The sequence below is a fragment of the Pipistrellus kuhlii genome, unplaced genomic scaffold (assembly GCF_014108245.1).
Source record: "Pipistrellus kuhlii isolate mPipKuh1 unplaced genomic scaffold, mPipKuh1.p scaffold_m20_p_3, whole genome shotgun sequence".
In the NCBI taxonomy this organism is placed as follows: domain Eukaryota; kingdom Metazoa; phylum Chordata; class Mammalia; order Chiroptera; family Vespertilionidae; genus Pipistrellus; species Pipistrellus kuhlii.
The window spans coordinates 82,786,651-83,075,008 of record NW_023425529.1 but is presented as its reverse complement, the minus strand read 5'-3'; the positions used below and the strand labels follow the sequence as shown (position 1 = coordinate 83,075,008).

The window sequence follows — 288,358 nt, the reverse complement described above, 5'->3', positions numbered from 1 at the left end:
AGCTCTCTAAAAATCAATGGAAACATATCATCAGGAAAGGAAGGAAGGAAGGAAGGAAAAAAGGAATGAAGGAAAGAAGGAAGGAAGGAAGAGAGGGAGGAAGGGAGGGAGGAAGGGAGGGAGGAAGGGAGGGAGAAAAAAGGTCATATCCTATGAAAGAGACATCTTGAAAATGCCTAAGGAAAGTTGTCATTTTTTTCATAGTGAAGGGGCTGGAGTTTGTGTTGATGAAAACACCTTGGCGGCTGTGACAATGGCAGCAACAGCAGGGTGATGGGGCTGGCGCCTTCCCCTGATCAGCCCAGTTGTTTCCCACAGAGGAAGGCCAGACTATGGCTTAGGCTCCAGAGGGAGCAGGCCTAAGCTGTTAGTAGGACATCCCCTGAGGGCTCCCCAGCAAGAGGAGGCAGGCTAGGCTGACGGACCCCTGCCCCTCAGGGCACGAATTTCATGCACCTGGCCTCTAGTTCAAATATAAATTCAATACCACACATGACAATTTATATTGTTTTTGGAGTCAGTTATATAAATCCCTTTCATGATTATATTCATTAAAATTAGATCTACTCAGTCACTATCTTATACAATCATACTTCAGCCTAATATACTATAAATCTTTGAGTATGTGAAATTTAGATTTTAAAACATGTTTTGTAATAAATATGCTATCAGCCGAAACCGGTTTGGCTCAGTGGTAGAGCTTCAGTCTGCGGAATGAAAAGTCCCGGGTCCGATTCCGGTCAGGGGCATGTACGTTGGTTGTGGGCACATCCCCAGTTGGGTGTGTGCAAGAGGCAGCTGGTCGGTGTTTCTCTATCATCAATAGAAGTATATTTTTAAAAATAAATAAATAAATAAATATGCTACCAAAATATATATATACTATATAACATCAAGTGAATAGTATATTCTAAAAAAAAATTTAATAAAATTCATTTTACCCTTAGTATGACAAAGAAATAATGTTTAATTTTAGGAAGCTACAATTTTTCTAGTAAGTGAACACCTGGCAAAGAGAGTCAAATTGTATTCACTTCCTGGCATAAATGCCAGCAGCAAGCATATCCAATTATTTCAAGTTCCTTTGAAGCCAATGAGTGGGCAGAAGAAAATCACAGCCAAAATGTGAAACGCATGGTATTCATTCTTTGAAAAAAAAAAAAAAAATTCATTCTTTGAATTACAACCGGGGGGGAAGCCATCTGTTACAAGAAAAAGAGGTGGCAGTATCTGACAAGGACTATAACGTGCCACCTCAATCTGAGCAATCAAGTTTTATACATTACTAGAGGCCTGGTGCATGAAATTTGTGCAGTGGAGGTTGGGATATCCCTCAGCCCATCCTGCACCCTCTCCAATTTGGGACCCCTTGGGGGTAACCAATTGCAGGTTTAGGCCTGATCCCTGTGGGGGGACCAGGCCTCAGGGGAGGGCCTAAACCGGCAGTTGGACATCCCTCTCACAATCCAGGACTGCTGGCTCCCAACTGCTTGACTGCCTGGCTGCCTGATTGCCCCTAACCGATTCTGCCTGCCAGCCTGATCACCCCCTAACCACTCCCCTGCCAGCCTGATTGACGGCTAACTGCTCCCCTGCCGGCCTGATTGCCCCCAAGTGCCCTCCCCTGCAGGTCTGGTCCCCCACAACTGCCCTCCTCTACAGGACAGGTCCTCCATCCAACTGCCCTCCCCTGCAGGCCCGGTTCCCCCCCCAATTTTCCTCCCCTGCATGCCTGGTCCCCCCCCCCCAACTGCCCTCCCCTGCAGGACTGGTCCCCCCCAACTGCCCTCCCCTGCCAACCTGGCTGCCCCCAATTGCCCTCCCCTGCTGGCCTGATCCCCAACAACTACCCTCCACTGCTGGCCATCTTGTGGCAGCCCTCTTTGACCACATGGGAGCAGCCATCTTGTGTGAGGGCATGAGGGTCAATTTGCATATTACCTCTTTATTATATAGGATTCCAGATAACTCTTGAAATAAGCAACAATTTTAAAAATTATTCATTTCAAATTATGAATGGAATGGGTAAGATAAAATAACTACCAACATGTAATTCTACCAATACTATAATCTCTCTCTCACTATTAGGAAAAGTAACAACATAGCAAATAGAAACACACACATGCAAAAATTCATAAATAAGTCAACATTTGAACAAATTCAATTCTCTAGTATACAAAATACTGGCAGTTTTATCTGCATTATATTCATAGCCTACTAACATTTTCCCCAGTCTGGCTGGTATGGCTCAGTGGTTGAGCCTTGACCTATAAACCAGGAGGTCATGGTTCAATTCCCAGTCAGGTCACGGTTCAATTCCCAGTCAGGTCACATGCCCTGGACGCTGGCTCAATTCCCCAGTAAGAGGCAGGCAATTGATGATTCTCTCTCATCACTGATGTTACTGTCTCTCTCTCCTTCCACCTTCCTGTCTAAAAATCAAAACATTCTTTAAATCAACTTCCAAATATGAAGGTAAAAGTGAACCACAAGTAAAAAACTCAACTTTAACTACTGCCCTACCCCCTTCACCTAATTCCCCTCCAACCATCCTAATCACCACGCATACCCCTGCAAATGATCCATTCTTTAGGATTTCATCTCTAATAAGGTAAAATTATTGGGCAATTAAATATATGTACTTGAAAAAAAGAATCTTAAGTGTCAGGCCTATCTTCTGTATGGATCTTAAACCCATTAAAATCAGTTTCAGCCTGGCAGGGTGTGGCTCAGTGGTTGAGCATCAATCCATGAACCAGAAGGTCCTGATTTGATTATTGGTAAGTGCGTGTTGCAAGAGGCAACCAATCAATGATTCTCTCTCCTCGATGTTTCTATCTCTCTCTCCCATTCCCTTCCACTCTGCAATCAGTATTTTTTTTAATCCATTTCAGACATAGGCTTCAGACAATCACAAAACTAAGTAAACATTAGTTACTACGATTTTTAAATCTCAAATTTTAGTTCAAATAAAGTGTAGCTACGAGACCTCAATTTCTTCAAATCAGCATTTTATGCTGTCGTTAAAATTTATAAAAGCTGTTTTTAAACACACTATATTATTTGTGAAATTAGATTTAGTCATCCTAATTCTAGTTCGGTTCCTTAATACTTGATAATATTCCTTCCTCCACTGAAGCCAGAGGTGGGGAACTGTTTTTCTGACAAGGGCTATTTAGATATTTATAATATCACTTGAGGCCATACAACTTAAAAATTAGCCTACTATATTTGGTCAAACATTTAATTAACTCACCCCTCATGCCCTAACAAAGCCAGACCAAATGATTTCGAGGGCCTTATATGGCCCACAGGATGTATGTTCCCCATCCTTGATTTAAGCCGTTTTTGTAACCTCAATTCCTTTCCTCAAAGCCTTCTCTATAAGAGAAAGAGTAATTTCCTCTAGATAAATTCATCTAAATATCCAAATATTGATTATTTAATTTTTCTTTTGGGATACAAAGCCATATGTATTTTAAAAAAGAATAGCCATGAAACTTTCTAAATTACTCTAGTCTGAATACTTCAATAGAAGTTTAATTTTTTAATATAAGTTTAATTTTTAAATCCATGATTTGGGAAGTATGCCTTATGCTTCTAGGAACAACATAATACTTATTCAGGGTGATGATGAACAGAATAAAATTACCCTCTACTATATTAATAATGCAATTTACTATTTAAATTATACCAAAAAAGAAGTCAAGATATTGTACAGAAAAAATAGATTTCTTTGCTCAAAAGTTCAATCATTAGGACATCAATAGATCATCTCAATCAGCAAATCTCTTAGAAAAATCCAATGTCAAATAAAAAAAATTCACATATCATGAAGTAATTAATGTTGATTTCTCCATTCAATGTACTCAATGATAACATTTTGAGCAACTATAGAATAAGGCTACTTCCCTCTTTCCTGAAATAATTAAGGTGAATATGAAGAATATATTCATATCCTGAAGTGTCTCTCTGCTTCACTTTTCTGACAGTCTAATACAGTAGGAAGGAGCACAGAAAATGGAACCCACTGTGTAGGCTTGAATTCTGCCTATGCCACTTAACAGCTGTGTGATTTGGATTTATTCTTTCTAAGTTATTTATTCTTTCTAAGCTTCATTTTCCATATCAGAAAATAAAAATAATAGTCCCTACCTCATAAGATTGTTATGATGATTAATATAGGCAGAGCACATAAAATGGGGCTTGCTCCTCAGTAAGTAGTAGTAGTTGCAGTAGTAGTAGTAGTCTATTAGCTGTTATTACTACCACTTAGCAGTTGTTGTCTGTTAGCTATTACAAATTATTTTATTGTCTAAACCAGTTGTCAGCCAACATTCTTTATAAAGGGCGAGATATTAAATATTTCAGGTTTAAAAGGTGATATGGACTCTGTCATAACTACTCTTCTATATCATTTTAGTGGGAAAAGTTGTAGACAACACATGAATAAGTAAGCATAGCTTTGTTCCAATAAGACTTTATTTATAGCTGAGACCGGTTTGGCTCAATGGATAGAGCGTCGGCTTGGGGACTGAGGGGTCCCGGGTTCGATTCCGGTTAAGGGCATGTACCTTGGTTGCAGGCATATCCCCGGTAGGGGGTGTGCAAGAGGCAGCTGATCGATGACTCTCTCTCATCGATGTTTCTAACTATCTATCTCTCTCCCTTCCTCTCTGTACAAAATCAATAAAATATATTTTTAAAAAAAAGACTTTATTTATAGACACTAAAGTCTGGATTTCATATAAAATCATGTGCCACAAAATATTATTATTATTTTGATTTTTTCAATCTTTTAAAAATGTCAAAACCATTTTTACAAATTCTATAAGCAGAATTTGGACAATTGGCAAAATATGGCAACATTTGTTGTAAACCAACATTCCTCTTTGTTGTTGTTTGGTTCATCCTCACCCAAGGATATCCATTGATTTTTAGAGAGAGTGGAAAGCAGGGAGGGGGGGGAGAGAAACATCAATGTGAGAGAGACAAGCACCCCTACTGGGGTTGGGGATTGAACTTGCAACCAGTATGTGCTCCTGACTGGGAATCGAACTTGAAATCCTTTGGTACCCGGACTTAACATTCTATCAACTGAGCAACCCAGCCCAGCTATAAACCAATGCTTCTTAAATACCAGTCCATGAATAAGTTTCCACCAACCCTTAATAAAATTGTCACTGTAAGCTTAAAAGCTATAAATTTTCTTGGGAAGTATTGTCCTATACTCTAAGATTATGTAATTCTAACTCCTTGCTGTTAAAAATTTTTTTCTCACCCTAACCAGTTTGGCTCAGTGGATAGAGTATCAGCCTGCAGACTGAAGGGTCCCAGGTCCAATTCCGGTCAAAGGCATGTACCTTGGTTGCTGGCACATTCCTAGAAGGGGATGTGCAGAAGGCAGCTGATCAATGTTTCTCTCTCATTGATGTTTCTAATTCTCTATTCCTCTCCCTTCTCTGAAAAAAAAAAGCAATAAAATATATATATTTTAATATATTTTGTTGATATTTTACAGAGAGGAAGGGAGAGGGATAGAGAGCCAGAAACATCGATGAGAGAGAAACATCAAACAGCTGCCTCCTGCACACCCCTTACTGGGGATGTGCCCGCAACCAATGTACATGCCCTTGACTGGAATCAAACCTGGGACACTTAAATCCACTGGCTGACGCTCTATCCACTGAGCCAAACCGGTTTCAGCAATAAATAAAATATATTTTTTTAATTTTTCTCTCTTATAAAATGGCAGTGGGAATATAGAGTAATTTATCCTTTTTTTGTTGTCTTTATTTGACAATCCCATGCCAGCCTCCAGCCCCCACCATTTTTTACAAGGTGAAGGGGAGGTTATTGTTATTTCTTTTTTGTTACTAGTGTGTGAAATCCAAGTCTGAGAAGCTTTCCACCTAACCAAAGCAAGAAGTACAGTACCTTTCCTGTATCATTTACACATGCTGATACAGACTGATTAATCAAAATATATCTTTATCATCTGCTCAATTGATCAACTATATCTCTTCTCTGTCCCTTCTCTTACCTTAATGTAACTCCTTCTCGGAAGTCTTTGGGTCCTATGACACTCACATTCTTGTGAAAGTTAAATCTTCTTCATGCAAGGCACATTATTTAAAATATTTGTGGAGAGTTTTGGGTCCAACTAACTAGTCAGAAACTCCTTACCACAGAAAGAGAGCAGAACAGTAAAAAAAATTATTTCCAGAAATATTACATTCCTTTTGGGAAAGCACTCTGTAATTCATGGATGAGTCATTGTGAAAATAAAAATGTTAAATAATGGATATGACTGTAACTGAAACCCTGAGAGCTAATTACCCTACACAAAGTTCCTAGTAACTCCTTCAGGAATATTAGACAGTAATTAGTTATCCAAATAAAGCTATTATTCACTGTGACCCACTTCCTAGAAATACTGTATAAATGCCATGCTACTATTTCCATTCTCGTGGCAGATTATAAAGTACAAAAAATGTTATATAGTATCATTTGTATTTATAAACTATCTAACTAGATTCTAACTCAATTAACTTTTATTAATATTAGGTAGTCTTGTACATCATTTTATATTCCCACTGCCATTTTATAAGAGAGAAAAAATTATCTTCCTTAACCTCATTTAACTATTATAATGACCATAAAAGCATTTTTTCCATTTGACAACTCATGAAACTCACATGAAGGCTCTCTGCTCTTTTATATGCAAGCCCTGGTTTTATGTTGCTTATCTTGAAAAGAACATCAATAGTCAAGTACTTCTAGTTCCCAGAAATGCCTACCTTAATTATTGGGTCGGCAACTAAGTACATGCGGATTTTTTAAAGAAAATCAAAGACAATTTTTTCATGGAACTAAATAACTTTATTCTGTAATGTATTGCCCATTTTGATCAATGACCTTTTGCCATCTTTCAGGCAGCATCATAATCCCACGTTCAAAAAACTTCTGGTTTTTATTAGCAAAAAACTGAATCAGGTACGATTTGACATCATCATCATTATTGAAATTTTTACCATTCAAGGAGTTTTGTAAAGATCGAAACAAAAAGTAATCAGATGGTGCAAGGTCAGGACTATATGGTGGATGTGGCAAAACATCCCAACCAAGCTCCATTAATTTTTGCCGAGTGACCAAAGATGTGTGTGGCCTTGCATTGTCATGATGGAATACAACACCTTTTCGATTTGTCAACTCGGGCCGCTTTTCTTCAACTGCATTGTTTAATTTCGTTAGTTGTTCAATGTAGACATCAGAATTGATCGTTCGGTTGGGTGGTAAGAGTTCAAAGTAGACAATTCCTTTGTAATCCCACCAAACTGATAACAAAACCTTCTTTTGATGAGTATCAGCTTTTGATGTTGTTTGAGTTGGTTCACCTGGCCTGCTCCATGATCTTTTCCGCTTGATATTATTGTAAACAACCCATTTTTCATCGCCAGTTATCAGTCGTTTTAAAAATGGATCATTTTCATTATGTTTCTTTAGCAAATCGCAGCTGCTAATGCGTTGCGTTAACTGTGATTCTTTCAGTTCATGAGGAACCCATGTATCGAGTTTTTGAACATAGCCAAGTTATTTTAAGTGATTTTCAATGCATGTATGTGATACATGAAGCTTCTCTGCAATCTCACGTGTTGTACTGTGACAGTCCGAATTGATTATTGCTTTGATTAGGGCGTCATCAACTTCAACTGGACGACCAGAGCGTTTTTCATCTTTGAGTGAAAAATCACCAGAACGAAATTTGGCAAACCAATTTTGACACTGCCATTCTTTTAAGGCTTCGTCACCATAAACAGCACATAACTTTTTATGAGCTTGCAATGCGTTTTTCCCTTGTGGAAATAAAAAAGCAAAATATGACGAAAATGTTCCTTTTGATTTTCCATTTTTCAACGAACGCCAAACGAAAACTACAAAACAGATCAAAAAACTTTTTTCACTGATTAACAGCTGAATAGCCAACTACCAAATAACAAAATGTGTTTTACATTTGTACTACGTCTGCAAACCTAAAAATTCAACTGAAGCCATATGTGTGTGAACCCGCAATTACTTAGCTGCCGACCCAATATATGAATCAGTTGAATTTAGGGCCTTACAATCAAGGTGAACAAACTCTTAGAAAATTCCATTAGAATAATTAACAAAAGCTAAATCAGATAATTTTATAAAAAACAATCTTTAAAGAACACCTTGTCCAGTTCTCTGGACTTTTATACAATAGATGAGAAAACTGGGTCCAAAAAGATTAAACAATCTGCCCATAGTCATATGCCTAGTTACTGATTGGCAGAGCCAGGATCAAAATGAGAAAGAAAGTATGTCTCCTTTTATAAATGCAGAGTTGTATTAACTACACGAGGGATTCTTAAGGTCATCAAACTCAATGCCACCTCTGCTCTTTTTATAACAAACTAGAAACCCAGTGAACAAAAATTCGTGCACTTGGGAGGGGTCCCTCAGCCCAGCCTGCGCCCTCTCACAATCCAGGACCACTCAGAGGATGCCCACCTGCCAGTTTAGACCCGCTCCCTGGGGAACTGGGCCTAAGCTGGCAGTCAGACATCCCTCTGGCAGCCCGGGAACCCTCAGGAGATGTCCACCTGCCAGCTTAGGCCCGCTCTCCACAGGGAGTGGTCTAAGCCGCAGTCGGACATCCTTAGCACTGCTGAGGAGGTGGAAGAAGTTCTCGCGACTACCACTGCACTTGCAGCCATCAGCCCAGCTTGTGGCTGAGCAGAACTCTCCCTGTGGGAGCAAACTGACCACCAGGGGGCAGCTCCTGTGTTGAGCATCTGCCCCCTGATGGTTAGTGCATGTCACAGCAACTGGTCATTCCACCATTATGGTCAATTTGCATATTACCCTTTTATTATAAAGGATATCTGTAATGTGTCCTTTACTACCTTGAAATTCTTAAATAATCTCACCCTCACGTGCAATAAAAAAGTAATATAAATTCAATGAAAGAAAAAGAATTTTATAAGAAAATAATATGTATGTAAATATGTAAATGCTGCAGACAGCTACACCAGAAGCTGAACAGGTGGTTGCACTGGCCAACAAGGTAATACTGCTATTGAGGTAATTTTCTAAAATGATAAAAATTTTAGGTAATGTTTAAACAAAACAAAGTACAATCTTCCATCACCTTACATGGTAGTTATACTGCTAAAAAATTTAGTGCATATTATAACCATTCAAGAAATGCTAATGTAATTATGTACATTTATGTAGTTAGTATCTAGATTCAGGTCATTATAAACAGATTTTTCACCTACACAAACTTCTGGCAAGACATATGAAAATCATATGGAATGAGGGAGGGCTTTCTAATATTCAGGGCTTCCCTAAGCATTGCAGGATATCTAGCAACACTAGGCCCTCTCTACCAGAAATCCAAGAAATGCCTTCTGCCTCCAAGTTATTATGGTGGCCAATATTCACACAACTTATGAGAACCAATATATTGAAAATACATACCTATGTTCAGAAATACCAAGGGATATTCAAAAATTTATTCACTACCATTTAAATAGGCCCTCTTTTAACTGTTTCATATCTCTTGAAAATACTCTATACCAGGAGTAACATGAATTTATAGGATAGTAAAGACTGGAAACACTCATTAAAGTATGCCTGTCTCCTAAGAATTTGGCACCTATCCTAAGTTTCTATGCCCATGAAGAAGATAAAAAGAGCCATATGGCAAGAATAAATTACTAATTATTCAGCTTATCAAATCTATGAAAGACAATCAAAAGAACATTTTCTGAATATATCCTTCCAATTTCTTAGCAGATTTTTTAAAAATATATTTTATTGCTTTTTTACAGAGAGGAAGAGAGAGGAATAGAGAGTTAGAAACATCGATGAGAGAGAATCATCAATCAGCTGCCTCTTGCACATCCCCTACTGGGGATGTACCCGCAACCAAGGTACATGCCCTTTACCGGAATCGAACCTGGGACCTTTCAGTCCGCAGAAGGACGCTCTATCCACTGAGCCAAACCAGTTTCGGCTCTTAGCAGATTTTTAAATCCTACAAAACAGTTTTCACTTAGCTCCCAAAAATTGTTTTCTGTACGAGGTTTATAATGTAAGCATACTATCGATACAATCATGTAAAAAAAAAAAATTAACCGTACTTAAACAACTATTTATCTGCAACTGACTTATCAAAGCAGTTTTGCTTTCATTTTACAATAATATCATTACCTCATACCAACAACAGAAATGTTACTGGTGTATAAAGAAAAAATATATAAATATCCAAAACTCTTTACCCCAAACAGATAAACTCTATCATACAATTATTTATATTTTTGACAATGAAAACACCTTAATTATAGACACATAGCTCTTACAAGATTTCACAAAACATGAAAAAAAAACAACTCAATATAATATAAACAATGAAGAAATTTAACCTGGAAAATTATTTCCTTCAGTTATGCTTTTAAAATACTACAAAAAGGAAGGAAAGCCCTAGCCAGTTATGCTCAGTGGTTAGAACGTCAGCACACAGACTGAAGGGCCACAGGTTTGAGTCCAGTCAAGGTCACTTACCTCATTGCAGGCTCAATCCCTAGCCCAGATCTGAGTAGGTGCCCAACCCATGGATGTGTCTCTCACATCAATGTTTCTCTCTCTCTGTCACTCACCCTACCTTCAACTTTTACTATACAGAAAATATAAAAAACATATTAAAATGCATAATTTCATTTTTATACTATACAGAGTATTTAAAAATCAAATAAAAATGAAACATATAAACTAATAAGCCTAACTATACACAATGTAACTTTAGCAGAAGGCAGTAAGTATCATGGGCTCAACACTCAAATAACATTTTCTTTAAGCTTATTGGGATGGGAAAAGAATACAATGTATTCCTCAAGTACAACTAGGTAATACAAAGTTATGTAAAATGTTCCATGGAAATGGTTTAATATAAATTGCCTGTCAATATTCTTAGTCTTAAAAATTGAGCTGTTGAACCTTTCAGAATTTTACAATCTATATATATAAAAGCCTAAGCAACAGGCCAAACTTTCAACCTGAAGCTATGATGCGCACTGTCCACCAGGGGGCAGATGCTCAACACAGGAGCTGCCAATCTGCTGTGATTTGGCAGCTGCAGTTTTCGGGTGACACACCTGAAACCAGAGAGAAGGGAGCCTGATTCCAGAAACTTTCATCCGAGAACTGCCCTCTCGCAATCTGGGACACCTCGGGAGATGTCAGAGAGCCAGTTTCAGCCCGATCCCCGCAGATCAGGCCAAGGGACCCCACCAGTGCACAAATCTGTGCACCAGGTCTCTAGTCTAAAAGCATAATATGCTAATTAGGGCAAACATCCTTCCAGATACCCTTCCGAATTCCGGACAAAGCTGCAGCAGGCAGAGGCCAACGCAAAGACGGTAAAGGCCCCCAGCTGAGGTGGCAGCAGCGGGCAGGAGCTGGGGCCAAGGCCCTTGCATGAGTATCATGCATCATGCCTCTAGTGCTTTCTAATAGTTAATTAAGCAAGTGTATTACTTGCTTAATTAACTATTAGATTAGATTCCCATTATCAAGGAATTCTTGATGATTTGCTCTTTTCAGAGCAACAAACTGTAATGTTCAAGTACCTCTCATAAGATAACTTTTTACTCCTCACCAGAGGATATGTTGTTATTTATTTCAGAGAGAGGGAGAAACATCAATGGTAGAGAGAAACATCAATTAGTTGCCTCCCACAGCAACCTAGGAATCAAAATCGCAACCTAGATATGTGCCCTGACCAGATATTGAACCAGCGACCTTTTGTTGTATAAGATGATGCTCTTACCAATTAAGCCACTCAGCCAGGGCTCACAAGATAATTTTTAAATATATATATTTTACTGATTTTTTACAGAGCGAAAAGGAAAAGAATAGAGAGTTAGAAACATTGATGAGAGAGAAATATCAATCAGCTGCATCCTGCACATCTCCTACCATAGATGTGCCTGCAACCAAGGTACATACCCTTGACCTGAATCGAACATGGGATCTTTCAGTCCGCAGACCAACACTCTCTCCACTGAGCCAAAACAGTTAGGGCCATAAGATAATTTTTAAAGCATGCAGTGATTCCTGTGAAATTCAGGTCCTCCTTCACTTAGGGTTATGAATGTGGTTGTATAAAGCTCCCAGAGAGTGGGAGAAAAAAATTAGAATTGAATATTTGGAAGGACACAATTACAACCAAAAAATTGATGAATATATCCTTTTTCTTTTTTAATTTCTTCACAGTAAAAACTGGGTAGTTGATGAGACAAAGAGGAGTCCTTACCACAAAACACTCAATAAAGAAAATAGTTACTAGTTAGCCAACTGCAACTACTGGCTAATACAGCCCACCCAAGGAACCTCTCCAGAGACAAAGAAATATGCTATCAACAAAAAACAAACATCATCAAAGAAACATTGGATCGTCTGACATTTTTTCAAGTTGTTCTTTCTTTCATTAATATTCATCCTAAGGGTTACAATCTATTTCCAGAAATCTATTATCCATTTTATCCTACAAAATAGGTCACAGTTTGAAAAGAAAAATCCAGGAGAAAATATACGTATTCTTTAAATATATCCTCTAAATCACTAAATCACTTCAATTTTAATGTTAATTCAGGAGTCCAAAAACTTAGAAAAGCAAGTTACCACTTTCTAAAGTTTTCACATTGCTTTCAGCTTTATTTCTAGTTAGGACAATTTACAAGAAAAAATATAATTATACAAAGGAGCTCAATGTTTGTTAAATCAACAAGTAAACATTAAATATTAAACATTAAAAGTAGTATTTAATAATAGATGAACACCTTTATGGACTGCCAGAAAAAAGTGGCATCTCTAATCACAGGTAATATCTGAGATTGCACAACCAAAAACCATTAACACCAAATCTCAAAGCAGGATTTTTCATTTAATGTCCATGGATAAGCTCATTCAGAAATTTTGATGTAGTACTCTTTCAGCTTTCTAGAATACTGAAGCTTTCTCCTATTATTTAACACTAGAGACCAGGTGCACGAAATTCAGGGGGGGGGCCTTCAAAACAGCCTACACCCTCTCTAATCCAGGACCCCTGCAGGATCAGGCCTAAACTATTATAGCAGTTGGACATCCCTCTCACAATCCAGAACCTCTTGGCTCCTAACTGTTCACCTGCCTGCCTGCCTGATCACCCCTAACACCTCTGCCTGCCTGCCTGATCATCCCTAACTGACCTCCGCTGCCAGCCTGACCGCCCCTAACCGCCTCTGCCTCAGCCCCCATCACCATGTCTTTGTCCAGAAGAAAGGCAGGACAACCAGAAGATGTCCAGTCAACCCAGACTAATTAGTATATTACCTTTTTATTAGTATAGATAGCCTGTGTAGAATTTTGGCCAATGAGGTTTTATACAATCTTTTCCCATTATTCAGTATTACTAAAGAAATAGTATAATTTCCTAAACAACGGTAAAGAAGCAAAAGCCTTGTTGAATCAGAGACCATAACATTTTATTACAATTCTATATAATAAAAAGGCTAATATGCAAATAGACCAAAGTACAGAACAACCGAACAACCAGTCATTATGACATGTGCTGACCACTAGGGGAATGCGCACAGAATACAGTGTGCATCAGCCACAGCAGGATGGTGGATAGATGAGTGGGGAGGGGGTACGTCAGACCAAGGCGGGATGCACCAGTTGCTATCATTCAAGCGAGCCTCTGGTTGTTACTGAAAATTCTTTGCTCCCGCATATCACAGTTCGGCACTCTCACACCTGCAGCTGGCACTGGCCCCTCTCACACCCACTGTTGGCACGCAGTGCCAGCCCCGATTGCTTGGCACTATCAGTGGGTTTACTGGACCCTTATATCAAATTGCTGCCCTTAACCCCAGGTTCAAAGCTCTGCTGGCTGCTGGCCCCAATCGTCCCTTAGGGCTTCTCCACCTCCCCCTGCTCCTGAGGGGTGATTGGGGCCGGCAGCCACCACTCGCACCCGCGGCCAGCGACGGCCCAGCTCACACCCGCAGCTTGCACTCAGCACTGGGTGTGAGCAGGGGCAGCACCATCAGCACATGAGAGCCGCAGCGGCGGGAGCAGGGCTGCTAGCAGACAGGGGACTGGGAACTGTGGCGGGAGGGGCTGGGCAGGGGCATGGAGGATGGGCCGAGACCTGCCCCTATGCCAACCGCAGCCTCATGGCCCACAGTTCCTTTCAAGGTGCACAAATTCGTGCACTGGGAGCCTAGAACTGAATAAAAGAATAGGACATTTGCTAAAGAATAACCTATTTAAGACCTTTAGTGACAACCTCTTATCAGAGTCAGAAAATTCCATTAGACTTATAGTCTCTTTTACCTAAAACATTTTATCCCAAACAGTCACAACATTCAGGTCTCTCTTTGCTCAAATAATATCTTCAAAGAGGCATAAAGCACTTGTGCTACATAACGAAATACAACAGTTGCCTCAATGAACACCTTTTTAATTTAAAAGACTGAACTGACAACTATGATTATTCAGTCTTGAATATAAGGCTGATTTTTTTAATAAATTAATGAAACAAACCTGTCACTTCAAAAATAATATTGTAATTTACAATATTTATTGCCAATGATGAAATTTGAACTTTCAAGTCAAAATAAGAATTGTGGAAAACTTGTATCTTTGGGAAAACTTGAAAATTTTTCTTCAAGAACCTGGTGAACTTGACAGCTTTCCAATACTTAAAAAGCTTTTCTGATGAGACAAGAAGCAATATTAAATGTGAATTTTTAAAATTTTTCTAATGAAAGTCATACATGAACAAATTTTGCTTCTCAAAATGATTAATTCCCCAATAGAGACATAATTATTTTAATTTTCTCAGGGCATTCTGCATAGTGCCTTTAACATATCCCATATCTGGAACACCAAAAAGATCAAATCAATTTGGAAAATAAATTAGACTACTGATTTATGCACAATACTCTGAATAAACCATTCATAATTCATCTCTCTTATCAGAATTACCAAACATAAAAGTTAAATAGATAGTCTAAGACACAGATCCCAGATTTTTTTTTTTTTTTCTTTCTTTTTCAGACAGGAAGGGAGAGAGAGAGAGAGGGATAAAAACATCAATGATGTGAGAGAATCATTGACCGGCTGCCTCCTGCACTGCCTCTTGCTGGGGACCGAGCCTGCAACCCGGGCATGTGCCCTTGGCCAGAATCGAACCTGGGACCCTTCAGTCCACAGGCCGATGCTCTATCCACCACTGACCAAACCAGCTTGGGCAGATCCCAGATTTTAAGATCAGACTTTAAATGACAATGAAATAATTACCAACCTCATGAAAGAGCTTAAATCCAAATAATAATTGTTTTCACTATGTGACAAACCAAGTTACAACCTCTAATTATAAAAATGTTACTAGTCACCCATGTCCAAATAGAGAGAACAAATGACAAAACAAAGATTCATACAGGGTAAGTTTCTCTTTTTGTATTTCTGAACTTGACTTCTCTTAATTTGATTCCTATATAAACAGAACCAAAATTTTAAAAAATCTGAATCCTGAAAAAAATCAGACTCCATAAATAAAATACACAAAGAGAAATATGAAACTTACTTGCCACACTATAATATTAAACAGAACATATTCTGACCAAACAGAAGTTCAATAAAAGTGCTTTAAAATAATTTTTTAAATAAGCTTCCAACTAAACTCAACATATAGAAATATTATAAAGCAAAATAATAAAAAAAAGTATGACAAGATCTTATTACATGTTGGTTAGAATAAAATAAAAACGGAAAGAAAAAAAAAGCCTTAGCTTTGCAATTCAAGAAAGTTCACAACTGAATTTTTATTCTTCATCAACCAAACTTATAAATACTAACAGCCTTCTTCATTGTCAATTTTAAAAAAGAAAAAAAGGCCTTTCCTGTTAAAACATATGTTATTCTATCTCTCCAATCACCAATATTTGAAAGTTCAGAAACAAAAGGAGTATGAAACATAAAAACAGTTGGGCATTTATTTTAGAAACAATCTTCAAAAAAAAAACAAAAAAACCTCCATAATAATGAACCATACATATTATACAACTCTAACAAATGTATCTTTACATTTGGTAGGATTCTAGACCAAGATCTCTGTGGCACAAGCATATCAAACATTAAGAATGCATCTAAATTTTCAGTTTCAAACTGAATTGGAGAAATTTGTTCCAGTATTGTATAATAAATCCTATTAAACCAGTATTCTTTGTAAAGTGGGAAATGTCTGACCTTGAGGGCTATGGAGGCTATAATGAATACAGAGTTTAATTAGGGCCCACTGCTAGCTCACTATAATCTATTAATTAGTGTTCTCAGTTCTGTAAATCTCACTGCAGTGTTTCGCTTTACTTTAAAATTCCACCCTTTGTTTTTTGGACTAAAGATATATAATTTTAGGATTGTATGATAATTATAGTGGGTGCAGGAAGAATATATACTTGCCAGCCTTGGTGTTTAATTAGGGCAAGGGGCGGAATCTAGATAAGGCAGTGTTTACCTTCCTTCAGCACATATGGTTTTTTTGGCATCATAGTCCTATGCGCTGTTTCATTTCCACTGGACTGTGATGCTGAGTCCCTACGAGTCTTTTAAGAAATTCACATATTTGCCTTTGTATATAGCTTGATAATTAGGAAAGAAATTGTCATTGCTTTTTATCCACACAGCTTTTAAAGTATGGACATAATCAGCTGCCCAATTAATTATATGCCAATAATTTTCCTTCATTAAAATAGACATTTCCAAGTTGCTTGTTAATAAAAACTATCTTGTTGACAGCATCTTTTTAGCATCATCAAAAAGGTACATTGGAGGTTAGTTAATTCAGTGATAGAGCCAGTAACCACAATTTAACTTCTCCCAAAATATACACACACACACATATGTACATACATTTATATACACACATATATACATATTTACATTTACTTACATACACACATAATCTATTCCTAAAAAGTAGAACTTTAAAAGAAAAGTGTTTGTTCATGTATAATTTTTCACAATATTTATAAATTATAGCTCAGACACTTTTCAGGTCAATGGAAATAAATTGTGATTATTAACCATCCATTCAAGATTGGATAATATCCAAAAATGATGTGCTATGATGCTTAATTTTCTAAATAAAGTTCTTCATATTTGAGCATTGATACACCACCATTACACACTCCAAATTTATCAATCTCATTTTTACAAAATTAAAAGAAACTAAAACAAAGAGTTAGAAAAAGAGCAACAAGAAAAACCCAGTGTAAGCAGAAGGAAGGAAATAACAAAAATTAGAGCACAGATAAACTACATAGAGACCAAAGAAACAATACATAAGATCAACAAAACCAAGAGCTGGTTCTTTGAAAGGATAAACAAGATAGATGAACCTCTAGCCAGGCTAACCAAGAAACAAAGAGAGAGGACCCAAAAAAACAAAATCAGAAACGAAAGAGGTGAAATAACAACAGACCCCGCCGAAACACAAAGGATTGTTACAGAATACTACGGACAACTCTATTCCAACAAACTGAACAACCTGGAGGAAATGGACATATTCCTAGAGAAATACAACCTTCCAAAACTCAATCAGGAAGAATCTAAAAATCTCAATAGAACAGTAACTTGGGAATAAATTGAAACAGTCATCAAAAAGCTTCCAGCAAACAAAAGCCCAGGGCCAGATGGCTTCACAGGAGAGTTTCAAGAAAGAACTAAAACCTATCCTCCTCAGACTATTCCAAAAATCCAAAAGGAAGGAACACTTCCAAACTCCTTCTATGAAGCCAGCATCACCCTAATACCAAAACCAGATAAAGACAACTCAATGAAAGAGAATTACAGGCCAATATCTCTTATGAACATAGATGCCAAAATCCTCAACAAAATTCTAGCAAATCAGCTCCAGCAGAGCATCACAAAGATCATACACCACGACCAAGTAGGATTTATTCCAGGAATGCAAGGATGGTACAATATCCGCAAATCAATAAACATGATACATCACATAAACAAATTGAAAGATAAAAATCATATAGTCATATCAATTGATGCAGAAAAAGCATTTAATAAAATCCAACACCCTTTCCTGATAAAAACTCTCAACAAGGTGCGAGTACAAGGATCGTACCTCAACATAATAAAAGCTATATATGATAAACCCACAGCCAACATCATACTCAATGGGCAAAAACTAAAACCATTCCCTCTAAGAACAGGAACAAGACAGGGTTGCCCACTCTCACCACTCCTGTTTGACATAGTACTGGAAGTACTAGCCATTGCAATTAGACAAGAAGAGGATATAAAAGGCATCCAAATTGGAAAAGAAGTAAAGTTATCCTTATTTGCAGATGACATGATATTGTACATAAAAAACCCAAAAGACTCCATTAAAAAACTAATTGACTTAATATTGAATTTGGCAATGTAGCAGGATACAAAATTAACTCCAAAAAATCTATGGCATTTCTATACACCAATAGTGAACTTGCAGAAACAGAGACAAAAAAGGCAATCCCATTTACCATCACACCAAAAAAACTAAGATACCTTGGAATAAACTTAACTAAGGAGGTAAAAGACCTATACGAGGCAAACTACACGACACTGAAAAAGAGATAGAGGAAGATGTAAACAAATGGAAGAACATACCATGATCATGGATTGGTAGAATCAACATCATCAAAATGTCCATACTTCCTAAAGCAATCTACAGGCTCAATGCACTCCCAATTAAAATACCAACGGCATATTTCACTGACCTAGAAAAAACTCTCCAAAAGTTCATTTGGAACAATAAAAGACCCCGAATAGCCACAGCAATCCTGAGAAAGAAGAGTAAAGTAGGAGGGATCTCAATTCCAGACTTCAAGGTGTATTACAAAGCCACTGTTCTCAAAACAGCCTGGTACTGGCACAAGAACAGACATATAGATCAATGGAATAGAATTGAGAACCCAGATATCAACCCAAATCACTATGCTCAATTAATATTTGACAAAGGAGGCACGAATATACATTGGAATCAAGACAGTCTCTTCAATAAATGGTGTTGGGAAAATTGGACAGATACATGCAAAAGAATGAAACTGGATCACCAACTTACACCATACACAAAAATAAACTCAAAATGGATACAGGACTTAAACATAAGATGAGAAACCATAAAAATACTTAAGCATCCACAGGTAGCAAAATCTCAAACTATGCCAAAAGAACTTCTTCACTGATACTGCCCCTAGGGCAATGGAAAATAAACAAATGGGACTACATCAAAATAAAAAGCTTTTTTACAGCAAAAGAAACCATCAACAAAACAACAAGAAAGCCCACTGTGTGGGAGAACATATTTGCAAATGTTACCACTGATAAAGGTTAAATCTCCAACATGTACAAACAGCTTATACAACTAAATAAAAGGAAGATGAATGATCCAATTAAAAAATGGGCAATGGACCTAAATAGAATATTTTCAAAAGAAGACAGAAGGAAGGCCAAAAGGCACATGAAAACATGCTCAAAGTCACTAATTATCTGAGAAATGCAAATCGAAACAACAATGCGGTACCATCTCACCCCTGTCAGAATGGCCAACATCAAATCAACGAACGACAAGTGTCGGCGAGGTTGCAGAGAAAAAGGAACCCTTGTGCACTGCTGGTGGGAATGCAGACTGGTGCAACCACTGTGGAAAACATTGTGGAGTTTCCTCAAAAAACTGAAAATGGAACTCCCATTTGACCCAGTAATCCCACTCCTAGGAATATATGCCAAGAAACTAGAAACACCAATCCGAAAGGATATATGCACCCCTATGTTCATAGCAGCACAATCTACAATAGCTAGAATTTGGAAACAGCCTAGGTGCTCATCAATAGATGATTGGATCCAAAAACTATGGTACATCTACACAATGGAATACTATGCTGCCATAAAAAAGAAGGAATTCTCATCTTTGCAGCAACCTGGATAGAACTAGAGAACATCATGCTGAGTGAAATAAGCCAGTCAATGAAAGAGAAATACCACATGACCTCACTCATTTATGGATATTAAAGAACATTATAAACTGATGAACCAAGAGTCAGATATAAAGACAGTAAAGCAACAAGCAGACTGTCAAATTACAGCGGGGAGGGGAGGGAGATCTGGGGGAGATAAGAGATAAACCGAAGGACTTGTATACATGCATATAAGTACAACCAATGGACACAAAACTCTGGGGAGGGAGGGGATGTATGCGAAGGGGGGCAATGTTAAAATATGTACACAGATAATAATTTAATAAAAAAATTTAAAAAATAATTTAAAAAAAGAAAAATGAAAAGAAAAAAAAAACTAAAATATACTCTATGAATACAGATAGTTTCTAAAGTATCTACACTGATACTTTATCACAAGCTAAATTAATCAAACTCATTACTCCTTCTCTTGATATTTACAATCCAATACCAATCTAGAAAAACTTTCAGAATGTACTATTATTTTACATTTAGGAATGATAAACTTTTCACATTGTACTTCACTTTCTGCAACTTAAAATTTAACTGAAGAAGCCAAAACCAGTTTGGCTCAGTGGTAGAGCATCTGAAAGGTCCCAGGTTCAATTCCGGTCAAGGGCATGTACCTTGGTTGTAGGCACATCCCCGATAGGGGGTGTGCAAGAGGCAGCTGGTCGATGTTTCTCTCTCATCGACATTTCTAGCTCTCTATCTCTCTCCCTTCCTCTCTGTAAAAAAGCAATAAAATGTATTTTTTTTTAATTTAACTGAAGAAAAGCTATTTCTTCATTCTATTGTCATACATCATCTGAGTATCTTGTACATCAATGAATCTCAAGGTGAGGAGACAGCAAAAATCACCTGGATGGCTTTTTTTAATTAAACGTACCTAAGATTTTAAGCACCCTTTTTCTATACACACATTCCTTCTACTGAGGAACACTGTCACAATAAATAATCGTTATGTATAGGAATCTGTCACAACCCTAAGATATAATATGACAGGAAAAAAAGGGTAAGAAGCATCAGCCAATAGTCCTTTGTTCCTTTTGCCATCTTTTACAACTGAGCCCTAAAATGGCAATAGAACAATTACAAATTTCTTGTGACTGATGAGCAATAGACTAGTTTAAGAATTAGAGGTTGTAAGGGAGCTAAGAAATGCAGTATGTCTCCAGCAGTAAAGGCATCTGGGCAATGTTGGATTCTCTCTTTAACCTTCTGTGACTGTTTAACTCTGTAGTCTCAGATTTAGCTGACTACCCAGAAAGCCAGAATGCTGCCCAAAGATAATATCAGGCCCCAGCAGGAATGAATGGATGTATACAGAATGAGTAACTGCCTGATGTTATTCGTTAACTTAGAAATGCATTGTCCTTTCTTGTGGTCTACGTGATTACTCACCATATGCTTTTACTATTAACCCCTATACAAAAGAGACCCTGTCCTGGGAGAGTATGGATGTCGTCCCAACAGGCCACCACTGGGAGCAAGCACCTGCTTTGCCTGTGTATGTAAGTTTCTTCTATTAACACTCTTATTAATTTGATTAAGATTATATGACAGTTCTTCAGAACTGATCCTGAATTTAGACTTTTGGGGTTTTTTTAAACCACCAGATAAGCTTACTTAAAATATAAGTTCCTGGGCTCCATCTCCCAGATACTTTGTCGGTATAAAGTAATGCCTGGGAATCTATAATTTAAGTAAATATTATCTGTTGATAATGATGTATCCAAGCCAAGATTTAGGGATCCTGTTCTTACTTCTAAGATTAAACACTGGGATCTATTTTAGTTTTTTTCTTTTCTTCTTTTCACTTTTTCTAAGTCTTACTCAAAGAACTCCTGGGGAATACTTTTTAAAAGCTTTTCCTATTATTTAAAAAGGCTGGGTCTTTAGAAGGCTTAGAAATTCAACTATAATAATCAAACATTCAGATTCTGTGTAATGACAAATTAAATTTAGTCACTGGTTAAAGCATTTTGTATGTTACTAAACTTTAATTTTTAAAGATTAAAAGCATCTAACTGGCATGGTTCAGTAGTTAAGTGTAAACCTATAAACCCAGAGGTCACGGTTTGATTCCTTGTTGCAGGCTCGATCCCCATTGGGAGGCATGCAAGGGGTGGCAGATCAGTGATTCTCTCTCATCATTGATATTTCTGTTTTTCTCTCCCTCTCCCTTCATCTCTGAAATCAATAAAAATATTTTTTTAAAGTAAAAGCAAAGTAATTTAAGGTTATATCTGAGAAAGAATAAAATTATAATCACTTCTTATTATTTTGAAATCTCAGATTCAAATTAATTCAAGTTTTAATTTCTAATTCATATTGTACCATCAAATAAATATGAAGATTTGATCAATCATTTCTTTTTTTTTTTATCTTGATGTTATTTGTCCCCTCTTTTCCCATTGGCCCTATCTAGCCCACCCCCTAAAAGGACTTCACCACACTATTGTCTGGGTCCATGGGATATGCAAATATGTGCATAAAAGTTCTTTAGTTGATGTCTTCCAACCCACCCACCAATCCTCACCTTCCCTCTGAGATTTGACAGTCTGTTCAATGCTTCCATGTCTCTGGACCTACAACTAGCATCATACTCAAAGGGAAAAACTTTTTGTCCCCTAAAAACTGGAACAAGACAAGGTAGTCCACTTTACAACTTTTATTCAGCATCAGTGTGCTAGTGCACAGACTAGTGCACAATGAAAGAAAATTAGAAAAAATATTTTAATATTGCTATTTGCCCTTTCTCTATAATAGAAGTGTCAAATCATAGAGACCCCCCCCCTCAAAAAAAAAAATACAAAAGATCAATGAAACCAAGAACTGGTTCTTTAAAAGGATAAATAAGATAGATAACTTTCATCAAGATGCAAAGACATCAGGGTGGGGATAAAGGGGAGAGATCAACCAAAGGACTTGTATGCATGCATATAAGTCTAACCAATGGACATAGACACAAGGGGAGTGAGGACATGAGTGAGGGTGGGGAGTGAAAGGGGCTATGTGGGCATAAGGATATGTATGTAATACCTTAATCAAGAAAGAAAATAAAAGTAAAAAAAAAAAAAAAAGTAGAAGTGTCAACCAAATTCACTATCAACAATAACAGATCGAAACACATGCGTGCAATTGGTGCCAGCAAGAGCTTTCTTTATATGTATCACACATATGTGAGTTTTATATATATAGATAAACTTACTTAATTAGACATGCTTTCTGATTTAAACTTTTCCCAGCCCAGTAAAGCACCTTAACCAACATAGCAGTAAATATCAACATGAAGCAGATTATTATTGCAGATCATGCAGGGAGAACAAAGGGTAAAATATTTAACTGTAAGAGACTATATTCTGCACAGTGAGAAAACCTGAAGTCATTTTCAAGATCCATTACTACTTCTTTTTACAATAGTAGTGTCAAGTTTCTAAACTCTAAATCTCCATTGTTTTGCTAATAAAAAGAAAAGATTCTACCAAGTCTCCTATCTACCTACTCTAGGATTTCTGTGAGGATCAAATGAGATGAGGCACATAAAAATGCTTCACAGACATTTGGTTGAACTGTAAAATGTTTGCACCTATAAAGCAGTCGTGTTCCTGGGCTAAAGAAACGCCAAGGAGGCTAGTCGCTAGGGAAAGGAAGCTGGCAGTTGCTACAGGACATCATTGCCTGGCACCTACAGCGACCATAACCAGGCTGGGCTGGACTGTGGGCCATATTTTGCACCATGGGTCTCAGCAGTGTCAACTGTGATTTGGTGGGCTGTCGCTCCAAGGTGGTGCCTGTGTCCCACTTTGGAAAAGCTGAGTGTTTGTGTGCACAAGGTCCGCAGTGCCACTTCTCTGTAAATGGCCAGTGTGCATCACAGCAGCTCCTGCATTGAGCATCTGCCCCCTGTTGGTCAGTGTGTGTCACAGTGGCCAGTCTGAAACTTAGCATATTAGCCTTTTTTATATTTAGACTAGAGGCTCAGTGCACAAAATTCATGCACGAGGGTAGGGGTGTCCCTCAGCCCAGCCTGTACCCTCTACAATCTGGGACCCCTCAAGAGATGTCTGACTGCCCAGGATTGGACCTAAACAGGCATTCGGATATCCCTCTCACAATCCAGGACTGCTGGCTCCCAACTGCTCACCTGCCTGCCTTCTTGATTGCCCCTAACCGCTTCTGCCTGCCAGCCTGATCACCCTAACCACTCCCCTGCCAGCCTGATTGATTTCCAACTGTTCCCCTGCCAGCCTGTTTGCCTCCAACTTTCCTCCACTTTTGCCTGGTCACCCCTAACTGCCCTCCCCTGCAGGCTTCCATCGCCCAAATGCCCTCCATCGCCCCCAACTGCCCACTCTCTTGTGGTGGCCATCTTGTGTCCACATGGGGGCAGGATCTTTGACCACATGGGGGCAGCCATCTTATGTGTTGGAGTGATGATCAATCTGCATATTATTCTTTTATTAGACAGGATAGTGGCCTGGTGCATGGGTGGGGGCCAGCTGGTTTGCCCTGAAGGGTGTCCTCGATCAGGATAAGGGTTCTCTTGGGGTATGGGGCAGCATGGACAAGGGGCCTATGGTAGTTTTCAGGCTGGCCACACCTCCCCATGACCCAAGAGGAGGCCCTAGTTTCTGGGATTTATTTATCTTCTATAACTAAAACTTTATAGCCTGCAGTGCAGCCAAGCCTCCTGCTTGCTTCCCAACCAATTGCCTGCCTGCCTGCCTGCCTGATTGCCCCTAACTGCTTCTGCCTGTTAGCCTGATCACTCCCTAATTTCTCCCCTGACAGCCCAATTGCCCCTAACTGCCCGCCCCAGCTGAGCCCCTAACTGGTTGCCTCTAACTGTCCTCTCTTGCAGGTCTGGTTGCCCCCAACTGCCCTCTCCTGCTGACCTGGGTCCCCCCCAACTGTCCTCCCCTGCAGACCTGGGTCCCCCCTACAACTATCCTCCCCTGCAGGCCTGGTCACCCCCAAATGCCCTCCTCTGCCAGCCCATTCAACCCTAACTATCCTCCACTGCAGGCCTGATCGCCCACAACTGCCCTCCCTTGCTAGCCAACTTGTGGCAGCCATCTTGTGTCCACATAGGGGCAGCCATCTTTGACCACATGGGGGCAAGTGACCACTTGTGCATTAGAGTGATGATCAATTTGCATATTATCTCTTTATTATATAGGATGATATAGAATAAGATAGCACTTAGCTCTTAAACTGCAAAGCCCATAATTATGCCTTGTTATATTTATTTTCTAGAAGCACAATAATACTAAGTTGCCTTTCTTCCACCTTAAACTTGTTAAAGAACTAAAAAAAAAAAATTACAGAAGCATCCTTAAGTTAAACTATCATGAATGTCCACAAAAAGAACTGCTCCCCATTATTGCCAAGAGGGCATGACAACCAAAAAATTAAAAAATAATCAAGGCAAAGGACCAAACCGGGAAAAAGCCAAGGAACAGAGAATAGAAAATACTAAATTAAATAATAATCAGCAAGATAAATGTACCAAGAAGGGGAAAACCTCAGAAAAGAAAAAATAACAGTTCATTTCATTTATATGCATGAATTCAGACAGTAAAAGCAAACATACAGAAAAAAACTAACCTGGTTTTCCTCCTGCACAACTCTATACTGTTCCTTCCAAACAGTGATTTTGGAAGCTTCATCTTTTCTCAGGGCTCGCTCTTTCTTCAGCTCTGGGCTCCAGAAGGTCTTGATGCTATTCATTGAAGAACTTAATTTGCTCTCTTTTACTTCCACATCCTTCCGCAAGAGATCATTTTCCCTTAATACTTCCTTCAGCTGTGTCTGCAGATCCATGATTGTGTTATCTCTTGCCTGACGAAGAGAGTGAGGAACAGTAGATGCCATACTCACAGGAGGGAGGTGATGCTCTCCAAATGCTATGGTGTCACTAGCAACCCCACCACTAGCTATATTAGGGCTACTGCCCATAGCAGTCATCCTAACACCGTAAGGCAGACGTCCCCCAGAACGGCCAAGTGTCATAGTGCTTTTAGGTGTTTCTGAACCCACATTTTCATGATCACTTAGGTACATAGGGCCAGATGTGGCATAGGCAGCATTTAAGGACTGGATATTCTCCATTGAAAGGGTTTTCCCACTGCCACCTCCAACACTGCTTCCAGAGCTCCCTCCTGTACTATTGGTTCGGCGATGGCCCAAGCGAGGGGAACGTGGAAGCCTAGGTGAACGCCCAGGGCTCTGGTTGCTCGGTTCCACCTTCCCAACTGAACGAGCACTTCCATACATGACTGCAAGATGAACTTAGGTAGCAGGAAAGGTATAAAGCAGAGAGCAAAATATGGAACTCCGTGAGGTTTCTTGATGGCTGTAAGTTTGCTTAAGGCAAATCAGGAATAACAGGTCCTCAGCTGTCCAGTTTTGAAGAAATATCTTATACCATATCTGTAATGAGAAGATCACACAGTCAATCCTCCAATAATAACCATTTCCCGTCTAAAAAATACTTCATTACCCCCACCTGAGGAAGCTCTCCCTCCTATCTTCTATTTACTCATGCATTCAAAATTTGTTTACAGCACAACTTATTTCATAGTAAACATCATTCTATAAATATTTCACATTTCCCAAAAACTGAATATTGAAACCATACCAAGCAAATGAAAAAGTGCCAAGGAAAAGATAAAACTGTTTGAAAATATGATTTTCTAACTGAAAACCCAAGATTATAAAATAAAAAGTTATTAGGACTAATAATAAAACCCAACAAGTTTGTCAGATATAAGATCAATATATAAATAGCAATACTTTCTTGCACATTAGTAATAATAATCAAAGTGATTTTTTTAAAGTTCATTCACAATAGCAACCATAAAAACACTTTGATATAAATCTAACAAAAAAAAAGGCATGCTTTTTTTAAATTACAAAACTTTACAGAAACAACACCTGAACAAAACAAAATATATCCATGCTCATGGATAAGAACACAAACACTGGAAAGGTGGTTAGTTTTTGACCAACTACTTCAAATTCCAATGAAAATCTCCACAAGATTCTTAACATAACTCTAAAGTTGACTCTAAAATTCAAATAGAATTGTAGGGATACAAGAATAACCAAAACAACCTGAAATAAAAGAATAAAGAAGGAATATGTCCCCTACATAGCAAGATAAATTACAGGTTCAGTATCCTTAATCTGCAATCCAAAAATCCAAAATATCTGAAAAGTGGTGTTTTTTTTTTTCTTTTTAACTCACTTAGAAGCAAAACCTGACCTGATTTTTTTATATGCATCTCAGTGTGATTATGGTACACTTCATTAAGAAAATAATGTGGACTTACAGGATATTGCATAAGGCTCATTGGATACTAATATCCTGAGCACTGACGAGTCTTAGGTTTGATTGCTAGAAAAGGGCACATACCTGGATTACAGGCCTCGGCAAGGGTGAGTGCAGGAGGCAACCGATCAGTATGTCTCTCTCATGATGATGTATCTCACTGTCTGTGTGTGTGTCTCTTCACAGCTGCCCCAACCCCTCTTCCACTCTTTTTAAAAATCAATGGAAAAAATACCCTCAGGTGAGGATTAACCAAAAACTGAAGATATTTAATTTTTTAATCCAGTAAATTTTGAGGTTCCTCTTTGACTAATGTCTTTTGAGGTTACTCTATGACTAACCTCATATTATTTTCATAATACTATGACATTATTTGCCGTTTTCATTGTATGTTCTCACAAATGTATAGAAGAGTTTTCCAGAGATACAGAACATGTGATATTATTCCACTGATAGCTAATGGAATGTGTCCTTTTGCTCGCTTATGTATTAAAATTTTGTTTTACTTTCTATATGATAAACAGTAATAGTATAGCCTACATAAAGAAAAGCTATTTAGCATCCTCATTATTTTTTTAAGTGTGTAAAGGGATCCAGGAACTAAAGAGTTTAAGAACTACTGCTCTAAAATTTGGTAGCACAGGTAAACACCTAAACTGCTGCCTCGCACAACAATATCAAAACTACAACTAAAAGACAAAACGTACACCATCCAAAATCATAGAAAAACTGGCTAAGTGGAAATTCTACAACTAGAAGAAAAGAGGAAAGCACACTGAGATTCAGAGGAGCTGCAAAAGGCTGAGGTATGGAGATGCGCACGCAGAGAGGATGAGCGTCTGTGTGCACAGGCGGCTGAGTGTGCGGCTGACTTTCTAAAGCAGTAGGGAGACAGAAGCCCCTGACTGCACTGGCCGAAACTGGTTTGGCTCAGTGGATAGAGCGTCAGCCTGCAGACTGAAAGGTTCCGGGTTCGATTCCGGTCAAGGGCACGTACCTTGGTTGCGGGCACATCCCCAGTGGGGGGTGTGCAAGAGGCAGCTGGTCGATTTATCTCTCTCATTGGCGTTTCTAACTCTCTATCCCTCTCAATTCCTCTCTGTGTAAAATCAATAAAATATATTTTAAAAAATAAATACAATAAATAAAAAGTTAAGAAGAAGAAGAAGAAGAAGAAGAAGAAGAAGAAGCAGCAGCAGCAGCAGCAGCCGCAGCCGCCGCCGCCAAAGCCACCCCCAACTGCACTGAACTCCAGTCCAAGGCGAAACTCTAGCAAACCAGACTTATCCAGGGGAAATCTGAACTGTCAGGAAAAGAAAAAGCACACTGAGACTCAGAAGCTGCGAAAGGCAGAGGTCTGGAGGCACACAAGCCCGGAGAAGACTGACTGCTGAATAAATGGGCAGCTGAGTGTGTGGCTGGCTTTCTAAAGTGGGAGGGAGACAGAAGTTCCCAACAGCACTAAACTCCAGTTCCAGGCAAGTTTCTGGAAACCCTGATTCATTCAGGGAGAAACTGGACTGTCTGGGCGAAACTTGACGGTGGCTTCTCTCAGAGGTTCTTACAGCAATTACCAAGGGACATTGAGACCCAGGGGCCTCATAGGGCAGGGCTGACAGGAAACAAAGGTTGTCTGCTCCACCCAAAAACTCCATCCCATCAAGCTGAGCACAGAGGCTTTTGCAGTTTTGCAAGTCTTGTCTCATACGAGTGTCTCCAGCGCAGAAGTTCTTCTAGCATAGACACAGCCAATCCTCTCAGCCAATTAACCTGGAGGTCAACTCCTCCCAGTGATACCAACAATAATCCAGACTTAACTACAACAAGGCTGAGCACACAGTCCACAAAGGGGTGCACTAAGTGTGTCGACCTCAGGTAACTGGGGAGGCTGAGCCACTGGGACCTATAGGACACCTACCACACAAAGCTACTCTACCAACTTAGGGAAGCAGCGAAAATTCGGAGACAAAGAAACAGATCACAAATGAAAGAAATGCAGTAAAGCAAACTACTAGATATAGAGTTCAAAACCACAGTTATAAGGTTTTTCAAGGATTTCCTAGAAAAGGCCGATAAATTTAGCAAGACCCTCGAGGATATGAAAAAAAAACAACTAGAAATTAAACATACACTGACTAAAATAGAAAATATTATAGACAGACCTAACAGCAAACTAAAGAACTGCAAGAATCAATCAAAGATTTGAAATACAAACAAGCAAAAACCAGCCTGAAAAGCAAAAAGAAAAAATAATCCAAAAATTGGAAGATAGTGTAAGGAGCCTCTGGGACAATGTCAAGCATACCAACATCAGAATTATGGGGGGTGCCAGAAGAAGAGAGGGAGCAAGTTACTGAAAACCTATTTGAAGAAATAATGACTGAAAACTTCCCCCACCTGGTGAAAGGCATAGACTTACAAGTGCAGGAAGCGCACAGAACCAAAAAAAAAAAAAAAAAAAGAAATCCAATGAGAACCAAACCAAGACACATCATAATTAAAATGCCAAGAGCAAAGGACAAAGAGAGAATCTTAAAAGCAGCAAGAGAAAAACAGTTAATTACCTACAAGGGAGCACCCATACAACTGTCAGCTGATTTCTCAACAGAAACTATGCAGCCCAGACAGGAGTGGCAAGAAATAAAACAAAGAACTTCACAGAGAAGGAAAAGCTAAAGGAGTTCAACACCAACAAACCAGTATTAAATGAAATGCTGAAAGGTATTCTTTAAGAAGAGGAAGAAAAGAAAAAGGTAAAGATAAAAAATATGAACAACAAATACATGTTTATCAACAAGTGAATCTAAAAATCAAGTGAATAAAAAATCTGATGAACAGAATAAACTGGTGAATATAATAGAATCAGAGGCATAGGAAGGGAGTGGACTGACAATTCTCAGGGGGAAAGGGGAATGGGGGAGTGCAAGAAGAGACTGGACAAAAAGCGTACACCTATGGATAAGGACAGTGTGGGGGGAGGTAAGGGCAGAGGGTGGGGTAGAATTGGGCAGAAGGGAGCTATTGGGGGGGGGGGAGAGGAACTGTAATAATCTGAAAAATAGATTAAATTTAAAAAAAGAAAAAAAATTAAATGATATAATCATGCATATAAACATACACAGGGTGGCCAGATTATTATCATCTCTGAAAACAATAATCTGGGCATTCAGTGCAGTGTGTGTGTGTGTGTGTGTGTGTGTGTGTGTGGAGAGAGAGAGGGGGGGGGGGCCTGGTGCATGAATTCGTGCATGGGTGGGGCTAGGGGGAGGGGACATGAGCAGTTGGCCGGCCTACTGGTCGAAGTCCTGGTAGAGGGGACAATTTGCATATTGGCCTCTTATTATATAGGATATACACTGAGTGGCCAGATTATTATGCATTCAGAAATCATAATCTGGCCATTCAGTGTTCATCCTTTGATGGCTTCCCAAAATAAGAATATAAATTCCTCAGCTGTACATATAGGATTATTCATGATTTGGACTCTGCCTACCTCTGTCTAGGCAGGTTACTTCTAAATTACTCTTCGTTGCATCTGACAGCTATAAACAAGTACCTAAATTTTAATGAAATACCATGACCATCCTCATCCCCATCAACTGGCTCCGTTTAATGGTCTGATTGATGCTTCTCTGATTGATGTTTCTCTGTTTTTGTTCATACAATTGTTCATTATATTCCACAAATGAGTAAGATCATTTGATATTTATTTTGTTCAGCTGGTTTATTTCACTTAACATAATGCGCTCTAGTTTCATCCATACTGTTGCAAATGATTTAAAAATACTTTTTAACTGCAGAATAGTACTCCATTGTGTAGATCACATGTGTCAAACACAAGGCCCACGGGCCAAATCCGTCCCGCCAGGCCTTGCAATGTGGCCCGCACCGCGCTGTCATCACTGCACTCCGCTGCGTTTCCATCACAATGACAGTTTATGACTGTTCAGTAAACCATTCGGCCCGCGATTTAGGCTGGATTTTAGATTTTGGCCCCTTCTCTGATTGAGTTCGACACCCCTAGTGTAGATGTACCAGTTTTTTAATTCACTCATCTGCTGGTGGGCACTTAGGCTGTTTCCAAATCTTAGCTATGGTAAATTGTTCTGCTATGAACATTGGAGTGCATATATCCTTTCTGACTGGTATTTCTAGTTTTTTGGGATATGTTCCTAGCAGTGGGATAACTGGGTCAAATGGGAGTTCCATTTTTAGTTTTATGAGGAAAACTCCATACTGTTCTCCACAGTGGCTGCACCAGTCTGCATTCCCACCAGCAGTGCAGTCCTTTTTCTCCACATCCTTGCCAGCACTTATCATTTGTTGATTTGTTGATGATAGCCATTCTGACAGATGTGAGATGGTACCACATTGTTGTTTTGATTTGCATCTCTCGGATGATTAGTGACTTTGAGCATGTTTTCATGTCTCTTGGCCTTCCTTATGTATTCTTGTGAAAAGTTTTTATTTAGGTCCATTCTGGCTTGGGGATTTTTGTTTGTGGTCACCATTAGGCTTATAAAATAAACTTGCATATATACTGTAGCTCTTTTTCTTTTGAGTGCATCTGATCTTCATTCTCCTTTGCTAGTTCAGACCTTTATCCCCTCCCCTTTTATGTTTTTGTTGTGACAAATTATCCCTATTCATACTGTAAGGTTTTTTTTAATATATTTTATTGATTTTTTTACAAAGAGGAAGAGAGAGGGACAGAGAGTCAAAACATCGATGAGAATCATGTATCAGCTGCCTCCTGCATACCCCCCACTGGGGATGTGCCCGCAACCAAGGTATATGCCCCTGACCGGAATTGAACCTGGGACCTTTCAGTCCGCAGGCCGACGCTCTATCCACTGAGCCAAACCGGTTTTGGCCATACTCTAAGTTTTTAGGTGATCTTATGTTCTTTGTTTCAGGTAGAATAACTACATTGAGTATTTCCTACTGTGGAGGTTTTCTAATAAAATCCCTGAGCTTCTGTATGTTCTCTTCTGGGAACATCTTTATTTCTCCTTCATATTTAAAGGATAATTTTGCTGAAACCGGTTTGGTTCAGTGGATAGAGCATCAGCCTGCGGACTAAAGGTCCCAGGTTCGATTCCGGTCAAGGGCATGTACCTGGGTTGCGGGCACATCCCCAGCAGGGGGTATGCAAGAGGCAGGTGATTGATGTTTCTCTCTCATCGATGTTTCTAGCTCTGTATCCCTCTCTCTTCCTCCCTGTAAAAAATCAATATTTTTTAAAAATAATAATAAAATAAATAAATAAAGGATAATTTTGCTGGATATATTATTCATGGCTAGTGATTTCTCTCTTTTAGACATTTGAATAATTCGTTCCACTCTCCCTGGCTTAGAGTTTCTGCTGAAAAGTCAGATGAAATTCTGATGGTTTTTCTTTGTAGATTACTTCCTTTTTTTCCCTAAATGTTTTGAGAATTTTTTTGTCCTTAATATTTGACAGTTTTAATACCAAGTGTGCCTTGGAGAGGGCCTCTTTGGATTGAGATAACTAGGTGATGTTTGCTTCTTGGATCAAGGTTCTAGTTCTTTCCATAGATTTGAGAAGTTTTCATCTACTATTTGTTTGAATAGACTCTCCAACCCATGCTCCCTCTCCTTCTTCTCCTCCAAATTGCCTGTAATTCTAATATTGCTTTTTCTGATGGAATCAGTAGTTCTGATAGAGGCTCTTTCATTTTTCTTTATGCTCTTTTCTTCCCTCTGTGTCATTTCTAGATTCCTATCTTCAATATCACTAATTCTTTCCTCTACCTGGTTGGCCAGTTTTCTATACTCAGTAGCTGACTCTTAATCTCCTTAATTGCATGCTTTATTTCCAGGATTTCTAACTGGTTCTTTAAGTTTAAATCTTTTTGGTAAAGTTCTCATTATGTTCATTGATTTATTTTCTAAACGCACTGAATTGCCTGTCTGTATTTTCTTGCATCTAGTTCAATATTTTCAGAACTGCAATCTTGAAATCTCTGTCATTCCTATTAAGTTTCCATGTGTTTCAGCTTGCTTTCTGGAGATATTTCATTTTCTTCCTGGTCATCCTCATTACTGTGGTTATTCATAGTTTTTGCTGTCCCTACTTTGCCTATGCATTTCCTTCTGAAGAGATCTTTCTACTATTTCCCAGTAGATGGCACTTAATCATAAGGTGTTTTTTTTACTCTGTGACCTCCCAGTCTTACATCTCCATGGCTACCCTAAAACAGTACAGCTGTGTTGTTTGATTGTGGCATTTGTTTTGCCCTCACCATAATGGCAATTCCCCACTCTCCCAACCTACAGCTCTCTGCTCCTCACAGCCACCTGCTACCTCCATTTTTCTCCCCTCTCTCAGCAGGCCGAGCCATACAGGCCATCTGTGCTTCCCTCCCTTCTCATCTCTCCATTTATTCCTCGTTGATGCTAGTTTTGTTATGCAATATATCTTCTATCCTTGAGAATGTTTCATGTGCACTGGAGATGTTTTAAGCGCAGGTCTTTCAGGCATGCATCTGTGTTGAGCAAGGATTTCTTTGTTGAATTATAGTTTGTTAACTTGTTGAAATTTCAGGGGTAATTTTGTTCATTAACTCTTTTTTCCCCAATTTTTGCTGGGTTACAGCTTATTTTTACTTTTCCTAATGATTAACTTTATAATTTTAACTAATATACATTAACTTGTTTATTTTACTTTATCAAATTTTAAATTTTTAAATCCCCACCTCAGTATAAGAAAAAGAATCTAAGATTCAAATACACTCAGCTAGCCCCGGCTCAGTTGGCTGGAGCATCATCCCATGCACCAAAAATGTTTTGGATTCCATTGCTGGTCAGGGCACATATACAGGTTGCTATTTCAATCACTAGTCAAGGTGTGTACAGGAGGCAACCAATCAATGTTTCTCTCTCTCTCCCTCCTTCCCTCTATTCTTCTCTATAAAAAAAAAATAAAAAGTCAATAAACATATCCTCAAGTAAGGATTTTTTTTTAAATACACAATACACCTAGCTACATCCCATTAATCACATATACCATTACTTTCATATTGTAGAGGTGTATAACATTTTTTTTTATCTATAACTGTCTTCTTTTGTCTACAAACATTTCTATTCTAGTAAACAGAAAGCCAATAAATAATTTACAATATGATGATAATGTAAATATTATTCACAGCAGAACTAGGTAGTGATTGGACTATAGAGAATACACAATTCTGTTTGTTCCCTTCTTAGGATTTACTACAAATTATAATTACTTTCTTTATATGTTTTGTCTGTATTTCTTACTATACATAAACTCCATGAAAAAATAGGGTTGTTATACACTGAAACACACCCCTTGTTCATTACTTATCATCCACAGTCCTTACTACTATACATAACTTGTATTAAATAATTACATGTTTATAAATACATGGATACTTTGTGAAAGGAAAGGAAGGGGAGAAAAAAGAGAAGGTCAAGCCATCAAGGATTTAAAGCCAACTGACTTAATGATATTAAATATCATTATATAACATCCATTCTCCAATACCCATCTGTAGTAGAGTTAGAAAAAGGAAATAAAGCTACATAACCTGTAAGCTCTGCCATTTCAGCAAATGTCAATTAAAGGTTAGAGTAAGAAAACAGTGTCCTATTTCTGTTATTTCATAATTTTTACAGTAAACATTTATTGCTTCTAACAATCCGTTTTTTAAAAGCCTGCACTATATTGGGGGGAGATATTGGGTTTTCCTCCCATAGTTCTTTAATAAAGTTCTTTCTGGAAAACTTCAATTTTTTAAGTCCAAACAGGAAAAGTACTCTTTCTATCCCTTAACAAGATGACCATAAAGATGGCCATAAAAAAAAAAGTAGTAATAAACCCTAACCAGTTTGGCTCAGTGGATTGAGTGTTGGCCTGCAGACTAAAAGGTCCCAGGTTCAATTCTGGTCAAGGGCATGTACCTGGGTTGTGGGCACATCCCCAATAGGAGGTTTGCAGGAAGCAGTTGATCAATGTTTTTCTCTCATAGATATTTTTAACTCTCTATCCCTCTCCTTTCCTCTCTGTAAAAAAATCAATAAAATATACTTTTTAAAAAAAGTTTTTAAAGTAGTAATAAGATAATCCATTTCAAAGCCTCCAAAGGAAGCAGGAAAATGCTGCTGAGACAAGAGAGAAAAGCATAGAAGGGGAAGAGGCACAACTGTGAAGGTCAATTCTTTGGAGTTAGCTTTTAAAAAAAAATCTATTTTTATTGATTTAAGAAGGGAGAGGGAGAGAAAGAAACATCAATCATGAGGAAGAATCACTGATTGGCTGCCTCCCTACATGTTCCCCACAGGGGATTGAGACCACAACCCGGGCATGTGCCCTTGACCCAAATCAAACCTGGGACCAGTCTGCAGGGCGATTATCCACTGAGCCAAACCAGCCAGGGCCAGTTTAACATTTTTAACATCTACACCCTACTTCACAAATTTATTATCAAATAAATCTCCATGAGATCTTAAAATAAAACAACAAAACTGAGTTCACACCTGGCCACTACTATATATTCATACTACAAATTTGTCAGCTACATCCGGAAAACCGTAAAAAGAATACTAGCCCTAACCGGTTTGGCTCAGTGGATAGAGCATCGGCCTGAGGACTCAAGGGTCTCAGGTTCGATTCCGGACAAGGGTATGTATCTTGGTTGTGGGCTCATCCCCAGTAAGGGTTGTGCAGGAGGCAGCTCATTGATATTTGTCTCTCATGGATGTTTCTATCTCCCTGATCCCTCTGTAAAAAAATCAATAAAATATATTTTTTAAAAAGAATACTAGAAAATTTCAGACTCATTTTTCCATACAAGAAAAGCATTGGTCTCAATACCTATATACTAGTAAATACTGAGAGAAAACACCAGCCAACCTGGCTTCACCCCACAGGCACCCAAATACTGGTATATCCACTCAGAATCTTGGAGTATGTATGGGTTCCTACATATTAAAATACTTCCACATACAATGATTGCATGTTAAAAGGCTAATTCTTCCCACAAATAGGTATAACATGCAAATGCAAACAGCAGTCTCTCACTCCTTCCTCACAGATCAGTAGGATAATAATAGCTGTCTACAACTCAAGTCTCCAAAGAAATACCAAATATTCATAAATCAAACAGAAGTAGAAAATCCTTTAATGGCAACATAGTAATACTTCAAATTAATTATAACTGGATAGGCTGACATAGATGTACTATGACATATTTACAAGGTTAACTAAAAACATAATACATCAGCCATTAGCGATTTAAAGGATTATATGTGAAATTCTGACCTAAATCTCAAAATTACCAGTCCTACATGCTGTGATGCATCATACTAATACTAATTAGCGTTTATTATCAGAAAATGAATTGAATGTTTTATAACACTGTATTTCAACATTTTTAAAGATTCTGTTCATTTTAAAGGGTTATCAATGTCACTAAGGGCAAGAAATATGCTCCTACCTTAACCACTCTCTGAAAAGATTAACAATTGTAATTCCATTCAAGTACAGTTTGACAGAATCTATCAAATAAATTATAAATGTGTAAACCCCTCTAACCTAGAAGTCTCACTTTTAAAATTATCCTCTATAAGACATATTTCACAAGTTCAAGAATATACATGCAATGATGTTCAATTATTGTATTATTTGTACCAGAAAAAAAGAGAAAGAACTGCCACAGTTCTTTGAGCATCAATCTATGAACAGGAGGTCACAGTTCAATTCCTGGTCAGGACAGAGCTACACAAGGAGTTTGGGTATATCCATGTAAAGAGTTATGGTTTTAAAAAATTCTTGGTATACTTTATTTTGAGAAGCATGGTAACAAGTAGAAAAATAACGGACTCACGATCACTGAGAAATTATGATTTTTAATGGCTCTGCAAATTCTTTTTCTGAGCCTTTTTTTCAAGTCCCATCTTGCCCATTCTACCTGGCAATCTGCCATTCCTCAAATGTTTTGGAGGATACAAGAAATAATTATAATGCTTCCACCCCTCACCACCTGACCCCTATGCTTTATATACCGAGGGTGTGGTGGGAAATCTTGCTGTCTTCATAATATTCCCCAAATGCTCACTGAGGTCAAAAATAACATTATGCATTTTACATCTGTATTATTGCAAATTATGAAAATATTGATGCCTTTAGGACCAACAAATAGGTGTGGTGTTATGTGCCAAGTATATTTGGTGGTGGCAGATGGAAGTACTGCGTTGAGAATGATTCTGAGACCAGCTCCAAAAGGAAGAGATGCCCACCTTAAATTACAGTGGCTTTTCTCTTTTGTTTCTATTTAAATCTTTTAAACATTTTTTGGGGGGGGAAATATCATATACCCATTTGGAAAATTTTGACAACTTTTAAGAAGAAAATAAACACATTTTCTCCCATTCTTTTCCTACATGTATATTTGCAAAGTCAAGAGAATGTTAAATGTATATCCATTTTCATTTAGTGTATTAAAAACATTTTTTGTCAGATATTGGTTGTAAATATATTTTTGTAGGCGACATGTTAAATCATAAAGATTTCACTTAAGCATTTCTTAGTTGCATTATACTAATAAAGCTGTTATGTCCTAATTCATAATGTAGCTGTTTTCCTATATTTTGGATTATTTCAGTATATTGGTTTCCTGTTTGTAGAATTATTGGATCAAAAATATAAATGTTTTTAAGGCCTTTAACCATTTCAAACTTGCTGCTTCCCAAATGCTTTTATTATTTTAAGAAAGAAAATACTTTGAATTCACCTGCTTTTATTATTTTAAGAAAATAAAACATTGTGTACCTACAAGTTTTCACTTACTATTTTAAAATTTAGGAAATGTTTCATACACTCAAAAAGAATTGTATAATTATTATCTGTGTACTCACCACCTAGCTTAAATAAAATATTATAGAGTTTAAAACTCCTTGTGTGGCCGGGACCGGTTTGGCTCAGTGAATAGAGCGTCGGCCTGCGAACTGAAAGGTCCCGGGTTTGATTCCGGTCAACGGCATGTACCATGGTTGCGGGCACATCCCCGGTGGGGGGTGTGCAAGAGGTGGCTGGTCGATGTTTCTCTCTCATCGATGTTTCTAACTCTCTGTCCCTCTCAATTCCTCTCTGTGTAAAAATCAATAAAATATATATTTTTTTAAAAATCCTTGTGTGGTTCTGCCTAATTATAGATGCCTTTATAATGATGTGGATGTCTAATTTTCTCCAATAATACAGGTCTATAATATATCCAAGCTCTCTTTGGCCATTCAGAATTTCTCAAATATAAGAAAGATTATATGATGATGCATATTCTCTCTCTCTCTCTCTCTCTCTCTCTCTCTCTATATATATATATATATATATATATATATATATATATATGTGTGTGTGTGTGTGTGTGTGTGTGTATGTGTGTGTGTATGTATGTGTATATATATATATATATATATATATACACACACACACACACACACACACACACACATATCTCTCCAACTTTCCAAGCAAAGTTGGCAGGGGTGTGTGCTTCCCAACTCCTTCATCAAATATATTGTTATTTCTGCATTAGTTCAGGTGTGGTTTTCCCACCAAATTAATCACAAAATTTGGGGGTTTTCAAATATATTTGGAATTCAAGTTTGTGGATATAGGCTTATGAACATGTGTGTTTAGTTCATTTGGTTTGATCAGTCCGGTAGGATTTTTTTAACTTTATGTTAAACTGATCATAATGGTGAGATGTGGATATAAAATGAAAATATAACTATAATACAAATAATTTTTAATATTTTAGGACTTTAAAAAATCAGGATATCAGTGAGGACAGTATTCATTGGGAAAGGCTACACAACCTAGAACTAAGTGCCACAGATTGCTGATATAAGTCAAGAACATCCATGATTAAAAACCTAATATTTACTTCTAAGTATCTGCTTGACAACACATTTGTCATACTGAGAACTCACACTGGATCCTTAGAATTAACTTGATTAACTGAATGATAAGAATTACTAAAAACCGCCGAAACCGGTTTGGCTCAGCAGTAGAGTGTCGGTCTGCAGACTGAAGGGTCCCAGGTTCGATTCTGGTCAAGGGCATGTATTGTACATTGGCTGCAGGCACATCCCCAGTATGTGCAGGAGGTGGCTGGTCGATGTTTCTCTCTCATCGACATTTCTGGCTCTCTATCTCTCTCCCTTCCTCTCTGTAAAAAATCAATAAAATATATATATTTTTTTAAAAGAATTACTAAAAATCATAATTAACTTGATTGTAACTGAGTTACTCACTTTCTCACCCTTTCATAAAAAAGAATGAAATGGCAATTGACAGGAGTTTTAAGTGTCATTGCTGCTCCAAAAAGAGGTGCTCTTTTTGGTAAGTCTGCCATCAAAACAATGCTGCTTTAACTACATGGTTCTGTAATTTTTCTAGGAGCAACAGATTAAGGTCATATAATCTGAATGCCTGGTGTTAGAAATCTGATATGCTAGATTAGGGGTGTCGAACTCAATCAGAGAAGGGGCCAAAATCTAAAATCCAGCCTAAATCGCGGGCCGAATGGTTTACTGAACAGTCATAAACTGTCATTGTGATGGAAACGCAGCGGAGTGCAGTGATGACAGCGCGGTGCGGGCCACATTGCAAGGCCTGGCGGGACGGATTTGGCCCGCGGGCCTTGTGTTTGACACATGTGTGCTAGATGCTGAGGGTGGAAGCAGAGATATCTGTGCTTTCTTTCTTTCATCTGTTGAGGTCCTTCCTCTGCTCCCCCTCAACCTCCTGCTACTCACAAAGAGCTTACCTAGCCCAAAAATCTATAATAATAAAAACATAATATGCTAATTAGACCAGACGTCCTTCTGGACAAAGCTAGGGCTTCGAGGGAAACCCAGGTCCTGGGTGCTGGCTGTAGTGAAGTTGGGTCCTAAGTGCCTGCCAGTGGCCGGAGGGAAGCCTGGATCATGGGTGCCAGAGGGAAGCCAGTGCCAGCAGCCGGGGGAAGGAAGACCACCTCTTGCATGAATTTCGTGCATCCGACCACTAGTCCTTTCTAATAAAGATAGAATATGCAAACTGACCATCACTTTGCAACAAAGATGGCAGCGCCCACAGCCAAAAAGGAGGAAATATGTAAATTGATATCACAAAGATGGCAGCGGCCAAGCCAGGGCACTTGCAACGTTGATGAGAGAGAAACATCGACCAGCTGCCTCTTGCACACCCCCTACTGGGGATGTGCCCACAACCAATGTACATGCCCTTGACCGGAATCGAACCTGGGACCTTTCAGTCCGCAGACCGATGCTCTACCACTGAGCCAAACCGGTTTCGGCTGCTAGCAACTAGTTTACATTGCCACTATCTTCTATGCCATCTTTCCTGGATCCTTTCAATACACAATGGATGAATCATCTAACACCAGTTCCTCAAACCCATCATCCTCAGCAAGAAACTCTCTAATCTCTGGGTATAGCCATTTACAACCAGTTGTGAAGTCACTTAGTTGTATTATTATCCATTCATTCATTGAATATTTAGTAAGTATCTATTATTTGCTCATGAGAGAACACATGACAGATAATCCCTGTTCTCATGAAATCTAGGACATATTTTTTCATATTTTCCACAAAGACAGGTGAAAAGATCCAGCTGAAGTCTAGATACATTACAACTACATTTGCTTTACTTATTAGTCTAAGAACCAAGTCAATCCTAGGAAACTAAAATTACATGCTGAATCCTAGTGATCACTATTTCCCTTATCTTTTAAATAATCTATTCTAAAATATTGCTAGAGTTCAATATTAGATTCATTGACCTATAAATGTGTAATTGTGCTGCCCAACATAGTCACAAAGCCTGTTTAATTAAAATTAAAATTCAGTTTCTCAGTCACACTAGTCATAGCTCAATACATACATGTGACAAGTGGCTACTATATTGAATAGTGAAGATAAAGAACATTTCTATCATCACAGAAAGTTCTATTGGAGAGTGCTGGTCTAACATTTTTGGCATTCACCTCCTTCATCCCAGAAAAAAAAAACTAAAAATGATAGGTGTCATTTTCTAGTCTCCAGAAAACTTTACAATATCCTGAAAAATTCCATTCCATCAACACCATCACCATAATCAGCATCAATACCACCCAAACGGCATAAGAGCGGTTAATTTTTATTCAGTACCTACTATGTTCCGTGCATTTTAGTAAAAGCTTTATGAGGCACCAAACGGTCATAGGTTGGATTTCCAGCCAAGGGCTCATACAGGGTTGCCGATTTCATCCCTGCCCAGGATGAGACTTGTGTGGGAGTGGGGGTGGGGGCAGGAAGGGGCATAAGAAATCAGTGTCTCTCTCATATCAATGTCTCTCTCTCTCTCTCTCTCTCTCTCTCTCTCTCTCTCTCTCTCTCTCTCTCTCTCTCTCTCTCTCTCTCTCCTTTCCTTCCTCCCTCCCACCTCCATCCTCTTTATTCTCTAAAAAAAAAAAAAAAAAAAAAAAAAATTATCCTCAGGTGAGAATTTAAAAAAGAAAAGCTTTATGAGTACCACCTGCTTTATTCTTCAGAACAATCAAGTTCTCATTTTAAAACAGAAAATTCCATTTTTATGATGTGAAAATTAACTGAGTTTTAGACAATAAAGTAACTCACTCAAAAATATAGACAATAAAGTCTCCTCAGATTGCTGTCACAGCTAGGAAATGAAAGTAATCCATATAGTTTCAGCAGCTTAATAATGTAATTATTGCACTGGCCAGTGTAGCTCAATTCTTTGGGTGTCATCTCTTGCAATGAAACATTGCCAGTTCGATTTCCAGTCAGGGTGGGCTCTATCCCAAGTATGGGGTGTGCAGGAGGCAGCTGATCAAAGACTTGCTCACGTCAATGTTTCTTTCTCTCTCTCCTTCTCCCTTCCTCTCTCTCGAAAAATCTTTTTAAAAAACTAATGTAATTATTTTGCTTTTTTAGACAACACACTTTTTAACAAAAAGGGATGATACCAACACCTCATACTGGCACTTGACATTTCAAAGTACTTTTAGACCCCCTAAACTGCCCTATAGCTTTCTTGCCTTCGGGTTCTGCATATGCTGTTCCTTCTGCTTACACCTTTTCATTTGGCAAAATTCTACTTATCCTTAGGTATCATCTTAGATCTTCCCACAAACCAGTTTAAGGATCCATCCCATGAGCTGATATAGAAAACTCTGTATGTCACCAACTGAAGACCACAAACTCCAGTTTACGTTTTCCTCTTCTCCCACTAGTATGAAACTCCTTAAGAATAAGGAACCCTGACCCTTATTTATCATGGAATCTATCTGGCTTAGCCCTGGACTTGGAACACATATGACAAATGAAGGAATAATGAAAACAAGACACTTAGATAATCAAATCATTTCACAAGTATTCACTCAACCAAATAAAACATTATCTAATTAGATTTTTACACAAACCTATACTTCTATTCAATCACAGATTGTTAAAATGCACTAAATGGCTTCCTTGCTAGGTGTCGGTAACTAAGTATTTCACAAACATGCTTCCCACAATTTATACAAAACAATAAGTAGCCGAAACTGGTTTGGCTCAGTGGATAGAGTGTGGCCTGTGGACTAAAAGGTCCCAAGTTCGATTCCGGTCAAGGACATGTACCTTGGTTGCGGGCACATCCCCAGTAAGGGTGGTGCAAGAGGCAACTGGTTGATGATTCTCTCTCATCAATGTTTCTAACTCTCCATCCCTCTCTTCCTCTCTGTAAAAAATCAATAAAATATGTTTTTAAAAAAATAAGTAAAAAACAAAGGTCAAGAGGTAACTGCTAAAAAAACAGGGAGATAAACATGTTCTAAAATTGACTGTCATGATGGTTGCACAAACAAAATTGAATTGTACACTTTAAAGAGGTAAATTATATGATATGTAAATTATCTCTCAATAAAGCTATAAAGCAAAGTTATAAAACAAAAACTCTGCAACTAGCCTTAAATCATGCAAACAAATATTGAGCCTACAAAAAATCTTGATAAAATACTTGTTATATTTATGCAATTTTAAAATAGTTTAATGCCATATTATTGTACAAAATTTCACTGGTTAAGAAAAACAATAAGCTGGAAATAGAAATCATCTTCAGGAATAACTGTATGGGACAGGAAAGACTTAGTTTTCCCTGTGTACTCATTTATACCTTCAGATTTAGAACATATATTACATATATTTTTTTTTTAAATAAGTACATATAAGATTAATAACAACGAAGTCTCTCCTTAGTGCAGTAAAAGTATATACTCCCTGGTTACCTATTTTATTCTGAGAAGAATAAAGAATAAAATATATATGATTTTCTTTTAAGCAATCCAGGAGCATTTGCCTCATCTCACACTAAAAAGCATTTAGTCATTTCTGTAGTATAGACACTATAATCAAGCAGAATCTCTTATCCAACACCCTGACTCATCTTTAAACAATGACAGTTATCATTCCCTCCATGAAAACTTCTTTTCCTTCCTTTCTATAATAGTACATCACATTCCTCTGATTTTCTAACTCAATGCTTCTTATCAATTTCCTTTGCTGCATTCCTCATTTCCCCAAAAACATCTAGAAGATAGTAGGTGTACCAGTTAATAATACAGATTTTTTTTTAAATAGATGAGTTACACATATGTTGATATATATGCGACCTAATATATATGCTATTTTGTTGTATTGACAGCAAGCTTCAAAACTTATGTCAGCCAAAACCGGTTTGGCTCAGTGGTAGAGCGTCGGTCTGCAGATTGAAAAGTCCCAGGTTCGATTCCGGTCAAGGGCATGTACATTGGTTGCGGGCACATCCCCGATAGGGTGTGCGCAAGAGGCAGCTGGTCGATGTTTCTCTCTCATCAACGTTTCTAGCTCTCTATCTCTCTCCCTTCCTCTCTGTAAAAAATCAATAAAATATATTAAAAACAAAAAAAACAACTTATGTCAAATTTGCTGAAGGCGTTAATTTCATAGATATTTTTACGCTTAAAATTACCAAATTTCGTGCCCCCCAAAAAAGAGCATTTGCTGGAAGTTTTAATTCATTACTTTATTTTGAAGAAAAGTGCTGCTGAATACTTCGGGAAGCTTATAGTGAACATGCTCCATCTCAAGATACCTGTGAACGCTCGTTTAAATACTTTAAAAGTGATGATTTTGATGTGAAAGACAAAGACATCCAGGTCAACTGAAAAAGTATGAAGACCAGCAATTACAAGCATTACTGGATGAAGATGCGTGTCAAACTCAAAAGCAACTTGCAGAAAGATTAAACATTGATCAACAATTTCCAATCATTTACAAGCAAAGGGAAAGATTTTAAAGGAAGGAAATGGGTGCTACCTCAACTGAACAAAAGAAATGGAAAACCAAAAAGTCATCAGTAAAATGTTGCTTCAACATGGGTCTTTTTTGCATCGAATTGTAACTGGCGATGAAAAGTGGATTTATTCTGAGAATCCCAAACACAGAAAACCATGGGTTGATCCAGGTCAACCATCAACATCAACTGCATGGCCAAATCACTTCAGCAAGAAGACAATGCTCTGTGTTTGGAGGGATCAGGAAAGTGTGGTGTATTATGAGCTTCTAAAACCAGGTGAAACCGTTAATACTGATCACTACTGACAACAAGTAATTTGAACCATGCTTTGATCATGAAGCGACCAAAATGTTCCAGAAGACTTGGCAAAGTAATTTTGCTTCATAACGCATCATCACACACTTCAAAACCGGTTAAAGACACATTAAAAGACCTTGCCTGGCCGAAACCGGTTTGGCTCAGTGGACAAAGCATTGGATCTGCGGACTGAAGGGTCCTGGGTTCAATTCCAGTCAAGGGCATGTGCCTTGGTTGTCGGCACATCCCAAGTGGGGGTGTCAGGAGGCAGCTGATCGTTGTTTCTCTCATCGATGTTTCTGACTTTCTATCCCTCTCCCTTCCTCTCTGTAAAAACTCAATAATATATATATATATATATGTATATATATATATATATATATATATATATGTATTATTATTTTTTTTTTTTTAAATCTTGCCTGGGAAGTATGAACCCACCCACTATATTCACCAGACCTTGCTCCTTCAGATTACCACTTGTTCTGATTGATGGCACACGCACTTTCTGAGCCGCACTTCAAAACATATGAAGAGGTAGAAAATTGGACCGAAACCAGTTTGGCTCAGTGAATAGAACGTTGGTCTTCTGACTGAAAGGTCCTAGGTTCAATTCTGGTCAAGGGCATGTACATTGGTTGCAGCACATCCCCAGTAGGGGGTGTGCAGGAGGCAGCTGGTCGATGTTTCTCTCTCATCGACATTTCTAGTTCTCTATCCCTCTCCCTTCCTCTCTGTGGAAAATCAATAAAATATATATTTTTTTTTTTAAGTAGAAAATTGGGTCTCTGAATGGTTTGCCTCAAAACAAGAAAAGTTCCATTGGGACAGTATCCACAAATTACCTGAAAGATGGGGAAATGTGTATCTAGCAATGGACATTACTTTGAATAAAGCACTTTTGATGTTTCTCTTGAAATTATTGTGTTTTCTTTTATTACAAAATCTGATATTATTGACCGTACATCTAGTAAGACCCATGAAGGCAGGGATTTTTGTCAGCTTATTCAGCACCCAGAACCATACTCAATAACAGTTAAGTAAATAAATGAATAAAACAATGCCCCAAGACATATTAAAGGCATATTGAAGATCCATAAAAATAAATTATTTCACATAACCTATATTTCATTTACTTTATTACATTATATTTCTCTGAAAATTGATGATTAATGTACTAAATTATTGATTAACCAAAATATTTCATTATCTGGTCTTTCTCCACCAATGTTTTTGATATGTATGTGTAAAATACACATTTAATAGGCCTTACGCTATTTCTAAAAGCATAAATGTAGTATTAAAAAAAGAGCAGCTGTTGCTATTAGAACCTTCACTTTATTTTGTTTCCAGTATTAATGTTTAATTATCAGATTGACATATTGGTCTGACTTTAGAATTGGGGAAAAAATAACATTTCAGCATATTCAACAAAGATATTGCAGTAAAGCCCAGCAAGTGAGATTTCTTTTTTTTTTTTTTTTAATATATTTTTATTGATTTTTTACAAAGAGGAAGAGAGAGGGATAGAGAGCTAGAAACATAGATGAGAGAGAAACATCAATCAGCTGCCTCTTGCACACCCCCTACCGGGGATGTGCCTGCAACCAAGGTACATGCCCTTAACCGGAATCGAACCCGGGACCTTTCAGTTCGCAGACCAACACTCTATCCACCGAGCCAAACCGGTTTTGGCTCTTGAAAAATAAAATGTAGAGGTTTTACTAGTTTGAAAGAATATATGCATGCTTATGTTCACTTCAGTGTTATTTACAGTGGTATAGCCAAGATTTGGAAGCAGCCCAAGGGCCCATCCTTAGGTAAGTGGATTAAAAAGTTGTGCTACATCTACACAATAGAATACTACTTGGCCATAAGAAAGAAGGAAATCTTCCCCTTTGCAACAGCATACATGGACTTGGAGAGCATTATGCTAAGTGAAATAAGCCAGTCAGAGAAGGATAAGTACCATATGATTTCATTCATATGTGGAATCTAATGAACTAACAAACAAAATAAAAACACACATAGGTAGAGAACAGACTGACAGCTGTCAGAGGAGAGAAGGGTTGTGGTGCTGAAAGAAACAGGTGAAGGGATAAAATTTTAAAAAAAAATCATAGAGAGACAACAATATGTTGTATTTGATCAGCAGAATGAAAGAGGAGTGCAGAGAGGTAGAAGAGGAATATTAGGGGATAAATGGTGATAGAAGGAGACTTCACTTGGGGTGGTGAACACACAATACAATATATAGATGATATATAATATTATAGAATTGAACACCTGAAACCTATAAATTTTATCAACCAATGTCATCCCAATAAAGTGCATGTTTTTAAATGTAGGGTTTTGTGTTCGTTTTTTTTTTCCAGGTATAAGAAAGTCTAATGAGACACAGATCATTTCTACCTTTACACTGTCCCCAAATCATATAATTTCATTCCCACAAGGAGAAGAATCACATCTCGACACAGTACACAAAGGTGAGAACCAAGAGTGTCTACCTCAGGTTACTGGGGAGGCTGACCCACCAGGCCATGTAGGACACCAGGCACACAAAGCCTCCCTACCAACTCAGGGAAGCAGCGAAAATGGCCGACACAAGGAAACAGCTCTCAAAAGAAAGAAATGGAAGAGAACAAAAGACGAGATATAGAGTTCAAAACCATGGTTATAAGGTTCTTCAAGAATTTCCTAGAAAAGGAAGATAAATTTAATGAGACCCTCGAGGATATGAAAAAAAAACAACTAGAAATTAAGCATACACTGACTGAAATAAAAAATACAGAGACCCAACTGCAGACTAGAGGATCACAAGAATCAAGTCAAAGATTTGGAATACAAGAGGCAAAGGACACTCCTCCGAAGCAAGAAGAGAAGAGAATCCAGAAAGTTGAAGACAGTGTAAGGAGCCTCTGGGACAATGTCAAGCATACCAACATCCAAATTATAGGGGTGCCAGAAGAAGAGAGGGAGCAAGTTACTGAAAACCTATTTGAAGAAATAATGACTGAAAACTTCCCCCACCTGGTGAAAGGCACAGACTTACAAGTCCAAGAAGTGCACAGAACCAAAAAAAAAAAAAAAAAGAAATCCAATAAGAACCACACCAAGACACATCATAATTAAAATGCCAAGAGCAAAGGACAAAGAGAGAATCTTAAAAGCAGCAAGAGAAAAACAATTAATTACCTACAAGGGAGCACCCATACAACTGTCAGCTGATTTCTCTACAGAAACTATGCAGCCCAGACAGGAGTGGCAAGAAATAAAACAAAGAACTTCACAGAGAGAAAAAAAGCTAAAGGAGTTCATCACCAACAAACCAGTATTAAATAAAATGCTGAAAGGTATTCTTTAAGAAGAGGAAGAAGAAAAAGGTAAAGATAAAAAATATGAACAACAAATACATGTTTATCAACAAGTGAATCTAAAAATCAAGTGAATAAAAAATCTGATGAACAGAATAAACTGGTGAATATAATAGAATCAGGGGTAAAGAAAGGGAGTGGATTGATAATTATCAGGGGGAAAGGGCTGTGGGGGTGCAGGAAGAGACTGGACTAAAATTGTACACCTATGGATGAGGACAATGGGGAGGGGAAGTAAGGGCAGAGGATGGGTTGGGAACCGGGTGGAAGGGAGCTATGGAGGGGAAAAAGGATAAATAATTGTAATAATCTGAGCAATAAAGATTTATTAAATAAAAAAATAAAGTTCAGTTGAACATTAAAAAAAAAAAAAGCCAAAACCGGTTTGGCTCAGCAGATAGAGCATCTGCCTGCAGACTGAAGAGTCCCAGGTTCGATTCCGGCCAAGGGCATGTACATTGGTTGCGGGCACATCCCCGGTGGGGAGTGTGCAGGAGGCAGCTGGTCAATGTATCTCTCTCTCATCGATGTTTCTAGCTCTCTATTCCTCTCCCTTACTCTCTGTGAAGAATCAATAAAATATATATATATATAAAAAAAAAGAATTACATCTCACTGTCGGCCATGCAAATGTCTGTTTAGCAATATATTGGATATATAAAGTTGTACCTGGAATCTTCACATTTGTCCCCATGTGTATCCAATTAAATCAAAGTATAGTTTAAAACCCAAAACTAGTTATGTGAATTTTAACTTTTCCTTCTAATTAATCCAAAATCAAAACTATTCATTCTGATAACTTACAATTTAATCTGTCTAAACAGTTAATTAAATATTTTATTTATAATTACAATTAGACCACACCCTTTCTCTCTTAATAGCTATTATATCCTCTGTTTCCTGTAAGTCTCTTCAAGCAGAAGTATTTGCTAAAAGATAATAGTCTGCTCATTAAGTAAGCATATTAAAAAAGGCAATGGTCTGCAACTACTGACACTGACATCTATCTATTTCTCTCTTGGGTTACATAAAAGCATTTCTCTGGCTATGTTCCCAAATAAATTGAGTAAGCCTTGAGAAAGACACTGCTTAACTTCCATTTCATGACGGCTTCTCTTCCTCCATAAATGAATTATTGAGAGCCATGCCTACTTCCATCCATCATATAATACATGTCCATCAAAGGACCTATTTCTGAGCAAGAAATAGCTTACCTGACAGATAGTTAAGGTCAGTGAATACTGTAACCTCACAGGGTGCAGGAATCCATAAAGGAAGATTCTGATTTAATGTGCTAAGTTGTGAAACAATGATTCGAAGAACATTGAACACTGTTTACTCTTAGAAATATCTCCCTATGAATTGATACATGCCCCTAATATGTTATTAAAGGGCATTTTTAAAGCACTTGATTCCAAGAACATTTCTCAGAAATTGAGAGGGGTTTTTTTTGTTTGTTTGTTTTTGTTTTAAATATATTTTATTGATTTTGTACAGAGAGGAAGGGAGAGAGATACAGAGTTAGAAACATCGATGAGCGTCATCGATCAGCTGCCTCTTGCACACCCCCTACTGGGGATATGCCCGCAACCAAGGTACATGCCCTTGACCGGAATCGAACCCGGGACCCTTCAGTCCCCAAGCCGACGCTCTATCCATTGAGCCAAATCGGTTTTGGCAGAAATTGAGAGGGTTTACGGAAAAATTATTCCGCTTTATTTTGAAAGTGTCTAATAAAGAAATCTGCAACAAAGAAGTAAAAATAATTGTGTTGAACACACAATGTCTAATGTCAATGTCTATTGTAAAACAAGCTATAAAGGGCAGATGTACTTAAAACATTTAAATATTTTTCATATAATTAACTCGGAGAGAACTGATCAAATTGTTCATTTCATCCACCCAAAGCAGTCAACCACAACCACCTGCAACTGTTTTTGTACCCAACAAAGTGTCTTCCAAAGCAACCATCCTCAGGCCTTCTCGTAAGGGGCCAGGATAGAGCTTGTAAATGAGGTGGTAAAAAGAGATCTTTTTGGCAAAGAAAAAAGACTGGAAGGTAACATCTTTACGGATCTAAGTGTAATGAGACCTATTTCCTTAATATTGCTACCTGAATGAAGATCTCACTCTTCTTGAAGAGTGTAAAACTTCAAACCCATCCACGCTCACAATTTACCCATCCCGAGCCAACGCAGAGGAATTCTCTTCCCTCCCAGACCCTCCGATCCACTCTGTCGGGGGGGAGGGGGGGGGAGGAGGAAAATAACCAAAACCCTAAAGCAAGAATGTGAGACCTAGTGCAATAGCTTCTCCAGCTGCCTCAAAGGTAACATCCACAGCTCATCTTCCTTTTGAAACACAGCCGGTTCGTCTCCCATCTTCCAATTTCCCAGAAGGAAAAAAAAAGGAATCCTTATCTCCTTCAACATTTTACATCCATCACCCAAAGCCACACATCTGCCCTGACCGCACCCCAATCTCCGCAGGGCTCCCCAATGTCTCTCCCTCGCCCGCAACATCACGTCTCACAAACCTCCCCACCCCGGTCCTCCCAGCGCCCAGAGCTCCGTCTCCCACCCGCCGGCCCCGGGCTCCGCACATCTGCCTCCGCTCCCGCCCCACGCCGGGCCGGGCTGGGTGGAGCCGCCGGTGGGCTGAGGTGGGTGAAGGTGGGTTGAGATGGGTTGAGGTGGGGTGGGGTGGGGTGGGGTGGGTCCGCCCCTCCCCAGACTTCCCGGTCCCCCAGGCGGGGACCAGGAGGAACCGGGAGGGGGGGCTAAGCCTCACCTACGGCTCCGCCCCTCCCCGGGGGGCGCGCTGCCCTGCCCGCGCCAGGGCCCTGAGGAAGAATCTGGGCAAGAAAAGGCACAGCCTCGGGGCCAGCGACAGCCGGGAAGCTCTAGGTTCCGCCCGCTTTCCGAGCTGCCCCCGGCCGCCGTCTCACCGGCTTAGGGGTGCTGCTGTTGCTGCCGCTGCCGCTGCCGCTGCCGCCGCCCCGGCGCCGCCACCGCCGCCGCTTCAGCCACAGCCACAGCCACAGCCACAGCCACAGCGCGGCCCGGGCCCGCCGACGTCACCGCCCCGCCCAGCGCGAGTCGCTGGACCCGCCCCCTCTCGGCCCCGCCCCCCGCGGAGCCACCTCGGTGCCCGGCGCCCTCCGGGGCCGCCCCTCCACAACCTGCAGGCCTCAGGCGCTTTCCGGGGAAAGGCGGGTGAGGGGCCCGGGAGGGGGATGACTCAGGCCCCGCGGCGGCTCCGCGAAAGCTGAGTCACGGGCGCGGAGGGGCGTCCACACGCCCACGCGCGGCCCCTGCGGCCCCGGGGGCGCAGAGCCGGCGCCACCTCGGGAAAGCGGCCGTAGGTGGGAGCGGGGAGAGGCGGCGTTTGTCTCCTTCTGCTTCCCGTAGGACGCGGACCGGCCGGGCCCCGAGGAGCGGCACGCGGCCTTCCCAGCCTCGGAGTGGCCCCACCCCTTCGGTGGCCGGGCCCGTTACTCGGCCGCCGCCGGGGAGCGGATCTAAGGACACCCTTTGTCGGAGGAAAGCTTTCACTCCATCCGTAGTTTTTGCGAAATGTGGCTCCGGAGGTAGTAATGTGATCCGGGTCTGAGAAACAGCCCTGGGGGAGGAACGTAGGTGTCGCGGGAGACCCGGGCCTGTGTAGGTCGTTCTCCTTAGAGCTGATGACGGCAGAGAAGCGCGCGGGCGGAAATCCATGTCCACAGGCTGCCCCTGCGAGGTGCCAGGTACCCAGCTACGAGGTCTGCCTTAGTCCAAGCCAGGGTTGTGTCACGCAACCCTGTGCTCCTGTGCGGCATCGCAGTCGCGTTTCTTTTTTTGGAGCCATGCAGAGGGTGACTGCATCCACTAATTTAAAGATGTATCTCTAAACCAAGAATGTCAGAGTGATGTGAATTATATTGATTCCCAGCCTTCTAGTATTTATTAAAATATTTAAAATACTCTTGAATTAAAATAAATAAAATACCCTTGAAAGTTGAATTTTCATTTTACTTCCTCTTACTCTCCCCCAACACCATTAACCAGTTTAGCACTGCCTCATAACGCGACTACATTTTCCCATCTCTCCTCAGTATTCACGTTCATTCATTCATCAAATCCTACTGGTTCATTCTGCCCAGGCTCTCGAATTGTTCCCTCCCAGGATCATTATTGCAGCTTCTCATCCTGTGGTATAGTCGCCCCCTTCAGTACATTCAACATATGGCTGCCAAATGTTAGACTGCCAAGTAAGCACCCTAAAATATTTCACTTCTTGAACATCTGTCTATTTACCCAGGAAAAGCCATCCCGTAACTGTCTTTCAAGAGAAGTTAATTATTATATCTTCTTAATTCCCATTCTGCCACTCTACTTGTGTTACCTTGGAAAATCGTTTTACTTATAAGCTCTCCTTTTCTTAACTGTAAAATGGGGTGTGAACTATATGTCTAAGATCCATCATGTCCCTAAAATGTGTGGATCTGGAGAGTTAAGATGCTAAACGCTAGGTTATTCATACACAGGAATACTACCAAGATCACAGACTAAGAATTTTGTCTTTGTTATTTGGGGTTTTTGTTGTTTTTCTGCCATTCCACAGGTGGTTTTTCTTTCCTACTCTGACCCCAATTGGATTTATTAAAGCTGGCTAACTGAGCACATGCAGTCATTACCTCTTCTTCCTGAGGCCCCATTAAAATACTTGGAATTTAAAAATCATACAAACCCATACAAAATAGAAAATGGGAAGGGGCCCCATAATTTTTCTTTTTTAGCTTGGTACACCAAAAGTAAGTTTAGTCTGACTAAACAAAATGGAAGAAACCATAATGTGTAATAGGTACACGTCAAGGTGCTGCAGCCAAGGAAGGGGCCTGTCTGCCAGAAGTGGTTTAGAGAAACAAATTTGGCGACAAGACATCAAGAGTGAGAAGTGTGTCTGAAAACAGGGAAACTAAATAAAGGTCTGTATGCGGAACAGCGCAATAGTTAAGCATTTATCCCAGGCTAAAAATCAAGAGTTCTCATACTCTCTGGGGAGGAACCTGGGCAGCTATTTGAGCATTAATGACTAAGGGTAAAGCATTCTTCATTCTGGCACAATAGCCCATTTCCTACTCACTCAACCTAGAGTAAACTTGTGCAAGTTTGCAAGACCCTGTTAAGTTCACAACATTCCTAATCAACATTCCAACTACCTCATCTTAAATATTAACAAACAATCAAGGATTATTAGATATTTAAAGAAAGTCTCCAACTTGAGGGGTGAGAGAAAGATAAACAGAAAATGTAACCACAGAAGAAACACAAAAACACCAGAGAAGTTTAATTAGTATGTTCATAGACATGACATTTATGAAACAAGAATAGTATATTCAGATGAAGAAACAGTCCAAAAATAGAAAGTAGGTCTTGAAATTAGAAATAAGAAATTGCCAAAATTATAAATTTACCTTAACTATTAAAAGATAAAGAAATTTTTAAGAAAATAAAAGAAATATGCAATTGTAATTTAATATTAAATTTATATATTCATTATATAATATAATATATACAGTATATTTAATTTAAAGAAAATAGAATACACTTATTGCAAGAGAAAAATACAAGAATTTGCAACTTTATATTATACAGTACTCATGTCAACAACCAGCTATCACATCCATTCATGCCTAACTTATCCAATACCGACATTTATTAAGAATTAAATATACGCCAAAACCGGTTTGGCTCAGTGGTAGAGCGTCGGTCTGCGGACTGAAAGGTCCCGAGTTCGATTCCAGTCGGGGGCATGAACATTGGTTTCGGGCACATCCCCGGTGGGGGGTGTGCAGGAGGCAGCTAGTCGATGTTTCTCTCTCATCGACATTTCTAGTTCTCTATCCATCTCTCCTCCTCTCTGTAAAAAATCAATAAAATATATATTTAAAAAAAAAAGAATTAAATATACTCATGGCGGCGGGACACTCTGGGTGCTGAGTGGCGCCTGGGAGCCGGCACTTCCTAGGGGGCGCTTGCTCGTCCTCGAGCCCATCCTGGCCAGGTGCCCGCCGGGCCCGAGGTCTGCCGACAAGGTGCTGCCTCGTGGCCCGCGGCCTCTGCTGCCTGTACGAACGGAGGCTCCACCATGGCCCAGCAGAGAGCCTTGCCGCAGAGCAAGGAGACGCTGCTGTAGTCCTACAACAAGCGGCTCAAGGACGACATCAAGTCCATCATGAACAACTTCTCCGAGATCATCGAGACCGCCAAAATTGAGGACGAGACGCAGGTGTCCCGGGCCACTCAAGGCGAGCAGGACAGTTACGAGATGCACGTACGCGCCGCCAACATCGTCCGAGCCTGTGAGTCCCAGATGAAGCTGGTGTCTGATCTCAAGCAGTTTCTCATCCTGAATGACTCCCGTAGGTGAACGAGGCCATCGACCAGCGCAACCAGCAGCTCCGGGCGCTGCAGGAGGAGTGCGACCGCAAGGTCACCACCCTGCGGGACGAGGTCTCCATCGACCTCTACGAGCTAGAGGAGTACTACTCGTCCAGGTACCAATAGGCTGCACCCGGACCGCGGCCCGCAGCCCTCAAGCTCCTGTGTTTCCAAACCCTGCCTGGTCCCGCAGCAGAGCCCGGGCCGGTGTCAGAGCGCACCTCCCGGGCAGAGCGTTGAGCGTTCAACCAACAGACACTTCCCGCCCACCGGGCCCTGGGCCCTGGGGCCAAACTCACAGAGCTTCCAGGCTTGGGAGGCCAGAGTCAGTGTTCCAGCCCAGGGTGTCCTGCCTCTCTTTGGACCTGCTGTCTGAGGCGGGACTAGTTCCTCATGGCCGCCCAGGCTCTGCCCAGGGTGCCACTGCTTACCCCCCGAGGTGATTCCATGTGGGCATCACCTGGCGCCCACGCTGTGCGGAAGGAGGAGGGGAAATCCCAAAGAGCGGCTCAGCCTTATCCCCAGAGCCAGAGTTCCCTCCATGCCAGGCCAGGCTGTGCGCAGGGATACAGCAGTGGGCGCAGCCCATCACCCAGCCCCCGTGGGGCCCTTTAGAATCCTGAAACCTGAGGCCTTTGAGAAATCCCAGTCCTCGTGTAACTTTGCGGGGGAACCGAGCCTGGGAGCCTTATCCTCCGTTCCCGTTAGCTTGTCCGCAGAGCTGTCCCTCCAGGGGCAGGTTCCCAATGCTCCTTGGGAGCCATGCAGGGGCCACGGAGGCCCAGAGCCAGCGTGCCCTGTGGTCTGGGGCTTGATTCCCGGCCTTGGGTTCAAGGTCACCGGCATGGTCCCGCCCAGTATCACTGGCCTGCTGGAGTGGTTCTAGACTTTTCCAGAGTGTCTGGGCCGCCTCTGGTCCCTGAGACCCTTCGGCTCAGCAGACTTGTGGAATTGTCTCCTAAGACACCGGCCTTCAGAGAAGGGTCCGGAGTGGGTCCCAGAGGGGGAGCTCAGACCCTGCTGGAGACATAGCCCGGTCACACTGGTTTGGTACAGTCCCTTCGTGTACCCATCATCCCCAAGGGCCAGGCTCTGGCCTGAGTGGCTACAGAGCAGCGATTCGGCCCTGCCTGCCTCTGGAGGGTGAGGCCAGGAGAAGCGGACCTGCCCAGGTCACTCGGTAGGGCCTGAGTGCCAGGCTCACCCACAGGAATCCTGGGCCTGCTCGGTGGCCCCTCGGCATCCCGAGTTCCTCCCTCATCCGTGATGCCCCGTGCGGGCTGTGTACCCTCCTTGCTTAGCCCCCGACATGCACCCACCTGAACCCCCAGTGCTCAGCCCCCTCCGCCCTCCGCAGCCCCGCTCGCCCACCTCGCTCCGCTGCTTTCCACTCATGATTTTCTGTTTGTCTGCCTCTCCCTCTGCTGTCCTTGGGCCACTGCTTTGTGACCAGGATGGTTTCTGAGACTGAACGCTGTGGGTGGAGCGAGGGAGCAGCCACAGGCAGGGCAGGACGGTCGGGAAAAGGGCCGTCAGCCCCCACACCCCGTGAGCTGTGCTCTCCCCCTGCACCCTCACCCGCTTCCACAGTGTGATAGAGAGGTGGGGTGCAGGACGAACACCAGGGCCTCTGTTCCTGTCACCGTCCAGGCTCTGCCCCAGCCAAGGGCAGACCCAGAAATAAGACGGGGTCTCTGCCTCAGGATTCTCGCCAAGTGTAGGAGCCGGAGCCACGGGCTCTTAATGCTGGCTGCCACTACTGGTGAAGTTGGCTGCGCCCCCGCACGTGATGGGGTGGCAGCAGGCGCTAGAACAGCCAAGTGACAGACAGGGCGGACACCTGCTAGATCAGCAGAGGGACCTGCTGGGGCCACACAGACCTGCATGGGCTGGTCCTGGACACATACCTCCCTTTGGGAAGCTGAAGGACCTTTCAGGGGGTCCCCATGTACCTCCCACTCAGCCAGGCCTGCTTGAACGAGTGCCCACCCAGAGGGGAGAGGCAGGTCTGGAGTCCTGTCTGTTTTCTTAACTCTGCTCCTGTGTCGCTTTCCCTCCCCGGAACCCCTCTGCCTGCTCCTGTCTCCTCCGGCTTCTGCTGGTGGAAAAGCTCCAGTCTCTGCCAAGCTAACGATCTGCCCCTGTACGAAGCTTACTGGAGGCTGCGACACAGACGCTGCTGATGGCCTCGTGGCCCCGCTGCGGGCCTCCCCAGAGCCCAGTGCTGGCCCCCTGCAGGCTGCCACTGCCCACTCCCACGCTAGCGGGCCTGGCCCCACAGAGCGTGCCTGCGCCTCTCCGCTCTCTCCACCAGCCCCTGGGATCTTAGGAACAAAGTCTGGCGCCCTGCTCGGCCTTGGCTTCTGCTGGGGAGCTGCTGTGGCCTCCTTGGGAACCCCGTCGGCCCAGAGACAGCTCACCCAGGAGTGTGGAGGGAGAGTAGTTCCCCCCATTTCCAGAGTGGCCCACTCTTCCTGGAGTCGCCTGCATTCACTACCTTCCGGGCTGCTGGGTGGAAGGAAGTCTAACAGCAGGCAGACAGGATGCTGGGACCCGAGCCTGCTGTTTAAAGTGGAGAGGGGGCTCTGCATGGACAGCCCTGGCCAAGTCCACACCAGACCCCCTGTGCAGCCACCATGCCGCCTTGCCCCGAGAGTCCCTGCAGAGCTGGGGGTGAGGGTGCTGTGGTTCACCAGAGCCCGTGGCAGGGCCTTCCTGGTTCTGCAGCACACGTTCTGGTGGTTCATCTTTTGGGCCAGACTGCTGAATAAAAACAGCACTGCCTGTGGGGGGAAGGGGGAGAATTAAATATACTAAAATGTTCATTATCAGCTCCTTACTCTGGATTGAGAAAACACAAATTTGCCGCATCCTATGACAATTGAAGGTTGAATGTAATATGCTATCCTATGCCAATATTGCATTGCTGATAAGGTTCCCTATTTCACTGGAGCTCTGTATTTTTAGATATGAATAAAAAAACAAGTCTTAATTTCTCATGTGTATAAATTTAGGTGATTTTAGACAAAAATAAAATATCCCAAATCTATTTTCTAGTTTTCTTTGAACATGTATCTAAAAAAAAAATATTTGGATATGTAATGAAATTACATCACGATAAAAATAAAAAATTTGCTCTGGCCGGTTTGCTCAATGGATAAAGCATTGGCCTGCAAACTGAAGGGTCCCAGGTTCAATTCCGGTCAAAGGCACATGCCCTGGCTCAATCCCCAGTAGGGGGTGTGCAGGAGGCAGCCAATCAATGGTTCTCTCTCATCATTGATATTTCTAGCTCTCCCTTTCCCTTCCTCTCTGAAACCAATAAGAATATTTTAATAATAAATAAATAAATGTTTTTAAAAGAATATAAGAGAAAGAGTCAAACCAGCAGGACTAATATTATAAGAGAAAAAGAAAACAAACTAAGTAAAGTACAGAAAATATAATGGAAGAAAATATAATGGAAGAAAATTTCCCAGAACTGAAAGCATCTACTAGTACAGGACACAAACAGAAAAAAAACCCTGTAAAATATTGTAACTAAAGATAAAGAAAAGATCCTAAATTTCCAAAAAAGGAAAAAAACGTGACCAAGATGGCTTTAGAATTGTTATCAGCAACACTAGCTGTCTATACTAATAAAGATTAATATGCTAATTAGGCCAGGAGACCTTCGGGAGACCTTCCGGACAAAGCCGGGGACTTGGCTGGCCTATAAATTGCCCCCAGAGGGCCCTCAGCCCCTTGCCCAGGCAGGTCCACACCCTGATCCAGGACCCCTTTCAGGGCAGACCAGCTGGCCCCCACCAGGCCCCTATACTAATAAAAGGGTAATATGCTAATTAGACCAGGATACCCTCCAGACATCCTTCCATGGTGGTGGGGCCAAGGAAGAGGTGGTTAGGAGTGATCAGTCCAGGAGGGGAGGCAGTTGGGGGTGATCAGGCTGGCAGGTGGGGCAGTTAGGGGTGAGCAGGTTGGCTCCCAGAGTGGTTAAGGCCAATCAAGGAAGCAGGTGAGTGGTTAGGAGCCAGTGGTCCAGGATTGTGAGAGGGATGTCCGACTGCCGATTTAGACCCAATACCACAGGAATTGGGCCTAAACCGGCAGTTGGATATCTCCTGAGGGGTCCCAGATTGGAGAGTGTGCAGGCAAGGCTGATGGACACCTCCCCCCACCTTGCATAAATTTTGTGCACTGGGCCACTAGTGAGATGGTAATTGACAAAGACCTTTAAGTTTCTGAAGGAGATATTTCTTGAATTTCAAATTCTTAGGGGAGAAATTTTTTTAACTCTTTCTACTGCATTATCATTATGTAAAAGAGCAGAATGAAAACATTTTCAGATATGGCGGGACTCATGAAGCTAAACTCCCACATATCCTTTTTTTTAAAAAAAGTTACTTGGAGATGTACTCAAACAAACTGAAGTAGAAAATACAAAATATCACCAAAATTGGATTGGCTCAGTGGATAGAGTGTCGGCCTGTGGACTGAAAGGTCCCGGGTTCGATTCTGGTCAAGGGCATGTACATTGGTTGCGGGAACATCCCCAGTGGGGGGGGTGTAGGAGGCGGCTGGTTGATGTTTCTCTCTCATCGATGTTTCTAGCTCTCTGTCCCTTTCCCTTCCTCTCTGTAAAATATCAATAAAATATATTTCTAAAAAAAGAAAAAAAAATGAAAATACAAAATATCCAGGAATCACTAAATCTAATTCAAGAGGTCCCAAGTCCTAGGCTAGATTGGAATGGAAGGATAGAAGTACTGGGAGAGAAATCTGGAAAAAAAGAAAAAGAAAAAAGAAGAATTTGACTGAATAGTTCAATACTGTAATAAAAAGCTTAGAAAATGTTGTTTTCTGGTATTCAACTTTTAGGTCCAACATATTAATAAGTTATATGAATGTTGACCGTAGCCTAACTTCTAAATGAAAAGAAAAAGGGGAATGAAAAGTATCCCACTCCTCACTCTGGCAACCACCCTTCTATTCTTGTCTCTCTGATTTGGGGAAATGAAAAAGTTCTAGAGATGATGATGGTGATGGTTGCAGATCGATGTGGATATACTTAATGCCATACAACTATGCACTTAAAATAGTTGAAAGAGTAAATTTTATGTTACAGTATGTATATTTTACAAGTAAAACTTTTTTATAAAAATATATTTTTATTGATTTCAGCGAGGAAAGAGAGGGAGAGAGAGAGAGAAATATCAATTATGAGAATCATTGATCAGCTGCCTCCTGCATGCCCCCTACTGGGGATCAAGCTCACAACCCAGGCATATGCCCTTGACTGGAATCGAACCCGGGACCCTTCAGTCCGCAGGTCAATGCTCTATCCACTGAGCGAAACCGACTAAGGCAAATAAAACTTTTTTTATCTTTTGTACTTGGAGGGCAATGTTTTAGACCACATGTGTCAAACACAAGGCCCACAGGCCAAATCTGTCCCGCCAGGCCTTGCAATGTGGCCCGCACCACGCTGTCATCACTGCACTCCGCTGCGTTTCCATCACAATGACAGTTTATGACTGTTCAGTAAACCATTCGGCCCGCGATTTAGGCTGGATTTTAGATTTTGGCCCCTTCTCTGATTGAGTTCGACACCCCTATTTTAGACTGAATTGTATTCCTTCAAAATTCCATGCCCTTTCCCAGAGAGCTTCCGAGTTGGTGAATACATGGCCTGTGAGGAAAGTGGTATGCCGGTCATGGGAGCTCTTTCCCCTATGTGTCTCCTCCATCTGGCCTTCCTAGTTATATTCTTTTGTAACAAACCAGTAATCTAGCAATTAATTTTTATTTGTGTTCTGTAAGCCATTATAGCAAATTAATTGGCTCCAAGAAGGGCACTGTAGAAACCTTTGATTTGTAGTCAGTTGTTCAGAAGTACAACCTGGACTTATGATTGGCATCCTGAGTTGGAAGAGACCATTGGAGCCTCCAATTGTAGCCAATTGGTCAGAAGCACCAGTAGCAACTTGCCCTTGAAACTGGCATCTGAAAAGAAAGGGAGGTACAATGCAGTGGGCCTGAACCCTTAATCTGTGGGATCTGATGCTATCTCCAGATAGTGTCAGAATTGAGTTGAATTTAAGACACTCAACTGGTGTCTGGAGAACTTCTCTTTGATGGTGTGGGAAAACCCACTTTTAGGTATATGGCCAAAAGAATTTAAAGCATATGCCCACACAACAATACAGAAAAAAAAAAAAGAAAAAAAAGGTATATGTGAATGTTATATATGTGAACAGCATTTTCTAAGCTTTCAAATAATGAAACTAAATAATGAACACATAACTTTAAATGAATTGCTCTCTTGCAAGAAAATAAAGAAGTTGTCCTCAAAGATTCTGACTTGTAAACAACAAATATTTATCTCTCACTGAGTTGGAATTTGACAGCTGGAAGAAGAGGCAGTCCGCTGTTGTGGCTGTGCTCTAGATACAAGTCAAGTTCAAGTCAGTTCTACATGTCTCACAGACAAGGACCCAGACTAAAGGAGCAATAGTCACCTGGTTATATTTTCTCATGGCGAAAAGCAAGCACACAAGAGGCTAAGGCACAAAAACTCATTTGAAGCCGCTGCTCAGTTGTGCCATAAACCCTATGTGCTCACATTGCATGAACCACAGCAAGTCCCATGGCCAGATCCAACATAATGTTGTGGGAAAGTATAGTCTTCTTATTGAATAGAGGGAGGGAATAAACAAGGGAAGGAAAAAACATGTCCTTACCTTTAAGAAAACTTTCTAAAAATTATGCACACCACTTTAGCTTATATCCCATGGTAAAAACTTTGTACATTCCTTGCCCAAGGGCAGATTGAAAAACTAGCCTTTATTGTGGATGGTCATGTACCCCGTTAAAATGAATAAGTTCTATTACTAAAATAAGAATAAAATGGCTATTGAGAAACAACTAGCAATCTCTGCCACAGCTTCTAAAAAATTACTAAAATTTAAAAACTTAATAGACACATTAGATACACCTGAAGAACAAATGAAGTGGAAGATATAGCTGAAGAAACTATCTGGAATGCAACATAGAGGGACAGAAAGATTGAAAAAGAGCCCTAGCTGGTTTGTCTCAGTGGACAGAGCATCAGCCAGTCCGGGTCCGATTCCGATCAAGGGCACATGCCTGGGTTGCAGACTTGATCCCAAGGAGGGAAAGTGCAGGAGGCAGCCAATCAATGATTCTGTCATCATTGATGTTTCTCTCTCTCTCTCTCTTCCTCTCCCTTTCTTTCTGAAATCAATAAAAAATGTATTTTAAAAAAAGAAGAAAAAAGAAATGGCCAGCCAGAGTTGCTCAATGGTTGAGTGTCAACATATAAACCAAGAGATCATGGTTCAGTTCCCAGTCTGGGCACATGTCTGAGTTGTGGGCTAGATTCCCAGTGAGGGTGTGCAGGAAGCAGTCGATCAATGTTTCTCTCTCCTCATTGATGTTTCTATCTCTCTCTCTCCCTTTCCTTTCCTCTCTGAAATCAATAAAAATATATTGGGGAGGGGGGGAGGGAAATGACAGAAAGAAAAGGCACTTTCCTAATTTAAATCTATTTAGAGTCCTAGAAAGAAAATTGAGAGAATGGAAGTAAACTTACATTCATACGTAATGGGTGAGGACTTTATCCAAACAATAAAAGATGTAAGTCCACACACAGATCAGGTATCACTAAGAGTACTACTCAGGATCAGTAAAAAGAAATTCAACCTTGATACATTGTAGTGAAATTAAGAACATAATCAACAGATATTTTTTTGACAACGCATCTTCAAATCGGTTATATATTAGTTTTCTAGGCCTACTGTAACAAAGTTCCACAAACTGGGTGGTTTAAAAAACAGAAATTTATTGTCTCACATTTTTGGAGGCTAGAGGTCCAATATCAAGGTGTCAGCAGGTCCATTCTCTCTCTGAATTGGTAGGGAAGAATTCTTCATTGCCTCTTGTTCTGTGATTTGCTAGCAATCCTCATCATTTCTTGGCTTGCCAGTGGCAGCACTTTAATCTCTGGTTTCATTATCACATGGCATTCTCAATTTGTGTGTCTATGTCTCTTTTCCTCTTATAAGGATACCAGTCACATTGAATTAAGAGCACACATTCTACATTATGAACCTAAGTTAACTAATTATGTATGCATTCACCCTATTTCAAAATAAGGTCTCATTCTTAGGTACTAGGGATTAAGGTTTTAACCTATCTTTTTGAGGGATACAATTCAACTCATAGAATCAGATAAATAAATAATCAGTTTACTTACAAAGCAACAGTAATTAGAATGACAGTAGACTTATTAAACATACGACAGAAGACAGAGACAGTAGAATAATATCTTCAAGTGCTGAGGGAAAATAAATGTCATCTTAGAGTTGTATACCCAGGAACACTATTTTATAAGATTAAGGACAAAATAAAGATATTCTCAAATTAACAAAAGCACAGGATTTATTATCAATTGATCTTCAGTAAAAGATAATCTAAAGACATTTCAGAAGAAAAATTATTCTAGAAAAAAGGTCTGAAAGACAGGAAGTTAGTGATTAAAGAAATTAGTGAACATATGGTGATATCTAAATATTCATTGTTTTTAACTTCCAAAAATGTACTGAAGAAAAAATAATAAGAAAAAATAATAATGTCCTATAACAAGGACATTTTATATTAAAATCTCTTCCAGCCCCCCCTTTTTCCTCTCTCCTCTTCTATTCCCGCTAAAATTCAGTGGGAAAAATATTTTTCAGTGAGAATTAACAACAAAAAAATAATAAAGTTAATGTCCTAGCAAATGTCAGTGTCCTGCCCGTATTTCTTCAATTTCCCCACTTCAACATGCTCTAGGGAAGTCTCACTCCCAGGTCTTGCATTTATTTGCCTGATGGCTTTTTTCTTAAGTCTCTGCCTAAGGCAGGCCATTGGGAAATTGGTCCCTGCAGGAGCAGCCCTCAATCAACGACTGATAAAATTCAACAGGTAAATATTCAGGGTTCCCTGCCCTCTGAGCAGGATAACTCTGAAATACATGTTTTACACTAATTCCCTGAAATCTTTCCTCTCTGAAATCAATAAAAATATATTGATTTGATTTTTGATTCCCTGAATTGTCCAACAGTATAAAGCAGTATAAAGGGTGTGTTTTAGGCAACTGGCTTGATAACACACCCTTTCATTGTCTGCTTTCTTTCCCTGTCTCACTACTCTACTATTGGGTCGGCAACTAGGTAATTGCGGGTTTCACACATATATGGCTTCAGTTGAAATTTTTAGGTTTGCAGACGTAGTACAAATGTAAAACACATTTTTGTTATTTGATAGTTGGCTATTCAGCTGTTAATCAGTTTTTTTATCTGTTTTGTAGTTTTCATTTGGCGTTCGTTGAAAAATGGAAAATCAAAAGGAACATTTTCGTCATATTTTGCTTTTTTATTTCCGCAAAGGGAAAAACGCATCGCAAGCTCATAAAAAGTTATGTGCTGTTTATGGTGACGAAGCCTTAAAAGAACGGCAGTGTCAAAATTGGTTTGCCAAATTTCGTTCTGGTGATTTTTCACTTAAAGATGAAAAACGCTCTGGTCGTCCAGTTGAAGTTGATGACGCCCTAATCAAAGCAATAATCAATTCGGACTGTCACAGTACAACACGTGAGATTGCAGAGAAGCTTCATGTATCACATACATGCATTGAAAATCACTTAAAACAACTTGGCTATGTTCAAAAACTCGATACATGGGTTCCTCACGAACTGAAAGAATCACAGTTAACGCAACGCATTAGCAGCTGTGATTTGCTAAAGAAACGTAATGAAAATTATCCATTTTTAAAACGACTGATAACTGGCGATGAAAAATGGGTTGTTTACAACAATATCAAGCGGAAAAGATCGTGGAGCAGGCCAGGTGAACCAACTCAAACAACATCAAAAGCTGATATTCATCAAAAGAAGGTTTTGTTATCAGTTTGGTGGGATTACAAAGGAATTGTCTACTTTGAACTCTTACCACCCAACCGAACGATCAATTCTGATGTCTACATTGAACAACTAACGAAATTAAACAATGCAGTTGAAGAAAAGCGGCCCGAATTGACAAATCAAAAAGGTGTTGTATTCCATCATGACAATGCAAGGCCACACACATCTTTGGTCACTCGGCAAAAATTAATGGAGCTTGGTTGGAATGTTTTGCCACATCCACCATATAGTCCTGACCTTGCACCATCTGATTACTTTTTGTTTCGATCTTTACAAAACTCCTTGAATGGTAAAAATTTCAATAATGATGATGATGTCAAATCGTACCTGATTCAGTTTTTTGCTAATAAAAAACAGAAGTTTTTTGAACGTGGGATTATGATGCTGCCTGAAAGATGGCAAAAGGTCATTGATCAAAATGGGCAATACATTACAGAATAAAGTTATTTAGTTCCATGAAAAAATTGTCTTTGATTTTCTTTAAAAAATCCGCAATTACTTAGCTGCCGACCCAATAGTATTTCCTGGGATTACATACCAAATAAATGACTTGTACTTGAATCCTGTCTCATGGCTTGCTTCTGGTAGAAACCATTTCCATGTCCACAAGGAAATGTCAGATATGCAATTAGATATGAATCTGGAATTCGGAGGAGAGGTTCAGACAATTGATGAATCATTGGCAAAGGTGGTATTTGTTCTGGATATCTATTTCAGCAAGAAACTTTACCTCAAAATTTAGTGGCTGAAAACAACTGTAACTTCTACAGCTCACAATTTTGTGGGTTGGAAATTTGAGTCTTTTCCACGTGGCATTACCTACGATCACTCACTCCATGGTATTCAGCTGCAAGATGAGCTAGAATCTGGCACATCATGTATGAGCCAAGATGAGAACACCAACGGTGTGAATGGGGATGAAGTTCAAGCACTAAAACTTCCAATGCTGAAAAATCTGTGAGCTGAGGAACAACCAGCAGCAGACATTGAGGACTATGTCATATACTGTTGATAAATTATATGCTGTTGATAAATCATTAAGATGAGAATTAAAAATTGACATTGGATTTAGTAATATAAAAATCACTGGGGACGAGGAGAGGAGGGGAGAGGAGGGGAGAGAAGGAGAGAGGAGGGGAAAAGAGGGGAGGGGAGGGAGGGGAGAGGAGCGGGAGGGGAGAGGAGGGGGGGGAGAGGAAGGGAGGGGAGGAGAGAGGAAGGGAGGGGAGGATATAAAATTAAAAAAAAAATCACTGGGGACCTTGACAAAAGGTTGAGTCAAAAGTTAATTGATTGGTTAGAAAGAATGGGTGTATTTATAAGTTGTATCAGTAATTCTTTAGAGAATTTCTGTTATAAACAGAAGTGGGAAAATTCTGCAGGTACTGGTGGGGAAAGTGAGGTCAACGTTTTGTTCCCATGAAACTTTCTCCTATATCCAAATTCCATTTGACATGATCTATTTCTGGTCATTTCTGGCTTGGGACTTGTGAGTGAAGGAGGCATACTGGCTGGCATAATAGTTTGGGATCCTCCTTTATTACCTATTTTATTTGCAAAATGGAAGATAACTAAACTTGCTTTAAGTATCTACTAAATCATTTTAAATCCAAAATTGCAGGGAGGACTATAAGAATGGTTTTTAGTTATTATATAGCTGTACACAATATTTTCTACCGTGTTTCCCTGAAAATAAAACATCCTCCGAAAATAAGACCTACTTACAGGTTTTCTTCTGAGTGAAATATAAGACATCTCCCCGAAAATAAGCCCCTCCTCCCCCCCCCCAGGCTCTGTCTCAGAATGAAAATTAATTTACAGTAAACTGGTCGCTAGGGCCGCCCCAACTGGCGTCTAGCAACCAGTGACGTTATGCAGAGTCCTGATGTCACTGCTGTGTGGAGGCGGAGCGGAGGTCGGAGTGAGCCTTGAGCTCGGGGCGGGAGAGAGGAGGAGTCTTTCGCAGATGCATGTAGAACAGGAGGATTAGAGCGGACAGGACTCGGCGAAGGTGCTGAGTGCTGGTCTGACTCTGGTGACACTACCTGATGCTCCCGGCTGCCCTCATGATGACTGAAGGTTCTCAGTCAGTGGCAGACCTTGCTCCAGCCCAGATCCAGGCCCCAGCAAGCCCAGTGACAGTGCCCAGGCAGATCCCAGGGGGTAAATGTCTGATAAAGGGGTAGGGGGGGACGTCTGGTGAAGGTGTTCAGTGGCACAGGGGTGGGGGGAGGGGATCACTTAAAATGACACAGGAGGGTCAGAGGGAGCATTCAAAATGACACGGAAGGATCAAAAGGGGTTACTGAAATGGTAATCCCCCCTCTGATTCTCCTGTGCCATTTTGATTCCCCCTCTAATTCCTCCTGTGTCATTTTAAGTGATCCTCCTCCCCACACCTTGATACCCCAATTCCTTTTTTTTTACCCCTAGAAATGAGCGCAAAAAGAAAAAGCTACTCCGTGGTGTACAAGAAAGGAATAGTGGAAGACTCTTGGGGCCAAAATCTTACTGCTTTCTGCAAAGAGAAGATGTTGAGTATCTGATTGGTCCGAAAATGGCGAGCAGAGTATGGTAACCTCATTGAACAAGTGGACAAGGGAAATGCTAAAAAGCACAAGTGTGGATCAGGTCGGCAACCATTATTTTCCGAACAGGAAGACGTGATCTGTGAATGGGTTGTTGACAGGAGAGCAAAGGCTTTGGTTGTGAATAGGGCTCTGATTAAAGAATTTGCCTTTGCAATGGCACCACAGTTTGACATAGCCCACGAAGACTTCAAAGCATCACAACACTGGCTGGATAATTTCCTTCAGCGAAGTGAACTGTCTTTAAGAAGATCTACAACATTGTTTAGGTTGGAAGATACTCAAGTTATTAAGTGAGCACTTGCATTCAAGTTTTTTATTGATGATGCTGACTTCTCTAAATGCAATCTTTCCAACATGATTGCTATGGCTGAAACTGCAGTGTTTATGGGCCAATCATCTCAAACAACAATTGAATAGCAGGGTGCCTCCTCAGTGTACATTCCCTCCACTGCTTATGAAAGTGCATGTGTTTACTGTATTTTGGCAATTCATCTGGATGGCACTAAAATCCCACCTTTAATCATTTCTAAGGGCAAGAAGAAAAAGGTTGAACGGGTTTTGGGCATTTTTATTCTTGAAACTGAAAAAGCCTGGGTCACACAAGCAGTTATAAGGAAGTGGGTCGATTTAATGCTGCCGCTTGTTATGCGAGGGAGCCAAAGAAGTCTGCTAGTCTGGGATGCAGCCAGCACTCACTGTGCTAAAGACATGAAGACATTTCTTCACGAAAGAAAAATAGATTAGATAATGATTCCTGCAGGAATGACAGCCTATCTCCAGACTCTTTTTTTTTTTATTTATTTTTTTTTATTTTTATTTTTTTATTTTTTTTTTTATAAGTTTTTATTGTTCATATTATTACAAATGTTCCTTTTTCCCCACCCCCACCATTGCTCTCCTCCACCAGGTTCCCACCCCACCCTCTGCCCTTTCCCCTCTCCCCATTGTCCTCATCCATAGGTGCACAGTTTATGTTCAGTCTCTTCCCACGCCCCCCTCTCCCCTTTTCCCCAAGAATCGTCAGTTCACTCCCCTTCCATACCTCTGATTCTATTATATTCAATAGTTAATATTGTTCATCAGATTTTTTTAATTTCCTTGGTTTTTAGATTCACTTGTTGATAGTTACGTATTTGTTGTTCATAATTTTTATCTTTGTTTACTTTCTCTTCTGATAGAACCCCCTTCAGCAATTCATATAAATCTGGTTTGGCGGTGATGAACTCCTTTAGCTTTTTTTTATTAGTGAAGCTCTTTATCTGGCCTTCGATTCTGAGTGATAGCTTAGCTGGGTAGATTATTTTTGGCTGTAGGTTCTTGCTATTCATCACCTTGAATATTTCTTGCCATTCCCTTCTGGCCTGCATGGTTTCTGTTGAGAAGTCAGCTGACAATCGTATAGGTGCTCCTTTATAGATTACTACCTTCTTTGCTCTTGCTTCTTTTAATATTCTCTCTTTGTCTTTTGCTCTTGGAATTTTAATAATGATGTGTCTCGGTGTGGTCCTCTTTGGATTCCTTTTGTTTGGAGTTCTGTGCGCTTCCTGGACTTGTAAGTCTAATTCTTTCCCCAGGTGGGGGAAGTTTTCTGTCACTATTTCTTTCAGTATGTTTTCGATATCTTGCTCTCTCTCATCTTCTGGGACCCCAATAATTCTGATGTTGGTTCGCTTGAAGTTGTCCCAGAGGTTTCTTACATTATCTTCAATTTTCTGGATTCTCTTGCCTTCTAGCTTCTGTTGAGGAGTGTCTTCTGGCTTTTTATGTTCCAAATCTTTGACTTGATTCTTGTGATCTTCCCTTCTGTTTTTAGGACTCCGTAAAATATTTTTTATTTCAGACAATGTATTCTTTATTTCTTGTTGATCCCTTATTAATTCTAGTTGATCTCTTTTCATATCCTCATAGGCCTTATCCATCTTTTCTAGGAAATTCTTGAAAAACCTTATAAGCGTAGATTTGAACTCTATATCCAGACGCTTTTTGTCCTCCATTTCTTTAGTTTGTGATCTATTTTGTTGTCGCATTTCGCAGTTACAGATGGGGTGGGGTTTCAGGGTGGAGCCTGCAGCTTTGGCTTCCGTCAGCCCCGCCCTATGCGGGTCCTTCAGTGCTCGCTGCTGCCGGGGCCTCTGAGAGAAAGGTGCCCTTGATTTTCGCCTGCTGCCAAACAGTCTGTGCTCTCCCCCAATGAGCCCGGTATTGGGGTTCAGTTCAGTTGGAAGTGGAGTTGGAGGTGGCGTTCAGAGCAGTCTGGAGCCCCTGTCTCCTTCCCGTCAGGGCAATCCCGCGGCCCAGCCGACCGTCCCTTCTCTGTGCGCAGTGTGCGCGCCTCCGGGACCTCCTTTCGCTGCTTCCCTGGGTTCCGCTTTAGAGCCCGGCTCCCTATGGCTGAGCCTGAGTCCCCGGGGTCTGGCTTAAAACTGGGGTTCAGAGCAGTTGGGGGCCCAGCACAGTCGGAGTTTTATCTCCTTTCCGCTAGGGAACGCCCGCCAGGCACTCGGCCTCCCTCCTCTCTGGCTCTGTCCTCTCCGCGCGCCGCGTCTCCGCGTCTCCGCGTCTCCGTACCTTGGCTTTTCCAGCTCCTCCGCGCCTCCTTCTGGTTTTCTCCTTGCTTCTCACTGTAGAATTTCCAGTCAGTCAACCTTCCTGTAGTTCTGGGCAATGTCCGTTTTATATTTTAGTTGTATTTTATTGAAATTGTTGTGTGCGGCTGCGGCTAGGTGTTCACCTGGGCGCAGCCATCTTGGATCCTGTATCTCCAGACTCTTGATATTGCAATAAACAAGCCATTCAAAGATAATTTGTGCATGGAAATTAATGACTACATTGAAAATAAAATGGAGAGAAATCAGCGCAGAAATTTTGTGAAACCTAAACTGCAAGAAGTTGTGACTTGGGTGAAGAATTCATGGGAGAAAAATCACTGACAGTTGCATTGCAAATGCACTGCGAGCAGGCTACCTTGACAAGAAATATTCATCTAAAGACAGTGCTATTGCTAAACATGAGAGATTTGGTCCACTGATTCTGAAAGAAATGGAGTCACAAGAAATTCACCAGGAAATTCAGGAATTGGATTGTTATGATGATGTTCCAAAAGATGATGACATGATTGTCATTGAATAAATGAGTAAATTATTGATACTGTAGGATTCACAGTTTGTCTGGTTTGTGTTGACAACTACTGTACTACAGTACTGTATACAGGTAATAAATTTCCTTTATTTTCATTTAACAATAAATGTGTACCGTATTCTTCTTCATGGAAAAATAAGACATCCCCTGAAAGTAAGACCTAGCACATCTTTGGGAGCAAAAATTAATATAAGACACTGTCTTATTTTCGAGGAAAGAGGGTAATTGACCCTTTGAAGTTTTTTTACACCTGATAATTGTCCATATTGTGTAGATTAAATAGAATTAGCCACAGTAAGGTTTATAGTTGTAGTTTATGTCAAATTCTATGACCACAAATATTGGAAAGCAGGCCAAATATTGAATTCGACTCAGTGGATAGAGCGGCGCCTGAGGACTAAAGGGTTCCGGTTCAATTCCAGTCAAGGGCACATGCCAATCAATGATTCTCTCTCATCATTGATGTTTCTATCTCTCCTAACCCTAACCCTAACCCTAACCCTCTCTGAAATCAATAAAAAAATATTTTTTAAAATACTGGAAAGCAGTGTAGGTCACAGGTCCATATTATAACCTAACCTCTCCATGCTGTAATTTCTTTGTCTAAAATGCAGATAATAATAGTAACCATCTCATAAAGTTACTGAAAGAATTAAATAAGAAAAATACATGTGAAGTGCTTAAATTAGTAAGCACTTACTATGTAGTGAGTACTTGAGAAGGTTACCTACTACTATTTTTGAACAGAGAATCAGTTAGGAATGCTTTCAAGTGTAAGAGAATACCTAATTTACAGTGGTGTAAATAAGAAAGGTTTGTTTCTCCTGTGTGGGAGGCACCTTGGAGATAGGTGGTTGCTAAAATTGGTTCATTTTAACAATGCGAGGGCTTGGCCTCTTTTCAGTTCCATTGGACTTTCCACAGTGATTCAACACTACCAATCATCACATTGTCAAAGGCATTCAAAGGTAGAAAGCATGGTCCAGGAAGGGCAGAGAGTTTCTCCTCCTGTGCCATTCTCTTATTAGAGAGGACCCACCACTCCGTGTCTTGTGTTTTCTTTTTCTTTCTTTTTTTGTTTTATATATATATATATATATATATATATATATATATATATATATATATATTAATAAATTCATTTTAGCACTTTTTTATTGATTTTTTTACAGAGAGGAAGGGAGAGAGATAGAGAGCTATTAATAGAAATGTAGATGAGAGAGAAACATCGACCAGCTGCCTCTTGCACACCCCCTACTGGGGATGTGCCCGCAACCAACGTACATGCCCCTGACCAGAATTCAACCTGGGACCTTTCAGTCCACAGACCGACGCTCTACCCCTGAGCCAAACCGGTTTCGGCTGTTTTTAATATATTTTATTGATTGTTTTTACAGAGAGGAAGAAAGAGGGATAGAGAGTTAGAAACATTGATGAGAGAGAATCATCGATCAGCTGCCTCTTGCACACCTCCTACTGGGGATGTGCCCGTAACCAAGGTACATGCCCTTGACCAGAATCGAACCCGGGACCTTTCAGTCTGCAGGCTGACACTCTAGCCACTGAGTCAAACCGGTTTTGGTGTGTTTTATTTTTCAAGATTGTCTTAATTTGAAAAAGCCCTCAGCCAAGAACTGGAGGTGCTGGTAGTAGGAAATCAGGATGTCCGAAGGGCACTATGTGATTCTGTGAAATGGTGTGGGCGAAGCACCTGCTACAGCTGCTATGAGGCATCTGAAACACTACATGTTCAGAAACAAACTTCTGAATTCTATCCTCAGGTCGGCTCTTCACACAGCTTCCCCATATCAGTAGACATCCTTCCAGTTGCTCAGACCAAAAGTTACAGCCCTCCTATTTCCTCTCTTACACCTTATACTCTTTAGTTATTAAATCCTGTCAGCTCTACCTTCAGACTAAGTAGAGAATCAACCGCTCTCATCACCCCTGTCATTATATTAAAACAATTCCTCATCATTTCTTGCCTGGATTATTTCAGTAGTTTCCTAACTGGTCTCTGTGCTATCTTCTCCATCCTGCCATCCTTTAAAAAAAAAAAACAAAAAAAAACCAACAACCAGATCACCTCTGACCTATTTTCACTGACGATAATTAAAGGTGAACTTATTAACCTGCTATAGGCCCGGTGCACAAAATTCGTGCTTGGTAGTATTAACATGTAACTATACTTTGTTTGTTTGTTTGTTTCAAAGTCTCAGCCAGGGATGCGCCTGGCTTTGGTTATTGGTGAGAAAAGTAGTTGATGTAACATTCAAATTATTTTTTCAGATACCACCTTGTCTTATTTGATATCACCTACTCCCAAATGTTATTTGAAATTTCCATTTGCAACCACTTCCTCCTAGTGCCCACTCCCAATTGCTTTCTAAGTCAATAGTTACTGTTCTTTCCAGTTGTCATTTAAACCTAATTATCGCCGAGACCGGTTTGGCTCAATGGATAGAGCATCGGCTTGGGGACTGAAAGGTCCCGGGTTCGATTCCGGTCAAGGGCATGTACCTTGGTTGCGGGTATATCCCCAGTAGGGGGTGTGCAAGAGGCAGCTGGTTGATGATTCTCTCTCTCATCGATGTTTCTAGCTCTCTATCTCTCTCCCTTCCTCTCTGTACAAAATAATAAAATATATTTTAAAAAATAATAATAAAAAAAATAAATAAACCCAATTATCTTTGTCAACCACCATTCCTAATAGGCCCAACTTTCAAACTACAAGACATTTAAGAAGATTTTTTGTTTTGTTTTGTTTTGTTTTGTTTTGTTTTTTACAAAAGAAATGTTCTCTTACTTTTGGTTCAAACATCTTGCTTTTATTTTAAATGATAGATAGCTTCCTGACCATATTAGATTGTGTTGAATAAGAATCCAGTGACCACACTATTCAGCAAAATGAGGGGGAAAGACACACAACAACAACAACAACAAAAGTAATGTGACTCTGGCCGGGACCGGTTTGGCTCAATGGATAGAGCGTCGGCTTGGGGACTGAAAGGTCCCGGGTTCGATTCCGGTCAAGGGCATGTACCTTGGTTGCGGGCATATCTCCAGTAGGGGGTGTGCAAGAGGCAGCTGATCGATGACTCTCTCTCATCGATGTTTCTAACTCTCTATCTCTCTCCCTTCCTCTCTGTAGAAAATCAATAAAATATATTTAAAAAAAAAAAAAAAAAAAAAAAAAAGTAATGTGACTCTGGAAAGAAAGACTTAATTACTACTATATCACTGGAAAGTGTAGGTGAGATAATATGAAGACAGTTCTCAGTTCTCACTAATATGACATGTAAGTCAACAGAAAGGAGGCAAAAGTTTCTAAGTTATCACCAATATATATAGATACATAGATCTTTTTATTATAATCCTCCCAGATTTTGTACTTCACACTTAATATTGTAAAACCATACTATAATTCTTGTAATGCTAACAATTATAAGAAAAAGTATTCATAACAAGTAAAATATTTTTATATTTTATATATTACCAGAGGCCCAGTGCACAAAATTTGTGCATGGAGGGGGGTCCTTCAGCCCAGCCTGTACCTTCTCCACTGAGTCACAATGGTTGGGCTGCTTTGGTATTTTTAGCTACTGGTTTCTAGTCTACTGTCTCCTAGGAGTCCAATACAGACACTAGTACTTACATTATCATATGTAAAAGGTAAAAGAAAAGAGGATTACATCCCTTTATATTAAGAAGTTTTCCAGAAGTTCCATAAAACACTCCTACTTATATCTTACTAGAGTCCTGATGTACAAAATTCCTGCAAGGGGTTTGGCCATTGCAGCCCCTCACAGTCTCGGCTGGTCTTGCAGCCCCGGCCTGCTCTTGTAGCCCTGGCTTCATCCAGAAGGTCATCAGGATGGTGTACTACTGTTCGGTCTAATTAGCATATTAACTCTTTATTTTATAGGATTAGCCAGGACTTGGTCAACTGTTCAGATATAGATATAAGGAAAGTTGGGAAATACAGTCTCTTATCTGAGTGGCTTAAACTGGGATTCTGCTCATGAAAGAAAAGAAGATAAATTTGGAACGCAATTATAGCAGAGACAATTAATTCAGGAAGTAAATAGACTTACCTATATGCATCAAGAATCCTTGAACACAGCACGATCACACACACACACACACACACACACACACACACACACACACACAAACACGCACACACGCATACAGTAACTGTATGAAGCAATGGATGTGTTAACTAAGCTTATTGTGGTAATCATTTCAGAGTATGTATGTAAACCAAAGCATCACATTATGTATCTTAAACTTACACAGTGTAATAAAGCTAGAGGAAAAAGAAAAATATATACTAAAATATATTTGTAATGGTCTCTGTTCCAGGTCTCCTAAGTCCTTGGTATTTTCTTAAGTGATAAGAGCTTTAGGAACATCTTTTGTTCTGATGATTGGTCTTTGACCTTGGTTCCTGACACAGAGATTTAGGAACCCTTTGGATTTTGCTGGGTGATAGAGCTATCTTTGTTATAATGAGGTGACTGTAGGTGGGCTCCTGAATAGCATTATACTGGGGACCAGTCAATAGAAAAACCAAACCATGAAGCTTGGAACTTTGCCACCTTGCCCCCATCCTTTAGAAAGGGGCAAAGGGCTAGAGATTGAGTTATGATCAATCATGCCTCCACGATAAAACCTCCACAAAAATTCCAAAAGTGGGATTTGAAGAGCTCTGGATTGCTAAATACATCTATGAGTTGTGAACAACCCCATAGGGACAGAAACTCCTGTGCTCGGGACTCTTCCAGACCTCATTCTCTGTATCCTCTCATCTGGCTATTAATCTGTATTCTTTATCATGCCCTTTATCATGTACTTAATAAACTGGAAAATATAAGTAAGTATTACTCTGAGTTTTGTGAGAGGTTCTAGCAAGTGATTGAATCCAAAAAGGAGAGTCATGGGAACTTCTGATTTATAGTCAAGTTAGACAGAAGTTGTGGTTAACCTGGAGACCTCCCACTTGCAAATGACATTTGAAATGAGGGACACTCTCATGGGGTTGATCTAAGCTAGGGAGTCTGCCTAACTCTGGTTAGTGTCAGAATTGAATTGAATCATAGGACACCCAGCTGGTGATGCAGAGAATTGCTTTATGTGTGGAAAGCACACACATTTGGTGTCAGAAGTGTCCTGAGTGTGTATTAGGAGAATAAGGAAGAAATACTTGGGAAGAAGAATGTGGTTTTCCCCTGACACTTTCTCACTCATTTCATTTAGTTGTTTGCAAATGTCATCTAATCAGAGACACCTTTTTCAACTAATCACCCTACTTAAAATACAATAATACCACTTCTTTCATCCCTCCCTACCTTCTGCCTCAATTTTCTTTTCTTTTCCTTCCTTTTCTTTTTCTTGAATTTATTAGGGTTCAGGTTTAAAATATATAACTCAATAAAATCTCTGATTTGTAGGTTTTAAACCTCTTACCTGCACACTGCATCATGTGTCCATCGCCCCAAGCCTACTCTTTATTTGTCCCCTTTTCCCACCTTCACCTACCCCTCACCCGTCTTTCCCTCTGGCCATTACCAAACTGCTGTCTGTGTCTATGTGTTATATATATATATTTAGGAATTTTTATTTTTTGCTTATTCTCTCCACCTTTTTCATTCAGTTGCCCAACCACCCTCCCCTCTGACAGCTGTCAGTCTGTTCCCTGTATCCATGTGTGCTTTCTATTTTGTTCTTCAATATATTTTGTTCTTTAGATTCCACATATAAGTGAAACCATATGGTAAAATTCTCCTTTTTTATGACCAAGAAGTATTCCATTGTGTAAATGTACCACAGCTTTTTTTATCCGCTCATCTACTTATAGGCACATGGGCTATGTCCCTATCTTGACTATTGTAAATAGCACTGCAATGAACTTAGAGGTGCATATATCCCTACAAAGTGTTTTGGGTTTCTTTGGATATGTTCCCAGAAGTGGGATTGCTAGGTAAAAAGGCAGTTCCACTTTTAATTTATCAAGAAACTCCATATTGTTTTCCACTGTAGGTGCATCAGTCTGCATTCCCAATAGTGCAGAAGTCTCTTAGTCTTTCCTCATTTTTATTCTTTATTTTTTAAAAATATATTTTATTGATTTTTTACAGAGAGGAAGAGAGAGGGATAAATAGAAACATCGATGAGAGAGAATCATCTATCAGCTGCCTCTTGCACACCCCCTACTGGGGATGTGCCCGCAACCAAAGTACATGCCCTTGATTGGAATCTAACCTGGGACCCTTCAGTCCGCAGGCCGATGCTCTATCCACTGAGCCAAACTGGTTTCGGCAACTTTCCTCATTTTTAAACATTGATTGCTTGATTAATTTCATAGGGAGAGATTAATTTGTTGTTCCACTTATTTATACATTCATTGGTTGATTCTTGTATTTGCCCTGACCAGAGATCAAACCTTCAACTGTGGCATATTGGGATGATGCTCTAACCAACTGAGTCACCTGGCCAGGGCCTTATCATTTTTTAAAAATTCCTTTTTCTTTTTGATGCTATGCTTTGGTGCTTAATCTTATCTTCTAAATTGCTGATTTGATCCTCTGCTTCATCAAACCTATTGTTGATTCCTTCTAATGTGTTCTTTATTTCATATATTGGATTCTTTATTTTTTGTCTGACTCTTTTTTTATGGTTTTTATGTCCTCTTAATGCTTACAATTTCTTTATGTTCTCACTGAAATGATCCATTCTTCCCTTAAGGTTCTTGAGCATCCTAAAAACCATTATTTTAAATGCTGCATCTGGCCTGGCAAGTGTGGCTCCTATGAATCAGGAGATCAATGGTTTGATTTCTCGTCAGGACTCATGCCCAGGTTGCAGGCATGATGATCCCCAGTAGGGAGCATGCAAACAGCAGCCAATCAATGTTTCTCTGATCGTTAATGTTTCTATCCCTCTCCATTCCTCTCTGAAATCAATTAAAAATATTTTTAAAAAATGCTGCATAGCATCTGGTATTTTGTTTGCTTCCATTTCATTTAATTATTTTTCTGGGAATTTCTTTTGTTCTTTCATTTGGGGCATATTTCTTTGCATCACCATTTTGTCTCTGTGTATTAGGCAGATCTGCTATGATTCTCATACTTGTTATGATGGCTTTATAATGTGTCTTGTTGGGATCAGCAGCACAATCTTCCAGATCACCTGAGCTCTTTGTTTCAAGAATGTTTCTTGTGGGTTATGTGCACTCTGATGTTGTAACTGCACCTTAAAAAAATGATTTTAGAGAAACAGAGAAAAGGGGGCTAGGGGGAGAGAACATTGATTTGTTGTTCCACTTATTTATGTATTAATATTTATTGGTTGTTTCTTGAATGTGCTCTGACTGGAGGGTTGAACCTGCAACCCTGGTGTACTGGGATGATGCTCTGATAAACTGAGCTACCTGCCCAGGGCCTATTGGCCTTTTTGTGGGTGGAGTTAGCTCTTCAGGCTGGCTGACTATAAGGATAAACCTGGAATACCATGCATGAGTCATAGTGCTGGGGCTGCCCTACAAGGTGGAGTTGTTCCCAGCAGGTTCTGGTGCTACCAGAATCCCCCTTTGGGTATGACACTTCTGTGTCTGGTTGGGTTGAGCTCTGGTGTGATCTGACAATCATATGGGTGCTCCCTTGTAAGTAATTAACTGTTTTTCTCTTCTGCTTTTAATATTCTCTCTTTGTCTTTTGCTCTTGACATTTTAATTATGATGTGTATTTGGGTGGTCCTCTTTGGATTCTTTTTTTTTTTTTTTAATAAATCTTTATTGTTCAAATTATTACAAATGTGTTCCTCTTCCCCCCCTCAATTGTTTCCCTCCACCAGGTTCCCACCCCACCCTCTGTCCTTTCCCCATCCCCCATTGTCCTCATCCATAGGTGTACGATTTTTGTCCAGTTTTTACCACACACCCCACATCCCTGTACCCCTGAGAATTTTCAGTCCACTCCCTTTCTATGCCCCTGATTCTATTATATTAGCCAGTTTATTCTGTTCCTCGGATTTTTAATTCACTTGATTTTTATATTCATTTGTTGATAGATATGTATTTGTGTTCATAATTTTTATCTTTATCTTTTTCTTTCTCTTCCTAAATAACCCCTTTCAGCAATTCATATAATTCTGGTTTGGCGGTGATGAACTCTTTTAGCTTTTTTTTATTTGTGAAGCTCTTTATCTGTCCTTCGATTTTGAGTGATAGCTTTGCTGGGTAGAGTATTTTTGACTGTAGGTTCTTGCTATTCATCACCTTGAATATTTCTTGCCATTCCTGTCTGGCCTGCATGGTTTCTGTTGAGAAATCAGCTGACAATCGTATGGGTGCTCCTTTATAGGTAACTACCTGCTTTTCTCTTGCTGCTTTTAATATTCTCTCTTTGTCTTTTGCTCTTGGAATTTTAATTATGATGTGTCTTGGTGTGGTCCTCCTTGGATTCCTTTTGTTTGGGGTTCTGCGGGGTTCCTGGACTTGTAAGTCTATTTCTTTCCTTAGGTGGGGGAAGTTTTCTGTCACTATTTCTTCCAGTATTCTTTCGGTATCTTGCTCTCTATCTTCTTCTGGAATTCCCATAATTCTGATGTTGGTTCACTTGAAATTGTCCCAGAGGTTTCTTACACTATCTTCAACTTTCTGGATTCTCTTATCTTCTTGCTTCTGCAGAGGAGTGTCCTCTGGCTCTTTGTGTTCTAAATCTTTGTCTTGATTCTTGCTATCTTCCAGTCTGTTTTTAGGACTTTGTATAATATTTTTTATTTCAGACAATGTTTTCTTCATTTCTGGTTTATCCCTTATTATTTCTAGTTGCTCCCTTTTCATATCCACATAGGTCTCATTTATTTTATCAGCCCTTTTTAGGATGTTGTTGAATATCCTTATAACTGTAGTTTTGAACTCAATGTCCAATCTTTTCTTTTCCTCCATCTCCTTCCTTTGTGTCCTTCCTCTTGTCTGCATTTTAGTTGTTTCCCTGATTTGATGGAATAGCTTTGTGTGCTAGGTGTTCTGGTAGAGCCCAGTAGCACAGCCTTCCCAGTTACCTGTGGTGGACAGTCTTGGTGTAGCCCTTTGTCGGCTGTGTGTGCAGTCTTGTTGTTAAGCTTTGCTTATTGTTGGTATCACTGGGAAGCGTTGATCTCCAAGCCAATTGGCTGTGAGGATTAGCAGTGTCTCAGCTAGAAGGGTTTCTGTACTCCGCTTGGATAGGGCAGGGTCTCGGGGTGGCGCAGACAATTTTTGGTTCCTGTCAGTCTCGCCTTAGGAAAGTCCTGTTTGCAGAGAGTTTCAGAAGATTGGTTGCAAGAATGCGCACCTCTTTGGTAAAGGCGCAGATAAGGCTTTGGATTCTGGCCAGTCCCTCCTTAGAGAAAGCCAGCCTCTGGGAGAGCTTCTGTGCTCAGCTACAGATGGGGTGGAGTCTTGGGTTGGTGCAAACTTCGTTTTCCCTTCGGCTCGTCCCCAAGTCCCACAGTAACTGCCTCTGGCTTCACACACCTCCAAAAGACCTCTGCCCACTGCCTGACAATCTGGCCTCTCCTTGTCTGGGGCTGTCTGTCAGAACAATAGGCTGATTCTGTTTTCCTCTTGGACAAGAAAGCCAGCCAAGCGTTCGCTGTCCGCTAGTAGCTAACTCAGCCCAGCCCACCCTCTCTGCGAGCCACCGGGAGTAAGCCAGCAGCAATCTTGGTCTGGCCCTTCCTCTCCCCCCACTGGGAGTAAGCCAGTGCCTTTTCATGCACACAGTTCTCTGTACCTTCACAGTTCCTGAGGTTCAGCGTGCCTTCTCTCTCCTTCAGGGCAATGCCTCCCCTGTTTTCCAGTTCTAAATTCAAATTTGTTGTGGTAGGCTGCATTCAGTGTCTACCCTATGCCATCATCTTGGTTTCTCCTTGGATTCCTTTTGTTTGGGGTTCTGTGTGCTTTCTGGTCTTGTATGTCTATTTCTTTCACCAGGTAGGAGAAGTTTTCTGTCATTATTTCTTCAAATTGGTTTTCAGTATCTTGCTCTCTCTATTCTTTTGGCAACCCCATTATTCTAATGTTCGTATGCTTCACATTGTCCTAGAGGCTTCTGACACTATCTTCAACTTTTTGGACTCTTTTTTGTTTTCCGGTTGAGTGTTTATTGCTTCTTTGTATTTCAAATCTTTGACTTGATTGTTGTGTTCTTCTAGTCTGCTGCTGGGTCTCTGTATAATATCTTTTATTTCAGTCAGTGTATGTTTAATTTCTAGTTGGTCCTTTTTTATATCCTCAAGGTTCTCACTAAATTTATCACCCTTCTCTAGGAAATTCTTGAAAAACCTTATATCTGTGGTTTTGAACGCCATATCCAGTTGTTTGTTTTCCTCCATTTCTTTCATTTGTAATCTGTTTCTTTGTCTCCACATTTTCGCTGCTTCCCTCAGTTGGCAGGGGAGTTTTGTGTGCTAGATGTTTTATATGGCCCAGTGGCTTGGCCTCCCCAGTTACCTGAGATAAATACTCTTAGTGCAGCTCTTTGTGGACTGGGTGTACAGCCTTGTTATAGTTAAGTCTTGTTTGTTGTTGGTATCACTGGGAGGAATTGACCTCCAAAACAATTGACTGTGAGGATCAGCTGTGTCTACACTGCCAGAGGAACTTCTGTGCTGGCAGTCCTCTCTTCGCACATTCTCACACGCATGCCTCCAGACCTCTGCCTTTCACTGCTCCCCTGAGTTTCAACCTGACAGTCCAGATTCCCCCATATAAGCCTGGGTCTCCAGGGTTTCTCCCAAAACTGGGGGTTCAGTGCAGTCAGAACTTGGGTTCAGTGTCATCAGGAGTTTTTGTCTCCTTCCAGCTAGAGAAAGCCGGCCAGACACTAAGTCGCCTGTGCACATATCTATGTTCCTCAGCCTTTTGCAGCTCCTTTGATTCTCCGTGTGCTTTCCTCTTTCCTTCTAGTTGTAGAATTTCCACTCACCCAGCTTTCCTGTGGTGTTGGATGATGTTCATTTCGTCTTTTCGTTGTAGTTTTTTTTGTTTGTTTGTTTTTTAATATTTTTTATTGATTTTACACAGAGAGGAATTGAGAGGGACAGAGAGTTAGAAATGTCAATGAGAGAGAAACATCAACCAGCTGCCTCTTGCACACCCCCCACTGGGGATGTGCCCGCAACCAAGATACATGCTCTTGACCAGAATCGAACCCAGGTCCTTTCAGTCCGCAGGCCAACGCTCTATCCACTGAGCCAAACTGGTCCCAGCTCGTTGTAGTTTTTAAATTGTTATGCAAGGCAGCAGTTTAGGTGTTTACCTATGCTGCCATCTTGGTTTCTCTCCAGAGTTATATATTCTTGTTGGATTGTTCCCTTTAGTATTATGAAGTGCCTTCCTTATCTGTTTTTATGTCCTTCACTCTGAGATCTAATTTGTCAGATAAAAGTATTGCTCCCCCAGTTTTCTTTTTTTCATTTCCATTCACCTGAAATTCCTTTTCCCATCCCTTCACCATCAGTCTATGTGAGTCCTTTTTACTGAGGTATGTTTTCTGTAGGCAGTAGATATATGGGACATGTTTTCTTATCCACTCAGCTACCCTATGTCTTTTGATTGGGGAATTTAATCTATTTACATTTATAGTTATTATTGATAGGTACTTGTTTGTCACCATTTTTAATTTTTCTTCCTGTGTTTCTTCTTCACTTCCTATTTCTTCTTTTTTACAGCAGACCCTTTAGCATTTCTTGCATTGCTGATTTGGTAATAATAAACTCCCTTAGTCCTTTTATGTTTGTGAAGCTCCTTATTTCACCCTCAATTTTGATTGATAGCCTTGCTGGGTACAGTATTCTTGGATTCACACCCTTCCTTTGCATGACTTTCTGTCTCTCTCTGGATGTTTTTAAGATTCTTACATTGTCATTTGTGTTTTACAATTTAATTAAAATGTGCCTTTTGGAGTTTATTTTGTTTGGGACTCTGTGAGCTTCTTGGACTTGTTTTAGTTTTTTCTTCCCTATATCAGGGAAGTTTTCTGTCATTATTTCTTCAAACAGGTTTCCTATTCCTTGCTCAGTTTCCTCTCCTTCTGGAACCCCTATTATGTGGATGTTGTTTTGTTTCGTGTTGTCCCAAAGTTCCCTTAGGCTCTCATCTTGTTTTTTAAGCTTTTTTTTTTTTTTTTTTTCCTAGATGCTGCTCTGCTTGCGTATTTTATCTTACCTTGTCTTCTAGCTCATTATGCAGTCTTCTGCTTCTTCTAATCTACTGTTTATGCTTTCTATTGAGTTCTTTATTGCAGTGATATCATTTTTCAGTTCTTGGTTTTTCTTTATTTCCTCTTGATTCTTACATGTATTGTTGAATTTGTCTTCTAACCTTTTCAGCAACCTTATGACCATTTCTCTGCATTCTTTCTCTGAAATATTGCTTGCCTCCATTTTGTTTACTTCCTTTTTCTGGTGATGCCTTCTATTTTTTTCTTATGTGGGCTGTTTCTTTGTTTCCTCATGAACTCTCCTCTCTGGGTGTCTGGTTATGTTGCTCTCCCTCTCCTGTGTTGACTTAAAGCCACAAAATACAACACAAGGCACAACACACAAGGCACTGAAAACAAATATATTCACGATACTAAGAACCCCAAATAAAAGTGACCACCAGAGAAAAGAGAATTAGGTGATTTAAAAAAACAAAAAACAAAAAACAAGAGTGCACAAATTACAATATATCGAGAAAAGGAAAAAAAGTAAGAGAGAAAAGAAAGAGAATAAAAAAGAAGGGATAAAACTATTTTATGTAGAGAAAACTCCAATAAAACAACAACTAATTCAAAAAAGTGCATACAACTAACACCCAGATATAAATGCAAACTACAAACAACAATTAATAACAAGTGAGGAGAGTAGAAATAGAAGCAAAAGAGGAGAGAAGCAATCACACAAACCAACAACAAAAAAACAATCAACTATTAAACTAACAACTAACAGAGAGAAATAAGGGCAAAATAAAACAGAAAACATAAATTAAAAAAAACAGACAAAAAAAGAGAAGAGAGAACAAAAATTTGGATAGTGAAGAAAGAGAAGAGAGAAGTGTGTATGGACTTGAAGCAGGGTATCAGAAATTAGATATATAAGTAGGATGAATTTTTAGCAGGGGGTAAAAAGAAGTAACAAGGAAAGTCTAAAGCAGGAATAGAGTAAGAGAAACAGGACAACAAAAGGTGAAAAGTGAGGAAGAGAGTCTTGGCATAAAGGTAAAGTTGATATAGAATAAAATGATTCTAAAGGAAAAATGAAAATAGAATGTAGAACACTAATCCCAAAATAAAATAAAGTGAAAATGAAATGAAACTTTTTAAAAAGGTAAAATAGTAATAGTAATAATACTGATTTAACATAAAAATATAATAATGAAAAAGTTAAAATCAAGTGAGAAAAAAATTTAGTTTCTTAAGTAAAAAATAAAAAATAAAAATGTGCAGTAGTAAAGGTCATTCACTTCTTCTACTGTTCAGTTTCACACCCCTGTTTCCTGTCAGGTAGTCAGGACAGTGTTGAATTTCCCTGCATTCCACAGTTCCTCTGTGTTGTATGCCACAATCTTGTTTTCAAGCTGGCAGTATTTTTTTGTTTCTTGGTCTACCTGTGGTCTTATTTACACAAGAGTCAGTTTGTGATTCCACTCCTGTGTGGCAGTGTTTCTGTATTAACATCCAGGGCTGTAAGTCCTCTCTACCCAGTATTTAGATTTTGTTTTCTCTGTCGCACTTAATTCTGGTTCGGGGGTATGGACTGCCCCAGAGCTGGTTTTCTGATCGTTTCTTCCCGCTCTGATCCCCAAGTTTCACAAAAAGCAACTTTCCCCTGCAGTCTCTGAGAGTGTGTTTAAGTGGGCGATCCTATGTACTGGGCTTAGAAATGAAAAGCAGGGATTTAAAGAGAAAAAAGAGCCAGAGTAAGTGCGTGAACTCATGACTTTTTCTTCCCGGCAGAGTGAGCTTCTCTGCTCACATCTCTGCACATGTCTTTTTCCCCTGGCACTAAGCAGCCAGTTTACTGGTAAAGCTTCAGGCTGCCCTTTAGAGCCCAGCCCAGTTATGGATTTATTTCAAGAGTTCCCTTCTGTCAGCAGCCCTGTGGACCTCCTTCCACATTCACGGACTACACTAGCCCCAATATCTGCGGATTTTGTGGGGCACAGACTTCCTCTGAACCTCTAGATCCCACTTTACACGTTTCGCCTTCAGCCTGGATCACAGACCTCACCTTTCTCTGGGTGAAATCTGACCTTTTCGTGAGAAGGTGCAGAGCTAGTCCACGTCAGCGTACTCACGCTGCTTGAGACCCAGTGTTTGTGGGTTTGCTGCTGGTCCCTGGGTGTTGTGGTTGTAGGCTCCAATGAGGTATCTGATTCTTCCTGATTGAAGGTAAGGCTTGACTTATGATCACAGCAACTCTCCCTTTCAGGATGATGCAGTCTCTGCGGCAGAGCCAGTTTCTCTGGGAGAGATGTCAGCAGCAGTGGAGGCTGCTCAGTCAGGGAAGCCTGGTCTGGCAGTCCCCAACAGTTCCTTAGAATATAGCTGTCCCTCACTCACAAATAGGCACTCCCCATACATCCACACACTCTCCTTTCATTCTCTCACTCACATACTATCTTACAGCCTGCCTTCTCATCAGCAGCCATCTAAGACCAGTGCACTTTTTATTATCATTGACAATATTACAGATATTCTCCATTTTCTCTCCTTTGCCTTCCTCCACCCAGCACCTGCCCAACCCTAGGCTTTCACCACATTATTGTCTGTGTCCATGGGTTATGCATATATACTCAATACATATATTAGAGGCCTGGTGGTTATGCATATATACATATATTAGAGGCCTGGTGTACAGATTCGTGCACTGGTGGGGTCCCTCAGACTGGCCTGAGACCTCTTGTATTCCAGGTCTCCTTGGGGTATGTAGTAGTGCGTGAAGAAGCAGGTGGCCAGGGAGCAGGCTGAGTTGGTGCCGCACTGTCCCCACTCATCCCAGCCCCACTGAGTCTGCTGCCGCAGCTGCCACCACCACCACCATTGTTGCCACCCAGTAGCTCATTACTCAGCTGCAGAGGCACTCTTGCTGTGGGCACTTACTGATCACCAGGCAGTTCTGCCCCTGGTGGTCAGTACATGTCATAGCAACTGGTCAGATGGTTTGGTCCTTCAGTTGTTTAGGCTTTTATATATATAGATGTTCTTTCATTGATCTCATCTAGTCCCCTGACCTTGGTCCCCTCTGACAACTGTTCATGCATCCATCCCTCTAGTCCTATATTGTTCATCAATTTATTTTGTTCATTAGATTACACACATAAATGAGATCATGTGATATTTGTCTTTCTCTGGCTGACTTATTTCATCTAGCATAATAATCTTAATAATCTCCAAGTCCACTCATGCTGTTGCAAAGGTAGGAGCTCCTTCTTCTGAGAAACCAAGATGGCAGCATAAGGTATATACCTGTATGTGCTGCCTCTCACAACCACACCAAAACTACAACTAAATGACAAAATGACTACCATCCAGAATCACGGGAAAGCTGGCTGAGTAGAAGTTCTACAACTAGAAGGAAAGAAAAAAGTGCATTGAGACTGGGTAGGAGGTACAGAGGCGCAGAAAAGCAGAGGCGCAGAGTTGTGCTAATTGGGCTGGCGATTGGGTGTGCTGTTTTATTCAATCAGAAGGGAGATACAAGCTCCCAACTGCTCTGAACTCGTTTCCAGCAAGACTCTGGGGACCCAGACTCCTACAAGGAGAACTGGACTGTCTGGCATCGGGTCAGAAATTGAGGGTGGCTTTCTCACAGAGGTGTTTGCAGGAATCATTGTTACTGTGGGAACGGGACATGAGGACTCAGGGACTCAGAGACGCAGAGACAGCTGACTGGCAGCCATTGCTGTTTGCTATACCCTAGTGATTCCCTGAGACTCCACACCAACCAATTTAAAACCCCACCCAAACTATGCACAGCGACTTTTGCAAATGAATGGCCTGTCCTTTTGCAGCCTACCCTAAAAAATGTCAGAGAGCTCCAAAACTTCCAAACCCAAAACAAAGAGAAGAAATCTGCAGATCTCGCTGTAGCTCCTGCTGGGTGGCCTCAGGCAGTAGCTAACTTTGCATTTCCTTGGAGATCCTCACATACATAAGTGACACATTCAGGAGGCAGACTCAGTGAGCACCAAAGCCCCATTGAAGCAAGTCCTGACCCATAAGGGTGTCTCTAGCACAGCAGTTCTTCCATTATAGACACAGTGGGTTCTCACAGTCAATTGGCCAGGAGGTCAATTCCTCCCAGTGATACCAACATCAATCAAGGCTTAACAATAACAATACTGTGCACCCAGCCCACAAAAAGGGGGAGCAAGAGTGTCCACCTCAGGTGATTAGGGAGGCTGAGACACTGGGCCCTATAGGACACCTATCACACAAAGCCACTCCATCAAAATGTGGAGACAGAGAAACATGTCATGAATGAAAGAAATGGAAGAAAGCAAACTACTAGATATAGAGTTCAAAACCATGGTATAAGGTTACTCAATAGTCTTCTAGAAACCTCCAAGAAACTTAGTGAGACCTCCAAAGAACTTAGTGAGACATTCAAGGATCTTAATGAGAATGCCAAAAAAATGGAAAAGGATCAGTCAGAAATTAAGCATACACTGGTGAAATAAAGAATAATATACAGAAATTCAATAGTAGACTAGAGGATCCCAAGAATCAAATCAAAGATTTGAAATATGAGGAAGCAAAAAACACCCAACCAGAAAAACAAAAAGAAAAAAACACACCAAAAATATGAAGATAGTGTTAGGAGCCTCTGGGACAACTTCAAGTGTACCAACATCTGAATTATGGGGTGCCAGAAGAAGAAAGAGCAAGATATTGAAAACATATTTGAAGAAATAATGACAGAAAAATTCCCCTAGTTGGTGAAAGAAATAGACTTACAAGTCCAGGAAGCACAGATAACCCCAAACAAGAGGAATTTAAAGAGGACCACACCAAGACACATAATAATTAAAATGCCAAGAACAAAAAACAAAGAGAGAATCTTGAAAGCAGCAAGAGAAAAACAGTTAATTACCTACAAGGGAGTACTCATAGGACTATCAGCTGATTTCTCAATACACTATGCAGGCCAGATGGGAGTGGCAAGAAATATTCAAAGTGATGAACCTATAACGAAGAGTACCGTATTTTCCGGAGTATAAGACAACTTTTGAAACAAAAAAAAGTCAACCGAAAATCGGGGGCAAAAGACCAAAATTGCACAAAAATTACCTGCAGATCTTGACGGCAAAGTAAGTCTTTTCTTTGAAGTGGGGGGTAGTCTTATACAGTGAAAATAGGCCTAAACCTATGTTTTAACTGTAAAATTAGGGGGTTGTCTTATATGCCGGAAAATACGGTACTCTACCCAGCAAAGCTATCATTCAGAATTGAAGGTCAGATAAAGAGCTTCACAGATAAGAAAAAGCTAAAGGAGTTCATCACTGCCAAACCAGTATTATATGAAATGCTGAAGGGAATTCTTTAAGAAGAGAAGGAAGAAGAAAAAGGTTAAGATAAAATTTATGAACAACAGTGACAACAAATACATATCTATCAACAAGTGAATCTAAAAATCAAGTGAATAAAAAATCTGATGAACAGAATAAGCTGGTGAATATAATAGAATCAGGGTCATAGAATGGGAGTAGACTGACAATTCTCTGGGGGAAGGTGGCTTGAGGGGTGCGAGAAGAGATTGGACAATAATCTTACATCTATGGATGAGGATAGTGGTGGTGGGGGGTTAAGGGGATGAGTTGGGGGGAAGAGGAGCAACTGTAATAATCTGAACAATAAAGATTTATTTTTTTTAAAAGACTTCCTTCTGCTGAGGCCGGTTTGGCTCAGTGGATAGAGTGTCAGCCTGCAGACTCAAGGGTCCCAGGTTCGATTCCGGTCAAGGGCAAGTACCTTGGTTGCGGGCACATCCCCTATGGGGGCTGTGCAGGAAGCAGCTGATCAATATTTCTCTGTCATCGATGTTTCTGGCTCTCTATCTCTCTCCCTTCCTCTCTGTAAAAGATCAATAAAATATATTTTAAAAAATAAAGAATTCCTTCTTTTTTTCTTTTAATAATTACATTGTATTTGATAGTGTAAATATATCACAGCTTTTCAATCAATTTTTCTACCTGGGCTATTTTCAGATTTTAGCTATTGTAAATAATGCTTCTATGAATATAAGGATGCATATATCCTTTCTAGTTAGTGTATTAAGATTCTTAGGATATATTCCCAGTGGGATCCCTGGGTCAAATGGCAGTTCCATCTTTTAATTTTTGTGGAGACTTCATACTGTTTTCCACAGTGGCTGCTCCAGTATGCATTTCCACCAGCACTGAACTAGAGTTTTCTTTTCTCCACATCCTCACCAACCCTTACTTGTTGATTTACTTATCATAAACATTCTGGAAGGTGTGAGGTAGTAGTAGTTTCAATTTAATCTTTCTGATGATTAGTGACAAAGAGTATTTTTTCATATGTCTGTTGGCCAGCTGTATGCCCTCTTTGGAGACGTGACCATTCAGGTCATTTGACTGTTTTTTTAATTGAATTGCTTGTCTTCCTGGTGTTGAGTTGCATAAGTTCCTTATATATTTTGGAAATTAATCACTTATCAGATGTATCATTGGTGAATATGTTTCCCCATAGAGTGGTTTCCTTTTTCATTTTATTAATTGTTGTTGTTTTTAGTTGTGCAGAAGCTTTTTAGTTTGATTTGGTCCCATTTGTTTATTTTTTCTTTGTATCTCTTGCATTAGGCAATGTATCTGTGAAAATTCTGCTACATTAGGTATCTGATATTTTGATGCCTACCTTTTCTTCTAGGATTTTGAAGTTTCACAACTTACATTTAGTCTTTTATCCATTTTGAGTTTACTCTTGTGTATAGTATAAGTTTGTGGTATAGTTTCATTTTTAAAAAATGTACCTGTTCAATATTCTCAGCACCATTTATTGAAGAGAGTGTCTTTACTCCATTGTATATTCTTTCCTCCATGTCAAATAATAATTGAGCATAACAGTTTGAATTAATTTCTGAGTTCTCTGTTATGTTCCATAGATCTATGTGCTTGTTCTTGTGTCAGTACCAGACTGTGTTTTTTTTTGTTTTGTTTTTTTAAATATATTTTATTGATTTTTTACAGAGAGGAAGGGAGAGAGATAGAGAGATAGAAACGTTGATGAGAGAGAAACATCGACCAGCTGCCTCTTGCACAACCCCTACCGGGGATGTGCCCGCAACCAATGTATATGCCCTTGGCCGGAATGGAACCTGGGACCTTTCAGTCCGCAGACCAACGCTCTACCACTGAGCCAAACCGGTTTCGGCCAGACTGTTTTTTTGTTTTTGTTTTTAAATCCTCACCTGAGGATATTTTTTCATTGATTTTCAGAGAGAGTGGAAGAGAAAGGGAAAGAGCGATAGAAACAAAGATGTAAGAGAAATACATAGATTGAATGTCTCGTGCACACGGCAACCGAGGTATGTGCCCTTGACTGGAATAAAACCTGGGACCCTTCGGTGCACAGGCTGATGATTTATCCACTGAGCCAAACCTGCTAGGGCTCAATACAAGCTGTTTTGATTACAGTGGCTTTGTAGTATAACTTGATATTAGGTTTTGATCCCTCCAACTTTGTTCTTCTTTCTCAAGATTGCTGTGGCTATTTAGGTCTTTTTTTGGTTCCATATACATTTTTGGAGTGTTTGTTTTAGATCTGTGAAATATTGCATTGGTATTTTAATAGGAATTGCACTAAATTTATAGATTGCTTTGGGTCATATGTATATTTAAATGATATTAATTCTACTAATCCATGAACATGGTGTATTCTTCCACTTATTTATATCTTCCCCCCCCTCCCCCACACACACACTTATTTATATCTTTTTCTATCTCTTTTTTGTGGTCCTATAGTTTTCTGAGTACAGGTGTTTTATCTCCTTGGTTAAGTTTATTTCTAAGTATCTTAATTTTTTTGTTACAATGGTAAGTGGGATTTTTTGTTTGTTTGTTTCTATTACTGAGAGATCATTATTGATGTAAAAAATACCATCGATTTCTGGCTGTTAATTTTATATCCTGCTACATTGCCAAATTTATTTATTAAATCTAGCAGGGGTTTTTTGTTGTTGTTGTTTTTGTTTTTTTGGTGGAGTCTTTAGGGTTTTCTATGTACAATATCATGTCATCTGCGAATAATGACAGTTTACTTCCTCCTTTCCAATTTGGATGCCTTTTATTTTTTCTTCTTGTCTTATCACTGTGGCTTAAAAATCCAGTACTATGTTGAATAAGAGTGGTGAAAGTGGATATTTCTGTCTTGCTCCTGTTTTTAGAGGGGGATACTTTTAATTTTTGCCATTGAATATGATATTGGCTGTAGGTTTGTCAATTTTAGCCTGTATTATTTTTAGTCCACCTTTGAATGTGCTTCTTGTGGAGGTGGTTGGGTGGTGTTTTGTCATAATATGAACAGGTGCACTGGCTCTGAGGCCTTCTGGGAGATACAGGACAGGGTCATCCACTTCCTGTATTCTGTGCAGGGCCACCTGGCATGAGCTACAATGTGATCTGCAGATGGCTGCTACTTGTGCTGGGCTTGAAGTTGCTAAGGCAAGGCCAAGGTGCAATCCAAGGCCAGCTGCTGCTAATGCCACTCAGTGAGAGGTTTGGAGCATACCAAGGCCAGATGCTGCTTGTTTGTGAGTCTTTAGGAAAATCTGCAGCATGAGTCAGGACAAGTCATGTAATGGAAAATTCATTGGAAACAGCTTGGGTGAGTCTGCAAGTTGGTGGGCAGGGTCTTTGAGAATCACCAGGGCAGGTTGAACAGTATGAGCTAGGTTGATGGAGACTCAACTATGGTACCTTCTTGCTGGCATTGTGCTAGAAAAGGAACAATGGCCTCTGCTGGCACTTTTGACTGGCAGAAAGCTGTCCCACACCCCTAGCTCGCACCCTGATACCAGATTATTCATTTCCTTCCTATATGTTCCCAGTGCCTTTTGAGCTGCTATTCCAGTGGTGGAGTTCAGAGGGAGTGTGTCAGAATAAGTCCAGGTGTGGGCCCTTTAAGGGGAACTATCTGAGCCCTGGCTTGTGTGGGTGTCAGTTGTTTGAGTGTCATCCCATGCATGAAAGTTGATTGTTTGATTCCCAGTTAAGGCATATACCTGTGTTTTGGGCTTGATCTCCAGTAGGGGTATGTAGGAGGTAGCTGATTGATGTTTCTCTCTCCCTCTCCCTTCTTCTCTTTCTAAAACCAATGAAAACATATTGTTTTCTAAAAGGAGGAACTACATTGGACTCCAGCAGCCCTCCATCTTACTCAGCCACAATCCCTTTGGTTTTTATAGCCAGAAGTTATGGGGACTCCTCTTTCTGGCAATGGAACCCTGGACTGGGGGCATGGGGTTTGAATGGGATCACTCTTTCTTCAGGGGGGTCTCCACAGCTGTGATATCTCTCCCCTTTTTTATCCACCATAGAACCAGCCCATTCTTAATCTCCACTCCTCTTGCCAGTCTCTATGTGGCTTCTTCTTGAAATCTCTAGTTGTAGGACTTCCCTTCAGCTCAATTTCAGGCAGTTCTGAATAATGCTGTTCTGTAGTTTAGTTGTAATGTTGATTTGGTTGTGGGAGGATGCAAGTACTGCATTTATCTACACAACTATCTTGACTGGAAGTCTCTATATTTTTAATATATATTGCCAGATTGCTTCACTGAAAGGGTGCATCAATTTACAGTCCTAAAAGCAATATAAGTATCATCTGAATTACTCTGTAGCATTTTTGTAGGGCAGAAAGCTGCCCCACACCCCTAGCTCACACCCTGATACCAGATTACTCATTTCCTCCTGATATGTTCTTAGTGCCTTTTGAGCTGCTATTCCAGTGGTGGAGCTCAGAGGGAGTGTGTCAGAATAAGTCCACGTGTGGGCTCTTTAAGGGGAACTATCTGAATTAGATAATGTCAGACAAAATTGTATCAACGTATGATCATCAATACAAGGTCAGCAAGAATATACACCAGCTAATAAAAATGGTTAACTCTGAGAATAAGACTACTTTTCATGTATGATTGGTCAAAGAACTATTTTAATTTCCCAATTTAAAATAGAAATGGGTGTGGAAATGATATACTTAATTTAATTTGTTCACTTTTTAATTTTATTAAAGTCAAACCTTTTTCATATTTATTATATTTCTCCTTTTGTGAAATATCCATTCATTTCATTTGTCTATTTTTTTGAATAGTTAGAACTTTTTATATATGAACTCTCTTTACCATGTATGTTAATTATATTTCCCCTATTTTCTTGTTTACATTTAAAGTTTTATTTTATTTTCTACTTCCAGAAGTTTAAGAAGTTTTATGTAGGTACTTACATTTATTCATGTTTAGAATTTATTTCTCAGCTTTTATACTTACAAGACACTTCTCCATTCTGAGGTCGGATATTCATCTGCATATTTTTTACTTTGCCTTTTGTGTAACTGTACGTGTTTCATATTTCACCCTTGAATTCAATTGTAATTTGTTTAAGTATATGTTTTTATAAGGAATCTATTCCAAATGGTTAACTAACTGTCCCAACACCACTTTAAAATAAGTATTCTTTTATTGTTTGACTTGAAATGCCATTTTAAAATATTTTTTATTTTATATGCATTTTTTCTTTTTAAAAATATTTTTATTAATTTCAGAGAGGAAGGGAGAGGGAGAGAGATTGATTGGCTGCCTCCTGCATGCCCTCCCTCCTCCCCCCCCCACTGGGGATGAAGCTCACAACCCAGGCATGTGCCCTTGACTGAAATTGGACCTAGGACCCTTTAGTCCGCAGGTTGACCCTCTATCCACTGAGCCAAACCATCTAGGGCTCATATTTTTTTCTTTATTGACTAAGGTATTACATATGTGTCCTTATTCCCCCACTCCCAATGAAATGCCACTTTTATCAAACAAATTATGCATTGGTTCTGATTCTAGGCTCTTTACTCAGTTTCAGATAATGTTACTTGATAGTAGTCATCCAGGAAATGACTTGCCCTGAAGTAGTTCTACTCAGATAATGAGTAGTCTAATTAAAAGGGGTTTATTGAAACAAGCAATTTGAAAACATAAGTGAATTATTTTGTTCTTAGTATTTAATTTAGGGGTGTGATGTCTAAACTTTTTTTAATTTTTGAGCACTGCAAATAGGATGTGCAATCATCACTCAATGGCAAGGCACAGTTCCAAGGGACATCCCTCCTCACAAGTAGCCACACAGTAATTTCCTTCCAGTCAGAGCTAATTTAAGAAGCCATCAGGGTACATCCACACAATGGAATACTACTTGGAACTCTTGCCACTTGCAACAACATGGATGGACCTGGAGAGCTTATGCTAAGCGAAACAAACCAGTTGGAGAAAGATAAATATCACATGACCTCCCTCATTTGTGGAATATAATGAACAACATAAACTGATGAACCAAAATAGAGCTAGGGGAAAAATATTTTAGAAGTAATCCTGTTATTTGAAGATTTTTAATATTTCCTACAACTGTTGGGATATTATTATTATATTAATACAGTTTTGGTAATATTATTTTATTTAAAATCTTTTTTCTTGAAATATTTTTATTGCATGTAACATTATATTTAAAATAATTTTTCTTAAAATATTTTTTAAAAATATGTTTTATTGATTTTTTACAGAGAGGAAGGGAGAGAGATAGAGAGCTAGAAACGTCGATGAGAGAGAAACATCGACAAGCTGCCTCTTGCACACCCCTACCGGGGATGTGCCCGCAACCAATGTACATGCCCTTGGCCGGAATCGAACCTGGGACCTTTCAGTCCGCAGATCGACGCTCTACCACTGAGCCAAACCGGTTTCGGCAATTTTTCTTAAAATATTAATGTTTATTGCATGTAAAATTATTATACAAAAATTAAAAAAAAGTCAACAGGTGATGATTGGGGGTGTGCCTCAGTTTTCTATACCTGTCTGGGAGGTCTATGAAGGGTTCTGATTGCAGAAACCGGTTTGGCTCAGTGGATAGAGCGTGGGCCTGCGGACTGAAAGGTTCCGGTTTCTATTCCGGTCAAGGGCATATACATACCTTGGTTGCAGGCACATCCCCAGTAGGGGGTGTGCAAGAGGCAGCTGATTGATGACTCTCATCGATGTTTCTAACTCTCTACTCTGTATCTCTCTCCCTTCCTCTCTGTAAAAAAATCAATATATTTAAAAAAAGGGCTCTGATTACCACATCTTTAAAAAAAAATATATATATATTTTATTGACTTTTTACAAAGAGGGAGAAGGATAAAGAGTTAGGAACATCAATTGGCTGCCTCCTGCACAACCCCTACTGGGGATGTGCTCGCAACCAAGGTACATGCCCTTGACCAGAATCCAACCTGGGACCCTTGAGTCTGCAGGCCGACACTCTGTCCACTGAGCCAAACTGGTTGGGGCTGATAACCATTTCTTCATAAGACTTGATAGCATGTTTTTCTTTCGTTGGCATATCCGTAGGGTGCACGGATAGGTATTGAGACATTCCTCTCCACCCACTGCTGCATTCTAATCCCGGAGTGGGTTTGTGCAGTCCTTCAGGAAGGCGCGGAAAGAGGCTTTAAGAGCATGCCCCGCCGAACTCACCGCCCGCCAGGGGGCAGCAGAGATCCGGGCGCCGCACAACCTGAGGGGACGGTGAGGGCCTGGCTGGAGCGGTGAGTGACTAAGAATGTGAAGATCGGCGTCGCGCTTCCAGCTTGCTTTACGGCTTTCGGCAGATTGCTTTGCGGCTCTCCTCCCCTTCCCATTTGATTTACGGCTCCTCCTCCTGTTCTTCCTGGATAAGGACCTTCTTCCCAGAGTTCCCTTGCACTTCCTTCCCAGACTCCTCCGCGCGGCTCTATCTAAACGCCCTTCCCCCCTCACTTAGCCTAGACCGGGCTCCCTGCGTGCACCGCGCGCTGCCGAGGCGCGTAAGTGGGGAGGAGGACGCCCGCGGGTGGTTCCGGCCCGGGGAGTGGACTGGGCGGCTCGAGGCCAAGTGGAGCGCCGGGCCGATCGGGCTTGAGCGCGGTGTTCATCAAGAGCCCAGGGGCCTGAGTAACTCACAGAAGGGGCTCAGGGTCATGGTGTCTGAGAGGTCGGTTAGGAGGGGCCGGGAACAGGGGACTTGCACCCGCTCAGGCGGCGCCCACTCCAGGGCCCCGCCGGCAGGGCGGCGGCCTGCTGTGGGCGGCCCTCCCGGCGCGGAGCCGCGGGCCGCTGCTTGGGTTGGAAGCACTGGCTGCAGTTTGGAAGGAATTTGACACTCAGTTTGGTCGCGAATTCAGCCTTTTAGAACCTGTTCTTAAAAAAAATTGAGATACAATCCATATAGGATTCAATTTATCCTTTTAAGGTAAGGTGACCAGACGTCCCGCTTTTGGCGGGACAGTCCCGACTTCTAACAACTTGTCCCGCGGCGTTTTAAAAACAGTCCCCCGATTAAAAAAAAAAAAAAAAAAATTGGCCTGTTTTTAAAACGCCGCGGGACAAATTAAGAGTCGGGATGTCTGATCACCTTATTTTAAGGAGAACAACTCGGTGGCTTTTAGTATATTCACAAGGCGGTAAAAACCACCATTGTCAAATTTCAGAACTTTTTAAATCGCCCTAAAAAAGAAACCTGGAGCTCATTAGTAGGCACTGCTCCCTATCCCCTACCTCAGCCTCACTCATCCTTTTGTCTCTGATTTTGCCAGTTCTAGATATCTCACAAAAGTGGAACCATAACAATATTTGTGTCTTGTTTTTCCTCACTTAGCATAATGTTTTCAAGGGTCATCCATGGTGTAGCATGCGTCAGTACTTCACTTCTTTTTATGTCTGGATAATATAAATAATAATACTCAGGTGTAGGGATATACCACATTAGTTTTGGGACATTTGGTCGTCCCCCCCCTCCCCCCTCCGACTTGTAGGCTTCCTAGAGACCTAGACCAGCTGTCTATTCCTCCGCAGAACTCTTGTCTGAGATGCAAACACTTTAAAACTAAATTTAACTCTGGAATGGGTCGGTATTCCAGGGGCCTCAGTTTAGGGAAGTTTGTCTTTTTTTTAAATATATATATTTTATTGATTTTTTTTTTTTTTTTACAGAAAGGAAGAGAGAGGGATAGAGAGAAACATCGATGAGAGCCATCGATCAGCTGCCTCTTGCACACCCCCTACTGGAGATGTGCCCGCAACCAAGGTACATGCCCTTGACCGGAATTGAACCCGGGACCCTTCAGTCCCCAAGTCCACGCTCTATCCATTGAGCCAAACCGGTTTCGGCCGAACCCAGGACCTTTCAGTCCATAGGCCCACGCTCTATCCACTGAGCCAAACCGGTTTCTGTGGAAGTTTGTCTTTTTAAAGTCTTCTCCGTGAACAACATAAACTGATGAACAAAAATAGATCTAGAGCACATGTGTCAAACACAAGGCCCGCGGGCCAAATCCGTACCGCCAGGCCTTGCAATGTGGCCCTCACCGCGCTGTCATCACTGCACTCCGCTGCGTTTCCATCACAATGACAGTTTATGACTGTTCAGTAAACCATTCGGCCCGCGATTTAGGCTGGATTTTAGATTTTGGCCCCTTCTCTGATTGAGTTTGACACCCCTAATCTAGAGACTAAAAAACACTGATCAGACCATGCAACCTCAGGAAGACAGCAGGGAGGACGTGTGTGCATGCACATTAGCATAACCAATGGACAGGACACTGGGGCGGTGGGAGTTTGTCCTGGGAGGCGAGAATGGCAGAGGGGGGCTAATGGGGGGGAAAAGTAAACATGTAATACTTGGAACAACAATAATAATAAAGTCTTCACGGTTCAGCACTGATTGGACCATTAATTGTAGCGGTAGCTGGCAGAGAAGTGTTTGTGTGCAGTTCTTACCGGAGATGTTGCTGTGTAATGTGTGCCATGACTGTTAGCTGGTGTATGGACGGACTGGGTGTCGTTGGAGATGAGTGTATGACAAAGTAACCGAGAGAGCTGTGGGGAAATGGTTTACCTTAAACCCACAGCGATCTTCTATATGTCAAATCTGTATTTAATGAATTTATTTACTCACTAAGCTTTGCAATCCTAAGTCCCTAATTGATGCTCATGGCACTTTTGCAGATGTGCAGGACTCTGAAAAATTTGAGTTGCCTGATGCTCATATTCTCAGGGTTAAACCAGGTGATGCTCTTTCAGTTCTCATACTGGAATTGTGTCCTTGTATATTTAGTCAGGTTTTTGGGATCTCTCCAGGAGTGGTGGGGTTGGGGTGGGGGCAATGTAAAGGCCTCCCAGCATATTGCTGAAGTATGTTATTTATTGTTTAAGTGAAGGAAGGCTGTGATGGGCCTTACAATGTTTCTTTTGGATACTAGTAAACTGTTCAGTGTGAACAAGTCAATAATATTATATATATTAAATAAGCTGTCTTTAAACAGAAACACATTCTATTTAGAATGTAGTGAGATGACATTTTGAGATCTAGTTCCTTCTTAAAAAAAAAAGTTTTTTTTTCTATTCTTGATTTTTGTGTGTGTCATGTATGTAAGTAAAAATAAAAGGGAAAAAAAACCTTGATATCCAATCCTGCTGTTCTTGATCCTCACCCATCACTGAGTCTTGTCAGTTCTGCTTCCTGTAATACATATCCGGAGTCCATCCTTTCTCTACTACATGTCTATGATCCTGAATCTTTATAATTTCCCTTCTGGACTGTTGTAACATAGACTCCTAACTGAACTCTTCCCTCAATTATTCACTGTTGGCGAAGAGCTTTCTGAGACATAAATGTCATTTTATTGTTTCAACTTAAAATTTCCATTGCTTCCTCATGGTTTACAAAAAAAGGTCTGAATTTTTAAAGATGGCTTCTATTACCATTCATGATTATGTCCTCTCCTGTCTTTAATTAATAAAGATGAAACGAGCCCTAGCTGGTTTGGTTCAGTGGCTAGAGAGTTGGCCTGGGGACTGAAGAGTTTCAGGTTCCATTCTTGTCAAGGGCATATGCCCAGGTTGTGGGCTCGATCCCCAATAGGGGTTGTGCAGGAAGCAGCCAATCAATGATTCTCTCAAATCATTGATGTTTCTATCTATATCTCCCTCTCCCTTCTCTGTAATCAAATTTTAAAAAATAAAAAGAGGTCAGACAAAAGGAAAATTTCCTTATATAATACTAGAGGCCCAGTGCACAAAATTTGTGCACAGGGCGGGAGGTGTCTCCCAGCCCAGCCTGCACCCTCTCCAATTGGGCTCCTCGAGGGATGTCCGACTGCCCGTTTATGCCCAATCCCAGTGGCTAAACGGGCAGTCGGACATCACTCTTACAATCCAGGACTGCTGGCTCCCAACTGCTCGCCTGCCTGCCTTCCTGATTGGCCCTAACTGCTTCTGCCTGCCAGCCTGATCACCCCCTAACCAATTCCATCCAGCCTGATTAATGTCTTAACTGCTCCCCTGCCAGCCTGTTTGCCCATAACTTCCCTCCTCTGCCAGCCTGGTCACCCCTAACTGCCCTCCCCTGCAGGGTTGATTGACTTCAACTGCCCTCCTTTGCATGCCTGATCCCTCTGAAGTGCCCTCCCTTGCAGGCCTGATCCCTCCCAACTGCCCTCCCCTGCTGGCCATCTTGTGGTGGCCATCTTGTGTCCACAAAGGGGCAGGATCTTTGACCACATGGGGGCAGCCATGTGTGTGTTGGGGTGATGGTCAATCTGCATATTACTCTTATTAGATAGGATAGAGGCTTGGTGCACAGGTGGGGGCCAGCTGGTTTGCCCTGAAAGGTGTCCTGAATCAGGGTGGGGGTTCCCTTGAGACATGGGGAGGCCTGAGTGAGGGGCCTCTGGTGGTTTGTAGGCTGGCCACACTCCCCAGTGACCCAAGTGGAGGCCCTGATATCTGGGATATATTTATTTTCTACAATTGAAACTTTGTAGCCTGCTCGCTCCATGGTGGCAGCCATTTCTGTTTGGATTTGTTTACCTTCTATAATGCAAACTTTGTGCCTGGAGTGGAGGCTTAGGCCTGCTATGGTAGACGGAAAGCTTGGCTTCTTCTGTGGCCAGAGAAACCCAAGCCTCTGTGGCAGCAGCCATCTTGGTTGGGGTTAATTTGCTTACATGCCCTGATTGGCTAGTGGGTGTGGCTTGTGGAGCGGAGTGATGGTTAATTTGCATATTGCTCTTTTATTAGGTAGAATGCTTTATTCCCTCATTTTTTTGTGTGCCTCCCTCCACATATAATTAGAAATTCTTTTAGATAATAAGGAAATGGATAAGATTAGAAATGTTTCCCAATCTTGTTTACCTTCTTAATATCTCTTAAATAATCTATTCTATACTCACAGTCACTATCCTACTTTAAATTCTTTCTCCTTACCTTGACAAGTCTTTTTTTTTTGTCATATGCTTTTATTTCTTTGGGAAAATACCTATCAGAAGAATTCTTGGGCTATGTGGCAGATACATATTTAATTTCTAAAGAAATTATCAGGTTTATTTTAGAAATTATAATAAAACTATAAGTCTGCTAGAAAATATTGAAGGCTATTTTCATGACGTGGGGACGTGCAAAAGGTTTTCTTAGACGAGACTAGGAAAACAATAACCACTCTTAAAAAGATCAATGGTATTACATTAAAATTGAAAACGTCTCATCAAAGACAACTCTAATGAAAGGCAAACACTGACACCTTTCTGACAGAGAGCTGATATCTAAGGTATATAAAGAACCATTAGGTTCAAGGCCTGAGACTTGCTTTACTCCCTGGATCTGTTCCTCCATCTTCAAGTTAGTCTCCCTATTTCTATGAATGGTAGCATGTGTTTACAGCTCAGTAGTCTTATCACTGTATTTCCTGCCAACAGTGGGTGAGAGTTCTAATTGCTTAACATCCTTGCCAACTTTGGGTGTTGTCAGGCCTTATTTTTAACCATTCTGTTGGGTATAGTGATATGCATTGGTACCTTTATTGAAATTCAGAATACTGTATAAATGGCAGTTGATTTCTGGACTCTTCTGTTCCATTGATCAATCCTTATTGGTACCACATTGTTGTAATTAATGTAGATTTATCATAAATCTGGAAGTCATATAGTGCAGGTCAGCAACTTTATTGTTGTTTTTCAAGCTTGATTTGGTTAATTTAGATTCTTTGCATTTTCCATATAAATATTAAAGTCATCAGTTTCTTCAAAAAAAGACTGGTAGGTTTATGATTGGGATGGCATTGAATCTTTAGATCAATCTGAATAGAATTAACATCTAAACAATATCAAGTCTTCAAATATATGAACACTAGAGGCCTAGTGCATGAAGTTCATGCACTGGAGTGAGGGGGTCCCCTCAGCCCAGCCTGTACCCTCTTGCAGTCCGAGACCCCTTGCTCCTTATTGCTCACTGCTCCTTAGTGCTTCCACGGAGGCAGGAGACCTCCCACCACTGCCGCTGCACTTGCCAGACATGAGCCCGGCTTCTGACTTAGTGGTGCTCCCCCTGTGGGAGTGCACTGACCACAAGGGGGCAGCTCCTACATTGAGCGTCTGCCCCCTGGTGGTCAGTATGCATCATAGCAACCGGTTCTGCCGTTTGGTTCATTTACACATTAGGGTTTTATTATAAAGGATGGTACTTCCCCTTTTCTATTTAAGTCTTGTTAAATTTCTTTTAGACCTGGCTGGCATGGCTGGCTCAGTAGTTGAGCATCAACCAATGAACCAAGATGTCACAGTTCACCCTGACTGGTTTGGCTCAGTGGATAGAGCGTCAGCCTGTGAACTGAATGATCCCAGGCTCAATTCCGGTCAAGGGCATTCACGTTGGCTTTGGGCACATCCCCAGTAGTGGGTGTGCAGGAGGCAACTGATTGATGTTTCTCTCCCATTAATGTTTCTAACTGTCTATCCCTCTCCCTTCCTCTCTGTAAAAAAACAAACAAACAAATAATAAAAACTATATGTTAAAAAAAATTAAAGAGGTCATGGTTCGATTCCTGGTCGGCATATGCCTAGGTTGCGGGCTTCATCCAATAGGGAGTGTGTAGGAGGCAGCTGATCAATGATTCTCTGTCATCATTGATGTTTCTATCTCTCTCCTCCCTTCCTCTCTGATATAAAAAATATATATATATTAATTTTTTTTCTTCTAGTACTGTTTTGTTTTCAGTGTACAGTCTCATACATCTTTAAAGTTACTCAAAAGTGGTTTTTTTTAGACTTATAAATGGAGCTATCATTTGTATTATTACTCTGTATGCAATGTGCCATTTTTCTCTGCTTTAAAGATTTTCTCTTTATTTTTGGTTTTTAACAGTTTGCCTATGATGTATTTAGTGTGGTTTTCTTTGTATTTATCCTGCTTTGAGGTTTGCTGAGCTTCATAAATGCACACATTTATGCCTGTCACTTATCTTGGGAAATTTCAGGCCATTATTTTCTAAAATATTTTCCCCATTCTCTTAAGTTCTTCTTTTGGGACTTCAGTTGTATGCGTGCTAGCCATTTTGATATTATTCCACAGAACCCTGAAACTCTTTCATTATTTTCAGTCTTCAAGTTCACTGACTCTTTTTTATCTCTAATTTTGCATTTTGTGAACAGGATTGACAGCTGGGATGATTTATGAGATTCCTGGTTCAAAGGTAGTTTCTGTTGGCTTGTAAGTAATCTTGGCCTCTTTATTAGAAGGCTTTTATGGAGGAGATGTTCTTTGACGTTACGTTTTTCTCTTGAATTACAGGATCCTATATTCCCCACTTTCTCTCTTCACAGAAGTTTCAAAAGGCATCTCACTTTTCTTTCAACCGCTTCTCCCCAGAAACATTGACTTTCCAAGACTGCCTCATTGAGTTCTAGACTACACTGGTCTAACAGAACACTTAGTATCTTTATACTTAAGTATGGGTTTTCTTTCCCCAGGAATGATTTTAGTTCCTCTTAGGCTCTTCATCATCCTCTTCTCTCTTCTAGGCATTTCCTTTCCCATCTGGGGTCCACCTTGCTCTCCTTAAAGAGTTTGGGTGAGACTTTGAGAAATATCTCCACCAGAAATTATGTTTTCTACTTCCAGGCTAGTTGAGCTAATAGTATTGTATTTTCAGTCTTCTAATTATGTTAAAAGTTACAGGATATTTGTGGTTTTTTTTGTTGTTTTTGTTTTTGTTTTAATCAGGAGATTATTTTTTTCTTTAAAAGTATATATTTTTATTTTTTGCTATTGTTTAGGGAGAGAGAAAGAGAAACATCAATGTGATTGGCTGCCTGCCAGGTCCCCTACCAGGCATCAAGCACAGAAATTGAACCACCATCTCTTGGTGCGTAGGACAGTGCCCAACCAACTGAGCCATGCCGACCAGGGTTTAAAATATATATATATATATATATATATATTTTTTTTTATTGATTTCAGAGAGAAGAAGGGAGAGAAATATAGAAACATCAGTGTTGAGTGAGAATCATTGATTGGCTGCTTCCTGCACACCCCCTACTGGGGATGGAGCTCATAACCCGGGCATGTGCCCTGATTGGGAATCCAACCATGACCTCCTGGTTCATGGGTTGATGCTCAATCACTGAGCCACACCAACTGGACTACTTGTGATTTTATTTGTTCTTGTAAATCTGTATAGTTTTTGGAGAGTATTGAGATATTTGGATTTATGTAGCTGTCATAACCTTGACTATTAGGAAGTCTTTCCTGACATTTTAAAAAATTTGAAGCCTTCAGGAAAGTTATACAATGAATACCTGCATACACTAGATTCATAATTTTGTTACTCTGCTTTAACCTTTCTCCTTCTCTTCTCGTTTGCACACACAGTACACACAGTAACATTTTATTAATTGAATGATTTGAACCTTACAGAAAACATACCAATTTACTCTAATACTTTATCATATATCTCTTACATAACCATGATGTAATTATCACACCCAGTAGGTTTAACAATGATAAAAGACCAGCATCTAATATGCAGTCCATCATTAGACTTTCCCATTGCTCCAGTATTGTCCTTTGTAGCTTTTTTTTTTCCTGACCTAAAATCCTATCAAGGATCACACAGTGCATTTTAGTTGTCATGTCTCTTTAGTCTTCTTTAATCTACAGTAGAAGACTTCACTAGACTTTTTGTTTTACTTGGTTTTCTCTTTTTGACATTTTTAAAGAGTCAACCCTTGTAGATTTGAATTTGTCTGGTCATTTACTTACGATCAAGTCAGGAGTAGATTGGTAGAACACTACCAAAATGTTTTTGTGACTCTCAGTGCTTCCTTCAGAAAGCACTTGGTGCTATTATTGGTGACATTATGTTTAATTACTTGATTAAGATGGTTATTTGCCAGATTTCTCCATTGTTAATCTATCTTTGCCACCCAGCTCCCCAGTCCCCACATTTTCCCTTCAAGTGAAGATAGTTTATTTGGGAGATGACCCCAGGGCATCCTGGTAGAGGAGAGGAGAAGTGAGGTGGGAAAGAAAAGTCATTAAACAAAAGTATTTGTCAAGCCAATTACCACTGGTGGGCAACCAAGTCCGATTTCACTGGGGACCTCTGGAGCCAGCACTGAGCAATGCTCAGTGTTATTTCACAGAATGGGTAAGAAACCCAGCGTCTGTACACACTAACTCCTGTCAGTCATTGTTTTGGGTTGCTCCCAGGGGCTCAGTTCTCTGGTGCTTCCAGCTTCCATTAACCGATGCAAAATGGGCCCTGGATGTCAACATGTGCATCTCTTCAGAAAAAGAGATGCACATGTTGGCATTTGGAAGTTAGATGAGGGTGCACCAGTGTGGTAGGAGCTGAGGGATAATTGGCAGAGCATTCATAGTGTCTGCTAAACCTGGGTGCTCCAGAACCTGGAGCTTGAGGCAAAAGCTTATATGCCATTATGTTTTCAGGAAGTGCAATTTCAGAAAGCAGAAGTGAGGGGGCAGGGCGTTGAGGAGAGATGTAAGATTACTAGTAAATCAGTTCAAAGGTACCTTTCCAAGCTGGCAACCCGTTTATAATAAGTAAACCTGGTTGCTTGATTTCCTAAAGCTGTCTTCCAGGAGGATGGCTAAAGTACTGCATCCCAGGACAATCCACTCAAAGGAAGGAAGGAGAAGATGTGTTACTCAGCTTCTGTATCTCACTGGTAAAAGCTTTGCCTCATGGTACATTTACTCCCTACATTTTCAGATTGTGCATGTGTGGGCATAAGAGGGTCCCACAGGTTCTCACACCTCAAAGTCAAAAGGGAAACCAAGGTGGTAGGTGAGAAGCATCCAGCATGAGCAAGAAGTGAAGGACCATTGGTTATCCTTGTGCAGGTGGTTAGAATCAACGCATACATGGTTTGCCTAGTTAGCTGGGATGAAAAAAGTAATCAGGGACCTGAGACATGCAAAGCCGAGAAGACTTGAGATGCTGCTACATAAAATATGCCTGATACATTTGGATTCTGCTTTTATTTAACAAATATACACATACATACACATAAAACACATACACAAACACAGTCATATAAAAAAGACAACAGCCATCTCTTGCTGGTGAGGATCTGGCCAAATTTTACTTCCACCCGTGTTTTTGCTTAAAGCTTATTACCCTAGTCAGTTTGGCTCAGTGGATAGAGTGTTGGCCCACTGACTAAAGGGTCCCAGGTTCGATTCTGGCCAAGGGTTCATACTTCAGTTGCAGGCTAGATTCCAGTCCCTGGTTGGGGTGGGTGTGGGAGGCAACCAATCGATGTGTCTCTCTCACATCAATGTTTCTTTCTCCACTCTAAAAAAAAAATCAATGGAAAAATATCCTCAAGTGAGGATTAACAACAACAAAAAAGATACTTTAATTATTTTAAATCCTTACCTGAGAATATGTTTTTATTGATTTTTTTTTTTTTTAAGAGAGAGAAGGGAGAGGGAGAGAGACATCGATGTGAGAGAAGTATTGATTGGTTGCCTACTGTACTCACCTGACCAGGGATCAAATTGCAACCTGGGTATGTACCCTGATCAGAAATTGAACCCATGCCGAAACCGGTTTGGCTCAGTGGCTAGAGCGTTGGCCTGCAGACTGAAAGGTCCCAGGTTCGATTCCGGTCAAGGGCATGTACCTTGGTTGCGGGCACATCCCCAGTAGGGGGTGTGCAAGAGGCAGCTGGTTGATGATTCTCTCTCATGGATGTTTCTAACTCTCTATTCCTCTCTCTTCCTCTTTGTAAAAAATCAATAAAATATATTAAAAAAAAAAAGAAAGAAAGAAATTGAACCCACAACCTTTTGGTGTACAGACAGTTCTCCAGCCAACTGAGCCACCTGGCCAGTGCAAAGTGTTTTAATTTTAGAATAGTTGTAAACAGTTTAGAATGGAAGGCAGAGCAGTAAGCTTTATTTCAGAGTAGAAACTAGAAGAAAAAAGTGATTCCATGTTTTATGGAGAGAGATAAGGGTAGTTCTTTACTTCAACAAAAAGTTGAATATTGCCGAAACCGGTTTGGCTCAGCGGTAGAGCGTCGGTCTGCGGACAGAAAGGTCCCAGGTTCGATTCTGGTCAAGGGCATGTACGTTGGTTGCGGGCACATCCCCAGTAGGGGGTGTGCAAGAGGCAGCTGGTCGATGTTTCTCTCTCATCGATGTTTCTAGCTCTCTATCTCTCTCTCCTTTCCTCTCTGTAAAAAAATCAATAAAATATATATATATTAAAAAAACAATAAAAAACTATTAAATAAAAGTTGAATATTTTATGATAGTGTTTAGAAAAGTAGCAACAAGCTCTTTTTTAAATGCGAGAAGTGTAATTCGTGACTTATAAAATTAGTTTCTAAAGAATTAAAAATATATACTTTGTCTGTTATCCTGCATTATGTATTTCACTCCTTCTCTCATCTATTCATTTAATTACTAACTAAAGACTTTGTTCCTGACCCCTTACTATACATAAGGCACTGTGCTAGTCACTTGGGGGTGTCAAAATGAATCAGGAGGAATCCCCCACCTTCTAGGATCGCATATTGGAGTGGGGGAAATGGCTGTGGCAGAGACAGTACTCACAAACTATTCAAATGCTTTCTTATGTTTCCCAGCCTCCATTGCAATTAAGTTGGGGCCATGTGACAAGTTCTGTTCACTTCTGCCCTAAGGCAGTTGTGACCTTGTGTGACTCCTTCAACTCTGCTGCTGCCACAATGACCTTAGAGGTCACATGTGCTACATGACGCAGCTATAAGACCCCCAGCTGCATTAGATCTTGTATGGGATTATATAAACCTTTATTATGTTAAGCTATTTTTTTAGTGGTAAAATACACATAACAAAATTTATTTAACCATTTTTAGGCATGCAATTCATTGGCATTAAGTCCATTCAGTAAGGTGCTCATTTGAGACTTTATGAATATCCCATTCCACCACAACTTTTAGCATCTAATGATGAGCCTTGCTGGATGCTGCTATTACCACATCATTATAAAATGACAAATTTATGAAGTTTATCTTATTAATATTCTCTTTTACAAGTGAAGAAGTTTGGGCACAGGGAACCTAAGTAGTTATCCAATTTAAGTAACTTACCTGATGGCTGGATTTAAACCACATCTGACTGTAATGTTCAATACATGTTTTATAGCAGGGTTTGGCACACTGTGGCACCTCTTCTTTTTATATATTTATTTTTTATTTGTGTTCTTCCTCACCTAGGATTTTTTTCCCCATTGACTTTTTAGAGAGAGTGGAAGGAAGAGAAGAGAGGAGCGAGGAGTAGAGAGAAAAAGAAACATCAATGTGAGACACATCAATTGGTTGCCTCCTGGCATGCACCTCCGGCCTGGCCAGGGAAGGAACCTGCAATCCAGGTATATGCCCTTGATTGTGTTAACCAAAAAAACCATTGAAACCTGTAAAGAATTTTAGTGAGTTTATTTGAGCCAAACTGACGATATATGCCGGGAAGCAGAACCTCAATAAATTGAGATAAATTGAGATAATGCTCTGAAGAATGGCGGGCTACATTTCTATTTATACATTGTAATCAAAGAAGAGACATAGGTGGGTTACATAAAATTCATTGGTGACAGATTAAGGATAAAGCAAAGCAGTGGGAAACCCCTGGGATTGGATAAAAAGTAAAATGATGGACGCTCACTTAGGTGAGTGCAGGAACAATTACATGATAAAGAAGGAATTTGAGGCATCTGTCCTGGCGCCCACCACATTCGGTTGTGCCCCAGGAGCTCCAGAAAAAGGGAAGTTACAAGTTACCCAGACATCTCACAGATATGTTATCTTAGGACATGACTACCCAATATAACCTGTTTATAGTTTGAATATTTAATTTTCAAACCATCTTTTGTGGTTATCTTAGGTCTCTGAGTTTGCAAGACTGCCACTCAGGCCTCCCCTGAGCTTGTCAGGTTAGCATGTGGCTCCTTTCGTTCACAATTGGAATCACCTGAGACCCTTCTGGTGCACAGGCAGATGCTCTAACCATTGTAACACCTGCCAGGGCTGCCACCACTAAAAAAATATATATATATATTAATTTCAGAGAAGATGGTGGGGGGGGGTGTGGCCAGGGAAGAGAGATAAAAACATCAATGATGAGAGAAAATCATTAATTGGCTACGTCTTGCTTGCTTCACACAGGATCAAGGTTGAAACCCAGGCTTGAGCCCTTGACCAGAATCGAACCCATGACTCTTCAGCCCACAGGCTGACTCTCAAGCCACTGAGCCAAACCAGCTGGGGCTGCCACCTATTTTTGTAATAGAACTTTGAAACACAACCATCCCCAATCGTTTACATATGAGGCCCACTGCACGAAATTCACATGGAGTGTGGGAAATTCACATGGAGTGTGGTCCCGAGGCCCAGCCTGTGATCAGGGCCATCTCCGCCCCCCCCCCCCCCCCCCCGCCCGCCCACCCACCCCGGTTCCCCATTCGCCATTGGGTGATGGGAGCCTGACAGCCATGGAGGGACTGAAACTCAGCCAGTCCTGCCGCTTGCTGGCCCCACCCCCACCGCGGGTCACTGTGTGCATGGCCACTGGTGGGGTGGGGCCTTGGCCTGGTGCCACCTGCACCCCCTGACACCCACCCTGCTTCCCGTTGGCCATCGGGCGATAGGAGCCTGCTGGCCAGGAAAGGGACCAAGAGGTGGTCAGTGCATCTCATAGTGACTGGTTGAGCAGTCTTTCTGGTTGTTCTGCTGTTATGGTCTCTGGACTTTTATTATATAGGATTATTTATGGCTGCTTTCATGTTAAAATGCCCGAGTAGTTGTGACAGAGACCAGATAGCCTGCAATACCGAAAGTGTTTACTGTTTAGCTCTTTACAGAAAAAGTTTGCTGACTGTTGCTTTATAGAATAGGTATTTACATTTAAAATTTTTGTTTTTATTTTTTTAATTTTTATTTTTTAAAAAATATATTTTATTGATTTTTCACAGAGAGGAAGGGAGAGGGATAGAAAGTTAGAAAAATTGATGAGCCAAAATCGGTTTGGCTCAGTGGTAGAGCGTCGGTCTGCAGACTGAAAGGTCCCGGGTTCGATTCTGGTCAAGGGCATGTATCTTGGTTGCAGGCACATCCCTGATAGGGGGTGTGCAAGAGGCAGCTGGTCGATGTTTCTCTCTCATTGATGTTTCTAGCTCTCTATCTCTCTCCCTTCCTCTCTGTAAAAAATCATTAAAATATATTTAAAAAAAAATAGAAACATCGATGAGAGAAAGACATCAATCAGCTGCCTCCTGCACACACCCTACTGGGGATGTGCCCACAACCAACGTACATGCCCTTGACCGGAATCGAACCTGGGACCTTTCAGTTCGCAGACCGATGCTCTATCCACTGAGCCAAACCGGTTTCGGCAAATTTTTGTTTTTATTAAAATAATACATGCACATGTTTGAAAATCCAATAGTGCTAAAGGTTTATTTTATAAAAGGAGATTTCCTGTTGTACTCTTCTCCTTCCCATTGATACTCCTTAGACAGACATGTTACCGTTTAACTATCTTCTGGCCTTTACAGTTACAGTCTAAATAATTATTCCACTATTTCTTGATGTTTCAATTTTAGATCCTAATTATTAACTAATCCAGGTTAGCCCACTACCCTACTTTTTAGTGTTATACTATCAAATTTATCATTCTTAGCTGAAATATAATCTTTTATGATCATTTAGTTTTCTGCATTTTCCTCAGAAAATTAACAGGAATTTAGCAATATCTAACATTTATTCATATGTGCCAGGTACTATTCTAATTCAGTTTTATGCAATAAATAAAAATTAAATGAATATTTACCATTATTGTCTCTATATTCTACATGAGAAAACAATATTTAGAGAGATTATGTGATTTCCCCCCGAACCCCCCTTCAACCCTTGGTCAAGCACATAGAGGGTGATAGAGCCAGAAACTGACATTTAGAACTTGAGCTCTGTTAATCCATGCACCAGGACACTAGTTATAATATAATGTTAATTATATTATAACTAGTGTCCTGGTGCATGGATTCATGCACATTGAAAGAAAATTAATTAGAAGTATTTTAATATCGCTATTTGCCCTTTCTCTATAATAGAAGTGTCAACCAAATTCACAATGACAGGTCGAAACACACTTGTATGATTGGCGCCAGTGAGAGCTTTATATGTATCGTGCATGGCGAGTTAACTTAGCCTTTTATAGATATAGAATAAACTTGCTTAATTAGACCTGCTTTCTGATTTAGCTAAACTTTTTCCAGCCTAATGAAGCACCCCAACTTCTCTTTAAGGTAATTGTTAGCAACACAGCAGTTAATATCAACACAAAGCAGATTATTATTGTAGATCACGCAGGGAGAACAAAGGGTAAAATATTTAACTATAGCAGTGTTTGACTAATCCTGTGCAGTGAGAAAACCTGAAGTCATTTTCTTTTTATTTATTTCTTTTAATTTTATTTATTTATTAATTATTATTTTATTATTATCTGTGTACATATTTTAACATTGCTTCCCCCCCCCCCCCCGCCATACATACCCTCCCTCCCAGAGTTTTGTATCCATTGGTTGTACTTATATGCATGTATACAAGTCCTTCGGTTGATCTCTCATCTCCCCCAGATCTCCCTACCCTCCTGGCTGTAATTTGACAGTCTGCTTGTTGCTTTACTGTCTTTATATCTGTCTTTTGGTTCATCAGTTTATAATGTTCTTTAATATCCAGTGAAGTCATTTTCAAGTTCCAACATTTCTTCTTTTCAGTTGGGTCAAGTTTCTAAACATTCTAAATTTTCATTTTCTGGCTAATGAAAAGAAAATAGGATTCTACCACGTCTCCTATCTACCTATTCCAGGACTTTTGTGAGGATCAAATGAGATGAGGCATGTGAAAATGCTTCAGAAGCATTTGGTTAAACTGTAAATGTTTGCATCTGGCTATAAAGCAAATCTGGTTCCCCGGGCTGAAGAAACTCCAAGGAAGCTATTGTTAGGAAGAGGAAGCCAGTGTTGCTATGTGATATCATTGCCTGGCACTCACAGCAACCATTTCTGGGCTGTAGGCTGCATTTTGCGCCATGGGGTCTTGGCAGCATTGGCTGTGATTTGGTGGGTGTCACTCCAGGGTAGTGATGGGGCCTGTGTCCCACTTGTGGGAAGCTGAGTGTTGGTTTGTTGGTGTCAGGTCAGTGGTGCCGTTTATTTTTAAATGGCTAGTGCTCCTGCATTGAGCATCTGCCCCTGGTGGAAATTGCTTGTCACAGCTACCGGTCAGATGGATGGACACTTAGCCTTTTATATACATATACATATATATACATATATATATATATGTGTGTGTGTGTGTGTGTGTGTATTGTATATATATGTGTGTGTGTGTGTATATATATATATATATATATATATATATATATATATATATATGCATGCCATGTGGAGAATCATACTTGTTGACATTCATAGACTTGTAGTTCTATTAGTAAATGTGAAGGTTTATAGAAATTTTCTGAGGCATCAACTTTGATTTTGATGTGAGACAGATGTAGGAGTAGTCAGATAAGTGGGTTAGCCAGTTGCAGGTGTTTTTCTGAGAGTAATTCTGTTTTCTAATGGATTATAAATTTGCATAGCCTCAGTCTAAAGCACTGGCTCTCAAACTTGAACTGCATCAAAATCATTAGGTAGGCTTGGTAAAGCACTAATTCCTGGGCCTCATGTCTAGTTTCTGATTTAGTGGATCTGGGGTGGACTTTGAGATTTCACATTGCTAACAGATTTCAGGTGAAGCTGATGCTGAAGGGACCAAACTGAGCTAATGCTCCAGGAGTCTCTGTGTTACATGTTTCATGTCTATTAGTCTTCTCCCACTAGCTAGCTTGTTAGCTCTTGGCAAACAGTTCAGTTACTGTGTCTTACACATTTCGAGGCCAGGATCATATTGCACATGTAGTAGGTAGTAATGAGTTGACTGCTCTCCCTTCGAGTGTTTTTGTAATTTTGACTTTTCATCTATAACATTATAAAATGTAATTATAATACATTCCTATTATAAAAATAACCTTTAGTAGCACTATCATCCTAGTAAAAATTTTAGCAGAAAGCAGAGGCAGCCCCTAAAGGATAATCAGGGGCTATGAGACCGTAGCTAAGCACTGGGGAATTTAATCCTTGATTGGGGCAGTTTGTAGAAGTATGTAAATAAAGTGACTTGTAAAATCTTACCAATGGATTTTATCTGATTTTTTTCTGTTGTGTTTGCCTTTTGCCTTTAGCATTTTTTGAGATCCTTTTTTAATCTATTTACATAGAGATCAACCAGAATCCACATGTCTGCGGCTGAGGAAGCAATTCTTGGAGGAGGTGACAGTCATCCCTCTTCTGCTGGTGGCAACTCTGTAGTATGCTTTGGACAGGTAACGGTTTGGGTTTTTCACACTTGCAAAGAATGAGGTGAAGTGAAAAAGGTATGAGGAAGCAATTTGTAAAGCACCATCATGCACACATGTGTAAGCTGTTTATTGCTATTCGTTTTTCCTTTAGAGGCATTATTTGGGAGCCTTTGATGAATGCAGGGCATTTTGAAACTTTAGCATCAAAATACTAACAGTACTGGGGATTACATTTAGCTTTAAATTTTATTTAGTTTTTGGATAGATTATATATGCATGTGATACAATATTCAGAATGAAACAAAGATGATATATGAACAGTTTACTATTTCCCTATCATTCTGCCCACCTTCACCCGTTCTTTTTATGGAGGCAGCCAGAGTTTCAGGTGTCATTCTATGTAGAGATATCCTGTGCATATGAAAGAGATTCTTGCTTTGTCTACCCAAATTCTGTCTTCTCTACCAGAGATCTGTTTATTTCATCTAAATGGGGCAAGGGAGGAACAACCAACGGGTTAAAAATCCAAACAAGCAGTAGTATATTTATCTGTGTAGGATGGGAAATTGTTCAATTGAAGAAGAGGTACATAACTTTGGAGAAGAAAATGGAATAGACTCCCTGTCATGTTTGCTCTGCTCTCCTTTGCCTGCAGACTCAGAAGTGGGAATTTTTAGTTTTCCAATTCTGGCTTGAGAAAGTTTTGTAGGGATGGTAGTAACATCTAAGGCAGTGGTTCTCAAAATGTGGTTCAGTGACCCTTAGGAATCTCTGAGACCTTTTCAAAGTCCATAAGATCAACATTATTTTCATAATATTAAAATACTAATTGCTTTTTTCAGTCTCATTCTCTCATAAATGAACAGTGGAATTTTCCAGAGACTGCATAGTATGTAGTGGTATCATTGCTCTGATAACTAGGGGAATCTTTGTCTTAAAAGTGTCTCAGTTTTAATTCCTAATATTGATAGATATAACCCACCTAAACAAAAGCTCTTAGGGTCCACAATATTTTTTAGGAGTGTGAAAGAGTGTGGAGACCAAAAAGTTGGAGACTTGCTGATGTACAGAATGCTGGAAATGTGACTTTAATTTTCTTTCTGGATTGTAGTACCAGTACACAGCAGAGGAGTACCAGGCCATCCAGAGGGCGCTGAGGCAGAGGCTGGGCCCGGAATACATAAGTAGCCGCATGGCTGGGGGCGGCCAGAAGGTAGGAGAGTTTATACACCTGAAAGCTGGGGCCCCTCGGGCTGACTTCTCAGATGATCTCGCCAACACCCTCTTTGGGCCTCATGGATTCAGAAAGTCTCCTGTTCGCTGTTACTGATGTTTCCTACCGTCTTTGGGAAGAGGTGGCTTCTAGACTCCCTTGTCTTCAGAAGTGACCCAAGCATTGTCTTGAGACTTTTATACCTGGCATTATAGGATTTTACATAATCCTTTAAAAATGTGTCTCTTACCATTTGTTTCTCATTTTAAGTTTTGTGTATGTTTTTGGTCATCTGTAATACATGTGAACCTGAGATTTGTACTTTTTTGGAAACTGAGTTTTGGAAACTGCTAGGCAAGTAGATATCTTTATCTTTGAGTCTAATCCCTTCTACCTGGCTCCTTCAGGAAGGACTTTTGCAAATAAGTTCACTGAGAATTTCCCTGGAATGTTTAAGGGCAGTTTTCCCAAAAACCTGGTAAGGAATAAATGAAGTATATTTTGATCTACATATAAGAATGGTAAGGAATTTTAACAAGCTATTTTTTCTTCAATTTTTCCCCAGGTGTGTTACATCGAAGGTCACAGGGTAATTAATCTGGCCAATGAGATGTTTGGTTACAATGGCTGGGCACACTCTATCACACAGCAGAATGTGGGTGAGCAATGGTGACCTCTCCATTCCCCTCACGTGGCATTGTCTCATTTCTGATGAAAGTATTTTGTGGGTGAGGATGTTGGGTAGGTGTATTTGGTTGCCAGCTGTAAGAATATGGATGAAGCCCAGGGATTCGTATCTTCTCCCACTAGTGTTTTTTTCCCACTCCTAGATTTTGTTGACTTTAACAACGGGAAGTTCTACGTGGGAGTCTGTGCGTTTGTGCGAGTCCAGTTGAAGGTGAGGGTGAGGAAATACACTTGCTGCCTCCAAGGCTTGGCGAGGGTGGTGAGAGAGAAGGAGCAAGTAGGGAAGTCTCTGGGCTTTGGCATAACTAAGCTGCCAAATGGGGCCGGAGCTGGGTCTTAGTTAGTGTTCCTTAAGATGGTGGTATTCAAACATTTTCCCCATGTGTTCCCTAAAAGAATTTTGAAAAACTCTGTTCTCTGCACATTTTTAAGTTTACACTTAAAAGTTTTCACCATAAATACAAGTAGTTGTAAGAGTATATTTGAAAATTTTACATTCTAGCCGAAACCGGTTTGGCTCAATGGATAGAGCGTTGGCTTGGGGACTGAAGGGTCCCGGGTTCGATTCCAGTAAAGGGCATGTACCTTGGTTGCGGGCATATCCCCAGTAGGGGGTGTGCAAGAGGCAGCTGATCGATGACTCTCTCATCGATGTTTCTAACTCTGTATCTCTCCCTTCCTCTCTGTACAAAATCAATAAAATATATTTAAAAAAATAAAATAAAAAATAAAAATAAAAAAATAAAATTTTACATTCTAAAATAAATCTGTTATATCTTTTTATAATGTACCAAATGATTCTAAATATCATAGAGTATTAAATACTGTCATCCATTAAAAATAATACATGAGCAAGCTATTCTTTTACTTTTAAGCAAGCTATTCTTTATTCATAAGAAATTTTATATTGTTTCTTCTTGAACTCATATTTCCATTCTATTTCTCTGCTGGCTTTTATCCTAATACAATATATATTTATCGTAGAAACTTTTTTTTTTTAAGAGAGAGAGAGGAAGGGAGAGGGGTAGAGATATAGGAACATTGATAAGAGAGAAACATTGATTGGCTGCCTCCTGCACATCCCCTACTGGAGATTGAGCCTGCAATCCAGGAATAAAACCATTGACCTCTTGGTTCATTGGTTGACATATCAACCACTGAGCAACACTGGCTGAGCTGAAACCTTTTTTTATTAATAACTTTACCATACTTCTCTGTCGTGTGTGTGTGTGTATGTATAAATTAAAAATTTTTGATAAATTTCCAGTGACTTGAAGGATCTAAATAAAAGTTTTTTTTTAAGAATTGAGTTATTGTTATAGATAGTATTAGCATACAATTGATTAGTCAACTTTGTTTATGAGGAAGAGACAACATAACTCCATCATAATTTTTATACTTAATAAAAATAAAATTTTATGGAAAATGCATTTCTTACTGAGGTGGATTAAGCAGTTCTTTTTTTTCTTTTTAGTTAGTTTATATATCCATTATTTAATGTTACTTATTCCTAGATAGAACATTCAGCCTTAATTCTATTCTGACTTTTTATTTTATAAGTAGTACTGAAAAGCCTTTGTTATAGTATCTCTCATTACTTTGAATGCTTTCTGAGTTATATTTTCAAAAAGCATACAGTGCTATCATCAGAAATTGTATTCAGTTCTCTATATGCTACAACTTGATCAGATCCATCTTCGCTGGTGGTGAAGGCCAAGACATGGATACCACATGACTTGCAAAAGGACTTGCTGTCCCATCATTAGAGCCTGTTAAATACAATATTTAAAATTGTCCTTTTGTTAGGTGTCCAGAGGTTTTTATAATTTTAGGTAGGGCATCTGTGTGATTTGGGATGGGTTGAATATGTAAAAGAGGAGCTGGGAAAGAAGAATTGTCTTAACCACAGCCATGTTTCCAAGCAGATCAGATTTAGGAAATAGTGTGGAAATTAATTCTCTTAAATTGTCAGTGCCCATGTGCCCTTTAGCAGGGCCTAGTTATGTGTGCCCAGTGAACACTGCTGCTTGAGGAAAAGAAGAGCTATAGAGCCAGAGAGACAGCTGCAGACTTTCATGTTTGAACTCCTTTCTGCCTCCAGGATGGTTCATATCATGAAGATGTGGGTTATGGTGTTAGTGAGGGCCTCAAGTCAAAAGCCTTGTCTTTGGAGAAGGCAAGGAAGGAGGCAGTGACGGATGGGCTGAAGCGAGCACTGAGGTAAGCAAAACGGGTTGGAGTCTAATTCATTTCAGTGCCTTTTTCAAAGCAGTTTTTTTTTTTTTTAAGTAATATATTCACACTAGAGGTCCAATAAATGAAATTCATGCACAGGTGTATCCCCAGCGGCTTCTGGCTGCTGGCCAGGGCCTCCCTTCATTCTTCACTGCCCTCTGGTGCACATCATAGTGAGTGATCAAACTCCCAGTTGGTCGAACTGCCAAGGGGACACTTTGCATATTAGGCTTTTATATATAGAGATTGTCCAAAAATCAAAATACATAGGTCTCACTCCCTGTCTGCCCTGCTTTTCTATTCTCCATTATATTTTCCCAGTGCTATTTTATGCTTAAGTCTCCTTTTGAGAATAAGTAGTAGATTACTATGTTCTCTGATTATACTTGCTTTTCCTCTACTCAGTAAGGTATTTGGGGACCTTTCTATATGAGTACATAGTTAGTTTCCTCATTCTCTTTAACACAGCTAGACACCTCTTCATTGTGTATACATCAGTTAGTTAGTTAATTAATTTTTAAAAATCCTCACCAAGGATATTTTTTCCTGTGGATTTCTAGAGAGAATGCAAGGGGGAAGAAGAAGGGAGAGAGAGGCAGAAAGAGGGAGAGAGAAACATCGACTTGAGAGAGACACATTGATTAATTGCCTCCCACCCGCACCCCAACCAAGGTATGTGCCCTTGACAGGGAATCAAACCCTCAACCCTTCTGTCCGAAGGTTGATGCTCTAACCACTGAGCCACTGGCCAGGGCTCACTTAGTTAACTTAGTTACTAACCTTTTTGGGTTATAGATATCTTTGAAATTTAAAGTGAATTGGATCACCAGAAAAGTACATGTATAAACTTGCACTAAAAATTTGCAATACCATAGCCTGTAAGGGAGTGTGTACTAGTATATCCCGACTAAAGAACTTTAATGGGGGACTGAGCCCTGAGGGTGTGTCCCCCGTTATTGGGGAATTGGCGCAGTCCTGGGGAAGAAAAGATTTCTGCTCTGGAATTTGCACTCCCTGACAGGAGGTAGCTAGTGGGGTTTTGTGAATGGTGTCTGAGTCTTCATATTCATTGCCTCTTATTATTATTATTATTTTTAAAAATATATTTTATTGATTTTTTTACAGAGAGGAAAGGAGAGAGAGATAGAGAGCTAGAAACGTCGATGAGAGAGAAACATTGACCAGCTGCCTCTTGCACACCCCCTATTGGGGATGTGCCCAAAACCAATGCACATGCCCTTGACCGGAATTGAACCCGGGACCTTCTAGTCCGCAGACTGACGCTCCACCACTGAGCCAAACCGGTTTCGGCTTCATTGCCTCTTATTGAGGACAGGGACTTGTGACTGTTATGCCTACTGCTGCATTCTCACAACCTAACACCATGCAGGAACATGGCAGGTATTCAGTTTTAAAGGCATGTTAGGGTCTATTTCCTCTGCTGCCATTGAGAAGCAGCTTGCACAGAGTTGTAACAGTGCTCTGATACTTACATATAACAATTCTCAACCCTTTTTCCCTTTTTTTTCTTACCCTTAGAAGCTTTGGGAATGCACTTGGAAACTGTATTCTGGACAAAGACTATCTGAGGTCACTAAATAAACTTCCACGCCAGGTATGTTAGAAATGGATGAATGGAATGCATTGCAGTGAAGGTATAACCAGTTCCCTTAGGCCATAGGTTGAGTAAGACACAGCTCTAGAGGGTCTGGAATATGTATATTGGACTCTGTCTATCAGAGCTTATAGGAATCAATCCCCTTATTTCACAGTTGAAGAAATTGAAGTCTAGAAATGTTATTTCTGTCTTATACATGAAGAGCTGTGGTTGGCAATGGTCTTAAAAGGAGCTTAACAGGAGCAATAACCCTCACCTGTCATTTCTCAGAAGCACTCAGAGCCTCCCCTGTCCAATCTTTTTGCTTTTTCTTAGTCTTGGTGTCAGGGTTGGAGCTCCCTTGCTTCTGTCAATGCCTATCTCGTGATATGACATTGGCCTTTGGAGAATTGGATCTGTTGTGTATGTGTTGCTGGCCGAGCTTGGCTGTTCTCTGGGTATTCTCTGAGGTCCCCACAGTGCTGCCACCTGGGGCAGCATTCTCTTAGGGGTACTTTTTCTTGTGGAACCCCTAGTAGAAGTGTGTGTCAATTAGCATCTGTCAAAACTCCATTTCTTTTCTTTTTTAAAAAAATTCTTTTTATACATATACTCAGTTTGCTAATATTTTGTTATGGATTTTTGCATCTAAGTTTACAACAGATAATAGTCATAGTTTTTTTTTTTTCTTTATAGTAAAAATCATATAATAAAATTTACCATTTTAACAATTTTTAAGTGTACAGTTCAGTAGTGAAACAGATCTCTAGAACTTCTTTATCTTGTATTACTGACACTCTCTACTCATAAAACCCTTTCCCCTTCTTCCAGTACCTGGTAGCCACCATCCTTCTCTCTGTTTCTATGAGTTTGACTACTTTAGATGCCTCTTAAAACGCTAACATACAGTTTTTGTTTGTTGTGACTGGTTTATTTCATTTAGCATAATGACCTCAAGGTTCCATCTATGTTGTAACTGGTGTCAGAATTTCCTCCATTTTAAAGGCTGAATAATATTCTATTATGTGTTAGTATCATATTTTTGGGTTGCTTCTATCGCTTGGCTGTAATGTATAGTGCTGTTATGAATATGGATGTGCAATTATCTCTTCGAGACTCTGCTTTCAATTAATTTGGATACATATCCACAAGTGGGGTTCCTGGCCCATTTGGTAGTTATATTTTTGAGGAACTTCTGTTCTGTTTTCTATGAAGGCTGCATCATTTTGCAGTTCAACCAACAGTGCATAAGGATCCCAATTTCTCCACATTTTTGTCAACTCGTGCTATTTTCTTTTTTCATTGTTTTTATAGTAGCCTTCCTAATGGGTGTGAGGTGATATCTTTTTAAAAATTTTAATCTAATTAAAAATACATATTTTTTGGTTAACACTTACCTAAGGATATTTTTTCCATTGATTTTCAGAGAGAGAGATAAAGAGAGAGAGAGATTGGTTGCCTCCCAGGGCTGGGGATCAAACCTACAATCTAATTATGTCCCTTGACCATAATTGAACCCGTGACCCTTTGATGCACAGGGCTAATGCTCCAGCCATGCTGGTTAGGTGATATCTTATTGTGGTTTTGATTGCATTTCTCTGATGATTACTGATGTTGAACATCTTTTCATATACTTGTTGGCCTTTTGTATATTATCTTTGGAGAAAAGTCTATTCAAGACCCTTGCCCATTTTTAAAATTTGGCTATTTGATTTTTTTGTTGTTGAGTTGTAGGTGTCCCTTATATATTCTGAATATTAACCTCTTTTTCTTTATTTTCCTTTCTTTCTTTTTTTAATTTTAAAATATATTTTTATTGATTTTTTACAGAGAGAAAGGGAGAGAGATAGAGAGCTAGAAACGTCAATGAGAGAGAAACATCGACCAGCTGCCTCTTGCACACCCCCTACCGGGGATGTGCCCACAACCAAAGCACATGCCCCTGACTGGAATCGAACCTGGGACCCTTCAGTCCGCAGACCGACGCTCTACCACTGAGCCAAACTGGCTTCGGCTATTTTTTAAAAATATTTTTATTGATTTCAGAGAGGAAGGGAGAGGGAGAGAGAGAAAGAAACATCAATGATGAGAGAGAATCATTGATTGGCTCCCTCCTGCATGCCCCCTGCTGGGGATCGAGCCCATAACCCGGGCATGTGCCCTTGACTGGAATTGAACCTGGAACCCTTCAGTCCACAGGCCAATGCTCTTGGAAACGGTAATCTGAATATTAATCACTTATCAAAGATCTGATTGTAAGTTTTTTTCTATTCCATAGGTTAACTTTTATGTTTTCAAGTTTGATGTAGTCCCTTTTGTATATATCTGCCTTTTTTGCCCATATTTTTGGTGTCATATCCAAAATATCATTGCCAAAATCAATATCATGAAGTTTGCCTCTGTGTTTTCTTTTATGAGTTTTAGATCTTTTTATATTTTTCCATTGACTTTTATAGGGCATAGAAAGGAGGGAGAAAGACACAGAGAGAGAAACACTGATTGTAGCCTCTTGCAAGTGCACTGACCAGGGTGGGGATTTATTCTGCAACCCAGCCATGTGCCCTTGACCAGAATCGAACCTGGGACCTTTCGGTTTACAGGCCGATGCTCTGTCCACTGAGCCAAACTGGCTAGGGCTATTTCTTTTACTTTTATTAGCATTTATTTTATGCTAAATTCACTTCCTGGCCTTAACTTTTGTTTCTTCATTTTTCTTCTTCTGTGGTATCTTTTTTTTTTTTTTTTAAGTTTCTCAAGGCTTCTTTTTATAAAAATATATATTTTATTGATTTTACAGGGAGAGGGATAGAGAGAAACATCGATGAGAGAGAAACATTGATCAGCTGCCTCCTGCACACCCCGCACTGGGTATGTGCCCGCAACAAAGGTACATGCCCTTGATCGGAATTTCAGACAATGTATTCTTTATTTCTAGTTATCCCTTTTCATATCCTCATAGGTCTCGTTTATTTTATCGGCCTTTTCTAGGAAATTTTTTTTTTTAAATCAATCTTTATTGTTCATATTGTTACAAAGGTTCCTCATTTTTTCCCCCCTCCACCAGGTTCCCACCCCACCCTCCGCCCCTTCCCCATCCCCCATTGTCCTCATCCATAGGTGCAGTTTATGTTCAGTCTCTTCCTCTCTCCCTTTCCCCAATAGTAAATCCCTTTTCAGATAGTAAATCAGTTACTTAGCATTTTCTCATATCAATAATACCACCACATGCCCAATGATACATTTCACACAAAAGACATTTCCAAATAGGTCAATCAGCCTCATCCAGGCCCCATCCAAGGCACTCACAGATCAACACCCCAGCCCTATACTAACTCAACACATCCAGATCTAAGCCTTCATCACTTGATTCAGCAGACCCTCAAGTTCCCACAAAAGTTTCCAGCCATGTCTGAGAGGCAGCCGTGGGGCAAGGGCAGGTGAGGAGCGAGCTGTTCCGGGCCTGACTGCTCCGGGCCTGGCCTCTGTTGCTCTGGTTCGTTCCACAACCAGCTGCTCCGGGTCTGGTCACCGCTGCTCCCGACCTAGTTGCTCTGGACCTGGCTGCTGCTGCTCCAGGCCTGGCCGCACCAGACCTGGCTGCTCCGGGCCTGGCCGCTCCCAGTCTGGCAGCCGCTGCTCCGGGCCTGGCCGCTCCCAGCCTGGCAGCCGCTGCTCCGGGCCTGGCCGCACCAGACCCGGCTTCTCTGGGCCCGGCTGCCCCGGGCCCAGCCGCTCTGAGTCTGGCCGCTCCCAGCCTGGATGCTCCAGGCTTGGCTACTGCTGTTCTGGACCTGGCTGCTCCCAACCCGGCTGCTCTAGGCCCGGCTTCTCCAGGCCCGGCCACTCCGGGTCTGGGTGTTCCTGGACTGGCCTCCCTGGGCTTGGCTGCCTCCGCCTCAGGCCTGGCTGCCACTGCCCCAGGTCTGGCTGCTCCAGTGCTGGCTGTTGTTGCTCTGGTTCTGGCTGCTGCTGCTCTGGGGCCTGGCCGTTGCTGCTCCAGGCCCAGTTGCCATTACTTTGTGCCTGGGCACTCTAGGCCTGGCCGCCGCTGTTCCAACATTCTGTCCTTTTTTTTTTTTCAACGCATTTATGTTGCAATGTTGGCTGGTGAGTTGAGTTCTGACTTAGTCTTTGAATTTTCAAGATCTTCTTTGTATTCTTTCTTAAGTAATTTTACTATCTTTTGCTCTCACTTGATTTCTTCACATTGCGAACTTTGGTTTCTTCCTCCTTGTCCTGGGAGCTCAGCAGATTGGCCTGTGGCACCCCTTTGTTCTCCACGGGCTCCCGTGCTGCTCCAGCCTGTTGCCGGGGTCAGCGCCGCCCAGGAAGCAGCCCCCGGCCTTGGCTTCGTTGCCCGCGCTCAGAGGTCGATGGCTCAGGGGCACCACCCCCCCCCCCCCTGGGGGCCCCGTCGCCCGGCTCCCTGCTGGCGCCCGGCTGGCCAGTGTCCGGCAGGGGCTCCTGCTCCCTGTTGCATTCCTCCAGTCTGGAGCTTTTTTTTTTTTTCTCCTTCCCGCTAGGGGAGTCCAGGATCAGAGTCAACAGACTGTCCTCTGCGCGCGGTGCGCGTGACTCTGGGGGCTCCGCTTTTCGCCACTCCCCTGGGATTCTGCCTCACAGCCCCGTCTCCCCCTGCCCGAGCCTGGGTCCCCAGGGTCTGGTCCAGGACTGGGGTTCAGAGCAGTCCGGACTGAGGCTCAGCACCGCCGGAGGCTTTGTTTCTTCCCGCTAGGGTAATCCAGCATCAGAGCCAACATTCAGTCCTCTGCGCACAATGTGCGCGCGACTCTGGGGGCCCTGCTTTTCGCTGCTCGCTTGGGATTCCGCCTCACAGCCCCGTCTCCCCAGCCGGAGCCTGGGTCCCCAGGGTCTGGCCCATAACTGGGGCTCAGCGCTGCCAGTTTGGGAGTTTAGCCCAGGCTGGGGGTTTTATTTCCTTCCTGCTAGGGAACGCCAGGCAGCACCCAGCCCTCTCCTCCTCCCTCTCCGGCTGCGACCTCTCCGCGCGCGCATGCGTGCGAGGGCGCAGCATGTCTCCGTACCTTAGGCTTTTTTTCAGCTCCTCTGATTTTTCTTCTGGTTTTTTCTTTCCTTCTTGTTGTAGAATTTTCAGTCAGTCGACTACCTGTAGCTCTGGGCGATGTCCACTCTACATTTTAGTTGTATTCCATTGAAATTGTTGTGTGCTGCTGCCGTTAGGTGTCTACCCGAGCAGCCATCTTGGATCTGCCTCCTCTAGGAAATTCTTGAAAAACCTTATAAGCATGGTTTTGAACTCTATATCCAGTCGCTTCTTGTCCTCCATTTCTTTTGTTTGTGATCTGTTTCCTTGTCTTGGCATTTTCACAGCTTCCCTGAGTTAGTAGGGTGGCTTTTGTGTGCTAAGGTGTCCTATATGGTTCAGTGGGTCAGCCTCCCAGTTACCTGAGGTGGACAGTCTTGGTGTAGCCCTTTGTGGGCTGTGTGGGCAGTCTTGTTGTTAAGCCTTGCTTGTTGTTGGTATCACTGGGAAGCGTTGATCTCCTATAGGAGATTGGCTATGAGGATCAGAAGTGTCTCAGCTAGGAGGGTTTCTATATTCTGCTTGAATGGGGCGGAGTCTTGGGGTGGCACAGATAAACTTTGTTGAATCCCGCACAATTGGTTGCATGTGCGCGCACCTCTTTGGTATAGGCTCAAACAAGCTTTGGATTTCTGTCTGTCACTCCCTAAGAGAGTCCCATTCACTGCGAACGAGAAAACTAGCCACTGGAAGGGCTTCTGTGATCCGTTTGGATGGGACGGAGTCTTGGGTGGTGCAGACAAGCTTTGGTCAGCCTCTCCCTACGAGGGTCTGGTTTCTGAGTCCTACAGAAATGGCCGCTGGCTTCACACACCTCTGAGAGATCTCTGCCCACTGCCTGACAGTCTGGCCTCTTCCTGTCTGGGGCCGTCTATCAGCGCAATAGGGTGGTTGTGTTTTCCTCCCGAACAAGAAAGCCAGCCGCGCATTAGCTGTCCGTCCTCTCAGTGCGCAGGGAGTAAGCCAGTAGCGAACTCAGCCCGCCCTCTCTGCGCTCCACAAGCAAGCCGGCAGCGAAGTCTGGCGGCTGCCTTTTCCCATGCACAGTTCTCCACACCTTCACAGTTCCTGAGGTTCAGCGCGCCTTCTCTCTCCTTCCCAGATGGTAGCGCCTCCTCTCAGCCAGACGTTCGATGCTTCAGGGCGATGTTTCCCCCGTTTTTCGGTTCTAAATTCAAATTTGTTGTGGTAGGCTGCATTCAGGTGTCTACCCTATGCCGCCATCTTGGTTTCTCCCCCTTGATCAAAATTGAACCTGGAATCTTTCAGTCCACAGGCCGACACTTTATCCATTGAACAAAACCGGTTTTGGCTGTGGTATCTTTTTTTTCTTTTTAGCCTACTCCTTCTGGTTTCTTTTTAACCTACCCCTTTTCCATTAAGGATCATCTCAATGTGTCCACGAGCTCTGTAAGTTGGGAGCTTTGTTCACCTGGAGGAGCTCAATGACCAAAGACTCTGTATCTAAACCCTTCAGTTCAGCCTTCTCTGCATTTTTAAGTGTGTGCAGCAAAAATTTAGCACTCTTTTTGGGCCACCAACCCTGTGACCACCCCCACTCTCAGGCCTAAGCACTTATCAATTCCACCATTGTAATGACAGAATGGTACACATTGCTCTGTAAAGTGGCATTCTTCAAATACTCAGTGGCTTTTCAGATATGCATACCCTTGATGGCCTGGGAAGTTTCACGAATGTTCTTAAAGTAAACATAATGATTTGAACCTTTTGATTTGCATGATTTTGAGAGATTTTCTGGATCAAGTGAATGGTAAACCATTTTTAGAGGTCATCTCAGGTTGCTGACAGGAAGAGGTATAATATATTTTTGTATGTGATGTGGATTTCCAGTTCACCCACCCTCATTTGTTGAAGAGACTCTCCTTTCCTTATTGAGTGGTCTTGGCATGCTTATTGAAGATCATTTGATCATATGTGCAAGGGTTTATTTCTGGGTTTTGTATTCTTTTCCATTGGTCTATAAGTTTGTCTTTATGGCAGCACCAAACCATTTTGATTACTGTAGATTTGTAATATGAAGTGGTGTGTCCTCCAACTTTGTTTTTGTTTTGCTTTGTTTTTTTCCTGCGAAATTATTTTTGCTATTTGAGGTCCCTTAAGATTCATCTGAATTTTAGGGTGAATTTTTTATTTATGCAAAAAGTGCCATTGAAATTTTGATAGAGACTTATGTTCAATCTGTATATCACTTTGGTAATGTGGATTTTTTTTTTAAATAAGCGTACATTTATTTGTCGACAAAGTATTAAATTTTAAATTTTAGAATGGCATTTACTTTACAGAAAAAGTGCAAAGCCTAGTACAGAGTTCCTGTATACCACACACTCAGTTTTCCCTATTGTAAACATTTTTTAGTCATACAGTACACTTGTCACACTAATAACTTACTACTGATCCGATATTATTAACTAAGGTCCATCCTATATGCAGATTTCCTTAGTTTTTTTCTGTCCCAGGAGACCACATCATACTTGTCATGTCTTCTCAGACTCCTTTTAGACTTGCCTTGATTGGATGACTGATAGTTTTGAGAAGTGCTAGAAGTATTTTGTAGAAAGTCCCTCAATTGGGATTTGTCTGATATTTTTCTTAGGGTGAGACTGGGGTTATGGGTTTTGGGGAGGAAGGCCATAGAGGTAAAGTGCCATTTTTATCACATCAAGATACATACTGTCAACATGACTAATCATATTTGAAGTTGACTTTGTTTCTCAGGTTTCTGCACAGTCAGCCCACTGTTTTTCTCTCCTGTCCTGATGGTCACTATGTGACACTACACACAGATGAGGAGTTAATTCTACTTTCTTGAAGGGCAATAGCCACCTAAGTTATACAAAATTCTTCTACACGGGAACTTTGTTTCTTCTCTCCTGTTTTATTTAGTTATTTATTTTAGTACTAGAGGCCCGGTGCATGAAATTAAGCCCAGCCTGCCCCCCCCTCACAGTCTGGGAGGCCTCAGGGGATGTCCTACTGATGTCCTCTGGGGAGTGGGCCTAACAGTTTGCCCTGTGCCATGAAATACACAGTTTACTTCTCTCATTTGGTCAGATCTAGAAACCCCAACTGGGCGACTCCTTATTTTTGACTTTTCAAGCTGCTTCTTCCTGTCATTTGAAGGACACATAGTGGTGCCATGACATATCCATGCTTTCTCCAGGATGAGTGCTGTATTTGCAGGGGGAGTTGTGGCAGAAAGGGCAGAGAAGGTGTAGGCTTCCTCAAAGACTGTGTGATCATTTCCATTAAAAGAAAAGGGGGAGGGGGTATAAAAAGTAGATAGCACCAGACAGATTCAGTTGCCAAGGAAAGATTCAAATTAGATTTTACATACCATTTGCCTAAATCAAACCTAAAATAGGATTCATTTTTATCAAATTTATTAATACTGACCAGTCTACCTAAAGTAGAAAGTGAAATTGTTTACTCCTCATGTAATTAGAAATATTACTTGAAGTGTTGGAACTTTTGTCTGAGTTTCTCAGGACCTAGAAGGCATGATGACTAGAGGATTGTCATACTGTTTTCTAGGAATCTAGATTTTTTTTTTTTCTTTGAAGAGAAAGGGATAGATTTAGAAACATCAATGAGAGAGAGAATCATTGATCAGCTGCCTCTTACAACCGCCCCCCCCCCCCCCCCAACGGGGATGTGCCTGCAATCAAGGTACATGCCCTTGACCACAATCGAACCCGGGACCCTTAAATCTGCAGGCTGATGCTCTATCCACTGAGCCAAACCAGTTTTGGTGGAATCTAGATCTTTAAGGCAGGGAAAGGAAGGAAGGGGAAGAGCAGTTGGAGAAAGTTATTCACCCTTTTTCTACCTTCATTAGTTGCCTCTTGAAGTGGATTTAACCAAAGCAAAGAGACAAGATTTTGAACCATTTGTGGAACAAGCGAGATACAGCAGCTGCAGACAGAACATGGCTCTGGGACCCACAAAACCACAGGAGGCAACCTCTCCTTGCAGACCGAGCCACTCCGATGATCCCCACATTGTGATGCAGGGGGATAAGGACAGCAGATCCAGGTACAGGACCTTCGTTCCCACCTTTCCTCTTCTGCCTTCTCATGCAGCCTAAGTTCTCTCCATCTCTGCCTTCAGAGCCAGCAGGTTGGTTGGTTTGCCCTCAGCACTGTCTGTTGTTTGTTCAGGTGACTCAGGGTCTCACGCCCACCTTGTTGCTCCTAATGCAGGAGCCTGGAGTCCTCCGCTGCCGAGAGTGATGCCACTTTCCAGCGGAAGCTCCGGCAGAAGCAGCTGCAGCAGCAGTTCCGGGAGCAAATGGAGAAACAGCAGCGAGTTCAGCTCTCTGCTCCATCCATTGAAAAGAAGAATCCGGGTTCGTGAGAAGGCTGGGAGCAGAGGCCCCGGGGAGGTGTACTCAATATCCCAGGGAAGGCTTGAGGTCCTTGATCCTCTGCCAGCTCAGTATGGTTAGGTCCAAACCAGAGCTCGTTATGACACAGGATAGATGAGTTAAAAAAAGTTAAGAGTGAAATCCTGCTGTGTATTTTCCCCATTGCTAAAGATCTTTTGGGGTTGGGAGGGAGAGGGGGAATGGGCCTTGACAAAATCTGGAACTAGAAATTTCTCAGTACAGAGGGTTTTTTGCTCCAGTTATGTTGACTGCCTCTGCATTACAAAACCTTAGCTGACTCTGAATATAAGGAAGTTTTGCATTTGAAGGTAATGGGGGCTTCTGGTAATTATCTTGGAACTTGCTTATTTTTGAGTTCAGATTCAGTGGGAATGGTATATAGAGGTTATTTTGGAGTCTTTCCTAGAGAGTAGAAACAGAAGGGCTAATCCCAGATCAATGTGATTTTTGTTCAGCTTCTCCCTAAGAATTATGAAATTTATAGAGGACTTGCTTTCAATAATATTCCCCTCAGCACTGAGGCTGAAATTAATGTAGAGGGGGAAAAAAATCCACTTACTGGGCTCGGATGTTCTTAATAAGAATTATTCTAGATCTTTAGCTTCCAAACCATTACAGAAGCCCCTGAAGGTGAGTGGTGGAGTGTTCTCCAGGCCTCCCCCATCCCTATATTCAGAGTCATTGATTTTATTGGTTTCTCTATATTGAATCTCTACTTAAGAATTTCTAGGAACAAAGGTTATAGCTTTAAAAAGTAAAAACTAGGCCAGATGTCTTTTATTTATGCCCCTAAAGGAGAAATAAACTGTTTCTCCCCAATTTGGTAGAGGGAAAAGGCAATTTTAAACCTCATATAGATCTACAGGTGGGCGGGGACTCGGGGTTCTTGAATTCTGCTATGGGCTGTGCTATGAACCAGCGTAACTCTGGGTGCTTTGCACTTCTGAGGCTGCTCCTTCTCACAATTGAGTTCTGAGGTCTCTCTCTGTATAGTAGAGCCACCGGTGCCTCCTTTGAACCACAGCACTCCCAAACCTGAGGGAGCAGAACTACTCACCGAGAAAGACTTCCCTGCAGGTCAGTAGGTGCTAAAGGGATGCTAAGTATTAATCAGGAAATACCTATAAATTGCTTGTAAGTTACTGTATTGGATACCTTGGGGAGTTCGAAAATGCATTTTAAAAGAGGCATAAAGAGGAGAAACCAAGATGGTGGCATAGGTAAATACCTAAACTGCTGCCTAGCACAACATTTTCAAAACTACAACTAAAACACAAAACGGACATCATCCAGAACCAAAGGAAGGCTGGCTGAGAGGAAATTCTACAACTAGAAGAAAAGAGAAAAGCACACTGAGACTCACAGGAACTGTGGAAGCCAGAGGGGTTTGCAACTGAGTATGCAGCTGGCTTTCTCAATCAGGAGGGAAACAAAACCTCCCGACTGCTCTGAACTCCAGTTCTGGGAGAGACTCTGGGGACCCAGACTCATTCAGGGAGAAACTGGACTGTCTGGCAGCAGGCGAAACTCGAAGGTGGCTTTCTCTCAGAGGTGCTTGCGCGATTACTGAGGGACACTGAGGCCCAGAGGCCTTTTAGGGCAGGGCTGACGGGAAGCCATCATGGTTTGCTCTGCCCTGAGATTCCACCCCATCCAAGCTGAGTGCAGAGGCTTTTGCAAGTCTTGTCTCAAGGGTGTCTCCAACACAGAAGTTCTCCCAGCATAGACACAACTGATCCTCACAGCCAATTGGCCTGGAGGTCAATTCCTCCCAGTGATACCAACAACAATCTAAGCTTAACTACAACACTGTGCACACAGCCCACAAAGGGGTGCACCAAGAGTTACCTCCTATAGTAACTGGGGAGGCTGAGCCACTGGGCCCTAAAGGACACCTAGCACACACTCTATCAACTCAGGGAAGCAGCCAAAATGCAGAGACAAAGAAACAGATCACAAATGAAAGAAATGGAGGAAAGCAAGCGACTGGATATAGAGTTCAATACCATGGTTATAAGGTTTTCCATGAATTTTGTAGAAAAGGCCGATAAATTTAGTGAGATCCTTGAGGATATGGAAAAGGACCAACTAGAAATTAAGCATACACTGACTGAAATAAAAAATAATATACAGACTGACAATTCTCGGGGGGAAAGGGGTGTGGGAGGTTTGGGAAGACACGACAAAAATCGTACATCTATGGATGAGGACAGTGGAGGGGGGTAAGGGCAGAGGGTGGGGTGGGAACTGGTGGAGGGGAACTAGGGGTGTGGGAAAGAGGAACAAGTGTAATAATATGAACAATAAAGATTTATTTATTTATTTTTTAAAGAGGCACAAAAGCCCTGGCTGGTTTGGCTTAGTGGGTGGAGCCTTGGCCCTCTAACCGAAGGGTTGGGGTTTGCTTCCTGGTCAGTGGTACCTTACCATGGTTGCAGGTTCCCCACCTCTAATAGAGGCACGTATGGGAGGCAACCAATCAATGTACCTCGCTTACATGTTTCTCTCTGTCTCCCCTCTGTTCTCTCTGTAAATCAATGGGAAAAATATCCTCAGGTGAGAATTGAAAAAAAAAAAAAAGGTATAAAAATCCTTTCTGCGAAGCCGGTTTGGCTCAGTGGTAGAGCATCAGCCTGCGGACTGAGAGGTCCCGGGTTCGATTCCGGTCAAGGGCATGTATGTTGGTTGCGGGCACATCCCCGGTAGGGGGTGTGCAAGAGGCAGCTGGTCGATGTTTCTCTCTCATCGACATTTCTAGCTCTCTCTCTTTCTCCCTTCCTCTCTGTAAAAAAATCAATAAAATATATTAAAAAAAATCCTTTCTGCTTTATAGACCCATGAAGTTTTAGGAGAAAGAGGACCCAGGGTGGATTGACAACAGTTCTGACGAGTAGCACAGATTTAGCTCCCTACAGTCCTAACAGAAGCTCCAGTGTACTTTTAGGTGTTAGGGATAGAGAATCTGTAAACTATCATAGGTCACTTATGGCATGTGATTTCTTATGACCTGCTTTTCCTGTACTGTATGTGAGAACACTTCCTTCTTTGTTGATACTACATTTTTTCGTGATCTCTGTCTTTGCAGACAGTTTTGAAATATGGGATATGACTCCAGATGTATTGGACAGTGCTGTCAAGCCGTTGTCTAGACCAGAATCACACCAGACTGCTGCCACACCAGTCCTGAAAAACCAGATGGTGACTCGGAGCCGGAGTCCACAAAGCCTTTGCCACCAGAATCCACAAACAAAATTGCACATCCAAACTTCCAGCGTTAACCAGCACAAAATAGGTAGCAAACCGTTTTAGGAACAGATATTTTAGAACCTGGGTTTAGTTCTATGAATTTTAAAGGTGGAATAGCAGAAAAGAAAAGATAATTGGTTTGAGAGCCAGAACTGTGCTTAGGGATCCTAGTGGGAAGTTAGGCCTGACTGCATTAGGAGCTTTTCCTATTAAAAGTGGGCCCGTCGTAATTACTTTAGTTTGGTCTAGAGTTAGAAGGATGTATTCATAGCAATTTTCATTCTTAGGTTTTTAGGATCATTAACTAATTCAGAAATTACTGAGTTTGTTTTAAAATCATGGCAACTATATTTTAACGGCTTTCTCTTCCATAGGAAACTGTGATTCCTCCAGGAAGAACCAGGAGTTGAAGAAAAGGAAATGGGATCCATCTTAGCAGAGGTTCAGGTTACCTCATCAGACTTTCATAGAGGGACTTTAGAAAACTGCTTTTTGGCCATCAAATTGTTCATTATTCCTAGGGAATGAGCTTTATTTCCAAGGACTGACTTTGCTTCCTTCTGTACTCTTCCGGAGGATTTGACTACAGGAGCCTACTGCAGATAAAGCTTTGCAGCTGGAAAACAAGTACTTTAAAAAAGCTTGTTGCACATTGAGTAGGCTGTGGGTAGATAAAATACCTTTTCTTGGGCATTTGATACTCATTATTTATTCCTAACTATTATGCTAATAAATACAGAACTTTTAGGAATCACCAGTGGTTGAAAGTAACATAAGCCATACTACCAAGCACCAACTTTTAACAACAACCTACATTACATTACTGGGTGTCTCTACTTTCTTTCATGTTAGGGCACCAAATTCCAATGTTGCCCACACAAGGACTGTGCGTCACGCTTAGAACAAAAGGTGGAGTGGTGTTTGACTCCTGTGCATCAGAGTCCAGGCTGTGATCTTCATCTGTTAACCTCTTGTTTAATTAAGGGGACGATGTAAGGCCAAAGAAAAGGAATTTCAAGAGCACAAAATAAATCCATTACCTGGTAACAAAATAGAAAATGTAAGTTGCTGTATATAGTTCCCCATTCAGATGTGTTATAAACCCATCTAACATAAATTGTTTTTCCATCGTGCTTAGTAGATGTTTCATAATTCTTTCCCTTTAATGAGTTTGTGTTAACTAGTAATCTAATCTTGAAGTGGCTTTTATTTTTTTGGGTGACATTCATTTGTGGGAAGCTGGGAACCTGAGGCAAAGAACTTTTAAAGAACAGAAGGCGGCAATCCATTTCTATTTCAGTGGCTTACTCTGATTTCTCTTTTCATTGCTTTTTAGCAAGAATGGAAGAGAGAAATATTGATGTGAGAGAAACACATGAATTGGTTGCCTCCTGCATGAACCCCGACCAGGGCCCAGGCCAGAAAGAAGCCTGCAACCGAGGTATGTGCCTTTGTCCAAAATTGCACCCAGGACCCTTCAGTCCACAGGCCGACACTCTATATCCACTGAGCCAAACCGGCTAGGGCTGATTTTTCTTTTACTTCATCTATTTTGCAGATCTGGTCATATAGCCATCTTTTGATTTTGATATCCTTGTCATCAGCATAACCATAGTTCAGGTCAGAACTGCCACTAAAGTTAGGAATCCAATTATAAATTACACACAAAATATCTAATGAAATAATGAAAAATGAATTGGCTGGGAATGAAACCCCACAACTCATCAAAAGCAAGTTTGGTTTATTTGAATGGTTTCATTAAATAAGTCTACAAAGGTTACAAACTGAAGCACAAAGCGCAATCTTACAAGAAGCGCAACACCCAAAGTTAGTGCAAAATGTACAATTAACGGCTGCAGAGAAACCCAAGGTTTGAATTGTTTATTCATTTTTTTTAAAAACAGTATACATTGTTAAATAATGTAAGGAAAACATTTATAATTCAGAAAGATTTTTTAATGTGGAAAAGATACTCAAAGTGTACTATTAACACAAAAATAATTTAAACATTTCAGTAGCTAGTTGATTCCTCTAGGCTTCAGTTATTTCATCCACAGGAAGGGAAAAAAAAAAAATCAACAGTAAATAAAACCAGTTCTTTCTTTTTTGTGAATGAAGAGATCTCAAAATTATTGAACCAAAATAACAAACAATGTGCTGCATTTGGCTTGCTTGTTTCTCTAGTAAAAAGTATTGTTTCATTTGTCTTAGGTGGTCCATTTCTCATTAACTTCTTCTATTCCTTACTCTCACCATCTCCCTAAGAATTATAAGCAGAGAATGAATAAGTAAACAATTTCGAAGGAGGGCTTGGAACCTCTGCCCTTTTCATTTCTACCTTCCTAAAACCTTCAGCTTTCGTTTGCATCATCGGGGCCCAGGCTAATGGAAAGAAACGGCCACGAAGGGACAACAGTGAGGCTCTTCCTATTGTGATCCCTGGGATGTGCCATTGAGGTGGGTAAGAGGTTGGAAATATGTCAATTTCCCAACTCAAGAGTCAAGACAAGAAGCACCCAAAAAAATTAAAGAGTCCTAGCTTTCCCCCCATCTTCAGAGATAATAGAGACCCCCAGTTAGCCAATTAGGAGAGTATTTCCTGAAAGCTCTGAAAATGATAGAACTGCCCATTATAACTAGGCATATCACTAAATAACACTGGTTGGTTGCAGTTATTAAGGAGAATATTTGTTAAAATGAAATGTGAGAATATCAGTTGCAATTGCAGAAATAAAGGTGGCACAACAGATTATGATCCTGCAACCATTTGGACATAGGAGAAAAACAGGAAGAATATGATTCTTTCCTACACAATGCTTGCTTCAGATGTGGTTCCACTTTCTACAAAAATACAACACTCCAAGCTTAGAAATACCTGGTATATTTGCAGCAAGAGGAAAGCAATCCAAACGGTTTTTCTTAGAGCAACTTTTTCCATCTGTGACACTTCACTATCCCGTTTCCCAACTTTAAAATCAACCCCTCTCGCTTCCCATGTTTAGCCATTTGTTCTAGGTCTGTGCAAGCCCAGCTCACCGAGTAAGGCTATGGCATCACATATCTTCAAACAAGTTTGTTCTCCCATACCTTTGTCTTTTTCTTTCACTTGTCCTTCGCCTCCTTTAATCCTTTAAAATGCCCAATTTTATTACAGCACCCCTCTTCACCATTCCTGAAACAGAACTTTCTGCTTTCAAGCACTGATGTCAACTAACTTCTCACCCTGCTCATCTCATACCTGCTCTAGACAAAATTGTTAAATAACAAGAACACTCAATTTCCCTTTGGCTTGACCCACTGCTGGGGTCACCTGGGCCTTAGATTTCCTCCCACATGCCCTTTGCTGATCTGGGGTCTGATGAGAAGTTGATGCTAATGGCAAAAGCAATAGAAGTCCAAGGCACTAAAATATCCAGCAAGCAATACTGGGAGAACAGAAGTATTCAAGTAAGTAATTTATACAATTTTACATTCACATTTATTTATCTAATACAATGGAAATACAAAGGAAAAAGTTAAAGTGTCTCAATAAGTAAAGAACAGAGCTAGCTTTTTTGTCAACCTTTTAAACCTTTCATATTTTCATCTTAAAACTACTGTTGTCCAACAACATTTATATATCACAGTGTTTCCACATCAAAACTGATGGCAAAGTTACATGTCCGCAGGGAACTTTTTTTTCTTAATTGCTAGTGCTGCAGTCAAAGCTGCTAATATCGTTTGCTTAAAGCACTAATGACCTATCATAAGAAAGGGCTGCAACCTCAATCTTCTGGTGTTTTTCAATGGGTTCTAAAGAGAGAAAAAAAGGAAAGGGGAGAAGTGGGTGGGGGGACAGGGTAAGAAAACACCCAATACCTTTATTTTGTCTTGTGGCTTAGATTCTTGAAAGAATGAGGGACTTGGGGTGGGTGCCAAAATTAAGAGCTACACCCACTTAAAAATACAGATGGGGTTTGGTTTTCCCTTGAGCACTCGAATAGCTTCCTGATAAAAGCCCTTCTCTTTCCTAGCCCTCACTGTTGGGTACAGGTAAACAGGAAAGCACACATTGAAGCTACCCCACCACAAGAAAGCTGCTCTTTCCTTCTTGTCCCGCTCCAATTAATGGTGAAGGGGAGGAAGACTCCATTTTGAGGGCTCTAAGCAGTATTTAAAACATTCCTTTCTGGCAAGAAATAATCAGTTAAATGCAGCACAAGTAGTTAGTATATATAGGCTACTAACCCCTCTGCCCCCAATCAGCACTCTTTCCTGTCCCCAAATCTACTCAGTTAATGTCTCTAGGTCTAAGTGGTCCGCAGGTTGGAACCTGGGGGGTTGCTGATGGATTTCTGCAAATTGCTGATGTTGAAATTCTGTAAGGAGGCAGTTCCCACAGGCTGGAACTGCCCAAGTGGCTGTGGTGCAGGGCCACCTGTCCCACTCCACTGAGTGCCAAAGGGAGGAGCTGGGAAAGTGTACTGCTGTGGGGGGCACATAGCCTTGGTGAAGTGACCTAGAGAGGTAGCTGATGCTGCAGAGATGGGGGCAGGGCCACCCAGGTTTGAGGTCATGGAGATGCACAGCTGACCAGGTGCAGAGAACTTCCTTGCCATTCCAGGGCCCTGAAAACAAAACAACTCATTGTAAAGTGTGGTGTGGGCATAACATGCATGAGTGCGAAATGGGAATACCAAACTATAATTTTACAGCCAGGCTGTTCTAATCTTATAAAACCTTTCATAATAATTATTATTGGCTCTTCACACTTATCTAACCAGTGAGAAAAACCATTCTGACTGGAACTGGGTGGTGGTGGTGGTGGTGGTGGTGGTGGTGGTGGTGGTGGTGTGCGCGCGCGCGCGCGCGCGTGCGCGTATGATGGTGGGCATGCAGTACAGGGTAATAAAGGAAAGAAAAAATTGAGTTGACCAATAGGGAGTGAAGGATACAGGGAAGTAAAAATAAAAGGGTACTTGGGTGATTTTTGTCTTGTTTTTCTAAAAGTATTAAAATTGCCTGGCTGGTATGGTGTAGTGATTGGGTGTCAACCCATGGACTAGGAGTTGACGGTTCGATTCCTAGACAGGGCATATGCCAGGGTTGCAAGCTCAATCCACAGAAGAGGGCGTGCAGGAGACAGCAGATCAATGATTCTCATCATTGATACTTCTCTCTCCCCCTTTTCTCTGAAATCAATAAAACTGTATTTTTAAAAAGTGTTAAAATTAATGAGCCACTGAAGTAGATCACTGTCTGAAATGTTAAGCATGGTCTCAGATGTGCTAAGTGACATGAATAGAGTAGGAAAATGGCAAAAAGGGAAAACTTACCTCGTAATTCATATGTCCTTTGCTTCCTCTCCTGCCTGAAAGATTCATGGCATCTCGGGCCCAATTGTCCACCAACTTGTGCAGGTCATCTGTGAATGTGCCCTTCCTGCTGGAGGTCATGGCAGGAGGCTGTGTTTGGGCAGCTTGGCTGTTCACTGTTCCCCCAACAGTGTTTGTGCTGCTGGTCCCTAGAGTTAGAAGAAGCAACAGAATATAGCAATTACATGGTGTTTGGATTATAATTTAATGAACAGGAAAAGCTTCACAGAATGATGAATGGCAAGCCACAGAATGGGGAGGATGGATTGGGAAGCCATGCAAGAAAGGAAGATCCCAAGGCCTTATTTAGCCAATGCTGGCTAACAGGGCAATGAAACCAGATTCTCTTCAGGAGCTGCAGTAAGGAAGGCTAAAGAACTCAGGACTATGGTTGGTACAAAGGGCAGGGCCCTCTTCCAGCCCATTCACACAGTACTGAATGTACTGCCAGCAAACGTGTTCAGCACTGCATCGATGAGGGAAGAGTGGGATGGTCAGGGAGGCTAGTTGCTCTAGAGTAGGGGTGTCGAACTCAATCAGAGAAGGGGCCAAAATCTAAAATCCAGCCTAAATCGCGGGCCGAATGGTTTACTGAACAGTCATAAACTGTCATTGTGATGGAAACGCAGCGGAGTGCAGTGATGACAGCACGATGCGGGCCACATTGCAAGGCCTGGCGGGACGGATTTGGCCCGCAGGCCTTGTGTTTGACACATGTGCTCTAGAGTGTTACAGAACGCAGGGCAAACAAGATGATTTCTTGAGCACTGGGCCAGGGTTCAAGTAGGAGTTACAGAAACGCAAAGACAGGTGTTTGGCCCAGGAAAAGACATGGTTCCCAAACCATGTGGATTCGGCCATTCCTAACCCCTCCGCCCCCTTAATAGAAAGAGGGGATAAGAGAAACAGCATGCTCTGTTAAAAAAAAACGTTTTCATCTGGACCCCATAAACACAATTTGTAAACATACACTTGAGAGGAATTAAGGCTTCAACCTCCCCCAGTTTCCTATGAGTGAAGAACCAAGTTTACTTGTGAGGAAGGTTTATTGTTTGCCTGAATCTTTCAGCTCTAAGAAGGCATGCTTTTCCTGAAGATGACCTGTTTCAGCTGGTTCGAGGATCCTCAGCCCTTCCCCACCTTTCCCAGAGCAGCAAGCTCTCTTATGTGGAAGCAACAGGAACACTCAGCTGAGGCAGGGGTGCAGAAGGGAGGAGGAAGCTTTGAGGTGCAATGAAGGAGTTCTATTTCTATAGTTTGATGAGAAGAAAGGAGTGTATCCTGCCTGATTTCGGCTCTGCTGGAGGGCACACTGAAGATTATGCGAAGAGGCAAGTTTTAGGGAAGAGGGAGAGAAGAGTCATGGTCTTGTTTGTTTACCTTCACCCCACCTTCTTAGCAGATATCACATTTACTATAGAATAAATAAGAACTACTCAGTTGTGAGCACTAGGCCTTAAGATATCCCAGTAATGCTGGGGGCTACCTAAATGCATACATTTTCTTGCTTTCAAGGTCAAAGCAGCAATGGAGCACAGCCGCATACCTGAAGCAACTCTGCCATTGAAAAGCCCTTTATGATCCATTGCTGATCAAGTTTCTACCACAATATCCAGGGATGGCACACACAAGCATGTCTGTACTTGAGAAACAGCTAATTCAGAGGTGAAGCTGCAGAGGAAGGTCACATGCTTCTTACCACCAAGGCTTGACATGGAACTACTGTAGTGTGTGCTAGCTCCCTTCTCAGTGCCCACGGGAGTCACAGGGAATTGCTCTTGCACATACAGTGTAAAGGGAAGAGTAAGTTCCGCTATGGCACAGGAAACAGCCTTCCTGAACAGCGAGAGTGAGACAGTAGTGGGATGGGAGGGAGGAAGAGGCAGTGAGGATGGCGGTCATGATGGTGAAGTACAGAAGACAAGCAAGTCATGCATGAGGACCACCATCCAGTTTGAATGGTGATTGCTTAGCGAGCTTGATGTAACCAGACACTATCCCAAGTGAGCAGAGCTGTCAAAGCCAAATACAAGAAGCTCTGTTGAGGTGAACACCAATTACAAAGCTCGTGCTGGGCGTCCCACCGCTTTGGTCTCATGCTTGTTGCCTTTCATGCTTTGAGGACCCTTTATGACCAAATCTCATTTCTCACTTTAATATATATTACAAAGTACTGTATTCTGAAGGTAAGGTTTATACCTTGAGGGAGAGTCAACCATACAGTTGACTGGCTTCTGAAAACAGGTTTTCCCATTAAAGGAAATAAACACATCCTTTTCTGACTAGAAATAAACTCCTGGGAGAAGCTGACTATAAAAACTAGAATACACCGTGAATTTAGTTCATTTCAGTAATAAAATGTCTAAGAACATTCTTAATGCAAATATTTCTGAGAACACTGTGTACCTTCCAGAGTATAATGACTAACCTTTAAACCTTTCTCAATTCTGCTGAAAAGCTCTCAGAAGTGCATGCTGAATCACTCAAAATCGGTTCTTCAGTTTTCTCCTGCTGTAATACATTTTCCCCACCCCCACACGCCAGATCCTAGTACAACAACCTATTAGTAGCCACAACTTATTGCCCATATATCCCAAGTATAGTGTTTTCTGGTTGACCCTATAGGTGGCCTGTGGGGTTGTTGAATTGCCTGAACTTTAATGAGAAACTACCAATCTATGAAGCCAAACTCTACAAAGTTATGCCTCTCACCTCACCAACCTAGCAGATGTGGGGTAATGGGCTCTTGTATGCTGTGACCACTGCTGATTTTCTAGAGACAGGCACATTTTTGTTAACTAACTAATTATTTCGCAAAGGAGTCAGGAGTCCTTGATCTCTCTGTACATATCCATCAGCTTATCAATCCATAATGCCACAGAGGTAGGCTTGCAGGGGGTCATCAATGAAAACACTGACTATGAGGTGATTTCTTAATCTGAGAGGATAGCCAGTGGTCAGCAAATAAGCATGTTAAAGAATATATCAGAAAAGGGTGTGGAACTAGAGAGATGGAAATTGGGAATCAGGGAGTTGTGAGGCTTCAAGGTTCAAAGAACTCAAGGATAACAAGCTTTGCAATCAAGGACCAAAAGTAACAGAAAAATAAAAGATAATTACTACAGAGCTGGTTGCAAGGACAGACTTTTTTCACCATCTTCCCTGAAGCACAAAGAGAGAGCAATGTGTTAAAATAAAGAAACATCAGTGTAAAATATTTAGAATCTCCAAACAGCACACAAAGTCCCAGCAAGAGAAAGCAGGAGGGGAGACAGACTGGTAGGACCTGGAGCCTTTGCCACAGAGGTAGTTCCATGGGACTTAGCTTTGCCTTGGTTCTCTGACGAGCTGTGGGACCTAGCTGACAGAAGCTGGATTTCATACCCAATGTTTGTATCTAGAAGAGCAATGCCTGCATTAGGCTGTGGGAGCGGAGGCACTCCAGTCTCTCAGATCTCACTGCTTGAATTTCAAATACCCAAGCAGTCTTTCCACTGACCCTGTCCCGCTTTCTGTTTCTCCTGCTGGGATGTTAAAAAGCACTCAATTAAACGCATTAGCAATTCTACCACAGTGGGCTGATAGATATTACCATTGTTACAGTTTTCTCTTAATTTAAATTGGCTAATATATTTCCACATCCTAGACATACTAATACTTTCCCCTTTAGAAAGATATTTAAAAGTATATAGAAAACAAGCAACTTTTGAACATAAATAAAGCATTAAGGCAAGCCATGCTTCCAAACCATTATCTATTTGGAGAGCACAGAATAATGCATCCCAAACTATTAGATAGTCTAAAAACACCTGATTTTTCTTTCCACGTTTGCTTTAAACCTGCCTCCTGCAATTTGGTCACCAAGGCTTATAAGATATACATATACTGGTGTCACCTTTAATTTTAGACCCAGCAGAAAGCGGTAAGATTTTCATATTTCTCAACACTTTTATTCAAAAACAGTATTATACCACCTACCTTTAAGCGTGTGATGAGAATTCACTTAATTAATTTAAAGTGGTATCTACCACTTTATACTTCACAAAAAAGCCTTGGTTCTCTTAATTCTGTTAGACATTTCAGGCTGTTTTAACACTTGCCTCCTAGTATTAATGTCTTTTCATCTTTCTAGCTGGACATATAAATTAAATGCTTATTTAAGTATCAAAATGTTAGTATGCTTGGTCCAGCCTAGTTTAACCAGAAAGCTCAAAAATCGCACATGCTTGGAAAACTACCAAACTGGGTAATGCCTCCCACTTTTGTTAATTAGCTTTGGCTAGTGATATGAGAGGCCCAAGGACCTCTGAACCATACTTGGAAATAGTGATGGCCTTAGCACATGCATTTAAAAAGCACTTCAATAACCACATCAGAAGTTTGAGGCCTTAACAGAGACCTTTATTTAAACTCTAAGTTTTCTATTTGAGTCCTACTTTCATTTTAAAAATTTTATTTCAATTTACATTTACTAGCCAATCAGAGGGCAATGATTGTGCTTCCCCTGTGCTGCCTGTTTCTATGTATGTGATTTGTAAAACAACCCTAGAGGACAGGTGTCATCTTCATGTCACAGTTGGGAAAGATGGGCTGGAGAGGTTTTGCTATTGTGCCTTTAAGAAGGCTTAGAAATCTCAGCAATCATTTTCACTTGCAGGTGCTGGGATTTGGTCTTTAACAGAATAAATGCTTTATGAAAGTAAGTACACTAAAAACCTTTCAACACCTGATATTATGAAATTAGAAAGTAGTAGTGGTGAAAAGATCCAATGAGGAAATTCTTGCATCTTTTCAGCTGATGGTTAGGCTTAATTGACCAGAAAAAGATAACAGCCTCCTCTGAAAAATAGGGTATAACTTTTACCTGCTGCCAGGATCTAAGTGCATCAGTGGTCAAGATGCTTTCTGTCACTTCTCACTGAATAGGACAAAAATTATCTTCATTATTCTTTCTTTTAAAAAAAAATTCATTGATTGATTTCAGAGAGTAAGGAGAAGGAAGGGAGAGAGAGAATTAGAGATAGAGAAACACTGACTTGTTGTTCACTTATGCATTCACTGGTTGATTCTTGTGTGTGCCCTGACTGGGAATCAAACCATTGACCTTGGTGTTTATCAGGAAGAAGCTCTAAACTAGTGGTTTCCAACGTGGGACACCCCACAGGGGAACAATTTGATTTTTAAGGGGGCCAATTCAAGAATGAGTTATTAACAGTGACTTTTTTTGCATTTCTTATGGTTCTAAGGGCCTCATATACAGTACATAATGTGACATTTATGCATTTCAGTTCTCTATTATATGTTTTGAAACTTACTTGTAATTTTTTTGTATCACTTCATATTATTATTTTTTAACACTTTCTTAGTGATTTCTTCTTTAGTACTTCAGTTGTCCTTTCATTCTTTTATTTTTCTCTTTCATGGTTGCCATGTTCTTTGGAAGCTTGTTTAGACCAAGTTAATTGCCTTTCAGGCTTCCTCCACATGAAGAGAAGTTCACTTTTTGAATAATAAGAATTATATGTCATGGGGGGGGAGGGCAGGCGGGCATCTGTATTTTAGAGAAGCTTAGGTGGGGCATGGCCCCCCAAAAAGTTGGGAAACCACCGCTCTAACCAATGAGTACCTGACCAGGGTCCAGTTTTCATAATTCTAAAAGACCCAGCAATCTATGTAACCTACTGTATTTTTCGGACCATAAGACGCACTTTTTCCCCCCATAAGTGGGGGGAAAAAGTCCCTGCGTCTTATGGTCCAAATATAGCCTACACATATATTTAAAAAAAAAAAAGTTTTTTACTTGCCCGGCTCTGTGTGGTCTCTGTGTGCTTGCCCGGCTCTAAAATGGTTCTAAATGCTGTTTACTTTACAGGGTTGATTACATGTGTTTATGACTGTGGTGTTGGGTTTTAATGCACATAAAATATTTTAGGACACTATTTGTTTCAGAATCTTTTTTTCTTCATTTCCCTTCTCTAAAAACTGGTGCGTCTTATGGTCCAGAGCGTCTTATGGTCCGAAAAATACGGTAATACCACACTATATGGATCTATGAAGAAGCAATTCTATCAGAAGGTTATTTTGAAGTTTACCTATTATTATTTCTACACCTTTTATAATAATTAATGTAGGGACCCAAACTTCTGAGGGTAACAGTAGTTCAGCCAAGCCGCTGAGTAAATGATATACAAAGACAAATGAAAATGGACTGCGTGAAATATCAGATCCAAGCAGCAGAAAAACAAGGGCAAGGAAGGAGTAAAGGTGTTACACACAAAGAGCCAAGCAGGGCGTACTCAGAAATCGGGTCCTCCTGCCACCAGGTTTGAATGTCACCTGCTCAGATGCACAGTTAAACTTCGCACAGCCTGTGGGAAGGGAGAAACAGGGAAGAACAGAGAGAGAAGAGACAGAACACAACTACAAGATGTTAGAAACTTGAGGCTGGAGTGGTGAAATGCGCTACAATGACACACAGAACAAGCTTCTAGGGAAAAGGTCAAATATCAAGACAGGAAAATTAGGCCTCAATTCCCTCCACCTGCCAAAAGCTTTCACAGTGGGAATAATGCTAGCTAGTTTGAGTTCTTACCAAAAAGTACATTTATCTTGTGAAAAGATAATCTAATCTTTAATTTCAGTGAAATTGTGACAAAGATACCAAAGTGACCTATTCATATTTTTTCTCATTCTTTTCTACCCAGACACTGAACTCCTTCAAATACTTGTTCTAAGGTTACTAGAAGCTCTTTCCTCTACAGGAATCTTTTGAGCAATCATTAATAAATAAAACCATATTCAAAAAGTAAATAATATATAAATTGAATTGTAGGTCAATTCATTTTAGTATGCTACTCCCATACTTAGAAATTTAAAAAGTCCACATTAGTTAATCTAGCAAGTTAGCTTTCAGGAACTGCTAAAACTCCTTAGAATTTAGGGCAGGAAATCTGTCTAGTCATAAGTATAAGTTGCAATCCCAAAAGAGTTCTTCATATAGGTCACAATCCTAACCATTTGCTGTAATCCTTTGAAAAGAAGTGATTTCACCTGATAGGAGCGATGAGTACACCTATCTAATCACTTTCCCCCCCTTCAGCTCATAGATCCTTGGAAATGTACAATACACAGGCGATGTTCTGGTCAACTGGTCTTCCAACTCACCTTAACAATAAGCTACACATTAGGCTTTTGTCCCAGATACGGCAATATCTCCATTTGAATGTTTTTGGAAGATGATGGCTGCTTTGCTTTCTTACCTTGACCTGGAGCAGAAAGGCTTGGTACTGAAATGGCACCATCACTGGTGAAGGCTGAATAGAGGTTGTCACTAGAGGGAGATGGCTTAAGAGGCTGTAACAGCTGACTTTGCCCAGTCTCTGGGATGTTGCCAGGAGGTTGGAGGGTTTGCTGGGGGTGCAAGCCTGAAGCTGCACTCTGACCAGACAAATTACCTGCCAGAAGACAAAGTGGCATGAACAGACATGTACAGCTTTCCCAATGCACTTTACTAGGCACTGCCCTTATTCCTCCAATTTCTCTCATTGAGTGATTAATGGGCCAAAAGCTATAACTAATGAACAGGAGAGGAAGTGAGGAATGGCATGAGAATCAACAGATAAGAGGGCCATAGGAAACTATCCTGAAACATTTTTAGTTTTAGAAGACCTAGATGGATCACAAATCTGAGCTGAGTAAGAAGTCTAGAACAGTGGTCACCAACTGGTGGTCCACAAGGTTGCTGACCGTCGGTATAGAATATATAGATACAAGAGAATTCTATTTTGCAGTTCCACAACTCTACTGTAAAACACTGAGTTGGATCATGATACAAATAGGTTTGGCAAGCAGTGTCTGCTTAATTTTCCTTATAAGTATATGTCAGATCAAGTACAAAAGAGGTGTTAAAAATAGTTGCTATTCCTTATAATCACATCTCTACAACTGATTTGGTTCAAATGTGCTAGAGAAAATTTGGGTCACTAAAACTTCCAGAGAATGGAAAGCTGCTAAAAAGTTTGCAACTGATCTCCAACTTATTTATGAGCAAATATGAGGTATACACTTATTGCAAACTTTTTTACTTTTCAACTAATTACCTGTTAACATTACCATAATTTCACCAAAGGATAAACACTGTTTATCACAATTTAAAAAATGTACAATTCATTACAAGGGATTATAATTAAACTATTTTCTTTAGTTACAAACACTAGGAAGTTCTTTATCCCAATATAGGCAAATAAAATAAAAACTTTAATCAAGGAAATTATCACTTAAGACATACTCAAATATTTATATGAAATTTGTATTTATCCCAGTCACAATTATGACTAATCCATTCACTGAAAGGAAGAATCTACCTGAACTTTGCAAAGCTTAATGCTTTATCCTTAAAAACTATAAATGAAGACTACCCATGGATAACAATTCAGGCGTCTTCAAACTACGGCCCTCGGGCCACATGCGGCCTGCAGAGGAGTCTGATCCGGCCCGCCAGGTTTTTTGGGCAGTGAGCGCAGCCGAGGTGTTACAGTAGGAATTAGTAGTTCATATAGTCCGGCCCTCCAGCTCTCTGAGGGACCGTGATCTGGCCCCCACTTTAAAAAGTTTGAGGACCCCTGAATAGATTATAATGGAATAGGCCATTCAACTCACCCAGTCTACTTCCATGAATTAAAAAAGAGGTACTATAAATATGGGGAGCAGAGAATTCAAGGAAGTAAGAATATTAGGAAAGTCAATTAAATTCTTTTGAAATAACAAAAACAACAAATGTTCAATAGGTTATATACACTGTTGAAGACAGAAATAAAAGATGGGACAGCCATGGCTGGCCTGGTCCAGGGCTTCTTACCTGAAAGCTGGGGGCTTTTACTGCCCAAGGAACTGATGCGACTAGATTTGCTGCCTTTGCTTTTAGTGGGTCGCCTTCTTCTTCCTGAAAGAGGGGCAGCTGGGGGAATAATGACAGCAGGGGGAACCTTGCCCAGTTTGGTATACAAAGATTCAATTTCATGTTTCTGGCGACTCTGCAGATCTTGAATCTCTTTAAGGTGTCTATGAAAGATAACCAGACATAATTCAAAAATATTAAAAACACCTTTGTTCAAACAAGACTTAACCACATATTCTTTAACCTCCACTGAAGTACTTACTTTTGAATCTTTGCCCCAAATGTATTTAATCTAGTTTCTACTACACCTTGAGATTCTAGTTTGTCAACGCATCGTGCTGGCCTCCATTACCCAAGCTAAAATCCAACAAGCTCCCAGCCAACAAATGGTTGATGATGCAGTAGGAGAAAAAAGATTTCCTGGCTTTTGAGATTATACACAGGAGTACTGATTTTGCTACTCTGATCCAGTTTGTCAAATATGATCAACAAAATCTTCTAACAGTGGTTCATTTGGTAGACTAATAAATAGCTAAGAGTAGGTTAATAATGATAAAAGTGCTATTAATAAAAATGATATAGTAACAATAACACAAAAAATGCTGACAAAGTTCTATAACTAGAAATGCTATGGGTCCTGATGAGTACAGGAGATCCAATAAGAACTACATTCAGATAACTAGCTTTTGCCCATTACCTTCTCTTTATAAGAAATGAGACATGCCCTAGCTGGTTTGGCTCAGTGGATAGAGTGTCAGCCTGCAGACTAAAGCAGCGTTTTTCAACCGCTGTTCCGCGAGATGTTGCCTGGTGTGCCGTAGGTGCAGACAAGACAAGAATTTTATAATTTTTCACTATTTTGTTTACTTAATATTTCATAATAAAGTAATTATAAAATACTTTCTTTGTGTTTATTTGATTCCCATTCAAGAGAATTACTTTATATATAGTCAATATAGGCACAGAGTTAAATTTTTTAACATTTTCTAATGGTGGTGTGCCTCGTGATTTTTTTCATAAAACAAGTGTGCCTTTGCCCAAAAAAGGTTGAAAAACACTGGACTAAAGGGTCCCAGGTTCAATTCCAATCAAGGGCACATGCCCAGGTTGCGGGCTTGATCCCCAGTAGGGAGTATGCAGAAGGCAGCCAATCAATGATTCTCTCTCATCATTGATGTTTCTATCTCTCTCCCTTTCCCTTCCTCTCTGAAATCAGTAACAATATATTTTTTAAAATCTATATATAAAAGCCTAAGCTACCAGTCGACTGGTAGCTATGATGTGTACTGACCACCAGGGGGTAGAAGCTCAACACACAGGCATGGAAACATAGAACAGACTGATGAATCTCAGAAGGTAGGAGAAGGAGGGTGAGAGGGTGAAGAGATTAAGACCTTATATGCATACTAGAGGCCCCTTGGCCTGGCCTAAGGGATCAGGCCAAAACTGGCCCAGTGCACAGATTCGTGCACCAGTAGCATCCCTCAGCCTGGCCTGCAGGGACTGGACCAAATCTGTGCAGTGGGCCTCCAACATCCCCCAAGGATTCTTGGATTGAGAGAGGGTGCAGGTCAGCCTGAGGGACCCCACCTGTGCAAAAATAAGTGTACTGGGCCTCTAAGTAAGTAAGTAAATAAAAGAAATGGAGACATAATCACAGTGTAGTGAAAAGAATACTAATATAGGCACCTAATTAAGAGTTAGGTCTTAATTCTGCCATTATTCTTTTTTTTTTTTTTTTAATATATTTTATTGATTTTTTACAGAGAGGAGGAGAGAGGGATAGAGAGCTAGAAATGTCGATGAGAGAGAAACATCGACCAGCTGCCTCTTGCACACCCCCTTACCGTGGATGTGCCCGCAACCAAGGTACATGCCCTTGACCGGAATCGAACCTGGGACCTTTCAGTCCATAGACTGACGCTCTACCACTGAGCCAAACCGGTTTCGGCCTGCCATTATTCTTCACAGGAGAAAACATACGTACTTTTCTCGTAGTCGTCGCAGCTCTAACTTTAAGTCTTCATCTTCAATATCTGACTCATTGTCACTACTCATGTAAGAGGAGTTGAGTGAGTTACTAAGGCTCTGACTTAGATTTTGGATAGGAAGGCTCCTCGAGCTCAGTTGAGGGGGGGAGTGTGGACTACCTGAACCATCATCCACATCCCTACTTAGGAAGGCAGCCTCCAAGTCAGAAGATGGCCCATTCAGATGCGAAGGATCTGACAATTCAGGCTTTCCTTTCTTTGGTATCGCAGCAGGAAGAACAGCTTGCTCCAAATCCATAAAAGGAGGAGATGCCATTGGTCCCTCTTTCTTTGCCTCCATGACCTTATCTTCAGTTCTTGATACGGAGAAACGACCTACTTGGTTTGCTGTAGTTGTCACCTGAAAACGTCCGACCTTGGTAGGCTGCCCGATTTCTGACTTTGCTTCTGAGGCAGGAGTTTTGTGGGCACTATCTGGCATATCTGAGGAGATACCAGGGATGGTCATCCCATTAGGTTCTGGCTTCACCAGGGTACTCTCTGGACTACTACTCGATAGCACTGAGGATTCTGAAGTGCTGGATTCAAAATGAACAGACTTTGCACCTTCAAACTTATTTTTACTCTCTTTCTGGGCATCATCCATTGCAACTGAAACCTGATGGAGAGGGACCAAAGTAAGATTCTTTTAATATTTATTTTTTAGAATGGACCATAAAAAAAGAAAATAACAGAAATACTTTATTTCCTAGCCAATAAGTAGGCTAATTATCTGTTTACATAGTCCATTATAAAATGGGCTGTGCTTGTGAAAATAGAATACCATTATAGAGAACAACACATCTGTACTAAGATATAGAGATTAGAAGTATATTCTGAGTGCCTAGCTAAGCTTACTAAGTAAATTACTACTTTTATATCTAATGCACAGGACTCACACATTCAAATTTTAGTAAAAATAGAAATAACAACTGGTCACGGAATGTTGGGCATTGCTTGTGAGTAAGAAAAACTGCAAAGATTAAATCCAATAAATGTTAAATGCCAGCTAAGCTTCAAGAATCAACACAACCAAGCATTATCATGAGAATGTGAACCCTGAGAAAAAGATGCCTATTAAGAAGGGCTCCTGGTGGCTAACTGGCCTCAAATGAAAACAAAACAAAACAAAACAAAACAAAACAAAACAAAACAAATAGAGCTAGCAGTCATTTCCATACAGGGGCCTCTCACACAAACTGTGCTTTAGGGAGAAACCTGCACTGAGCTACCTGTCTGCATTCTTTCTGCCATCTGATCCAGCCCTTATGAAAGAGTTCCTAGAATACTATTTTAACTAATAGGACAGAAGCTTTCTCCATCCAGTCAGAACTGAGCAGTTAACAACTTCTTCAACCAATCAGAGTGGCTTGATTCTGTCCTGTGCCTTTTGGACCAACTGTGAGGAATTGGGAGCCCTCAATTGCATGAAGATGGATCAATCAGGGACCAAAGGTCAGGGAACTTCAGTCTATATAAATCAGCTCCTTTCTGGCTCTGGAGCATACTTTCCCTTTTCACCAACAGCTGATGATTGCATTTCCCTAGCTGAAGGTATCTCACTGGAGCAGAACAAAGCAGATCAATGCAAGCCAAAGTTTACCAGCATGGAGCAGAGCAGACCAACAAGGAGCAGAGCTGTCTAGCCAGAGTGCGACCTGACCCCAGGGCTGCCTCACAGCCATGCTGCATCACAATTGAGGTGTTCTGCACTGAATAAAGTTTCCTTCTTCACAGCACCCCAAATTGGGGATTCCTATTGCTGTTGAATTGGTGCCAACAACCACTGGCTGACAAGAATAATTGAAAAGTAGTGTTAAATTTGTAATAAAAATGATTTTTCAAGTTTGTTTGGCACTACATCCTAACAGCCAGAAAATGTTCCCTTGTTGGGCCAACTGTAAAAATAAAATGAATAATCACTTGACTCAGTATTTTTGCTTCAGAAATTAATCCTAAAAGATTTTCCTAAACATGGAAAATATTTTATATACAAAGTTGTTTACTGTTATTTTGATCATTATATTGGAAAGCAACCTAATGACTAATAACAGGTGAATGGTTACATAAATAAATCATTAGATGAGGGAAAAGCTATAACGTATCATTAAGAGTTCAGGGAAGCAAGGGCAATTTTAGGTATTCACATATCCAGAAAAAAGGAATGGAAGGAAATAACACCCTAAAAAGTAATCCTGGGGAAGGTGGAAGGAGAGGCAGATAGTATCATTTTCTATTATTTATCTACTGTTCTAAATATCCCATATTTCCCTAACATGTATTATTTTGAATAGGGAAAAATAGTAAGAGCTATAAAGTTCTATACAAAAGAAATATATCATCATATTGGCAATTAAGTCCCAAAAGGTAGGTAATAATTCTGTTAAATATACATTCCCCAAAAGGGGGAATCAAATCAAGGAAAAGTGATTGTCTTACCTGAAATCGCCCCGTTTTAAAAACACCAGTTCCTGAACTAGCTGCAGTGACTTGTGGCACTAGAACAAATAAATGGAGGAGGAAAAGAACTTAAATCAGCATCTCTAATTATCTTCTTTTCCCAGTGGCCAGAAATACAGCAAAATGGAACCACATTATCAGGTGAAAATTGTTAGAGGCAGGGAAAATTTCCTTAACTCGCTTTCACCCTGGGCTTTGTCTAACAAGGAAAAAGTTATTGTTTGCTCTCCCAGAAGATACCTTTAGTATGAAAAATTGTATTGTTTAGAGAAAACTGTCCAAGTCTGAATATTTATCATTTACCCTTGCCTTTATTGGTACACATGTATGTTGATATGGCATGTTTGAAGGAATAAGTTCCCTACAGGAGTCCTCCTTATCCACTGGTTCACTTTCAGTGGTGTCAGTTATCCATAGTAATTTCAGATATTGAGAGAGAAAGTGAGAGAAAACATGCACATAATTTTTATTATAGTATATTATTAGAGTTGCTCTATTTTTCATGAGTCATTGTTAGTCTCTTACCATGCTTAATTTATAAATTTAACTTTATCATAGGTGTGTATGTATAGGAAAAATCATAGTATACATTTAGGGTTCCATACTATTTGCAGTTTTAGGCGTCTACTGGATACGTCTTGAAATGTATCCCCCACTGGTAATACTGAGTATTGTATAACCAAAGTAGCTTTGCAGCTTAACTATAATATTAGAAGATATTATAAAACTAAGGTTAATAAGCAGTTAGACTGTTACTCACTCTTTAACTCAAAGATGTAAATAAATGAAGGGAACACTGAGATTTCACCTAGGACAGTGGTTGGCAAACTCATTAGTCAACAGAGCCAAATATCAACAGTACAATGATTGAAATTTCTTTTGAGAGCCACATTTTTTAAACTAAAACTTTTTCTAACACCACTTCTTCAAAATAGGCCATGGTATTTTGTGAAAGAGCCACACTTAAAGGGCCAAAGAGCCGCAGTTTGCCAACCACGGACCTAGGATATTAAGACCCAATTTTTAAAAAGTATATATTTTTATTGATTTCAGGGAGAGATAGAGACATCAATGATGAGAGAGAATCATTGATTGGCTGCCTCCTGCTCGATCCCCAGGGATCAAACCTGCAGCCCAGGCACGTGCCCTTGATTGGAATCGAACCTGGGATCCTTCAGTCCGCAGTTCTAGCCACTGAGTTCTAGCTACTGAGCCAAACCAGCTAGGGCTATTAAGACCCACTTTTAAATGAAAACCAGCTATTGCCCTGACCGGTTCGGCTCAATGGATAGAGCATCGGCCTGTAGCCTGAAGGGTCCCAGGTTCAATTCTGGTCAGGGGAATGTACCTTGGTTGTGGGCACATCCCCAGTGGAAGGTGTGCAAGAGGCAGCTGATCAATGTTTCTCTCCCATCGATGTTTCTAACTGTCTAAACCTCTCCTTCTGTGTAAAAAAAAAAAAAAAAAATCAATAAAATATAATAAAAAACCCCCACAAAAACCCAGCTATGGCAAACTGGTTAGGTAAAACTTAGACAAATTCCTAGAACAAGACAGTAAAGGTGTTAGAACCATTAACATGCAGTTCTGAGCAACTTTAAAGCTACCTGGTGCCTCTCTAGGGATAACCACTTGTTTGAACTTTTTTCTAGAGATAAAATCTATACTGGCATTTTCTTTATTTCACACAATCAGTAGAATATGAATTTTGATATTTTCATATGTTATAACTTAGAGATCATTCTGTATTGATGCTTCATTATTTTTAATGGCTGCATAGTGTTGTACTGAATGTATGCAAAAAGTAGATATAATTTTTTAAAAAAAATGTTCAACATTTTAACCAGGCCTCTACTGAACATTTAAGTTATTCAAACTTCTTGCTGTTATAAAAATGGTCTAATCAATATTTTCTTTTTCTTTTTTTTGTTTTTTTTAAAAATATTTTATTATAGGTCTGTGGAATAAATATCTAGCTATGGAAGTACTGAATCAATGCCATTTAAAACTTCCATAGACAACTAAATTTACCTCCAAAGAGACTATACCAAGTCAATGGTGACTATTTATTAAATGTCTGAATTTACCAATGAGAAACGATAAGTGCTATCACTTGTGGTTTTATTTTGCATTTCTGTTATCATAAAGTAAGTATTTTCATGCCTATGTTCCTTTTTTTTAAAATCTTTTTAAAAATATATAGATATATTTTATTGATTTTGTACAGACAGAAAAGGAGAGAGATAGAGAGTTAGAAACATCGATGAGAGAGAGTCATCGATCAGCTGCCTCTTGCACACTCCCTACTGGGGATAATGCCTGCAACCAAGGTACATTCTCCTGACCAGAACTGAACCTGGGACCCTTCAGGCCACAGGCCGATGCTCTATCCATTGAGCCAAACCAGTCTCGGCTTAATCTTTTATTTCTTGTCCATGTTCAATTTATAGAACTCTTAATATTAGCAAAGGAGCCCTTTTGGGATACAAATACACGCACATGCATACATTTTCCAGTTTTTCATTTATCTTTGGACTAAATGGCATGTTGTTTTCCAAGCAGAAAAATTGAAATCTATTACCACTTCTGGGCTGGGTATTAAACATATTAAACACAACACCACCTCTCTCTAAATGAGGGATCAGCAAGCTACAATGCATGGATCAAATTCAGCCCACTGCTTGTTTTAGTAAATAAATTTTATTGGAAACAGTGAAACCCATTCATTTATGTCTTATCTATTGCTGCTGTGGCGTTACAATAGATTTGAGTAGTTGTGACAGAGATTGTATGGCTAGCAAAGACTAATATATTTACCTAGCCTTCTGCAGGAAAAGCTTGCTGACTCTGATCTAGACAGTTAAAATTTAAGGATTAAAGAAAAAGTTTCCTTTTTTCTCTCTACTGCACCATTCATATAGTATCATTAAAAAAAAAAAAAATCACTGATCCATTTGGAATTTATTTTGGTTGAAGGCTAGTGATTTTTGCTTTTTTCCCAGATGGCTGTCCAATTATCCCAAACCATTTACTGAAATATCCCATTACATTATGATTTAAAAGGTCACCTTTTTAATATTCTATTTTCCCATAGTTTGTCCATTTCTAGAATTTATCATTTGTTCCAGTGATTTTTCGAGTCACTTATTTTTCAACAGAATCAATTCCCTTGAAAATATTTTGAAAGGTTTTAAATAAAATTTAACATTTAAGAAAGATAAGAAGAAAAGCACTTAGGTAATCTTATTAAAAGTTATACGGAAGACTAGCCTGTGTGGCTCAGTGGTTGAGCATCGACTTATGAACCAGGCGGTCATGTTTCGATTTCTGGTCAAGGCACATGCCCAGGGTGTGGGCCTAATCCCCAGTAGTGGTCACACAGGAGGCAACCAGTCAATGATTCTCTCTCATTAATGTTTCTATCTTTCTCTCCCTTCCTCTCTGAAATCAATTAAAAAATATATATATATATATATCTTAAAAATAGTTATACAGGGAAGTACATTTATGTCAGGTGGTATTGAGAATAGATATATTTTTATAAAAAGGGAAAATTAATATTAAGCATGTGGTATGCAAAAATCACATTGCATAAGTATAGCTCACATTTAAGTATTTTCACTATTAAACTGGATTCTGAAGGAAAAGGCAACAAAAATACAGAACCTCTAGATTTCCTAGATTCTGTGGGACTGATGATTTAAATGAAAAGAGACCCACTACAACACTTTAGAATAGAAGTAATTTATATAGACTTATGACTAAGCACAGGGTAATAAAAAGTCCTAATAAAATATTTAAGTTGATGATATAGCTAATTTTTGCAAAATTAAGTTGGAAGTATGCCCTTCTAAAGAGATTATATTTTATGGACATGCCAACTCTAATGACTCCAAAAAGAGATAAAAATGTTTAAACTGATTAACTGAAATCTTACATTTGTATTTCTACCAACTATGCTATTCAAGTTTATCTCTATATATTTAGTGTCACACAAGCCACGAAGTTATCAGTAAATTAACTTTTATATGTGCTTGAATTTTTTCATCTCTCTTAGCAAGAACCTAGGGATAACTAATGACAAAGGGTTTTATGCTAAGAAACTATTTTTATTCCTTGCATGTTCTCCATTAAAAAAGAAAAAAAGAAGAAGAAAGAAAGTGTCTTTGAAAGAGTAATCATTTATAGGGAGGTAGCAATACTTCTAAATTACTATACTTATATAATATGCTTCTTACCATCCTTCTGAGGCTGTGCTCCTGCTTCTGTAACTGCTGTTGGAGGCACCACAGACACAGGCTGCAAAACACAGATACAGATACCACAAAATCTTTAGCTTTGGTCAGTCTTAAAATTTGGCCTGCTGCTTTGAAGAAACACTTATGTCTGAGGGAATTTTTTTTTAACAGCTGAAAAACAGGTCTAATGTAAAGAAAGACATATTTTAATGGAGAAATTGAGCCTTAACCCTTCTGCATTGCTTTCTTAATTTTTTTGCATGAATACTTGAGTATAACTTGAATATTCATAGAAAACTAGTTTTAATCAGAATATTATTATGTCACATGCCTGAAAGGAAGAAGTTAAAACTTTAGAGTATAGTCTCCTCTGAATCATAAATACAAAATCTTTGGTATAATTCTAACCAAAGAAAAAGTATTTTTCAAATAAAATATTTTCCAGTTACACTACTCGGTCAGTGTCAATTTTTCATTAACTGGTTTCATTTCTGCTGGCTTGAACAAAAACAGACAAAATAGGTGTTAAAGATATTAATAGTCTCTAGAGTTTACAGTTTATGTTCTAGGAATGTAATACATTAGGGTTATGGGAAGATTTTATCAAGATTTTAAAAACTTACACCAACTGTAGATGTTACTGCAATAGTCTCTGGACTAAGTGCTCTTCTCAATTGAGCATCAAGATCTTCCAGAGGTTGCTGGGATTGAATGAAAATGACCACAATAAATATAGTTCTTTAGCATATTCGGAGCCCCTATATATAGCCCATTTATATAGGACATACTGTTTTATGCTTTAGATTGACATTATATAACATGTCTATTCAGTGAATATGAAATTCAATATGCCAAGTTCAACTTAGAAATATTGCTTGAATGATTTACCAGTCTTTCAAAAACATATGTCAACCTCAAACCTTAGAGAAACTATTACATTTGTTTTTACAGTTTCTAAGTTTTCTTTCTTACCTTTTATGTTCAATGTTAAAGTGATAGAAAAATTGTCTATTTATCCTCTCCTTAAAGTATATTCTGAAAAATGTATCAAGATCTATTGGTAAATTAAGAGTATCACATGTTCCCTATTTTCTTTTTCAGTTTGGTTAATCTTTCTGAGACCTTGGTCTTACAAATAGAAGATGGCACTATCAGGAATATTATTTTAATAAAGTTTTAATAACCTATACTCTTATACCTGCCTTATAAATGACAGGAAGGAGGAACTGGAGGTCTGAGTATTCCATCCTATTAATCAGGTCTTATTACTATACATCTTAAGGCCATAAACTTTTCTCTTGCCACAGTCACTTAACATCCACCTATCTTGACTTCTAGCAACCTATTCTATAGCTTTTACTTATGCTATTATTCCCTGTCTATATGTAGGCACTATCCACTTACCCTTTCACGACTTATTGCTTTTTCTCATCACACTTACAGCTCTGTTAGAAATTATAATTTCATTAGAGGTCCGGTACACAAATTTGTGCATTGGTGGGGTCCTGAGGAGGTTAAGGGGTGGGGGCCAAAATGTGATTGGCCCTCTGGGTGGGCGGCGGGATGCCCTTGCCAGCCAGGGATCTGGATCTGTCCCACTGACATTCATGCTGGTTGTTGGGAGCCACTTGGCAGCACTTTTATATTATTCCTTGCTGAGCGTCTAGGAAGGGGAAGCGGCCACAGTGCCTGAGGCTGACTTCCAGGCCAACGGGCACTGTTGGGATCAGGCTGGTGGCACTCTGTGACTGGCCCGTTCTCTGGAGATTGCACATGCAGGACTAATGAGGGAGGGAGTGGCTGCCACCAGGCTGGTGGGCCACCAGGACGGGTTGGTAAACTGGGTGGCACTCCCACTGTGTGAGTACACTGACCACCAGGGGGCAGCTCCTGCGTTAAGTGTCTGTCCCCTGATGGGCAGTGCCCATCATAGCAACTGGTCATTCGGTCACTTAGACTTTTAAATATATAAAATAGATGCTTCTGATGAGAAAATAGGTTTGAAACTCCCAATTTACAGACTTCCACAATGCAATTTTTTTCAAAACTTAGTGGCTGATGAAGTAAGTTCTTTGTTGGAGTTAAAACTTTATTATGGTAAGTTCATTAAATTATGTGCTACTGTATATCTGGGGATTAAAGAAGCAAAGACAAATTCAGGCTTTTCAAATTAGCAATTTACTATGTTCTTCTTATTTTGTTCTAAAATAAATTCCTAATTTAGTTTCAATGTTTACTAGGTTTGACCCACACAGAAGCTTTTTCATGGTTACGATGGGTGCATAATGAGTACTTCCCATGGTAATTCAACTAAATGTGTGGGTGGTAGATTAGGGTGGAAAAGATAAGAATTTAAATAGTGTAAGCAATTCTGACCATCATTCTACCCAGTGGGCAGAACTGTGAGACAGGAATCTCACATTCATGTCACTGGTCTAAGTTCCTCTATGAGGAATCTCATTTCACCTGAGCTGAGAGATTTTTGTATTTAAAGATGTATCTTTTTCATGAAACATAACCCTATAACCACCTACATATAAGCCAATTACTTAATTCAATGGCCATTAAAAGAAATGTCAAATTAAAAAAAATGGTTGTAATAAACTCATAGAAAAAGGGTATTATCAATTATTAGTATGATACACTTTCCTAGGGAGCTTTCAAAGTTAATTCTGTATACACGTAACTTTGCTATTTTCTTCCTTTGTAAAATATGAAAAAAATATTAATATTGAATGTTTTCTGGATGACTTGAAGCAACACTACAAATAAATTAACTATGAGGCTTCTTACTTTAAACAGGGCTTGGGTTGTTAGCTACGCTATTTTAAAAGAAAGCTGTCACTAAGTCAAAACCAAATAGAAACCAGAAGTCATGATCCCACAATGGAGAATTTAAATACCCTTTGTGAAAGAAAATAGGGGCACAAAAAGAAATATGCCAAGTCTTGGGGCACCTGAGATAGTGAAGGTCCTGGAAAAGGTGGCGGCTGCTCACTGGATGGAACACCAGCTAGAAGTTCAGTACCCACTGACACAACCTACAGACAATGAAGAAAAATTCAAGTCCATGAGGCACTGAAATGTAAAGACTGGAGAACAAATCAACAATTTAAATTGCAGAAGCATAAGAATAATATGTATCTATAATAGTTAAGGCGTGCTTGTCACCTGGGTTGCACTCTTAAATAAAGGACACTGTAACCATGATACTATTATAGGGGACATTGTGACATACCAATAAAATGAATAGTAAAATTTAATAAGAAGTTAATTCTTTAGGGAAAATAGAGTGAACAAAGGTTGTGTGAACATGAGAGGCATGGTCCAGATATTTTTGAACCACTTCTTTGGTACAGTGTAATCAGGCTTTTCCTAAAACAAACAAGACTTTTCTGAGAAAACGAAAACAATTCAGAAGTAACCAAGGGTCAGGCCTGATAACAAAAGGCATCAGAAATCCAATACTATCAAGCAATTTGTTTTCTGTCTGAATAAAGCTTCTATATTAACTACTGTTAACAGGATTTCCTATCAATGGCAATGCATATAATACAGTATGAGAAAAGTATATAGCCTTATTATTTGGAAAAGATCAGGGAGATTTAAGATGGCACAATGAGAGAAAACCCACCATAGCAGAATTTGAAAACACCTTCTAGTTATTTTATTTCTAAGATTAGATTCTTTACTCTTCCTTTGTATCACATTTATTATTAACTTTCAATTTTTTATTGACCCTATATTATACATCTGTGGAATCTAAGCAAGGCAGATAATTTGCTTCATTCTTATTGAAACAAAGATTATGAACTTGTTACTACCGTGTTTCCCCGAAAATAAGGCATCCTCCGAAAATAAGACCTAGCACATGGAAAGATAAGACATCCCCTGAAAATAAGACCTAGCGCAACTTTGGGAGAAAAAATTAATATAAGACACTGTCTTATTTTTGGGGAAACAGGATATGTATAATTGCCAGTAGAAGCATTTAGCTCTCTTTTGGGATAAATTCCTTTAATTTGTACCAATTGGGAAGAAAAGGCTGTAATTTTACCTGATTATTATAATTCTAAGAAAATCATGCAGTACAGATAACCACCAAATCCTATCATATTTCAAAAGGAAAAGTATTTCATGTTCAATGTACATATACACTAAAATAACCTATTTATAAATGACTTATAAATAAATAAATCAATTTATTAAAAAAATTAGAGGCCTGGTGCACAAAATTTGTGCACACAGTGTGTGTGTGTGTGTGTGTGTGTGTGTCCCTCAGCCCAGCCTGCACCCTCTCCAATCTGGGACCCCTTGGGACATATTCAGGACTACTGAGTCCCAACCGTTTGCCTGTCTGATTGCCCATAACCACTTCTGCCTGCCAGCCTGATCATCCCCTAACTACTCCCCTGCCAGCCTGGTCAATGCCTAAATGCTCCCCTGCCAGCCTGGTCCCCCCAACTTCCCTCCCCTTTAGACCTGATTGCCCACAACTGCCCTCTCCTGCAGGCCATCTTATGGTGGCCATCTTGTGTCCGAATGGGAGAGGACATCTTGTGTGTTGGAATAATAGTCAATTTGCATATTTATTACCTTTTTATTATATAGGATACCAAGTGCCTATTACCAGCCAGACAATTTTATAACTTCATTTGTAATTTGCAAGGCTGAGTGGAAAAAATGCATATATTAGGAGGAAAAAGAGTGGTTATAGTTATTAAATTATTTCAAAACAAGAATCTTACTGGAGCCTTAGTTAAAGGTAGCTTTGACGGAGCAGTTGCAGGTTTCACTCCTGGTGTAGTGCTGACTGGGGCTGAAACATAGCTGACTGAAGTAGAAACTTGCCCAGGTGTTACCACTGGTATAACAGGCAATCCAGTTGTTCCTAATGGCAAACTGGTTGGTGGTAAACAAGTACTTGTAGTTGATGTCATGAGTTTGCTGGGTGCAACAGCAGTGGTTGGAATTCCTGGTGTGGCACTGGTTTCTATTACTAGTGATGTCTCCAATGAGACAGAGGCATGTTGAGTTCCAGATGAGCTGTGTTCACTAAAGAGAGATCGCAGCTTTTCCTCTAGAGTCTTTATGTCATCAATCCCAGGAGCTTTGGGCTGTGCATCAGCATCTATTTCAGGACAGTGTGTATGAGGCTGGTTGGGAAGCAAAGCTGGTTGAGGCTGACTATGAATAAGTGTCTGCTGTACAGCAGGCACATTGGCAACAGGCTGTACCAAAGGTGGAATAGTAGGTACTTGGGGTAATAAAGGTGTAGAAGTAGGTCCTGCTGCTTGGGGAAGACCAGGAGTAGAAGCTATAACTGAGGGAATGACCAAAGGATGCACCCCACCAGGTTGAGAAACGGAACTAGATACTACTGCTCCTGCAGAAGAGGAGGATGGTGCAGAGTGGGACAAAGTCAATCCAGCTGTACTGCTATGAGATATTTTATCAAGTGAGTGTGCACTAACCACCACTGTCTCAGCTAGAGTAGGAGCAGAGGTGCTGCTGCTAAGCTGAAGAGATGGCTGTGAAACTACGCTTGGGAATGGAGTGGTGGTAGAAACTGAGGTTAATGTGGCTGCCCCTGTAGTAGTACTGCCTGCTGACGGCTGAGATAATGCAGGTGGTAGTTTAGCCCCTGGGGCAGCAGCACTGCTCACTGCAGAGGCTGAAGTTGTTGAAACCGGTCTAGAGGGGAAAGTACCTATACTAGAAACAGCACTCCCAGATGTGGGAGCCAGAACTGACTGGGATGTTGCTGATGTTGAGACAACTGCAGGTATCGTGATGCCTGAAACCACGCTGGAAAGTACTGGTGATTCTTCAGACACAGGTGGTATAGAGAGTTCACTTGAAGTTACACTCGTGCAGGTAGTAATCCCCTTTTCAATGGGCACTGTAATCTCAGGCTGAATTACTGATGTGGAAATGTCATTAAGAGGGCAGCTAGTTACAGGGACTGATACTGAAGATGTGGCTGCTGCTGTGGTGGGGACTCCAGCAATGCTAGCCATGGAAGGAGTTACTATTGGAAATGTTGGTCCTGTCTGACTAAAGTTGGGAGGTGCTGTATTGGGTCCTTCTGTCATCTGGGCATTTTTAAGTTCAGAAAAGGCCTGCTGTAGACTAAGGGATGAAGCAGAGTGAGACAAGTTCATTCCATGAGACGTAGAGGGAGCAACTGCAAAGGAAAAGAAAAAATTCAGAATCAGTTCATTGTTAAAGGGTGGATTCAAAAGACTGTCCTAGCAATCTATTTTAGGCCACATACCAACAAAGTTTAAAAACTCTTCCAAGGGCCCTGCTGGTATGGCTCAGTTGACCTATGAACCATGAGGTCATAGTTCAATTCCCAGTCAGGGCACATGCCCAGGCTGTGGGCTTGATCCCTAGTGTGGGGCATGTAGGAGGCAGCCAATCAATGATTCTCTCTCATCACTGATGTTTCTATCTCTCTCTCCCTCTCCTTTTCTCTTTGAAATCAATAAAAATATATTAAAACAACACAACACTCCCAAGGAAATGATAGGCTCTAAAACAGCAAAGTAGTTAGATCAAAGTAAGTTAGAATATAAGATTACCTATTTCTGAAAACAAACACAAAACCATGAAGTAACCTCAAAGCATATGCAATAGAACTAAATGGAAAAACAAACTGTGTATCTACACAGTATCTACTATGTGGATTGTATCTAGTTATGGCTATCCCTTTTGACTCTCTTTCTTTAATCTTTTCTATTCATCACTTATTTCCTTTTTTCATATATTTATCTAAAAATTTTCTACTCTCTTTTATTGTATGTGTCATTGTTTGAACTATTGCTAGATGACCTAGCTTCCAATAGAGCAGAGATGCCACAAATTTTATAGAATTATGTGGTAGAAGCAATTCCTTACCCGTATCTGATATTTCACTGGTGAAAACTTTTGATTCTCGTAATCGACTTTCTGGCACAGGACTCACTATAAACCGTCTTCCAGCAGAATGAACAACTTGAGTTAAAGAACTGGCAGGAATGCCTAATTTAAAAGAAACAAACCATTTGATTGCATTATTATTATACTGTATATATGTCACTGACACGAAGCTTTAAGATTTCATTATTAGCACACTTTGGTCAAAAGTAAGAGTAAACACGGAAAGAAAAGAGATTCACCTATTTGTTGTGTCATGGAAGATGCAGGAAGTGGTTGTTTGAACTCTCCTTCCAATTTCTACAACAAACAAAAGTAGTTCAATTCATTCTCAATGCAATCTGAATTAGGCAAATTGCCACATGCAAAGAGAACATAAATGTTTGATCATCTCAGACAGATGATCACTGGACATTTTGTTTGGCACTACAGTAACACGTTAAATAAACAAACCTTCACTATGGAATTGTTGAACCTACTTGAGAACCTGAAAAGCCATAGTCATCCTTTCCCTGTAGACTCTCCAATCCCTGGTCACCCTCTGGTTCCACACTGACATCCTCACTGAGCATTTCATCAGCTTTTTCAATAATTTCCCGCACTTGATCCACAAAAGACTCTCTCTCTACTGCTAGGATGAAGTCATTGTTCACCTGTAAAAGAAATGTGATGTCAGTCTGATTAGTACAATGCTTCTCAAGCTTTAAGTGATTCAATTACAACTTCATGACTCTGCCCTATCTGCATACCACCTATATTATTACTTACTTGATATGAAAATTCTTCAATACTAATTAGACATGTCCTAGACAAAAACATCCAAATCACAGGCTTGGTGTACTGGTTATATTCACATAGAAATAAGTGTAAAAATAGATTACAAAATACTATATATTTGGCTAGAGCAGTGGATACTTAGATCAAATACTAAAGCAAAATTGGAACTCCAAATGGAGACATACCATAATTGTTGCTATCTCCTCGGGATTGTCACCATCTAAATCAAATTTGAATGTAACCATTTTCCGATTATGAGTCTCTAATTGACATTCTACTACCCGGTCTCCTTTATTTGAAACCTAAAAAGAAAAAGAAAAGGTATCTTTGATGACCACATTCACCTTTGTTACTGAATTTGAGAAAGTAATACAGATTATCACTTGAACATAAGCCTGATGTTACCACTGTTATTCCTGGCACTGATACTCTGCTTCTTAAGATATAAAGAAAATATTAGCCTTTGAGGCACATACTCATCTTACTGAAAAGTTTGAAAGAAATGTAAAACTTTTCTTTTTCTAAAAGCTAAATAAAGTCTTATAATAGAAATATGAAATTTAACAGTATCATTTGAGTGATTAGAATTTCATCAATACACCTGAGACTTAGAAATATCTACATAATATAAATGATATGAAACCCACATATTAGCAATACTTACATTCAAAATTCTCAATTTTGGGCGAGAAGTCTTTTCATGACGAGATCGACTTCTTACAGATTTTCGATTATGCCGTTTTGCAGTTCTCCCTTCATGCCTTCCACTGGATGATGGGACATTCTCATTGCCATCACTCATACCTGAAGCAACATCTGAATGTGCACTTAAAAAAAAAAGAGTTCAGTTTACAATATGAGATTTAAAGTTTTGATATTTTTAAGTTTCGTACCATCCTACTACCAGTCAAGGATAGAGGATTTTACTTACCTGTCTATAGAAGAGACCAAAGTGGTAGGCTGGGTAGGTTGTGGCTGTGCTATTGGAACTGGCTCTGGAGGAGCAACTTGAGAGACTCCCTGAGTACTCTGTGAACAGAAAGGATAATTCAAATCTTGGCAGTAATACATTTTATTTTTTATTCACCATTTCCAAAAAGCTACTCTTTTTATTTTTCTTATCCCTCCTCTAAGTCCTAGAAGCACTAAATTTACTAGTAATTATCAATATTCAGCATCTACAGATAGTGGACTTAAAATTCCAAAGGAAGTTTCTAAAGCTAGTTTCTGATATAGACTGCATGGTGTGATACCAGCCAATATAGTTGCTATCGATAGATAGTGAGAAACTATAATTTGCCATGCAGCCAGCCATCTTACCAGAAGTGTGCAATATGGCAGACAGAGTAAAGTGCAAAGATGATTCAGATCTTTCTCCTAGTAGGGCAAACATGATTACTGGGAGCACAGCAGGATAAGATATTCTTATGATTGCCAATGGCAAGGATTTGTGAAAGGAGAAGAATAATGGCTAAAGTACTAGCTAGAAAAGTGAAGTGCTAATAGGGTTAATCTTCTCCAAGGCACACTCACTTCCCAACAAAACAGCCAGTGGCAACAAGGCCCCCACATTGGCATTTCATTCTGCTGTAAGAAAAAGTCATTCAGAAGTTAGTTTGAAATAGTCTCCAAATGAGTTCTAAACCAGCGAACCTATGTTTCTGCTCTGTATTTTTTTTTCCTCCCATTATATATATGTTTTAGATGTAAGCATGCAGAAATACCATTTACCTCCAGAGCTGCTTGCTGGGAGGATGTAGTGGGGGCTTGTGCTAAACTCACTGCTGGTTGGGACACTTGAACCTGTCCTCCTGTACTGCCCACAGGAACTATAAGATTTGATTCCATATAAGGCTGCACCACTGTAGGAAAGTAACCTGGTGTAGCTAATGCTTCTGTAGACATGGGAGGGGATAAGACTGTAGAAGGGATGCAAACAGAAGCCACGCTGGAAGGAGGAGCAATATTTGAATCTCCTGGATATTGTAGTGGTAATCGAGGTGGGAAGCCCTGTGATAGAAATGAGGAAGGTGAGTTAGTGCAAGTCAGGTCATCAAATTAGCAAAACAGCATGACATGCCAAAAAGAGAAAAAGAAAGAGAAAAAGAAAGAGAGAGAGAGAGAGAGAGAGAGAGAGAGAGAGAGAGAGAGAGAGAGAGAGAGAAAATGCACAAAGCAAGAAGAATAATAGCCCACTCTTTTTCTAATAATTTAAATATTTCTGATTTCAATTTAGGGGACAGGACTCTACAACTGTACTTTAAGTTGCTGCTTGTTTCTTTCCTCCTAAAGACTATTTAAATAGGAGGGATATATATAATTCCTTCCAGAAAAAAATATCTACTTTCCAGTCATTCTTAAGTGGAAGAATGAAAAAGATCTTCAAGGTATCAGTAATTCCAGTCATATCATGACCTGCTAATCTCCTAAATTCAAACCCTGAAGCTTTTTATTGTACCTTGTTAGCTACTCTATTTATTCTTCCTATTAGAAAAGTAGCCTGATGTACTCTTAGTAGCTATATCTAGCATTCAATTAGCTTACACCGAGTTTTAAGGGAACCATTTTTCTCCCAAGAGGGACCTTTAGGAAAATGGAAATGAATCAATTGTTAGACATCATCACCCTATTCTTTCTCAGAATTTTACTGTTTTAGTTTCTCTAGGAAAGATCAGCAACTACTGTTTTTGCTAGTTATTCTGACATTTAACTACTATATTCTCAAGTCCTTGATTGTCTACTATAAGAACCAAACCCTCTGGTGCCCTCGTTTTTGCTAAGCAACACAATACCTGGTATAGAACATCTCCAGAGGGAAGTGGACCCTCAGCAGCTTGTCCAAGGTTAGCTGGTAGTCCAATGGACTGAACTGCTGGCTGCAGAAGCTGTGGGTGAACCTGACTTGGCAGCTGAGTCACAGGCTGCAGAAGGGTTGGAAGCTGACTAGAAGCCACAGTTGATCCCCCTGGGATCACAGCTGTTGTAGCCGATGAAGCCAAAGTGAGCAGAGGCTGATTAATGCCAGCTGCAATTGTGATGGGAAGGGTTGAGAAACCTGTCTGAGCCGCAGACACATGAGGAGCAGAGATAGGAATTTGAGAGACAGAGTACTGAGGGAGTAAGGAAGCAGGGAGTGGCTGTCCCATAGGGAGGAAATGAGCACCAGAATGGACTGGAACAACTGAGGGTTGTGTTGCAATTGAGATCTGAGGTTCGCCTTGGATAGTTGGTACTGGCTGGGAAACTGGAAGCTGAGAAGGTAAAGAAAACAAAACAGACAGATTTAAAAAAAAAAAAAAAGGCAAGGCCACCAAAGCAAGCTTTATGTATTAGCTCAAAGGAATGAAAATTTAAAAAGGAAACAATAAAAAGAAACCCTGGATACATTAGTGTAAGTTAATATGCCACATAAAAATAGGGAAAGGATTGCAGGATACAAAGAGATTGATTGGCTACTGTTCCAGATCTTTGTAGAGACGTTTACTAACGCTTCATTGTTCAACAATAAAATGAGGACTCTTCCACAGGAAAGGTTTTTTTTTGTTTATAGCATTAATTGAGATATATTTCCCATACCATAATTCATTGGCAGGTTTGCAGTCACTAAACCTATGACTGCTATTACAACAGTTACTGAAATTCAAATGAATTTCTTCCCAATGGAATTACATTTCATCAATATTGCCTGTAACAAAGGCCTATAAAAGTAGGTATATTTACTGTATTTCACTGATTCTTGATGTAATTATCCCTCTTCAGCACTCTGTCATTTTAACATTTGTGAAACTAAGATATATCTTACAATTAATGGTGTGTCAGTACTTAGTGATACATGAAACACTGGTGCATTTTACAACTGATAACATCTCAGAGCAATAAAATATGACAGAAACAATAAATTGTGCCAAAATACAAGCACAACAAGCTGCAGTGTTGAAGTTGGAAAAAGGTAATTCAGAAGAGCATTCCTTCTATGGGGCACTTTTCAAGTGACTGGAAGAATGCCTTAGAAATCATTCCATAAAATGGGTTTTTATTACTTACTGTCATTAGGCAATGAGGGATAAAACAATGCATAAATCTATATGAAAATACAGCATATTCCCTGGGATATTACATAGCTGACACAATTCTAGAAAATGTACTGTTTATTAACTCATCAGTTCTAACTCTTGTCAAACCTAAAAGTTAAACATTTTTAGATGGTCACTGCTCAGTACATATCCATTTACATTAAATAATACATATGCACAAAAAGAGCATTTTTTTTTACTTCATTTTTTGCAAAAAACAACAACCAACTTTGATATTTCACTATTAGAGAAGGTAGAAGTCTATCTACATAAAAGAACAGGTTACACAAAGTTCCCTTAGCATATCTAAGAAACCATTTACCTGTTTTCCAGCTGATACTTGAGGCAAGACCTGTGAAGCCTGAGGCTGACTCACGGGCTGTGCAGTAGTGGCCTCACTGGAGGTCGTTGTCTGTGGAAGTGAATATTGCACTGTCTGTTGAGGGGGTGCTGTCTGCTGTATTCCCTGTGCCTGAGAATAAAATATAATTACTCAGTTTTATTTCAAGTCATTAATAGCATGTTTTTAAGGAATTATGTTTGCCTAAGGCCTTCAGTGTCTGAAAATGATTTTAGTAATCAAGACATACACAAACCCAAATTTATCAATTTCCCTTTACATTTCTTTTTTTTCCTCTGGTGCTCTTTATTTGTATGGTACCACCAAAAACCATTAACCGATGTTTCAAAACTTGAGTCACCACTGATTCTTCACTCAACCTTCCCCCTTGCCTCAATAGCAGGTCATTTATAAAGATCTTTAGATACCATATCCAAATAGGTCCTTCCTCCTCCAACCCCACTACCCATTTTTCCCCTATTTCTACATTATCAGCTCTCACTTTGGTCCTCTATTAAACTAATCCAATCTCCCCTTTAATTTTTCCATTAACATATTTTATAAACTGCATAATTAATTTACTTGAAAAATAGCTCTAATTATAGATACAAAATAGTGAGAAGAGCATTGTATTAGCAATTTTAGTTTTATCATCTACTAGCTGTAACACCTTACAGACTGTTCACTTTACTGCCAAAATCAAGTTTCCTTCTTTGAAAATAAGGACACTTGTCAATTCAAGTCAAAGCAGGACAAAGGGAATGACATTTGTGAGGCACTCTGGTGTAACACGCTAAAACTTAATGCATGACAAATATTTGTACTCAAATACTAATTTTTATAATAAATTAACGGCTACCTTTTGTGTAAGAAAATCTGAACTTTAAGATTTTCTAATACTTGTAACTAATTAAAAAATTGTAATATAAAAACAATACCTGCCTGTAATAAACATTTTAACCAATACATCAGATTATAAAGTTAAATGAAAATACCCCAACCCATTTCTCAGTGGCAACCACTATTATTTAGTGCACACCTTTATGATTTTTTTACATGTGTAAGTACATTTTCCTTTGTTAAAATAAAAACATGCCTGTTACATTAAAAGTGTTCTTTAATATGTTTTCATTTCATTTACCAATGGCATGAATGTTCTGATGATGACTATTTTGGTTGATTTTTTAGAAAAATAAAATCACCAGTAGTCATGTTTATTTTATTCTTATTTAACTATTTTTGAAAATGCAGTTTTCTTATTTTAACTTTTAAAAAAATGAGGACAAATGGCTGCTGAATTATGTAAAATATTTTCAGCAATTAGAATTTATCTATCATACTTATGCAACTATAAGGCAACTCTGAATATAAGAAAATTCCATTTTCCCACTGAAAAGAACAACAAAAAACTGGCAAACCTTTTTGGTAAACTTGAATATATTTAAACTTTCAGGAATTTACACGAAAATACTACATTTATCAAAGGTATTAATTTATATACCTAAATATGATTGCTTTTATAAGTATAGTAATTTAGAAGTATTGCTACCTCCTCTATCATTTAAACTCTTTGTATTTAATACATCGGTGTCTTTGTCTTCACTGAAGCTATGCTATAGTGTTCTGGAACATAACATGATACTTTCCCTTTGCATCTTGAGGTAAAATTTGCAGTGACAAGCATCTGTTTGAGTAATATTGGGAGAGGTGATTTTTTTTTGCATTTGTCTTATAGACTTATATTCATGTTATCTCTGTATTAACTTCTTAAAGTAAATAAGTTGTTTACAATGACACACAAACTGGGAAGAGTAAAGGATTGACTTGGAATAGTTATTCACCTAAGAATAAGAACCAAGTCTATGCTTAGTTTCTTAACATTTATTTTAAAACCAATTCTGTCGGAATTTGTCTATAAATATTTCCAAACACATACACTATTTTTAAGATCCTTACATTTGTTCTCACCAGTTTTATTTCATTAATATTTTTTTGGTTATTATTCTAAATAAAGAACATTAAGAGTCTGTGATATGAAAGTATGATCAAGGCTAGAATATATGGCGATTCCCTTCTTTATACGAAAGAAAATGATAAATTTGAGAAAAAAAATCCCCATCGTATATTTGGGTATATGATTATTTCTCCCAACAGCATAAATGCAGAATCATGCTTATATCAAGATTTGGATTCTATCAGCTCATTCCAATCAGCCTTTTTTTTGTTTGTTTTGTTCAAACCAGCCTATCCTGACTGTGTACTATCTGTTGACATGAGTGTTGAATAAAAAATATATTCATGAGCCTAAACTAAATAGAAACTAAGAAATACCTGATGATTTTACATGTGCCCTACAGAAGAAGTTACTAAGTAGGGTAGCTCATGAGTTTTCTTATGGCAACAAACGAAGTTTTCCAGTAAAAGAAGCTATTTTTTAGTACCTCATATCACTAAAAGGTACTAAATAAAAACATGAAAAATAAAAACAAGTCCCTTATCCATTATATTTCAGAAACCCATGAAATAAAGTAAATTTCAGCTAAAATATATTTCTTGCCTAGCTCTAATAAAACTAGAGATATGGTTTCCTAAGGGGTAAAATAAAAATCATATGTAAAAACAGACTCTACTCATATAGTACAGATTAAAATCTTTCTTTTTTTTTTAATTTATGGAACTCCAGTAGCTAAAACAAATAAGTGCAGCTTCTTGGGTACCTTTACAGAATCTAACTCCCTATAGAACTTTAATACAGAAGAAAAGAACACTATAGAAACCTAGAATTCTGACTTGTAATTTTTAGTTCTATCCATTTACAGATTTATATGACCATGGAAAAATTAAGTATTTTAAACTGCAAATACTTGACTCAATTTTATGATTCTATTTAATTTAAATATCATGCTATCTTATCTAATAAAAGAGTAATATGCAAATTGACCACACCTCCGCTATACCACAAGCCACCCCCACCAGCCAATCAGAGTATGCAAATCAACTCCAACCAAGATGGCTGCAGCCACAGAGAGCAGCAAGGAGGCTTGGGTTTCCCAGGCAATGTAAGAAGCCAAGCTTTCTGCCTGCCCTAGCTGGCCTAAGCCTCCACTCAAGGCTACAAAGTTTCAATTATAGAAGGTAAACAAATCCAAATAGAAATGGTGACAGCCACAGAGCAATCAGAGTCTTGGCTCTGCTCCAAGCTACCAAGTTTCAGTTGTAGAAGGTAAATAAATTACAGATACCAGGGCCTCCACTTGGGTTGGCAGGGGGCGTGGCTGGCCTGCAAACCACTAAAGGCCCCTGGCCAACACCCCAAGGGATCCCCACCCTGACCCAGGTCACCTTTCAGGGCAAAACAGCTGGCCCCCACCCATGCACCAGGCCTCTATCCTATCTAATAAAAGAGTAATATGCAGATTGACCATCAGTCCAACACACAATATGGCTGCTCCCATGTGGTCAAAGATCCTGCCTCCATGTGGACACAAGATGGCTATCACAAGATGGCCAGCAGAGGAGGGCAGTTGGGAGGCACCAGGCCTGCAAAGGGAGGGCAGTTGGGGGTGATCAACTCTGCAGAGGAGGGCAATTAGGGGTGACCAGGCAGGCAGAGGAGGGATGACAGAGGAGCAGTTAGACATCAATCAGGCTGGCATGGAGTGGTTAGGGGGTGATTAGGCTGGCAGGCAGAAGCAGTAGGGGCATTCAGGAAGGCAGGCAGGTGAGCAGTTGGGAGCCAGCATTCCTGGATTGTGAGAGGAATGTCCGACTGCCCGTTTAGGCCCGATCCCACTGGGACATCCCTTGAGGGGTCCCAGATTGGAGAGGGTGCAGGCTGGGCTGAGGGATACCACCCTCCACCCCTGTGCATGAATTTCGTGCAAAGGGACTCTAGTATTTAAAATAAGTCACAAAATAAAAATTATCTTAAAAAAACAAACACACACACAAACATAAATTGATCCTATTTGTATTGCAGAGATAGTCATTTAGAAATATTTTGTCCACAGAAGAGTTAGCTACCTAATTCTTTTAACCTGATATTTGTGGAATTGTCTAAATAGAGTTATATTAGAAATTCCTATAGAAAGGGGGAAAAAGAGTACACATTTATATTTGCTCAGATTATTGGTATTGGCTCTGGAGACTGGTATCCATGATAATGCTTCTATCCTCAACCAGCTTTATATAACTTTTAATCTATATTCTTCTTCTTCTTCTTCTTTTTTTCCCCCTAATATATTTTATTGATTTTTTACAGAGAGGAAGAGAGAGTGCTAGAGAGTCAGAAACATCGATGAGAGAGAATCATCATTCAGTCGCCTCTTGCACACCCCCTACTGGGGATGTGCCCACAACCAAGGTACATGCCCTTGACCGGAATCGAACCTGGGACCCTTCAGTCCGCAGGCTGAAGCTCTATCCACTGAGCCAAACTGGTTTCCGCTTAATCTATATTCTTATTGGTAGTTGCTAATATTAAAACAGAATTATAATAGTTAAGGTTGGCAAAATGTGACTACTCAACTTAACTATAAACATATATACATTCAAATATTTGTCTGGAAGAAACAGCAGGAGAAATACAAAGCATATAAAATTCCCAACATCCACATTCTATAAGATAGATGTGTTCACAGAGTTAAATGTGTATATAGCCAAATTAACCTTGTACAAAGAACACCTGATCTTAAACTAGTATCATATGACTATATACATGGTCACATGCTGGACCAAAAGCAGGAAATTTGTAATAAGAATTACAAGCTTTGGTCCTGGCCGGGTAGCTCAGTTGGTTGGAGTGTCGTCACCTATACCAAAAAGAGTTGCTGGTTTAATCCTCAGTTGGGCCGCATATGGGAGGCAACAGTTCGATGATGTTTCTGTTTCTCTCTCCCTCCCTCCCGCTAAAAATCAATAAATATATCCTCAGGTAAGGATAACAGCAATAACAACAACAACAACAAATAATTAAAGGCTCTGTTTCAAAAAGCAAAAGGAACAGAAGCCAACTTACAATTTGGTGGTTCAAAAACACACTTTGTAGGAAACTATGTACCATACAGTAACTATATATTTTATTTGAAATAGTTAACATATATTCAATTGTTCCAAAAAGCATTATTTCCCACGCAAATAATTATTACAAATATCACTAGTGATGATGCTCACAAAAGAACAAGTCATATATATAAGAAATAAAATTGATATTCTTTATATTATTAAAATATGTATTGAATTATTTGTTTAAGAAGGCAAATACATTTTACCAGCATCAATGATTCTTTAATCTAGTATATTGCTCAAAAATACATTAAATAAAGGAGATTTTATAAAATGTTACTGAATACGAGATATGTTATGCCTCTTGATTTTCCTTTCAAAAACTTAGTAGGCCATTTACATCAGAAATTTAATAAAAATGTAGCAATGAATTATTCTCACCTGCTGAGAGTGTTGTATGGGTTGGGAAGATGAAACCCCTGTTACAATACTTGAGGATGGCTGCCCCTGGCTCTGCCCCTGTGCCTAGAGAAAAAAAGTAAATTCAATAAATTAGAAAATCCCTAAAGTAAATGTACAGAGAAGTTAGGCTTTGGCAATAAATGTTAAGCTCCTGAGAATTTGCTTGAGTAAAATGAAACATTAGCTTGATAAAGTATATGTGGAACAGACTGTAGGGGAATCTTTTGTAAGAAAAGGTTAAGAGAAGAACATTCTCTGATCCTATACAAAAAACACTGATAGTTAAAACCTAACCACTTCTGCTCAGGCTATAATTTTAGCTAAAAAAATGTAAGATTCCTAATATAATTGTTAATGACAATAATCAGGAAAAAAGTAATAAGAATATCAATGTAAAAAATACCTCTCTATAAGTGAACAACGAAAGAAGAGTATTTGATAATGCTAATTTGGTTCCTTTGCTATTTCTTGTAGTGTCATGGTGACTTTTATGAAAAATGTAAAAAAAAAAAAATCTGTTATCATAAATTGCTTACAGTATTATTTCTCAAGCAAGGGCAATTTTGCCCTCACCTCAGGGAACATTTGGCAGTATCTGAAGACATTTTTGGTTGATGCTACTTGCATCTACTGGGAAGACACCAAGGTTGTTGTTAAACATCCTATATTGTGCAGAACAGCTACCCCAAACAAAGAACTATCATACAAAGTAAAACATCAATAGTATTGAATTTGAGAAAATCTGACCTACAAAAGTCTAAGTTAAAATAACAGAATGTGGGGCTTTACAAGATGTTTCTTTGAAGATTCCTTGGATAAAACATGTCAGTACATCTTAACTACTATACACATTTATTGTTTCTGTAATATGTCTGTAAATTAACTACTTGATATTTAAAATTTTATTTTGGAAAGTTTAAAGAATGACTGGCAGTGCATTAAGATTTACAGTACAGACTGACAACTAACTAGTGTAATGCTATAAGTGTACTGCATACTCATGCAGTATAATTTTCAAATTTCTGGATCTTTTTGATTCCTGGTACTATTCTAAGTAAGTGATACTTTAGGTACACTTTCAGGGTTGTTTATGCCCACATAGGAAGAAAGTACAAAGGAGAACATACAGTTGTTGTTGTTGTTGTTGTTTTTGTTTTGTTTTTTATAAAAGAATGGAATATTTAAAAGATCCAAACTATGTCTTAAATATATAATTGCGTAATCTCCTACATAGATCTTAATAAGACATGAATTTGATAAAATATATCAAAATATATAAAATAGCTACTACTAATTCCATTTATTGAATTCTAATATGGCCATTACTTGGTCTTTATTTGCAAGAGTGCATAAGCTCATAAACATAAATAACAAAATTTATATTTGTTGATGAAATCACCAAGGCCTGCGATATGTAATGTTCCTTAGCTTGCAACATATATCACAAGTTCTTAAGACAAATTTTTAAAAACCCCACCATCCACACTAGATTCTAACTTAGTTGCTACAAATTAGAATTAGTTAACTTTATTGATTAACATTTTATTTGGACATATACAGTGACTTGTTTGACTGATGCCTTTTTAAAAAGGCATCTTCATTTTGTTAAAACAAATTCTTAAGACGTTTCCTTTTTGTCTTTTAAAATCCTTCCACACTAATGAAAATTCTGTGTATTGTTAATTCTATTTAAAAAAAAGATTTTTAAAAAACTAGCCATGCTTAATTGTAGGGAGATACAGTCACATTAGTATTTATAAATAATGTTGAGTCAACATCACAATATAGACATCTACCTTTTTACTACTAGTTTTAAATATGCTATCTATGGATAGAAGTAATTGATTTTAATAACCAACTAAAATTCTAGTTTTTATATTCTTTTTCTAAGGGTTTGCATATATTATAAGTAAATCAGGCAGCTTCTCTCTCATATTTTGGTCTTAAATACAAATAGTTTCTAATACCCCCAAATGAAGAAATTCAATAATAATTAAATTAAATAATATTCCTCACAAATGGAAAGGAGGGATAGAAAATTTAAATGTAATGATGCATAGTAGGGTAGTTTAAAATAGTGGAAGTTTTCCTATAACCTGTGGATGGAGTGCAGATCCTCCTGAAGAATATGAGGCAGATAAAACCTGCTGAGATGTGGTTCCTTGGGGGAAACAGAAGAAGAGTGGGGATTCTTGTAACACTGTCTGAGGCAGACGGATAAAGGGTAGTGAGACGTCAGAGCCAAAAGGTGCAGCTGCTCCCCCTGTAGGGGGAGGTGATTGAAAATCACTGGGGTCTGAAGAAGTAATTTGTGAGGAATCACTGGAATATTCTGGGCTTCCTATTGGCCAGTTCTGTCCGATAGGCTCTATCACAGAAACGGTCAATTCTGGGGCATAATTATGCTGTTCTTCAGTCACAGGCTGCAGGCGACCATGTAATCCAACTGATTGAGGTGATTCTTCCTGATTCAAGTCCATTGCAACCTGTCGATTTTGGTAAGCACGCTGAGGTAAAACTCCCCCTCCTTCTCCTGAAGAGGAGCTTGGAATGTGAACATGAAATTCAAATATACAATTGCTTCTGCTCTCATTGTTATGAGTTAACACAGCAGGCGCAGAATGAGGAACAAAGACAGGGTGAAATTTCAAACGTGTAGCATCTGTACTGATAGGTGCAGAAATACTAGAGAGGGGAGATCCTGGACTCAATCCAGAATCTAATTTTAAATTCTGAAGGTGTCCTACCAAGAAAGCCTGTCCAGATGGAAATTCAAAGACAGAACTTGAGGTAGGGCCCCCTTGTACTGGCTTCTGTTCAGGTATCTGTTTCATAGGACTTGACAGTACTGGTGAGTTGTATGGAATACCCTCACACTGTTCTGCAACCTGGGCCTGGTACTGTACCCCAGCTAGATACAATGCTTCCTGAGGAACAAAACAGTGAGCTTCTTCTGAAAGTACTAGTCCAGGTCTACAGTCACTGTAAACTTGAGGCGGTTCAAACAAAGGATTGACCGGTATCTCACATGGCTCTCCAGTTATTCTACTGGCTGTAGTACCCAGCATAACTATGGCCTCTGGTGTCCAGTTAGCTGGGCTGCCACCAGGTGGAAGAAGAGTTTGGCCAACAGTCCTCAGCAGGGGTTGGAAGTGGTGAGTTTGGGCTTCCAGGAAGGAGGTGCTCTTACGCCGCTGGGAAATGGCCACCTTCGGTGGACAGGTGGGAGGTGGTGAAAAAGAAACTGGACGTTCATGGATAGTTGGGAAAAATATCTGTGATTCTGGGTATGTTGGGATCCCCCCACACGGATGCACCATGGACTGAGGCTGTATCAACATGAATAAGACAAGTAATTCATACATTCATATGTGAAATTACATTTGACATGCACAACTGGATAGCTCTGTGTAACCCTATGAAATGGTTACACCAAATTTATAATTAATAAAGAAATAACAATACTTGTAGAAATTATGTGCATAGTGAAAATCCATTAAATACATCCAGGGTCCATGTAATTATTTTGTAGGACTCTTGGCCTCAGATAAATGCTGCTTTTCCACAAATTTCCTTTCTCAACTTTCCTTTCTCAAAAAAATTTAACTTTCTAAGTGATTATTTTACTTTTACCTACAATTAACATGCTTACTCTTAATACTTAATATAAATTACATCAGTAGAGAAAGAGTTAAGGGAAAACAATAAACCCAACAATTTTTATAATATAAGAAATGCATTTTAATTTAAGCTATTGTACAAAGTCTACCTATATTCTATATTTTTATTATCCTTTCCTATTAGAGGCTTCAGTGTTATTTTCTTATCAAGTAATTGTATGTCTTCTAAGTAGAAATTAGAAGAGATTTTTGGTGGATAGTAAAAAATACACAATTTGACTAGGGACAGTAAAGTCTTCGTTCTGGTTTATCGCAAACCAGATATAGTTAACTTTACTACATGAAACATGCGACAGACGCCAAATTACTAAATGTCCACTTTCTGGTCCTAGTTAAGGGTTGAATAATTTGGGTTCAAATCCGTAAGAAAGAATATAAATAACAGCTGACTTGTTACAACAATATTTTTGGAGTCAAAGAAGCAGTTCTGGATTTAAAACTAATTTTAGAATCCTATCTTGCTCTGGCCAAGTGCAAACCGTGCACCCTGTGATAATTCACTTTCATAGGCTCGTTTTTAAAAAGAGAACTGTTTCCTTTTTCAATAGGGAAGACCCCTATTAAGTTAGCAAAATAGCTCTTTGTCATTTCTTCACAACATCTAAAAGAGGGTTTCTATTAGTACTCAAAAGCTCTATCACTCTCGTAGGTAAAAATCTGATCTGGGAATTGCTAGATCAGAATGTTAACTATATTCTCTATCTGGAAAAGCAACAGCAAGGTCCCACAGTGTTTAAAACTTTAAAAGACAGATCTTTTATAGATATGGATGGGCCAAAGAAAATCACATGGACTATATATGTGACTAATGTATTCATTAGTCAAGATTCCACCTTAATCAATCTAAGAAAAAAAACTTTCATGAGGAAACATTATGTATCCTTTTTTGTTTGCTGACACATCATTTCAAACAGCTAAGAAATTAAAATCAACTTTCACTGTTTAATTATTATTCACTGACTATGGGGAAAAAATAGATTCATCCAGTTTCGTTAGCAGCTCTAGAATAAAGTGAGGAGAAAACATGTTTGGGTATTATTTGATAAAGAGAAAATTGCCTTTGATTAAGCCAACAATGAGTTTAAAATTCTTTACTAAGATATGAAAATGCAAGGGTTTGTATAGGTCAGTGGGAGATAGGAAAATATTTTTAAAAAGCTAAATTTTATTGTACACACACTGATATGTGTCAAGGGTGTTATAAGCATTCTCTCTCATTACCTCCTTGCATTTTCCCCCCCATAAAACAACAAAAACTATTTCTACAGAATTGGTACCCTAAATCATAATTTAATACTAAGTTCAGTCCTGTTCTTATAATTTTTATGAAAATTCTTGATGCCTGGATGTATTCATTGGTAATAAATTTTCATTTGTCAGGAAGTTTATGGTTACATACAGTACTGACAAAGAGGGAAGGCAGGCTGGAGCGTCGGTGCTTGCGCTGAGAGGCAGAGTGCATAGGCAGGACACTCTCCAATGCTTTACAAAGCTTTTCGGCAAAAGTTTCCTCAGGGGCAGTCCGAAGGAGGGAAGGAGAAAGAGGTGCAGACTGCACTGGTGGTGGGGTGGAAGGAGCACTGGGAGAGATGCGGGACAGAGAGGGAACAGCAGAAAGATGGGGAACACAAACCGACATGCTACGGCCACGACGAGGCTAAACAGAAAACAAACACACACATGAAAAACACAGTACTTTGAAAACAAAATAACCAAATGTACAATGGTAACAGGGCAAAGCTGACATAAAGAAACATTCTTTCCCCCCCCCAATTCCATAAGGCCAATTTTTTTTTGGAGAGCTATAATTCCAGAAAGCTTATCTGGCTAATCATATTTATTCTCTCTACACTGTTGGTCAAGTACAAGTTTTTTTAAATAAACCACCATGATAATGATCACTTATCTTCCTAAGTATTCTAAAATAACATGAATTATTATGATTGTGTGAATAAGAATGAGTGACTGAGGTAGCAGAACATACAGGGTAAACAATGAATATTGGCTTGTAGTTTCTGCAAACTTCTAAAGATTAAACAAGAATGAATTCTATTAGTTGAATGTACATTACAAGATATAGAAGATTTTAAGTTTGGATTACTTTGCAGGAGCTCTGGAAGCCTCAGAAAAGGTTTCTCAATTCTTTCTAAGTAGGCATCAGATTAAAAAAGTTATTGGCTCACAGTATTTTATTTATTTCGCTTGCCTATCTTTATCTGTAAATGCAATTTAAAAAGTCATTTTCTACTAGGAAACGTATGTATTTTTCTAGTATTAATTCTAGTAGTAATTCACAATAGATACAGGAAATATTGTGTATTTACATTAGTCAATGGAAAATATATTAAATGTGAATTTTTAAAAATTAACTTTAAAAATGATTCAATTTAGGTTTACAAAGTTTAAGGCACCTGAACACAAAAGTTATAATACAGCTACAAAACAGTACACCTAATACTGTAAGATTGTCCTGAGGAAGATTTTTATTTCCTTTTGGATATTGTAAACTGCAACTAATTACATTTTTTCTCTTAAAATTGGCTGCATAGAATGCTATGAGCCAAATTTATGGCCTGCCAGCAGCAAGTGTATAAATACTATTGTATGATTATGTATTTCATTCCTGGTTCTATTTTTCTTCACCCTTGTTTCTCTTTTATTCTAATTTCTAAATTCTACATATAATTGATATATTATTATAAGTTACAATAAAATCTTTCTTGAATAAGAACAAAATTATAAAAATTTATTGTCCTCAGTATTTAATAACTTCATGATACCTCCACAGAATATTGTCATTAAAAGGCAAGAATGTTATTAGCAGATTGCTTTTAGCACATCAATAAATATAATCATAATTATGTTTGTGGCTCAAATATTTAAAATCTTCATAAATGATCACTCCATTTTCTTTTCTAAAAAAAGGGACCCAATGTCCACGGCCCTGTAATGAATGAATGAAGCTGAAAAGTTAAAAATAGTTTTCAGAAAGGCTGTTGTGATGATCCAGAAAAAAGTCAATTATAACAGAGTAGAAACTGGCAAGAAATTTGGACAAATATTTGCCAGATCACAGAAATACATCTATACAGTCTTTATGAAGTTTTTCTAACCTACCTAACTATTTTAAAGGACAGAAAAATAGATTGTTAAAACATTAGTACATTAGTAGTTTTATTTATGTTACTGTGGCCATTCATCTTGAGATCTAGCCACTGTAGGACTGATAAATGGACTCTGAAGTAAACACCTTTTATCCCAAGCTGTAGGATAAAAGACAAGAGCAAGCAGAAGTATTTTTTAACAGAGAAAGATTTTCATTTATTGAAGAGCAAGAGTTCCACAAAATTCAGATAAAAAGCTTTCTGAGAAAGGGAAAATCTATCTGTCTAAAGATTTCACTAAAGTGTTATATAATGACCAGTTATTCTCCAATTCTACCCTGAGCCAGATGGTATATTTTATTTACCCCTTAAGACTTCACAGATCATAAAAAAAAAAAAAAAGGGATATTATCTGATGGTCTACTTTAATATTATGAGAAGCAAAAGTGGCTAATGTAAAACATGGGGTAATAATGTGTATACATGTGTCTGTGTATGTATGTATATATAAATGTATAAAACATTTTAGGAAATAATCTCCATAAGTTGATTCTAAAAATAAACCAGTAAGAAACAGATACCAAATAAAGGAAAACAGCACATGAACACATAATAAGGAAGGAACTTGTGTCCAACACAGACTTAAGGAGGAACATACATAGCAACTAATGATTAAACACAAGCGCTAAATTAAATGGTCATACAAATAAAGGATTCTTTCACTCTAGAGTACTCACATGCAGCATTCTATAATGGTCTGAAGGTCTTACCTGTGTTTTATACAATAAAAATTCTTACAGAAAATACATAGTAATTCTTTTAATAAATAAGCTTTTGAAAAATTCTCCTCACCCCCAACCCCCAAATATTTGTATATCCAATTTATGCTCCTCTGAACAGTTTCAACTCTAAAGTGCTAAAGAGAACATTATCGTTATTTTTAATCAAAGGCAGAACAGCCTAAACTTTCCATATGGTATGTGTGTGTTCAAGGCAGTAGTTCTGCCTTGCCTGAACTACTCTTAATACACCCAATAATAAACCTACTTCTTTCAGAAATACACCGTTTATATTTTCTACTTCAGACTCATGCTATTACTTGGATATAAGAAAGAATTTAAATTTAACACATTATCTGTTGGCTCTCATTACCGGTTTACACTCTCTTATGCTATTACTTACCATACTTGAGGGTGGATACACCCCATGGGGCTGAGATTGTGCTTGGCCAACAGAAGCTGTGTGCCCTGGGACTGTGCCAGTAGAATGTGCCTGCTCATGTTGGGAACCATATGAAACTGTCTGTTGGCTGCTCACTCGAGATTCTGTGAAGACAGAAGATCCCTGACCACTGTCAACAGTCCCGTCAGCTGAAGGAGAAAAACAGAGAGAGACAAATCATAAAATGGAGGCTGACTTTAGGATCAAATAGCTTTTTTCTTTGCACAGACCTGAACTAAATAAATAATGAATACTAGTTAATTTACTAAGTATATTTCTATGTTTAAATGAGAGATCCATATGAAAAAAAAAAGTTTTAATGTCTTAGAAATTTGTGCATGAGTGTGTGTGTGTGTGTGTGTGTGTGTGTGTGTGTGTATCCCTCAGTCCAGCCTGTGCTCTCTGGCAATCTGGAGCCCTTGGGGGATGTCTGACTGATGGCTTAGGGCTGCTCCTGGACTGGGCCTAAGGCAGCAGTCGGACATCCTTAGCACAGCCACAGAGGTGAGAGGCTCCGTGGGAGCTCACTGACTATCAGGGGGTAGCTCCTGCGTTAAGCATCTGCCCCTGGTGGTCAGTACACATCATAGCAACTGGTTGTTCTGCCATTTGGTCCATTTGCAAATTAGCCTTTTATTATATCAGATTTCATTTTAAGGAATTGTGAAAAGTAGAAATCTATAAATTGGAATCTCCAAGATGAAGGAACCTGTAAAATCATCTTATATTCTTTTCACATTTCCTCACGGCCCCATCCTTCTTTTCTATGAGTCATGAACATAAGAATAGAAAAAGGTAGAGAGCAACCATTTCAAACTTATTATATGTTACATTCATAATTCAAAACCAAGAGGCCAGTGCAACATCATTAATAAGAAGATAAAAAGTCATGGACCTGGAGAGCATTATGCTGAGTGAAATAAGCCAATCAAAGATACCATATTTTTCGGACCATAAGACGCTCCGGACCATAAGACGCACCAGTTTTTAGAGAAGGAAAATGAAGAAAAAAAGATTCTGAAACAAATAGTGTCCTAAAATATTTTATGTGCATTAAAACCCAACATCACAGTCATAAACACATGTAATCAACCCTGTAAAGTAAACAGCAGCATTTAGAACCATTTTAGAGCCGGGCAAGCACACAGAGACCACACAGAGCCGGGCAAGTAAAAAAACTTTTTTTTCAAAGTATATGTGTAGGCTATATTTGGATCATAAGACGCAGGGACTTTTTCCCCCCACTTCTGGGGGGGAAAAAGTGCGTCTTATGGTCCAAAAAATACGGTAAGTATCACATGATCGCACTCATTTGTGGAATATAATGAACAATATAAACTGGTGAACAAAAATAGATCCAGAGACATAGAATCATCGAACATACTATCGAATCTCAGGGAAGGCAGGGGAGGAGGTAACAGATCAACCAAAGGACTTGCACTTGCATGCATATAAGCATAACCAATAGACACAGAGAGTAGGGGATGAGGGCATGTGCTGGGGTGTGGGAGCAGCTGGGGAGAGATCAACAGGGGGAAAAGGAGTCATATATAATATTTTAAACAATAAAGAACTTAAATTAAATATAAACATTTTAAAAAAACAACAGAGGCCAGAGGGGAGAGGCAGAGAAAATGGTATCATCCAGATATGGGCCCTAACAAGTATGGGGTGGCTATTAAAGTATGAGATGGACAATACAAATCTACATTCATAGGAAGTAACGGACCTCAATATAAATCTAGAGTCAGAAAAGACAGTTCCCCCATTACAATAAAACAAAATAATTATACCCTCTATTAAGTCAATTAGGAGTATCCTTAGCGTACTTGCCCACTCCCAAAAATACTTACATAACACAGATATACTAGGTTGTTGGTACTGTAGTTGTTGATGTTGGTCTGCCTCAGGTTCTTCAGGTTCTACTTGCGTAGAAACTGAAGCTGAAGTGGTAGAGGCAGTAGGTATGCCAGTGCTAGCAGAGGGGAGCTGCTTGATTGCTGTCTGGGAAGCACTTGATTGTTGTTCTACTTGCTGTTTGAAACTGCTCTCTTCCTGTTTTCTTTTTTCTTGCTCCTCTCGCACCAACTGCCGCTGCTCCCGTTTTCTCTTAATTAATGATACTCTATCTTTGATGGCCTTCGCCATGGTCTTGTGATCACCTTCACAGACATACCCAGACTCTACCTATATGATAAAAATGTGCATTAGGAAGTAGTAGGTTATCAAAGGCAAACAAACCAAATATAAAACAAAAAAGACCCTTTTGGGAGAAAAGTAGAGAAGGAGAAGAAAGAGCTCTTTAAGATTTGATCTTAACCAGACTGTGAAATTACTGGTCCAACATGCATTTTCCCACCATTTTTGAAGGCACTCTTGGGGTGGGTGCCAAGATCTTTGTAGAAACTCGAGAGGTGAATATACTTTCACTTCTTACAACCTCAAAACAACGAGAAACCTAAACCCAAAGTTTTTAAAACAAATTAAGTCCCATTAAATTCTATTTCCCACTCACACATACCATTACTAGTAACTTGTGTTGCTTGTACTTCCTTTCACTAGGCAACCATTTAAACAGATAAAACAACTGTGGTAGATAAGTAAAGGTTAAAAAAAAAACACACAAACTTCAAACAGTATGAAAAAAATCACAAAAATAAGTGTATCTTTCATACTTAGGCAACTATTATTAAATGGTTCTTATATATTATATAAGTACCTTTACATAGTAAATGTCTATTTTTAGGCATTATGGCAAGCCTAAAATTGGTGAAGTGTTTCCTTTTTGAATTGATCTTTTACAATACTTCAAAAAATAATTCACCAAAGTCTATCTAAATAATTTATCTTGAAAACTCCCTTAAAAGTAAAAACAATTTACGATCTATTTATAGAGTTTATACAGATGACTGGACAAAGGTGAATATATAAATATTTAGAAGGCATAGCTTCTCATTCTCACTAAATATGTTTAATACAAACTAGAAGTCATTCAACATTAAACTCTCAAAATTACTTCAGAATGTATTCTAGTTTCTTTATTTCCATATTCATATTCTATTCTCTTAGATCCATCCATCTATACCTATCTAAGTCTATATATCTTTTCCTCAAAAATAATTTGGGGGCCATTTAATTAATACAATTTTATTATACACAGTTTCGTAAACTGCTTTTTTGCTCAATAATATAAATATCTATCTATCTATATCTATATCTATCTATCTATCTATCTATCTATATAAAAATCTGCATCAATTTTTAAATGGCTGATTAGTGATAATTTACCATTTCTTGAGCAACATCTTCTGGCACATCTCTGTCCAAATCAAAGGAAAACTCAATAGCTTCATTGTCTTTGTATTTTCCCTTTAATTTCTTAATATCTTCAATACGTAGCCATAACTTAATGGCTATTTTTTCTCCATCATCTTCTTCTGCTAATTCTACCCGTACCCCTGTTTCCTCCTGGAAGAAGGCATGGTTCAAAAGGTCTTTGATAGAATATCTTCCAAAGAGAGAAGGGAAAAAAACACACACACATAAAGTGTCATTAGATTTAAAAGATAACTTTCAAGTGTGACTAATTATTGATTGTTATGCTTGGAATAATGAAAAAGGATTGACAAAATACAAGGGACATTTCATAACTCATTTTTACATTGCTCCATTTGAATAGTGATTAGAGTTTTACTCTCGTTACAGAACATCATGACAATCTCATAACAATAACATTTATGAATAAAAATGGGAAGTGTTATCTTTTTAAATATAATGATCTAATTTGTTAATAGTGTACTAACAATACCAAGTAATACAAAGAATATCATAGCTTCAAAAATACCATATAATTGTTTATATAGCATTTACAGTTATATATTAAAAAAAAATCCTCATTTGTAGGATTTCATCTAATCCTTGACCAACATTCAATAAGATATCCTAATTAGGATATGGAAGTTCAGAGAGGCTGAAAATCTTGCTCATAGTTATAATAAAAGTAGTAAATGGTGGAATTAAAACTCAAAAATAAGTCTTTTGATTTCAAGTTCATTACCTTTTATTACAGCAAGCTTCATTTACCCCCTTTTCCCCCCGCCCCAAATTCTCTCAATTCCTGTTCAACAATTTGTGTACTAGGCAAGCAGAAGTCTAATTGTGAAACAATCTTCTTTAGATAAATGGTCTCAAAATACCAGTAATCTAGTGAACTGGTCCATCCAGAAAAGAAATAGAGTAATATGTTTGAAGACTGGGAAACAAATATTCCTTTGTTTATAGTAAAAAAAAAAGTTCTTAAAGAGATTAAAATAAAAACCCAAATTAAATTTCTACTAAAAAGCCTTAAAGATCATGATGTTAACCTCTTCCAAATAATGAAGTTATGAAAAGAGCATGAGACTGGAGAAGGGAAGATATGGAATTCTTTAATTTGGTTGATATACCTGATTGCTCACATTCTTCTGGAGGTAGACTATGCTCAACTTACAATTTATATTTGTACAGGCTGATCTTTAAAAAAAAATATTTTTTTTTAAAGAGGGTAAGGGGGGGACATTCAAAGTGGATTATTTTTCAAAAACAGACATTGGACCTTTGCCATGCCTAACGGGTGATGAATCAGCTCTGTGGCAGATCAGATACTTGCCACTCCTCTGAGAAAAGTCCTCTGTTAGTACAAATGACTAAGCCAGATCTCCTCCTAAGCTTTAAGGGAAGTCGTCTCTTTTTACTCAAAGGAATTTTGATGTTTTGCTCTTCTTCAATTCTGGCATATTAAAAGCAAACCAAGACCTGTATAGTTGAGTTGATTTTAAAGAACCAAGATTTTATTTTATCTTTTAGAATTCAATGAATAAAAAACTAAGGAATGGACCTGCTGCATTAGAGATGGAACCCTACTGAGTTTTCTGTTTTGTTGTTAATCCTCATGTGAGGATATGTTTTCAACTGATGTTAAACACAGTGGAAGGGAGGAAGGAGGGAGGGAGAGAGAGAAACATCTAAGTGAGAGAGACACGTCGACTGATTGCCTTTTCTGCACACACCTGATGGAACGAACCTGCAATCCAGGTACATGCCCTTGACAGGGGAATCCAACCCACAACACTTTGGTGCATGGGCTGACTCTCTAACCACTGAGCACACTGACCAGGACTGAACCCTACTGTTTTTTGTTTTTTGAATATATTTTATTGATTTTGTACAGAGAGGAAGGGAGAGAGATAGTTAGAAACATCAATGAGAGTCATCGATCAGCTGCCTCTTGCACACCCCCTACCGGGGATATGCCCGCAACCAAGGTACATGCCCTTGACTGGAATCGAACCCGGGTCCCCTCAGTCCCCAAGCTGACGCTCTATCCACTGAGCCAAACCGGTCTCGGCCCTACTTAGTTTTATACATCATTCTGATGCTATACAAATTTATCATTAAATGTTGATATTTCAGGTAATTCTGGTTTACTTAAACACTGCAGTTTTACAACATTTCATTCAGTGTATCAAATCTGAACACTTCAACGAACAAAACTACTTTTAAAGATATTATGACATTACTTGAAAAACTAGTCACTAGTAAAATACACCTTATATTGAGTGTTATATTCACAGCATGTGAATTTAACATTTTAGGTTTTTGTTTAAGCAGCAGGTCAAAAGGCAACTTACCTTTCATCTTTGTTTTGCCGAATGCATCCTTCAATAATTTCCTTCACTTCAGGAATTGCTACTTTGTCAAAACTGGCTGGCTTCACCCCCTGAAACGCACAAAAACAGTGACAAGGAAACATTAATGAAAGCAGAGCCTTTGAACTTCGACTTTCAAGGTTCCATTAGATCAGTGTTTTTCAACCTTTTTTGGGCAAAGGCACACTTGTTTCATGAAAAAAATCACGAGGCACACCACCGTTAGAAAATGTTAAAAAATTTAACTCTGTGCCTATATTGACTATATATAAAGTAATTCTCTTGAATAGGAATCAAATAAACACAAAGAAAGTATTTTATAATTACTTTATTATGAAATATTAAGTAAACAAAATAGTGAAAAATTATAAAATTCTTGTCTTGTCTGCACCTACGGCACACCAGGCAACATCTCGCGGCACACTAGTGTGCCGCGGAACAGCGGTTGAAAAACGCTGCATTAGATTGACTTCTTAAAAACCTGGCTTTTCCCCCCACCTCCGATTTGTCTGAAGGAGCTGGTTCCTGCAGGCTGAGTTGAGTAGTGGCAATTTAACTCCCTCAAGACAGAAGAAAGAAACAGAGAGTAGGAGGCACTTACTTCCATGGCTTGTATCTGTGGCTAGCGAAAATTTTAGAATGTTGTCAACATTTTCTGCTGTGTTTTAAGTAAAAGAAATTACTGGCTAAAAAGAAGGCCAAATATTCTAATTGGTTAGAATGTGTTTTGTTCAACCTTGTTACCTAACACATTAATCAACACAGCAATTAGCTGTTTTGAATAGTGAACTTGTGTGGGCATGAATTCACATGCTCAGTTTGGCAGGTATTCTATGATTATAGCACTCTTTAACAAACTCACCAAGTATAGAAGGAGTTAAGGATTTGGACTGGTTTGGCATGAGAACTGAAGAGCAAACTGTCTTATACATAAGAAACATAAAGTGAAAAGTGACACATTAGACCCATATGAAAGAGAAACTGTCTAATTTCAGAACATTCAATGCAACTATTACATGTAATACTGAAGAGCATCCCAGTGATATTTTAGAATCTTCATGACGTGTAAATCCTTTGCAAATAAAAATTTCAGCAATGTGTTGAAAGATAAACAAAATACTCCCTATCTGAGAGGTGATGTGGACAAAGCCATCTTACTATTCCAACTCATCTGATTAACCACACTAATACATTAAGTGGCATCTAAATACACAAAAAAACTGGGAATTAGGACAGAGGAACTAGAAAAGTTAGAATACATATTAATTATAATAATCTATAGTCTCAGTGATACGATATATTAAACCAAAGTTAATAATAATTTGATAGATCACAGAAATACATGCAATCTCTCATAGATTGAAATGAAATACAGTTGACCCTTGGGGCACTGACCCCTATGGGCAGTTGAAAATCACTTGCAACTTTTGACCCCCAAAACTTAATAACTAATAACCTGCTGTTGACCTTATTAATAACATAGTTGATTAACACATTTTATATGACATATATATCACATACTGTATTATTACAATTGAGTAAGCTAGAAAAAATGTTAAGAAAATCATAAGGAAGACAAAATTTATTGTACTATATGTATTAATTTTTAAAAATGTATAAAGGGACCTGCAGAGTTTTTGTTTTGTTTTTTAAGGTGTTGTTTTTAAAATATATATATTTTATTAATTTTTTACAGAGAGGAAGGGAGAGAGATAGAGAGTTAGAAACATCAATGAGAGAGAAACATCAATTAGCTGCCTCTTGCACACACACCCATTGGGGATTGTGCCCACAACCAAGGTACATGCCCTTGACCGGAATCGAACCTGGGACCTTTCAGTCCGCAGGCTGACGCTCTCTATCCACTGATCCAAACTGGTTTTGGCCAGACCTGCATAGTTAAATCCGTGTTATTCCAAGGGTCAACACTACATCAAATAATTAGCTCAAAAAAGTTTTCAAATACTAGAGTTGTAGTGAAATAATTCTCATTATTTACTGAATGCATTATTCGAAAATCCTAATTTGGAGGATTCTGCCACTATGACTAACCTTCCACAGCAAGGAACTGTAGGATCAGTAATGCTGATCCTAAAATTGAATCAATGTATTTAAAGGGTTCACTTCTGAGTAATGACTAAAAAGATAGTTTGTATTTTGCTTACTTTCAAATCCAACATATTAAGTTTTCCCAACTGGTCTTTTAATTCTAATAAAAATAAGAAAATAATGCTGCTGGCCGAAACCGGTTTAGCTTAGTGGATAGGCGTCAGTCTGTGGACTGAAAGGTCCCAGGTTCAATTACGGACAAGGGCATGTACATTGGTTGCAGGCACATCCCCAGCGGGGATGTGTTTCCCTCTCATCGATGTTTCTAGCTCTCTATCCCTCTCCCTTCCTCTCTGTGGAAAATCAATAAAATATATATTTAAAAATAAATAAATAAATAAATAAATAAATAAATAAATAAATAAAACAAGTCCTGGGTGCATTTAAAAAAAAAAGAAAATAATGCTGCTGAAGTAAAAGTCTGCTTTAATTGAGCAAGGTGGTATGGAATTTCAAACTAAGGTTTAAGAAAATAGGAACTGCTTTAAGAAAAAAATGGATGATGCACATTACAAGTTCTCTGGTAGAAGAAACACTAGTGATTTTGTTTTATATTTGTTTATAATTTTATACAATAAACATGTAGAACTGTTTACTGTAACAAACAAAAAAAGCAAATTTTATTCACTTATTTAAATATATTTTTATTAATTTCAAAGAGGAAGGGAGAGGAATAGATAAGATAGAAACATCTATGTTGAGAGAAAATCATTGATCAGCTGCCTCCTGCTTGCCCCAGTGACCTCCTGGTTCATAGGTTCATGCTCCAACACTGAACCACGCCTGCTGAGCTAAAAGCAAATTTTAAAATGCTATTCATAAATATAATGGAAAAACAATCTAAAATACTATATGTTGAGTTCTTAGAACATTCACTATTGGCAGAAAGTTACCTGAAAGACAATTCTTTGCTAAAAGTGGACACATACATAGTTGGCCTTTGCATGTAAAAATATTCTAAATGCTACAGAAAAGCAACAAAAGAGAATATAGAATATGATTAGGAAAATGTTCCTTCTCCCATAACACATTTTAGGGGAATGTAGTTTGGACTTCTGGCAGTAAACTCTACATATTAATTAATTATACACACAAACACACACATTGATTCTATCAAAAGACATTTCAATTTAACTTAAGCATAGTGGAAAAATAAAAGGATTTAATAGAAAACTTGAATTCAGTGTGAACTGGGCAAATAGAAACAGCTAAGCTTCAGATTCCTTGTAAAGCAAATGGGAATACTTGTACAATTCATTTATCTATATTCGCATGAGCTAGAATCAAATGTAATATATAGGTTGAAAGCTCTTTGAATTACTTGCTGATCTAAGGCCACTTTGGATTTCAAGGTAATCCGAAAAGATAATGAAATTTAGAGTTAAAAGGAAGCAGAGAATTCTCTTGAATAATAATCACTAAGATCCACTGTGAACCTGCTTTCAATCCTTGGTCCTTTTGTTAATCCTATCCATGCAACCATATATATACACTCATGACTTCACAAATAAGAAATCAAATCCTACTTACAAATAGAAATAATAGTTGAACAAATGAGATATAAAGTCACCAATAGCAAAACCAACTGTGCATTGTATAATAACCTGAACTACTAGGTTATGCTACTTTTTCAACTTCTAGCTAAGATTTAGGTATGGAAAATTCCATACCAATGCTATAAAACATACATTTAGAGGAATGAGTTTGGTCTTCTGGCAGTAAAACTACATATTCAAATGTCACTGCTGCCTTCAAAAATGTATTGCAGGTGCCAAGGTAGCTCAATAAAATGGAGACACACCTTACCAGTCCAGCAACTGGTATTAAAAGATTAAGCTGCTTACTGTTACTCACTTAGGTAATAAAAAGAATAAAGATATTTCACCAGTCAGCTACCATCAAGAAGTCAGGATTATAAAAATATCTAGCAGAGATATTATGAATCATTTGAGAAGCAAGACTTTATAGGGGTTGTTCTATTTAAAAAGACCTAAAGCCGGGACGGTTTGGCTCAATGGATAGAGCGTCGGCTTGGGGACTGAAAGGTCCCGGGTTCGATTCCGGTCAAGGGCATGTACCTTGGTTGCGGGCATATCCCCAGTGGGGGGTGTGCAAGAGGCAGCTGATCGATGACTCTCTCTAATCGATGTTTCTAACTCTCTCTCTCTCCCCCTTCCTCTCTGTATAAAATCAATAAAATATATTTTTAAATAAATAAATAAATAAATAAATAAATAAAGACCTAAAAATGTAAAACTTGGTATGAAATCTCATGATCCTTAAAGTGGCCTAAAGAAAAGTCACCTGGTACTCATATACACATTATACTCACAGGTTTCTTGTTCTTAGGAGATGAGAAAAGTCAATGTATTTTCAAAAATTTTAATAAATAATTTTTAATGTAAAAAAGTTGGTTATGGGGTAGTAAAGAATAAAGGGGGCCAAAAATATGGTGATGAAAGATGATGTGACTTTGGGTAGTGGGCGTAAAATGTTGTATGCAGATCATGTATCACAGAAATCTACACTTGAAACCTGTCTTATCTTATTAACCAGTGTCACCTCAATACATTTAATAATTTTTTAAAAAATTGGTTGAGATTATTCTAAAACATGACTTTAAGCACCAGACAGGACAAAATAATGAAGAGAAAATGTTTTAATGAAAAAAGTTTTCATCTTTTTTTTCCTTTTGGTTCATATATTTCAATAGGGTGGTCAATTTAGAGCCAAAAAAATTCTGCCACCTTTCTTCCCTTTCTCCCCCTCTTTTCTTTACTTTTTGATTTAGCCACACACAATCCTATTCTAGTCCTGTTCTGACCAGTAAAAGCAAAATTTTGCTCACTTGTTGTGAATGAAGTTCAAAAACACAAAACAGAATGGAATAATAAGGTAGGTAAGTTTAGCTAATATTTTACACATAAGATACACACCTGTCTAGTCCATTCTTCCTCAGCCAGCAACCAACTGGCTTTAGAAATATTCTTGTTTACTTTTGTAACTCACAGGATCTCTCTCTAGGCAGTAGTGCCATATTATGTTTTTTGACCTGGGACAGTAGCTATGTTTCTCTGCATTAAACAAAGTTACTTCTTAAACATCTAATGTTTAAGATACTTTGGGGGTTATACAAGATTATATATCCTCTTAAAACAAAAAACAAAGGCCACTTTTATGCAATTTTAAACGGAGTACACAAAAATAACTTCATGAGTTGATATATGATTATTATAAAATGTTATTTTATTTTTTATAACTAAAATCAACAACCCCAAAGATATGTACATGCATTTTATAGACTGAGTTTTTCTTTGAATTTTATATACTTATAATTTGTCAACTAATCTGATGGGAAAACAGTCATTATATAGTATTCTTCTGGCTCAATCTTCTAGTTCTTAAAAAATCATCAGCACTTACTTCTTAAAAGCTTACATTTAAAATGTGTTTAGGTAACATTTAACTATTTTTACATAAAAGTAAAACTTCTAACCATTCAGAATTGAGAAATGCCTCTTCCCTCTTCATATACACTATAGTGTAAAATTCACTAAACTATAAAATTTTATAAATATTTTAAAAAGCATTCTGAAATCAACGATTTCAACACTTTAAGGAAAACTTTCTACTTATACCACCAAATACACACATACACACACACACACACACACACACACACACACACACACACATTATCTTCTGTATATTTAAAATTCTTACCCACCTCATTTACACAATCCTTTTGAGGGCAGCAGCAGCAATGAGAATTTACAATGACAAACACTGAGCAAAAATCTTTCTTTGTAAAATCCATCAGAAAAGCAAAATAGACTTGTTACAGAGGAAAACGACAACGTAATTAATAGTGTAAATTAGCCCACAGCATAAGCAAGGCAGACATCGAAGTCAGGATGAAGCATAATTTCTTGTTTCACACTAGCCATGCTTCCCCAACTCTCAGATATGCGTTTGCTCTGCTCAACCAACAATCTAGTTATCTTAGATTGGCCCTTTAAACAAAACTACATTCTACACAGCTGGGAAACTGTTCTGTTACTATTCTTCCTGCTTCTCCTCCAACAGAAATAGATTCCTGGACAAACAAAACGAGAGTTTTACTTATTCAAAGCTCCACCCATTATGTCCACAAGTTCTGCCTCCTTGACATCAAAACCTACACTAGAAAACGAGTTATCTAAGTACTCCCTTTCCCCTGATCATGTTAAAACTAAGCTTTTAAAAGAAAATGGGGATTGAGTTCAATGATCAAGCTGTAAACTCAGAATATGTAGCCAAAAGTACACTGGACCAGGAGATCATAATACTTCTCAGTTCAAGCTCTCAAAAACCAAGTCTGTGAACTGAGCTATATTCCCTAAATTCACTTGAAAGTGTGGATAATAATTCCTCTCTTTACCTAATTTACAAAGTGGTAATGTTTAAGGTAAATGCATCATCACTCCCTCATAGCACATTAAAAATAAACAGCTTTGAATTAGTACACAGAAGTAGTAAGAATTTATTCTTCTCTATTCTCTTCTTTTTAAAGCCTCAATATGCTTATCCATTGCCAGGAAGAACTCAGGGGCCCAAATTTAGTTATTAAGGAGAGGTTTTGTTCATGGCATTAACAAAGATAATAGAAAAAGTATTGTTCATTGCACTGTTTTAACATATAACAGAATCAAATCCTATCGCTTGTAATTTGGTAAGCTTGAATCCCCATCAAGACGGTGGGTACTAAGACTTCAATTACTAAACAATAATAGCATAAGTCAAGGGCTTGGAAGCTATTTGGTAGGAATACTTTTTACTCTAAAGGCTAGAAATGACTACGAATTCCAACAAGCTACTCCTTTTTTATTTATTTTTTTATTGATTCCAGAGAGAGGAAGTAGGGAGAGAAAGAAACATCATTCAGTTGCCTCCCATATGCACCCTGACCAGGCAAAACCACAACCTGGGTATGTGCCCTGATGGGAATTGAACTCATCTTTCGGTGTATGGAACAATGCTCCAACCAACTGAGCCACACCACATCAGCGAGGGCATAACAAGCTATTTCAAAGTAGTTATCATTGATCTCTGGCTCAACACAGTTCATTGGTACCAAGTAGGTAGTATAGGATGTCAGGTACTGGTCAGAAATATAGCATTATCTCTAACTTAAGTGCGTAAGTAAGCCTGTTCAGGATTATGGTTAGCTAACGAAAATGGAAGAGCTAGAAAACAGGTGCCTGCTTCATTGATTTATCAGATATAAAGATGTGGGTAAGTTTTTAAACTCTATTGAGCAACAAACAAAACCAAAATGAGGTAACTGTTTTAGGGCAAAGTTATAATATAGTCACATATACCTATGAAGACCAACCAGCCTTTTCTACATATCAAAATAAGAGTTTAATATGTACAATAAAAATACCATTCACATACAGATAACAATTTACATGTCTAAATTCTAATTTCTTGTTTAGAAAGTCCATGCCTTTCTCTGGATTTCCCCATTTCTTCAATGGTATCATCATTATTTCTATGTTCCAAACAGAAAACTTAGTCATTCTTGGATGCTTCTTCCTACAATATGAGTACTATTATTGTCTATGAGCTTTTTAACAAAGATACATATTTAAAACTGCTGGTAAGCAGTTCTGCAACTCCTACTCCTACTATGCCCTCCAACAGTCAAAGAGGGATGCTCAAACAAAATGCGATTTTTACTGATCTGTTACCTCTTAAAATTGTTGCTTCTTTTGTATAACAGCTGTAATCACCCAAGTCCAGATGATTAAAACTATAATAACCTCTTTAAACTTAGACCAATTTAAGACAAGCCTCATTGTTTCCATTCTCTCTATCTCCAATTTGTATTTTTCATTGTAGCTAGTTCAACCATCTGGCTTCACTGAATCATCTGATATCATTTAACATCACACTGCTCAAAAATGGCCAACAGTTCACATCTACAAGATGGCCACAGAATCACAGCTCTAAAAAAAAAAAAAAAAAAAAATCTCAGTGGAAGTCCTCCCCTGTCACCCTATTCAAATATGACAATGGTGGGCCAGAAATTAATACTAATGTCAAAGTTAGAGTTAATTTCTTAATTCAACTGGCATGTATGGAGTGTCTAGTTTAGACTTGTCTAATCTAGTAGGTATCAGACACCCACTAGATACACTGCATTATCTTCAGCATTTAGAAAAAAAGAAAGGAGTCTATATTCCAGTGGATGGGTAAAGCAAACACAAATTCCACAATGCCTGGGGTTCAATGTTACTTCTAGTCCACGTTAAAGTACTTTTAATGTCTTTAATCTGGTGTGAAAAAGCTCTCACAATACAACTTCTATCTACTTCTCTACTCCCATCTACCCAAGATAAGTCCAATCAAGTTGGTTACTTGTTCACTGAATACTAATACATGTTTTCATCAACAAGAATACTCTTCCTACTCCATTTTTTAAGCCAACTAAGTCCTAAACTTCTTTCAAAGTATACTTCAAATTATATATAATGAAAAGGCTGAATTACGACTCTTTTGGCACATAAGTTATCTACAAAATACTAGGAAACTAATTACTATTATAATGTACTTAAATATACAAACCATCTTTTTATACACTACCAATTTTTATTCTATAGTCTGACTTTTAGGATAAACCTGTGAATTATAGATCAACATTCAGTGTGAATAAGTAAAACTAACTTTCCTGGAAAATTCTGAAATAAGATTTCACAATTGTTCTCTAGCACCTAAAACACTGGGAATGATATCCAGAACTGCCTGGTTTAAGATTAACAGTCTGATTAATATTAAGAAGTTTTAATCTTAATCAAATCACAGTAGAGTAAATGAATGACTCTGAAAATCATTCACAATGTTCCCAAATCATAGCCCATAATACACAATTTTCTTTTACATGTATAACCCAAATTTACTGAATGGAAACAGAGATAAAATTTATTTTAAAAAAACACAAAAAACTATTTCAGCTAATTCCAGTGGATTTAGGTCTGAGCTAGCACAAAAAAATCCCAGCTGCTAAATAAAAAACAAACAAACAAACAAACAAAGTTTCCCTAAACTTTTCAAACCCTATCTAATCAGGAATCAGCCTCAATTCTCTCGGGGGGGGGGGAGAATCAATTGCAATCTGTTATATAAAAACTAAAAGGAATTTTGTCCTAACTGCTTTAATTCTGTTCCCTCCTAGACAGAATGTTCAAACCTTGCAATCGAAAGGCTAATAGAATTAGTGACAAAGTCAAATTACACAAACAAAGTAATTAAAAATCCCCATTATTTCTAACTTGGTTGTTATGAGGCTGGATTCAGCTAGATTCTTACTGGTATGAATCATTAGTTTAGAGGAATTTGAACATACCTTATGATCCCATTGGAAAACAAGCCTCTTCAAACTCCCTACCAAATCCAGCTAGTTCTATCAAAGAAAACTAGTTTACCTTGTAATTCCTCAAGGTTCATTACTCTCTGATACATAAAAGCCTTTATACTGCTCCAATCTAAAATGCACTATCCTTCAGATATCCTTCATTAATGCTATTGTTTATTGCAGTTTCTATTCTTTTAACAGTGGACAAAAATTGTGCCTAGTATATTAGTACGCTTATTTGGATCTTTTCGTTACCAATGGCAGAGATTCTTAAGTTAAATGAAGACTTCTCTGAACAGGGATCATTAGCCCTTTACACAGGGCTCAAGCCTGCTACCCATGTAACCCAAAGTGTTTTTGCTCTTGAGGTCTAGAAAAAAGGTTAAAAACCAGAAACAGGTAAAGGAAATAATTTCAAAGTTTGTATTTGTGTCGTGTTAGTGATGCTTGATTTTTGACATTTATTATTATTATTACTAGAGGCCCGATGTATAAAATTCTTGGAAGGGGCTCGGCCCTTGCAGCCTTGGCCAGCCCTTGCAGGCCCTCACAGCCTCCGCTTATAGCCCCTGGAGCTGCAGAGGTCATCCAGAAGGTTGTCTGGATGGTTATTCTATTTGGTCAAATTAGCATATTAGCTATCCTAGCTAATAAAGAGGGAATATGCTAATTGACCATCACAACCTCACAAAGATGGTGGTGCCCACAGCCAATAAGGAGGGAATATGCTAACTGACTGTCACACCCTGAAAGATGGCATTGCCACAGCCACAGAATGGTGGTGTCCAGTCCCCTCAGCCCTGCTGGGGAGGCAGGCGCGCGGCATGGCTAGGCTTGCCCCCAAGAGGGTCTGGCTGCTCCACATGCCTACCTCGGAGTCCCCCAGTCCCCTCAGGCCCCCAGGGCTGGCCTGAGGCACAGGCAAGCTTCAGATGTTGGCTGCCCAGCCGAGGCCCAAGATACAGGCAAGCCTCAGATATTAGCTGACTAGGGAAGGCTCGAGGCACAGGCCAGTACATGTGATGCACTCTGGCAATTTAAAAATAAGCATTGCCCTAGCTGGTTTGACTCAGTGGATAGAGCAGGGGTGTCGAACTCAATCAGAGAAGGGGCCAAAATCTAAAATCCAGCCTAAATCGCAGGCTGAATGGTTTACTGAACAGTCATAAACTGACAATGTTAACCAGAAATGTGAATTTAAAATGAGTGGAACAATCTTTTCCTTAACAGTGCTGTTAACTAACTCACATGCTATCAAGCAAAACAGTAATATTGGTATCAAGCAAAACAGTAATATTGGAATGTACCTAAAATACTCATTGTTTTGTTTTCTGGCTAGATGTCTGACACCGTTTTCCCCGGATCAATGAGTCAATGTTCGGTTTTATTTCTTGGGCTGTAGCAACCCGCAAAAAGCATGGAGGTTGTCATCGGTAATGCGTGATCTGTGCTTGTTTTTGTTCAGATTCATTATTGAAAACATCTGTTCACAAAGATAGGTGCTCCCGAACATGCATAGAATACGGGCAGCATGAAGTCGGAGCTCTGGCATTGAGTCAGGGGGCAGTAGAGGGTAGAAGTCCTCAATTTCAACATCCTGAAACCTTGATTTCAGGCCACTGTCAGACTGAAGCTCGATTATCTCCATCTGAAGGTGATGGGGCACATTGTTGACATCAACTGTAAAAGGATTGGCAAAGATGTCAAAGCCTGAGTGCTGTGTTCTAAAGTCAGAGAAGCACCGCTCAAATTCACTTAGTAAACGGCTAACTTTGGTAGCCAGCTGACTGCAAGGAAAAGTATCAGAAATAGTGGTTGAGATACTCAAACAAACGGGAAAGTGGGCAAGATTGTCCTGTTCCAGTTGGGACTTCCATAGTTGAAGTTTACGCTGGAATGCTGTGATCATGTCAGACATCTTCGTGATGACTTGTTTGCGTCCCTGCAGCTTCAGATTCAGTTGGGCGAGATGCTCGCATATGTCACACATCATAGCAAAATCACATAGCCAGGCGGGATCCGACAGTTCAGGCAAGGGCTTTCCTTTACTTTCCATGAAAAGAGCAATTTGTTCTCTGAGCTCAAAAAATCTTTTGAGGACTGCGCTCTTGCTCAGCCATCTTACTTCTGTGTGGTATGGCACGTCTCCATGCTCTGCACCCACCTCCTGTAAAAACTGCTGGAACTGGCGATGATTCAGGCCACGTGCCCGTATAAAGTTAATAGTTTTAATGACTGTGGTCATTATGTCATTCATGTCCAGAACTTTTCCACACATAGCCTCTTGGTGGATAATGCAATGATAAGTAATCAAGGGTGTGTGGCAGTGACTTTTTTGCATTCTTTCCTTCATTAGTCCAACCAAGCCTTTCTTTTCTCCGCACACTGAAGGTGCGCCATCGGTAGTTAGCCCCACCAACTTTTCCCAGGGTAATTTAAAGTTATTTATAGATTTCTCCACAGCCTCAAATATATCTCTACCAGTCGTCGTCCCATGCATGGCAGCTACATCCAAAAGTTCCTCAGTGACAGAGAGGTCGGTCTTCGTAGCACGTATAAAGATGGACAGCTGCGCTGTATCAGTGTTGTCTGTGCTTTCATCGATAGCAAGTGAAAAAGCGAGATAACTGCATGCCTGTTCGGCCAGCTGTGATGATAGATTTCCTGAGAGTTCTTGAACTCTATCTGCAATGGTGTTTCTTGACAAACTGACATTTTGAAAACTCTGTATCTGGTCTGGGCATACTTGCTCACACACTTTTAGCATGCATTGCTTCAAAAAGGCACCCTCTGAAAAACACCTTGAAGTACGGGCAATTTCTTCAGCCACTATAAAGCTTGCTTTCACTGCAGCATCATTTTTCGCTGTAGCCTTTGTAAACATTTGCTGCTGTGATTGTAGTTTGCCTTCTAGTTCTTTAACAATTTTATGCTTTTCTTCCAAAGTATATTTGCCATACTTAACATTATGTTTGGTGTCAAAATGACGACGTATATTGTACTCTTTCATCACCGACACTGTCTCATAACACAATATACACACTGGTTTGCCCTCTCTAAGCACAAACATGTATTCATTTTCCCATTTGTCATTAAATTGTCTGCCTTCACCATCAACTTTTCTTTTCCTGGACATTTTGGGATCAATATTGGCAGTAAAAGATGTAGTTTATTGGAAATCTGCGTTAGAAGGAAAAAGTTGAAAACTGCACAGGGATAGCTTGATTTGGCAGATGGAGTGGAGAAAAAAAAAGTCAGTCAATAAATGCCTGGCTGGGTACAGATAGCAGATTCTGTTGCGATTTTTATGCCTGCACTTTATGCCAGAAACTGGCAGCTTCTGCTGTGTATTTTTTATGCCCGCACACTCACTCTCTCCTCTGCTCTGCCACCCGCACAACCACATCGGATGCCGGACTATAGGTCACGCCTCCTGAATCTCGCCTGACTTGACTTGTTATCTATGCGCATGTGTAATAGATAGCAAGTACGGTGGGCGGCGAGATCACAAGCCTCCTATGTCACCGAGCGTCATTGTGATGGAACGCAGTGGAGTGCGTTGATGACAGCGCGGTGCGGGCCACATTGCAAGGCCTGGCGGGCCGGATTTGGCCCGCGGGCCTTGTGTTTGACATGTGTGGGATAGAGTGTCAGCCTGCAGACTCGAAGGTCCAAAGTTCAATTCCAGTCAAGGGCATGTACTTGGTTGCGGGCATATCCTCAGTAAGGGGTGTGCAGGAGGCAGCTGATTGATGTTTCTCACTCATTGATGTTTCTAACTCTCCCTCTCCCTTCTTCTCTGTAAAAAAAAAATCAATAAAACATATTAAAAAAATAAATGTTGAATCACACATGCATGATACATTAAAGCATTCACTGGTGCCAATCACACATGTGTGTTTCTCAAAGCTAAAGTATTAACAGGATCTTCGCCGGGACAGGTTTGGCTCAATGGATAGAGCGTTGGCTTGGGGACTGAGGGGCCCCGGGTTCGATTCCGGTCAAGGGCATGTCCTTGGTTGCGGGCATGTCCCCAGTAGGGGGTGTGCAAGAGGCAGCTGATGGATGACTCTCTCTCATTGATGTTTCGAACTCTCTATCTCTCTCCCTTCCACTCTGTACAAAGATCAATAAAATATATTTAAAATAAATAAATAAATAAATAAATAAATAAATAAATAAATAAAGTATTAATAGGATCTGCGGAAGGAGAGGTTATTCTGATTCTAAGAACTGATTTGTCCCTGTCTGACACTGGCCTCCCATTTTAATTAATTTGAAGACAGTTTTCCTTGATGCCAGCATTTGCAATAACTATTAAATCACAAGAACAGCCAAAACCGGTTTGGCTCAGTGGATAGAGTGTCAGCCTGTGGACTGAAAGGTCCCAGGTTTGATTCTGGTCAAGGGCATGTACCTTGGTTGCGGGCATATTGAAATATGGTAGCAATCATACTTGGGTAAAAACTACTGTTTGAATTTTAACCCTACTATTCTGACTTTGACCTTCACTTACTTGCTTTGTTCATCGCGCAATGGGCTTAGGGAGGATGAGTTCAAATTCTGGGCAAGGTTACAGGCAGAACTTTCTTTTTCATTAAAGAGCCAGCCCTATGTACACTTAGTGGTTATCTTGATGCTGGCCTCGAAAACAATGCTACTCTATCCAATTAAAAAAAAAATGCACCTGGCATGGTATTGAGACTGTGGGTATATCTGGTCTCTGGCCTGCAAGGTCAGACAGCTAAGTTTATCATTCTTCAAACGAGCTAACACAAACTAGAAAGCAACATTTTATCCAGGAAGAACAGCAGAAAATTCCAAAGAACAGTTTGTTGTAAAATGGGGGTTTTCTTTCTCAGAACCTTTAAAAATAACTACCTGCCCCTAAAGCCTCGCAGTCGTTTGGAGTCAGCCGGCATGCGGTGCTCTTGCGGCTGCCCTGGCCAGTTCAATAAATTCTTTGCCTGCTATTTTAAAATAAATTATCAGCCTCCGGTGGTCTTATTTTGAACCCAAGGTTCGACCCCACAACACATATCCCCAGTAGGGGGTGTGCAAGAGGCAGCTGATCGATGATTCTCTATCATCAGTGTTTCTAACTCTCTATCCCTCTCTCTTCCTCTCTACAAAAAAAAATCAATAAAATATATTTTAAAAAATAAAATAAAATAAAAAATAAATCACAAGAACAAATTCTAGGCAGAATAGGAATATTCCTACCTGAACCATTTTCGGACATGGTCAATTATATGTTGCTTTCTCTTGAGTTCAAAGAGCAGTGACGTTAAAGTTGTAAATACTTCATCACAAGGAAAATTAGTTAAGCACTCTGAAAGTGTTTTTGCTCTTAATATGGTATATAGGGAGATATTAGAATAAGTTTAATCAATTTATCAGTCATTGTTTGTATCAATGTTGTTTTAATATGTTTTTGTTATTAATTTATATATTATTTTCATATACATTTTACTAATTTTCTTTCATCTCTGACACTTCTGTTATAGAGAAAGGGTGAATAGCAATATTAAAATATTTCTTCTAATTTCCTTTCAATGTGCACAAATCTGTGCTCTGGGCCACCAGTGTCACTACAATACGTAAAAACAGACATAGATAATACAGAAATAAACGAGTATGGCTGAGTTTTGTTAATTTATTTATGATGCTGAAATATGAATTTGGTATAATATTCACATATTATAACATATTCTTTTGATTTTCACAATTTAAAAAATGTAAAAACTGCCCAGCCAGCGTGGCTCAGTAGTTAAGTGTCAACTTATGAACCAGGAGGTCATGGTTCGATCCCCAGTGTGGGATATGCAGGTGACAGCTGATCAATGATTCTCTCTCATCATTGAGAGAAGGTAAATAGCATGTACAAATGGATAGAAATAAAGGAAATGATGTGGCATATGTTTAAGATAATATTATAACAGGACTATTTTAACTAAAAAAGTATCTATTGTAGAAGAAGATAAGAAATAGCAAAAGAAAACGTTAAAAATTTGTACATGCTCTGATAAGCAAAAAATTAATTTATAATATAAACTACTTCTGGAAGATAATGTTAAGGTGTGACATAAGATGTAAAATCAGAGTTTTGACAATGAGAATAAAAGCTTGCATCTAAGAGTGATTCTGAAGCAAGAATCTGATAAACTGCCGGGACCGGTTTGGCTTAATGGATAGAGCGTCGGCTTGGGGACTGAAGGGTCCCGGGTTCGATTCCGGTCAAGGGCATGTACCTTGGTTGCGGGCATATCCCCAGTAGGGGGTGTGCAAGAGGCAGCTGATCGATGACTCTCTCTCATCGATGTTTCTAACTCTCTATCTCTCTCCCTTCCTCTCTGTACAAAATCAATAAAATATATTTAAAAAAAAAAAAAGAATCTGATAAACTGGAAGTAGAAAGTAAAAAAAACAAGGAGTCATATGTACTTCTTGAGGTTTCAAGAATTCTAAATAAAATAAAGGGGGAAATCATCCAGTAAATAAGCCACCCTATCTCCAAAGAAACAAAGGAAAAATGGAAATTATTTTATGCATTGAGGGGAGAAAAGATAATAATAAAAGACCTGAACTTGGAATATAGACCTAAAACTCTAAGTGGAAAAGCAGATTAGCTTTTTAAGGGAAAAACTATATAATAATGATTAAGATACTTATTGCAATTATCTGAGGCCTAAAGAAAGCACATTTCTCCTGCCTGAGGTGAAGATAAATGCTTTAGAGAGCACTACCATGAATCAGAAACTGGGGTGGGATGGAGAATGTGTGTTGAAAAGAGGCTGACAAATATAACAGTAAGGACTCAGGAGAGAGACGTGGAGATAGTACCAACCTATATATATAAAGAGGTAATATGCTAATTGGTCCTAATGGTGTCACAGTAACAACCAATTTGCATATTGACAGACAAGCTGTGCGCAAAGCAGGGGGTGGGTTGTCAGAGTCAAGTTCCGGGGATTGGAGGTGATTGCCTGACAGGAGCCAGGACTACAAAGGAAGGAAGAGGAAGTGACCACGGGGAACTCTTCTGTTCCCCCTGCATGGGCACCCTATCCCGGCCTCTGCACCCCCGAAGGGACGGGAAGGCTGACCAGATGGGAAGAAGATCCAGCCTAGGGGGTAGCTACAGCCCACACCTCTGATTCCTGATCTCTACCCCCAACACCCCCCGCCAGGAGTGCCCAAAACAATACACACTGGTTACCATCCATCAGCACCCCTGAGGCACCCAGGGTCTGCTGGGGCCAGGCACACCTCTCCTCCCTACAACTCCAGACCCGGGTGGAGGCAGGCCTGAGTGCCACCCCCCAGGGTCAGACCCTCCCCTGCCACAGCAGCAGCACCCTTTCCACAGAAGAAGCATGCTGAACCTCGCTGGGGCACAACTAAACCTGCCCTCCTAGCCCACCTGGCTCCATGCTGCCCCCACACTGGCCCAGCCCCCACCCCACTCCAGGAAATTGGAGCCCCGCCCTGAACAAGTACAACTGCGAAACAGCCACGTACAATTTAAAGAATGGCGCAAGTGGGGAGGTTTGACAGTTACTCCCCCTTCAGCCTCACCGCACCCCTAGTGCCCGTCCCCCGCCAGTGCCTCCAGGGATGACCACCACTACTGGGCTGCTGGCCAGAGCCTGCCCCTCTGAGGCTTGCAGAACCCTCTGCAAAGCTTCCATAGCTACAGTCCCAGGAAACAATCAAGCCTTCCTCCCCTAATCAGCACTTGCTACTTGAGAGGGTGCATGTGGGCTTAAAAACAACAATCCCTTTCCATGTAGACATCATTTACTTGATGAAACATTTCTAGGTTTATTAACTCAGAACCTCCTCATGACAACCCAGTGAGGTAGGCAGAGAAGAGGTTATAATTCCCAAGGTATATGTGTATATATTCAGAAATTAAGCTCAGAGAGGAAGAGTGTCAAACTCAATGGTTCCCAAGGTGCAGCACATGCACCACGGGGCGGGGAGGGCATTTCAAGAATGACTTAAGTAATTTTTTTGGATTTCTTATGGTTCTAGGGGTCCTCATCTACAGCATATCCTACATAATAAAAAGCTAATATGCAAATGACCAAATGGTACAATGACTGGTCACTATGCAAGCTGACCACCAGGGAGCAGACATTCAACACAGGAGCTGCCCCCTGGTGGTCAGTGTGATCCCTGCTCAGCCAGAAGCCGGGCTCACAGCTGGTGAGCACAACGGCAGTGGTGGGAGCCTCTCCCGCCTCTGTGGCAATGGCTAAGGATGTCCGACTAACAACTTAGGCCCACTAAGCCGCCAATCGGACATCCCCACAGGGCTTCCACACTACAAGAGGGCACAGGCCAGGCTGAAGGACCCCTTCCTGTCAAGTGCAAAATTTTGTGCACCAGGCCTCTAGTAATTGATAAAATACCACAAAAGTTACAAAGCTGAGGATAACTTGAGAGTAATGCTCTTTTCAATACAAACAATATCTGTTATTTTTATTGGATATAAAGACCCTAATGGTTCTTACCATTCATGCTGAATAAAATCAACTAACTGTCCAAAGTAGTCACATACCTATCACATAATAGAATCACTTACAAACTAAAAAAAAAAAGGAATATTCACAGCAATTATAATTAATGAAGTAATCAACAATATGTCCAAAAACTTTATTTGTGAAGACATGAAACTAATTTGGTTTCCCTAATAAAAATATTTCTTAAGTTTTTTAAAAAAAATGTATTTTTATTAATTTCAAAGAGCAAGGGATAGGGAGAGATAGAAACATCAATAATGAGAGAGAATCATCAATTGACCACCTCCTGCCCACCCCCACCACTGGGAATCAACCCCACAACCTGGGCATATACCCTGATCAGAAATAAAACTGATCTCCTGATTCATAGGTGAATGCTCAACCACTATGCCATTAAGTTTTTTAGAAGTATACTAAATCACCATTCAAATCAGCTATCAAAATCTAAATAAACAACTTATAATCACATCTTCTAATACATAAAAGTTCAATGAAAATGCATCACTAAAAATGAGTTAACTAGATACTATGTGCTTCTTAATCCTTGTATATAATAAAGAGCTAATATGCAAATGGTTGTTATACCCTCACACCATAATGGCTCAGACACTCAACACTGGGGAAAGAGGACTGGGGACCAGCCAGACACAAATGAGCTGCAGCCTGGGAGAGGGACAAGTTGCCTGCTCCAGGTTCCTGGGTGCCACTGCCTGCGGCTACAGCCCAGGAGATGAACAAGCAGCTCACCCCATGGTCCCAGGCACCAGCGCCTATGGCTGAGGCCTGGGCAAAGCTGCCGGCCCTTGGTCCCCTGTTGGGGCAGCCAACCCAAGAGAAGCCGGCTTGGGTCTTGGGTGCCTGTGGCCAGCCAGAGGTAGGGAAAGCCGCATCCTGGGTGCCTGCAAGCAGTCAGAGGAGGGAATCCTGGGTCTTGGGTGTGGGGCAAGGCAGAGGAGGTTAGGAACAATCAGACCGGTAGGAGAGCAATTAGGGGCAATTAGACAGGCAGGCAGAAGTGGTTAGGGGCGATCAGGCAGGCAGGCAGGTGAATGGTTAGAAGCCAGCAGTCCCCAATTGTGAGAGGCAGTTGGACATCCCCCGAAGAGTCTCAGATTGCAGAGGGTGCAGGTTGGGCTGAGGGACCTCCCGCCCTGAGCATGAAGTGCACCAGACCTCTAGTCATATACAGGCAGACTGGTATCTATGTCATGCATTAATCACCAAGGGGCAGATGCTAAACACAGGAGTGGAAATCATAGGCATGGAAACATGGAACAGACTGATGAATGTCAGTGGAAGGGGGGAGGGGGAAGAGTGAGAAGAGATTAACCAAAGATCTTACATGCATACTAGTGGCCTGGGGTCTCTGAGCTTGGCCTGCACCCCCTTGCAATCCGGGACCCCTCGAGGGATGTCAGAGAGCCAGCCTCTGCCTGATCCACACAGGCCAGGCCAAGGGACTCCCCCTCCCCCTGGTACATGAATCCATGCACTGGGCCTCTAGTGCAATATAAAATACACAGAACCACATATTTATTCATGCAAAATTTTTTAAACCTAATTTTTTTATGTGCCCTGACCAGAAATCAAACCTGAGATTCTGCAATACACAGGATGACAGTCAACCAACTGAGCCATACCAGCCAGAATGAACCTAAATTTAATCACCTAAATTTAATCAAGCATTTGGAACTAGTGGTCTCAAATTTGTTTCTCTTGGGGTCCTCCATACACTTTTAAAAATGATTGAGGACCAGAAAGACTTTTGCTTATGTATTATAGTATTGTTATTTACTGTGTTATAAATTAAAACTGGGAAAGTTTTAAAATATTAATTCATTAAAAATTATAATAGCCCTAGCCGGTTTGGATCAGTGGGTAGAGCTTTGGCCTGCAGACCAAAGGGTTCCAGGTTCAATTCCAGTCAAGGGCACATACCTTGGTTGCAGGCCCCTCCCTAACCTAAGCCTTGTGCAAGAGGCAACCAATCAATGTATTTCTCTCACATTGGTGTTTCTCTCTCTCTTCCACTCTCCCTAAAAATCAATGGAAAAATATCCTCTGGTGAGGATTAACAACAAAAACCAACAATTTATTATAAAAGACTTATAATAAACCTAATTAAATGTTAATAATATATAAACTTTAAAATAAAAAATCCAATATTTTCCCCACTACAAAAGAAAAATTTACTGAGAATATGGCTTAAAGAAAGACCAATGGATTGTCATATCTGCTTCTGTATTTAATCTACTACAATATCATATATTATTTAGCCTCCAGAAAATAACACTGTACACTTTTGTATGAATGAGTTAAAGAGGCAAATTATTTTTATATCACTGACACCTGTCTACAACTTAAAGGTAAATTTCTGTTTACAGAAATATAGAAGATAGAATAACAAGTTAAATGACATCATAAGGAAGCAAATAGACAAATCCAGAATGTGAAACATTTCCCAAAACAATTCATTTAATTCTTTCAACAAATCAATAAAACTCAGAAAAAGAAAGCAAGGGCAATAGTTCTAGATAAAGACACATGACAACAAAATGTATTCTGTGGACCTTGATAGACCCTATTTTGAACACTGACTGTAAACAGACATCTCTGAAAAAATAGGGGAAATATCTTAATAGGTTAGGGTATTAAATGATCAAGAAATTTACTATTATACTTTTTAGGTATGATATGGTTATATAATATAAAAATCTTTAATTTTTAGAGACATAATAAAGTACACAGTGATAAAATGAAATAATGAAATAGAGAAAAAACAGATGAAGCAAGTGTAGCAAAAATGGCCCCAATATTCAGGTTGCATTGAATAAATGGGAATTCAATGTATTCTATTTTTGTATATGTTTAAACTTTTTCATAAAATAAAAAGTTATAAAAATAGTCAATAAAATTACTTTGGTTACCTGTTATGCCTTTTGTGGAAAGCTTCCATTATAGTAAACTTTCAGTGCTTTATATTATGGACCTAACAACTATGCTACACGTTTCCATTGGAAACTCTAGAAAATACCTCTTTTGGCAGAGATTAATTACCATGTGTAAAGTAGAATATGGTTTAAATTTATACCTTAAACACTGTGGGTATTAATAAATGATTTAACAAATTAAGTATATCAATTTTAAGCCATTCAGAAAAAAAGTCTGTGAATAAACCAGCTTAATTTAAGGGCATAACTCAAATAAGCTGTATAGTGGGAGAAAATGAGAACTTACATCTCATAATAAACATTTAAATGAATGCAAGGAGGATCCAGAATAAACTGGTGCTTCTCTAGGTTTGCTCTCACCGTATCATGAGCAATAAATACCTTAACTCCCTCTTCTTCCAACATCTCAGTATGCCTTCACTATTGCTCCCTTCTGCATTATTTGATGTTTTCCAGCTTGGATTCTTTCTTAATGTGACCTAAGTTCATCAGTCAGTGAGAGGAAGACTTACACTGGTCACACGACGGTATATCTGCGCAGCATTCTGGCACTCTGAGTAAGGGTATTCAGATGTGGCCATCTCAAGCATGCACATCCCAAAGGCATAAACATCAACGGATTCATCATATTTCTCTTCATACATCTCAGGGGCCATGAATTCTGGGGTACCTTTAAATTAAAAGAATGATTCAGACTCAATGCAAGTAGAGCTATAGATGTTACTCACTCAGGGAAGAAGCAGGAGTTGACCTGAGAAAGAGAACAAAATGGAAGATGGAAGGAAGGGAGAAAGAGGAACAAAATCTTAGTCTGTTTCAACAAATACATTATATCAATAGATCTTTCACTGAAAAGCCTTTATAAAAGAAACTAGAACAGGGTCAAGTGTCCTTATTTACTATTTCAAATTAATTACTGCTGAGCCTTAAAATAAAAGATAACTGATACATTGAAAACAAATAAAAGGAAAAGGTAAAAAACTAGCAAGGAATAAACATAATGACATTTACTTGAAAGACAGGATGATGGGTTAGGAAAGATCAAAATACTTGTCTGCCCCCTACTGTATGGTAGCTGTAAGGTTAACATTTAGCGATTTCCAGAGACATTTTTGGTTATAACAACCAGGGAGAGAAAAAGGGGTGTGCTACTGGCAATTAGTGAGTAGAGGCCAGGGATGCTGCTAAATAATCTTACAATGTACAAGACAATCTTTATAACAAAGAATTGTCTAACCCAAAATTCCAATAGTATTTAAGTTGAAAAATCCTGTTTTAGATATATCATATCTTGTGAAGAGTAGGAATAAGGAAAAAAAGTTGATAAAACCAAACTTTCAGAATGAACTCATATTTTCACACTTTAAAATAAACTTTTAATAGGCTGATATTTTTCAATATACATATAAATCCAAAAGATTATTTTAGTAACTAAAATATATATAAATTAGTTCCTTCACATGGGAAATAACTCACTATTATCTATTAAGGAAATAAGTACATAATACTAAATGTATCAACAGAATGACCCAATAAGACTGACAACTAACATAAGTTTTATTAAAAGAGTTCACCTTACTTGTTTATAATTTATAAAAACATTGATAGAAGATGATTCTAGAAGCTTAAATATAGAGAGCTACACATCTCATTAAGTAGAACTGATCACTTCCTAAATTCATGTTATGAATTTTTGAAGGTTTAGTTACATAATAAAAAGCTCTGACAGGGTCAGGCTTCTAATTAAAAGGTATGTCAGAAAGCCAGTTATACTTGAAACATACCTATCACACTCTTGGCAAAAGAAGCCCGCTTCAGGGTTGCCAGACCTAAGTCTCCAATCTTGACGGAGCCCGTAGGGCCAGTGATAAAGATGTTGTCACACTTAAGATCTCGGTGAATAATAGGTGGAGTTCGAGTATGAAGAAACTGAAGTCCTTTAAGGATCTGCCGGCACCAGCTTCGTAGGACTTTGATCTTCATCACCTTAAACCTTTTTAGGTATCTAGAAAAGGCAAGGTATACCAAACAGGTTATCAATGATATGAGTTTACTGCTTTGAAGAATTCCATTAAATTCTAGCATATCTGAGATAGGAATATCAAATTTAGAATATTAAGATTCAGTAACCTTAAAGGTACATAATACACGCCGAAACCGGTTTGGCTCAATGGTAGAGCGTTGGTCTGCGGACTGAAAGGTCCCAGGTTCGATTCCGGTCAAGGGCATGTACCTTGGTTGCGGGCACATCCCCGGAAGGGGGTGTGCAAGAGGCAGCTGGTCGATGTTTCTCTCTCATCGATGTTTCTAGCTATCTCTCTCCCTTTCTCTCTGTAAAATATCAATAAAATATATTTTTTTAAAAAGTACATAATACTTTTAGGAAGGTTAAAGGGCATGGATAATAAGTGGTTGGTAAATAGTCTTATAACAAAACACACAAAAATTAATACCTTAAAATTAAATCACTACTAAAATGATTTAAAAGAGGTGGAGTTCAACTTCTGGTAAATGGTGAAGCAATTCTTATTGGATGCATATCTATACTATAATAAAAGGGAAATATGCTAATTAGACTGAGAGACCTTCCAGGAGACCTCTGGACGTCCTTCCAGACAAAACCATGGTGGTGAGGCTAAGGCAGAGGCGGTTAGGAGCAATCAGGCTGGTAGGGATGGGCAGTTGGAGGTGATCAGGCTAGGGGAGTAGTTGTGGGCAATCAGGCCAGTGGGGGAGAGGGAACAGTTGGGGGTGATCAGGTCGGCAGGCAGAGCGGTTAGGGGCAATCAGGCAGGCCTGCACCTTCTCCAGTCTGGAACCCCTCAGGGGATGTCCGACAGCAGTCAGACATCCCTCTTGCAATCCGGGACCACTGGCTCCTAACCACTCACTTGCCTGCCTGACTGACCGCCTCTAACCACTCCTAGTCAGGGTACATGCCCATGTTGCAGGCCCGATCCCTAGTAGGGGACGTGCAACGTGTAGGAGGTAGCCAATTGATGTTCTGCTCTTACATCGATGTCTCTCTCTGTTTCCCTCCCTCCCTCTTTTCCTCCCTCTCACTCTGTCCCTGTCCCTTCCTCTCTTTCTAAAAATCAATTTTAAAAATCTTTAAAAAAATAATCTGGCATGAATTGGAAGGGAGTTCACATGAGGGAAAACAGAAAGTACTGCTTTGAGCTTCCTACTTTCTATACTTTTTAAACTGAGGGAAGGCTTTATTCTGACTATGCAGGTCAGTTCAAATCTAGATAAAAATCTATTGTCTTATTAGCTCAGAAAAATAAGGACAGAGTTCAAGATAACCACAGTATCTAGAACAGTGCTGTCCAATAGAACTTTTTGCAATAATAGTATATCCAATACAGTATCACTTGACATATGTGAGTATTCATGTTTAAATGGAGACTAATTAAAATTAAAAATCCCATTTTCAGGTGCACCACCCACACTTCAAGTCCTCAACAGCTTCATGTAACAAGTGGCTACCATTGTGAAACATTTTCACCACCACAAAAAGTTCTATTGGACAGTAGAAATCTAAAAGAGTAAAGAGGAGAAATCCCAGGAAGGAAGTATGGAAGGAGAGCCTTATATTCTGCATATTCACTCTGTGGAAACCTCTGAAATATGTACATGTGGGGAGGATTCTGAGCAGACCAGTTTGTGCTAAAAGAATAGAATAGATTTCTGCTGATGCTACCTACTCACTATATGTATTTTCAAAATACATATAACTAAAGGAAAATTCATAACATTGTATATAGGGTCTAAAGAATATGTAAATGTAGCATATGAAAATTAGCATAAAGAATAAGTATCAGGGATAAATGAAACTATATTTGAGCAAAGATCCACAGGGATTGTGGCTGAGTGAGATGGAGAGCTGCTGGAGTCTCAGTTCCTCTTCAAGAACCTGCTCACAGACTCACTCACTCTAACCTGCAGTAATGGGACAGCAGCGTGAAAGATGCCAGAGACAAAGGAGAGGAACTAAATTGACCAGCTTCATGATGAGGGCTGTAGGGGCAGCTTCCTCCCAGACAGAAGTGCTGGGAGAAGCCACTGTTCCTTTGCTGAGCCCTTCCCTTGCATGCACAGATAAGAATCATATCTCAGTCTCCATTAACCTGGCTAAAATTGTTCTCCCATCCCCATTCCCAAAGGACCTACCCCACCCAACTTGTAGGCACAGCCCAAGTCACTTCTAGTGGCTTTTCTATACCAAGAGCTCATGCTGTGGATAAAAAATCTCAGAAGTTCAAAACCCCAAATAAGCAGCATCTGGCCCCTGTGTGCACCAAACTTCTTATTAGGCAGCCCCAACTCAGAAACTAGTGGCAACAAGCCTCAATTTACAGCTTAGCATCTCCTAAGCACCTCCAAACCCAGAAAAAGTAGCAACCATCTGCAGATCATTTTGTAGCTTCTACTGGATCAGGTGGGCCCACGCAGGGTATAGGCTGCAGCTAGCCTTGGCCTACATGTCCTAAGAGGCCCCAGAACAAAGAAACCGAGTAGCCAGCTTCAGACACCACCAGCCAATCACCTCCACAAACGATACTCCAAAGGCAGAATCAGCAGCTACCAGAGCCTAGTTAAAGCAAAAGCAAACCCTGCTCCAAAGGGTCAACCCCCCACAACAACCTCTCTCTGGTAGTCATGGCCAATCCTCACAACCAATCAGCCTGAGGGTCAATCCCTTTCACTGAAATATCACCAGCAATCAAGTCTCAACTACAACAGGAAGACACACATAACTTACACAAAGGGATACATCTAGAGCACCAGGCTCAGATAATAGGGAGATTGTGCAACTGGATATCACAGATACATACTACATAAGGCCACACTGTGGCAGTTATATCTAATATGTAGAAAAAAATACAGGAAGGCAGCCAAAATGAGACAAAGATACATTTCCTAAATAAAAGAACAGAACAAAGTAGAGACAAGCAATCTACCAGATGCAGAGTTCAAACTACTGCCTATAAGACTGCTCAATGATTTCAATAAAAAAAGGGGGTGGGGGGGTGGGGGCCAGATGGCCTGGCTCAATGGTTGAGCATTGACCTATGAACCAGAGGATCACAGTTCGATTCCTAGTCAAGGCACATGCCTGGGTTGTGGGCTCAATCCCCAGGCAGCCAATCAATGATTCTCTCTCATCATTGATGTTTCTATCTCTTTCTCTTTCTCTCATTCTCTCTGAACACACACACACGAAAAAACAACAGGAAACACAAAAATAGACATAGAAAACATTAAAAAAAAAAAAAGTCAGAAATGAAGACTATAATAACTGAAATGAAGACTACATTAAAAGGCTGTCCACTGTGGCTCAGTGGCTGAGAGTCTATCTATGAGTTTACTTATGAACCAGGAAGCTATGGTTCAATTCCAATTCAGGGCACATGCCCCAGTTGTGGGCTCAATCTGGAGATTAGGGAGTGTACAGGAGGCAGCAGATCAATGATCCTCTCTCATCACTGATGTTTCTATCTCTCTCTCTAATGTTCTTCTCTGAAATCAATCATCTACCTAATAAAAGAGTAACATGCTAATTGACCATACCTTCCTCACGCTCACCAGCCAATCAGGAGTGGATATGCAAATTAACCCAACAAGGCCGGTGAGTTAATTTGCATACGCAGGCGCCAAGTTGCCAGGGGCGAGGTGGGACACTTGCATCATCACCATGGCGACGATGCAGGCATTCCACACCACCCTAACCGCTCCGGGCCTCTGGGCAGTGTGGGAAGGCAGAAAGGCAGCTCCAGGCAGGAGTGGCAAGGATGCTCCAGCCAGAGCAAAGGCGGTGCAGGCAGCCAGGGGAAGGAAGGCCCATTCTTGCATGAATCTTTATGCATCGGGCCTCTAGTGTATATAAAACCCCAAACAGCAGAACAAGCAAATAACCAGTCATTATGATGTTTGCTGACCACCAGGGGCACATGTGAAACATGGCAGGTATTGGCCACAGCAGGCTGGTGGAGCAGGTAAGCTGGGATACCAGACCAAGACGAGGCGCCGGTCCCTGTCATTGGGGCGAGCCTCTGGTGGTTACTAAAAATTCTTTGCTTCCGTGCCATAGTACCACTCGGCACTTGCACCGGCACCCAGCATTGGCCCTAATCACTTGGCACCTCCACCTCCCTCTGCTCCTGAGGAGTGATCGGGGCCAGCAGCCACCTCTCATACCAGCAGCCAGTGCCAGAGCTGCCACTTGCCCCACTACAGTTGCCCCAATCTGGTCCTGCTCACTCGATACTGTCAGCAGGTGTGAATGGTGGCTGCCCGCCTTGATTGCCCCTGAGGGCTTCTCAGCCTATCCCTGCTCCTAAAGGGTGATCAGGGTAGCAGCCACTGCTCACACCCGCTGAAGGTGCTGGCTCCAATCACTCTGCACCATCAACAGGTGCAAGCTGAGCTGGTGCTGTCAGCGTGTGGGAGCAGTGGGGGTGGAAGAAGCAGGGCTGCAGCAGGGAGGAGTTTGGGGGGGGGGGGCAATGGCAGAAGAGGCCAGGCAGGGCTGCAGAGAATGGTCCGAGACATGCCCCTGTGCCCACTGCCCACAGTTCCTTTCAAGATGCATGATTTCGTGCACTGTGCCCCTAATAAAAATATATTTTAAAATGTACATTAGAGGGACTCAGTTGTTGATTAGATGAAGCAGAAGATTGCACCAACAATTTGGAAGATAAGGCAGCAAAAAACACCTCATCAGCAAGGCAAAAAGAAAAATGATAATAGTTTAAGGAGCCTCTGGACAACATCAAGCCTTTAACAATGGCATCATAGGGGTACTAGAAGGAGAAGAGAAAACAAGGAATTGAAAACCTATTTGAAGAAATAATGACTGAAAACTTTCCTGACATGGCAAATGAAAGAAACATGCTATATATTTCACATACATCTGAAAAACAAAATAAACAACAACAAAATAAACCTATAGGATACAGAACATTGCTGTTTTTATTTAATTAGTTTTATTGATTTCATAGAAGGGAGACGGGGAGAAACATGAATAATGAGAATCATTAATCCACTGCCTCCTGCACACCCCCTACTGTGGATGGAGCATGCAACCTGTGCACATACTCTGACCAGAAATTGAATCAGGACCATTGAAACACAACTGCTGAGCTCTATAGAGAATATTTTGATGGTCATCTGATGAGGCAGGACTTAGGGTGATGGTTGAGAAAGGGATTAAAAAGTACAAATTGGTTTACAAAATATTCATAGGTATAAGGAATATAGTCAATCATATAATAACTCTGTAGGTACTAGGTGGGTACTATTATAGATTTATAGAAGTAATCACTTAGTAAGATATATAAATATCTAATCACTATACTGTACATGTAAGACTAATATAATATTGCATGTCAACTGTAATTAAAAAATAAAAATTATCTACACTAATAAAAGAGAAAGATGCAAATGGACGGTACCTCCACTACACCCACCAGCCAATCAGGAGTGAGTATTCAAATTAACCCCAGAGATGGTGGGTTAATTTGCATACGTAGGCATTCAGTGGCCTGGGTCCTGGGAACATCCTTGGGACCCAGGCTGTTCTGAGCCTGTAGGATCCCATGTAGGCCCTGAGCAGCCGGGGTCCCAGAATGCCCCTAGCCACTCCTAGCCTACCAGCCTTGGCACAGATCGGCCAGGGGGGCCCTGTCCAAGCTGTAGCATAGGCTTGATCGGACTGGGGGGCCCTGCCCACGCCAAGGCAGAGGCTTAATTGGAGCTGGGGGTAGGAGGAGGAGGAGGGTAATGCCCAAGCCACAGCAGAGGCTTGACCAGGGCCTGAGTGGAGCCATGGGGCCCTGCCCGAAGTCAAAGCAGAGGTTTGATGGGAGCTGAGGGGCCCTGCCTAAGCAGCAGCAGAGGCTTGAGCTGGGCAAGGGGGTGGGGGTGCCAGCCTCGGCTTGCCAGCAGTCTTGCCTCTGCACATGAGCTGCAGAGAAAACACCTTTTTCTGACTGCTCATTGGCTAAGCTCCCTGTACACCACTGGTAATGTTCTTGGTAACTAGGGTAATAAGAATCCAAAAAGATGATCTAGGGTTTTTCCACCACACTCCTGGAGGAAAAAAATGAAGGTCTGCTGCTGGAGGGCTAAGAAATGTCATATCCTGCCCTAGAGTGTTTGGCTCAGTGGATACTGCCTCGGCCTGCCAACCACAGGGTCTGGGTTAGATTCTGATCAAGGGCATGTACCCAGGTTGCAGGCTCCTCCCTGGCTGGGGCCCAGGTCAGGGCTCTTGCAGGAGGCAACCAAAGTGTCCCTCTCACACTAATGTTTCTCTGTCTTTCCCTCTCTCACATTCTCTAAAAATCAATGGAAACATATCCTCAGGCGAGGATAAGAAGAAAAAAAATGTCACATTCTATGAAAGACACATCTTGAAAATCTCTAAAGAAGGTTGTCATTTTTCATGGTAAAGGGACTGGAGTCTGTGTTGATAAAAACACCTTGGGAGCTGCGATGGCTGGCAGTGACTGCAGCAGTGGGGTGATGGGGCTTGCACCTTCCCCTGATCAGCCCGGTCGCCTTCCTCTGACAGTAGGACATTCCCTGAGAGAGGGGGCAGGCAGGGCTGAGGGGACACCCCCTCCTAGTGTATGAATTTTGTGCACGGGGCCAGTCGTTTATAATAAGTGCAAAAAAATAATAGTAATAAGTGCAATGTGCTAATTAGACTGGCATTGAGGATCATTAGCATACTAGAGGCCCAGTGCATGAAATTTGTGCACAGGGGAGGGTATGTCCTTCAGCCCAGCCTGCACCCTCTCCAATCTGGGACCACTCGAGTGATGTTCGACAGCCCTCTCACAATCCAGGACTGCTGGCTACCAACCACTCACCTGTCTGCCTTCCTGATTGCCACTAACTGCTTCTGCCTGCCAGCCTGATCACCCTCAAATGCCCTTCCCTGAAGGTTTGGCCACCCCCAACTGCCTCCCCTGTCAGCCATCTTGTGGTGGCCATCTTGTGTTCACATGGGGGTAGCCATCTTTGACCACACAGGGGCAGCCGTCTTGTGTGTTTGACTGATGGTCTATTTGCATATTACTCTTTTATTAGATAGGATTGATCCTTCCAGACATCCTTCTGGACGAAGCTGGGGCTGTGAGGGAAGCCTGGGTCCTGGGTGCCTGAAGGTGGCCAGAGGGAAGCCCAGGTCCCAGGTGCTAGAGGGAAGCCGGTGCTGGCAGACAAGGGAAGAGAGACCTACTTTTGCAGGAGTTTCGTGCATTGGGCCCCTACCGATAGTTTAAAAATAAGTATCAAAACAGTCGCATCACCTTTCAACACCTTGTGGAGTCAATGTCAAGAAGAATCACCACAGTATTGAAGGCAAAAAGTGGACCAATGAAGGGTGGCCATAATAATCTGGCCACTCAGTGTATATATAGACTAGAAGCCCAGTGCATGAAATTCATGCACTTGAGGGGGCGAGGAACCGTCAGTCCAGCCTGCATCCTCTTGCAGTACAAGATCCCTTGGGAGTGGCAGATATCCCTCTCACAGTCCAGGACCCCTCACTCTTTACCATCCGCCTGCAGCGGTGGAGGGAGAGGTTCCCGCCCACGCCACTGCGCTCGCCAGCTGTGAGCTCAGCTTCTGGCTGAACGGGGCTCCCCCTGTGGGAGCACACTGGCCACCAGGGGGCAGCTCCTGCATTGAGTGTCTGGCCTCTGGTGGTCAGTGCATGTCATAGCAAACAGTCGCTCTGTCATTTGATTGAATTAGATATTAGGGTTTTATTATACAGGAGTAGAGGGCCAGCCAGTGCACGAAATTCTTACATGGGATAGGGAGACCCTTCAGCCCGGCCTATGTCCTCTCATAATCCGGGAGCCAGATGCTAGTCAGGAGAAGCTCCTGTGTTGAGCATCTGCCCCCTGATGGTCAGTGCACATCATAGCAACAAGTAATTCCACAGGTTGGTCTATTTGCTTATTAGTGTTTTATTACAGGATAGTCACCAAGCTATCTATACATGAAGTCTCCAGGACTCCCAGCTTGCACTCTCTCCAATCTGGGACCCCTCTAGGAATGTTCGACTGCCTAGTAGGATAGGGCCTAAATGGGCAGTTGGACATTCCTTTCACAACCCAGGACTGCTGGCTCCCAACAGCTTGCCTGCCTGTCTGCCTGATTGCCCCTAACCACTTCTGCCTGCCAGCCTGATCACTTCCTAACCACTTCCCTGCCAGTTTGACACCTAACTGCTCCCCTGCTGGCCCAACTGCCCCTAATAGCCTTCCTCTGCTGGTCAGATCACCCCTAACTGGCCTCCCTTGCTGGCCTGGTGGCCCCTAACTGCCTTCCCCTACAGGCCTAGTCACCCCAACTGCCCTCCCCTGCAGGCCTGGTGTCCCCTCCAAATGCCCTCCCTTGCAGGCCTGGTCACCCCTAACTGCCCTCCCCTGCCAGCCTGGTCGCCCCCAATGCTCTCCCCTGCTGGCCCGATTGCCCCTAACTGCCTTCCCCTGACAGCCTGGTCACCTCTAACTGCCTCCCCTGACAGCCTGGTCGCCCCTAACTGCCCTCTGCTGCTGGCCTGATCGCCCACAATTGCCCTCCCCTGCCAGCCACCTTGTGTCCACATGGAGGCAGCCATCTTTGACCACATGGGAGTGGCCATCTTGTGTGTTGGAGTGATGGTCAATTTGCATATTATGTATTTATTATATATGATACTTTTATTGATTTCAGAGAGGAAGGAAAGGGAGAGATAGAAACATCAATGATGAGAGAGAATTATTGATTGGCTGCCTCCTGCACAACTCCCACTAGGGTTTGAGCCCACAACCTAGGCATGTGCCCTGACCAGGAAATGAACCATGATCTCCTGGTTCATAGGTTATGCTCAACCACTGGGCAAGATTTATTTATTTTATAATTGGAAGTTTATATCTTTCTTCCAGTGTCACTCATCTCCACTCCCTAACCCACACTCCCCACACCCCAGCAATCAACAATCTGTTCTCTATAAGTATGGTTTTGTTGTTGGTTTGGACTTCTTTGTTTGTTAGGCTACTCTATGTCTAATCTGTTATGTATTTATTACCATTAATCTTTATCACATAGTAGTTGCTCAATTGTTTTCTGAATAATTCAAAGTACTGTATCACTGCTAGGTCATACCCATTCTGTAGTTTCCTACCATTCTTACATTAAATTAGAGACTAATCTTTTGCTCAGCATTCAAAACTCTCTACATTTTATCTTTAACATACATAGCTACTGGAGCCTATTTTGGTCATTATTCCTCTTTATAAACTTTCTGTTTTTAGCCAAAAGAGTCAACCTTTTATTCTCTTTTTATACAATTCTCATAGCATCTTTTAAAAATATATATTTTATTGATTTTAGAGAAGAAGAGATAGAAACAGTAACGATGAGAGAGAATCCCTGATTGGTTGCCTCCTGCATGCCCCCTATTGGGGACCAAACCCGCAATTCGGGTATGTGCCCTTGGCCAGAATTGAACCTGGGACCCTTTAGTCTGCAGACTGACACTCTATCCATTGAGCCAAACTAGCTAGGGCAGCATCTTTTCTTTACAAAAGAGCTATCTATCCTTTAAAGCACATGTGTCGAACACAAGGCCAGCGGGCCAAATCCGTCCCGCCAGGCCTTGCAATGTGGCCCGCACCGCGCTGTCATCACTGCACTCCACTGCGTTTCCATCACAATGACAGTTTATGACTGTTCAGTAAACCATTCGGCCCGCGATTTAGGCTGGATTTTAGATTTTGGCCCCTTCTCTGCTTGAGTTCGACACCCCTACTTTAAAGCCTAATTTTAATCCTATTACTCTGACAAAGACATTCAAGATTCTCCTAGCCAGTAGGAAGTAATATTGTGTTCTCTCTCTCTCTCTCTCTCTCTCTCTCTAAATAATTCTTTATTGTTTAGATTATTACAATTGTTTCTCCTTTTCCTCCCACATATCTCCCTTCCACCCGGTTCCCACCCCACTCTCTGCCCTTACCTCCCGCCCCATTATCCTCATCCATAGGTGTACAATTTTAGTCCAGTCTCTTCCTGCACCTCCCACACCCTTTTCCCCCTGAGAATTATCAAACCACTCCCTTTCTTGGCCCCTGATTCTACCGTTTCCCCAAAAATAAGACAGTGTCTTATATTAATTTTTTCTCCCAAAGTTGCACTAGGTCTTATTTTCGGAGGATGTCTTATTTTCGGGGAAACATGGTATTATATTCACCAGTTTATTCTGTTACTCAGATTTTTAATTCACTTGATTTTTATTTTTATTTTTTTATTTTATTTTATTTTTTTATTTTTTAAATAAATTTTTATTGTTCATATTATTACAAATGTTCCTTTTCCGCCCCCCCCCCACCATTGCTCTCCTCCACCAGGTTCCCACCCCACCCTCTGCCCTTTCCCCACTCCCCATTGTCCTCATCCATATGTGCACAGTTTATGTTCAGTTTCTTCCCACATCCCCCTCTCCCCTTTTCCCCAAGAATCGTCAGTTCACTCCCCTTCCATACCTCTGATTCTATTATATTCAACAGTTAATATTGTTCATCAGATTTTTTTTTTTAATTTCCTTGGTTTTTAGATTCACTTGTTGATAGTTACATATTTGTTGTTCATAATTTTTATCTTTATTTACTTTCTCTTCCGAAAGAACCCCCTTCAGCAATTCATATAATTCTGGTTTGGTGGTGGTGAACTCCTTTAACTTTTTTTTATTAGTGAAGCTCTTTATCTGACCTTCGATTCTGAGTGATAGCTTTGCTGGATAGATTATCTTTGGCTGTAGGTTCTTACTATTCATCACCTTGAATATTTCTTGCCATTCCCGTCTGGCCTGCATGGTTTCTGTTGAGAAATCAGCTGACAATCGTATAGGTGCTCCTTTATAGGTAACTACCTTCTTTGCTCTTGCTGCTTTTAATATTCTCTCTTTGTCTTTTGCTCTTGGAATTTTAATTATGATTTGTCTTGGTGTGGTCCTCTTTGGATTCCTTTTGTTTGGAGTTCTGTGCGCTTTCTGGACTTGTAAGTCTAATTCTTTCACCAGGTGGGGAAAGTTTTCTGTCACTATTTCTTTCAGTATGTTTTCGATATCTTGCTCTCTCTCATCTTCTGGGACCCCCATAATTCTGATGTTGGTTCGCTTAAAGTTGTCCCAGAGGTTTCTTACATTATTTTCAATTTTCTGGATTCTCTTGCTCTCTAGCTTCTGTGGAGGAGTGTCATCTGGCTCTTTATGTTCCAACTCTTTGACTTGATTCTTGCAATCTTCCATTCTGTTTTTAGGACTCTGTATAATATTTTTTATTTCAGACAATGTATTCTTTATTTCTTGTTGATCCCTTATCATTTCTTGTTGATCCCTTATTAATTCTAGTTGATCTCTTTTCATATCCTCATCGGTCTTATCCATCTTTTCTAGGAAATTCTTGAAAAACCTTATAAGCGTAGATTTGAACTCTATATCCAGTCGCTTTTTGTCCTCCATTTCTTTAGTTTGTGATCTATTTCGTTGTCGCATTTTGCAGCTACAGATGGGGCGGGGTTTCAGGGTGGAGCCTACAGCCTTGGCTTCCATCAGCCCCGCCCTATGGGACTCCTGAGACTCAAGGTCCTTCAGTACTTGCTGCAAAGGGCCTCTGAGAGATAGGTGCCCTCGATTTTCGCCTGCTGCCAAACAGTCTATGCTCTCTCCCAATGAGCCTGGTATTCGGGTTCAGTTCAGTTGGAAGTGGAGTTGGAGGTGGCGTTCAGAGCAGACTGGAGCCCCTGTCTCCTTCCCACCGGGGCAATCCCACGGCACACCTGCCGGGACCTCCTTTCGCTGCTTCCCAGCCCAGAGGTTCCGCCTCGCAGCCCAGCTTCCTATGGATGAGCCTGGGTCCCCGGGGTCTGGGCTAGAACTGGGGTTCAGAGCAGTCGGAAGTGGGGCCCAGCACAGTCAGAGTTTTATCTCCTTCCTGCTAGGGAACGCCAGCCAGGCACTGGGCCTCCCTCCTATGCGGCTCCGTCCTCTCCGTGCGCTGCACGTTTCTCTGTACCTCAGGCTTTTCCAGCTCCTCCGCGCTTCCTTCTGGTTTTCTCCTTGCTTCTCGTTGTAGAATTTCCAGTCAGTTGACTTTCCTGTAGTTCTGGGTAATGTCCATTTTATATTTTAGTTGTATTTTATTGAAATTGTTGTGTGCGGCTGCGGTTAGGTGTCTACCTGAGCAGCCATCTTGGATTCCTAATTCACTTGATTTTTAGATTCACTTGTTGATATATATTTACTTGTTGATCAAAATTTTTATCTTTACCTTTTTCTTATTCTTCCTCTTCTTATATAATACCTTTCAGCATTTCATATAATATTGGTTTGGAGGTGATGAACTCCTAAAGCTTTTTTTTTTAATCTGTGAAACTCTTTTATCTGCCCTTCAATTCTGAATGATAACTTTGCTGGGTGGAGTAATCTTGGTTGTAGGTTCTTGCCATTCATCACTTTGAATATTTCTTTTTCTTTCTTTTTTTTAATATATTTTATTGATTTTTTACAGAGAGGAAGAGAGAGGGATAGAGAGTTAGAAACATCGATGAGAAAGAATCATTGATCGGCTGCCTCTTGCACTCCCTCTACTGGGGATGTGCCCGCAACCAAGGTACATGCCCTTGACCGGAATCGAACCCTGGACCTTTCAGTCTGCAGAATGACGCTCTACCACTGAGCCAAACCGGTGGCCACTTTGAATATTTCTTGCCACTCCCGTCTGGCCTGCATAGTTTCTGTTGAAAAATCAGCTAGTAGTATGGGTACTCCCTTACAGGTAACTAACTGTTTTTTCTCTTGCTGCTTGTAAGATTCTCTCTTTGTGTTTTGCCCTTGGCATTTTAATTATGATGTGTCTTGTGTGTTCCTCTTTGGATTTCTTTTGTTTGGGGTTCTGTGCGTTTCCTGTACTTGTAAGTCTATTTCTTTCATCAGGTGGGGGAAGTTTTCTGACATTATTGCTTCAAATAGGTTTTCAGTATCTTGCTCTCTCTCTTCTTCTGGCTCCCCCCATAATTCTGATGTTGGTACGTTTGAAGTTGTCCCAGAGCAGGCGTCTTCAAACTACGGCCCGGGGGCCACATGCGGCCCGCAGAGGAGTCTGATCTGGCCCGCCAAGTTTTTTGGGCAGTGAGCGCAGCCGAGGTGTTACAGTAGGAATTAGTAGTTCATATAGTCCGGCCCTCCAGCTCTCTGAGGGACCGTGATCTGGCCCCCACTTTAAAAAGTTTGAGGACCCCTGTCCCAGAGGCTTCTTACACTATCTTCAACAATCTCTTCTCTTCTTGCTTCTCTAAAGAAGTGTCCTTTACCTCTTTGTATTCCAAATCTTTGACTTGATTCTTGCGTTCCTCTAGTCTGATATTGGGTCTCTGTATAATATTTTTTATTTCCATCAGTGTATGTTTAATTTCTAGTTGGTCCTTTTCATATACTCAAGAGTCTCGTTAAATTTATCAGCCTTTTCTAGGAAATTCTTGAAAAACCTTATAACCATGGTTTTGAACTCTATATCCAGTCTTTTGTTCTCCTCCATTTCTTTTGTTTGAGATCTCTTTTCTTGTCTCAGCATTTTCATTGCTTCCCTGAGTTGGTAGGGAGGCTTTGTGTGCTTGGTGTCCTATATGGTCCTGGTGGGTCAGCCTCCCCAGTTACCTGAGGTGGACACTCTTGATGCTCCCATTTGTGTACTGTGTGTACAGCCTTATTGTAGTTAAGTCTTGATTGCTGTTGGTATCATTGGGAGAAATTGATCTCCAGGTCCATTGGATGTTAGTATCAGCTGTGTCTACACCAGGATACCTTCTGTATTTATTGGGAGACAGTCTTATAAGATCAGACTTGCAAATTTGCAAAAGCCTCTAAGCTCAGCTTGGATGGGGCGGAGTCTCAGGGCTGAGCCGCCAGCCTTAGCTTCCTGTTAATACTGCCCTTGTGCACGTGCCTCAGACCTCTGCCTTCCATGGATACCCTGAGTTTCTGCCTCACAGTCCAGATCCCACTTGTAAGAGCATGGGTGCCCCAGGGGCTTGCCCTGAACTGGGTTTCAGTGTTCAGTGCAGTCGGAACTGGGGATTCAGTGCAGTTAGGAGTTTCGGAATCCTTCCGCTATGGAGAGGCCTTAGCAACCTCTGTGGTCAGACCTCTCTGTGTGCACCCACTCGCGCGCTGCGGCTCCTGGCTCCCCCGCGTCTCCCAGTCTTGGAGTCTCTGGGTGCCTTTCTCTACAATCCAGACTTGACCCGTAGGAGCCTAGGTCCACAGGGTTTTGGCTGGGGTTGGTGTTCACTGCAGTTGGAATTGGGGTCAAGTCGGGGGCTTCCTTTCCCCTCCCGCTAGCTCAGCACTCAGCTGCCCTTCCTCTCTATGCGAGTGGCTCCCTACCTCAGCGTTTTGCAGCCCCACTCTGTGAGCCTCTCCCCTTCTTTCTAGTTGTAGATTTCCTGCTCAGCCAGCTTTCCTGTGGTTTTGGATGATGTCTGTTCTGTCTTTTAGTTATTATTTTGAAATAGTTGTGCAAGGGAGCAATTTAGGCGTGTACCTAGGCCGCCATCTTGGTTCTCCTCTGATATTGTGTTCTCAATAGCTATCTACACTGGTAAGAGAGTAAGATGCAAATTGACTGTACCTTTGCAACAACCACCATCCACTCAGGAATATGTATGCAAATTAACCCAACAATGATGGTGGGGTTAATTTGCATATGCAGGTGCCAATCAGCCTGGGCCAGGATGCTTGCATTGCCGTGGCAACGACACAGGCATTTCACACCACCCCAGTGGCTCTGGGCCTCTGGGTAGCGTGGGAAGGTGGAAAGGTGGCTCCAGAGTTGAAAGGCAGCTCTGGCTGCAGTGAAGGCAGTGCCGGCAGCCAGGGGAAGGAAGACCCATTCTTGCACAAATCTTCATACATTGAGCCTCTAATTATAATAATTACAGTAATTATTATTCAGCCATAAAAATAGAATGAAATATTGCCATTTGTGACAATATGAATCAGACATTATACTAGGTGAAATAAATGAGAAAGAGAAAGAAACAATGACACAAAAACAAGCTCATAGATATAAAGAACAAATTGGTGATTGCCCAAGGCACAGGTGGTAGTGGGCAAAAAGGATGAAAGCAGTAAAGGTATGAACTTCCAGTTATAAAATAGTCATGGGGATTTCATATACAATATAGTTAATAATGCTATACTGTTTATTTGAAAGTTGCTAAGAGTGATATTAAAAGTCTTCATTGTAAGAAGAAAATTGTCTTATGTATAGTGACAGATGTTAACTAGACTCACTGTGGTGATCATTTTACAATATATACTAATTGTGAACCATTGTATTTTACACCTGAAACTAATATAATGTTGTATATCAACTATGCCTTATTAAAAAATATTTAAAATCATTAAAAATTTTATTATTACTATTTTATATAAAAATAGGAACATTAAAATCACTACAACCAAATAAGAAATGTGACAATCAGATATCAGCAGTGCAGAAAAGTCATAGTAATTAATTGATAGAAAGATAAATGATCTTCGTGATATATTTTTGAGTCCTTAATTACAATTTGCTTATGCCCAATCACACTGAAGAAAAGCCTAATAGTTGAAAACTTCCAGCCTCATAACCATATCTCCTAATCAGCTTTTAAGTGCTGAAATAGTTCATATAAACTGATAACCAACTATGGTTAAATGTGGAGAGATAAGTAATTATGGTACTTATCCCACAGAATTGGAAGACTAAATGTTAAGAACAATGGTTGCCAAATATTTGAGTAGGAAATTTTATTATTATTTTATTTTTTAATCTTCACCCAGGGATATGTTTTACAGTTGAGAGAGAAAGAGAGTCAGTCAGTTGTCTTCCAAAAGTGCCCCAACTTGGGATCTAACGTGAAACCTTCTGGACTCTGGAATGATGCTACAATCAACTGAGCCACCTAGCAGGGCAAGTATAGGGTATTTTAGTTCAACAAAAAGAGAATATCAATAAAGAGACAGAAATTATAAAAAGAAACCAAACAAATTCTGGAGCTAAAACACAGTAAGTGAAATGAAAAATTCACATTTGAGAAAGCAAAAGATAGAAGATGCAAACCCAAAGTCAGTCAATTGAAATTATCCAGTCTGATGAACAGAAAGAGAAAAAAAAAGAAAGAAAGAAAAATATCCACAGAGCTTTAGAGACCTGTGAGATACCAAGTGGATCAACATACACAAAACGGGAGTCCCAAATAAGAGAGGAAAGGAAGAGAATGAATATTTCATAAAATAATGGCCACGAACTTTCCAAATTTGATAAAAGACATGAATTTACACAACCAGGAAGCTCAACAAAATCCAAGAGATACACATGAGACATATTGCATTCAAACTGCTGAAAGTCAAAAGACACTTGAGAATCTTGAAATCACCAAGAGAAGCAAGATATACTGTGAAGGAAGAAGAATGGGGAGTAACAGCTTAATGGTGCTCTTTTGACGGTGATGAAATGTTCAGGAACTTAGTAAATGTGGTGGCCACAAAACAATGCAAATGTACTAAATGCCACTGAATTGTACACTTAAAAAGATTGATTTTATGTTAGTAAGTTCACCTCAATTTGAAAAAACCTAACTTTATTTGCATCACTTGAACAAAATTTTCTAATCCATATATTCCCATCTTATTTTTCAGGCATGGGTATTTGTTTTAAGTATTTATATATGTAGAACAAAGATAGAAACTCAGAGAGTCCAAAATGCATGTATTTTGAAACTACATCCCATCCCTTTCACTCCACTTGCCTTTCCAAAAACTACTAATGTTCCCCATTGTTCTGTATTCTTACAAGTATGAATATAGATTTGCTTTAAATCTATTTGCTTTGGACTATATACACATTGTCAATCTGAGCCATCCTGTTCTCAAATATTGTCTTTCCTAATTTTTTTATTGTTTTCATTCTAGAGTAAAATTAAATCTAATTCTCACTCTATTTCTCATCTTTTCTCATATCTTCTACCTTTTTCTTATTTCTTAATATTTACTTTTCTTTTTGCAAACTTCAAGGATTTTTATTTTCTATGTGATATGTGTATGTGTGTGTGCGCGCGTGTGTATGAATGTATATATATCTATTTACACTAATAAAAGAGTAAAATGATACTATGATCAATGAAGTATGAAAATGTCCTGGAAATTGTCAATGGATTTTGAAACAATTGACAGTACCTTCGCGACACCCACCAGCCAAATGGGAGTATGCAAATTAGCCTAACAAAGATGGTGGGTTAATTTGCATATACAGAAGCCGAGTGGCTGGGGTGGGTGGGACGTTTGCGTCGTCACCACAGTGATGATGCAAGCATTTCGCACCGCCCTAGCTGCTCTGGGCCTCTGAGCAGCGTGGGAAGGTGAAGGCGGTGCCAACAGCAAGAGGAAGGAAGGCTCATTCTTGCATGAATCTTCGTGCATCAGGCCTCTAAGTCTATATAATAAAAGGCTACGCTACCATTATGGCACAATGACAAGCACTGACTACCAGGGGAGACACACCGCAGAGGTGGTGGTTGGTGGCAGGAGCTTCTCTCACCTCTACAGCAGCACTAAGGAGCAATGAACCAAGCGGTAAGGAGAGAGTAGGCAGTCAGTAAGGAACAAGAGAGCCTGGATTGTGAGAGGGATCCTGGACTGCGAGAGGGCGCAGGGTAGGTTGAGGGCCCTGCCCAGTGCATGAATTTCATGCATCGGGCCTCTAGTATATATAAAAGCCTTAGAAACTGTTGTACAGTAGCTATGACACACATTGACCACCAGGGGGCAGATGCTCAGCGCAGGGCAGAAACCACAGGCATAGAAACATGGAACAGACTGATGAATCTCAGAAAGAAGGGGAAAGAGGGAAGGATGGGAAGAGATTAACCAAAGATCTTATATGCATACCAGAGGCCTTGTGCATGGATTCGAGCTGAATCCATGCACCAGGCTTTCAGCATCACCCAAGGGATCCTGGATTACAAGAGGGCACAGGCCAGGCCGAGGGACTCCACCGGTGCACAGATCCATATACTGAACCTCTAATTCACACACACACACACACACACACACACACACATATACATATATATATATATATATATATATATATATATATATATATATATATATATACACACACATATATATATAAAAATATTATTATTGAAAGTATTAACTACCGTGTTTCCCTGAAAATAAGACATCCTCCGAAAATAAGACCTAGCGCATGGAATGATAAGACATCCCCTGAAAATAAGACCTAGCACAACTTTGGGAGAAAAAATTAATATAAGACACTGTCTTATTTTCGGGGAAACAGGGTATGTCCCCTTTAATCCCTATTGACATCTTCTAGCCGGCCCCCAGGCCCCCCCACCAGGCCTTTACCACATTATTATTGTCTGTGTCCATGGGTTATGCATATATGCATAAAAGTTCTTTGATCTCTTCCTACCAACCTATTCACTTCGGCCTTCCCACTGAGAAAAAACATATAACATTTCACAAGTTTGTGTGTGATCCTTGCATAGAGGTCATGCTACTCTTCTCTGTATCGTTCCAATTTTAGTATATGTGCTGCCGAAGAAAGAATGTGCTTCACATTTATTCTTTCTATTCAATCTAGTCTGCTGTTGAATCTAACCATTAAAGTTTTAATTTTAATGATGTATTTTTATTTCTAGTTATTTGCATTTTTTCTAATTATACCTTAACTGTTTTGACAAAGTTGTATTTCTTCATTATGGTTTCTATTCCTTCTTTTATCATTTTATATGCTTGTATATACTTTATATACCTACATATATCTTTACTGAAATCTCTTAATAATTACACATTTATTTTATAATCACTTTCAGAGTTGTATATAGTATCTTTAATTCCTGTGGTACTATTTTCCAGTAGTATCTGATCATCTTTACTGGCTAATAATTTAATTATGAAGTCACCTTCACTAGAGACTGTTTTGTCCATGGATACTATGATCAATGAAGTATGAAAGTGTCCTGGAAATTATCAATGGATTTTGAAACAATTATGAGGTTTACTCCTAGTCTTGGGATTCCTGCACCAAATCGGTAATACAAATTTAGGTTATATATTATATATTATGTAGGCTGAGATTTCTATTTTTCATAGGAACTTTCCTCCTATCCAAAGTCCTAGGCAGATGGGCAAAATTCCTTATAATTTTCATTCACTGGAATACAAAGTTCTCTGTTAAATGGGTAATTCAGTCTTCTGACAGAAGCTAAATTCCAGTTCTCCTTTCTACTGAGTTCTAAGGCTTGTGATCCTAGCATGCACATTAAAATTCTAGTACCCAATTCTCAAACCACATAAGTGGTATGAAATTCCCATAGAATGTCAGTGCATCAGCTCCTGTTTTGGCCTTGAGTTACTTCCCCTTTGCTTTTTATCTGGAAATTATCCTTTTTTTCTCTCTGATGCTTGGATGCATATTGAAAGAGCTTTAATGCTATTCTACACTTTAATTTGTTGGTATGGGGGGAGGCCACCTACTAGGGACTTAGCCCACTATGTTATCCAAAGCCCCTTATTACAGTTTTTAGAACAAGTAAACTATTGTAGGGTGTACCTGATAGATTATTGACAATCCCCTAAGCATACAAATCAGTGAAAAGAATCTCAAGATGCAGATATACACAAAACTGCTATCATACAAGTATCCTTAATTCATTCAACTACTTAACAAGTTATAAGCATAGTGCTAGGGACCACAGTATAGAAGAAGAAACAGACATATGTATACCAAGAAGCCTGGATGGCTAGGATAAGGGTGTTGCCATAAATATAACAGAGGTTGAGTAGAAAATAGAATTGGCAGTGAGGGAAAATTTTGTTGGCTTTACAACCTGTTAGTCTTAAGTATCCAAAAGCACATGCAAGTGACTAACTACATCTAGGAGATACAAGACTTATGCTTCTAAGATCTTGAATTAATAAGCTCAGTATTAACTAAAGAAAATAATAAATAATCAATATACACTAGAGAAACAATTTTTTAAGATCCAATTCCTGCACAGTAAAAAATTTACACTAGACAATTTTTTAAGATCCAATTCCTACACAGTAAAAATTTACACCACATAATTTATACTAATTTCCTCTGAGTACAAATAGATACTGAGTACAAAAAAGAGACATGAGATTCCAGAGGCCTATTCCAACTCTTACCTTAAAACTCTTTATAATAGGCAACAAGTAATTTCTGCATTTGACCTATCTGTATTCCAGAAAGAAATTGTAGGCCTAGCTGTTTTGGCTTTTCAATTTCTGATGTTATGGGAAATGAAATTATGTAATGATAATGTTCACAATACAGTGTGCATTTGATACAATAGTTGCATAGGTGCAATAAAAACTGCCTAATACTGCTTGATAAAATAATGAGAAGCTTCTCAGTAAATTTCAACTTCATTTTTACCACTAGAGGGCTCCCTTATAATTTGATTTCTAATCCCTTAGCCACTCAAATTTTAGAAACACCAAGTACAATGACTTAAAATAACGGTTTATTCTGCAATATAATCTCTTTAAAAAAAAAAAAATAAAAAAATAAATATATATATATATATATATATATATATATATATATATAGTTTTATTGAGTTTAGAGAGGAAGAGAGAAGGAGAGAGAGACAGAAGCATCCTGCACACCTCACACTGGGGACTGTTCCTCAGCCCGGGCATGTCCCCTGACTGGGAATCGAACCATGACCTCCTGGTTTATAGGTCAACACTCAACCACTGAGCCAAGCCAGCTGGGCAATAACATCTTATTTTAAAATTTACCAATAAATAATTATCAAATCACTTTATACACCAGAGGACTTTATGGACAGAAAAATGTGCTAAAGTACTAACAGTTGAAGGAACAGTTCCCTCCTAAGGCAACAAAAGTAGGGCTGATAAGCCCTAAAATAAGAAAACTCAAATTTTCTCATAGCTCTTGGTCAGCTTTTATATTGATGGACTTACGTTTTAAGTGTTCCAGATGTCATAAGTTCTGTCACCAAAACAATGCACTTCTTTCCTTTTAGTGTGGATTCCCAGGAATCATAGAATCGAACAATATTGGGATGCTGAAGACCCTTTAACATTTCAGCCTCTTCTTTAAATCTCTGTCTCTCAGACTTTGTTAACTTTCGATCCTACAATCAAAAATGAAAACAGAATGTAGTTTAAAATAATAAAACACCAAATTACAGTTAAATTTAGATGGTAAACATGTACTAAATTATAATGATCAACAGTGTTAAAATAAAAACACTACAACAAGTTTACTAATAACAATTTCTTCAGTCTATGATATGAGTGTGGAAACAGGCTAAAGTTTAAGAAAACTTTGAACTATAAAGTCATGCTTAAGATTATTTTAGTAACACTATTAAATATGCCTCAAATACAATCTCATTTTGTATATGAGTTAACTTACCACTTCTAAAATAAGTCATCTATTGCTAGAGATGTGCAATTTAATAACAGGAAACAAGTATGGGTTTTAGAGGTAGAAAGGTCTAAATATAAATTCTAGTTCTATCTTTGCTTTGGTTAGAATTCCCTTTATGAATATATACCTTCAACTCACAGGGACTATTGTAAGAATTAAATAATTTACTAGGAATGCTTTTATCACATGTTTAAAGCACGTGGCACAGGCCCGTAACAGCTCGCTCCTCGCCTGCCCCCGCCCCAGGGCTGCCTCTCAGACATGGCTGGAAACCTTTGGGGGAACTTGAGGGTCTGCTGAATCAAGTGATGAAGGCTTAGATCTGGATGTGTTGAGTTAGTACAGTGCTGGGGTATTGATCTGTGAGTGCCTTGTGTGGGGTCTGGATGAGGTTGGTTGATCTATTTGGAAATGTCTTTTGTGTGAAGTGTACCCTTGGGCATGTGGAGGTATTATTGATTTGAGAAAATGCTAAGTAACTTATTTACTATCTGAAAAATTTAAAGTTCTGAAAGTTTAAGGTCTCTTACCAAAAAGAGGTTTTAAAGCTAACACCTTAATTTTAATGGAGAAAGGGGAGGACAAGCCCTTCTCACCCAGAATAGGTAATCCAATTCCAACCAGCAGCTATCTTTAAACAATGTATTCATTTACATTTAAATGGCTACACCTTTTGATAATCTAAGGGCAAGTTTACATGTAAACAAGTTTGCTTCTCAATTCCCAGGGCAGAAAAAACAAGGTTTAAAATTATTAGATTTTAAATTTTATTCTTAGAAGTATAAAAGTTTATTAATTAAAAAACAAACAACAACAACAACAAAAAAAGGAGATTGAAAAACCTGATGAACAATATTAGCTGTTGATTGTAGTAGAGTCGGAGATACAGGAGGGGAAGTGGAAAGGGGGAGTGGTGGATGCGGGAAGAGACTGAACATAAACTGTGCACCTATGGATGAGGACAATGGGGGGTGGGGAGGAGGTGGAGGGTGGAGTGGGAACCTGATGGAGGGGGGAAAAAATGAGGAACCTTTGTAATAATATGAACGATAAAGATTGATTAAAAAAAATAATAAAGCACCTGGCACTTCACAGATTAGTTCCTACCTGAGATAAACTGGGGAAAAGCAATTAATTTGTTGTTTTCCTTTAACAAGGTTCTATATACACAAACTCTGAATTGTTCTACAAATTTAAATTGAAACTATCTCACATTAACATTCTATCAAAACAAGTAATATATATTTTAACAAAATATTCCAGATATATAATAAAGTATTGTGTCCATCATCCAGTCAAATAATTAAACATCACAAACATAATTTAAAGCCCTCCGTGCAATTAGGTTGCCCTTCTCATCACAATTCCTTACCCTTGAACAACCACTACCCTGAATTTGAACATACCATTCCTATATGGGTTTTTACACTTTATTTTTTTTTTAATATATTTTTATTGATTTCAGAGAGGAAGGGAGAGGGAGAGAGAGAAACATCAATATGAGAGAGAATCATTGATCAGCTGCCTCTTGCATGCCTTTTAGTGGGGACTGAGCCCAAAACCCAGATATATGCCCTTGAATGAATTGAACCCATGACCCTTCAGTTCGTAGAATGATGCTCTATCCACTGAGCCAAACTGACTAGGGCTGGGTTTTTATACTTTATATCAAATGTTAAAATTTCATAAAATGATGGTATAGAGTATGTATTTTTTGGAATTTTGCTTCTTTTTCACTCAATATTGAGATAATCTTTGATGGCATACAATATATCTACCTTATTATTATAACTTGGCTCCACTCATTATCACTGCTTTATAGTTATCCTTTGTCTGAATATACAGGATGGGGCAAAAGTTTACAGTTGTTCATATGAAAATAATAATAAAAGAATAAACTTTTGTGTACTCACAACTATAAACCAACTTTTGCCACATTCTGTATTACAATTTATAAAATCTATTAATGAATCTTCAAGTTGTTCCCCATTTTTTGTTACTACTATACTGTAATAATAGTGTTGCAATGTTAATCTTGGACATACATTTAAGGGTATCAATAGGACACCTGTTCTTTTTTTATTTTTTAATTGATTTTAGAGAGAGAAAGGGAGAGAAAGTGAAAGAAGAGAAACATTGATTTATTGTTCCACTTATTTATACATTCACTGGTTGACTCTTTTATATCCTCTGACCAGGGACTGAACCTGAAATCTTAGCATATCAGGATGACACTCTAACCAACTGAACTACCCGGCCAAGGCAGAACACTCATTCTTAAAGAGTCCAAAAAACCTTTTAAGGAAGGTTTGTGAATATGTGTGAAAACAAACAAATACTTTTCACTTACCATGAATTGAAATTTAATATCTCCTTGAATTACTAATGTGTACACCTAATAGCACAATAGTAACTGTGATTTTGTCACCAACAGACCTAGATTATTTTCATCTCACCTAACGATAGATGCATATTATCTCAAAATAACATTTACACAAATCATTATTTTGAAATTATGATAGCTATTAGACTTTCAGTAGGTTTTATTATGCACTAATAATGCATAATATATCACAAATTTAAAATTTTGATAACTATTCAATATTAGTTTCCATTAAAATCCAATGTATTTCTATATAAACTTAGCTTTCACCAGCCTTCAAAAAAAAGACCTGAGGCACAAAAAATATAAGAGCAATTATTAGAATACATGGCTAATAGAATTGTTAGATCATATAGGGTAGGCAGCTTTTTTTTTCATAAGGATCAACAAATTGCTTCTCAAAGTGACTATACAATTTACTCCCCTAAAAGCAGTCACCAACAATTAGCATTATGAGACATCAACTTTTGCCAATTTGATGAGTGTAAAATCACATCCTGTTGCTTAATTTACATTTTTAGAATCAATAAGCATTCGAAGCTTTTTGTGTCTTTGTGAACTACCCAATCATATAATTTGTTTCTTTATCTTATTTGAAGGAGTTCTTAATATATTCTGGATACTAATTCTTTGTTGGTTTTATGATTTACAAATACATTTTCTCAATTGTAGCTTGTATCCTCACCTTCAGTTGTAGCCCTACACATGGGTTTTGAATAAGCCATGATAACTGACAGCTCAATTTGCAAAGATCCCCGCCAACCTCCACACCCCGCCTGCTTCATGAATAGGCAGGTTTGCCCAGTCTCCTTCTCAGAATTTCTTCTCCCTGGGTCCTGGTTCATCTCCAAATTATCACTGCAAGATTGGTGTCTCTCAAAGTTCCTTAAACAGCCCCTTTCACAGTCCTTTATCACTTTATTCCCACTCCCAACTGGAAGCTGTGACCATCTACAATAGGGGTGTCGAACTCAATCAGAGAAGGGGCCAAAATCTAAAATCCAGCCTAAATCGCGGGCCGAATGGTTTACTGAACAGTCATAAACTGTCATTGTGATGGAAACGCAGTGGAGTGCAGTGATGACAGCGCGGTGCGGGCCACATTGCAAGGCCTGGCGGGACGGATTTGGCCCGCGGGCCTTGTGTTTGACACATGTGATCTACAAAGTCACATACGGTACCTCATCCACTAAGACTGAAATACATGGCAGCATAGCTATTTCATCCTGGATTATCCTTCTAAAACATTCCTTTTCTGGAGGACAGATAGCCAACACACAAGTCAAAGTACCTGAGACATGATGACGGAGGAAGATATTTATCACTTAGTTTTTAATTGCAATGTATTTTCACTCCTTGAAGTTCTATTTGGGTCTTTGTCAAATCAACTAGAGGCCCAGTGTCCAGCCTACACCCTCTCCAATCTGGGACCCCTCAAGGGATGTCTGACTTCCCTCTCACAATCCAGGACTGCTGGCTCCCAACTGCTCGCCTGCCTGCCTTCCTGATTGCCCCTAACTGCTTCTGCCTGCCAGCCTGATCACCCCCTTAACAACTCCCTGCCAGCCTGATTGATGCCTAACTGCTTCCCTGTCAGCCTGATTAACCCTAACTGCCCTCCCCTGCCAGCCCAGTCACCCCTAACTGCCCTCCCATGTAGGCCTGACCCCTCCCCCCAAACTGCTTTTCAAACTGGTTGCAGGCTTGGGTCCCCCACAACTGAATTTCCCTGCAGGCCCAGTCGCCCCCAACTTCCCTCCCCTGCAGGCTTGATCACCCCCAACTGCCTTCCCTTGCAGGCCTGGTCCCCCCAACTGCTCTCCCCTCCTGGCCTGATTGCCCACAACTGCCCTCCCTTGCAGGCCTGGTACCTCCCAACTGCCCTCCCCTGCCTGCCATCTAGTGTCCACATAAGGGCAGCCATCTTGTGTGTTGGAATGATGGTCAATTTGCGTATTACTCTTTTATTAGATAGGATTATTAGAGAGGATTATTCACTACTTCCAACACCATCTTGATTTTTGTTTTAGTTTTTAGTCCTTTTACTGATAACATAACTTACTTTTACAGACTCAAATCACTGCCACTTTTATCGGAGTTACTATTGTTTTGGCTGCTGATATTCACTTCTATTCTTTTTTGCTATATGTGGTTATTTCAAATTGTGATGTTTGTTGGAATATACTGTTGTGAATGTATCCCACAATCTCTAGTCTGTTTTTCATTTCATTTAATTTTCCTCTTCAAAGAACAACTTTATTGGATCTCAATCTTAATATCTGCTTGGACTTGAGATTTCATTTATCCTCAGATAGATAGTAAAACTATGCCCCTTAGTTAACAGATTGGCAACTGTTCCAGAAAAGTCCTAGGGTCAAGTCACACTTTTCCTGCTCTGGTTTTATGTTTCTTCTTAGTTTTCAGATGCTGGAGATTACCCTTACCTTGTAACAAACTCAGCTATGCATTGAAGGTTTTTGTTGTTCTTTTCATCAAAATTTTCAAAATATCTCATGTTTTACAGTAGAAAGTTTTCAGATTGTTTGCTTTTTCCTCGACTGACAATAGGGCTTCTCGATTTTTAAAAAATCTTATTCACCATATATTCTCTTAAAAAATATATTTTTTTATTGATTTCAGAGAAGAAGGGGGAGGGAAAGATAGAAACATCAATGATGAGAGAGAATCATTGATCAGCTGCCTCCTGTACGCCCCCTACTGGGGGTTGGGCCCACAACCCGGGTATGTACCTTTGGCCAGAATTGAACCTGGGATCCTTCATTCCACAGGCGAATGCTCTAGCCACAGAGCCAAACTGGTCAGGGATCATAATACATTCTTAAATGTTCCTCACTTAGGAGAAATTTATATATAAAAAAAAAAATCTAGCTCTCTTGTTGACTACCTTATCTATAACTGACCCTTATAATAGTTGTATCAAGAATACTTATTTTAGCCCTAGCTTGATTGACTCAGCGAATAGAGCATCAGCTTCAGGCTGAAGGGTCCCGGGTTCGATCTGGTCAAGGGCACATGCCTGGATCACAGGTCGATCCCCAATGGGGGCCATGCAAGAGGCAGGTGGTGATCAATGATGTTTCTATCTCTCTCTCCCTCTCCCTTCCTTTCTGAAATCAATAAAAATATATTTTAAAAAAAGAAAACTTATTTTAAACCAAATGAAGCATATTCCACATATCATTAAGTGATATTAATTCTTATAATTTAATATACAGCTTACCTATCTGATTATCTTGATTAAGAACACTTGTATAGCATGCAACATTCACTGTAATTTTAGCAATTTTTGTATACTTTCATGTTTGCTTAAATTGTAAACAATATTTGGGTTCCCTGTATCAGGCAACAGGATATAATGAGCATCAGAGACAAGATTTCTGCTCTCCTAGACCTAACAGTGTTAAGAGGCAGAGACATTCATTTTATTAAGTATGATGAAGAGAAAGGCATTGGGCCGAAACCGGTTTGGCTCAATGGATAGAGCGTCGGCTTGGAGACTGAAAGGTCCCAGGTTCGATTCCAGTCAAGGGCATGTACCTTGGTTGCGGGCATATCCCCAGTAGCGGGTGTGCAAGAGGCAGCTGATCAATGACTCTCTCTCATTGATGTTTCTAACTATCTCTCTCCCTTCCTCTCTGTACAAAAATCAATAAAATATATATTTAAAAAAAAAAAGAGAGAAAGGCATTGGGTACTTTGAAAGCATATCATAAAACACTCAATTCTTTATCCACAGGTATGTGTTAACTAGAGTTAGCCATGTAAGATCCTGGGTATGAAAGCATCCATAGTTCTCGTTATATAATACTTGAAATGCTTAAGACCTTTTGCTAAAGGTATACCTGGAAATATAGGATGCAGTCTGGAGGAATGAAGACTCAAAACATTACTAACAGTGAGCTAGGAAATTTAAATTTAATTATTTAAATGTGTGTTTTCACTCATAGTTTAGAACTAACTGCTGGAAAAGATATGAGACCACTGTAGCTGAAACTTTGAATATATATTATACAGAATAAGGTACGTATAGTTCTTAGTGGAACAGCTTAAATAAATTATGTAAATACATATATCCACTGTTGTACAAACAGAAAGTTAACTTTTAAGTTTGAATAATATTCTGTATAGGGCCTTTACACAACCCCTTATATAGTTTAAAAGACATACAAACCTTCAATTGTAAATGTTTTCTCTCAACTGTTTTATGTAACTTTAGACAGAAACAGTCACTAGATGTGAACACTGTAGCATAAACCATTCTATACTGTTACTTAAATTTTAATTTAAAATATACTAAAGGATATCTAAAATTACAAAATTTTAACAATGTTCTAAAGTGCACAAGGCATGCAAATTCTCTGATGAAAACTTACTCTAAGTAATTTATTTATGTCTTTCTCTATTACCACTATCCTATTTCAAGCCATCATCATCTCTTCTAGATTCCTGCAATAACCTACTAAGTTGTTTTCACAAATCAAATATTTTCCTGTACAGTATATTTTCCACTTTGTCCATATACAGCCAAAATATTTTATATCATTTTAACCAATTCTAAGATATGCCAACTAATTCTTAGAAATACAATTTTTCCTATTTTTAACTTCTCTAAAATTAGAATGCCATACTATTAGAGGAGTTTTGGATTCAATGAAATCATGTATACCATAACTCTGTTTAAAACTCTTTAAGAAGTAGCTTCTATAGCCTTTAGGATAAAGGTGAAAATCATTGTGATCTATGTGGTCCCACATTATATGGTTTCTTGCCCACTCTTCCAGCCTAATCTCGTCACTCTGATCTTTTCCATTTTCCAACATGCCATACTTCTTCCAACTCAGGTCCTTTAAACATACTGTTCCTTCAATCTGGGATGCCCCTCTGTCCATCTTTAATTGCCTAGTTAATACCTAGTCATTAAAGATAAATTCATTTCCTCAGAACACCTTCCCTGACTGCCCCTCACTGTAGGTTAAATCATCTCCCCTTCACACCGATACATGTTTTTATAAACAATATATTGTATATACCTCTTTTATAACATTTAATCTTATATAATCCTGATGTGCTAAGTGTCTGGTCAACCAGTTGGCCATTCAAACAACCAAAGCATAATATACTTAAGATATGCTAAGGTTGCTCAACCACTCGCTATGCACTGACCACCAGGGGGCAGACCTGTAGGATCAAGACTGAGGGAGACAGGCCAGACACACCCCGGAGCCCTCACACAGTCCTTCCCCAGGCAACAATCATGAACCGGTGGGGGTCCCTCACACAGTCCTTCCCCAGGCAACAATTATGAACCGGTGGGGGTCCCTCGGCCTGGCCAGCACTCTCTAGCAATCCGGGAACCCTCGGGGGATGTCAGAAAGCCGGTTTCAGCTGATCCCACAGGCCAGTCAGGGGGACCCCACTAAATTCATGCTCTGGGCCTCTAGTCACAAATAATATTATATTGAGGCTTATTCTAAAAGCAGTGACAAATGCTTTTCAGTGTTCCATCTTTAGCATCTTAGCATAAGGGCCTGTTCAATAACCATGTGTTGAATGAATCTATTAATGTGTTTTTCAAAGAGGTTGTGTATGTATTTAACAAACAGTTAGCATTCCCCCAGGGAAAAAACGAATTTTTAAAAAAAGGTGAGAATTGAAATTGGGCCTCTCTCTGAGTGTTGGTAAATCTAACACAAGACAAGCAAACACAATGACCAATTTGCAAAAGTCAAAGCTGTTAATTATCATTGTAAAAAAGATGCCAATTACTTATGAATAGCATAGTATAAAGAGGAAAAATAAACAGGCACTTTTTCCTCACCAAAAATCTACAACCATTTTTTCTTGAGAATACACTAAATGGCAATTTTAAAACTCTATAGAAGTGAGATTAACTTTTATCTAATTTTGCATAGGAACAATTTATACTGTAAATAGAAGCTATTTTATATCATAAATTTTTATCCTCCTTGAAATTATAATTTTAAGGGGTTTGAGAACCTTGTTAAAATTTTTATTAAAAGTATCTCTAAAGGGGGAAAAATGTAGTTTATTGAGTAAAGATTATCAACTAACTGGGGAAAATAACATAAACAAATAATTTGGTGCTTCTTTCAATAACTTGTTAATATCTCAGAGAAGTACAATACATTATTTTAACACCCAAAATTTTTAAGACAATAGTAAAATAGATGAAAATTAACATAAGCAACCAGACCAGTTAGAAAAACTGAAGCTTTAAAAAATTTGCCAAGTGTTTACCATTTACTAGCTGGTTGTTTTTTACTTCTGTTCTCATAATTCTCAAAAAAAAAAAAACAAAAACCTGAGAGTGGTAATATTACTTTCTTTGACACAGAAACAGACAAAAGCCATGTTGATATTTTGGTTATTAACTATGGATCACTGAAAAGAACTAAGTACTTTACTAAATTACTGAAGTTGAAATAAGAGGAATATACATTGTTTAAATATTATAACTGTCAATCACATTATCAGGAAGACTATAATATCAAATTACATTAAGAACAGATTAGCCACTATTGCTTTTTAGTAATTCTTTCCAGCATTAACAAACTGGGTATTTCTGGGGGCTTGCATGCATCACTATTCCAATTGCAGCATTCATTACCTTCAGTGCAGCTAGAGGTAATGCAGCTAGCCCACTCTATTCATTTAATTCATTTCTTACCACCTACATAAAATTGTTTTGACAAGCTAAATGAACAAAACCAACGATCATTGTCACATGAACTTCCATAACATACACAGTTCCAGGCTGCTGAGAGAGTTAGAACGGGGAGCTGGGCAACAAGTGAAACAATTGTTCATCTCAGTACCATCCAAATAACAGTGCTCAGTAGATTTATTTGATGACGCAATTTCTTCTTGGGTAGGAAACACAATGGTGATATTTGGTACAAAGGCCTTTCAGGAACTAAATTTACACATCTTCAGTTCCTTGTTTTTAATGTTATTTTATTTTAAATATCCTCTAGAGAAATTTTTCTCTTTATCCCGAAATTTCATTATTTTCTTAAGTGGCAATTCTATGCCTTCCTACTGCTTATTTTATTAGACCCAAAAGCAAACCTTTCAAATAAATTGTGACTGAAACAATGAGACTGGTTCTTATTAATTAAACCTGAAATATTCACTTAATTAGCAAGCAGCTGTACATAAAAAAATATCTGGCCCTCAAGTCCTACTAACATTTAAATGTCAGAGGCACTTTATTTTTAGCAATATTCAAAGTTTTACTGCTAAATTAAAACCTTATATGATAAGTCTACATATCAAAATATGGGTGGAGATAAGTGCCTGGAATTCCTTGATTAAAATATTTTAGGCCAATATTGGAGTCCTCCCTCCTTATCATTTTCTACACCACACTGACTTAGCAAAGAGCTGGTTACCTATTCCATCTTTTAAACCGATACAAATTGCTGGGTGTTAGGACACAAAAACAAAAACTTGTCTTCAGGGAGAGAGAACAGCAGCTTAAAACACTTGCTTTTCAATGAAACACAGATTTCAGTTACAATTTACAGAAAAATATTTTTATTATCTTTATTATTTATGTATTTATTCATTTATTTTTAGTATATTTTTACTGATTTGTGAGAGGAAGAGAGAGAAACATCCGTGATGTTTGTCCGTTTGAAACTAGCATCAAGGACAAGCATCATGGATGTTTCAAAAGGAGAGAGCATCATTGAGCAGCTGCCTCCCGCACACTCCCACCACTAGGGATCAAACCCACAACTCAGGCATGTGCCTTTGACCAGAATCGAACCCCGGGCCCTTCAGTCCGCAGGCCGACGCTCTATCCACTGAGCCAAACTGGCTAGGGCCAGAGAAAAATATTTTTAAAGAATTACTCTGTATTTTAAAAATTGCAAAAATTACTTAAGTCTGGCATAGCTCTTGTTCACAGGCCTACATAGTTAATAACAATTTCAATATCATATTTCTTTTTATACTTCTAACTATATCTATCTACTCAATATATTGCATTTTCATCTACAGATATCTTCTTTTGAAAACTCCAGAATAACTAGATTGAAGAACTGGAGAAATAAATAATAGAAACAAAATAAATGATTCTCATGTAAAACTCAACTATTAACAACAAAAGTTTGGCAGGTTTTTAAGGTGTTTTGAAATACAATATAAAAATTAAACATGGATTTTACGTGCCCAAACCAACAGAGTAAACTGCTAATACAAATTTCTTTAATGATCTTCCTGTCTGGTACCTTTAAGGAGAGGAACTGGATCTATCCCACAGAGAAAAGAGTCCAAATCAATTTTCCTCAATAGGTCAATAGATATAATTATGAGGGTTGGGGAGCAATGAGACATTTAAAAAATGGCATTGTGTCCCTTGTTTCTCCATGGAGTCTTCTAAGAACTATTCTGAAACAGTGTTGGAAGCCACACATTGTCTTCACTAGCAGAGAGGTGTGGACAAGGAACCCAGAAGGCTGGTCAACCTTGAAGCTCTGAAAGGTCAGAACCTAGCACCTACTGTCTAGCTGAGACAAAGGAAGCTGAGGCAACTTCCACCTTTTAATCTTACGTAAATCTTTACTGATGGACTATTATTGGAATTGTCTGCCTAAGGGCTATGGGTGTATCCCACAATCTGAGCAAAAGGAATAGCGGAGTGAAGTCCTTCCTCTTGAGCTGGGCTCCCGCCTGGCCTCCAATATTTCCAAATTTATACTTTATTGTCTAGTCTCTTTCATTTATGTGCGGCCTCCTCTAGACCCAAACCCTGAACCATGCAGGACATGAGGAGGACACTTACAAAATAGTACTAGTTTCAAAAGGATAAAAACAGTCATCAAAAGAATAGTAAACAGATACAGCCACTGTGGAAGACAGTATGGAGTTTCCTCAACAAGTTAAAAATTAAACTCCCATTTGACCCAGTGATCCCACTTCTAGGACTATATAACAAGAAACCAGAAACATCAATCAGAAAGGATATATGCACCCCTATGTTCATAGCAGCACAATTTACAATACTTAAGATTTGAAAACAACCTAAGTGCCCATCAGCAAATGAGTGGATTAGAAAACTGGTAAATCTACACAATATATTATTATGCCGCTATCAAAAATGAGTAACTTTTACCATTTGCAACAGCAGGATGGAACTGGATAGCATTATGCTAGGCGAAATAAGATAAATATCACATGATCTCACTCATATGTGGAATATAATAAACAACATCATTTGGTTAACAAGAATAGATATAGATACAAATGGCAGGGGAGGGGAAAGGAGGGGCGGTTAGAGAGCAACCAAAAGACTTGTATGCATGCATATTAGCATAACCAATGGACAGACACTGGGGTGGTGGGGGGTTTGCCCAGGGTGGACAGCTCCCGAGGGGTCTTGGACTGCTAGAGGGCACAGACCGGGCTGAGGGACTGTGTACACCCCTCCACCAGTGTACAAGTTTTGTGCACCATGCCTCTAGTCTTATTATAAAACACTTCTCTTAGTAGGCTGTAAACTCACATCTCCCAAAGTTTAAAAAAAAAAATGTTAAGCCCTAGTCAGCTTGGCTCAGTGGATAAAGTGTTGGTCTGCGAACTGAAGAGTTGTGTGTTCTATTCCAGTGAAGGGCACATGCTTGGGTTGTGGGCTCAATCCTCAGTAGGCAGCATGGAGGAGACAGCCAATCAATGATTCTCTCATCATTGACTACAGTGACAAATTCATGCACTCGAGGAAGGTGGGGAGGGGTCCCTCAGTCTGGCCTGCACCCTCTCACAGTCAGACATTCTTAGTGCTGCTGCAGAGGCGGGAAAGGCTCCTGCCACCGTGCTCATCAGCCATGAGCCCGGCATCTGGCTGAGCAGTGCTCCCCTTGTAAGAGTGCACTGACCACCACAGAAACAGCTCCTGCATTGAACATCTGCTTCCTGATGGTCAGTGCATATTATAGAGACTTCTACCGTGGGGCCGAAACCAGCTCTCCAACATCCCGCAAGGGGTGTTGGATTGTGGGAGGATGCAGGCCAGACCGAGGGACTCCACTAGTGCACTATCAGTGCCAGGGAGGGATGCAAGAGGGTAGCCAGCTGGGGAGGAACCACAGGAGAGCTCCAGGGCATGTCCAGCCCATCTTGCTCAGTCCCAATTGGCCTACTGGTCGGAGCATCTACCCCCTGGTGGTCAGTGCGCATCATAGCAACTGGTCGATCAGTCAACTGTCTGCCTCCTGGTGGTCAGTGCACGTCATAGCAAGGGGTTGAGTAACCTTAGCATTCATTAGCATATTGTGCTTTGATTGGTTGAACAGCCAACTGGATGACAGGACACTTAGCACATAAGGCTTTTATAATATAGGATGTTTCTTTCTCTCTTTTCCTCTCTGAAATCAATAAAAATATATTTAAAAAAAAAGAAAAAGAATATCCTACTCCTAAGTAAAAACAAAAAACTTAAAAAAAAAAAGTTAACACTAAGATATAGGACATCAAAAGATTGATCATTTTAAAACAGCGATGAGCAGTTTTCTATAAGATCTATATCTCACAAAACATGTTTCATTCAAACTAAACCAGTTGCTGCAAGTTCTTTTTAAGTAAACCCATGATACAGCTTTTACATATACAGAGGTCAAGGTAGATTCCTAGGGAAATATATTAGACATGCTTACTATTCTTAAAAAGAAAAACACAAGCATAACATGAATGGCTTAGAAGAATAAGGAAAAATCTTCCTACTAATATCCCCTGGTGCACAAAACTCAGGTTAAAAATCACTATCCAAAAAGTTGTTTCCTTTTACTCTTACTGCTTCCTTCCCATCCCTCAAAACTGAGTTAAGTAACAGGCATTGTTAATTATCTACCAGCCATTCCCTAATCCACTTCACCTTGATAATCATAATCACTTGTTTGATTCAAGTGACATAGGCCCTATTTCTGGTCCAAGGGAATAAATGATTTCCCCTAAGCCAGTGGTCGGCAAACTCATTAGTCAACAGAGCCAAATATCAACAGTACAATGACTGAAATTTCTTTTGAGAGCCAAATCTTTTAAACTTAAACTTCTTCTAATGCCACTTCAAAATAGACTCTTTTTGTGAAAGAGTCACACTCAAGGGGCCAAAGAGCCACATGTGGCTCGCGAGCCACAGTTTGCCGATCATGGCCCTAAGCCAATCACAGAGGTCCCATTTTCAGAAGTTGATTTAAGCAAGGGTCTGACCACAACTCTGACCAGTGAGGCATGAAACAATCTTTAAGAAACTGTTTCTTCCACTAATAAATGTTATTCATGTTGCATGTGATACTTGGGAATGAGAAACTAAGAGCATTAATCTGAAATACATGCTGAGAATGGCAAAGGGACCTTTAATGCCATAACTGAATTAACCTACTGGAATGCCCTACCTCTTAAGAAAGATTATTAATTTTTATTGATTAAAGTTGGCTTTCTGCTACTTGTAGCCAGAAACATCCTGAACTCAATGTTTTCAGAAGATCCTAGTACTCTATCAAAGCGAAAGTAACACAAAGAATACTATCATAGGACTTTTTACAAAGATTATTTGCAACGTAAAGGCAAAGATTTGTTTCTATTAATAAAATGAGAGAATATCCTGTTATGTGTTCCTTGAATAACTATGCATGTAAATATGTGTAAGGTAGAGAGAAGATGGGGCTAAAAATGTTGGCTGGAACAAGACTAAAATTACCTGACCAAGCAAAGGAATTTAGACTTTATCTTTTAACAGGCCAGGATTTCACAAAATGGTGTCACACAGAGCACTGTTCTGGCATGTAAGAGTTTCAATTGGTAAAACAGGTTTCTACAAAGCAGAACTTCTTATGAACCTACAATATGCATTCTCAACTCCCAAATGTTAGTCAGGAAAATGCAACTTTAAGCAATAGCAAATAACATGAAACTTAAGTTTTATTTAATAAAAATGACTCTGGTGGCCCTAACCAGTTTAACTCAGTGGATAGAGTGTCGGCCTGCGGACTGAAGGGTCCTAGGTTCGATTCCAGTCAAGGGCATGTACCTTGGTTCTGGGCATAAACCCGATAGGGAGAGGTTTCTAACTCTCTATCCCTCTCCCTTCCTTTCTGTAAAAAAAAAAAAAAAATCAATTATATATATATATATATATATATATATATATATATGCACACACACACACACACATACATACACACACACACTTTTAATTTTAAAAAGTGACTCTGGTTGGCAGTATAGGAAATGACAGATTTATAAGTATGATTGGATGAGGTTGTGCAGAGTGCATGCACAAGGGTAACAGATACTGAAACATTTTGATTATTAGAACATCAACATGAAATGATGGGCTAAATTAAGACATTAGAGAGAAAGGAGAGAAAAGAGACATTTCTGGGGAAAGATAGGTAGGATTTAATGAAATGGGAAGATACAGAGTTCAGTTATAACCACACAGTTTCTATTTCAGGGAAATGGAAGGCAAAAGTGATAAAATTAACCTGAACACTAAATAAAAAATTAAAAAAGCAAGACTAATACAGGTAGTAGAATTGAGGACAGAAACTAAATTCTATGATTAGTTGTGTGTATAATTTACCACATCATACTATACTGGCTAAAGGTTATGCTTTACTTAAAAGCAAAACACTCTGTGGTTTTTATTTTATTCTTTAACTAGAGGCACAGTGCAAGAAATTTGTGCATGGGTAGGGTCCCTAGGATGGCCAGCAATTAGGGCTGATTAGGGTCTTCCAGCTGCCGAACAGGGCCTGCCTTCACAGCTGCCATCCAGGGCCTTCCTTTGTTCCACACTGCCCACTGCTGGCCAACGCATGTCATAGCAAGCGTTTGAACTCCAGAGGGGACAATTTGCATATCAGCCTTTTATTTTATAGGATGTTACTATATGTATAGTACACTGTCATGCTTTGCACTTAAGTAGAATGGAAAACCACTGGGTTTTTGTGCTACAGCTTTTTCTAGATTTATGAATCTTATAATAAATCAACCGTTCTGTTAGGTGCCATCAATAAAAAGGTAGTCTTCCCGAAATTATGGGCTGCCTTAAATCTTACCTACTAACCTCCCAATCTATTTCTATTGTGGTTTCACTACCCTTTCTCTCACTCCTGATTTCATCAACAAAGATTTAAGTTCAGTATTCTCTTTCATTATATGTCTTAATTGAAGAGAACATGGTCTTTATCTCAGAGCATTCAACTAATAAACAGTCCCACAGAAAATGTTATAAACAAAGGTTAAAGTCTAAACAATTATTAACATTATTGGCACTAAACAGATATACAGCATTTAATGTTAATCTCATCCATTTTACAATACGTTACTCTTCTGTATGTAATACATTTCAGACACTGTGTGGGTATTGGCTTTTGCTGGCTATTCTATAATAGAAACAATCATTTCCCATACTAGTATTAGAAGTCTTCATTTGGAAGTCAAACAAATGACCCACAATTCTTTGCTATGTAAGTTGACCTCATGTCAGTGAGGTATAATTATAAACTATATTTTACTAAAAACTTGGATAATGCTTAGTTTCCATGTAGTATTATGCAGAACTTTTGTTTTTAATTTCAAGAGGCTGATGGATAAGGACAATTGATCCTGAAACAGTATGACCATCTAAAATGGTTTTATGTGTCCACTTGGCTATAGGTGTCCAATTGGCTATAGAACCCACTTACTCAATCAAACACTAATCTAGATGTTACTGTAAAGTTATTTTGTAGATGTGGTAAACACCTTCTATTAGTTGATTTTAAGTAATTAGGAGACTATCCTCAATAATTGAGTGGGTCTTGCCAATCATTTGAAAGGCAGTAAGAGCAAAATTGAGTTTTCTGAGGAAAAAATTCTGTCTCAAAACTGCAGTATAAGGTCCTGCAAGAGATTCCCAACGTGATGGCCAGATGTGGATTTCATACTTTCCAGCCCCAACAATTACATAAGCTTATTCTTTGAAATGAAATAAAACCATAATATGTAATTTTGTGATTTATAATAAGAAATACGAATTTGGCACAGAGTTCCTAAAACCCTGGAATTTCCTAAGTGGTACAAACAATATAAAAAGTGTCTCTTGTTATATTTATTATGATGTGACTTTTGGAAAGCGTCTTAGTATCCTAAGAATGGTGACTGATTCTAGGGGAACCACCCATATGATTAAAATATTAGAACTTTTGCCGAAACCGGTGTGGCTCAATGGATGGAGCATTGGCCTGTGGACTAAAGGGTCCCAGGTTCAATTCTGGTCGGGGGCATGTACGTTGGTTGTGGGCACTTCCCCACTGGGGAATGTGCAGGAGGCAGTTGGTTGATGTTTCTCTCTCATCAATGTTTCTAGCTCTCTAACCTTCTCCCTTCCTCTCTGTAAAAAATCAATAAAATATATATATTTTTAAAATATTATAACTTTCAGTACCACGCCCCAACCTCCTAGGGAGTAGTGGGGGGGTAGGGGTTTGAAGATTGAGTTCAGTCACCAATGGCCAATGATTTAACCAAGTAACTACCTAATAAAAGAGTAACATGTTAATTGACCATAACTTCGCAACACCCACCAGCCAATCAGGTGTAGTTATACAAATTAACTCAACAAAGATGTCGGGTTAATTTGCATACGCAGGCACCAAGCTCCTGGGGACAGGACGCTTCCACCCCAGCCATTCCGGGCCTCTGGGAGGTGTGGGAAGGTGGGAAGGTGGAAAGGCAGCTCCGGGCCAGAGCAGAAATGTGGCTCCAGCCAGATGAAGGGGAAGGAAAGCCTATTCTTACACAAATCTTTGTGCATCTGACCTCTAGTCTATATATGTAAAAGCCTGAACAACCGAACAACCAGTCACTATGACGCGCACTGACCACCAGGGAGCAGACATTCAATGCAGGAGCTTACCCCTGGTGGTCAGTTGTGCTCCCACAGTCAACCTCCCATGGCCCCTCCCCCTGGCTGGCCCCATTGGCCTCAACTGGGCTGGCCGGCCAACCTCCCGGCCCCGATGGGCCCCTCCTGCAGGCCAGGCTGAGGAACCCCACCCATGCATGAATTTGTGCACCGGACCTCTAGTGTCTATATAATGAAGCCGCCATAAAACCCCAAAGGACCAGGTTTGGAGAGTTTCCAGGTGGGAATCATGTGGACATGGAGTAAGCGGCATACTGGAGAGGGTAAGGAAGCTCCATGCCTCTTCCCCATACCTTGCCCTGTGCATCTCTGCCATCTAGCTAGTCCTGAGTTATATATTCTTTTAATAAACCAATAACATAGTAAATGTTTTCCTGAGTTCTGTGAACTGCTCTGGCAAATTGACCAAACCCCAGGAGGGGATAGTTAAAAACTCTAATCTATAAAGCCAGCCAAAGCACATATGTAACAATCAGGACTTGCAATTGGCATCTGAAATAGGAGAGGAAGCAGTTTTGTGGGACTGAACCCTTAATCCTATGAATTAAGTTATTGGGCACTAGGTGGAGATATCTCCTACTAGTTTTTTTCTCTGGAGAATCTTGACTGATACACTATCCCTCATACCCAAATTATACATACACACATAAGCATGTAAAAAGGAATTCAGATAACATCACACCATCCAAGATGTTAACTTATTTTTGTTTGAACCTGTCCAGAGATTAAGAGGATAGAAGGATAAAAAAAAAAATACTAAAGGTAAAAATGAAAGAAATAAAAGCAGAAAACTCAGCTGAACAGAAGAAAGACTTGACTTTGTACTACAGAACAGACTATGCACATTACAGAAAAATGAAAATAAAATTATAAAATGGATAAAGATGAATTTATTAAAACAATACAATAGCAAATACAGATTAAGAACCAGGCAACCCCTAAGAACTAGTATGCTATTTAATGCAGTTTCAAGCTTTTGCTAATAAATGACAGATAATGATAACATTTATTGAGTCTTTATGTGTCAGTGCTTTATATATATACTAGAGGCCCAATGCACAAAAATTTGTGCAAGAGTAGGCCTTTCATCCCCCAGCTGCCGCCACTGGCTTCCCCCAGGCTGCTTCCCTCCTCCAGCCACCCGCAGGCACCTGGGACCTGGGCTGGCTTTCCTCCAGCCCCGGCTTTGTCAGGAAGGACTCCAGAAGACGCCTGGTCTAATTAGCATATTACCCTTTTAGAAGATAAATTTAACATCCCTGTTATTATTCTCTCTATAAGGATGGAGAAAGACAACACATAAGAGAGTCAGCATCAAAAAGTAGCAAACAAAGCCAAGATCCAAGCACAACCTGTCTTAATCTTGAAGCTGTACTCTTTTCATTATACAATACCACATACGTAAGAAATAAGAGAAATAGTATTTATTTTCTAAAACAACCTAGTTCTAAAATGATCAATTTCAAAATAAATTTTAGAGTAATCACTTGAATAATTAAAATATTTAACATATAGACCACTAGGGATAAAAATGCATCAAAAAAAATAAGGCTAAAAAAAGGAAAGGAAGAAATAACCACTTAGAAAGCAGGAAGAAAACAACTCCATACTCATCAATATCACTATAAGTGTGCCGAAACCAGTTTGGCTCAATGGATAGAGCATCGGCTTGGGGACTGAAAGGTCCCGGGTTCGATTCCGGTCAAGGGCATGTACCTTGGTTGTGGGCACATCCCCAGTAGGGGGTGTGCAAGAGGCAGCTGATCGATGACTCTCATCGATGTTTCTAGCTCTCTATCTCTCTCCCTTCCTCTCTGTACAAAATTTTTAAAAATAAATAAATAAAAAATAAAAGAGACCTTTGAAACAGGCTTCCTCTGCCCCCTTTTAAATCTAGCTATGTGTTGTTTATAAGAAACATCTAAATTAAAATGATACAGGAAGGAAGAAGATGTAGAAATAAATGAGATAAATGGTAGTAAAATAAATGACTATATAAGAGGAAATTTAAGTAAAAACAACTTGAGACAATGCATATTGTATGTTGATGAAAGGTATAATTACTAAAGTATAGTAAGTCCTCATTGTAGTACATAGGTTATGTGACTTTAAATGAAACAACAAATAAAACCAATTTTACGATAAGCTAATAGATAAAAACAAGAGTTAAGTTCCTATGACATCTCTAACATTATTTACAAAATGACACTGAACAGATCTACATTATTTGAGGACCTGCTATATAAGAGACTCTTTTGGAGCACCCACCTCATGAGAACATGGAGAATGTGCGACTAGGCCCAGCCCCAATTGACACCTACTACATAAAGCCACCCACCCTGTGAAGAATGGAACATTATCAGAACTAATACATAGACTAATACATAGAAACAAATACAGAGAGGCAGACAAAATGAAAAGACAAAGAAACATGTCCCAAAGTAATAAGGTCAAAACTTTAGGAAAAAAAACAACAACACCAAATAGAATGGAAGAAAGCAATCTACCAGATACAGAGTTCAAAACACTGGTTATAAGGATGCTCAATGATCTTAGGGGAAGAATAGATGAACTCAGAGAGAACTTCAGCAAAGCAAAGAGATAGAAAACAGAAAGGGAGACAGAGAAACCATAAAAAAAGAACTAGTCAGAAACAAAAAATAACTAAAATGACGAATACACTAGAAGGAATCATTAACAGAGGAAATAAAGCACAGGATTGAATCAGTGATTTAGAAAACAAGGTAGCAGAAAACATCCAATCAGAACACCAAAATGAAAAAAGAATCAAGAAAATGAGAATAGTTTAGGAACCTCTGAAACAACACCAAGCTTACCAACATATGCACCAGAGGGATACCAGAAGAAGAGAGAGAGCAAAGGATCAAAAACTTACTTGAAGAAATAATGACTAGAAACTTCCCTAACCTGGAGAAGGAAACAGACACAAAAGTCCAGGTAGTGTAGAGTCTCAAACAAGATGAACCCAAAGAGTCCCACACTAAGACACATCATAATTAAAATACCAAAAGGTTAAACACAAAGAGAATCTTAAAAGCAGCAAGAGAAAAGCAGTTAATTGCAAATAAGGGAACTCCCAGAGACCGCCAGCTAATTTCTCAACAGAAATTTTGCAGGCCAGAAGGAATTGGTGGATAATATTCAGTGATAAAAAGCAAGAAACTACAACTAAGATTATTCTATGATACCAAGCAAGACCACCATTTAGAAGCAAAATATAAAGAGCTTCCTAGCCGAAACCGGTTTGGCTCAGTGGATAGAGCGTCAGCCTGCGGACTGAAAGGTCCCAGGTTCGATTCCCATCAAGGGCATGTACCTTGGTTGCGGGCACATCCCCAGTGAGGGGTGTGCAGAAGGCAACTGATCGATGTTTCTCTCTCATCGATGTTTTTAACTCTCTATCCCTCTCTCTTCCTCTCTGTGAAAAATCAATAAAAAATATATATTAAAAAAAAAAAAAAAGCTTCCTAGGCGAGAAAATACTGAAGCTCATCACCACCAAACCAGTATTGCAAGAAATTACTAAGAGGTTTCTTTAAGAGCCCTCACCAGTTTTTCCCAGTGGCTAGAGCATCAGCCCTCAGACCCAAGGGTCCTGAGTTCAATTTTGAGCAAGAGCACGTATCTCATTTGCAGGCTCAATCCTCAGCCCTTGCCTGGCACAAGCAGGAGGCAACAAATCTATGTCTCTCTCACACTGATGTTTCTCTCTCTCCCTCCCTCTCCCCTTTTCCCTCCCTCTTCCTCTTTCTCCCCCCATCACTCCCTCCACTCTCTCTAAAAATCAATGGAAAAATATCCTTGGGTGAGGATTAACAACAACAAAAAGTAAATTTAAAAAATAAGGCTCCACAGCCTCATTAAAAAAAGAGAAAGATTTATTTAAGAGAAAAAAAGGAACTATCAGAAGTAAGAATAAAACGGCAATAACTACATATTACCAATAATTACTTTAAATGCAAGTAGATTAATGCTCCAATCAAAAGACATAGGGTGGCTGGATGGATAAGAAAAAAGAATTTCACTTCAGAACAGCAAAATATACATTCTTTTGATTGTTGTTGGTAGCCATTCTGGCAGGTGTAAGGTGATATGTTTCTTGACCATCCAATCTGTATGTCCTCTTTGGAGATATATATCAATTCCATTTGCATTTTTTTTTAATGTGGTTACTAGAAAATTTAAACTATATATGTGGTACACATATTATTGGACAGTAATAATTTAGGACATTCATTTTTTAATATACTTAATTTGTCATAGATAAAAATATTATGGTCTTTTTAAAAATATATATATTTTATTGATTTTTTACATAGAGGAAGAGAGAGGGATAGAGAGTCAGAAACATCAATGAGAGCCAGAACCGGTTTGGCTCAGTGGATGGAGCGTTGCCCTGCGGACTGAAAGGTCCCGGGTTTGATTCTGGTCAAGGGCATGTACCTTGGTTGTGGGCACATCCCCAGTAGGGGGCGTGCATGAGGCAGCTGGTCGATGTTTCTCTCTCATTGACCTTTCTAGCTCTCTATCCCTCTTCCTTCCTCTCTGTGGAAAATCAGTAAAATATATTTTAAAAAGGAAAAAAAGAAAAAGAAAAATCAGTGAGAGAGAATCATCGATCAGCTGCCTCTTGCAACACCCCTACTAGGGATGTGCCCGCAACCAAGGTACATGCCCTTGACCAGAATCAAACCCGGGACCTTTCAGTCCGCAGGGCAATGCTCCAACCACTGAGCCAAACCGGTTTCGGCTACATAAAGCTATTTTAAATAATTAAGCTCTCATTACAATTGTGTCCCCATCATATTTTCTTAGATTTTAATTAGATTTCTAAATTCTAATTAATTTCACAGATTTTGGAATCTCAAAGTGATATTGAATGATACACAACTAAAAGCTCCATGGGGATCCCCAATTTTAAAAACACTATCCACTAAATAGTTCCCTTGGTTCCTTTATCTAAAAAAAAGAGATGACACATACTATTTATAAGATTACTGAGAGAATTTAATAAGATAATATACTACAGAACAAGTAAGTGACATTGTTATAAACTTGCTAGGTTAAATAGTCAGCTATGTCATCGCTTTTATTATTTTCTTAAAAGAATTCAGGATTCAAAGTCTTAACCAAATAGTTAAATCATGAACTTTTAGTGTTATTTTAAGCCAAAAAGCTCAGAAGCTAATTTCCAGCATCAATAATGACTTACAATTATATAAAACCAGAGGCCCAAAGCACAAAATTTGTGCACGGAGGGTGTGGAGGGAGGGAGGGGTTTCCTCAGCCCAGCCTGCACCTCTCCAATCCAGGATTCCTCTCACAATCCTAGACTGATGGCTCCTAATCACTAACCTGCCTGGTCACCCCTAACTGTGTGCGCGCACAACACACACACACACACACACACACACACACACACACACACACAACACTAGCCTGATCGTCCCCACTGCCTCTGCATGCCAGCCTGATTGCCCCCAACTGCCACCCCCTACTGGATTGGTCACCCCCATCTGCACCCACCCCCACCCCCCCCCACTGGCCTGGTTTCCCCAACCTGCCCTTCTGCCAGCCTGGTCACCCCACACAGTCTGCTTATTCAGTCATTTGGTTGTCCCTCACTAGTAACTCCCTGCCTTCCTGGTCGTAGGCAGCCATCTTGTGAGGGTGTGGGTGTTAATTTGCATATTACCTCTTTATTATATAGAATTTTACATATTTAAGTAAATGAATGTATTGCGTTTTTTTATTTATTTATTTAAAATAATCCAGTCAAGTGCACAAGTTATCATTTTCAGATGATGAATAAAGCTCAGGATTTAGGTGAGTGGGCTGTCCAAGGTCACACAAATATTAATATTCCCAGACACTTTTATTTTAATTCTTAGATTTAAAAAAACACAAATCTCTTAAGAAAGTCATGGAGTAGAAGAATAAAGGAATCTGACAGAACTATAAGAATGGCAAGTCTTTTTACAAAATGTATCTTGTGGTTAGAATGCAAAAGCAGCAAACTCATTTAAACTAACCACAAAATAACTTCTAAATACTCAAATTCAAAAAAGGTGCTAAAGAATTTTAGTCCCACTGGTTCGATACAGTGAATGCCAGTATTGTATCTACTAATAAGGAATTAAATAATAAAAAGTAGAAATAAAACTAACAACTCACTAAATTATCTACATTATAAACCAGCAATTACAGAATTTTACATGTGCCTAACAAGCTATTATTTAAAATCACCATCATTTGTTCCCTTCCTAAGAATGAATACTGTTCAGAGTTTGTGTTATGATTAACAATGGCAGGAGCTAAAATTCATATAGCCACTATATTTTCATTTTGTGGCAAATATTTAATCAACTTGCTGCTTGGTTTAACAAGTCAAGTAAAAAAACTCTAAATGAAGTAGGGTGTGTTTTTTTTTTCAGAGTAGACTGTAAATAGCCTTTTTAAATGAAATAGGACAGAAAACATGAGTTTTGTGAAACTTTTGTCTTTTTATGTGTGCATGTACTAGGTCATAATGTAAAATTTAATTATTAGATTAGAATGGGTCTTGAACGTCACTGCAAAGTAGTCTGTCTAGATAAAAACTACTATACATTTAGTAACTGGAGGAGTGTTAGGGGAAATAAGACTGACTCAAGGTAAAAATCCTCCTTATCAATTGTTCAAGAGACTACGCTGAAAGGATACTTAAATAATTCTACCACTCACTTTACTAGTAAGACAACACACTTACTCAAGGTCATTCTTCTGCAGTTAGCATTAGAACCAAGCCTCCCATCCTAATTTTCTTTGTACTAAGTCGGGCTGCAGAAAGGCACTTTAAAAAACACCACCACCTTTATCAGCATTTAAGTGCTAATTCTGAATTTTCTATTTTGGTCTCTAATAACTAAAAGAAATTGCAGTTTAACACAACGAACCATTTCCTCAAGTACTACTCTACTAGATTAATGATCGTGCCAGCTCTCCCATTAAAAGCTTTTTCCAGCTAGTTACTTGGTACTTAGCTTTTTATGGCACTTTTCTTTTCCCATTATGCTCAGTGGTGCATGCAAGGCACTAGCTTTAGAAATGCAACACACTGCTTTTGAAAATGCATGGCTGGGGCCATTAATATAACTGAAATTTTCCTAAAATTTAATATTCTGTCCAAATTTTAAAACCAAAGTACTATAAAATCTAAAAGAGGCCATATTTTTGAAATGTGGATGCCTCACTCAGTATTAGACATTATATATGTGTGTGTGTGTGTGTATATTTTAGGCATTATGTATATTTTAAGTGGCCTCATTTAAAAACAGTAAAAATTTGAAATCCTTCATTCCCATCTCTTGACAAGTAAATCTTTACCAACAACAGGAGTCAGTAAGAAAAGAAGCATATAAGGACTGAAGTCTAGCATGTTAAGAACTGAAAAAGTGATCTCTCTACAAAGAGCTAAAAAAAAATTAAACACTGCCGGTGGGAGCAGATTATCACTGCTTCATAAATAAAGCAAACATTTATTTCTACATCCTGTCCTGATAGCTATAACAAAGTCATAACATTACTTACAAAGAACCCAAAAAGGTACCTCAAATTATTTATCTAAACAACTTTAATTGTTTACCCTTCTAAACAATTATATTAATGATTACTAACAACTTTAATTGTTTACCCTTTTAAACAACTCTATTAATGATTACTAACAAATTTCCAGATTTTAAAATTACTAAACATTAGAAATGACAGGAAGTTATTTCTTCTGACTTTTGAGACTAGTGGAGACTAGTCAAATCAGTGTAGTAAATAGGAATTTCAAACAATTGCAGAAAGAAAAAATAGAAGTTGACTGAGGTAGTGTCTGTCAAACTCAAGGAGGAGAAAATGTATTAGTTATTCTTTATTTCTCAAGCCTGCAGAATATAGTAGTAGAGACATTAAAAAACCCAAAATTTTTATTCCACGGTTCAGTCAATTCATGAGATTACATATAATTTTTTTCTTAGAAGACTAAGGAAATTTACAGATAATTGTATATGTTATGAGTATACTAGTATTTATAAGTTATATTCACAACAACATAACTTAGATTATTTTCCCAACTGGGAATTATAAATTGGAAAGCAACTACCACTCACATGCCAAATACGAGCTGCCAAAGTTCATTCACTAATTATTCTAAAATATAATTAAAATAAGTATATTCAACTCTTAAGAAAGAGTGACAATATGATCATCACTGTTAAGCGAAATAGTGAGTGGCAGTTTTAAGGAAGAGAATGCTGTCCTCCTGAACTGAGGGTTATGGTGGGGAGCGGTGGGAATCAGACTTCATCTATTGTTTAAATAATATAAAGTGAGTGTTTTCTTTCTTAAAATCCTTCGTTTTTCCCCATAGCTTGGTTATGTTCATCTCTTTTTAAAAAGTGGACATGTCCTGTCCCATATTATTTTATTACATCAATCATAATCTCAAGCCCTAATCACAAATGTTAACACAACGACTGTTTCCTTCCAATTTCCACAAATCATTTTTTACATAAGGAATTTATTAGTTGTCCAAAACCCAGACTTACAGAGTATGAGTTTTGATTTTCATTAACACATTAAAATTATTCTCCATACGCCTGAATATCTTATTTCTTATAAATATTTTTGCTTACAACCATAATGTATTTCCTTTGATAATTTCCACAATTCACTTTTAATAATAAATTACACACTATGATAATCAATTAGTCACAATATGTTAACTATTCTAGGTTTATGTTATATATAATATCTAATGTTAAAAAATATCTTCCCACTAGCAAATCTACACAAATCTCAACATCTTTATAAGATTTCTTAAAAATGCAAGCATCAAATCTAAATATTAAATATTATAACCTCCTTCGGGTTTCTCACAGCTCAAGTAAACAGCATAAACAAAATTTAATCCTAATGTGAAATCACTTAATTTGGAAGCTAATTCCAACTTAATTTAAATCACTAGAAAACCACGAGCCAACTACTTACATATTTCTAGTTAGAACACTAAATACAAAGTAAGTCTTAAAATCCTTCTAAAGCAACTAACAAGATATCCATTGCCAAAAGTTTTGAATTATGTTTCAGTCATAGTTACCTGTGGCAACAACTCAAAATTAAGTACCACTCAAAGCTTACATTTAATAGTACAATTCTGTCATATCTGAACCAGACACAAAGACAGATGAAAAATATTGTCATGCCCGTTTTTGGAAGCTAAACAGTCTAAAGTTTCCTGAGTCTGTGGTAAATTAATTTTTTTTGGTAAGTTCTTTTTTTAAATAGCTATTGTGTAATATTAATATTTGTTTCATTGAACTAAACTACAGTAACTTTGATACTAAATATTTACCACTTATCATTTCAAAAGATGTACCATACTTATAGTAAGCATTGATTTCACTATTTCTCATCAAATCAAGTATTAATATTGTACTTCAGAAATTACACAGCTGGATAATAGTTCTGTGATAGACCATATCTAGCTCTATATCAAAATTCTAGTAGACTAAATTTGGCCTAAAGTTACACAAGCATCTAATTCCATGATAAAAATCTTGTCTCTCATGCAGAAACAAATATAACTCTTCAGCTATTTAAAAACTGCAAATGAATTCACTGCTGGAAAATTCTGACCCACCCCTAACACAGTCATCAACAAGCAGGATGCAAACATGTTTGTCCAGAATCCCTGCAGTTGGTAGACATCTTTACTTTGGGCAAAGAAGACTGCTATTTCCCTACTGGAACTCCAGGAAAAAGAAGCCATCTCACCTTAAATTAAATATATTTATACATGGGGGGGAGAGGGGAGGGAGACACAACACAAAAAGCTGCAAATGAAAGGCACAGATACTGATTTTATCCAATGAAAATAGTAACTAAAAGTAACACTGCACATCATGTGATGACTATAACTATGCACATAATTTTCAACACATCACAAAACAGTAGTAAGAAAAGGGTTGCTTAATCTAATCCTTTATCCTCAACACTTTACAAAACTCCTTGAATGGTAAAAATTTCAATAATGATGATGATGTCAAATCGTACCTGATTCAGTTTTTTGCTAATAAAAACCAGAAGTTTTTTGAACGTGGGATTATGATGCTGCCTGAAAGATGGCAAAAGGTCATTGATCAAAATGGGCAATACATTACAGAATAAAGTTATTTAGTTCCATGAAAAAATTGTCTTTGATTTTCTTTAAAAAATCCGCAATTACTTAGCTGCCGACCCAATATTTCATTTTAATTAATTTAAATTTAAATAGTCACATGAGTTACTTATAGATTCTACTAGAGACCCAGGTGTGGGTGAAATCATGTGCGAGTAGCTCACTTCCACTTGCTTCAGCTGCCCCCCCTTCGATGCTCTTAGCTCGCTACCCAGCCCTCCGCCACTTGTAGCTCTCCACTGCTAGTAGCTCTCTGCCACAAGTAGCTTGTGCCCCACCTGCCACAAGAGCCGTTGGCCTTTTATGATATAGATTTTTGTATTTCTTCTTTGCTCAAACTAATTGATAAATATAGGATATTACCAGTGATTTGCATCTATTTATGCACTTCTTTAATCTCTCTTAAAATTTATTATTAATGACTTAATAATCAAATGCAATATACAATTTCTTTTTTTTAATGTCTTTTATTGATTTTTTACAGAGAGGAAGAGAGAGGGACAGAGAGTTAGAAACATCAATGAGAGAGAAACATCCATCAGCTGCCTCTTGCTGTGCCTGCAACCAAGGTACATGCCCTTGACCGGAATCGAACCTGGGACTTTTCAGTCGGCAAGCCAATGCTCTATCCACTGAGCCAAACCGGTTTCGGCACTCTACAATTTCAATAGTCTAATCTCTATACTCCTCTTCTGGTATTCTATTTAATGGTAGTCTAACATGGGCTCTTTTTTTCCTTTGCCCACCCATTAGTTATTCCTAATTTGCCCTAGGAACCATTATCCTCCAGTCTCTTCCTCTATTTCTTTCTCTCAATATACATCTATCTCCTCTCTCTAGATAATTTCATTTACTTTCATTATTTCAGCTATGACTAATATAGACACTTGGGAATCACCATCCTCTTCCTAGAGATTTTGAACTTCTTCCTAGAGATTTCACAAGTACCTCAAATTTAACATGTAAAAAAAACTAAAACCGCTCTTCTTTCTCATTCCCTCCTTCAATTGACAGCATCACCATCTAGCCCCACCCTCTTACCCAGTCTTCATTTTCCTCCAAATTGAATTAATTGCTAAACCCTGCATACTTTATCTCCTAAATATGTAAAGATGCCATTCCTCTATTACTTTCCTTGTTCAGGCCCTAGATATCTCATATTCATACCCTAATTAAACTCCACACCTCTGTACTCTAAGTTTATTCTCCACAATTATTAATATGAAAATATAACCAATTTACTTCTTTGTTTAGAATTATTTAGCTACTCTTCACTACCTATAGCTGAGAATCTGTGTGGAAGGGGTGAATACAGAGTTAAAGAGCATCTACTTTTATCAAAGCCTAAGCAACCATTTGACCATTCAACCTGTAGCTATAATGCACTAACCACCAGAGAGAAGACACTCAATGCAGGAGCTGCCCCCTGGGGGTCAGTGTCCTCCCACAGTGGGAATGCCACTCAGCTGACCAATGGGCGCCAGACAACGGACTCATGGCTGGCGAGTGCAGCTGCAGCAGTGCAAGCCTCTCCCGTGGACTCTCCCCCTGTGCATTCCTCCCCATCCGGACCAGAACTGGGATCAGAACAGGCATTGGCATTAGGGGAATGGGAGCCTGGCCCAGGCTCCTCCCCACTGCCTGCCGCTTTGCACACTACTACATCCCCTGGGGGATGCCAGACTGCTGGTTTCAGCCCGATCCCAGGGGCCTGCAGGGATAGGGCCGCAACCATCAGACCAACATCACCCAAGGGGCCCCAGATTGCGAGAGGGTGCAGGCCAGGCTGAGGGACCCACTGGTGCACGAAACTGTGCACCGGGCCTCTAGTATAAATGAGAATGCCTGGAACTCTTCAGTATGTAGAAGAAACAATCTGTTGCATTTTCAAATTTACCTTAATCTACAATGAACTACCAGTCCAAGTAAGGAGAGTATCCACAGAAATGAATATATCAGGTTATTAAGCTCAAAACTATTAGTTATCAAGAGGATCTTATTACCCTAAGCTATCAGTTTGCTTCTAGTTACTAATATAGAAAATGTGTACATTAATTATCATTTGATTCACTAATTAGTTTCATCTCTCACTGTTTGGTTTACATGTGCTTGTGTATGATTAACACAATGCCGTCTACTACATACTGACCAAAAAAAAAGATCATCTGTTTCCAAGACGCTAAACTGTGGCTGCACAAAATACATCTACAGAAATAATTAATGTGGTTTTTCTTAACTAAACTGAATAGGATGATATAACAACTAGATTTCCAAACCGCTCATTTTTAAATTACTCTGAAATTTCTTAAGAATTCTTAAGCTTCTCCAAATGGCAGATGATAGCAGATGACACTGTTGCTCCAGGAAGCCCAGAGACCCCGGATGCTTCTGAGGAGAATTTGGCAGCGGAATATGGGGCTGAGGTCTTTCGCCAAGGTAGGCTGCCTCATTAAGGACATGAAGATCAAGACCCTGGAGCTCTGTCTCTTCTCTCTGTCCAACAAGGAATCTGAGATCATTGACTTTTTCTAGGGGAAGCCCTCAAGGACACGGTTTTGGTTCTTTGTTTGTTTTTAATATGTTTTTATTGATTTCAGAGAGGAAGAGATAGAAACATCAATAAGAGAGATTCACTGATTGGCTGCCTCCTACATATCCCTTATTGGGGATCGAGCCCACAACCCTGGCACGTGCCCTGACCAGGAATCGCACATGACCTCCTGGTGCACAGGTCGACACTCAACCACTGAGCCACTCTGACAGTGCTCAAGAACAGGTTTTGAAGATTATGTCATGCAAAAGCAGACCTAGGCTGGCTAGAGGACCCAGTTCAAAGCATTTGTAGCCATTGGGGACTACAATGGACATGTTGGTCTGAGCTTTAAGTTCTCTAAGGAAGCAGACACTTCCATCCCTGGCCAAGCTCTTTATCCCTGTGCATGAGGCTACTGGTACTTGGGGAACAAGTGCCACATGATCCCTTGAAGAGGACTGGCCACTGTGATTCTGAACTGGTGGCCTCATCCCAAACCCAGGGACACTGACCCTGTCTCTGCCCGTGCCAAGGAAGCCAGTAATCGAGGATGTCTACACTTTGGCCAGGGGCTGCACTGCTGGGATGTCATCTCCAAAACCTACAGTTATCTCACCCCTGGCCTCTGGGAAGAGGTTATGTTCACTAAGTCTCCCTTATCAGGAATTCACTGACCATCTTATAAAGACCACACCAGAGTTGATGTGCAGAGAACCCAGGCTCCAACTATAGAACCACATAATTTTGAACAAGAAAAATAAAGTGAATTTAGCCTGTTTAAAAAAAAAAAAAAAAAGAACTCTTAAATTTCTGGGAAAATTGTATTTGCTCAAGATAACAAACAGCTTATCTGATAGTTCTTTTCTAAAAAAACCATTAAACACATTCATTTAGTAGAACACATTTAATATGTTAATCTCCCAAGGCCAAGATTCAAATCATTAGATAAAAAAAATAAATTCTATATGAAACCCCATCTGAAAAATCTAAATATAAATTATGGTGGAGATATTATACAATCAATTAAGTAAACCACAAAAATCAAGCAAATTACTGACTTTTCCTCCCACATATATTGTATCAATAACCAATCATTTTAAAAACACATACAAAACTAAGTTTGCCAGCTGTCAAAGGTACAGGCATCTTCCAAATAAAAACAGTCTGAAGAAGAGCTTTAATCTGAAAAACTATTTCCCTTTTGTCTTAAGATTTGATAAAAGTCCTAAAATTGACAAAGCAAAATCTCCTAAAACCCAATTTTAATTAAGATGTTTTAAATATTCAATCAATTTGTAACATGTGACAACTTATGGCCTTCAAAATGGATTTTTTTAAAGCACCATCATCCTTCTTTTATTATATATAACACTTTACAGTTCTGAAAATTACTTTCATATAATATTTCAGTTGATCCTCCACAATACTGTTAAGTCGGTAAGACATATTACTAAGTCAGCATCACAGATAGTTCCCTACTCAGAGTTAGATAACTGGGTAACCTAGAATCCAAGTGTTCTTCCTTGGAGCTTTTTTCTATTATATAGTATTGCATTAGATCACACTGAACTCTTACAGTACAAGACTAGAGAATCTGCTATGTACCAAAGAAAGGTAAGGAATATGGATAAAACAAACCTGATTCTATCACTATTTCTAACTTGATAACAGAAAAAAATTTAATATTTATTAAAGTATATTGAGCACCTACATATATCTTCAAAGAGCTCAAAGACTAGTGGAGTAGTCAGAGAAGGTATAGACTTCAAATCAATTTAAAGACTATAAGAATGATCCCAAAAGGAAAAAAGATATTAGCAAATTCTAGAAACTAGTAATTCAAAAAGGATGGCATTTGGTTGTAAAATTAAAAAATTAGGCAGAAAATAGGTAAAGCTAATGAATCTGAAAGCACTGATGAACACCATGTTCAACTCCAAACTTCCTCCTATAAGAATGGTAACAACCGTAAGAATTTTGCTACATGATTTTTCATGGATTTAAACAAATCAAACAAAATCTGCACAGATACCTATAAAAGATAGCCTAAAAGAAATGCTGGATCATCATGTTATATATATATTTCCCCTCCTCCCCAGTTAACTGTCACTATTTTATAGTTAACTCTATAAAATAGGCACTTATTACATTCCATTTACAGATAAGAAACTAGACAAATCAATTAGGTCTTAATTACTATGTTATACCGCAGAAAAATAGTGTCCTTTTAAAATCTAAATTCAGGTCTTGCTAAGTCTTACCTATTCATGCAGACTAAATTGGACCTATGGTTAAGAAAATAACCTCAAATAAAATGTAAGATACTAACAATAAACAAATGTAAGACTGGTACAAAAAAAACCCAAAAACCCAAAACCCTAATAACTATAATTAGTATTAATATTCTCAGAAATTACAATTTGAGCATAACCATTTCTGCTGCTTTTATTTATTTATTTTTAAATATATATATATTTTATTGACTTTTCACAGAGAGGAAGAGAGAGGGATGGAGAGTTAGAAACATCGATGAGAGAGAAACATCCATCAGCTGCCTCTTGCACACCCCCTACTGGGGATGTGCCCGCAACCAAGGTACATGCCCTTGACCGGAATCGAACCCGGGACCTTTGAGTCCACAGGCCGACGCTCTATCCCGACGCTCTATCCACTGAGCCAAACCGGTTTTGGCCCTGCTGCTTTTATAGCTTTATCTAAAAAACTTAAAAGTTACTAGAAAACCCAAATAATAGAGTTAGAGTGATTTCTGAAAATGAGGACTCAGTTTTAGTTGAATGCTTTCCTAGGGTTTAACTAGGATAATTTTCAAATTACAGAATCTTGCACTAAAATCTGAATGTCAATAAACAAACTCAGTCACCAGGCAACAAGATTCCCAATTTGTTTTACAAAAAAACAACTTCTTTCCAAGTTCTTATACTAAGACCAACTATGATACTAAAGGTCCAAAAAGAAAAGAGAAAAGGTAAAGCCAAAACTGGTTTGGCTCAGTGGATAGAGCGTCGTCAGTCTGCGGACTGAAGGGTCCTGGGTTCGATTCCGGTCAAGGGCATGTACATTGGTTGTGGGCACATCCCCGGTGGGGGTTGAACAGGAGGCAGCTGGTCGATGTTTCTCTCTCATCGATGTTTCTAGCTCTCTGTCCCTCTCCCTTTCTCTCTGAGGAAAATCAATAAAATATATTTTTTTAAAAGAAAAGAAAGAAGGTAAATAAGAAAAAAGGAAAACATTTATAAACCCCTAAAACTAAGAACTAACTACATCATTAATAATTAACCTAAATGTAATTCTCAATTTCTGTACCACCAGGTTTACTTCCTCAGCAGTAAATCTACATCTATTTTTTTTAAATATATTTTATTGATTTTTCACAGAGAGGAAGAGAGAGGTATAGAGAGTCAGAAACATTGATGAGAGAGAACCATCAATCAGCTGTCTCTTGCACACCCCCTACCGGGGATGTGCCCACAATCAAGGTACATGCCCTTGCCCGGAATCAAACCCGGGACCTTTCAGGCCGCAGGCCGACGCTCTATCCACTGAGCCAAACCGGTCCCGGCTCTACATCTATTTTATTTTATTTTATTTATTTATTTTTTTAATATATTTTATTGATTTTGTACAGAGAGGAAGGGAGAAAGATAGAGAGTTAGAAACATCGATGAGAGAGAGTCATCCATCATCTGCCTCTTGCACACCCCCTACTAGGGATATGCCTGCAACCAAGGTACATGCCCTTGACCGGAATCGAACCCGGGTCCCTTCAGTCCCCAAGCCGCGCTCTATCCATTGAGCCAAACCGGTCCGGCTCTACATCTATTTTAAATCAAATCTTATCTAACCAAAATTATCCTGTCTTTAATTCCATTCTGCCCTGTTTACAAAGGAGCACAGATTATTTCAAACAAGTCACCAATCATTCTACATAGCAGCTACCACCGAGTTATCGCACTTTTATCCATACTCAACAGAGGCTCTGAGAATTAAAAATAAACTAAGAAAAACTCCAAAAACTATTCCCTGAAATCTAGTTGTAGGACTACAAATTCTCAAAAAACAACAACAACAACAACAACAACAACAACAAAGAATGTAGCACAAATTTTAAAAGTAAAGGTAAAAAGCCCTAGCTGGTTTGGTTCAATAGACAGATCGAGTGCTGACCAGAGGAAGAAGGGTACCAGGTTAGATTCCCATCAAGGGCACATACTTCGGTTGCAGGCTCAATCCCTGGCTCTGATCGAGCATGTGCGAGATGTCTCTCTCTCTCTCACATCAATGTTTGTTTCTCTCTCTGACTCTCCCTCTCTCTAAAGATAAAGTAAAAACCATCCTCAATATGCAAAAGGAAAGGTTCAGTTCTATCAGGTTTTAAGAATTACCTTAAGAACAAAAGAAAAACAAATTATGGTTTCTTAATCAGAGAACCACATCCCATTTCTAAAGCATTGCTAAACTTTTTATAAAACACTAGAGGCCTGGTGCACGAATTTGTGCACAGGTGGGGTCCCTCAGCCTGACTGGTGATCAGGGCCTGCAGTCCAGCCAGTGGGGAGGGACCACGGGAGGTTGTCTGTGGGAGTGCACTGACCATCAGGGGGGCAGCTCCTGCATTGAGTGTCTGCCCTCTGGTGATCAGTGTAAATGATAGCAACTGGTCATAATGGTCACTTAGGCATATATATATATATATATATATATATATATATACACACACACACACACACACACACACACACACACATATAAATATCATATACTCACTATGAAACATGAACCTTAACTTACTAAAAGCTAGAGAAAAGCAAGCACTAAGTACATTGGACCTTAAGCAAAATGATTTGACCTCCCTTTCAAGTTGATCTGGAGACTATTACATCAATACATAACGTGAATGTATCAAGTGTACTCTGTATTTATTAACAATTTGGGGAGAAAAGTGCTTAAAGTAAATCATTTCTAAATTTATCAGTAAGTTTTCTTAAAGCCAATCATACTATTGCTTAAAAACAAGGTCAGCTGGTTGGAGCATCATCCATACATCAAAAGGCCAGTGTGGTTCAGTTTGTTGGAGTATTGCCTAGTATACACCAAAAAGTGATTGCTTGATTCTGGATCTGAGCACATGCCCAACTGGAGCTGGAGGTTGGATCCACCTTTGGGGGTGTGAGGAGGCAACCAATGGATATTTCTTTCTATCTACCGCTCCTTCCCTCTCTCCCTCCCTTCTCCTTTAATAAAATCATTTTTTTAAAAAATTAAAAACCACCACCAAAATAAAAATAACACTTTCTTACCAAGGCAAATCATCTTTCATCTTAAGAGATCTCAGTTATCACTTAAGATCCTATGTTATCTAAGCATTACCTATTATTATTAAATAACTTATACTTGTTTCAATAGATACCTATGCTTACTGTTACTCTAAAAATAAGCTTGATGGGAACAAGTTTGATTTATATACCATAATTACCCATTCTCCGTCCCTAAAAACCTATTCCTCCCTTTGAAGTGGTAAAATCAATACCCATATCAGAAGTCAGAAATCTGATGATTTCCACACCAAAACAGAATTGCTTCATTTGAGATGTACTAATTAGCCATATACTAAACTACAAAATGCTCTAACATTTCCCAAATTACTAGGTTCTAAGCAGTTTAATTTGTGTTCTTCACCAACCTAAGCAAGTCATTTTTACCTGCTCTATGATTTTAGGTTCTTTATCAAATAAGTGGGCAGAAAAACCCAAGATTTCTTCTGGTTTTAATACAGTAAGATTTTTAACTCAACAACTGAAGAAAATAATTCTCCTGTCTTCCTACAGAAAAATACATATACTACTATACATTTAGTGAAAAGAGCTTTTCTTTCTTCCCAATACTTTAGTAATCCCTTGGTTTGTTCTCTAATTAGGAGCCAAAAATAAAAACTCAAACACTAATCTACTGAATAGGTTACTAGGCAAATGTCCTAGTCAAAAAAACAAAAACACTGCCCACATACCACTATAAAGGATCTTGGGGCCAGAATAATCACATTTCTAAGAAACAAAATGAAAAATTATAGAAGCAGGGTCAAATGGCATTTGGAAGTTCTAAACCAGAATGAGCTAGAGGTTCTGCAGCCAAATCCTGATAAGAATTCTTTAGTTTGATTATGTCCATGCCTAGACAGAGAACAAAAATCCAAAGTCATGAGTTTTAAGAAAAACTGAGATGCTTGCACATAATTCTTATTGTGATATTAGATAAATTGAGTGTTTTCCACTGTATCATTAGTTCCAAGATAATAAACTATTAGAAAATCCCAGGTGATAAAGAAAAACACATATATAGAAGTTTAATAATTGAAGCTAACCTAAGTCAATCCATAAAGTGCTCAACATTTTATTGGGTCCAGTCTTAAAAGGGTAATGTAACCAATTAATGAAAAAAATGTTTAAAAACACCTATTTGAGCATGAAACTATAACAAAAGAATAAAATCCAGAATCAGTAGCACTAGGCACTCTGGATACAAAAAAGAAATGTATCTGTAAGCTTAATATTTGCTATAAATCAAAAGAAATCAGACCCAAGGTTTTGTTTTTTGTTTGTTTTTTAAATATATTTTGACTGATTTCAGAGAGGGAAGTAGAGGGGAAGAGGGATAGAAACATCAATGATGTGAGAAAATCACTGATGGGCTGCCTCTTGCACGCCCCCTATTGGCATCTAGCCTGCAACCCCGCATGTCCCCTGGTTCATACCTGGAAGCTCAACTACTGCCCACACAGTAGAGCCAGGCATACCTAAGTTTTTTAATAAGACTGACCAATAAGAATAAAGTTATAGTTTTTTTTTAAAGATGTCACCTTTCCAACTCTAAATCACTATAAAACTGAGTAGTTTTCACAATGCCTAGAAGTTTTATATCATTAACTATAAAACCTACAATATTATGTTCTAAAGAATTTGTCAGTGTTTAAATTGATTTTCTCCCACATGTTAAGTTGATTTTCCCTTCACATTTGATATGGCCTTGGTCATTTGGAAGGTGACATTCAAAGAACTACGTATTATTAACTAGGTAAAACAGAATTCCTAGATCATTCAATTATTTTCATATCCTATTTCAGCTTGGTCCTTTTTCTTGGCAAAAAAATGAAAAACGACCAAAAAAAATTCTGCCTTTTCCATTCAGTGTTAACACTGCTTCTTCCAATAACCAATGTTCACTTCCTGATGAGAAAAATCAAGCTCATACAGGTCAAACAAGTAACCCAAAACCAGGTATTTAAACCTAGAATATACTTGTCAACCAGAATGATACACCATTATTTTCACCATGAAAACTTCCCAGAGAGATTAAAAAAGAAGCATTGTAACTCCTCTAAACTTTTGGGAAAGTTTGGCTTAAAAACCTTTTATAACAAACTTAAAAACAATAATTCTGCATGTGCTCGTACTATTCATTGCATAGTTTATGGGCTAAAGACATATTAGTTTTAATTAACAAGGTAAGATCACTGCTAGCTAGCATAAGGCATAAGCATCATTAGGTGGTACAACATCGAATACTCATTGTACCTTACTAGTCCCAAGGCATTTGGCCAGAGAAGAAAGTCTTTTTTATAGTGGTTATTATTAAATGCCTGTGTAACCGCCAACAAAGATATAGCCAAAGGAAGGTCATTCATGAACAAGGTCGTTCTTACTAAAAAAGAACAGTCTGATCTCAGTAGCACACCAGCAAGTCATCACTGCAAAGCCTTTGATGAGTCTGAAATGTAACTCAAAAACGTCCCCCACTAATTCCAAGTTTCCTGCCAGACACTAAACCATAATAACAAATAGACAATGCATTTGTATCGAAGATTTTCATCACTCCTTCTCTAGTAGCAAATCTCACTGGCTATCAATAATGCCCCCAAATCTAGTTTCAATCTCTTTCAAAAGGTGGCCTCCCCTCGCCCAGTCAGAGCGAACAGTTAAAGAATGACAAGTAAAGAGTGAACTCGATAAACTGGCCTAACCGAGCACATTTGGGACCCAAACACACAGTATAATAAAGTAGGCGGGGCCATACCTGCAGTTCACACCAGGCGACCTCCACGGTGGTTTCAGTGTCCAGTCCTTTGTAGACCGTCTTAAAGGAGCCTCTGCCAATTTCTATATCAAACTTGAGAAAGCGGCCGTCGTTGGACATTCCCACGGCCTTGGTCTCCAGCTCTTCGATGTCATCCTGCTGCTGGCTCCGTTCCTCCTGCGAATCCTTGGCGCTGCTGCCGCCGCTGCCGCTCCTCGCTGATGCCGGAGGCTCCTCTTTGCTCCCCACATGGTCGGGCTGGGAAACTTGGCGGTCTTTGCTGACAGTGCTGGGGGCAGTCGTGGTGGTTGCTGGGCCCGGGACAGCGGGTTCCCTCGGGGCAGCAACGGCGGCGGGAGGCTGCTGGGCTACCTCGGCGGCGGCGGCGGTGGCGGTCACGGTCTCCTCGCGATGGGGCTCCGGCGGAGAGCTCCGGGGCACCGCCGCGGCGGCGCTGGGCTGGGGGAGAGCGAGCGGGAGGCCGGGCAGCTCCAGCGCCGTCGCGTTGGAGTCGCAGATGACGCTGCGGCGGAAGAAGCGGTGCTCGGTGGTGGTGGTGGTGGCGGCCGCCCCGCGGCTGTCCTTGTCCATGGTGTGGCGGCGGCGCCGGTACTCCTCAGTCCTGCCGGCGCCGGCGTCGGTCCCCGCCGCGCCCAGCTTCTCCCCGACCGAGGAGTCTGAGCTAGAGCCATTTTTGGGGGCGGGCGCCGGCGGCGAGAGGAACAGGGAGCTCGGAGTGCCGCTCTGCTTCTCGGCGGCGCCTCCGGACATGGTGGGTCCACCGGAGCGAGGCGAGCCGGGTCGATTTTGTGAATGAAGAGAGGGTGGGGGGCCGACCCGGAGGGCCGGTGCAGCGTAGGCAGGTACCGCTACGACGCGTCCTGCTCCCGACGGGTTAGGACCACACCGGACCGCTCCTCACTTAGAACTGACAAGTCACCCCGAAGGCGAGGCGGGACACCGGGCCCTGCTGCGGCGGCTGCTGCTTGGGCTCACAAGGCGGGCTCGGCGGCGGGCTATCGAGGAGCTGAGCCACGGGGGTTAGCGCCTCGCGATCCGCAGCCATCCTGCGGCAAGCCGCGGGCGGGAAGGCTGGAGCGGCAGAGGCGCCGCAGTCATGAGGGGCGAAGCGCCGGCACCGAAGAGAAGCGGATGCGGCGGATGCGGCGGCGCCTCCAGCTCCCCGCCGCCGCCGCCGCTGCGCGGACTGGGCGGGCTAGGCCCGGAGGGCGGCGGCAACGCGCGGCAGGGACCGGCGCGGACTCCCGAGCGGTGGCAGCTCCGGGGCCAGAGAGAGTGGGAGGGGCCGAGGAGGGCGAGGGAGGGCCGGGCCCGGGGGCTCCCGGACAGTCCAGTCGGTCGCCGCCTCACGAACGCGCCCCCAGCCAGGGGAACCAGTCTCAGAAGGCGTCCATCGCCCCGCCTGAAGGGTCGAAGCCTCGGTGCCTGAGAAGCGGGCCCCCCCTTCCCCGAGGCCTCCCCGCCTGCCCCGGGCCTGGCAAACCCCCGCCTCCTCCCGGGCCGGTGCCGGGGGCTGACGGAGGGAGGGAACGGTGGGGAGGGGAGGGCCGCTCGCCGCGGGGCCGAGCTCCGCTGCTTCTCTGGGCCAAGAGCACAGGAGGCCGAAAGGACTGGGTGAGGGGGGCTAGGGAGAGAAGAGGGTAGTCACCCCGACAGGCACCTTCTGTCACCGAAGACCGGAGTGCAGAGTGGGTCGAGTATGAAGAGGCGCGTCCAACAGAGAAACTCGCCGCGCTAAATGGCGCCGGGAGTCTGAAGGCTCCACACAGCCCGCTCGGACCCCGCCCCCCACCGCCCGGGGCAGCCCCGCCCCCACCTAGCTCTCAGGACTCTCGCGCAGGCGTGCAGTACCGAGGCCCCTGGGACTTGTAGTTTACTCGCCAAAGGAATGCAAGGGGTTCAGGCGGAAGGAGCCTACGACTTCCGTGATGACTTGCGGCAGTTTTAATTTAATGCCTCATGGGAATTGTAGTTTTCTTTTGGAAACCGCCCCTTCTGGAAGGCTGATGGGAGCGTCGCCCTGAGTCGCCAAACCCCATCCTTAAATCAGCGCTAGCTGGGAAAATCATTATTTGGGGGTTAATTGTGGAAGAAGGGAAGGAAGGAAAAAAAAAGAAAGAAAGAAAGAAAAGGGAGGCAAGCGAGAGAAGAGATCCCTAATTCCTGTCAATGTTCTACTGAAGCAAGAGAAAACTCTTAGGGTTGCCATGCAAAGAAAAATGATCTGTTGTTCTTCTTTAATGGAGAAAGCTGCTGAAGTGTTGAGTGACTGTAGGGCTGTTGGGATAAAGGGGGAACGCAAAGCAGGAGAAGCAGAGCCTAGGCTCAGCCAGATCTAAGGACTCCTTCCACAGGTTAAAATAAACTTTGTGGATTGCGCATAAGATTACTGTTGATTAAATGGGTTGAAGAAGGAAACAGGGAGAATTATCTTCTATCCTCCTTGATTCCATAGCAATCAAGATGAGTTGTGGGCATTCTCAGCTCCAGCTCTAAGACATTCTGGTTCTCAAAGATGGGCTACCCTACTTTGGATCATAGTGATCTCTTTGCTGGAATAAAATAGATGGTGTGGGGTGGGGGAGAGGGACTTGGCGTCTTGAGAGAGTAGACTTCTGTATAGTTGGTTGAAATCTAATTTCCATCTTTCCTTTGGTGGTTTAGTAAAACAACATCCCCTCTTTCTCTAGGGGTGTATGAAAGTACACATGTAATGTATTGCTTTGGACATAGAGGAAATTTGCATCCACATGTCACAGTAATGGAAAGTATCTTTGGGCTCTCTCACAACTACTCAGGATTATACAGGTGATGAGCACTAGGGGGCACCAAACAGAGTTGGGGAGCCAGATGGCAGTTTAAAATGTCTTAAGCCCGACGGGTAAGAGCAGGAAGCACGTAAATATATGCAAGGGCATCAGAGCGTCAACACACTCCTTTCTCTCCTCAGCGCCCACTGGGGAAGGAACTCAGAAGCGCACAATCTAGCGGAGGACCACGCTAAGACTACGAGTAGTTTAGAAGCAACTTTACAGAAGATTCGTTGGTTCACACTAGTTTCCTAGGAAACGCCCACAACTTATCTGGATGAGCTCCACTTAGAGAAGTTTGCTGTATAATTCATATTAATTTGCCTGTTAAGTAAAATAGTTATACACGTTTACAGCTTTTTTCTTTATCAAAAGCTACACTTCCAGGCATACAAAAAAGTTTGTTTTAAAACCAGTGGTTGCTAGGTTTCATGAAGCTAGCAGATTATAAACATTTTAAAATACGAATTCAGTAGGGGCAACTCAAGTACTAAAATAGTAGAGTTCCATTTACTAGAAAATATATTGTTAACTCATTTGCTATGGTAATGGTAAATCTCAATATGATATATGTAATTAGTAGTTTGTCTCCAATCTTAAATTTTAATATAAAGCAAAGGAAGAAATGACTTTAAAATACATTTTTATTATACGTCTTGAGGCAGATTATTAGAACTTGCTCAATTGTTGCTTTACTAGAAAAAAAATAGTCTGATTTTAAATATAATCAAACTAATAAATTGGTGAGTTAAAAGAAGATCAGTAAATCACAATGTTCAAATGTTGGCACCATAAAAAAAATGATGCTATTTCTGTGTGAATGGTTATTTAAAAACTTTATTAGTGCCTATTTCTGTTTACTCTGCATTGAAATTTTGGCCACAATGCATTGGACTCAAGTCCCTGGATGATCACCATGTCCTGTCAACACATTAGTTCAACCAGGAACAATTAAACATATTGTAAATAATTAACTTGATTGAAAGCTCTGCTTGCCCACATGACAGACTTTCCTATTTGTGCAACATTAGTTTTACTATGAAAACAGGTACAACTTTGAGTATAACTATATTGTGTACAATGGTTAGATTTAAAGGTTAAAATGTTTTATACTCTGGTTTCTCTTCAGATCGCATAAATCTTTCGCCTTTTAAAGGTTAAAATGTTTAGTGTGATTATTTTACTACAGACACCTTTTTAATGCTTACCAACTTTCAATTAACATTTTCTGTTACTTATTAATATATCCCTAATAGCATTTCTCTTTTCTGTCAATTCAATTATCGAGTAAAGAGCAGATCTCTCTCTGTAATATACATAAAACATCTACCTATAATAATCTTTAATAATAAAAGCATAATATGTTAATTAGACCAGGCAGCTGAATAATCTTCCCGACATCATTCCAGACGTCCTTCCAGATGAAGCTGTGGTGGAGAGGGCCAAGGCAGAGGCAGTTAAGGGTGATCAGGAAGGCAAGCAAAACAGTTAGGGGCAATCAGACAGGCATGCAGAGTGGTTAGGAGCAATCAGACAGGCAGGCAGGTGAGCAGTTAAGAGCCAGTGGCCCCAGATTGTGAGAGAGTGCAGGCTGGGCTGAGGGATAACCCCCTCCCCATGCATGAATTTCGTGCACTGGTCTATATATGAAAGCCTAAGCAACCGAATGATTGAACAACCAGTCAACCAGTCACCATGACACACACTGACCACCAGAGGGCAAACACTCAACACAGGTGCTGCCCCCTAGTGGTCAGTGTGCTCCCACAGCAGAAGCACTGCTAGCAGACCAACGGGTGCCAGATGCAGGTCTCACAGCTGGCAAGTGCTGCTGCAGTGATGTGAGCCTCTCTTGGTTCAGACTGGGCACAAGCCCTCAGCAGGCAAAGTGGGGCCAGGATGAGTGGGAGTGGCAGGCAGGAGCAGCAGGCGGCATTGGACTGCCGGTTTTGGCCCAATCCCCACAGGCCACACCAAAGGACCCCACTGGTGCACAAATCAATGCACCAGGCCTCTAGTCAAGTAATAAAAGAAGAGGTAGCAAAAAGACCTCAAGACACAATGGATGCACTAAACTCAGAGATTTGATTTTGTGACAGCTAGGTCCATAAAAAGTATACATGTAATTTATTTTCTCACACCATATTCTTTACTCACTTTTGTCCTTGTTTATTTTCTCGCATAAATTCATGTTTCTTTCATTTCCCAACCATTCATAACTATATAGTAATCATACTAAGTAATGAAAGCCAGAGCCAGTGATGACTTAGTCAGTTGCTAAACACATAAAATCTACCTTATTTCATATGTCACATAATTCATAGGGTAGCTTCTTGAAGTGTAAGAGGAAAAATATTTTGAGAGCATTTCTCTTTATTTTTTCCTCCTTTCCCCCATTTCTCATGCACCTTTGTCTTGCCTGTGGATAATTTTAATTTTACCTTTTGTCATCTAGAACTCAAGGAAAACTGGATATTCAGATAGTTAAACAATGAAGAATTAAAAAAAAAACTTTAAAAATATTTTTATTATTTTAAGAAAGGAGAGGGAGAGAGAAATAGAAACATCAATGATGAGAGAGAATCATTAATTGTCTGCCTCCTATATGCATGCTCCCCTGCCCCCTGCCGCCCCTCTTCCCCTCCTACACTGAGGATTGAGCCTGCAATCTGGGCATATGCATTGACTGGGAATTTAACCATGGCCTAATGGTTTATAGGTCAAACCTCAACCACTAAGCCACACCAGTTAGGCAAAAACTTTTATATTAAAATGAAATAAAGGGAGTGGGAGTGCTCTAGATCAAAGCATATTATAGGAGAGGAAACAAGATGGTAGCATAGGTAAACACCTGTACTTGCTGCCTCTCACAACCATATCAAAACCACAGCTAACTATATATACATACACATACATATATGTGTGTGTGTGTGTGTGTGTGTGTGTGTGTGTGTGTGTGTGTGTGTTTGTGGCCCAGAATCACAGGAAAGCTGACTGAGTGGAAGTTCTACAACTAGAAGGAAAGAAAAAGTGCATTGAGACTGGTAGGAGGTGCAGAGGTCCAGAGGTGCAGAGGTACGAAGGCATGCACAAAATAGGCGGGCAACTGGATGTGCTGTTGTTTTTTTCAATTGGGAGGGAGATACAAGCTCCCGATTACTCTGCACTCCAGTTGTGGATGAGATCTGGAGATGCAGACTCATACAGGGAGAAACTGGACTGTCTGGCATTGGGCTAGAACATGAGGGTGGCTTTCCCTCAGAGGTGCTTGCAGCGATTGTTGTACCTGCGTGAGGGTATGGGACGCAGAGATGCAGGGATCTCCCTAGTGCAGGGCTGACTGGCAGCCATTGCTGTTTGCTCCACCTGGTGATTCCCTGAGATGCCATCCCACCAAAGTGGTAGGCAGCGGCTTTTGCATATGAATGGCCTATCATTTTGCAGCTTAAAACCTAATAAACTTCAGCTGGGTCAGAGAGTTCCAAAGTTTCCAAAAGAAGGGCCAAGGCTTTGCAGTAGAAGCAGCCTGTCTTTCTTCACAGCTGGGTCTCATCTGGGCACTTCCAAACCTTAAACAAAGAGGAAGAATCTGCAGATCTCGCTGTAGCTCTTGCTGGGAGGAGTTAGGCAGTGGTTGACTTTGCAACTCCTTGGAGATCCAAGAGCCAGTGTACCCAGTGGTCAATGTGAGACCATACTAGATTACAACTCTTCACATCCATAAGTGACACACTCAAGGGGCAGACTCAATGAGCACCAAAGCCCCACTGAAGCAAATTCTGTCCCATAAGGGTGTCTCCAACACAGCAGCTCTTCCACTGTAGACACAGCCAATTGGCCTGGAGGTCAATTCCTCCCAGTGATACCAACAGCAATCAAGGCTTAACTACAACAAGACTGCACCCAACCCACAAAGGGGAGCACCAAGTGTGTCCACCTCAGGTGACTGGGGAGCCACTGGGCCCTATACGACACCTAGCACACAAGGCCACTCTATCAACTCAGGGAAGCAGCCAAAATGCAGAGAAAAAGAAACATGTCACAAATGAAAGGAATGGAGGAAAGCAAACTACTGAATATAGAGTTCAAAACCACAGTTATATGGTTACTCATGAATCTTCTAGAAACCTCTGAGGAACTTAGTGAGACCTTCAAGGATCTTAGTGAGAATGCCAAAAAAATAAATAAATAAATAAATAAATAAATAAATAAAAATAAAATGGAAAAGGACCAGTCAGAAATTAAGCATAAACTGACTAAAATAAAGAATAATGTCCAAAGATCCAACAGTAGATTAGAGGATCTCAAGAATGAAATCAAAGATTTTTTTGAAATATGAAGAAGCAAAAAACACCCAACCAGAAAAGAAAAAATAAAAAAGAATCCAAAAATATGAAGAATATTTCCTTAGCCTCTGGGAAAACTTCAAGAGTACCAACATCTGAATTATGGGGGTGCCAGAAGAAGAGAGAGAGCAAGATATTGAAAACCTATTTGAATAAATAATGACTGAAAACTTACGCTGGTGAGGGGTGGTGGGGAATGTGTCCCTTAAGGGATGTCCAAGGGATCCCTACCAGGATCAGGCCTAAATGGGTAGTTGAACATCCTTGTCACAATCCAGGACTGCTGGCTCCCAACTGCTTGCCTGCCTGCCTTCCTGATTGCCCCTAATTGCTTTTGCCTGCCAGCCTGATTACCCCCTGATCACTCCCCTGCCAGCTGGATTGATGTCTAACTGCTCCCCTGCCAGCCTGGTCCCCCGCAACTGCCCTTCCCAGCTGGCCATCTTGTGGTGGCCATCTTGTGTCCACATGAGGGCAGCCATCTTGTGTGTTGGAGTGATGGTCAATTTGCATATTACTCTTTTATTAGATAGGATGATTGGGTTACCAAAGAGATCAAAGAAGAAACAAAAAAACATCCTGGAAACAAATGACAATGAAAACATAACAATCCAAAATTTTTGGGACACAGTGAAAGCCATCTAGAGAGGGATGTTCATAGCATTACAGGCTACTTAAAAAAAAAAAAAAAAAAAACCTAACCGGTTTGATATCAGTGAATATATCTTCAGCCTGCAGACTGAAGGGTCACAGGTTCAATTCCAGTCAAAGGCATGTACCTTAGTTACGGGCACATGCCCAGTGGGGAGTGTGCAGGAGGCAGCTGATCAATGTTTCTCTCTCATTGATATTTCTGGCTCTCCATCTCTCTCCCTTCCTCTCTGTAAAATATCAATAAAATATATTTAAAACAAAACAAGAAAAGTTGATAATAAATTATCTAACTCTACAACTTAAAGAATTAGAAAGAGAGCAATAAGAAAAGCCCAAAGTGAGCAGAAGAAAGGAAATAATAAAATCAGAGTGATATAAATGACATAGAAACAAAGAAAAATCAATAAAACCAAGATCTGGTTCTTTAAAAGGATAAACAAGATTGATGAACCTCTAGCAAGGCTCACCAAGAAACAAAGAGAGAGGACCCAATAAACAAAATAGAAATGAAAGAGGTGAAATAACAGATCCCACAGAAATAAAAAGGATTGTAAAAAATTCTCTGAACAAGTCTATTTCAACAAACTGGTCAACCTAGAATAAATGGATATATTCTTAGAAATATACAACTTTCCAAAACTCAACCAGGAGGAATATATATATATATATGAATAGGCTGATAACTACAGTGGAAATTGAAGCAGTAATCAAAAAACTTCCATCAAACAACAGCCCTGGGTCAGACAGTTTTAGAGGTTCTGCTTCTCCACCAAACATTCAAAGAAGAACTAAAATCTATCCTATTATCCAGACTATTACCAAAAATTCAAGAGGAAGGAAGTCTTCAAAGCTCTTTCTAAAAAGCCAGCATTACCCTAATCCCAAAACAGATAAAGACCCTACAAAGAAAGAGAATTGCAGGCTAATATTCCTGATGAACATAAATGCTAAAATCTTCAACAAAATCCTAGCAAATTGGATCCAGCATTACATTAGAAATATTATACACCATGAAAAAATGGAATTTATTCTGGAGATGCAAGGATGGTACAATATCTGCAAATCAATAAACGTGATATATCACACACAAAAATTGAGAGATAAAAATCACATAATCTTATCAATTGATGCAGAAAAAGCATTTTACAAAATCCAACACCCTTTCTTGATAAAAACTCAGCAAAGTGGGAATAGAGGGATCATATCTCAACATAATAAAAGCCTTATATGACAAACCTATAGCCAATCATACTCAATGAGCAAAACAAAAACCATTTCACCTAAGTACAGGAACAAGACAAGGATGCCCACTTTTACCACTTCTGTTTGACATAGTACTGGAAGTGCTAACCATAGTGATCAGACAAGGCATTCAAATTGGAAAAGAAGAAGTAAAACTATCATTATTTGCAGATAACATAATATTGTACACAGAAAACCCTAAAGACTCCTTCAATAAACTACTAGACCTAACAAATGAATTTGGCAATGTAGCAGGATAAAAATTAGCACCCAGAAACAGCCGAAACCAGTTTGGCTCAGTGGATAGAGCGTCGGCCTGCAGACTGGAAGGTCCCAGGTTTGGTTCCAGTCAAGGGCATGTACGTTGGTTGCAGGCACATCCCAGTGTGGGGTGTGCGGGAGGCAGCTGATCGATGATTCTCTTTCATCGATGTTTCTGACTCTATCCCTCTCTCTTCCTCTCTTAAAAAATAAATTAAAAAAAAAAAGATATTGCTACAACAAATGTCTGATATTATGCCTATGGCTTCTTCTAAGATTTTTATGGTTTCCCATCTTATGTTTAAGTCCTTTATCCATTTTGAGTTTATTTTTGTATATGGTGTAAGTTGGTGGATCATGGTTTGATGCCTGGATGGCGGGCTCAATCCCCAGTAGGGAGCATGCATCAGGCAGCCAATCTATAATTCTCTCTCATTATTGATGTTTTGTTTTTTGTTTTTATCTCTTTGTCCCTCTCCCATCCTCTCTGAAATAAGTAAAAATATATTTAATAAAAAGAAAAAGAAATAGTTCAGTAAGGAAGAGAGATGACTATCCAGGCTATGTTGTTTTGGTCACATTAATGCCCTCATGACCTTTTTCCATGACCACTGGGAATAACAAGAGTTGACAATGGGGAAAAGGTGGGGAAGGAAATAAGTAGGAAATTGTGACAAACAGACATGAGAGCCAAGGTCTATTTTAAAGGTCAACAAATCCATTTAGATAGTGTGATACCTTGTCAGCTTCTAACACACTATTATCTTTTAGTGTTATTTAACACTAAATGGTTTTTTTTAAAAAGTCTTCCCAGTCAGTGTGTCATATATATATGTCCCCCAAAAATGTATACACACTTTAACAGCTGATAATTCACTTAAGTTTCACGTCTTTTCAGGTTTAACTGATTTGAAATAATGGGTGAAGCCAGAGTAAGCTTTGAACAACAACAAAAAATTTATCCTAAAGTGCCACTAAACTTTTTTTATGTGAATAAATAAAATATAGTTTACAGTTTAAAACTGACAATAGTTGACCAATTGAAGGAGCACAGATACCAAATGAAATGATACTTTAAAAAATGTATCTTTATTATTGAAAGTATTAAAGATGTCCCCTTTTTCCCCCCACTGACTCCCTCCACCCTGCCCATGCTCCTACCCCGTCCCTTCTGCTCCAGCCTATGGTACTATTATCTCTGTCCACGGGTTATGCATATATGTATCTAAGTTCTTTGCTATTTCATTGCTTTGAGTTATCAGCAGTGCCTGGACAAATATGAATGGTCATCAGTTTACAAACAGACATTCACACACACACACACACACACACACACACACACAATTATTCCTTTTTGTAGAATTTTTTAAATTTGAAAATGAGCTGTATGTTAAAAAAACACTGACTTTATAATTATTCTAAGAGTGTACACATGTTTTTTTGTTTTGTTTTTGTAATATGTTTTATTGATTTTTTACAGAGAGGAAGGGAGAGGGATAGAGAGCTAGAAACATTGATGAGAGAGAAACATCGACCAGCTGCCTCCCGCACACCCCCCACCGGGGATGTGCCCGCAACCAACGTACATGCCCTTGACTGAAATCAAACCCGGGACCCTCCTGTTCACAGACCGACACTCTACCACTGAGCCAAACCGGTTTCAGCCATGTTTATACACTTTAACAACTGGTAGCTTAATTGATATCTTTTTTTCTTTTCAGCCAGACTAAGCTTTGAACAATGAAAATTTATCCTTAAATGCTACTGGAAGTTTGAAAATACTGTTGAAGTACAAACACTGCCTTTATAATTATTCAAGGCATTTATACATTTTGGGGGACAACCTATATATACACATACAAATACTAAACAAAATGATTCTTTATATATATTTCTATCTAATAAGGAGGGAATATGCTAATTGACTGCCACACCCTCAAAGATGGTGGTGCCCACAGCCCCAAGATGGTGGCACCCAGTTCCCTTAGTCCCCCTAGGGCAACAGGCATATGGCAAGGCCAGCCCCGCCCTGAGGCAGGCCCAGCCGCTCTGCACACCTGCCTCCGGAATCCCCAAATCCCCTCAGCCCCCCAGCCCCCCAGGGTCTGCCCAAGGCACAGGCAAGCCTCAGATGATGGCTGTCCAGATGCCCAGGGCCATCCGAGGCTCGGTAACCAGGGCCAGCCAAAGCTTGCACTGCCGGCAGTGGCACTAGCAGAGGTGTGATGGAGCGTTGCCTTTCCCTGATCGCCAGGTTGCCTCCTGCCCCTGAGGGCTCACAGACTGTGAGAGGGGGCAGGTCGGGCTGAGGGACCTCCCTCCAGTGCATGAATTTTCATGCACCGGCTATATATATATTTCAGAAAGAAAGGGAGAAGAAGAGAGAGATAGAAATATATATATTTCAGAAAGAGAGAGGAAGAGAGAGATAGATAGCAATGATGAGAGGGAATCACTGATTGACTGCCTCCTGCATGGCCCCTTTTGCAGGTTGAGCCTGTAACTCAGGTATGTGTCCTTAACCAGAATCGAACCTGGGACCGCTCAGTCCACAGGCCTATACTCTATCCATTGAACCAAACCAGCCAGGGCCAAAATTATTCTTTTTTTTTTTTTAATAAATTTTTATTGTTCATATTATTACAAGTGTTCCTTCCCCCCCACCCCCACCCCACCATCTGCCCTTTCCCCACCCGCCATTGTCCTCATCCATAGGTGCACAGTTTATGTTCAGTCTCTTCCCACATTCCCCTCTCCCCTTTTCCCCAAGAATCGTCAGTTCACTCCCCTTCCATACCTCTGATTCTATTATGTTCAACAGTTAATATAGTTCATCAGATTTTTTTTAATTTCCATGGTTTTTAGATTCACTTGTTGATAGTTATGTATTTGTTGTTCATAATTTTTATCTTTATTTACTTTCTCTTCTGAAAGAACCCCCTTCAGCAATTCATATAATTCTGGTTTGATGATGATGAACTCCTTTAGCTTTTTTTTATTAGTGAAGCTCTTTATCTGACCTTTGATTCTGAGTGATAGCTTTGCTGGGTAGATTATCTTTGGCTGTAGGTTCTTGCTATTCATCACCTTGAATATTTGTTGCCATTCCCGTCTGGCCTGCATGGTTTCTGTTGAGAAATCAGCTGACAATCGTATAGGTGCTCCTTTATAGGTAACCACCTGCTTAGCTCTTGCTGCTTTTAATATTCTCTCTTTGTCCTTTGCTCTTGGAATCTTAATTATGATTTGTCTTGGTGTGGTCCTCTTTGGATTCCTCTTATTTGGAGTTCTGTGTGCTTCCTGGACTTGTAAGTCCAATTCTTTCCCCAGGTGGGGGAAGTTTTCTGTCACTATTTCTTTCAGTATGTTTTCGATATCTTGCTCTCTCTCATCTTCTGGGACCCCCATGATTCTGATGTTGGATCGTTTGAAGTTGTCCCAGAGGTTTCTTACATTATATTCAATTTTCTGGATTCTCTTGCCTTCTAGCTTCTGCAGAGGAGTGTCTTCTGGCTCTTTATGTTCCAAATCTTTGACTTGATTCTTGCGATTTTCTATTCTGTTTTTAGGACTCTGTATAATATTTTTTATTTCAGACAATGTATTCTTTATTTCTAGTTGATCCCTTTTCATATCCTCATAGGTCTCATTTATTTTATCGGCCTTTTCTAGGAAACTCTTGAAAAACCTTATAAGTGTGGTTTTGAACTCTATATCCAGTCGCTTTTTGTCCTCCATTTCTTTCGTTTGTGATCTATTTGGTTTAGGCATTTTCGCAGGCAGCTTTTCTGATGGGGCGGAGTTTCAGGGTGGAGCCTACAGCCTTGGCTTCCATCAGCCCCGCCCTATGCGACTCCTGAGACTCAGGGTCCTTCAGTACTTGTTGCAAGCACCTCTGAGAGAAAGGTGCCCTCAATTTTCGCCTGCTACCAAACAGTGTAGGCTCTCCCGCAATGGGCCTGGGGTTCAGTTCAGTTGGAACTGGAGTTGGAGATGGCGTTCAGAGCAGTCTGGAGCCCCTGTCTCCTTCCCGCCAGGGCAGTCCTACGGCACAGCCGACCGTCCCTTCTCTGCGCGCAGTGTGCACGCCTCTTGGACCTCCTTTCGCCGCTTCCCCGGGTTCCGCCTTAGAGCCCAGCTCCCTCTGGATGAGCCTGGGTCCCCGGGGTCTGGCCTAGAACGGGGGTTCAGAGCAGTTGGGGGCCCAGCACAGTCGGAGTGTTTATCTCCTTCCTGCTAGGGAACGCCAGCCAGGCACTCGGCCTCCCTCCTCTCCGGCTCCGTCCTCTCCGCGCGCGCCACGTGTCTCCGTACCTTGGGCTTTTACAGCTCCTCCGTGCTTCCTTCTGGTTTTCTCCTTGCTTCTCGTTGTAGAATTTCCTGTCAGTCGACTTTCCTGTAGTTCTGGGCAATATCCATTTTATATTTTAGTTGTATTTTATTGAAATTGTTGCGTGCGGCTGCGGCTAGGTGCCTACCCGAGCAGCCATCTTGGATTCTCCCCAAAATTATTCTTGATGTTTATGATTCCAATGCTTTGCATTATTAGCAGTGCCTGACCAGAATGGTCATCAGTTTGAAAACAGGCATTGACCAAAAAAATTTTTATTTCTGTAGATTATTTTAAATTTTGAAAATGAACTGCAAATTAATAAACACTGACTTTATAATTATTCAAAGTGTGTATATATTTTTTGGGACACAATGTTTATGTTTATGTTATTCCCCAGATAAAAATGAAGGCACCAGGGACAGTCAATATTGTATCAAGTAAACTATGACCTGCCTAATCTTGACAAGAATTTATTCTACAGTTAAAATCCCTCATTAACAATAGTCCCTGAACTTTCAGCTGGCAATTTATATGACCTTTATTTTAAATGAGGCCAAGAATCCTAATCCTCACATTTAATTTAGGATTAAATAGTTTTTCTAGCTGGGTTTACATGTCTATGTTTTTAAAAGATGATGTGCAATGGTATAATCAAATTAGTTTTAATTCTTAAAGTGTGTTAATTTGTCAGGGCAGATCAATTCTAATAGCATTTTATATTTTCCTAGTTATCTTTCAAACTTGAAGCTATTCACATAATCATACTCTTATTTTCATTTTCTCACAATCCCTCTAAGGAAGGGAGGAAAATGGGATAAAGCAGATGGGGAAACTGCGACACAGAAAGGAGAGGAGTTTGGCCCAGTCAGTGACTAAATTTGACAGGTTATCTAATGTCCAAATTAGGCATTGGATCTTAGTGAATCCTAGGATCCTCTCCCCTCTCTCATATTTACTGCTTAGAAAGAAATTTGCCTATCTCAAAACATACTTTTCTGGGGAAATAGCAAGTACTAAGGGTGCTCTATTTATTCTGTTGGACTGATATGTAATGTGGAACCAGAGTAGAAATCCTTAGAGAGGAAACTAAATTTGAAGAAAATGACCCGAGTTTTCCTTACACGGAATCTGGGATTTTTAAAATACAAGACTGAATAAATACATGAATTCTCTAGACAAACTGAGCTCAAACCTTGACTGTCACTTAATAGCTACTTAGCTTGTGCAAGTACCTTAACCTCCCTCATCCTTTTCCTATTTTATAGGGTTGTCAGGTTAAATAAGTAAGTGGATATAAAAAATTTATAACAGTCCTTGACTGTTAGTAAGTTCTATCTACATAACAACTCATTATTATTAATATGATATTATTTGCATGAATCTTCTTAGGAATGCAACTGTTGCATAAAATGATAAATATGTATCAGCCCTAAAATTAACTCACTGTAATAATCCTCATTGCATTTTCTGATAGGAGTACTAACCTTGTGGTAAATCAAGGAAGTACCATTAAGACATAGTGTCTTCTTATTTTTACCAAGGCTTACTATAAAGTCCCTTATTTATTTTTATGGACCAGGTAGAGAAATGTGAACTAAAAGATATTAAAAGAATATCACTGTCATATTGGATGGAGGTCTTCAAGCACATGCTACATAATTCTGTCTTTGACTTGTTATTCCACAATTTAATCAATGCCTACAACAAACATAAAAAAAATTAAAATTCAGATGACATGATGCTTAGAGGGATTGCTGATTAATACCATGAGCATCCAACCAAAGTTTTAAAATATCTTAACAGGCTTAGATAATAAGCCAAAATAATAAAAATATAATTTTACAGAGATAAATATAAAAGTTCCAAACTTATATTTAAATAATTAGTCCACTCCTGAAAGAAAGAAAGAAAGAAAGAAAGAAAGAAAGAAAGAAAGAAAGAGAGAGAGAAAGAAAGAAAAGAAAGGAAGGAAGGAAGGAAGGAAGGAAGGAAGGAAGGAAGGAAGGAAGGAAGGAAGGAAGGAAGTGAAGGAAGGAAGGAAGTGAAGGAAGGAAGGAAGGAAGGAAGGAAAGGAAAAAAGGTAAAAAGGACACCATTTGCCAAAATTATCAAGCTAAATACTCAAATGAACAAACCCGGTGTAAAACAAACCTTAGATTTTACCAAATATTCAAATAAGAAAGGTGATAGACCAGCCCTAGCCAGTTTGGCTCTGTGAATGGAGCTTTCGCCTACAGACTGAAGGGTCCCAGGTTTGATTGCAGCCAAGGGTGTTGGAAATTGCCTCTTGCCTTCACTAGCAGAGAGGTGTGGACAAGGAGCCCAGAAGGCTGGTCAGCCTTGCGGCTCTGGCAAGGTCAGAGCTATGCACCCACTGTTTATTGGAGACAGTAGTAACTGAAGCAACTTCCACCTTTTAGTCTCATGTAAAGCTTTACTGATAAGATAGTTTGCCTGTTACTGGAAATTGCCTCTCTCATTATATAGAGATTCTCTCTCATTATTGATGTGTGTGTTTTTTCCCCCTCTCTCTCCCCTCTTCCTCTCTGAAATCAATAAGAGAAATGTATATATATTTTAAAAGCAATAGACCATAAATAATGTTTAATAACTAGGGCCTATGAATAGGCTTTAGTCAATTCTCAAACACCCTGCATGGCCTTTACAAATGAAGAATTTTGTGTCTATATTCTTTTAGAGGAAAAGGTGCATAGTTTTCATTGGATTCCCAAAGGTGTCTCTGACTCCTCTCCTGCCAAAGAAAAACAGCTTACAAACCACTAATCCATTCTACTGTGTGTTCAGTTCTGAGCAATCTTTTAAAAGAAGAAATGTATTTTAAAAAACAAAAACAAAACAAGTGCCCGTTAATAGAGCCCAGGATGGCAAATGGCTTGGAAATCATGCCCTAAGTTGAAGAGCCCTAACCCATTTGGCTCAGTGGATGGAGCATTGGCTGGGGGCCTGAAGGGTCCCAAGGTCAATTCCGATCAAGGGCATGTGCCTTGGTTGCAGGCACACCCCAGTGGGGGGGAGTGTAGGAGGCAGCTGATCGATGTTTCTCTCTCATTGATGTTTTTGGCTCTCTATCCTCTCCCTTCCTCTCTGTAAAAAATCAATAAAATATATTTAAAACAATAACAACAACAACAACAACAATTGAAGATACCTGGGAAAGGAAATTTGTGTTAGGTGACATAACATTCTTCAAACATCTAAAGGATTTATGTGTGATGCCCAATCAGTGCTGCTCAGTGGTTGAGTGATGACCTATGAACCAGGAGGCCATGGTTCGATTCCTGGTCATGGTACATGCCCCGTTTGCAGACTCCATCCCCAATGGGGGGCATGCAGAAGGCAGCCGATCAATGATTCTCTCTAATCATTGATGTTGCTATCTCTCCCTCTCCCTTCCTCTCTAAAATCAATAAAAATATTTTTAAGTAAAGGACTTAGGTGTATAAAATGGATTATATTTATTCTGTGTGGGTCCAAAGATCAGAAAGATTGAAGTTACAATGAGACAGATTTCATCTTAATTTAAGCAAAAATTTGTTAATTATTAAAGTCGCCCTAAATTGGAATCAACTGTTGTAAGCCAGTGAACTCCTTATTGCAGGAAATGTTCAAACAGAAGCTGATAACTGATCTTTAGTCAGTGCTTTTGAGAAGAATTTTTATACAGGACAGTAGGTTTGTCTGGATGACCACTAAGGACTCTTCATACTCTGAGACAGTGGTTGGCAAACTGCGGCTCATGAGCACATGCGGCTCTTTGGTCCCTTGAGTGTGGCTCTTCCACAAAATACCACGTGCAGGTGCGCGTGTACAGTGTGACTGAAACTTCTTGGCCCATGCGCGGAAGTCGGTTTTTGGCTCGCAAAAGAAATTTCAATCATTGTACTGTTGATATTTTAGCTCTGTTGACTAATGAGTTTGCAGACAAATTAGTCTAATTAGTCTAAGATTCTTTCATTCTCTGATCCTTTTCAATGTTAGTCATATAATAGATTCAATCCCTGGTCAGGTCCCATACAGGAGTGAACCAGTAGGTGCATGGATAAGTGGGACAAAAAAATCAATGTTTCTCTTTTCTCTCTCTCAAAAATTAATCAACAATTTATTTTTTACATTTCATGATGGAAATAATTTATTTCACAGGTGCTATTGCTACCATTCTCAATTCTGAATATCTGGAATGCTACCTATTTAAAACTCTGGTTCAAATATTACATAATTTATACTCAGTAGAATCAGCACAGGGGAGCTATCACTGTCTCTAATGCTTTGAAAATAAGTCAAGAATACTTCACATTTCAAAGCTTAAAAACAGTTGTAAGAAATAAAAATCCAAGAGCTTTCTCCTTATCCCACCTAAAGTCACTTATTTTACCATATATAAACCCTTTGGGAATAGCCATGAGATATGCGTTATCCTATATAGAGGAAACTTCCCACTCCCGGATACCATCTTAATGCCCCTAAATGATTCATTAAGTCTGGTTATCCAATTATGTATTCATTCAGTGATTTCTCTAAAGATTTTCCCACTAAACACAATATCTTCAATTCAGCATATATACATTTAGCACAAATTCATGCTATCTTCATAATTTTTCCATTATAGTGTTTATGCTGCCATTTTGTTAGGATAATTATAGCATAATTATAATTAAATATATCTTTTTGTAATATAAAGCCAACTAAGAAATAAGTAGAGTATGCATATGTGCATAAACCATGATAAACAATAGGGGGTTAAGGCCTGGGGTAGGGGACAGGGGTGAGCTTAGAAGGGTCAATGGGGGGATAAGAGGGACATATATAATACTTTCAACAATAAATTTAAAAAAAAAGAAAAAGAAAAGAAAAAATGGTGGACACCAAAATCTGTCATGCTTAAAGGCAAATGTATCCAGTTTATTTCTATGCAGCACATAATAAGGGATCTATGTGATTGTTATTCCTTTTACAAATCAAGTTTAGGACAACCTTTGAACATCAACTCATCCTCCAGAGTGAACCATCTTGCACTATGTTCTATTGGTAGTATCTCATGTAAGGGGAAAGGAACATTCTCGCTGGCTTACAGATTAGTCAGGTAGGAAGTTTTCTGAGAGGAGAGCATGAATTTGTCTCTTCCATTCTTCTGGTGAGGCTCACAGTAGGACTGTATCAGTTTGTACCAACAGAGGCTTATAGAAGCCATTCAGATATTCCACAATAGGGAGAAAGACACTGAAGAGAAGAAGGAGGAAGAGGAGACTCGAAGTCCTATGATGGAGTGAAGAGGCTTGTAGATGGAAAAAACAGGAATTGTGGAAGCAAAGTCATCCTCCTTAGGATGCTATGACAAGCAGAAAGCCTCTGAAAATTCCACCGGTCACTAGAACATTCTTCCTCACAAATGACACCATCTCCTCAGCATTGCTTTTCACCTCCATAGATACGTGGTTGTTCTCATTCATCTTCAGCTGTTCCTTGGCTTTCTTCATGTTGTTCTCTACTCATTGCCTGTCAGCTTAGATGTAACCATTATGGTTTGTAAGTTGAAGAAAACTTCCTCCTCCGACAGCTGTTGCAGCTAACTATCCAACCATCTGGAATATGAAACCTGTGCACCATCAGTGACACCTCCAATTAACAGCTAGGTTGCCACACTATGCTGTTCAGCCGTGTGCCCAGATTCCTGACAGTTTGCACCACCTTAGCTGCTTTTTACCAAATTCTGCAAGGTTGCTTACTCAAAATGTCCTTGAGTGGACATGGCCAGTTCAGCGAGCAGGTCTGGAGGTGACACTTAAAGGCATGGTGCCATAGTACACAGAGTGGTGCACCATGGTCACTCAATTCTTAATCAACTTTTTAAAAATATATATTTTTATTGATTTCAGAGAAGAATGGAGAAGGGGGAGGGGAGAGATAGAAACATCAATGATGAGAGAATCATTGATCGGCTACCCCCTGCACACCTCCTACCTGGGATGAACCCATAACCCAGGCATGTGCCCTTAACTGGAATAGAACCTCGTGCAGTTAGACTAAAAATGCAAAAAGAATCATTGGAAGGCCAATGGATTTTGATATTCAGCAGGCTGAAAATCAGCATAATATAGCCCTACTGTAGGCTCAATGGCTCAAGGTAATTTCTTAACCTGATAATCCTTATACTGTTTACCAAACTTTACCTTTGATCTGCCTGTATGCATTGCTAAAGGCAAAATGTGTGTTCAAGTAAGAAAGAAGACTCCACCTGGATCCCAATGCCTTCTAAATTCATATTTCTTTTAAAATATATATATTTTATTGATTTTTTTTACAGAGAAAAAGAGAGAGGGATAGAAAATTAGAAACATGGATGAAAGAGAACCATCAATCAGCTGCCTCTTGCACACCCCCTACTGGGGATGTGCCCTCAACCAAGGTACATGCCCTTGACCGGAATCGAACCTGGGACCTTTGAGTCCTCAGGCCGACGCTCTATTCACTGAGCCAAACTGGTTTCGGCTAAATTCATATTTCTTGTATAGCATTTTCATTTGTCCATCAGCCCCTCCTTTAGATCCTGAACCCCCACCATGAAGGTTGTGGCACCTGGGACCCTTCAGTCCACAAGCTGACACTCTATCCACTGAGCCAAACCAGCTAAGGCTCAATCAAATTTTTAAAGT

At 39.8% G+C, this 288,358-nt stretch overlaps 4 protein-coding genes, 2 long non-coding RNA genes, 1 other non-coding gene and 2 pseudogenes across 40 annotated transcripts in view; 3 read left to right on the top strand and 6 right to left on the bottom strand.

The window, feature by feature from the left end:
- The window catches only part of ERC1 (ELKS/RAB6-interacting/CAST family member 1), a 411,084-nt gene extending 359,582 nt beyond the window's left edge, over nt 1-51,502 (bottom strand). For 8 of the 14 annotated variants that reach the window (XM_036459228.2, XM_045588382.1, XM_045588381.1 and 5 more), the window contains exons 1-2: nt 51,413-51,501; nt 25,701-26,525 (exon numbers count right to left, since the gene is read on the bottom strand). In XM_036459228.2, coding sequence (XP_036315121.1) covers nt 25,701-26,369 — 669 coding nt within the window. In that variant the 5' untranslated portion in view covers nt 26,370-26,525; nt 51,413-51,501. Of the gene's footprint in view, nt 1-25,700; nt 26,526-51,255; nt 51,393-51,412 lie in introns of those variants that run through there. The other 6 variants (XM_045588387.1, XM_045588384.1, XM_045588391.1 and 3 more) reach the window with 2 other exon arrangements.
- A 1,833-nt stretch (nt 51,503-53,335) lies between these two features.
- LOC123653148 lies at nt 53,336-57,698 on the top strand. Its single transcript, XM_045587775.1, is given in 3 exon segments — nt 53,336-53,346; nt 55,749-57,054; nt 57,056-57,698. Coding segments are annotated over 2 exon segments (861 nt in total). The 5' UTR covers nt 53,336-53,346; nt 55,749-56,836.
- Nucleotides 54,427-55,616, top strand: LOC118730071 (annotated as a pseudogene).
- Nucleotides 57,699-95,598: 37,900 nt separating the features above from the next.
- RAD52 (RAD52 homolog, DNA repair protein) lies at nt 95,599-132,182 on the top strand. Of its 5 annotated transcripts, XM_036457124.2 has the most exons (12): nt 95,599-95,686; nt 112,521-112,625; nt 113,713-113,814; nt 114,380-114,473; nt 114,645-114,712; nt 116,603-116,721; nt 118,276-118,351; nt 127,255-127,451; nt 127,619-127,764; nt 128,797-128,880; nt 130,889-131,095; nt 131,424-132,182. In XM_036457124.2, exons 2-12 carry the CDS (start codon nt 112,539-112,541, stop codon nt 131,483-131,485), a joined length of 1,242 nt encoding a protein of 413 aa, XP_036313017.1. In that variant the 5' UTR covers nt 95,599-95,686; nt 112,521-112,538; the 3' UTR covers nt 131,486-132,182. The 5 variants fall into 5 exon arrangements, with proteins under 5 accessions (XP_036313017.1, XP_036313018.1, XP_045444336.1 ...); XM_036457125.2 differs by lacking the exon at nt 113,713-113,814 and having other exon boundaries at nt 95,603-95,686; XM_045588380.1 differs by lacking the exon at nt 128,797-128,880 and having other exon boundaries at nt 95,603-95,686.
- A 588-nt stretch (nt 132,183-132,770) lies between these two features.
- Nucleotides 132,771-269,688, bottom strand: WNK1 (WNK lysine deficient protein kinase 1). 17 transcript variants are annotated; one of them, XM_036457105.2, is made up of 31 exons: nt 268,021-269,507; nt 229,367-229,539; nt 208,065-208,285; nt 206,793-206,950; nt 185,279-185,367; nt 182,898-183,117; nt 181,463-181,796; nt 179,571-179,758; nt 173,701-174,933; nt 171,584-171,667; nt 166,121-166,270; nt 164,518-164,976; nt 163,457-163,735; nt 162,657-162,754; nt 162,390-162,552; nt 161,911-162,027; nt 161,428-161,601; nt 161,191-161,248; nt 160,931-161,053; nt 158,776-160,214; nt 156,985-157,068; nt 154,651-154,728; nt 154,028-154,088; nt 149,769-149,827; nt 147,287-147,948; nt 145,261-145,463; nt 143,663-143,857; nt 142,679-142,771; nt 139,524-139,565; nt 136,365-136,552; nt 132,771-135,656 (listed from the first exon to the last, which is right to left on the bottom strand). In XM_036457105.2, exons 1-31 carry the CDS (start codon nt 268,789-268,791, stop codon nt 135,339-135,341), a joined length of 8,514 nt encoding a protein of 2,837 aa, XP_036312998.1. In that variant the 5' UTR covers nt 268,792-269,507; the 3' UTR covers nt 132,771-135,338. The 17 variants fall into 17 exon arrangements, with proteins under 17 accessions (XP_036312998.1, XP_036312999.1, XP_036313000.1 ...); XM_036457106.2 differs by having other exon boundaries at nt 142,700-142,771; nt 268,021-269,506; XM_036457107.2 differs by lacking the exon at nt 139,524-139,565 and having other exon boundaries at nt 142,700-142,771; nt 268,021-269,505.
- Nucleotides 150,292-150,844, bottom strand: LOC118729702. The gene is made up of 2 exons (XR_004991250.2): nt 150,791-150,844; nt 150,292-150,597 (listed from the first exon to the last, which is right to left on the bottom strand). It is a non-coding gene; the product is annotated as an uncharacterized LOC118729702 (long non-coding RNA).
- LOC118730974 lies at nt 226,852-226,958 on the bottom strand. The gene has a single exon (XR_004991698.1). It is a non-coding gene; the product is annotated as a U6 spliceosomal RNA (small nuclear RNA).
- A 1,863-nt stretch (nt 269,689-271,551) lies between the features above and the next one.
- On the bottom strand, nt 271,552-286,316 carry LOC118729701. The gene is made up of 3 exons (XR_004991249.1): nt 285,948-286,316; nt 274,680-274,690; nt 271,552-271,562 (listed from the first exon to the last, which is right to left on the bottom strand). It is a non-coding gene; the product is annotated as an uncharacterized LOC118729701 (long non-coding RNA).
- Nucleotides 286,317-286,918: 602 nt separating this feature from the next.
- Nucleotides 286,919-287,527, bottom strand: LOC118729559 (annotated as a pseudogene).
- Between the last annotated feature and the right edge of the window lie 831 nt (nt 287,528-288,358).

Excerpts from the sequence above, each read along its gene's own strand:
- RAD52 (XM_036457124.2), top strand. The coding sequence starts at position 112,539 with ATGTCTGCGGCTGAGGAAGCAATTCTTGGAGGAGGTGACAGTCATCCC. Across the intron at positions 118,352-127,254 it reads TAAATAAACTTCCACGCCAG|TTGCCTCTTGAAGTGGATTT; the intron begins GTATGTTAGAAA and ends TACCTTCATTAG. Across the intron at positions 131,096-131,423 it reads CGTTAACCAGCACAAAATAG|GAAACTGTGATTCCTCCAGG; the intron begins GTAGCAAACCGT and ends TCTCTTCCATAG.
- WNK1 (XM_036457105.2), bottom strand. The coding sequence starts at position 268,791 with ATGTCCGGAGGCGCCGCCGAGAAGCAGAGCGGCACTCCGAGCTCCCTG. Across the intron at positions 163,736-164,517 it reads CTGGAGATGTTCTATACCAG|GGCTTCCCACCTCGATTACC; the intron begins GTATTGTGTTGC and ends TTTCTATCACAG. Across the intron at positions 154,729-156,984 it reads CAGGACCTTCACTATCTCAG|CAACCTCTGGAAGATCTTGA; the intron begins GTGCCCCAAGAC and ends ATTCAATCCCAG.